The 264137-nt window shown below is 51.4% G+C and overlaps 4 protein-coding genes and 1 long non-coding RNA gene across 16 annotated transcripts; 3 read left to right on the forward strand and 2 right to left on the reverse strand.

The window, feature by feature from the left end:
* Positions 1-24380: 24380 nt before the first annotated feature.
* Positions 24381-34489, reverse strand: CRNKL1 (crooked neck pre-mRNA splicing factor 1). Its single transcript, XM_005525488.2, has 14 exons — positions 34352-34489; positions 33986-34138; positions 33344-33435; positions 33087-33245; positions 32568-32734; positions 31894-32072; positions 31113-31283; positions 30247-30438; positions 29477-29536; positions 28292-28372; positions 25905-26144; positions 25553-25654; positions 24831-25079; positions 24381-24639 (listed from the first exon to the last, which is right to left on the reverse strand). Exons 1-14 carry the CDS (start codon positions 34397-34399, stop codon positions 24469-24471), a joined length of 2064 nt encoding a protein of 687 aa, XP_005525545.1. The 5' UTR covers positions 34400-34489; the 3' UTR covers positions 24381-24468.
* On the forward strand, positions 34478-126974 carry CFAP61 (cilia and flagella associated protein 61). Of its 7 annotated transcripts, none has more exons than XM_088052518.1 (27): positions 34478-34625; positions 36503-36658; positions 37314-37464; positions 39553-39629; positions 40069-40136; positions 41160-41301; positions 45996-46128; positions 48083-48236; positions 51862-51953; positions 52251-52435; positions 55541-55580; positions 56723-56862; positions 59861-59987; positions 60318-60395; positions 61461-61667; positions 63490-63624; positions 76677-76804; positions 87589-87687; positions 91178-91346; positions 93171-93327; positions 99167-99468; positions 102572-102899; positions 103126-103217; positions 104813-105018; positions 116412-116502; positions 118914-119049; positions 126780-126974. In XM_088052518.1, exons 2-27 carry the CDS (start codon positions 36516-36518, stop codon positions 126884-126886), a joined length of 3687 nt encoding a protein of 1228 aa, XP_087908644.1. In that variant the 5' UTR covers positions 34478-34625; positions 36503-36515; the 3' UTR covers positions 126887-126974. The 7 variants fall into 7 exon arrangements, with proteins under 7 accessions (XP_087908644.1, XP_087908643.1, XP_087908642.1 ...); XM_088052517.1 differs by lacking the exon at positions 34478-34625 and adding an exon at positions 34944-35010; XM_088052516.1 differs by lacking the exon at positions 34478-34625 and adding an exon at positions 35071-35210.
* On the forward strand, positions 121076-122419 carry INSM1 (INSM transcriptional repressor 1). Its single transcript, XM_088053485.1, has one exon. The coding sequence runs from the start codon at positions 121076-121078 to the stop codon at positions 122417-122419; it is 1344 nt and encodes a 447-aa protein (XP_087909611.1).
* A 3782-nt stretch (positions 126975-130756) lies between the features above and the next one.
* Positions 130757-230230, reverse strand: RALGAPA2 (Ral GTPase activating protein catalytic subunit alpha 2). 5 transcript variants are annotated; one of them, XM_088052512.1, is made up of 41 exons: positions 230065-230230; positions 224171-224281; positions 223697-223746; positions 215859-215916; positions 214751-214794; positions 213129-213303; positions 211566-211681; positions 210309-210447; positions 209732-209931; positions 208304-208531; positions 207761-207934; positions 206807-206944; positions 206122-206270; positions 205842-205953; positions 205005-205242; positions 204342-204506; positions 203084-203224; positions 201663-201800; positions 201274-201356; positions 200210-200294; positions 199960-200127; positions 197987-198180; positions 197457-197555; positions 196608-196763; positions 187781-187909; positions 186089-186217; positions 185351-185409; positions 184946-185054; positions 184567-184677; positions 184164-184232; positions 183867-184004; positions 183223-183409; positions 181488-182577; positions 181149-181220; positions 180069-180192; positions 179099-179254; positions 172305-172463; positions 168226-168353; positions 143625-143746; positions 136630-136668; positions 130757-132437 (listed from the first exon to the last, which is right to left on the reverse strand). In XM_088052512.1, exons 1-40 carry the CDS (start codon positions 230168-230170, stop codon positions 136664-136666), a joined length of 6054 nt encoding a protein of 2017 aa, XP_087908638.1. In that variant the 5' UTR covers positions 230171-230230; the 3' UTR covers positions 130757-132437; positions 136630-136663. The 5 variants fall into 5 exon arrangements, with proteins under 5 accessions (XP_087908638.1, XP_087908641.1, XP_087908637.1 ...); XM_088052515.1 differs by lacking the exon at positions 203084-203224; XM_088052511.1 differs by lacking the exons at positions 130757-132437; positions 136630-136668; positions 143625-143746 and adding an exon at positions 143765-143874 and having other exon boundaries at positions 168170-168353.
* LOC148184542 (uncharacterized) lies at positions 131861-135211 on the forward strand. Of its 2 annotated transcripts, XR_015772126.1 has the most exons (5): positions 131861-131980; positions 132544-132698; positions 132907-133019; positions 133353-133563; positions 133677-135211. It is a non-coding gene; the product is annotated as an uncharacterized LOC148184542 (long non-coding RNA). The 2 variants fall into 2 exon arrangements; XR_015772125.1 differs by having other exon boundaries at positions 133353-135211.
* Positions 230231-264137: the final 33907 nt, after the last annotated feature.

Genomic DNA, 264137 nt, shown 5'->3' on the forward strand with positions numbered 1-264137 from the left:
TTCTTCTACACCTACAGGAACTCGCTGTCTTGGGAACGGAGACTGGGACTATCTGGGACGCCTATGAAACTCAGGAGCCAATTTCCCACTTGGAATCACAAGGTAAGTTAGCGAATGCCTTACTAGCATAGTGAGTACTAGCTCCTGAAACATCTCAGTTTCTGGGGAGCGTAAGACAGAATTGCCTCTCCTCTCCCACCGATAAACTGCTGTGTGGGTGGAACAGGCTTTGAGCATCTCCGTCTGCCAGAGGAAACAGAAGGAAAGGAATCACGGTGGATGTTACTCTTCTGAAAGAAACACTCTATATTTATCTTCTACAGGAGTCTTCTGCACCAAAAAAAACCTGCTAAAGACCAGACGTGACTAACATGCTGCTGAGCATTATGGAGTTTGCTTTGTGGCACCTCTGCCACTGTGTGCCACACTTGCTGCCGTGTAGAGCGATCTCCACGGAGGGCCACGGAGGCTCTGGAGGAGGTCTCCTTGCTCTGTGAGGACCCTCGGAAGGTTCCCACAGAGCTGGCTCTCCGAGGGGCAGGAAGATGTGCTTTTGTTCTTTCCACGGCGCAAAACCACATAAAGCACTGGGAGCAAACTGTAAATCGCAGGATACAGATGTGCAGAGATGACAGCCAGATGTGCCTTAGCGGAGCTGAGGAGCAGTCGTGACTGTTGCAAGGAGAGCAAACAACCCTTGCGTACTTGGCGTTTCTCACTGCAAGCCACGCCAAGTTCTGCACATCAGACCAAACAGAGATTTTTCTTCTGTTTGGACTTGCAGATTATGCTCACAAAGACCTTTCAACTCTGGAGAAAAATATTTGGGATTCACTCAGAGCACAATCGATGCACATTGGCCAGGCAGAATCCAGTTGCCAGGGAGGGTGATCCCAGCCAGCAGGCAGCACCCCAGGCCTGTTTGAAGGGCTGAAGGGAGCTGCACTTGAGAGTGGCCCTGGAGCCTTGGCCAAACATGGACAGGGGCACCACGAGGCTGGGGCTGGGCAGTGCTGCCCAGCAGAGAGCACCTGCGCGGCAGAATCAGCGCGTCTCGCTGCTGCTGCATCCCACACACACAGAGCTGCTGCGGAGATCCACCTGCGGCACTCCAGCTGGGTCTCAGAGGGCAGCGGGAGGGTTCCCTGCCTTGGCTTCCAGTCCAGGGCCCTAGCCTTGCAGCACAGCTCCTGTGTCCTCCCTGCCAGTGGCTGCCCGCACAGAAAGCTGCCCCCTCACCCCAGGCGTGTGCTGCTGGATGCGGTAGCTGCCTGCTCCTCCTCTCTGAGCTGCTCGGTGCCGGGCTGTGGCCGAGCACAGCTCCAGTTCCAGGCTAAAAGCAGCAGAGAGGCAGGCTCAGCATGGTTGCCTCTCCTGTCAGGTAAGAGGGGCTGGCTTAAACCAGCTGTTTACCCCACAAACCTTAGACACACACACACACACACACACACACACACACACACACACACATATCCTCTGCAAGCCGCAGAGAGGATGCAATTAAACACGCTGCTGATTGCCACTGCTCTCTCCTTCCTGCCTGCTCAGCGGGCAGAAAGCCTGCCCTGCTCCCAGGTAGAGTTACCCATCTGAATGAGCTGGCTTCAGCAAATCCAGCCAGCCGTGCCCTGAGGGAGGCCAGGGAGCGTGTGTACACCGGGGTGTCATCGCTGGCTGGTGGCTGGCAGCTGAAGGAGCGATGCTTTTGGTCAGCTCCCGGCAGTGCCTCATGCAGTGATGACAAACCTCCTCCACCTTTCAGTCATCCACCCGTACTCCGGGTTCAGGGTGGTTCAAAAGGCTGCCCAGCTGATGTGATTTTCATGTAAAAACACTTTAAAGGAGTTTAGGCTACGCCTGTTCCCATTTTATTTAAGAGCATTTAAATAAGTTTGCATCTGCTTAGATAAAACAGCTTAAGGTCAGAGCCTTGGATAAAGCTGGGTGTCCTCCTCCTGAAGGCTGGCAGCTCTCTCCTTTCTCTGAAAAGGTTGAGCAAAACTGTTTGCACTGATGGGCTTGTAGTGAGCTCAGAGTTTTGGGGAGGCCTTTTGTATGGGAGGGAGCAGAGGGGACACACTGTGTTTCAGCTCTCTGGGAAAAAAACCTGGGCTGTGACAGAGCTAGTTGCTGGCTCACCTTCTGCCAGAGTGTTTTGGGGTCTTTGGTGGTTAAAGGAAGGCAGCAGCATCCGGCTTCCTCACTCCTTTTCTGGTCTGTACCCTTTCCTAGACAGATTTTTCTGGAGCTTTCCACGTCCTACCTCCTTGCTTCACAGCTAAACGCACAGTTGAGCAAACAGACTAAAGAAACAGTATACACTGTATTTGTATGTGTATTCGTCCCTCTTTGAGGCTTGGAGGTATTTTCTCCTTCAGGCCTCTTTTTGGGCGCTGTTTTCTCTTACCAAGGCCAGAGAGGCGGGATGGAGCAGGACAGCCCTTCCCCGCTGGAGCTGCTTGTCCCGGCAGTTAACCCTCTGCTACTGCAGAGTCTTTGGGAATATCCTGTGTTTCAGTGGCGAGGAGAAGCAATTACCAAATTGAGTGTGCAGTGCATAAAAGCCAACTAGGGTTCTTTCTGGATGAAAGAGGCAATAAAAACGCTGGTATTTATAGAAAAATATTTATTACTTCATGGGATATCAGGGCTTCCTGTGGTTTGAGGCTGTGCCTTGCATAGCTCATTGCTGAATGCCTCGGGATGACTCTTTCCTTTTTTTCTTTCAGCAGCAGCTTGTTTGCTCTCAAATCAATGATCATATTTACAGAGTGATTCTGTGTCCCCTTATGGGCCATCCTCTGGTGCTGCCCTCCCCTTCTGCAGGCACAGGGTGGGTTCGGTGGTGGGTGTGTGCGTGTGCGTGCATCCCGCCTTGGGGATAGTCTGGGGAATAACAACGGCTCCAAAGGAAAGAGCAGCTCTTCTACCTGCCTGATGGCACTGGAAAACAGCAGCATCTAATAAAATTAAAGGGCAGGCAATTCAAAACAAATGCAAATGAAACCCTATTACATGCAGTGAAGTTGCCCTGGAGGACCCTTTGCCAAGGGAAAATGTTTCTGAGGCCTGAAAAAAGTTCAGAAATGCAGAAAAAGGATGGGTAACCGTGTAAATATTGAAAATAACAGTGTCAGAATGAATCCTAACATTGGTATATCCAGAGTTCACAGTTTACAGCTCATAAAAGTCTGAGAAAACAAAAAAGGAGCGAGAAATCTAATATAAATCTCGGATCATCACCAATGCTTCTGCCCTCCTTTACTGCTGGACCCCTCCCCAGCAGCCTGCCTTCGAGGGATGCTGTCCTCCAAAAAGCACTGTCACACTGGGCTGCTCTGGAGGATGGCAAGCACGTGGGAGAGGCTGTGCCCGCCCCAAAAGGGACACATCCAGCACATCAGCACTTTGCTCCTGCCAGCCTGCTTGCTGCTCCTCCTCGTGCCCTGGATGGCAGCCCTGCCTCCTTCCTGCACTCTGGTCTGTTCCCCAGCTTGGGAATGTCCTTGGGCATGCTCTGACCATTCCCGGGTCTCTCAGAAGGACTGAGCAGCACCAGCCTGTGAGCAGTGCTTCCCTCCGGGGTCTCCATCGCCTCAGCTCTGCAGAGGTGGCTGCCCTGGGGTGATTCCAGTGGCCTCTCCCAGGCCACTCTGGGTGACTTCCCTTCAGCCAGCAGATAAATCTTCCTCTCCTCCTTCCCCTCCACCCTCTCGGCAGTGTGCCTGGGTGCCAGCAGGAGAGAAGCACCCGGTCTGCAAGAGAGGTGCAAGAGCCTGCAGTGCCGGGGGCTGTTTGTTCCCTTGGCTCTGGAAGGACCTGTACGCAGCAGAGATCCCTGGGACTGTCTCTGAGCTCCTATCTGAAACCAGCTCATCAGCACTTCACACACCAGCTGATGCAATCCGAGTGCAGGGCTGCAGCTCCGTGAGATAATTCACAATTACGAGGAGGAGGAGAAATGCTGCTGCTTGGCTGAGTGAGCTGAACTTACTGGCCCAGCCACAGTAGCTTAATTAAAGCCACTGGAAGGAAGCTGTGATCATCCTTCCTGTGAGCAGAGATATGGTTTATTGCTTGCCATTTTTCCACCATTTCCATATATAGGAGAAGATGGAGGAGTAGTTCATGTAGGAAGCTTCGCTGGCATCCTAAACTGTGAGTGAAACCTCCCTGGGTTGACAGAAGACCAAGAGAGCTCACTGGGATGTTTCCCCCTGTCCAGCCCTCACTTCTCTGCCTATAAATGTGCTATGTGACAGAATTTGTCACCAGTTCTCAGCGACAAGGCGTGCTGCAGAGGTTGGCTCTCATTTCCAGAAGAGACAGTGACAGCAGGCAAACAGGCCAGCTCCTGCTTGGACTCAGTTCCAGCCCCATTCCAGTCCCGGATTTATCAGGCAATGAATCTCAGAGCGCTCAGGTTGCTCCTGGAGACATCTAGTGAGGCATCAGCGAAATGCAAACCAAACCAGCACAGCCTCCCAAAAACATCCCCGTGAGGAGAGAGCTGCTGTGGGAGAGCTCTTGCACACTGCTGGTGCAGCAGCTCCATCGCTTCTGGTCACCGAGTCCTTCTGTGCTCCAGACACAGCAAATAGCAGGGGTCACTGCCATGGCTTGGGCATGTCATGGAGGAAAGGAAAGGAAAAGAAAGAAGGAAGGAAAGAAAGAGGGAGAAGGAAAGAAAGGAAAGAAAGGAAAGAAAGGAAAGAAAGAAAGAAAGAAAGAAAGAAAGAAAGAAAGAAAGAAAGAAAGAAAGAAAGAAAGAAAGAAAGAAAGATCCTTGCTGTCTCCTCAATAATACCTAATTTAGCCAAAATATTTGCCCAGCACACACAGTGTGCTTCAGATGTCAGCAGGTGACAGTTTGAAGCAACATTTTGTCACTTTCCAAAATGGTGTGGGCTGACCTACATAAAACAACTACAGTAACCCCATACTCTGACATACATTACTGTTTTGTTTAACTAGATTGGCACCGATTTTCATTCATAAATGTATCTGTAATTTAGCCAGATTTATTTAAAATCTTTATTGTAAAATTAAGTTATATTTCCAAAGTATCTCAGAAACTAGTATCCAAGTGCGAAAGTTCCGCTCTGTTTTCAATGGTGCCTGTTACTGGCACGTTTTCAGCCCGCAGTGCAAGCCCCTGGCGTTTTTAGCCACAGGGACGAGGGCAGCAGCCCTGCAGGAGCTGATAACCCCGGGCTGGCTCCGGCCAACGCCGCCGTTCCCAATTCCCTGCGCGTTCTCTCGGCCAGCGGGAAACAGCCAGCACGTGCAGGCCAAACAGCGAGGTCCTGCCAGGCAGGGAAGTGCAGGGCTCATTCCTCAAATCCCATTCCGTGTAACACCTCTGACAAGCTCCTCCGTCCGAGGAGCTGTGGCACCAAACTGCCCGGGGCTGGCACTTGCCAGGAAAACCCTGACGAGAGGACATGGCCTCAAGTCCTGCCAGGGGCGGTTTAGGGTGGGTATTAGGAAAAACATCTTCATGAAAAGGGCTGTCCAGCCCTGGCACAGGCTGCTCGGGCAGTGTCGGAGTCCCCATCCCTGAAGGAGTTTAAAGGCCATGAGGCACCTGGGGACGTGGATCCGTGGTGGCCTGGGCAGTGGCTCGGGGAGCGAGCGAGGGCCTTGATGGTCTTAGGGGGCTCTTCCTGCCTCTGTGATTCCACGTAAGGAAGCTGTTCTGGAAAAGAAGCACAGTCAATCCCTACTTCAAAGAGGGAGAAATGGGTTAATTTGAGGTGAACTGAACGCCTGATTAAACATCCAGGATCCCACTTGCTTGCACTACCAAACAAAACTTCTGCTTACCTGAAGCACAACACTTTCACCATCTCCTGTGTGAGCAGCCCCACCAAGGAGAAAGGCAGCCACATCACTCACCTGTGCTCTCATTTGTTCAGTGACAAATTAGCCCCAGTTCTCCCGGGTGACCTGGAACAGCCTGCCATGTAAGCACCACGTACAAGAAGCTGACACTGCATCAAGACACTGTATTTTGTAAAAAAACAGATAAAGAAGTCTTTTTAAGGTGAGTGGGACCATGAGATCACCTGAGACCCCTACCCATCTGCTGCACTGGGTACTGCCTCAGGGACAGCAAAGACACTCTCTGGACTTGCTTCAAATTCTTGTCCTTTATACTGTATTTTTCCCCAAATAGACATGTGCTGTATTTCTAATGGCTGTTTAGAGAGGAGAGAAACAAAACCTCATCCAGGCCACGACTTCATGTTCCCAAATACATATTTTGTGTTTAATTTCACACTTTGGAACCCAGAAATGTGATTTGTGTATGTGGATTTAATTCTGCTGCTGGCTGGCACACCGTTCCATCCGAGTGAAGCAGGGTGGGTTGGAAAGCAGTGTAAGGTCTTTCCTAGACAGACTTGCTCAGGAAAAATAATCTAAATTAAGTCACTGCTTGACTTTAAGTGGATTAGTTAAAATGCATTCCATCCCTCAATGCAAGTTCTTGTTCAGAAGCAAAATGACCTAAATTTGATTTACCTGCAGTCATTTCCAAACTTAAATAATATTAACGCAGCTTTCAATCAGGGGGGACTGACCCCGTGTATGTTAAATTCAGCTTAAGCAATCCACTTACATAGACAAGAAAAACAAAACCAAACCAAAACCAAACCAAAACAAGTGAATATCCCCAAGCTCCAGGCATTAAACTGCTAATTGCTGGGCCTGCTTCTCCATGAATTCAGTAGCTAATGGTGGCTGCTGAACAGCCTTGCTGGATGCCTGGCTGGTGTCAGGTGTGGGTCAGGGTGGGAGGAAGGCGTTGGAACCCGGATCATCCCTTCGTCTGGGACGGAGATGATGGAGCAGTTACCGTATTTGGGTCTGCCTACACGCTTGCGGCTGCATTTTCTCAAATAAATGATGAATGCTGCAGAAATCTAAACATGACTTTTTATAGTCACTCCTCCAGGCACACAGCTATGAAATGCTGAGCTGCCAGCCCCAGCTATGCAGAAATTATGACTCAAGCCCCCCAAATCCTGGGGCTGCCCAGAGGGCTGCAAGATTCAAAAAGCAGGGCCCATTCCTCATGGTACACCAGCTTTAGAGGGGGGGGAAGGGGTAGGAGTAAGCACTCAAAAGCAATAGAATGGATCCAGAAAAGGTGCACCTGATCCCTGCTCACTCACAGGCTGGCCCCAGGAATAATGCTGATAAAATTTCCTAAGTTTCTCTTTTCCTGTTAATCTTCTCTGCTCAAGCGAAACAGCCCTGAGAAAGGGCAGAGTCATCACACACCTTTGGGTTTGTTTTCCTCGTGGCAAAACCTGTTTGGCACCGAAGAAGAAACATCAGATCTTTCTAAGAAGCAAAAGTAGCGTGACCCAAAATCCCTGCTGGCTGCAATAGCCAACACACCTGAAGCCTTGCCAGGGATGCGCTGGTTTGCCCTGCAGCTCCGTGATCCCCCTTCCCTGTCCCACTTCCCAAGACTGAGTGCACTTGTTTGTGAAGGAAGCACAGATCAGCTCAGTGTGTTTTTCCGTGGCCAGTAGGCACGGCTGGAAAAGCGCACGGATCAAAGCAGTGGGGTCAGGCAGGAGAGGATGAACGTTTGTGCCCTGCCACAAGGAACAAACCACATTCCCGCTGCTGGGAGCACGGGGAGCAGCCCGAATAAGTGAAGGGATCCGTGTGCTAGCTCTGCCGCAGGCCAGCCAGCCACACATGTGGACTTGTGCACAGTTGCCGTATTTGTGTGTGCTGGCCCCTCATTTTACCCCTCGTGATCTCTCCAGGCAGCGTCCGAGGGCTCAACACAACGTGAGGGAATTCTCTCTTTTCCTACCACTTGTACCCAGGAGAAGAGGCTGAGCCCCCACCTGGGCTCACAGCCTCTTTTCAAGTAGCTGTAGAGATGGAGAAGGTCTCCTAATGTTTGGAAAAAACGACGGAATTTGCTCTTAAATCTGCCCCAAGCCTTATTCCAGCCCCTCACTGTCCTTTTGTTTATAAGCCTTCTCCTTGTGCTTAACAAACTGCCTCAGGCGAGATCCCAACCCATCCCATTCTTTTCCTACCCACAATAAAAACTCATAGAAAACAGCAGTGTTTCATTTTGGAGCTATTTTGAAAAGGAATGTAATCTCCAAGGAACAGAGTAATGTCAGAAAGTGACCAAGCAACACGATAAATGGCGCTGGGAGCTCCAAAACTGTCCAGGCTGAGCACTGGGTTCAAACAAGTCCCTGTGAGCAGTGACACAGGAAAACTGCCCTTTCCACAGCTCTGCCTAACGCTCCAAGAGCAGGTTTTAACACTCCAAGATCAGATTTGAGCACTCCCAGTGCAGGTTTCAACAGTCCAAGTGTGGATTTTCAGGTGGTGGGCTCCTGGGCAGGAGGGGCAGTGCAACAGGAGGAAATGGGGGGATTCAGCAGGCATTTCCCTGCCTGCCTCCAAAGCTGCTCCTCACAGTCTGTGGGAGAGCTTCAGGAAATTGAGCAACTTACCCACAGCCTCTCTGGCACTGGGAAGGAGTCTCCCTTGGGATCACTGGACACTCTGGGTTTTTATCAGTACTAACAGGGTTTAAACCTCCACTTTAAACCCCTCTTTGGCCCTGGAGGTGGCCACACAGCTGGGCAGCACTGCGAGCTCCTAGAGCTCAAAATCCAGGACTGTCTGTCCCAGGGGCTTCCCTGCTTGGAGAGCGGCAGGATCCCCAAGCTGCCCACACTGACAGGCATCAGCTGTGCTGGAACCCCCTCGGGAAAAAGCCCGTGGGGAGGCTGGGACTGCAAGAACATCCCCTCTGCTGGTCCAGGCTTGTGCGTGCCTCTGCTCCAAGGATGTCAACGTAACTGCAGCAGAAACAGAAACTCTCCAACAACACTTTTGAGAATTAGAGAATCAAGGCATTACTTTACTCTGTCCAGGATGTTCTTCTGGCCAGGGTGTGCAGCAGGAATAATTTCCTCTGCACATTGCCCGGCTTGTTCAGAGAATATCATTCCTTCACACGTGGTTTGTACCAGATCTTTCCCATACCTACACAGTCAAAACCCAGAGAAATTAATTGTTTCAATGTGCACTGGTCCCAAGTTACACAGTTCTTCGTATTTGATTTCCGACTGGTTATTGATCCCTTCACGTTCAATGTTAATTAGGTTCTCGTTCTTCAAGGACAGAGGCCCTGGGGTAGCAGCCAGCCTGGAGCGGCTGGGATGGATGTAGAGGGATGACCAAGGCCTGTGTGCTCCCTGAAAACCTCTGCCCTGGACATGAGACTCATTTCCATCAGCACACAAACTTTTCCTTCGGCCCTTTTCCTGGGAAGAGTGACTCACTTGCAATAATCGTCTGAAACGACGTTCTCCTGAGGTATTTTTAGACAGCGGTGGTGGTGGTCCAGCGAGTCACGGCTGCAGCTCTGGTGCTGCCCATTAATGCAGAAATCCCTGGGATCCAGGATAATGGATTGCTTTCCAGGGCTGCTTCCATGGCGCTCTGCTTCGCCAGCACACCAGCCCTCACTCCCACCACCGCGTTTGAACCGTGGTGTTTGCTCCCTCCTCAAAAACAAAACAACTGGAGCAGGCATCCAAAAGCCCTTCAGCTCCAAATCACTGTAATCCAACTTGATTTCACTGCATGCACCAGTCATTGTTCCCAGTGCAGGAAAATACAAGATAGGAGTGATGGGGAGGAAGAGAGGGAGGGAAAGGAGGCAGCCTGGAACTTGGCAAGGGAAGGAGCTGGGTGGCTCTGGAGCCTGGCAAGGGGAATAACTGAGGCAGCAGGAGGAGCGCCTGCTCCTTGTGCTAACAAGGGAACAAGGCACAGAACACTTTAAAGGGCTTCTGCGGTTTACCTACAGTAAATCTCACCCTTCAGAGGGCTGCAGAAGCTTGTGGGGAGGGCAGAGCGAGAGGAGAGGCTGCCCTGCTGCCTCCTGGCACAGGGTGAATGCAGCAGAGCGTTCTGTTTGCTCACCTCAGGAGTGCCCACTGGGAGTTCTGTCAGAGCTCAGCCTCAGTGACTGCCTCTGTGACGTGGACCTGGGCAGAAAGGATCCCACGGTTCTGTGACAAGGGCCCGGGCAGAGACAGCCCTGCTCAAACCAGGAATGTCAGCAAAGCTGCTTTCAACTGCTCCGTCTCTGCATTTTGACACCAAGAAGCCGAGGCATGAGGGGTCAGGATGGACACAAGGCCTGTACAGGCAGAGAGAGCCTGAATCAGATCCAGCCTGACAGCAAACTGCCTCCAGGGAAAAACCAGAGGCGACGCCCTGGGTCTTCCCTGACACCAGCAAAAGGCAGAGAAATGAAGGAAAATCTTCCCTGGTAGCTATTCCCTGGTAAATGCCCAGCCAGAATTCCTTGCTGGGGTACAGAGGGCATTTCTCCCACTATCAGAGTGGAGCCAGAGCTATGCCAGGCTGCTTAGAGAGATGTTGTAGCCCAAAGCTGCTTTTACAGCTGGCCTGACCAACCAAAAAGGTTCCACCGACAGCCCTGATTTCAGACAGCTGTTTGATAAAAGAGCAAAGCAGGAGGGGAAAGAAGAAAACCGAAACACCAACCAGAACCAAAAAAAAAAAAAAAAAAAAAAAAAGCCCTGAGAGCAGCATCTGGAGATTTAAACCTCGTCACAGCATCTTCAAACCATTTTAATTGTTAGTTTTAGTGAAAGAACACTTGAGAGAGGTGTTCTCGTTTCATCCATTTTCAAGCAGAGAGGCTGAGGCTGCCCTGCTCTGTGGCAAATGGCACTTCTCATGTGGTGAGACAGAAATGAGTTCTGTGTGCGTGCGTGTGCAGTGTTTATTCCCTGCAGCCCAGGCTGCACTGGTTTGGGGCATTTCTGTGCTCCTGGCTGGACAGCCCCTGTCCCCAGAGTGCCCCCCAGGGATGGCAGACCCCAGTCCCACCAGAGCATCCCACAGCACCAGTGCAGGGGGGTGCTCAGTCACCCACCTGCCAACCTGAACGCTCCAGGGTTCTGAAAGCAGAGGCCAGAAGCACAGAGGGCTGGGCTGGCAGCATCTGGGGCTGAGCTAACATCAACACTTCGGAGAGTTCTGCTCATCCACGCTGCCTTCCCGGCTTCTCTTTATGGCTATTTCAGGGAACAAAGACCAAACACTCACACCTAAAGACCCAACTCCATCCTCCCCCCAAAATTCACCCCAGTTTGGTGCAGCTGGGGGACGGTTGTCCTGACAGGGTTTTGGAGCCAGCAGTTGCCACAGAATGTGTGCATTTGACGTTCTTTCCTCACCGCCACGCAGCGGGCTGGAAGCAGAAAATCATCTGTCGTCAGGACGGGAAGAGGTTCTGCAAGTGCAGAGAAGCACTTTTGTGTGACTTCAGCTGAGACAAGATTCCTGACAGCCAAATGTTCCCTAGTAACAGCTCCCAGCAGCTGAGCCATTGTCAGGGGAAGGAGCTTTGACAGTAATCACAGAATCCCAAACTGGTTTTGTTTGAAAGAGAACTCAAAGTTCCACCCCTTCCACTATCCCAGGTTTCTCCGAGCCCCGTCCAGCCTGGCCTTGGACACTTTGAAGGATCCAGGGGCAGCCATATCCCCTCTGGGAAGCTGTGCCACGGCCTCAGCACTCTCATGGGGAAGAATTTCTCCCCAGTATCCCATCTAACCCTGTCCTCTGGCAGTGGGGAGCCATTCCCCCTTGTCCTGGCACTCTGGCCTCTTGACCAAAGCCCCTCTCCGGCTCCCTCACAGCCCCTTTGGCTACCGCTGCCACCAGACCTACATTCCCAGCAGGGAAGATGTGGAAAAGCCCCAGCCTCTCTGGATAAGCAGGAGAGCAGGAGGAAGGAGTGGAAGAAAGGAGCTCATGGAGACCTGAGGGGAGGTGGTGGTGCCGACCCTGCCCTGGGGCACCTCTTTGCTATTCCCGTTCCAGCTGCGTGCCCTAAAGCAGCCAGAGTTCTCTCTGCACTGCTGCCCACCCTGGGAACGTTTCATTTCAGCAGGGAATTACAGCACACTTTCAGACTATATCAGCTGCCCTGGTTTATGGGAAAACCCCTGGAAAGAGATTTTTAGGGCAGTGCCACAGATGAAGGGGAGGCCGAAACCTGTTTGTCATGCAGCCGCTGATGTGGGATGGAGAGGGGCAGCTGATGCTCCCAGCAAGGATCCAGCATGAACCGCCACACCCTCTGTAGATCAGAACATTTTTAAACTCCTCACTCACACTGCCTTCAGGAGTAGAACCTGCAAACTCATCCATTCTGCCTTAATTGTGGCAGAGATTTGTTTTTTTTTGACTGAGAGCCAGAAGTTATTTCCCTTTTAATCCATCGGTGTTTACACATCAAATTAAACCCCTCCAATCCTTTTTACCTTTGGCTTGTCAGAGCAGCATTGTTTCTTCGTGCTGTTCCACCCTTACAATCCTGCTTTCTGGAGCGAATTTCAGCACCTGCACCGAAACATTTGTGAGATACCGACTGATCGGGATTTTTTACTGGTAAGATTATTTTCCCTTCCAAGAGTCCATGAAAACCAGCAGCATATTTTCATAGGACCCCCAACATAATCTCTGGTTACCAGGGAGACTTCCTCGGGGAATTTTCTATTGAGAAAGCAAAAACAGTTTTTAAAGAAAACTACAGTAAATTGCTCCAGCACAAATGGGAATGTGAATTTCAATAGCAGTAATTGGCAGCCAGTCTGTTGTTTTCCAGCACTTAACAGAAGGCCTAGAAGAGGTTTGTATTCAGATTGGCATTGTGTTGGTGACTGCTGGGCATTTCCAGCAGGAAAACTGCGGGGCTGGCACACTGGGACTCACAGACAGCCCTGCCAGAGGCCCTGGCTGCAGTTTTGGGAAGGTTCTCTGGGAGCACACAGCCTCTCTGGAGAGCCCAGCTACACGGGAGGTGTGAGGGGCAGCCAAAAACGGGGAGCTGGAAACAGCCGAAGGCAGGAGCAAGCCCACAGACTAACGGGGTTGCTGTGCTGGAGGGTGAAATGCCTTTCCCCACTTGGCACATTTATTATTTGCATTGAGCTCTGAATCCTCTTGGGCGACTGGCACAGGGTGCCCACAGCAGCTGTGGCTGCCCCTGGGTCCCTGCAAGTGTCCAGGGCCAGGCTGGATGGGGCTTGGTCTACTGAAAAGTGTCCTGTGCCAGTGGCAGGGGGTGAATCTGCTGGAGAGGGGCTGAGGGAGCAGCAACTGACCCATCACCTGTGAATTTCCTCCCCAAAAGTTTATAAATGCAGGAGCGAACCCGCACTGGTGCTTGTTCTCTAAATAATAACACTGGCAGCAGTAGGAGAGGCTAAGGAAGCTGTGGAACAGACAATGTTCCAAACGAGCTGGGGCACTGGGAGCAGGTCATGGAAGGAGACGAGCCCAGGACTCAGCTCCCCAGCACCAGTCCAGTCCCCAGAGGTGTTCCCAGGCAGGGATGCTCCTACGGGGAGCAGGCTCCAGAGCAGGGATATTCCCTGCTCCTGTCTTTCCCTGTGCCTGCCGGTGAAAAACCGCGGGCTGCAGCTGGGCTGTGACTTCACACAAGCTGAGCTGCAGGCACTGGGCAGATTTTAAATGGTGTCAAGAAAAGCAAGATGAAATAAACCCTTCACAACTCACCATAGGCTCCCAAAGCTTTACCTGCATTTCAGTGAATTAAAAAGCTGAGTCAGTGCGGTTGTGAACTCTCCTGCCCCCTATGAATGACCTTCTACGAGGGAATTTACAAGCAAAAAGCTTCAAGGGGGAAGCCAGCCCCTGGTCCCTAGTTATCCCCAAATCTGCAGCCACATGAATGCAATGAGCAGGTGGATTTAGGACAGCAAACCCTGAGGAGTTCAACTCGTTCCAAGGTGTGACAGCTGTGCCTCGGCTTCTTCCCCAAGGGAGCGAGGTGTGGACTCAGCCTGGCCCACCTCAGCCTTGCCCAGCCACAGCACCTGGGGATTTCCTGAGCTGCAAGCTGTCTCTCAACCCACTGCAGAGGAGCCACTAATCATTTTACTACACTAATTTGTTTAATCATTTTTAAAAACATTTTTGTTTCTGGCTTTCCTATGTTGCCAGACCAACTACCTGTGTTCTCCTGGGGCTCCTCTGCTCCAGGACCCCAGGAGCCTGCACTGCCCAGACTGCCCAGCAGCCCCACCCTGGCCCCTGGTGCAGGGATACCCAGGAATCCTGCAGTGGATGCCCAGGAATCCTGCAGTGGATACCCAGGAATCCTGCAGTGGATACCCAGGAATCCTGCAGTGGATACCCAGGAATCCTGCAGTGGATACCCAGGAATCCTGCAGTGGATACCCAGGAATCCTGCAGTGGATACCCAGGAATCCTGCAGTGGATACCCAGGAATCCTGCAGTGGATACCCAGGAATCCTGCAGTGGATACCCAGGAATCCTGCAGTGGATACCCAGGAATCCTGCAGTGGATGCCCAGGAATCCTGCAGTGGATACCCAGGAATCCTGCAGTGGATACCCAGGAATCCTGCAGTGGATGCAGAGGAATCCTGCAGTGGATGCAGAGGAATCCTGCAGTGGATGCCCAGGAATCCTGCAGTGGATGCAGAGGAATCCTGCAGCAGTTCTGTGCCTGCAGGAGGCACCACGGCCAGGAGAGAGCCACCCACCACATCTGAGAAAGGCAAAGACCCAACTCCCTCCTGCAATCCGTCTTTCCAGCCCATCCCAGTGGCTTCCCAGGATTTCCTGGATCCCTGATCAGGGCCCTGGTGCTCCTCGCTGGCCACACTGTCACCTGCCAAGGATGAGTTAGCGATGCACAGCAGCCCTCGCGGGCACCCACTGTTGAACAAACTCTGCCCTGGCCCTTAAAAACCTTCACAAAATGAGGGTTTTTTTTCGCATGACAGATGACTGACAGCTGACCTTTTCCATCAACAGCTTGATTCCCGTGGAAGGAGCAGAGTGCCCGCCAGGTGTGAGGGTGATAACCCTGCACATGCACAGAGGGCCAGGGGCAGGACTGACCCTGCAGAGGGGGCTCTGCAGGGAGCCTTGGCAGCGCTCGGAATGGAGTTTAAGGAAAAACTGGGATTTATGTCTGAGGCAGAGCACGTGCAGCAGGAGCCCTTCTCCCAGCAGCAGCTGCCTGCAGACATCTTCCTGCTGCTCTGAGCCACCAGCCCAGCCTGGCTTGGGACATTCCTGCACCCTGGGAAAGCGTGGCCTTCTCAGTCCTGCTGCTCCTTCCTCATTCTCCATCCTCTTCCGAAGTGCCTGGGCAATGGCCCTGAGGGGAGGGGTGTCCAGGCCTCCTGTCAGCCTTTCAGGGGTCCTTTGGAGATTTTGCATGACAAAGAACTGCAGAGAAACCAACAGCAAAGGGGGGGAAATGGGATTCTTTCAGCTGAAAAAAAAGTATATTATTGTCATGGCATGAAAATTAGTGCAGAACTGTTACTTCACAGTCCTAAAGCATCCAGCGTCCTGTTTTCAAACGCAGCTGAGAAGAAGAGATTGATGGCAGCGCTCTTTTCCCAGCAGACATCGAGGAGCAGCAGGGAAGCCAGGGAAGCTGGGCAGCAGTGCCTTTTCCCTGTGTTTTCCGAGGTTCCTTCTCCTTCCCAGCACAGCCCTGGCCCGGAGAGGGGCTCGGAGGAGCCGACACAGCTGCGGGGTCACTGCCACTGCAGGGAATGAACAGCCCTCCCCGTGCGGCCAGGGCTGCTCCCTGAGCCCAGGGAAAACGGGAGCAGAGGCTTGGAAGTTGTCCTGGTTCCTTCTGAAGCTCCATCTGAACAAGTTCTCACCTGCCCAGAAGTCTGCTCAAGACCTTGTGCAAATTCATTCAAATTAATGCCACATAGAGGAGAGGACCCTGTGTAAAAACAGGAACCCCCCCCCTCCCCTCCATCTCTGACCACCAGGGAGGATTTAAAAAGGAGTAAAGAATAAAACTCCCAGCAGCTTTGCGAGCGGTGTCTGATGTTGGGATGCGTAAATCACAGCCCAGATTGAGCTGCACGTGTGGGAACACGAAGGAAGGGTTTGATGAGCAGCTCAGTGCAGCTCAGGTCCAGCTGAGAGGTGGATGACGCAGAGGAGAGAAACTCTGAGCCCTCGGTACCCAGCACCATTTCCATTGGTGTTTGGCAGCCCGAAGTCAGGGCTGGAGGGGCTGGAAGGCTCCAGGGAGCAGCCGGAGGCATCGGGAGAGGCGCGGGAAGCGGTGCCTCTGCAGCCTGCCAGGGCTTTCCAGTGTGGTTCCTCAGAAGGACAAACAACTGGACGAGTTACCTGCCCAGACACAGGGGCTGAAAGCACAGGGGGTTGGAACTGGGTGGGCTTCGGGGTCCCTTTGAGCCCAAACCATGCCACGATTCCATGGGCACCTCCATTAGTGAGAAACAGCTCGAGTCCGAAGGACGCCAGACTCAGGGGGCAGGAATTGCTTTTGAAAGGAAAGGGGTGTAGTTATTAATTTCCAAACATCACACTCAGACACCTGAGGAACAAAAGTATAGGGCACGCAAGGGTTTCCAATGATTTTGAAAGCAGCAGTACAGGAACACCCCCGGGGCTGGAACAGGAACATTCCCAGGAGGAGCTCCCCAATGGCTCTGATGAGCAGCAGGCTGTTTACTGCAGGCTTTGTGAGCTTTTGACATGAGTCATCGGGCAGAACTGACGCCAAAGGAGGGAACCAATGAGGGGAAATACACGGGCATCGTTAGCAAAAAGCAGGGGAAAAGGAAGATCTCCTTCCACCCGCTTCGGGGAGCTGAGAGGCTTTTAAAAGTGGCTGAAATACACAGCTCTCCTTTACTGCCCGAGGTCACGGCACCCGCTTCCAGCCCACCCCGAGGCTTGCTCTGGAGTCAGCAGAGGAGAGGCCCACTCAGGCATCTCCACTGGTTTGAAAGAGCAGGTGGGAACAAGTTTAACATCTAAAATTAGATGGGAGCATGAATGCTCTTCAAATTTGAAGTTTAAATTACATTTTGAGTGCCCAGGTTTAGATGTTCTGATTCAAGAGAAAGCCTCAAATCCACACAGTTCGCTATTTATGAGCCTGAGAAAATAGCCTGACACATGCTGAATGTACAGGGGCTTTTCAGCTCACTTCCCAGGGCATGGAGTCCCGAGCTCCTCTCTGCCCAGACCCCTGGAAGCAAAGTTTTGAGTCAGGAGGAGAAGGGGGGAAACTCCCAAACCCCACTAAGCCCATGTGGTGCCTGGGTGTCCAAAGTCAGGAGCTGTCAGAGGGAGATGTCAGAGCGAGGGCACCTGCCCCAGCCCTGCTGCCAGCCCAGAATCAGCAGCACTGTCATCATTCACCCTCTGGCACATCCCAGGGAGTTCTCTGCAGGCTCCAGGTGCCGCTTCAGTGCAGAGAGGGGGAGACACATTCCCGGGGCTCTGTCCAAGTGTCCTGGCCGAGTGACACCTGCTCCTGCTGGGCTGAGGTCAGCCTTGCCAGGGATGTGTCTCGCTCCCTTCGTTCCGCTCTTCTCTCTCCTCTGCTGCAGCTTCTGAGGTCCATCGGGTATGCACCAGGAAAAGAGAAGGAGAAAATGTCGAAGATAATAAAAACATCTTGGCAGGAGATTTAAGAAATGATAAATTTTAGCATTTGTATAAAAATGGCAGCTCAGGCTCCCAGTGCATGCAGCAATGAAACAGACGAAATGCTCCGTGAGACGCTTGCTGTGATTGTCCCGGGTTTGGCTGGGGCAGTTTTCCTCTCATGAGCTGGTACAGGGCTGTGCTTTGGATGTAGGGTGGGGGTAATGCTGGGGGGCCACGCAGCTGCAGCTGTGCCCCCTTTCTCAGAGCCCCAGTGGGGCGCAGCGGGCTCAGGGACACCGAGGATCAGCAGCTCCTCAAGCGACCGGGGATGCTTTGCTGGGACACCCCACCAGCCTGGCCGGTCTCTGTGATCTGCTGCATCCCTCCCACTCCCACCAGAGCCACCCCAAATCCAGCGCAGCTGTAACTCGCTGTGGGGCCAGCAGACATCTGCAGGGAGAGGTCCCCACCGATCAAACTGGCTTCTGCAGGGCTAATGAAGGTTGTGGATTTTAGAGTTTAAGAGCTACAGAAGGGACCTGCAAGTGGGCAAGACCTTCAATACAGAGCCCTAATTCTGCCTCAGCTCAGCCAACCCGAGGGTCTCTGCATTTGCTTCTCATTTTAACAAACGCCGCTGGTGTGGGTGCGGACGGGGTGGGCGGCACAGAGCAGAGCTGTGTCTGCACAGGACCTTAAATCAGAACGGCAGCGTGGTTAGGGTGGGAAGGGACCCCCAGCTCACAGCATTCTGCCCCCTGCCATGGGCAGGGACACCAAGCTCCCTGTTTGTGCCGCAGGAGCAGAAATCGCAGGAGAGCACAAGGTGCTGCCAGGTCACACGTGTCAGACCCTGCGCCCCCCAGACCGTCCCAGCTGGAGCAGGGGGCTCACCGGGAAGGTACCTTCAGACAGACATGAAGCAGCAAACGCTGGTCCTTGTCCCCTGGAGCCAGGCTGGCGTGGAGGAGCAGCTGGTCCCGAGCCGAAGGCGCCGATGTGTCGGCTGTGCAGCCGCTCACTGCCCGGCCATGGCCAGACCGCCAGGGTCAGAGCGACACGGGAGAGCCCCTGGGCTCCTCCAGCAGCGGAAAGCTGCTCTCATCGCAAGGACAGGCCGGTCTCAGTGCCTGGAAGGCCTTTCCCCTTCTCCCACAGCAGTTCCACCCGGCTCTGAGGTCTCTGCCGAGCAGAGCCGCCGGCAGCAGCGGAGCCGCTCCATCGGGGCATCCCTGGCGGATCGGCAGCCAGGGAACAGCAGCGCCTCGGGAAGGGTCGGGGATGGCCCCGGGCTCCCAGCTCCTCGGGAAGGGTCGGGGATGGCCCCGGGCTCCCAGCTCCTCGGGAAGGGTCGGGGATGGCCCCGGGCTCCCAGCTCCTCGGGAAGGGTCGGGGATGGCCCCGGGCTCCCAGCTCCTCGGCACAGCTCCAGCCTGGCAGAGTTCAGCAGCACACAGCACGCACAGAGCCCCGGGAGCCGGACGCTGCCGGTGGGAAGCCTGGCAGCGCTCGGAGCGGGTCTTTGCAGAGACAACGATGTCACATCCTGACACCTCCACCATCCCTTTGTCTTTTTGCAAAACCACGCGGAACTTTAAAAAAGCAAACAAACCCAACCCAACAAGAATTCTCTGGGAAGTGGGTGCAGTTTTTTTTCCCCAGTCTGAAACTCACACGTGCCAGCCCCTTGGCAGGAGCTTGGTTACCCCAACACAAAAATTGCGCAGACAGAAAGCACCAGCACCCGGATGTGTATCGGCAACACATTAACAACTTAAACTGGAGTAAATGTGGAAAGGTGATACCTGGCCTCGTCTGCACAGAAACACTCTCCTTTCACCCTTAAAAAAAGTCAAAAGCACATTAGAGAGGAACAAGAGAGGGGATTAAGTGTTCTCCTGTAATGCTCCTATACTGTGTTTGCTTAAATTGCTGGATTAACAAGGGAACCGGATTTCATTACGTGCATGAGAAAATTAATACGAAATTAAATTGATGCCATTATCTGTATTACTGAAACAGAGCAAAATGCAGAAGGAGCAGCATTTTTAGGTGGTAAAAGGGCAATGTATTCCTTTTTCAAATACAGAAAATTATAGAGTCGGGGAACCGTTTAAATTGGAAAAGAATGTAAGACCATAGAGTCCAACTGTTAACTGAGCGATGAAGTTAAAAAGGAATAATTTTAGTTCTCTGAACGAAATTCACATCAGCTTCGAGAAGGAGCAAGAAGATTTATTTCCTGCCCACAGCCTGTAGCAACTTAGACATCTGAGTTTGCAGAGACTGTCCCGGGACTCCGAAACGTTACGTAAACCAGGAGATAAACTGGCTGGGCTCTGCACGGCCATAAACTAACCCCAGGAGCACCCCCCAGCTTTACACAACAGCATTTGGATGAGGCACATCCCTAATGAAAAGAGGGAACAAGTCTAATTGGGTGACGTGGCATTGCAGCATCATTCCCAGCGGGGATGCGGAGCCGCGCTCAGACGGAGCAGCTGTCAGATCATCTCTGTGATTAATGCCCAGGAGCCCTTGCGTTCGGCTCTGCTGCTTTTACAAGGCCCAAAAGCCACAAACCAAAATGGCAGGACCCCTCAGGGCACGAGAGATGCAGCTCTGTCCTCCTCCCACCCCTTCCAGGGGTGAAAGACACACAGGTTTCGCTGCATGGTTACTTTGAAAAGAGAAACGTGTAAAACTATGGACATTTATTTCCAAAATCCACTCAGTGTAATTAATATTTGCTTTTTCTGCCGAAGGACGTGTTGGACTTGGGGCTCCCGGAGCTGTGCAAATCCACCCGAGGATGCTAAACCAAATCAGCCGGTGGCCAAAGCTCATCTTCTGGTGGAAGCGTCTCCTCGTCATCCCCCGGAGCCCCAGGAGGAGCCCGAAGCTCAGGGGGAGCCCCAGAGGCAGCGGCAGGAGCAGCCCAGCACGGAGGGAGCTGGCTGCAGGAGTCAGAGGAGCCTGCTGGCAGTCTCCAGTGCCTCTGTGGGGACGGGCTGGAGGACGGGCAGAAAAGTCCTCTGGGGCTCCGGGAGCTCTGCTGCTGCAGCCTCGGCGCCCGGTTGCCTCAGCCCTCGTTTTGCCCTCAGTGTTCTCTTTTCAGCACCAGCCCATTAATTCATGGCAAAATTAAATGGGTCTCAGCTACAAAACGATTTTTATGGGAAGGAGTTCTCTGGTTTCCAAGGGGATTTTGGGAGAGCAGTGGCCAGCAGTGGCCAGCAGTGGCCAGCCCAACAACATCTGCTCTAAATAAGACGTTTCATCGATAGCACACAGACGGGGCTGAAACACAGACGGATGGATTGAACCGTTCGATAATTCCCATAAAGAACAAATGCAGCCAACTCACACTGGAGCAATAATCAGGCATTCAGTGAAATCCCCCCCCTAAATAATTCTGTCACTCAGGAACATTTTAATTTTTTCCCTCTTTTTAATTTTTGTAGTTGCCCTCGTTTTCTCCATTTATTATTGGTTTTCACTTTATGATTCCCTGAGCCTTCCACAGAAAGAATGCTTGATCACTTCTTCTAAAAACCACCGATAAGAAAATTAAATCCCTTAGGCATCACTGCCCAGGGTAGTTGCATAACAAACTGAGTATATATAGAAATTGCTTTCCAAGTGTTTACATAAGAGCTTGGAATAACACAGACGTAAAAAAAAAATCCAACTCAATTTACAAACCAGCCCTCTGCAGTGCTTCTGTGTCTGATAACGTGGAGCGAGCGAATCAGCTTACCAGTGGTACACAGGGAATATTAGTCTGGTGCTATTTACATAACTGGGAAAGAAAGATTAAAATGGGGCAGACAAGTGTGCATAAAAGGGCGATTTGCTTATCTTGGAGAAGATCCTCTGTCTGGCCAGAGAAACTGGCACAGAAGTTCATGCTTTAAAATACTCCAAGCTGTCCAAAACCTCCTCCGGTCTCTTCGTGCGGGCTGATGCCTGTTCTGAGACCAGAACTCCACAGACAAACTCTTCTCGAGAGTCTCAGTCGCAGCACCCAACAAGAAAACCCAGGTTTGTTCTACCGACCTCTTTCGAGACTGAGCAGCCCAATCATTTATCTCCAAAACGTTCCCATCATTCCAGTTCTGGGGCTTGGACATTGCTGGGCACCAAGCATGTCAGTCCAACCAGACGTAAAATCCTCTCATGAATGAAATGGCTCCTCTCGAGAACCCTTAGGCTTTGAGCCCAGCCTGAGGGCCCTGTGCACACTCCCAAAGGAGAGCAGCACTCACCGGTGTTGGTTTTAACTAAGCTGCACCCTGGGCACATTGTGTTGATGTCACCCAAACCTCAACCCTCTAAAGCCCAGCTTTCCTTCTGCTGATCTCCCCCTCTGCAGCATCTGGATCCAAATAGAATAGAATAGAATTTAGAATTTAATAGAATTGAATTTATTTCCTTCTGGACAGTAATGGAACAGACGGGCCTGTGGAGATCAGTTCAGCCTTCTAATTACTGTGCATGCGTTAAACATTAGAACTGCCATACTCCTCCTGGTAGGGACACGAAAAATGCACAGAACATTCCCAGTTTGAATTTCATAATTGTCCATCATGCTCTCAAAGGTTTCTGCTCTTTTCAGATGTCACCCTGTCGCTTTCCTGAGAAGCCTCATAAACCTCTCCCTCTCCCCTTTCTTACTGGCTGCTTCTCGGTGGGTACAAGTTGTTCACAAACCAGACAGGTTCCACCACTCCCAAAAGGGAAGAATGAACATTCACCCTGGGCAGAGCTGACCTTAGCTGAGCACCACGTGGCCATTCAGGGACAGAGCAGAGACATTTGCTGCAGCCTCTGGCTCCGTCCAGCTCCCATCCCACAGCTGCTGCCTCTCTCCATGACAATCAGTATTTTCCAATGGATACACCTGACTCCCAAAAGGCATTCTCTGGACCCACTTCACAGAGCAATGCTGGGAACTGCAAAGCTGCTGCAGACCATTAACACAGATGTTACATTTTCTGTGACATCTTTTTTTTTTTTTTTTGCCAGGAGCAAAAAGAAATCTCTGATTGACCCCTGGCTGGTGGATGACTTCTTGGGAATTCTCCCCCCAGCCACGACAAGGGCACTACTCCAACCCATGCTATCCTGAATTCTGCCTCTTCCAGTGTTACACGTTCAACCAATTTACTCACATTCCCATGAAACAGCTCAGAGTTTTCCCCATTCCGGCTCAAGGGAAGATTTCAGCTGGGGTGCCTCCTGCAGCCTCACTGCTGAGCCCCTCCTCTTGCCCTGGACATGAGGAGTCCTTGCGTCCACCAGGGATTTCTCCACCCCGTGCCTGTGGCACAGGTAGGAGGAAACAGCTCAAGTTGCTCTCTGGCCACCAAGAAGGGCTCCAGAGCGACAGAAACCCTCAGCCCCAACCCGCACTGGGCTCAGCTCCCACTGGGGAAGGACATTTTCCGTATGTGGTCCTCGGATTCATCTCACTTCTGAGCTCTTGTAGCAGCAGATGAACCATCCACTAATAGAACACAACTTCCAGGCACAGAAAGCATTTATCTTCTTTCAAGTGCAGCATTTTATTGACTGATGGTATCTACGGAAGGGGAACGAACACAAACACTTTAAATCCTGCACGAAGAAGGATGTTTTTTTGCAAAAACAGGTGAAAAGGCAGCTTCACAAAATATACTGTGCAGAACAGAGTCAAGAAATAAAAAATAAGCTCCCTAAAGCCCAAGGGAGTTTGCAGCCTGTGAACTCACTAGTTTCCAGACCCCAATACAGCAGCAGCAGCTGTTGCTCACTTGGTGGGAGACAGGGACAGTTTCAGCTGTGCCACACGAGCTCCAGAGCGTAAAACCTGTTTACTCCATACTTAATGATGGAGTCAGCCCTCTCTTAAACAAGCAGTTCCATGAACAAATGTGGTTTGAAACAGCTGTCCCAGAATAAAGGCATCCTAAGTCCCAACATCTTTTCCATTGCCCACCCGTGGACCCTCCTCTGCCAGGCAGGAGTCGACTGATCACCTTTCCACTGCACAATTCCACGTTCCCTGTTCCCTCTTCCACGTGAAAACCCGATTTCTGCAAGATCTAAAAGCATGCCATGCTCCCAAAGCCCCTGACGTATCAGTCTGCCCCGGGGCTAAACCTTGGGGTGCTGTTTCTCCGGTGGGGCGTCCCCCTTCTCCTCTCTGCTTCCAGCAGGAGTGTTTCTCTTCCACCTGGGCTGGTGATAAATCCAGGCAGGCCAGGCACGAGCCAGGAGGGCACTGGGGCTCCATAACCTAAACCTGAGAGCCCGCAGCTCTGCTGGAGTGAGGTGTGGACATAAATCCACCGGGCAGGAACATCTCAGCTCCTGCTCCAGAGCACGAGCTCAGAGAGGACAGAGGCTGCTGGGGGTCAGGGCACAAAGCACTGACAGAACCCCAGAATGGTTTGGGTGGGAAGGGGCCTCAAAGCCCATCCAATGCCACCCCCAGCCACGGGCAGGGACACCTCCCACTGTCCCAGGCTGCTCCAAGCCCCAGTGTCCAGCCTGGCCTTGGGCACTGCCAGGGATCCAGGGGCAGCCCCAGCTGCTCTGGGCACCCTGTGCCAGGGCCTGGCCCTGGCACACGAATGCCCTTGAGCAGTGCTGGGATAGGCTGGGGGAGCCTTGGACGGGGCCTGTGGTAAAAGCGAACTCAGCAGCCAGTTCTCCCAGTTTTCCTGTCCCTGGTGACAGCTGCAGACCCCTGCACTGCTCCCAGGACCTCTCCTTTAGGTGATGGACACCCACAGGACTGTTAAAGGGAATCGACCCCGAGGCGGAGCTTGTCTTCCACACCAAATCCATCTCACATCAGTAATACCAAAACTCTCCAAACACATTTATTTATCACCAATGAAAATACTGTACAATGGCCCAGGAAAGGGATGGGAAAAGGCAAGGCATTAGGTCTGGCTTTCATCAATGTCCTTGTCAGGATCCACGGCTGCAGCTTCGCTCTCCTGCTGCTGCTGCTTCTTCCAGAGCTTCGCCATAGCCAGGAGTTTGAGGTTGGGCTGATTGGCAGTGTCCTCTGGGAAAATATAATCGTAGTACTCCTCCCATCCAGCATCAGACTAGAGAGAGAAACACCACAAAGCCAGTTTAATTTGCATGTCAGCTATTAGGAGGTGCTTCTAATAACAAATCAGAGAAAGAACAGAAAATTAAAGCCCGTGTTTGCCATCCCCTGCCCAGAGCTGACTCCCTCCATAAAGCACAAAGGCGCTGAGGGCTCACAGCCACCACTGCCAGCGCTTTTCCTTACCCCATCTTCGGCCTGCAGCTTTCTCCTCTTCTTTATTTTCTCAGGCATCAGTTTATCTATCCTCTCCTTAGTGGCATCGGTGCCGAACTCGTCCTCGAAGCTCCTCCAGGACTCGAGCAGCATGACCCTCTCCTCCTTCTCCTCGCAGCTGCGCATGGCCTTGTTGGCCTCCTCGTAGACCTGGCGGCAGCGCGGCAGCCGCTCCTCGCGCCCCGCCGACAGCTCGAACTGCGCCAGGCTGATCCACACCTGCGGGCACAGCGCAGCTCCAGCCTCTGCTCCGCGCCACCACCGCCAGGGCAGAGGCTGCAAACGACACGGCAGCAGAAGAAGGGCAAACGCCAACGCCAGCAGGCGCCCAGAAAATCCGCTTGTTCCTCGGGAGTGAGATCTCCCCGCTTCAGCGGGACGCGACATCCACGTGAGGCACGTGGATCGAGCCATGAGAAATCTGTGAGTTTACTTTAGCTAGAAAATCACAGTTTTCCTTGCAATGTTTCAGCAACCAAGATCCCAAAGCTGCTCAGCAAGGAGAGCTGCTCGGAACAGCCTCTCTCACCCGAGACAGGCCTGTTGTTGTCCAGAACTCAGGAACTTCCCTCCCCTCTTCAGAGCACAGGCACAGGCCTGACCCTGAGCTGGGCTGGGCCAAGGCAGCCCAGGCTTCCCCTGCCCCGGGCCAGGCTCAGGCCCAGCTCTGTGTCCTGGGTGCCCACACACACCTTGACGTGCTGTGTGCGCTGCAGCAACCGCCGGTAAAGGTTCCTGGTCTTCTCGTACTCCTCTTGCTCAATCTCAAAGTCAATGTAGGATTTCCAAAGCACCTGCAACAGAGAAGCCCCTCACCATGTTCATTCTGAGCACGCTGGGAGGGGAAGAGAACGGATAAAGGTGGAATTTCCCTGAGAAAAGGTTCAGGGATCAGGGTGCTCACTGGTGGCACAGGCACTAGGGCTGAGCGGCACCAAACGTGGTGCCCATCAAGCATTCGGCTTCCACCTCCCGTTTCATCTGGTGGATTATTCCCTGTTCAGCAGGCACACACATCCCTCAAGGCAGTCCCCTCCCGCTCACCTCCGGCATGTCCAGCCGGGGCTGGCCGATAGCCAGCTCGTAGATGGCCCGGGCGCGGTCGATGTCCCCGAGGATGGTCTCCAGCTCAGCAAACTTGATCCAGGACGTGCAGTTTTCCGGTGCAAACTCCAGGAATTTCTCATACAGCTTCCGGCAACGGTCAAACTCACGCAGCTGTAACTCCAGCTCAATGTAACCTTTAAACAGTTTGTTTTTTGGACATTTACCTATGGACGTCCCCTGTTACGCAAAAAACAAACAAACAAACAAACCCTTAACGATCTTGCAGTAAAAATAAAACCCCCACTCGATTTTCTAAGTGTTTGAACTACAACTCATTGTTTTGCACTGTTGATTCAGCTTGTTCAGGGCCAGTAGCAAATTCAACCCGTGTTTGCAGAACAAATGTGCATCTGTAAACACCGAGAGCCCGGGAAGCAGAAACATCTGTCACTTGTCATTGTTTTACAGGACGTGGGCTCCCCACGGAGTGGGAATGGAACCCACCCTGGTTCATCAGCTGAGCACCTGAAGGAAGCACAGTGCTACTCTGTACCAGCCTGCCAGGTAAGCAGCTCCCAAGCATCCCATAAAACAAATGATAACAGACAAACAAACAAACAAACAAACAAACAAACTGTGGCCCCACACTGCTCCTCCTGGCACAGAGAACGGCTGCCCACCCCGGCCTGTTGGCTGCCAGCAATGGACAGGTGGAGAATAATGTCTTTACAAAGAATTTTCTTTCTGATGTACCTCAGTCTCTGAAGAAAACTGTCTGTCCTGAGCCAAGCTGTGAGAGGCAAATGAGAGAATCTGGATTCTCAATTTGGGAATCTCTTACAGCAAGAGTTCAGAATGGGCATACCTGAGACAGGCTGTAGTGAACTTGGCCTTGGAGTCACTTCTAGAGACAAGTATTGTTTATTAAGCAATGTGGTTTTTGCTCCCTCAAGACAGTGTGAGGTAATTTGTGATGGAATTCCCTTACCACAGTTCTCCTGCACATTGTTCCTACGTGTTTAACACCTTGGAATTTATTAAAAATGCAGGAAACCACTACTTGGGACTATCAGTTTGGTCACTGTTATGGCCCTCCAGCTCTACAGATGCCACTGGTATTTCAGAATATGCTCAGTTCTTCTCCATGTGCCCTCCATCACTGTTTGAGTGGAAACCCCATCAGCTTGCTCTTCGAAGTCAAATCACCTCAACTGCTACCGACATTGGCTTTCTCTCAAAATGCCTGATGCTATCCTTAGCTTACTAAGAATACAAGACAGGAAAGGAAAAGGAAAAGGGAAAAAGGAAAAGGGAAAAAGGAAAAGGGAAAAAGGAAAAGGGAAAAAGGAAGAGGGGAAAAAGGAAGAGGGGAAAAAGGAAGAGGGAAAAAGGAAGAGGGAAAAAGGAAGAGGGAAAAAGGAAGAGGGAAAAAGGAAGAGGGAAAAAGGAAGAGGGAAAAAGGAAGAGGGAAAAAGGAAGAGGGAAAAAGGAAGAGGGAAAAAGGAAGAGGGAAAAAGGAAGAGGGAAAAAGGAAAAGGGAAAAAGGAAGAGGGGAAAAAGGAAGAGGGAAAAAGGAAGAGGGAAAAAGGAAGAGGGAAAAAGGAAGAGGGAAAAAGGAAGAGGGAAAAAGGAAGAGGGAAAAAGGAAGAGGGAAAAAGGAAGAGGGAAAAAGGAAGAGGGAAAAAGGAAGAGGGAAAAAGGAAGAGGGAAAAAGGAAGAGGGAAAAAGGAAGAGGGAAAAAGGAAGAGGGAAAAAGGAAGAGGGAAAAAGGAAGAGGGAAAAAGGAAGAGGGAAAAAGGAAAAAGGAAAAAGGGAAAAAGGGAAAGGGAAAAGGGCAAAAGGAAAAGGAGTTTTCAATTTCAACAGATACCATTTCTTGCTGCCCCATCACACCCTGCTGTCCTTGATGTGCTGACATTCACAGAGTGAACCTGCCAGCTCCTGAGCGTGCCTGAAGTCCCTGTGATTGCTTCTGTCAGCAGCTGGGACTGGCACACAGTTTGGAAGGTCCTAACTTCCTCGACTCAGACCTCCCATTCATCTACAATGCTTTTTAAAACGCTATTGCTAGAACAAGTATCAGTGGAAGCCAGCAGCAGCAGCAGCAGCAGCAGCAGAGAACTTGTACAGCACTGAGCTGATGTGGGTGCTCCGCATTCACAGGAGTGCTTTGTCATTTCTGCCTGGGGCTAATTCATCAGAACAAGCTACATCTCCTTTTAAATCATACATGACTGTAAATGCTAGCCCCTGCAGACTTCTCAGATGCTTTATTTTAACTGGATTAAACCACCAATTCAAAAAGGACAATTTAAGATCTCCTAATGCCATTCCTGTGTTACTGTTTGCCAGTGAAGTCAATTATGGCTCTGACAAAAGCTTACCAAAGCCCTTCTGGCAAGGGGGAGGTTTTTCTGGCGAATTTCAAACTGTGCATACAGCAGCCACATTTTGGCAAATGTAAACTGGAAGAAAAAGAAGAAAGTGCTATTTAGGTTGGAAAGTCAGTAGATGATACTATATACATTGATTAAAAAAGATAAGCATTCTGTCTATACAAGATGTGACTACTACTGCAGGTGATCTCATTTGATCTCAGCGTTTTCCTACTGAAAGGTTTAGAATTCAACCTAAAACAACCTCTATGACGAGACAATATATTGGGGTGAAAAGAAAAATGGCCAGGACAGAAGTCCTCTAAACTGGAGGAAACAATTTTTATCCAATCATCAACTGGCAAAACATCAGCTATTTGTGAATAAATGAGTATCTAATTAGCTCTTAATAATGAGACGTTAATCTGACACTCAGATGACACAATAAATGACAAACTAGGAAAAGAACGCGAACAAGGATTTTGACACTCCAAGGCAATGCAGTTGTAAGGGTTTGGCCACACAGATATTTTAGTCAAAGATCGCAAGCCAAAAATAAACCCACAAAATCCCAATCAATCAGCCTTGAAGACCGACTGCAACGGGGAAGACAGACCTGAAAGCTGTTTTGTCAAACGCAGCTGCCTCAGGGGTGACCATGGAGGCCCCACTGGATGCTATAAAAGGTGTTAACCCAGTCAAGCAGAGCCTCAGGTGCCCTAGAGAGACTGCAAGAGACTGGGCTGTGAGCAGCTGCTCAGCATCCTGCCTGAGGAGGAATGCATGCAAGCAAGCAAAAGCTAAGTGGTCTTCCCTATTTTCTGACTACATGTAACTTCATCTTCTTACAGTCTACTTAGCAACTACTTTGTAATTTGAAAATACTGGAAAAACTCTTGTGTCTCCTGTGTACGAGGAAATCCTGACACCAGTGCTTGCCCTGCGGTTTCCCTCTGTGATACAAATGACAGACATCCTGCACTCCAGCTTGAAAACTTCCCCATCCATTTTGGAAGGTGGATGTTTCGAGAAACTGGAAGGGATGGTTGAAGTTTTAAGCAAAGCCTTCATGAACCTGCTAGCAGCTGTCTGGAGCTGCTGACACCCCTGAATGTTGGGGGAAAAGAGAACTAAAGGATCCTATCTAAGGCATTTAAACCCAAAACTCAAGCCAAACTGCTGAAGGAGCCATACCTTCTTGTGGGGCAGGAGCTCAAGGCATGCCTGGTACACCTGTCTGGTTCGCTCTGCATCCTGTAAGGACAGGCAGCGTTAAACACTTTGTTTACCGCTGAGATTCTGCTGAATTTGAACCCTGAAATGACTGCAAAACAGTATCTAAGTCAAGCTGGTTACAATCAGGAATGCTTATCTACTTCGTGTGCACAATTCATAGGTGATGGGTTCTGAATCAGCAAGACTCACCTTTTCAAAGCAAGGTTTAGTGCTAGGAAGCCGACAACAGAACAAGGAGTGTCCCGGGCGTGGGAGGAAAAACCTCTCTTTTCCTTTAACAGACACCAAACAGGTGCTCTGTGCTCAGAGCAGCTCTGGTGTTCCACGACTGGAAACAGAATAAATACTTGCACAGCCTCAAAGGCCACTACAGCAACAAGGTGGCTGCTTCACCAACAGTTTCTGGTAGATATAAAACTATTTCACAAGTTCAGGTAACAGTCTGCCACGGGCAGTTCAGCCGGGGCCACCAGAAATACCCACTCCTGCTTCTGCTATCAGTGCGTTTCTGAATGAATTGGGGTAAAATCAGTTTGGCTTTTTCCCTCCCTTACGCAGAGGAGGGAAAACCCAGAAGAATAAAAATTCTCTACATTTAAATAGCAAATCCTGCAGCACGTTACACAAAACTAGCAACACCACGAATACTCAGTTCTCGCTTTTCCTACTGAAATATCAGCAGCTATTTCCTATCCGGAAAGGGAAACGCCCAAATTGTCACCACTTGCCTTTGCCTCCAGCTCCTCATAGAGTGCATAGTTAATCCAGAGGTAGATGTACCTCTTCCAGTGGCGCTTCTCCTGGATGGGGGGCACGTTGGCGATGGCTCTCTCGTACACCTCCCGCACGGTCTCGGCGTCAGTGTCGCTCTCCACCAGCCGCAGATAGTCGAACCACGCGTCGTAGTTGTGGGGGTTTGCCTTCCAGAGACAGGGGAGTGGGGCAACAGCAAACAAACTGCAGTCACTAAAACCAACACAGCCTCATCCTTTACCTGGTCAGAATATTTCCCCTTTCAAATAGATCACTGGAACATTAACAGAAACTGTCAGTCTTGGGGACGCTTCAGGCAGAGCTTTCGGGTTATAAGTGACTTTGCTCTAAATTTTATTGTTTTTATTTTGCCCTCAGCATTGTCTCAATGAAGGCAATCCAAGTAAAGTGTGAGAAGGGACGAGGAACGGTGAAATGTGCAGTGTGGCACAACAGCAGACAGGTGTGGCACAGCTGTTTTCTCACAAAAAGGTATTTATGCACAGGTGAGGTACCCTGCAACAGCTATTCCCTAACTACAGTAGTAACTACAAGCTAAACTGCATTACCCCTAAGGGTACCAAGCTTTGTGTTCAATCCAAAACCCTCGCCTGCACAATCTAATTAGAAAGCAGAAACAACAAAAGTGGTGAATGCGGGTATCGTTCTCTCCCCCAGGGATGGAACTCTGGCTCTAAAATGAACATTGCCTTGGGTGTGTTTTTGGACTGACTCAAGGGTAATGTGAAACTCACCAGCCCTGACTGTCACAAAAATACTCGTGTCCCTTACGCACCAGCTGGCTGTACAAGGGAGCCTGGAGGGTCCCTGTCCCACGTACCTTCACCTCCTCCTCGTACTGGAATCTCCTCTTGCTGACAATGATGTCCTCGATTCCTCTCCTGTCTCCAAACTTCTTCTCAAAGATGGTGTAATTCTTGAAGAGATTCTGGGCATCCTGCTTTGGAATTCTGTCCAAGGCGTATTTGTAGATAACCCTCACTCTTTCAAACTGAAAACATTAAATATAATTTGACAAATATTTACAAAGCAGTTTCTGTCCTCCCCCATAGTTTTTCAATGAGCTTTTGGCAATATTTAATAGAATACAGAACTGTGGAGCATCCCAATGTAAGTGATTGTTTTAGAACAGGACTAACGCAGATCTCCCTGAAGAGTAAACTTCTCAGGGGGGGAAAAATAAACCCGAAAACGTCAGTCCCCATCATCTCTTATTCATTTACAGGTTTAGAATATTTAAACCAATTTAAGAGGTCTTCAATTTCCTAACAGCCTGGGAACCTCAGAGAGCGTGAAAAACATCTGGACCCATCCAGTTTTCTATCATGCAGGCCTAAAACCTCTCAGAATCTCTCCAGTCTGAGGATACAGGTTTGAGCCAATGCTGCTGGTCTTGGGCTGGGCAGATCTCCCTTAGAGCAGGTTTTGTTGATGTCACCAAAAGACAACTAGAGGCGAGCAAAAAACCGTCTCTCTAACTCAGACTACAATCACAAGGCACTGGGAAGAAGGAGTGCTGCAGCAAATGTTAAATGCCTTAAGTTTTGATATTGAAGGAGGAACACTGGCATGACTCAGACGTGTTATCAAGAAGACCTTACCTCTTTCTGGTTCTCCTCAAACTTGGCGAAAGCCACGTACAAGTGCTCATCCATGTGCTCCTCCCCGAAGAACTCCACCGCCCGCTCGTACACCTTCCTGGCGTGGGCAAAGTAGCTGTGCTTCTCCTCGAAGCGAGCGTACTTGATCCAGTTCTTCACCTCGGGGTGAACGAGCACGAGTACAGCTCTTGTTAAAGAAACAGCCCTGGCTGAGTGGCACATCCCCGGCTCTGCTCCTCCCAGGGGCTACCGGCTCAAGCACTGCACCACACAGCTCCCAGGATGGCACACAATAAATGCAGCTGGGAAGAAGACGCCCACAGGTCCAAGCATGCAAAGGCTCTGTGCCCTACTGAGAACTTAAAAAGGGGTAAGGGGCAGGGAAAATCTGAGGAGAAACCTGAAATAAACGATGGCTACAAAAGAGCTGGGTGCATGAGTGGTGCAGGTAAACACATGCTGTTGTGGCAGGACCTACAGCCACTGCACTCAGTCTGGAGGCTTTCTCTAAACATGCTTTTAACACCTCCTGCTGGCTCCCAGAGTGGTGGCTCATTCCCAGCACACCGCAGTGAAAAGGCAGAGGGACGCTGCTGGACACCGAATACTTGGGAAGGAAATAAAGAACGGAGACCTTAACCCAGGCAGGAATCACGAGGCTCTGAAAAGGATATATCTCTCGTAAATGCTTCGTGCTCTGTCCACCTCCTTGTATCTCAGCTCAAAGTTAATGTAGGAATGCCAGGCTTGCTCCTCTGGCTGCCACTCCATCCACCGCTCAAACACCTGGCGTGACCCAGCAACGTTCCCCAGCATCTCCTCCATGTACGTGTACTTGTACCTGGGGAAAGGACACGGAGCTTCTGCAGTCACGTGTGAGCACGTCCCCTCAGGGATGCCTGGAGTGCCTCCTAAGAGCAGCCCTGAGCTTCCCCCACCTATTTCCTCCCACCCCAGAAATGCAATGTAGGCACAGCAGTGGCTGGTGGCATCCAGGCACACAAACATCCTTCTCCCCCAAGGCTCTTGCCACTTAAAATTTCAAAACCTTTCCAAAACTTCAGCCTTCCTCCTTTTTTTTCAGACTAGCCCGGAGACTTGGAGAAACAGGACAATCTGCATAACCCCAGGACAGCCAAATGCTGTGGGGTTTTTTTGGGGCTAAAGGGGATCTCGCTGCTCTGCCACCGCACCAGAACTGGTTCACCCTGGGCAGGGTGGTGATGGCCCGGTCCCAGATGTTCCGGGCGTGGTTGACCTGGCGGTTCTTCATCTCCATCTCGGCATATTTCAGCCAGAGGGTGACGTTCCTGTAGTCCACGTCCAGGGCACGCTCGTAAATGGAACGGGCTCTGGAAAACACAAGTACAGGGCAGGTAAAATGTGCCTCCCAGACTTTGGTGTGTCTAAAAAGGCTCGTAAGGGATGCCTGCAGCAGCATCATCGTTACCTCTGGATTTCCTTCAAGCTTTCCTCCCATTGTGCGTACTTTATCCAGTTACTGATAACAGTCCTGTTCTTTCTTATGTTATCTTCAAAAGTCTGAGGAGAAAATGACATCTGTAAGTCAGAAATCCTTCTGCAGACCATTCACATCAAAAATGGCTTATGGGGTATTATTATAACCATTAGCAATATGCTTGCTTTCCTTAGGCATTTTCAAAGCAAAAAGTCAAGCAAAACCATGGGTAAAACCTGTACAAGCAAAGCAGTTAATTTAAAAGAAGATTTATAACTCAGCATTACTGTAAAGTTTTTGGGTTTTTTTCTGTTATGTGTTCTTTTATAGTGGCTGGCTAGATACTGGTGGTAATGAAGAAAATACCTATTAATTGTGTAAATAATTACCCTTTCAGTGTTCTGAACATGGGCACAGGGGAGATGTTGCTTGCTACCAGATTTTGTCAAGCAATAAATCTGTAAATTACAGCTTCTGCAAAAGGATAGCATAAAAAAGGAGTTTTAAAGAATTGGTGTCCACCTGGGAAATCCACGAGGAATACGGACTACATCTTTAGTTTAGTTAAAACCACTGCAATTTTAATGCTTTTTTGCGAGCGTCGAGATTAAACCTGGCTTCTTTTCACCGTACCTTCCTCTTCCGGAGCTTATAGTCGTTTAGCTCTTCCACATCTGTGATCTTCTGCTGCGGAGGCGGTGGGAGAAGCTCGAGCTCCCTCTCCTTTGCCTCTCGCAGAAGCTGCTCCGCTGTGATTTGAACTTCGGCGGGTGCTTTGTTTTTCACCTGCAAGGCAAACGCAAGGCGGGCTCGGCTCGCGTTTCCCACCGCAGCACCGCCACGGCCACGCTCCTCCGGCGCCCCGCTACGCGCGGAGCCCGCCGGGACCCGCCGGCCCGGGCCGAGTGGGGACCGAGGGGTCCCGGAGGGGTCCCGGGGGGGTTCCGGGGGATTCCCGAGGGGGTCCCGGGGGTCCCCGCCGCCCTCCGCGCCACCCACCTTCGCCACTTTGGGGATGCGCTGCTTCCCGGCCGCCGTAGACGCCATCTTGCCGCCGCTGTGTGCGCGGGCCCCGCCCCGGCACCCCTGACCTCACGCAGCCCCGCCCCAGCGCCGTTGCCGCGGTAACGGCGACGCGTCCCCGGCGGGCGGCGGGACAGTCCGTTCCGTTCGTGGCACCCTCTGATCGGTCTGTCTCGTCCGCGGGCTCATCTGTCCCGTCCGTCCCGCCCTTGGGACGCTCCGTGGCCGCTCCGCGCCGGGAACAGGGCAGGTGAGAGCGCGGCGCTGTGCCGCGGGGCGCCCCCTGGCGGCTCGGCGGAGTGGCTCTGTCCGCGTGCGTGGGCGTGGCCCGCGGGCCTGAGGGGGTCGCTCGCCCCCCGGGTCCGTGAGGCCGCTGCGGATGTGCCCATGGACAGCGCGGGTGTCCAGCCCCGGTGTCCACGCCCGGTGTCCAGCCCCGGTGTCCACCCCCGGTGCCCAGCCCCGGGTTCAGCTCCCGTGTCCAGCCCCGCCCCACCCCGCGGCCCCGCCCACCCTTGGCCCCGCCCTAGGCCCCGCCCTCCCGAGCCCCCGGGGGTGCCCGTCCGTCGCCGCCCTCAGCCGCCTCCTGCCGCTCCCCTCAGCCGCCTCCTGCCGCTCCCCGCAGCTTTCCCGAGGTATGTTCGCGTCTGGTTTCTTTTGGGCCACAAGCACCAAAAAGCCCCGCGTGGAAGCTCGCTTGTGCTCCAGGAGTGTTTGTGTGAGGAGGCGGGAGGGAACGCCTCTCTCCGCTTCTTCTGCGGGCGTCTCTGGGATGCTGCTCCGTGGGATGAATGCAAGAGTTGCTGCACGAGCAGCGAGTTTCCTTACGAAAATTGTACGTTTTTACTGTGTAAATGCTTTTTTAGCTCCCTGCGAGAGCGTTTAAGGGAGCTGGTGGAGATGGATGTGTATGCTTTTACCTTTGAGTTAAAACAAATGACTGTGAAAATGTTACAAATGGTTTTCCTCAGCTGAAGTCATCGTAGTGCCAAGCCTCAGCTGATGCATGGCCCTTTAAAGTTCGCGTTAGTTTTCCTTTTTGAAGCTGACGCGTGTTTGCAGAGGATGTGTTGCTTTTGGTTAATTTCGGGCCCCGCGCTGGAGCTGCAGTGTCTGGTTTGTCTGTGAAGGATGTAAGAGTGCGTGCGGCTTTATCTGTATTTAAAAGGTGCGAAAAGTTGCGTTTCTTTTGGTTTTTAATTTGAATTGGGAAATGCGGTGCCTGACACTGAGCGTCGCATTTGGGTTTGCAGTCACTTAGAAGTGGCTGTTGTGTTTGGCAGAGTGGTGAAATTGCTCTGCTGGTCTAGGTTTGTTGGTTTAGACTATTTTTTTTTTTTTAGTTAGTACTGCTGTATTTTGTACTTCTATTGCGGGAAGCCGTTGTTGGGTCGCTTTATTTCACAGGCCTGGCTGTTGGCTGGGTCGCAGCAGTGTGCAGGACTGAGCAGGCAGCCGGCTGAAAGGTGTTGGAGCCGAGGGCATGCACAGGTGGTCCGAGTATCGGCTGCCCGAGTGTTCTGGGCAAATCAACAAGTCAGTTGTGCCTGGCACATTCTGTCAATGCGGAACCACAAAAAAAACACTTTTTTTTTTTTTTTTTTCTTCTACCTAGGAAAGCAGTAGAACTTTGAATAGCCACAGAACTTTGAATTCCTTCTGAAGTTTAAGCCCTGCTGTTGACCTCAAAAGAAATTCGAGGAGCAGTTTTGTACAAAAGACAGTTAACACACCTGAAGCTGCTGTTTAATCGGGACGTTGTTGCCCTGATTGTTTGCAGCTGAGCCTCCTGACTGCTTCCCCTGACTGCCCGCAGCTGAGCCTCCCACTGAAAGCCTTGCAGTTTGAATTTCTTGGTGACGAGCTGGTTAGCGTGCAAATGAATAAATAGGAAAGCAGCTGTAGCCTGTTAAAACTATTGATTTCCTCTGTTTCCAGACAATAGGAGTGATTGCCTGCTGCGTTTCAGGTGGGCACTGTATAGGCAGTGTGTTGTCTGGGTGTACGCAGGAATCAGGCACCAAAATCCATAGGAGCTACCCCAATTTAGAGCAGTTGTGAGAACCCCCTGATGTGAGCGTGTTGGGCAGGGGATGGCTGGAGCAGAAGTGTTTTCCTTGGTTCCAGTGCAGCCTGTGGGATGGCCACAGTAACCTCCTGGAGGGGAAATACGGAGGTGGTCACTGCTAGAAGGACTGAGTCACGCGATGTCCCAGACATTGTCACCCTCTTCAGCCCTGTCACAGAAGACCTCTTCGGAAGAATTGATGTCACTTACCTTTTGTAAGTAACGGTGTTTTAGGTTATCACCTTTCAGGCCGTCACACTTAAAATGGCAGAAAACATTCTGAGCTTTGACATGGTGTGACATAATGACTTTTTGTGCCCTTTCTAAAAAAGGAAAGAAAATTCACTTTCATGTCTGTCACGTGCACGACTGTGCAAACCTTGGTCCCCGTCATGGTGGGCAAGGTTTAATTCTATACTAGCTTCCTTTTGCTAAAGCTCAGAAGAAATGCTGTTGAATAGCACCTGATGAAACTATCAGCAGACAGGCTGTGTCACAGACAGATACTGGTGGGTCACTTAGGTTTTTTTTTCCCCCTTCATAGCAAAGATCTCAGATAACAGCTGTTTTGGGGAAAAAAAAGAGATGTGTTGAGAAACATATAGACAGAAGGGAGTGTCTTGCATCTCAAGTTTGCTAATATGGTTGAATATTTGAAAATCCACCTGAATTTTTATAGTGTTAGAACACGAATATTGTAGAAGCAACAATACCAAGTTAGCATGTGGATGATGAAGTTTTATTAAGGCCTGATCCTGGGAACTCTCTTGAATGTGACTAATTTTGCTGTTCCAGCAGGCTGAATTCACAGTCAGTCACTTTTCTGTGTGGAGTTTCTTTAACTTGTGCAAAATTAAATTGTTTTCGTAGAGGAGTATCAAATCTTGCTTTGACACTCTGCAATGAGAAGAACGAGGTTCTAGCCCATGCTGCCTTTCTGGACTATCCGAATTGGAATATCACTGATCAGGCTGAATGGGAACCATTCCTGCATGAAAACTACACTAACAATAAGTGCACTGTAAGTAAATGGTGTGATTTTAGTTGAGTTTTCATTTAAGGCTCAGGTATGGAAAATACACATGGGCATCTACAGTCTATTTCTGGTAGATTTGAGGCATTCGGGATGCAGGAGGTGTTGGATTCCTTGTGAAACCCTTGTGCTGACACGGGCATCTTATTTTGGCAGTGAGCTTGTTTGGTGCAGGTGGGGAGACTGTTGTTCTCTGCTTTGTGTGCTGGTGACTTTCACACAGGCTCCTTGGGTGAGCTTGTGAATTTCTGGTAGGATCTACGGACTTGAAACAGGCCCTTACAAGTTTAGCACTCAAATGCTCCCCCATCACCGAGCCCGCCTGGGAACTGTGTGATTGTTGAGAACATACAGAAAATGTTAAACTCCAGGCTGTCATATAGCAGCACGTGCTATAATATAAATTATATAATATAATGTTTATATAATATAAACAGTGCTGCAGTTACCTCTGGGCATTGTGTTCATCAGTGCTTCAGGGTCTTCTGTGATGTTAAGCAATGGCTTGGAGCTAAACTGACCAAAACAGCATCTGAAAATGTGTGCTCTTGGAGGAAACAGCCAAAGGGAGTGTGCAAAAAGGACCTGTGATTTCCTTGTAATGGACTTTGTTTGTCCCTTGAGTGGCACTTTGTGGGCAGGCACAGCCACTTCATTCAGGGTGCAGCTGCTCTGGGGGTTCTGCTGTGCCCTGACCTCCTTTGGGCTGTCTGGTGGCTCCGTAGGATCTGCTGCAGGGGCCTACAGAGAAAAGACAAGAAAAATAAATTACTGCTCAGAACCAGTAGTGAAAAATACCTTGAAACAGACAGGCAGCAGAGCTCTTATTTTTCTAGAATATAGTTTATTTGCTAAAGTAGGTGTAGAAGATTGAGTGTTTTGTGCTTCTGTATTGGGCAGAAGGCCTGAACGTTTTCTGGTGTATAACTTTGAGATGTCATTGGTAAACTCCAGGTTAAATCCATGCAGGTGTGCTTTCCAAAACTGAGTTCATCTGAACGTAGGATTTCTGTGAAGTCTAGTTGACCTCTCTTTTCCCTAGAGCACAGAAATAATTTCAGGGTCTGAAGTGGGAGGTGACTTGTGCAGAAAGGAATAAGTGAGGATGCTTTACTGGATTGTCTGGTTACCAGTACTATTCAGAAAGAGTTACAGTCCAAGTCTGGTTTACTTGGTGTCCTCTTGGACCTGAACCAGTAATATTTCTTTTGTTTTGTTTCTTCCTTTTGCTTCTAAAAAACAAACAGCCTGATTTTTAGGCATGTCTTTAGGTGCTTGCTACAGTAGCTTGTTGTCCTGATGCTGGTCCATGTACTGCAGCCTCTGTTGAAATTGTTCTTGCTCTTGAATTGCTGAAGTTTATTGGTGCCTCTAGCTATGGCATTTTAATTGAATAGAAACAATATATAAACAATAAATACTATTCAGAAGATCTCAGGTTTTCCATTTAAAGTATTTTTATCTACCACCAGACCTTCAGTGACCCGGCACTTCTAATAAATATGCCAGAGAATAACTGATTTAATGGCCCTTACCATTCCAGCACAGGGCTTTTCCATGTACACTGCAGATGCATAAGATAAAGCTGTCTGCTAGTCTGCCCTGTTTCTCTGTCTGGTATTTGTGTGTCTAATGATGTCATCTTAAAATTTGTAATTTTTCGTACTATCTTTAAAGAAAAACCACTTTAGGATTATGAGAAGCATGTGAGCTTTTGGTTTGAGGCTTTTTTTAAACCTAAAAAGAATGTCTTTGTCAGACACATGTTGAGTGTTTAATGTGGTTGAATGTTGTCAGTTGAGAATTAATGCTGTTCAATATGAAATGTATAGTGTATATTGCAGGCAAACAATAGTAAACTGAGTAGAAAGAAAAAACACTTCAGAAGTACAAAATGATATAAAGCACTTTAGTCACTTAACTTTACCCACACGTGCTTTGAGGTCACTTATGTATATTTTGTTGTTCCTTGAGTGCAGATCATGTATGTTGGAAATGCATATGCGTACTAATACTTAGGCTGATGGAATAAACATGAGCTGCATGGTGTATAGACTTTCACTGCTTGTTTTGTAGCCTTTGAACACTCTCTTTGTGCATCTCTTTGTGGCAAAGGAAGAATATGCAGCTGGATGTTCCCAAGAAATTGTTAGGTGAGTTCCTCTGCAGCCTTGGCTAGTGAAGCGTGTGCCCTCTCCTGCTGTCAAGTCACGTTTGTCAAGGCATCTCATCCAGATGCCGTGTCAGAGATCTGCCAGCAGAGGCCTGCTATCTTAAATATCTCACCACTGGGAAACTGCTATAAACAAGAGGGTGTTTGAAATGTAAACATTGGGAAATATGAAATAAACGAGGTAGGAAAAAACAGTCAAAGCAACAAAAAAATTTACCCAGATGAATTTCACATGATACTGTTTATCACAGATGTTTTAATTGTTGAGCCATTTGGAATACCAAAGGAGGTTAAAGACACTGGAGAAAAAAAAAGGTATATATTAAAAAAACTAGCTTCTGTCTGTCATTGATGGGTCAATGTTTGTTATAATGTGTGATATTATATATACATATGTAGTATGTTTGTTATTTGTCCAGGAGAGCTTTCATCTTACTACCAGAACTGCAGTTTATACTTCTCTTTATACCATCTGAGGAGAGGTTAGGTAAGAGTTTAATACTGTTTTATTCTTGAAGTGAGAGCAATTGCAAACCTAATAAATAAGCGCTATGAGATTGTTGTGGTGTTCTTTTTTAAATACTGAGAACAGTTATCCGTTTGTAGACATGTGGAAAACGATCTAAAAGTATCTTCTTTCGAAGATCCCATGTGCAAGAGGTACCTGTGGTTCCATGCTCACTCCAGCAGCCATTCAGCAGTCTGTCCATTCCCTGCAATCTTTAAATTTGCCAGAAACAGGACATCAAAAAAACCAGTAAAGATCTCAAAAATCAATCCCTACAAGTTTGTGAAGATTTCTGGTTGAATAGAGCCAAGATATTTGAAATTTAGCACTTTATCTTACATAGTCAAGCCAGTACAGATTGGAAGAGGACTCCTTGGTGAGACTCAAAGGGGCTGCTGGAGAGATGGAAGGAAACTCGGATTATTTCTTTTAGAACAGAGGTACAAAGGTAGAGAATATACATATTAATCAGAGAACAGCACCAGACTTGGAATTTTGGTCCTGAATTCAGACTAATAAACCAAGCATGCGCTTAACTGAGCTGAGAAAGGAGCTGGAACTCTTTTGATAAGCCAGCTTCTAGACACGTTGGTTCCAAGTCACACTGAAAGACTATAGTGATGTGTCAACTACAGAAAACAGGGCTTGAATGAAGGGTTTTGTCAAATACATCCTGGCAACCAACATCAGCTTTCCTTGAACATTGTGAGCGCTGACAGAGGTTCTTCAGAGTCATAGAGAATTGTCTGTGTTATTTTTATAGGGATTGGATTCTACCGATTTCTGATTGCTTTGAGGCTTATTCAGATTTGGAATGCCAGATTAATTAGATTACTTTGGTGAGGATTCTCACGTGTTTATACTGCTGTCATTTCAGCCTCATTGCCTAACTTAAAAGATTTGGAGCGTTTTGTGGTTTAAGTGTGAAACTCCATTTTCCTCAGACAGTTTTGCTGCTAATTTAAAGCTTGCATAATGAAGATTCTCTGTTTCCCCTGACAGGTTTTAGTCATTCAGAGCTGGCCATGGGGAACGTATTTGAAAGGATGATGCCTGCTCCCAGCTCACGCATGGAGAGAGGTTTCACCTTGCTGGCGTGCCCCAGGCATCGGTGTCACCCCCAGCTGTATGTGCGCCAAGCAAGGTAATGCAGCTCCTCGCTTCTGCTAATAGCACATCTGCCTGGGGGAAACTGCAGCATTTCCCTTCTTTGGTTTGCAGCATCAGGAGCTTAGCTTGACCGCTCTGACTTTCTGTGCTAACCAAACTAGGTAGTTCTGGGATTGTGCTGATTTTGTTCTATTTCATCACTAGATGAAATATTTTTTTGAACGCTATTTAGCTTATGCAGGAAGACTGTTTTCTGTCAGTGATGTTTATTCTGTGGTCTGCTGGCTGAATTAGACCACTGCATATTTTAGGGAGTGCATGTGATTTCCAGGTTTCTTGTAGCCTCTTCCAACATGTTTTTAGTTTTCTCAGTTTCTCATGCTGAGCAGTCAAGCAAAGCTTGAATAGGAAGGCCTGATACCTAAAGGAAGTAAATAAGACCAGAGAATCCCTACTTCCAGTAATCTTTCAGACATGAAAAGTAATTGTGTTCTGCGCAGTTTTTCCTGTGGAAGTTCTCTATGGATGCTAAAGGCAAGCAGGGAGCACAGTGTCTGTGGAATAGCAGGCTGCATAACTTTCTCAGACTCGCCTGGGAAAGTGGCCTGGGAAATCATAAGGAGGAATTAAAACAGTCCTCAGAGATAGAAAACAGCCTTGCAGGTGCTGATTGTCAGTTTCTTGTTTTCTTGCAAGAGAAGGTCGAGGGTGGTGTGTTAGTTCACTGACCAGAAGGGTTTTACCTTTCCAGACCTTTGCATATCGGTCTATAAAAGATGATCTGGGGTAATAAACCTCGCTCTCTCCTGTTCAACTCGCAAGAGAGTCTGTGTCGTGCTTCTCGCTGTTCCCAATAGAGTGAGACAGTGCTGCTTGCCTAAGCTTTGACTGTGTTTTGGGGCAGCGGCCTCCTTGGCCTCGCTGAAGGAGCTGAAGAAAATCGTGGGGTAACACAATTCTCTTTCCATTGTGTTACCCTTTTTTGGCCCCAGTTTGGAGCAAAGATTTGATATCCCCACGCAGTGTGTCTTCAGCAGAGCTTTGGTCTTGCTGTGGGATCCTAGTCATAAATGTCATTATAAATGTGAAGCTGAATTATTTTTCTTCTTTCCCCTCAGCACAGCTGCCTGCAGTGTGGGAGGCAGACACGTGCATTTCCCTGCAGCTTCTGTCTACCTGTGCAGTGACTGTTGCCACTCTTGGTTTTTCCTGCCGCATGTGTTCTGTGCCAGCGTTGTGGCCAGGACATGAGAAATGCCGAGTTTCTGACCCAGGGCCCTGGAGATTTTCCTGTTGGTGTGTTGCTGTGGAGATGCTGTAGTGTGGTTGAAACAGAACATGTATCCATCAAATTTTGGGTTTATTGTCCTCTTCACAAGAGAAGACTGCTGGTAGGGTAATGTTTTATGATGAAGTAGTTTGATTTACCTCTGATTTATTCTGGAGGTGTTTTTGCATGCAGTAAGTGTTGCTCTGTGGCTAGGTATCAGAGTGGTGATTAAATTAGCATTTCTGATGCCTGCAGTGGTGGCTGGAGTTTAGGGAGAAGCATTTTCCTTGGACACTGTCACATGCTGTGGGTGTGGTGTGAGTGGTCTGTACTGACCAGTGCTCAGGGATGATGATGCCACCTTGAGTGTGTCTGCTGGGTAAAGCCACGCCGTTTGTTTATGGGCTGATTGACGCTGCCAGCTTGGGCTGCATTCGGACAGAAGCCTGTCTCTGAGAGCTGTTTTATTGCCTGTATTGAATTTTACTACATGGGCCTGAAGCAAACCTGCAGCTCGTGTTCCTCCTGTTGCTTGACTTCTGAGCGTTTTAAGAAAGAGGCCTGACCTTTGCCGCTTCACATCTTCCTGCTGTAGCTCTGGCTATTTCAATGTGTTAAAAAACTCTTTTGTACTCACTTGTACAGTTGTTAGGTTTTTGAGTGTTTATTTTGGGTTGTCTACCACCTATCACTAAGTGAATGGACTTTTATACAGAGAAGGTATCAGTAGGTGAGTTAATGCCTGAAGATTTAAGGTGTTTCAATATACCTTGGTTCAGGCTATCATATTTGTCCTGTTTTAAAGTTTAAACTAATTTTTTTTTTTTTTTTTATGGCCATTGGATATTGTCAATAGAAATGTTCTTTTGCATGACTGGAAATGTCACTTAGGCCATAGCAGTATTCCTGGTGGGAGCCACCATTTTGTCTGGGATTTTGGTACTTTGTTATAAAAAGTAAAAATTTCTTTAGCTGTGTTATTACTAGAAAATTAACTGGGAAACTGATTTTCCTCTGAAATGACACACTGGTGATATAAAATTCATGCTTCAGTGTTGTCTATCAGTAGATAACGGGTAAGGCTAATTTCTGTTTGCAGAAGGAGCTCTGCCTTTCCCTTCCCTCTGCATTCACCTCTGTGCTTCAGTGGCATCCATAGTAACAGTGAGTGGAGCCCTTGGAGACTCCTCTGTGGATGCTGAGCACAGCCACCTGCCTAGCAACATGTTCTGGGGCAGTGAGAGGCGATTACCCTAATCTCTGTCCCCTCTTCCCTGCTTACAGAGGGGAAAAGCAGCTGTAAACCGATAGTTTGTTTAACCATCCCGAAGCCTGGGCTGTCAGCAGCGTGCCAAAATGCAGCCCCCACTAAGCTTTGGTGTTTAAGGTTCTTGCTGGTGTCTTGTTTAGATCCTGCCATTCTTAGGTTTGTACCCTGTAGGCAAAAGTCAAATTTGCAGCTCTGTGCTTGTGCTCACAGTAGAGGAATTTTGTGGTGTTTTTATGATGGGAAGCTTACTGGGGTTTGGAGGGTTTCTTTACTTTTTAAAATACCGTGGTACTGGTGGAAGGTAGTAAAGCAAAATAAAAAAGTTGAAATGGTTGTGTTGCTGCAGTGAATGGGCGTGTGCAGAGTCCCACTGACTGTCACAGGGTCAGTCTCCAGGAATTGCCATCTGCACCTTTGTGTGTGGCCTTGTCCCGTGTCCCACAGAGCGGAATGCTGCAGGGCACTCAAAGCACTTGGCACGACGTGTTTGGAGGAGGTGTGTGTCTGCTACAGACCCCACAAAATAACGGGGTTCAGTTAGGATACAGTCATATTCTGGTACCCCTCTTCATTTGGTTTGTTTGAGGTTTGATAGCTTATTAACAGATCTGCTGTACTGATTAGTTGTGCTTAAGTGGTGATGTTCTGATAATAGAAAACCTCACCGCAAATTTTCCCTTCCTGTGAAGGAAATGAAGGTAACCATTTTGGTTTGAGGGATAAAGAATGAGTTACTGTAAGTTTTTATGGAGTTTTTATTGTTGCTGGAGCCTCATTTTAATTGAGGGAGGTAAAAAAAAAAAACAGAAACAGGGTCAGAATCCAAGAGGTCCCTGGCCTTGCTTACGAAGGTGGTCACATCCATTCTGGTGTGCAGGAGAAGCACCCAGAGACCCCCTGGCCACCTCTCCTGTGCTTGGGAACTCAGACAGTGTTTGATACAATGAGGAACAACCTCTTTTGCCCAACTACATTTTCTTTAAGGCTCCTGCCAAATCCAGAAACACGTAAAGAGCGGCACTGAGAATCTATTTATTGTCTCGGGCCGGTGCCGGTGCCCGAGCAGGAGGATTATCCATGCCGGGAGATGCCGAAGGAGCCGCGGGCCGGTGCCGGTGCCCGAGCAGGAGGATTATCCATGCCGGGAGATGCCGAAGGAGCCGCGGGCCGGTGCCGGTGCCCGAGCAGGAGGATTAGCCATGCCGGGAGATGCCGAAGGAGCCGCGGGCCGGTGCCGGTGCCCGAGCAGGAGGATTATCCATGCCGGGAGATGCCGAAGGAGCGCGGCCGTGCCTGGCGGGGCCGCGGGGTGGCGGCAGAGACCGCGGCAGGCTCCGGCAGCTCCGGCGGCTCCGGCAGGCTCCGGCAGGCTCCGGCAGCTCCGGCAGCTCCGGCAGCTCCGGCAGCTCCGGCAGCTCCGGTGCCGCCGGGACGGACTGGTCGGGACGGCCCAGCACGAGCGTTTGGTCGTGCTCGGTGTTGGTGTGATAGCCGGGACAGCCGCCTGCTCCCTGCCCCGAGCGGGGAGGGTTTCCCTGCAGTTTGTTGTAGTTGTTCCTTCTGGCGGCCCGACACAGCCCCAGTTTCCTCTATGCTGCTCCTGGTTGCACCACACAATTCCGGCGTTTTTCCTAGAGATAAACACAAGTGGCTTCGTGCTGTTGATAGCAGTTGAGCGTTAGAGCTGGTTTGCCATCCACCTTTGTGCCATAGTCTCAGCATGGGTGACTGAATTCTATCACTGTTCTGGTAAAAGTGCTGGATTTTCTTATTCAGAGTTCCATTGATCCTGGCTATAAATATCAGTCTAGTGGGAAAGCGTCTCTGTTGCCTGTTTAAATAAAAATCCATGTAGGTTGGGACCTGTCTGAGTGCTCCACCGCAGTCATAAGAGAGTGAGGCAGGAGAAATTTTGTACTGGGATTCCCATATATTTTCTTAGGGAAAGAAGCATCTTCACTGCTCAGTGCAGATTTTGGTGGGTTCTGCTGCCTTTTGGGTGTGGTTGTCTCTCTGGTGCTGAGATTTCAGTGTGCACTGGGGATGTGTCGTAGGTGAAGTGATTTGTGGGTGCAGGCTTTGGAACAAGTATTTGTAATATTTTTCCATATGTTAACAGAGTAGAACAGAAGTATCTGGGCCTATTAATGGCAGAGCTTTAGGACGTTACCTGATCTTGTTTTTGTAGGATGGAAGATTATGATGATCTCATGCTAATCTGGACGCCTCAAAGTGAGACTCTGAAGGAAACCTATGGTGAATATCTCCTTGTTGATCTCATAGAACGTGAAGGTGAAGAAAATCAGGCAGCTGTTTGTGAGGTCAGTCTTCCATGAGCTCTGGTTTTGTCTGATTGTAGCCTTAGAGATGTCCTGTGTGACAGCTCACTTCAGCTGAGGGAATAAAATCAGCAGCCCTCCTGTGGAAGGTAGAATTCTTCCTCTATACCCACACAGTGCCCCTGTCAATGTAGTTTGTGTCTGTTCCCAGGAGTGATGTTTCCAGTTCAGAAATGAAGCAGCAATTCCCACTTCTTGTGCAGACTATTTTCAAGTAATTTGGACAGACCATCTTGATGAAGCCATGTTGTCATTTTAGACATTTGCGTTACAGGTGACCTCTTTTCATTCCCAGTGGAAGGTAATACTGCATATGAGAAGGCAGTAATCCTTTCACAGTTTTAAAGTCCTGTAGATAATTTTTCTTTCTCTTGGTTCCAACAGTTTTTTGCTGAAATGAAGACAAAGCCAGGAATTAATTTAAATAAGAAAGGAGTGGTAGTAGTTAGCCTGCTGAAAATTCCTGTTAAGATTTTCATGTGTTTGTAATTGTGCATGGCAGTGCAAGCTGATGGGCGATATAACCCCCTTAATTCCTGAAGTCTGCTTTTTTGTGGCAAATCATTTTGTAAGATTGCAACATGTTATCACTGCCATTGGGAGCCAAATGGGAAACGGTGCACCATTAGTGTAATGGCACATTGCAGAGGGCCATTGCTATAAATAATACATTGCAGTGGCACGTTCAGAGCTGGATGTGAGACCAGCAAAAGGTGTTCCAGGCCCTCAGTTTATCCGAGCCGCCACGGCGGGTTGGGAAGGCACCTCCATGCAAACCGTGATGGATGCCAACTTTCCCTGTGGAGAAGGAAGCTGGCAGCCTCTTTTTGCACATATGGTAGATGGATTGGTTAATCAGCCTCTGCTGAGCCTTGGGCCTGAAATTACACAGCAGCCAGGCAACCGCGGCGCCCCGGCTTTGTTGGTTACGCAGACAAGGCAAACAAACAATCACTTGTTGTTTGAGGGCAGAAAAATTAAACGTCACACTTCTTAAAGTCTTTATTGAAGTGCTGATGGCCTGATACAACAGCTGTACAAATCCAGCCTTTGAGTTTTCATTAGGTTTATAAAGGCTTTCATTATGTGTATCGAGGAGGAAAGATAATGTGTTTCACCAGAAAGTTGCATACACTACTAAAAATTTAAGAGCTTCCTTCTTCTGGACTTGTCTCAGGTTAAAGGCAGAAGCTCTCCAGCATGCCAGTTCTCCCTGGTTCCAGTGTGTGTGTCCTGCTGAGGGCTGCAGCTTGCTGAGAACTCCAGCAGCAATCAGGCATCCAGTCTGCCATTGGTGCCAGCATTGGTGCCTGGCATCACTTTCATGTTTGCCAGGGCTTTTGGGTTTTAACACTAGCTCATGGACTTTTTCTGAGCACAGAATTATTTGGAGCTTGAAAGTGCTGCAAATAATACATATTGCATTAGGTACTCCCTATATTATACATAATTAATTTCTTGAATTGTTAATTACTTAGGAGAATAAAATACACTCTTCAGTTTGAGCCCAATTTGGGTCCAAATCAGTGTCCAGTAATGAGTCAACTATTACAGCTAACTGGATGCAGGTTCTACTTCAGCTGCACTGTAACTTTAAACACAATGATCTGTTTTTGGAAGTATGTTGTGTATATGCCATAACAAATTTTTTACTGAAACTCTAGGTTTTTAGATATTTGCCCCAAATATCTAAATTTAATACTCTTGCAAGTCATAGCTAAAAAAAATAATTAGAACATCTATTGTAGGGGTCCTAATACATATGTTAAAAAGAAAAAATAAAAGAGGATCTTTGACTTCTGCTGAAATAGTTCCTTTATAGTTTTCCATTATGCACAGATGGAACATAAAAGTTGATATTTCAGAAATTTTTTGTTTCCTTTTTTTGTCCTGATGTAGAATGACAGGTTTGTCTGACATGGCTTTTATCTTCCAGGTTGATGGCACTGCTGTAGGATTCATGAGCTTATGTTCTCACGTGAATATTTCCTTGTTTCAAGAGTGTTTTGACTTAGGGCCTTTCCATGGACTCTGTAAACCACATCCAGAGGATATTCTCAAAGTGCCACGGAAGCCAAGCATTCAAGGAGGTATCTCTATTCTAAAGTGCTAAATAAATTCAGGGTGTGTTTGTGTCTAGCTTCTGAGTGGGTTCTGCAGGGGGTTGGAAGAGGATATGTAGGTTTACTAGCAAGAAAACACAAATTAACATACCTGTTTTTGAAGTAGGATGCCTGGTGTTTTTTAATTGAGGAGGGGAATTTTGATAGCCCTGGTCTCTGACTCAGAAGCAATTGTTGTTTGTGGGGAGCTGGCCTGTACCAGCTGTGGGATGAATGTGGTTCAGGTTTCAGAAAGCTGTGGCGTGAGGTACACTGTCTATCAGATACAGTTGTGCTGTTAAAGGAAGATGTGATTGTGGAATCTAGCGGTGAGGTGAGGTCTGTCAGTAGCTGAGCAGCTGGCTAACTGTGCCTGTTATGTTGTCCTGTTGACTCATGTCATCTTTTTTCCTTGTGGTTCAGCTTCTGTTCTTTGCTTATTGTTTGCAGTCTCCTGGGTTACAAGATTTTGGGAGATCAGGGACCGTCTCTTTATTCTGCTTTTATATTGAGCATGATACAGCAACACATGTGCAAGCCGCCTTCCTGCGAGTGATAAAAACCAGTAGCACAGATATGTCACCTGTTTGTAGAGCACAAGTGTCATGTGAATGATTTATGGTTGTTGTCTTTAGTTTTCAGTGTCAAAGGGCTTTCTTTTTGTGCAGAAGGGCAACAATTTGCTATCTAGTAATTATCAGTAGTGGAAAAAAACCCCTCCACCATTAGGTTGTTACATATCTGCTTTTCTGAACACAAAGCAGCAGACAAAAAAGGCAACCGGGGAGCTGCAGGGCTGTCACCAGCTGGTACCTCGAAGCTGTCAGTCACAGAGCAGAAAAGGGAGAGAAACAGGTCTCGTAGCTGCTCCCGTGGACTTCCCCTCCCCTGCAAGGAAGCATCTTGCACATAGGAGATGGAGGAAGCTGCCTGTCTCCTGTTAGATCCTGGGCTCCTGCAGCTCCAGGAGTATTTGTGCAGAAGAGGTGACAGACGTGGGCAGGAGGAGGAATGAGACTGAAGAGGGAGAGAGATGGCTCTGGCCCGAGCCCAGTCCTGGGCTGTCTGCTCTGGGTCACCCTCCTCGAGCAGGGGATGGGCAGGGTGACTGACCACCAGGGCTCTCTGCCAGCCTTACCCATCCCAGGGCTGTTCCTGCTTCTGGTGTCCTCTCTCCTTCTGCAGAGACTGCAAGCTGTAGGTCTGTTTTGTGGCAAAGTCTGTGCTGCTGAGCTTTTCAGTGAGTATGTGGTTCCAGGGTTTGAGAATACAGATGTTACGTGTTTTTTATCGTTTGGGAGATCTACAGGACTTGTTTTAAGTGTTAAAATTTAGCATGAGCAGCTGTTCTGTTCAGTTTCTTGAGAATCTGGCATCTGGGCGCTTTTTATAAATGTTTTAATCAGCATGGTTAGCAGTCCTGTGAATCTGTCTCCCTTCTTTTCTCTCTTCATTTAAAAACTTACTAGTTTTGGTGGTAGTTGCAGTCCTGTGGGTTGCCTTCAGTAAGACTTTTTAAAGTAGTAGTATCTCTTTATTTGGAATGACAAGGGCAGCTCTGGGGAAAAATAAGTATTTGTAGACTTTTAGGTAGCTTGAGTGCAAATCATTAATGATCTTGGACACATGAGGAGAAACTTGAGTATCATAAGATGAGAGCCTGACTCTGGTGCCATTCCTAGAGAGAGTGACTAGAAACCTAATATCAAAGTTGTCTGTTTGCTGCTCAGGCACATTAGTTCTGTTATCACTGAATAGTAGTTAAAAATTTCGTTGTAGCTTTGCACATTTTGGAATAGAAGAGTTGCATCCCAGTAGTCCAGTGTTAAGCCTTTCCAACATAAGGGCCAGCCCACGTCCTTGAAATCTGTTGTGGTGTTAGTCCCATTTAGTTTGTGTTTGTGGTTATTGCAAAGCCATGCCTGTTCATGAAGGCTGCTTTAGGGACTGCATTGAAAACTTGCTGCTGGACTGTGCCCTGCTGGGAGGGCAGAGCAGGTTCAGTGACCTGACATCAACAGAAGATCTGGACTGGCTTTATGGAATCTGAAGGCTGGAAATTTTAAAATGCAAGCTGCATTTCTTTGTAATTTTATGTTCCTACATATAAAAAGGTTATTTTTTCAAGCTCTTTAGCTTTTAAGTAGAGACCACAGGTTGATATTTTTTTCCTTTCAAAATGTAATGCTGAATAATAATGAAAGAGTGTACAACAGTCTGTACTGATATGCCACTTAGGTTTCAGGGTAATTACAGTAATTTGGTTGTTACTCTATATGGTGTCATGAATTAGTTGCTAGAAAACATGATGCAGTGGGAATGATTCAAGGGCTTTTCATCAGGCCTCATGGTGAACTGGCTTCTTGATCCTGCTGACTGTACCTCAGCTAACAACCCAGCAATCACAGAATTATTTTAATTTTCTTTGTTTGCGGTCTTTACGTGATTTAGTGACAATATTGCAGTTCTTCATATCACTCGTGTCTGTAAACAGCAATGCAGCCATGTCTGACAGGAGTGGATGGTGGAGGATTTGCATTTTACTATAAAGTCAGAAACAACATATCAATATTTACATGACAACAAGAGACTTGTATTAATTAACTTCTGACACCTGCAAGGCTGTTGGTAATGAGAAATGGAGCTGGTTAATCAAGATGACATTTGATCATTTCTGTGAAGGCTCACATCTGTGACACCCCCAGAGAACCCGTGATTCCTACCCCCCGCATTTCTTCTTGCCCTGCACATTGCATCTGCACTCTTTTATTGGCAGAGAAACAAATTTTGACGTAAGTTTTTTTTTTTCTAAATACTTCTGGCTAAATTATTTTAAACTTTGGAGGTATTTTTTTTTTTTAAAATGCCCATTACTGTGTGAGGAAATGCTTCTGTATGTGAATGTAGCTTACATGGGTGTCCCAAGGCAAAGTTCTGAGGGAAAAGGGATGAATTCTGTTGTTTGCTGAAGCTTATTTTGTATTTTTCTTGAAACTCAGAAACCTTGACTTCCTTAATGTTACTGGATCTTCCAAATGCAAGGATGTCCTTGCTTGGTGTGTTTTCTTCAGCAGCAACACCTATACCTCAAGAGTTCAATGTGTAAAATTTATAAAGGAATTATAACCCTTATTTCTTGTCTCTTACTGCACAGTAAGAGCTCTGGCTTGACTGGGATTTAACCTGGATTTCAGTTCTTTTAGGAGAACTAATCTGAGAATGAAGAGCCCTTGCTTGTCCTTGTAATCACCAGAAAGCAAATTAGCAGCACACGGGGTTTAAGACACCAGTCAATACACTGACTCCTGTTTCTCAGTTCAGACAGGGTAAAGATTTGGCATAGGGATACACACAAGTTAGGAATGGCTTCCAAACTGTCTTGTTCAGGTCTTATTTTAGAACCAATTCCCTGGATTTTTTTTTTTACTTTGAAATCAATTAGTCTAATGAAGCTCCAGTCAAGTAACCCAAGGAGGAGGGTCTGTTTTAACTGTGGTTGTTAAAATGAAACCTTTTGGCAGGGGTAGCCTGGCCCACTCCAGCTGTTGCTGTGGTTCTGGGGGTAAAACTAATGTTATAAAACCTTATGCACTTTCTCTTTTACTGTACTCAGATAAAGATGAAAGCAACCAAACAAGTCCAAAGGCAGAGCCTGTTTCTTCTCAGGACTTGGAACACGTTCCTGGTGCAGATGCAGCTGTGCAGGTACCGCTGCTGCCCCCAGCAGTGCCGGTGGCTCTCAGAGCTGATGTGGAGCAAGGCTGGCAGGGATGAGGACGAGCAAGCACCGCTGAGATCCCCTCCTGTGGGACGTGGGCTGGAAGCTGCTCTGCCTGGGGTCTGCAGGGAGGGGGTCAGAGTGAATGGTCAGGGTGAGTTTGCCCATCCAGTTCCCCACGAGCAGCCAGCAGGGTGGGAAGAAAAGGAGAGAAAGGATAGGGCTTAACTAATGAAAACACTTTGTCAAGTGCTGTAAGTGAACCCTCCCTGTCATTGTTGCAGGAGGACGGAGCAGTGGCCGTTTCCCAGACTGAAGTGCCTGTGGGTGATACCAGCAACACAGGCTCTAAGGGCTCAGCAGCACCTCTCCTGGAGACTGAGGAGGGGGATTTACACCCCGTGTACAGAGGAGACCCAAATGTCTTCTGTATCCGGCTGTTCTTTATCAATGAGAAGTATGAAACTAGGCAAGTATAGAGGAAGAGTCACTGCTTTGCCATTAATAACCATTTTCAAGGTTATGTTTTTTAGGACAAATCAGAAAGTGACAGCACCTGCAATGGTTAGGTGGGATTTTTTGCTGGCCTCTTTTTTCTCTCCTTCTTTGACTTTCGGTAATATTGTTTCAACCTCCTCTTGCAGCTTCCTGGCTCGGACAGATCTATGGGGGAAAAATGTCAAGAATTAATTTTTGTTGGAAAAAATGTGGGAAAAGGCTGCTTCTTCCTTCTATGGAGGTACTTATTCTGAATCTGGCTAGCTGCAAGAGGACCTACATGTTACAGTAGTTCTCATTTCACTGCGTGGGGCAATAAAGCTGTTCCTAGCTCTGCAGCTGAATGTTCCCATTCTAAACACTGTCTCCAGCCACTGAAATTATTTTATTTTCTAGAATCGTCTACAGTTGGAGGAGACAAAGGGATTTTCTCTTAACACAATTGCTGCTACTGACCTTGCACTCTTAGATCCTGGTGGATTAGAATAGGGCTATAAATGGGGTTTAGACTTTTCTTTTTTTTGCAAAATTTCTCTCCATGCTTGAAGAGCAAACTTGTATTCGACCACATCATCAGAAACTTCTCCAGGAACTTTTTTTTCCTTTTCAATCTGCCTTTTGTTAGAAAGGAAGATGCAGAATAGATGAAGCAGCTGAACATACCCAGGATCTTCCATGCTTTCAAACCCATGTCATGTCTGCAGACATCAGGCATCAGGAGTAAGGGTTTGATAGATAAGTTGAACATGTGTAGTACAGTTTGAAAAAACATTTGTCTACTTGTAGTAGTAGTCATTGGTGAGTAGCCACTTCTGAACTCACTGGCTTAAAGGATGTGTAAGAGTAAACTTCACTGAGAAGAAAAATGAGAATTCCTTGAAAACTGGTTCTATTTATTGAGCTGTTTCTTGATTAAGGAGGGCACTTACCCAAGGGGATTGAACACTGAATCTGCTGCAAATGCAAATATCCAAAGCTACCAAAACAAAGCAAAGACATGGCCTTTTGTGTACATGCTTCCCAAGTGATATACCCAGTAACATAGCTGAAGTTTATTAAGAACTAGTTTAATTAATGAAATGCAGGAAGTCAACCCAGAAGATCTGTGGTGCACTTAGAAACATTGACCAACTAATGTCTGATAACAATTGCACTGCAGAGAGGCTCTTCTGGAACAGTTAATTGAGGGACAATCTAGTGTAAAAATTCAAGCAAGATAATTATTGCAGAATAAGAAAGCTTTATTTTAAAATATCAGAGAAGTGAGGGGCTTGCTCTGGAGTGACTCCATTATACTGAAACAGCAGTTCAGAGCTGTAATAGACATTTATGTCAGGAAATAATCTGACTGTAGACTTCTTGAGTTCTCTGCTCATAGTTTCCTGCTTAGGATAAGGATCTGTCCCTTTTTTGCCCCCTTCTGAGCTCTGTGCTTTATTTGTTGTTTCTGTTCAAGACATTTCTCACTGCATTTATCATTCAATGTTGTGCTCCCAGTCTTTTTTACCTGGAGATATCTGCAGAGCAGTATGGATTCCAAGATGGGTATCTGGAGGAGATAGCATTCCTGTCTGAAGGCTTTTCCTAAGGTTACCTCATGCAGAGCTGAGCAATCTGTAGATCTTGGTGTTTTCGAACATTTTGCTTGTATGCTTGTCTGGCTTGCCTTTGCTTGATTCACCTGCCTGTAGAAGAAGTATTAGCAAAGCAAATATCTGTAGAGGAGGGCATGAGGTGATAGTGGCTGCAGCCTGGAGTCTTGTCCTGAGGGAGCTCCTGCTGGCCTTGCACAGCACAGACCCAGAAATAGCAGCTGGCCTGAAGCTGTAGGTGTGATTGCATCTCAGCCCTGAGGGAAGTTTGCTCCTTGGGACTTGTTACCCCCTAAAGCTGCTAAATGTTTCCATCTCCTAAAACCCAGACCTGAGACGTGGCTTGTTAGTGCACTGAGAGTGAAATGTGAAGGAACTGAACTGCTGGCTTATCTGTTGATATCTGATACTTTTCTAAGCCCCCTGAAAAATCTCCCACCTCAATTCTTGTGGTCCTTGCTGCCAACAAGGTCCTGGATACCAGAGAGAAAATTAAAACACAATATAGTTGCAATGGCATTTTCCTTTCCCCTGCTTAGCTGTTCTGTTGACTAGTCTTAGTTATGTATTATATAGGTGAATATATTATACCCCAATCCTGATCTGTACTTGCAGCTTTAAGTTTACATTCAAGCACAGGTATTGCAATTAGAAATTATTTCTCTTTTAAGTAATATTATTAAAGAGGCAATTAAAGGGAGCTTAATTACAGTTCTAAAATGAGGAGAGGATTTATCAGTATTTATAGGTAACATATATCTGTATGAATTTCTTCGAAAGATACATCTTGTGTGGTGGAAAAGTGTTTTATGAAACTTCAGCTTGACTGGGTTTTGAGCTCTTTGATATCCTTACACGTGGGAGAAACAGCAGGGCTTTGGTGAGATTTCTTAGGTCTTTTTAAACTGAGATGTCACAATTTGCTGTCACCATGGAAAAGAGACTGGGATAGCTCTAAGTCAGTGGGTGAGAAGTGGAAAGAAGTGTTCAAAACCAGTTCCAAGTATTGATGTTCCTGTTAGTCTGTCAGAGCACATTGGGCAGGTTTTCCTGAGTGCACAGTCACAGAGCCCTTGGTGCTGGCTGAAAATACTGTGGAACATAGCAACAACTGTTTGTAACCTGAAGTAATATTTGCTGTATACTAATGCTGCTGTGATAGGCCAGGAATGGCTTCTGAAGAGGCTGGAGTCAACAACATGAGATCCAGTGTTTTGTTTGTTCCTTCCCCCTGCCCTTTTAGTGAGGAGCTTATGTATTATGTCAAACATCCTGGTTATTCTTGTTAATAATGATGCTTTCAGCACTAGAAGTCAGAAATTGCTGTGCAGCATGCATCATCAGCAGTTGATTGTTGGTGATCTATTGGGATATTCTGATCTGCTCTGAATAAATGTTCCTGCACTTGTAGGGATGTCAATATGACAGTGTATCAGATCATTCTGGTATGTGCTTTATTTGCCAATATTTGCTCTTGGTTGCAGGTCACTGGATTTTTTGCAGTATGCTTTCAACGTTTTCCCAGTGAGTATAACGAAAGCTGGAATTGTTTTGTGTGGTGGGACAGCAGTGCAGCTGGCAGCCAGGGGATGTGGGTCTGCTGCTCCAGTGAGTCTGTCCCAGGTGTGCTGGGCCTGGTTACCCTGGGCTGAGCTGCTCCCCTCCTTGGCTGCTTCTGGGCTGCGTGGAATGCGTACCTAAGTCCTCTGTTTGTCCTAGAATCCTGGAAAGGTTTGGGCTGGAAGGGAACTTCAAGATCATCTCGTTCTACCCCTGCCATAGGCAGGACACCTTCCACTAGACCAGGTTCCTCTGAGCCTTGTCCAACCTGGCCTTGGATACTTCCAGTGATGGCTCAGCCACAGCTGCTCTGGGCAACCTGTGCCAGAGCCTTCCCACCCTCACAGGGAAGGATTTTTTCATACCATGTAATCTAAACCTACTCTCTGTCAGTGTGAAGGCATTTCCCTGGCACTACATGCTCTTGTAGTCTCCCTAGTTGATAAAATGCTTCAAATTTCTTTAAAACCATGGACAGATCCAGACTGTACCTAAATTAAAACCATAATCAGCAAAATTTATTAAAGGAGATGGAGTTAACGCCTACAAAACAGTGGTATTAAGGAGATTCATAGTATTTGCCTACAGACCGAACAGCGGCACTGTGGATTCAGAGTGCAGTAGCTATTTCTCACTCGTGCCCTGTGTGATCACTCTGTCTGAGGTAACAAAGTCCCCTTTCTGAGACCTTGTTAATGCACACCGGAGTGTTGTAAAGTTATGTTACAAATAACTGCATGACAGTGTGCCTTAGAGATAGGCCCTGGGTATCAGAGACACTGATTTGGCCCTAAGAAGCAGCACACTCAAAAACTGCTTACCGCCAAAGCAATTTCCTAGAGAGAGCAGACTCAGAAAGCAGTTCAAATTGACATAGTTTATCCATCCAGCAATGTCAGTCTTTGAAATGAAGCGTCGTGATGGAATCACCAGACATGGTAAGGAAGGTTCATCCCATAGTTTGCTTAAAATGAAGCCATTTCAGAGCTGTCAGTTCCTTGGTGGTGCCCAGGCAGAGCAGTGCTTGGAGGCGTGCAGTGTAAGCCCGTGTTCTGGCCTTGGGTAAAGCTTAGAGAATGCTTTTACTGTCTGCCAATGTCTTTCAGGACAGAGACCTGTGTGTCATCCTGGTGCCACATCACGTCCCAGAGTTCCCTCTGCTCCAGAGCTTTGTTCGGGCTGTCCCTTCCTGCACTTCCAGGCTGGGTCGGGAGCTGTACGTGTTCCACCGGGCGGGATTGCTCACGTGAGTCATGCTTTGGGACAGCCCTCTGTGGGACACACCTGCCAGCCCCTGTAGGGCATGTCCTCTCAGGGACACCCAGGCACAGTGGGAGGATCCATTTGGGATTTGTGGGTACAGCTAGGGGAGAGAAGATGGACATCGGCACGGACTGGCAGCTCCAGGTTCCCTGGTTGTAGGCCAAGGCCAACAGAGAAATGTGGTGCTGTGTTTGGCCTTGGGGAGGCAGGTCAGGCTGTGTGACACTGGCACCTGATAGCCTGGTGTCGGCTTAATTCTTGGAAATATGCTATAGCTTTCTGAAGAGAACTGTAGTCATGTGTTTCTGGGGCATACAGATCACAGCAGGAACGTCATTGAGTATCTGTTCTATAAATTTCTATTTTACTTTTGGTGTTGAATAATTTATTTTAGGCCTTCAGTTTCTGCAGTGCTCTGGACACTTCTGTAGGCTGAGATATCAATGAACTGGAACACCAAACCTTTCTTGCTGTGACTTCTGTTAGGTGGAATGAGTGCTTTATCAAGCCTATTCTGGCCCAAACACCAAGCTTAAATTGTGGCATAGTTAGAGATTTTCCTTTTTTTGGTTTTGGTCCTAATGTACCTAAATACAGTGTGGTTTTAGCAAAATATTTCTAGGTTTAATTGTGTACCTGATCACCTTTGGTGGTACACAAGTACTTCATGCAGGAACTGGCCAGCCGCTCTTGGACCTAGGCAGAAGCTTTTTGCCCTGGGGTAAAGCTGCTGCTTCTGGGTCCTGAGTAGAAATCCAGCTGGCTGGAGAGAGAGCTGCTGGAGTAGTTCCTGGTAATCTCAGGTCCAGCTGCTCAGTAATCCTCCAGCAGGGGTGGGAGTCATACGTCCTCTTGCAATTTTGGGCAAAATTCAAGTTGTTATCAAGGCTCTTTAAAAAAAAGTTACCATTCTGATTACATTGTGCATGTTCCAAATGACACCAGTCCTCTCATAAAAACAAAATAGGATCGTCAGTAGCATTTTCCTAATCCACCTGCAGCTTTGCAGGAAAGTATGGCAAAATAGCTGCTCGCTGAGGTTCAGGGTCAGAAAAGCTTTGGGAGAAACCAGAGTAAGCTTTTGGAAAGTTTCTGCAGAACAAAACCCACAGTGTGCAACAGCAGATACTCTCTTGGAAATAACCAAAATCGGTGAAAGTGAAAGATCAACACATTGTACTTGCACCTACGGCTTTCAAAAGCATGGAAGTGAAAAGGAAGTCACAGAAAATGGACTAAAAGAAAAACAGGGTAAGAAGAGGGGAAGACATGAAAGGGCAAAGTCAGAAGAGGCACAGGCACAAAATGAGCTCCTGATTAGTACAGGTAGTAAAAGGAATAAGAAAAAGTGTTAAGTACACAAAAAGCAAGAGTGCAGCAAATGGAACTGTGAGTCTGCTACTTAACAGTGCAGGAGAAAAAAATAACAGATGACAAGGCATAGGCTGAGGTTCTTAATGGGTACTTTGCCTCAATTTTCACTAAAAAGCATAATAATAATAGTGCCCTTGTCTCTGAGCAGTCAAAGGACTTGAGCATCTAGAATGAGTTAATTCATTGCTGGGAGAGAAACGAGTACAGACCTTGGATATCTTTCCTTCTCCTCCATACTCCCAGTGGAGCAGGTGGATCTGCTTATTTAAAAACAATGGCAGTTTCACCTTTTCACATGTTCTGTTTTAGTCACGTTTGAGATGCAGGTCCCTGCAGGCACAGCTGCCTTCTGGGCATGGGGGGGCTGAGGAGGGCACGCTCCCACCGTGGCAGGGTGAGCCGCAGTCCTCAGCACTGCTGGCTCTTGCGATTGGCAGGGGAAACATGCCAGCATTAGTTTGTAATTCAGTAATCAAATGTGTGCTTTTCAGCACTCAGAAATGGTCAGTGAATTCAGCTGTGAAATTTCTCATACCGGAATCTCGGTAAATTTGTGTTTTTTGAGGTACAGTGCTATTCATTAAACCCATATTCCACAAGATATTCCACAAGATGCCTCTCAGTGTGACTGAGGCTGAAGAATAGCACATCCACTTTTAAATTGAAAGCAAGAAGAACGGGAATAAAGAAATTATACTAAGTGAATCACAACTTTTTATCTGTGGGTGGAGGAACTGATTTCTTGGAACTGAAGCTGTGGTTCAGCTTCTCAAACAGCACTCCACAAGTGTTGGTTGCATGAGCTGTGTGTAACCAGGAAAGGGTTGCTGCCTTTGAAAAGACACTGGGAGAGCTCCTCAGCTCTGTAGACAGTCGGTGTGAAGTGAATTTTCTTCCTAGCCAGTAGGTAGGATGTTTGCTGACAGTCTGTAAATGAGCCAAGTGCCAGGTCACTGCTGTCTGTGGGTAAGGTGTTCCATGTGTGGCACTGGCATTCTGGTGCCACGTCACTGCTGTGTCAGTACTGACAGGCACTCCACGCTTAGCACAGGCACTGCAGTCATGCAAGTTTATCCTCATGTGTTACTGCTTGAGGCACCAATGCTTAAAGCAAAAAATTAGTACTTTGTTCTCAAAGAAATTGATGTTCCTGCTTTACTTGGTACCATGACTGCTGGCTCCTTTTTATTTTTCTCTGTCCTTTTCTCATTTTTTTCTTGCCTTTCCCTTTTTTTAATCTTTTTTCCTCATGTGCCACAGTGTTCAGCTACAGATTCCACGTTCATTTTGTGGTTCTTAGCCTCCCTTTATTGCTGACTTTTACTCATTTGAAGACAGCCGATACCTGGGCGCATAGGTTGGGCTGGGTGTTTAATAGCAGATAAAGCAGGATTCTGGAGTTGTCTCCAGTAGATGCTCTGATTTTTGCTATTACCGTGCAATAAGTTCATATCTGCCTTTGGAACAAGTGTCATTTAGCAATCAGTTACAATTTCTGAACAGCGTGGTTGGTACTTGTGAAGGGCGTGTTGTCTTGAGTTTGACAATTGTCCTTATTTTGTCAAAGAGTCAACTTTAATATTTATTTTTTTTTTGTCCTTTTTTAGGTCATTTAATGTAAGAAAAGCAGCAACCAGTGACTTACAGGGTGTCAAAAAGCTCGTTGAAACTCTTAGCTTGAATGAAAAGATATGGAGCGACTCAAAGATATTCACTGAGGCTCGCAGGGATCCAGTGAGTATTTGTTGCGAGCATGTGTTCAGTTCTGTCCTAAGATCAGGACTTAAGCCAGTGCTGAAGCAGTGGCTGAGCTTGTAGCACTCCTGCAGCAGCTGTAGCCAAGCTGAAGTGTCAGTGAGGAAAGGTCTGTGTGGTCCAGAATCCAGCCACAACCTGGCTCAAACAGCGCCCTGCAGGGGAGGGGGCTGCTTAAACTGGGATGGTGTCTGGGAGCTGCACTGGGAGGAGAGTGTTTTAACTGGGACTCTGTGGTGGAATGCTGTTACCATTAGAAAGAGATTCTGCTGGAACAGGAAATGTGCATCTGTTGCCTTTACCTTGCAGGATGGGATGCCAGTACAGGCTTTTGTAGCAGAAGTTTTGGATCAAATCGTTGGTGTTTCTGTCACTAGGGATGAAATGGTAAATTCACTTTGTGTTCCGTGAGCTCTGTGGTGCTTGGTCCTCACGCTAAGGCTGAGTTTTGTGCTTGGCACTGTATGTGTGCCTAACAAAGTGTCTAGTTTATGCCCACTGGATTATTTCTCTGCTCATAGATAATGATTGACACACAGATTAAAAAAAAATGATCCTGTTACTTTCAAGGAGCTGCTGCTATGTCCTGGAAGTTTTCCTCCTGCACTTTTTTGTGCTTTAGCACAAAGACATTCTGCCTCTAAATAAGTGTTTAATCACCTCTTTGCCTTCTACTTTCCAAGTCAATAAGCAGCTTTGTCACAAATCCTGCAAAGAGCAGTAATTCTTCTAGATTTGCTTTCATAACTTTTTTCCAACAGTAGAGTCTAAGTGATTGTGAATCATGCACTTGAAAACAAAAGCCTATTCCTTGCTGGAGTAAAAAAAGTAAACATTCTCCAAGTCTTACTTTTGTGGCATTCTTCTAGGACTGAAAAGGTGGATTTTAGGTTGTTCAGAGTTCTAATGCTGAGTTTTGACAATAGAACAGTCACTCCTGAGAGTAATTCTCTTGATTATATTAAGAGTTAAGAGGATAGATTGAGTGAATAAATGTACAAAAATATCAGCTTATCACTTCAGCAGGGAAGACTTGTTGGAGGGCATTTCTGACACAGCTCTGCTCTGTGGAATTCCTTTTTTCAGCTGGAGTTTGGTGAGAGGGACAGCCTGGGCTTCTGTGCCTTGAACACAGAAAAACAGGTGGGAGGTTTTTTCTTCCCCTTGAATGTCTGTTAACCTTTATCAGGCATTGTGGGGAAAGGGTCGGGTGTGCATTCTGTGTAAATAAGGGCAAGCTGTGAGGAGAGGTTTTGATACAATGAATGGATTTTTGAGAAAAATCTGTTCAGTCAATGCCCTTCAGTTGAGGACAGCTCTCAAAGACACTTGATTTCAGTGTTCAGGTGTTGTTCCCTGACGGATGGAAAGTGACTCATTGGTTGGTATTTGCTAAAATCCTGTCAAGGTAGCTGCTGATCACTGCTGACTCACAAATTCCTAATTTTCCAGGATATTGAGTATATTAGATCACATTACAACATTGAGGAATTCATTCATTTTAATCACCACCAGCAAGAGGAACATGGACATCTTTGCCACTTTGTCTTGAATCCTGTATTTCATCACTACACAAAATACTTCCTAAAGGAGATTCTTCGCTTGGGTCACAAATCTTCTCTTTACTACCCTATTTATCCAGAATACGTGGAGGCCCAGGTAAGGAGAAAGTAATTCGTATTTCTTGTATCAAATGTTGCCACATTTTCTTGCTTTATTTTTTCTTTGCTTCCATCAATGACTGCATACAGGGATTTTCTTGTCAGTCTGCAGCAAACTGTACTTTTCTTCCTTCCTGACATATTCTGGACCCATGGACACGGCTCTTGCAAAGCAGGGCCAGTCTGTGGTGTCCACCAGTGTCTCCAGGAAGTGTGGTGGGGAGCAGAGAGTGGAAGTGGCCTTGGTCTTAGCTCCTTTCCCAGCACAAGGGTCATGTAGCCTGAGTAAATGCAAGGGGATCATCCTAAACACCTCCAGATGTGGCTTACAGAAACTCTTCCAGAGGGATTCAGGTGCTCTAGACCGTGCTTCACCGAAAGTCAGTGGGACCTGGGCACCTCATTGGCTTTTGGAGGGGAGCTTGTGTTCCTGCAAGTGTCACGGCAGAACCGTAAGAACTGAACTTCCAATGCAGAAAATCCATTTCTGAGAAGAATGTAATTTAGAAACACTCACATATGTGTTTTGTCATCAGTCTCATGTCAGAAAAGGGAACACAAGGTAGAGTTTCCAAGCCTGTGCAGCCATCTGAGGCTGCTGTCTGGCCCGGGCAATCACCTGGGCTGCTGGCACCACTGATGGAAACGCACGGTGCATGGCGAGGGCAGTTCATCTGTCGGTCGTACCTGCCTGTCTCGAGACAGATGGAATTGTTCCCTGGAGACTGATCTCCAGCTCTGGCTTCTGCCTGGCAGGCTGGACTTGGGCACCTGGTGTTTAGATGGTGACTGAGATGGGCTCTGTCCTTGGTGACCTGGGTGTTTTTGAAACCATCACTGGCTTTCACGTGTGAGCTCTTAACAGGTTAGACTTGGATGCATTTGCAGAAGGATGCGTTTTCTTGTGCACTTTTGTGGAGTTTTAAGTGTTCCTGTGAGGAACCAAGGCTCTCAGATTCTGAAGAGGAACTCACAAAAATGCAGTTCACTGGCACTGGATGGAAGAGAAGCTCAGTCTTACCAGTGGTTCCAGGTTTGACTGTTTCCAGGCTACCAGGCTAGAGTTTACTCTAAGTTACTGTAGCTTATCTAATATTACTGTCTAATAAGTGGTAAGTATGATATTTTACAAAGTTCTCAACATAGTAATTCCAAGTTTTTAATATTTGTGGATGGAATGGTACTTGAGTGTAATTTAGTTTGCATTAATGTTCATTCTGTATTTCCTCTAATCCTCTTCTTCCTCTTTCATGTTGTAAGTTGTGCCAGAGCCAGTCATGCTGTAATAGACAGATACAGCTATTTCTAATGATCCAGGCTGCTCAGATGAGCATTAGGGTTTTGTTCGTTTCAAATTTCTGCCAGTTTATTAACATTTATCACTCGGATGAACCAGACATTTCAGTTGGTATAGAATTTCTATATAAATTCATCTCTGTTGCTTGCCAGGCGAGCAAAGGTTAGCAGTGAGCAGATAACACAGCTTAATGAGGTCAAATCAAGCTGATTCATGATCACTATGGAGAAAAATATCCTCCTGGGGAAAATACTTGTGCTGAAAAATCCCATAAACCAAACCACTTGTTTATCTGTCATTCCCACAGAGATAGTAATGTAATTACTCTCATAATTATCTTCATTAGTGTCAGGAATTATCTGCAATTCATTCCTCTGCTCTGAGTATGTTTGTTTATTTGCTGATTTTTGTCTCAGATTTAGCCAACAGAGCTAAGAATTGTGTGTTTGCGAAGCCGTGCAGCAGACATCTGTGATGCACCGCTGACATTCTCTCTGCTGAAATATGGATTGCTGTCTTTCAGTTCCAGCGTCCCCGTGCCCATTCCCTGACATCTGCCCTTCATTACATGGCTCCCGTGCGGCCGAGACGACAGATTGTCTATCCTCTGCGAGAGCTTGGCGCGAGCGCTCCGTCGGAGCAGGTCTCCAAGGATCAGGTGGGTGACAGCGGCGGCAGCAGGCGGGAGGCACGCTGCCAGCTTCACGGGGCCTGGCAGATGGGCTGGCATTGCCCTCCCAGGGCTGCTCCTTAATTACAGCGGCCGCAGCCCGGCGCGCGCGGCGCCCACCGGAGCAGAGCCCTACCCGCTCCGTCACGGCCTCCGGCGCCTGGTCCGTGCTCTGCCTGATGCTGAGCCCTTGCTCCTGCTGCCTTTGTTTAGGTGGCGAAGCTCCACGAGTGGAAAAAAAACGGTGTCGTGCTGCTGACTCTTTCTGTCGAGATTGCTTAAGTGCATTTTATTTTTCAGTCCCAAAGTCAGGTTTCTTCCATGCACGAGGTACCCTTAAAACACCAAGTGACTTAGCAGCAAAGGAAAAGATTGTTTTCACTAGCAGACGGTTTTACTCGCAAAGAACCGGTGTGGCCTGGAGGTTCTAAATGAAAAGTGTCTTAAAATTTCATTTTTAAAATAACTTGCACTCGATTTTCTTCCATTTTTTAAAGTAACTAAAATTTGATGTGAAGGTGATTCCTCAAAAGAGTAACTAGTGAAGCTGAAATATTAGGAAAAACACTATTAGTGATGGGTTCTCTCAGTAGGTAGTTGTGATTTCATGGAGAAACATAATTAGGGAGCTTTATGTCTGTCTACTAACTTCCAGTTGGCTGAGATGGGCTTCCATATAATACTTTTAGTGCTGTCCTTTTCTCAGTTAGTCAGTAGGTTTTGGCAACTAAAACTCTTAATTAGGCAGCAGCTGGCAAAGCAAAGTCCAGAACATGTCTGAGGCTGTTGGTCTGGCTTTGGCTTTGCTCAACAACAGCCTTCCCTGCACATGCACATCCCTTGCCTTTCTTTTCTCTGCAGAATGAACTCTGATGCTTTTCTTTAAACTGCTTCTTCATCTTTGAAGTGATTGCGCTCTTCCTGAAAGAGCTCATCTTGGCAGTTTTGTTGAAGCTGGAAAATCACAGACTTCCTGTGTTTGAAAGATTTGCAAGTCTTTTGTCTGCTTATGTTCTTGCTGAGGTTCTCTGAGCTTCTCTGTAGGTACTGGCATAATGGTTTGAAATCTCAGATTCAAATTTCTACTTAACAGAATGGGTGAAATTTTTGCTGAGAAGTTTTACTGGAAAAACCCCAACTCAAGGCCAGCCGCTGTGTAAGTATCCATGCATCTGCCTCTGCATGAATTATAGATTTTTGACAGACTGTGCTCTATCAGAATGGACATCTGGCACTAAGTGCTGCGTGGTAACTTGAGGATAAAGCTAGTCTGCTGCTGCTGGCTTCTCTGAAATACCAAGAACTTGAAACCACGTAAAGCTAAATTGACTCTCGTGTTGCGTGAAAGAAGCGACCTTTGGCCACCATACGTTGGGAAGCTGTGTAACACAAGGAGCAGCCTGCCACGGGGAGCTGAGTGTACTCCTGAGTAAAGAGGTGCTGCTGCTTTTAGACCTTGGGCTGCAGCCAGGCACAAGGCACTTGCCCTCACTCTGCTCAGATGCCTTGAAAAGGAAGATTGATCCTCATCAGTAATCTGGTACTACCCTGCCAAATCTTGTCGTGACGTTACAAATAAACTCGGGTGTATGTTATAAATTAATATGACCAAGTTTCAGTATTATCTATTATCTTTCTGCCTTTTTGTAGTGATTAAAAGGCTTCTCAGACCTACTGTAAACAGTAAGGTGCAATCTGTGAGGCTGAGAACAACCTGTCCCACCAAGGAGACAAATGTTCTAGCTCTGCAGAATGGAAAGGCTGAGAGCTGTCACCTTATGAAATACAGTGACTCAAAGTGAAACACATTTTGGTTGTAGAAGATGCTAAAGGGCTGGGAAGTGAAAGAAAAAGGACATGGGAGAACAATGTTGTGAGGAAAGTGTGGAGAAGAGAAGGGAGAAAGGTGAAAGGCAGCAAAGAGTCTGGAGTAGGAATTAGTGGGAAGATGTCTGAGGCCAGCACCTGTAGAGGAGTAAGGAGAAAATGTCTCCTATCATCTTTGTTTTGGTGGTTTTAAACAAGATCAGGGCAGGGTCTTGTAAGATGTTTAGAATGGGGCAAGCAGGGATTCCAAGCATTTGAGACCATTCTTCATTTCTTTATCCCGTGTCTCTGTCCCCGCTCACCAAGCTGGTTTCAACCGAGGAGGCTTTGCCCTCTCCTATTTGGAAGCAGCTCCTCCAGAGGTGAATCCGTGCCCGCTTTGTTCCCGTGAGCTGGAGGGCACCTTATCACTGTGATTGCTGCTTTAGAGTGCTCTGCAGTGGTGGCAGGATTTGTCACATGAACTATCAGATGAGGACTGTAAATGCAAGTTGATTTCAGAAATGTAGAATTTTCGCTGATTGCCTGCTCTAATTGCTTGCTTGAGTATCTGTTGCTTGTAATTGAGATAATTGTGGTGGTCTTCTTGCTTTGATACCCACAAGATGCCCCTTGATATCTAGTAATCAACAAATCAACATCTGCCTCTCATCTATTGCTTTTTCAGCTGCTTTCCTCTTATTCCAGCCCTTCTGGAGCTCTTGCTCCCCTTTTCTAGCTGCGGAGTGTCTTTTTTCCAAGGAAGAGCTTGGGGCTGAGCAGCTCAGCCGCTCTGTGTGGGCACAGCTCCTGGTTTGTGTGTGGATGTCTGTGGGCCGTCAGCGTCTCCGTATCTCAGCGAGTGCGGGTGGGAGCCCTGGGGCTCCTTCAGTCTGTGTCTCCCCAGTACATTCCAGCCTGCTTTGGGTGAATTCCCTTCATGCTCTCAGATACAGACCCAGGGCACGCAAGGAGGCTTTCCTGCTTTCTTCTTCCAAAGGCAGAAGAGAAAGCGGCAATCTAAGCCGCAGAAGCTTTGCTCTCAGCTGATTCCTGAGCACTGTTGGTCCAGATGGATCTCATCTGTGCTGGAGAGGTGCTTTTCCTGCAGGTCTGCATCAGCTGTTACAGACAGATGAGCACAATGTGTGGTAACCTGTTGTTGTTGTCCCTCTGTCAACTCTCTCTGTTTTTTCTGTGGTGTCAGGAAAAAGCACCAAGGGGGAAGTGCCCTGTGATGCCCTCGCATGGATTCCTGGCCTGCTCCCTCCTGTCTCGTGCAGGGAGCATGAGCTGTGTCTCGTGGTTTAAAGGGAGCACAGAGCCTTCCTCCTGTGGGCTCTCTGGCAGCTGGAGAAAGGTACTCTTAAACTCCAGGAACTCACCCTATGACCCCACAGCCAACTGTTACCTGTGTGGCCCTTTACCTGCAGTTCTCCACTCGCCCTGTTCTCTCCAGACCCTTGTGGCATTTCCCCTGGTTCAGTCTTGTTTCTGGTTTGAGACAGGCTTTTGGTGTGTGTCGTGGCTTATTGCTAGAATGACTGTGACTCCAGAGAGTTACAGAGCTTACGAGTTCTCCCTGCTCCTCCCCTATTTGCCATCCTTTTCATGAATGCTTTCCCATAGGTTTTAAGGCCATCACATGTTTTCTCACTTGTTCTCTTAAATCACAGCTCTGTGCTGCTTCATCTTTGCCTCAGAAACCCTGTAGCTCCACTTCCCAAAGGGCTGTAAATTCTTCCTTGCTTTTTCTTCTGCTTTGAGATTGGAAATACATTTTGCTTCTGATTTTGTGTGTCCGTTCCTACCAAAGTCTCTGCTGAAGAGATTTGGATAAATTGGGTAAGACTGGACCGAGAAGGCACAAGGCAGGAGATGTTAAGCTTGCCACCCATTAAGTCTCCCGCTGCAGCCCTCTGGAATGGCGCAGTTGTTGATTTGCGTCTGGTCCCGAGGTGTCCAGACTTTGGGATGCCTGTTGAGCAGCAGCTGTGGCAGAGGTGCCGTGTCTTGGCTCAGAACTGCACTGGCCACACGTCTGCCACCCTGGGCTTCAGGGCACAGACCTGATCAAACACTACAGCTGTGCCAAAGCAAAAGGAAATCTCTCATTTTTGTATTCTGGATCGGCAACCGGTGCTGAAGCGCCAACTGGCAGGAGATTCAAAGATCCAAACTCTTAATTCCCTCAGCGTTAGAACAGATTAGATTATTATTCCGGTTTGCACATCTGTCAGTCATTGCAGTCACGTTACACGAAAAGCAGTCGGTCACAACAGAATCCTGAATATCTTATCAAGTGCTGCTGGCCTTCACGGTGCATGTCATTATTGGTGGAGTAGAAAACTGCAGATAATGAAATAATTTTTAATTATTTCTTCATAAATAAACAATTTATAAACTTGTTTGCTTTCTCACCATCTGGGAGCATTCTGTTCTCCATCTGCTTCGTGTAATTATCAATGGTAAGGGAAGAATAGGTGATATAATTAACAAGAATAACTGATCCACGATGAAGAACAAAAATGTCACACATCTGTTGAATTATTTCCTTGTTTTTGCCCTTTTATTATTATTCATGCTATTGGTTTTATTATATTTTTATTTCATGGCTGCGTTCAAGCTGTCAGGCTTTATTGCACGGTTTAGAATTGTTTTTTCTGCTCCAGCTCATAAAGAGACAGAGCAGTTGCAGAAGCCCACGAAGTGTTACATAAATTTAGTTAGTCCAGTGTGAGGTTGAAATAGAAAATGGAGGCCAAGGCACTGCAAACTCAACAGTTTCCAGTGCAGTGTGGAGGTATTTTTGTGTGTTTGTCTGACTCCATGATGATGCTAATGGTAAAGGCTGTGAATAAATGGCCAGAGAGCAGTTCAAAATCGTAATTAAAATAAGAACATGAGAAGAAAACACATCCTTGCTTTTTGATTCAACTTAGAACTTGTTCCGTTGCAGTGTATATTCACAACTACATACTCAAATAACTCGCGAATGTAGGAGCCATCCTGGATGGTTCTCTATTCTGTGAGCTCTTTATGTCCACTATAAAACTGCAGTACTTTAAAGGAGTATATGCTTGCCATGTTTTGTAAAAAGTAAAGGAGGAATTAGCTATCAAGTAAAACAAAAAAAAAATCTAAAACATTTTTGAACTTGACAGAGTTTCTCATGTGGGGAAGATTGTTTAAAAAATGGATCTATATGAGGGTTTGTATGGAAAGCTCATCCCTAGATGCTGATGTCCTCTCCAACAAACCCCTGGGGCTCTGCTTCTTCACTCGCTGTCTGTGGCCTCTAACTTCTGGTGTTCAGGCCAGTTCATTACCAGCAGTCTGAACTTTTCACTAGTGCCCAGGCTGAGCACAGGGCTTTACCTTGACCTGTGCAGGCAGAGGAGCAGAAAGCTCTCAGAGCTGATGGACTGACTGTTAACAGCACCTCACTGTCCAGACCCAGCCGCTCCACAGGGTACAGCCTGGAAATTTTAGCTCAGTTGTAATTCAACAAGGACTCAGTTGTAATAAAAACAAGGACTTAAATTTTCAAACGTGGGCGAGAGGGCTGGTCACAGGGGCTGCCTCAGAGCAGTCTTTGCTTCTGACTGCAGCAGAGAGTGCAAACTGCATGGTTTGTCACCTTGTCTGCAGAGGGATGTCAGGAGTGTGGAGAGGGAGAGGTTGGAGCGCTGTGGAGCAGCAGAGCCTCTGCTTTGGAGCGTGTGCCCATCCTGGGCAGTGACTGTTCCCCTCCTGGTGTGCAGGAATGCCCCCAGGAACAGCCAGCTCTGCTCCTGGAGCTGCTTCTGGAACAGCAGTGCTCGAGTAACTCGGGGGAAGGGGTCGCTGATGTTTCACCCTCTCACTGTCTGCCTTGCAGCCAGGTGTGTGCCGGCTCCGTAAATACCTGTAGCAATTCAAGGTTTATTCTGTCAGTTTCAGTTCTATTTATGTTCGGTTGAAGGTACTGAATATGGCTAAAATACGGGAGGTTTTTTAGGCTTTGGGGTTTATTTTCATCATTAGGCCTCTACTAAGAGAGAGCAATTACATCAGAGAGCCAAGGGAGGATGGGCAAGAGAACTCCCCACATTTTAAAAATATCAAGCCTCATGTATCAAAGTTAAAAGGGCGGAGTTCCTTCGTGTTACAACTTGTGTGTGGAATTACAAACAAAGGCTTGGTGTGGATAGTTTTCACTTAACCAGGGGAGTAGTATTAATTTTTAAAGCAGTAACTGTTGCTTAAGATGCTCATGTGCTCGAGTAATGAATTTTTAACGCTTTTGTAGTATGTGCATGGATGAAAATCCATTATTTATTGTTCTTGCCCTTGGCTGGTGAAGGTGATGGTTTTATGGCACCAGTAGACACACAAACAGGCGTTGTGAAGTGAGGCTGATAACAAATTTCCTCACTGTAAATGTCAGTGGGGTTTGTGCAATGCTGCCATTACATTTTGTTTGGAAGGCTGAGTGTCACACCGTTGTGGGAGGCACCAGATGGCATCATTAACAGAAATGTTTACCACTTACGTGCATGTGTGAAATTAAAAGTAAGATGACCTATCTTTGTTTTGAAAGCGTGGTGTCAGTGCTGTACAGGTGTTAATGATATTTGCAGTAAACTGAAATAGGCACTTCTGCTTACAAACGGGTCAGACTTGGCTCAAAGCTTTTCCAAAGCCATTTGGTAGATTGGCAACTCCAGCTTGTAAGGAGTGAACAGATATTTTTGCTACAGAAAAGTAATATTTGCTGTTATAAAATGGAGAATGATGTCTGCTTTCACTAAAACACGATTCTTTGACCCTCCAAATCAATTTCCCCTTGAATCCTGGATTATTATTTGTTATCTCACGTTCATTATTTTCAGTATAAAATGTAGTGATTATTATTTTATTTTTTCAAGCTTTTAACTTTATACCTGTGTGATGTTTTTCAGTGTGTTGGCTGTGTTTGGGTGGCTGTCTCTGTCACTTTATACCTGTGTGACATTTTTCAGTGTGTTGGGTGTGTTTGGATGGCTGTCTCTGTCACTTTATATACACCTGTGTGATGTTTTTCAGTGTGTTGGGTGTGTTTGGGTGGCTGTCTCTGTCACTTTATATACACCTGTGTGATGTTTTTCAGTGTGTTGGGTGTGTTTGGGTGGCTGTCTCTGTCACTTTATATACACCTGTGTGATGTTTTTCAGTGTGTTGGGTGTGTTTGGGTGGCTGTCTCTGTCACTTTATATACACCTGTGTGATGTTTTTCAGTGTGTTGGGTGTGTTTGGGTGGCTGTCTCTGTCACTTTATATACACCTGTGTGATGTTTTTCAGTGTGTTGGGTGTGTTTGGGTGGCTGTCTCTGTCACTTTATATACACCTGTGTGATGTTTTTCAGTGTGTTGGGTGTGTTTGGGTGGCTGTCTCTGTCACTTTATATACACCTGTGTGATGTTTTTCAGTGTGTTGGGTGTGTTTGGATGGCTGTCTCTGTCACTTTGTACCTGTGTGATGTTTTTCAGTGTGTTGGGTGTGTTTGGATGGCTGTCTCTGTCACTTTGTACCTGTGTGACATTTTTCAGTGTGTTGGGTGTGTTTGGGTGGCTGTCTCTGTCACTTTATATACACCTGTGTGATGTTTTTCAGTGTGTTGGCTGTGTTTGGATGGCTGTCTCTGTCACTTTGTACCTGTGTGATGTTTTTCAGTGTGTTGGCTGTGTTTGGGTGGCTGTCTCTGTCACTTTGTACCTGTGTGATGTTTTTCAGTGTGTTGGCTGTGTTTGGATGGCTGTCTCTGTCACTTTGTACCTGTGTGATGTTTTTCAGTGTGTTGGCTGTGTTTGGATGGCTGTCTCTGTCACTTTATACCTGTGTGATGTTTTTCAGTGTGTTGGCTGTGTTTGGGTGGCTGTCTCTGTCACTTTGTACCTGTGTGATGTTTTTCAGTGTGTTGGGTGTGTTTGGGTGGCTGTCTCTGTCACTTTGTACCTGTGTGATGTTTTTCAGTGTGTTGGCTGTGTTTGGATGGCTGTCTCTGTCACCCTGTGCCTGCTGCTGGTGAATGTCCAGAGAGCCGTGCCTGCTCTCCTGTGCTCGGGCCAGGGGCTCCTTTCCCCGTGCTCCTCTCTCACAGGGATGTGGAGCTTATGGGCTCAGTCCCTGGCCAAAGCCCAGTTTGTATTTGCTGCTCTCTCCTCCTGCCCAGAAGAAGAAGCCATGGCCAGATGACCTGGGCAGCAGTGACTGCTGTCAGAGGACTAGAGCCAGCCATGTGCCTTACCCCCTTGCCAGCTTGAATGCTTTGATAGAGTTCCTGTGCCTTCCTGTGCTTCCTTTTCTCCCCAGAAAAACGGGGGAGAGCTGAGCTCTCTGCAAGTGGCACCATTCCGAGTTCATTTCTCCGGCCTTTGAAACAGAGCAGCCAGCAATTGTCAGCTCCTTACATGAGTGTGAACTGCTCGGCCCTCTCTGGGCTGGGGATCCAAATGTCAGTGCTCAAAGGGAAAAAGAGCAGATTTTTACCATGGTAACAGAGGAAATTAAATAGATGTGTCCGTGCTCTGCTCTCTTCTGCTGCTGGCTGGAGTTAAACAAGAAATGCCTGGTTTCGTACGGAGCCATAGGGACTGGCATACAATTGGTTATGAATATAGAGGTGACTTTTTCTAGCAGCTGCAGATCAGCATTTACCCATGTAGGCATAATAATGGTGTAATGATACTGACTTCATTCATAAAGGCCGTGGGGAGCTGTGGATGAAAATATTCGGAAAAGGTGAGGTATTATCTGTCCGAGCCACAGTTCCCAAAGAAGGGTTCTTTGACAAAGACAGAACAATTAAGGCTGCACTCTTCATCACTGTTTCTTTTTCTGTTTTCTTTTCCTTCTGTTTCTGGTGTTTGTATCAATCTGTGAATGCTTGGAAACAGCTTTTGAAAACATGTTTGCAGAGATTTCTAATGAGGCTTTTTGGAATGCAGCTAGTATTTAGAAAACAATTCCTAATGCAGGCTGAAAAAGCATGCATTTTCCAATCAGTTTTGTTCATATCACCTTGGTAAACATTGATGTTTCTTTTTTTAACTTGTGGTTCAAATGGAGCTTGAAATTAAAATAGCTCTGTTTGCTCACCTCCCTGTTTGCCTGCCACTGTCGCTGAGCTCAGCACCACTCTCCGAACAGGTTTGTTAATTGCTGTCACTGCTTCTGATGGTTTTTGCAGTAACAGTTCAGATGGTGTAACTATCTGCTGGGGTTTCTCACTAACGAACGCTGAAGTGAAACAAAAGCATTGCAGGCAGATGTAGAATCCCACAAGCCGGGGCTGGCAGGGCCCCTCCGAGTAGGTGGTGAGGGATCAGTGAAGATGCCAAGAACATAAAGGGGGCTGCCCTGCGTTTGCCATGCAGTGCCCCAGCAGCCCTTCTCAACGTGGGCCACTGCAAGCTGCCTGAACTGCAGCCAGCACTTCCCTGAGCTGTCCCGAGCAGTGCTCAGGGTCTGATAAAGTCTAAGTTCAGTGGTAGACTTGGTGGCCTTAGAAGTCTTTTCCAAACGAGAGGGTGCTGTGATGCTGCAAATTCTGCAGCGTTAGGGAGCCTTTGCACGAGGAGTCCCAGAGAAGCCTGCAGCAGCTCTGACGCACCAGCGAGTGTTACTGGGATAGACTTTGCAGTGCTCAGCTCGGAACACAGTGCTGTTTTCTTCCTGTCAGTGCTGAAATACACAGTCCATTTGTTCTTTACATTTTTGGGTGCTCAATTTCCTTGGTTTTGTTTGTTAGAATGAAGCTAATGTTTACTATAAACCCTGACCTATTGTAGAACAGTTATTATAAACATACGTAGAAAACCTACAGCTAGCCCAGGGTCCAATGTTTAAAAACAGAACTAAAAGGGGCCTTAAAATATTCTGGATGCGAGTTTGTACTGTCAACATATAATGTAAAGTTGTGGGTAAATGTACCATGAATCCATTCCCAAGGCATGTGCAGAGCAAACAGGAAAGCTGGGCACGAAGCTGTACGTGGTTGGAAAGTGCAAAGGAAATACTGTGTTTGCTGAAACCTGATCGATATTTCACGACTCTTTTTCCATTGGTTGCTTGGGGCAGAAGGATGTGTGAGTTCTGGATGCCACAGATGAATCTTTCTGTGGCCATGTCGTGCTGAGATGGTGAGTGAGAGCCGTGGTTCTGCGCAGGGTGTGTGCTGTCAGTGTTTTAATGAGCTCTGCTCCAAAGGCTCCGAGTGATGCCGCTGGCTGTCCCCTGTGGGCTGGTGCCAAAGGGCCACCCCTGCCAGCTCTGCTGTCCCTCTGCCCCCAGATGGGCACAGCATGGAGGGCAAGGGGTGCCAGTACCCCAAATAACCATTTGATAACCAAAGAAAATTCTCCTTCCTGGGCTACATATGCCTTTTCTACCAATGGCAATTAGTGCTTTTTGCCTTGTGTTAGTTAATGATTGCTGGTTTATTTAATAGATTGGATACAAAATAAACAACGTTAGTTTGCTATTGACCTATCAATTATGATGTCTGATTACTCCTCTGGGGAGCACAGGTAGTCATTTGTCCTGACATTTTGTTAAAATACGTGGTATTATGGGACCAATCCCCTTAATTCCTCACTCCCCGGGGCCGTTTAGTGTACTTAGCTGTAGAAAGGTGATTTCTGGAGCATGACAGCTGTTGGTGCTGGGGCCATTGTGTGGGGAACAAAACGGGTTATGTTCTGCTCTTAGGCTGCTTTTGTGTCACTGATACAGAGGCCATTTCATAAATTAGACACAACTCTTCCCAGGGAAATTGTATTCCCGCTTTCTTTGCTGCAGTGCATTAAAATAAACCACCAGCACGGCAGTGCAAGGAGATGTTTGAGCTTGACATTGCCTTAAGGCCTGTTGGGTTTATGCTGATGGCATTCCTACCTATTTTCATTGATTAGGTACATTACCAGTAGTTTCTTTTCATGGTTTTTACCATTTTATTAATTTAATAACAGCTGCATTTCAGCACAAACATCACTGAATCATTTTTCCTCCAGAAGTCATTGCTTTTCTAGAAAGTTGCAAGTCTGTATGTGCAGCAAGACCCAGCCTGTTGGAATTGCTGTCTGCCAGTCCCAGGAATGTGAACACCAAGGTGAGGGCACAGAGTATTCCACACCTGACTGTGGGACTGGGAGAGCTCCACACGTGCCAGCATTGGCAGAGCAGCAGCTCCTGTAGCTGGGGCACAACCATTTAGTGTGTCAGAGTTTGATTTGAGGTAGTGGGGGATGTCTGTAATACTTGGTAGTGGTTCTTCTCATTTCCTAAAATCTCCTCAAAAGATGTACGCTTCCAGGGAAATACCAGGGCCTTTTTCAGTTTCTGAAACGTGCAAGTGTTATAGACAGAGTCTGTATGATTTAATTTATGATTAAAACTCTTTTTGCTGGCAGATCCTTGTGCCAAGGGGTGTTGAGACGTTTCCAGAGCACTGGCTTTGAATGGGATTCTGGAGGTTCTGTGTAGAGACTTGGCTATGTCCTGTGTAACCCTGGTTTGGAGCAGCAGGGTGGTTCTGTCCCTCACCCAGGCATCCTTCCCTGTGGGCCTGTGCTGGCTGCCACCCAGCTGACCTCTGTCAAGCACCCACTCTGGGCTGGCAGACTTTTTGAGATATCTTCTGGAATTTTCCCAGGGCAGTCCAGCCCCTGAGATGAATGTGGCTCACCACTGGATGTCATTGTTGCACTGTGGTGAACTGCAGCTCAAAGAACATTTATCTGGCAGTAAAAAATAATGTTGCCTGGCCAAAGGTGAGATTGAATTTTTCCTCTTTCTGAATGACTTGCTGTGCAGTTGCACCATTGGGCAGGGAATTGATCTATAATGCCTCCTTAAGGGACAGGACAGCACTCTAGTACTGGAGTTGCACAGTGTGGTGGGGCTGTGCTGAAGCCTCAGCTGTGGAGCTCCACCACTGCAAAGACACGGCATAAAAGATCTCTTGGGATCTCAATGTGCCACGTACTTATTGAGAAAGCCCATGTAATTACCCACAGCTTTCAAAGTAAGTACTTACTCTTCATCTATTGAGTTACTCTATCAGCTGATACATAGAGAATATATTTCTACTGTACTTCCATAGAAGGAGTTTAGAGGACTTTAATTTTATTAGTGCTGTCTCCTATTTGTAGTGGAGGAAAACCTGTTAGAAACCTTAGATTGCTTCCTTCCAAAGTGCCACAGCAGGAATTTATACAAGTGTCTGACAAATAACAGAAGCAGCTCCATTTTGTATTGGTCTTCCCAGTGCATTTATGAACCTTCAGTTACCCATTCTGTGAAATGGGAACGTAGGCAACCCTGAGCAGTAGGAAAAATGCAAAGAGATGGAAAGTATTTCCTTGTCTTTCCTCAGAAATTTGAAAGCTAAATATAGTTAAGGTGAAAAAAAACCCTGTCAAGTGCAGTAATATGTCTTGTCTCTTAGCTGCTTATTTGTTTTGAGAATCTCTGTTAGGTAGTGAGACCTAGAGACACATTGAAAAAAAACAAATGGAGTTTGGGGGAAAAAAAAAAAAAAAAAAAGGGAAGAAAAAACATGGAGTTTATTCCCCGAGTTGGAATGTGCATGAAGTGGTGTGGAAGCTGAAATTAGTAATTACCAATGTGGCAGTAAGATTTGTGACTGGACTGCTGGTCCCAGTGGCATTGAGGTACTCCTTTACTCATGTGGCAGCCTGGCTTTCCAGGTGCCTGCTCTGTATTTAAGAAAAGAGAAGGATAACTTTTGGAAAGGGAGTTTTCAATTAAACACACAAAACCACTTGAAATAGAGGTTCCTAATTAATTTACAAGTAAAACCATTTCCATAGATAAACCAGCAAGAGTAAAGATTGCTGTAGGAGGTATAAAAATGGCCTTAGCAGTATGTAAATACAAGTTCTTGAGGTGTTTGATAAATGGCAGTGAGTGATAGCAGAGGCAGTGTTTGGTCTTCTCCTGCAAGGATTCTAGAGCATCTTGCTCTGGAGAAGCCAGACCATTCATCTCTCGTCATTTTCTGTGACCTGTTAAATGTGCACGTATTCCACATGTTTTAGTACAACTTACCTGGTGCCGTGCACAGAAAAATGGTATTAGTCGTGTCAGTGACCATAAGAAGTTTTGTGTGAATGCAAGGTAATGCATCACTGAGATTTTGATTCCTAGCAGGCTTTGACTATTGTTTTTAATGTATTTCTGTGCCTTACAGCTGAAATATTCTTTGAACCACACAAATCGAAAACTGGTGCTGGAATCAAAAGTGTGTATCAACAGTAGAATCGTGGTGGTTGGTGCATCCGATGTTGGAATCTCTTTTCTGGAAACGCTGGTTTTTTGGTAAGTTTTTAATTTTATTTCCTTTGCTGAAAAGAGCGTGTTCCCCCTTGTATGAAGGGGGCTGTTTCTTGCATTTAAAGCATTCCTTGGGTCTGTCTCAATGTGTTAAATATCTGAGTACCCGCAGATGCAGGGATGGGAGCTGGCATCCTGGGTGCATCCTGGGACTCACAGGATTCCCAGCAACTCCCAGTTGCACGTGGATCCTTAAGGGCGAAGGCACGCTGGAAGTGAGAATTGAAAACACCTAAAGACGCTTTGGCCATGGTTCTTCAACCGCAATCGTGTGGGGAGAGCTGGAGTCAGTGGCCCTTGGTGTGTGTTCCCCAGCAGTGTTCACCTCTAAATCCAGTCGTCCCTGGTGGGTTCCCAAACCTCTCTGAATCCCCCCTTCCCTGAGGCTAGGGCAGGGAAAGCTGTGGATGAGCTCTGCTGTGGAACAGCCTTCCCAGCACGAGGACAAGGTGCTCTCCCTGATGTCTCACTCTTGTACTCCCCAGGGGCTTACTGGGGAGTCAGACTGTCAGAGTGCAGTTCCCTTGATGCGGAGTTTTATCACACTTACTTACACAAGAAATGTCATGAAAGACTTGCAGAAATGAATATAAAATTCAAAATCTGAACATGATTCTTACAAGGTGCAACAAGAACTGAGAGAGTCTGGTGCTTTTATGGGGGGTGGAGAATGGAAAATTCCACCTTTTTTTCTTTTCTCAGTTAAGCCAGGAGTTTGTATTTCTACATCAACCATTGATAACATCACAAATGATATTTTCAATACATCAGGAGAGGAATAAGTTGAAGTGCATTATAGATGTTATATTGCTGGAGCAGTGCAGAAGAAAATTTCTGCTTCTTGCCCCTCTCTTAGTTCTTGACTTCCCGTAAAGCATCCCAGAGTAAATATCAGAGTAAATAGTTTCCTCTCATCTTCCTGTTCTCAGCACCCTTCAGGCTTTCAGTTCCACCCCAAATTCAGTCAAACCTGTCCTTTAGAGCTCCTAGCCCATTTCTTGCTGCTCAGCCTGTGCTGTTGGTTGCTGCCATTTCGTTGCAAAGCCCTGTGGGGAAGCAGAAGCGTGTTTGTGCTCCGGGTGTGCCAGCTGAGTCTGTCTGTAGCGAGCTGCCCTCGGAGCTCCCTCGGCCGAGCCTTTGCAGGGCTTGAGCTTGGTTCAAACTCTGGCAGAGCTGCTGTAGGAAATGTCCTCCTCGAGCCCGTCTTGGCACCAGCCTCAGACATGGGGTGCTGCTCAGAGAACCACCAAGCCAGCAGGCGCCACTTAGTGCAGTGTCACAGAATTTATATTAATAGAGGTATAAATTTGGGAAAGATTAGTTTTTAATTTTCACATCAGCAGCAAATAGCCTTCTGATCAATGTGAAGGCCTTTTAAAACAATTTAGTTTAATTTACTCATAATTTTCTAATATTCCCTGTAAAGGTTACATGCACTAAAAATAGCTGGATTGAATCAATTTGTGAGCCCTAATCCTTAAAAAGAGGAAGTAATTTTCTCATCGTTGTTCTTCATACTTAATTATTTTACATTACCAGTCACCATGGAAACACACAAATGTAATTCACTTACCGATGTGGCAATTATTTGAACTGGATCTTGCAAGTGTTTTCAGCTTCTTTGGGACCGAAGAGACACGTGTTTCCTTAGGCAGAGAAGTGACCTGGCAGTGCTGTGGGTGGGCAGCGCATCCCGGGGCGCGGCGCTCCCGGAGCTGCCGTGGCACCGCTGCTCACCCACCGAACCCCAAAGGAGCTCTAGCCTTCCCCGTGCTGCTCGGGCAGCGTGTGCAGGTACACGTCTTCGGCTGCACAGCTGCTTTTCCCGAGGATGCACAGGGGTTTTTTGGTTTCTTTAGCGGAGGGCCGGGTGGCTGCTGCAGGGGCAGAGCCTGCTGCCAGGCCGGCTGGGACTGTGACAGTGGCTCTGGGGGCGCAGGGGTGACAGTGGCTGGGTTCTTATTTGGTTGGTTGGTTTGGGTTTTTTTTTTTTTTTCTTCGTTCCTTTGTTAGTTTCAAAGGGATGGGCAGGGCAGCAGGGTTCGACCAGAAGGACACGGGATTACAAACCCCAGTGTTTCCACTTAATCCCAGGGGCTGGTTCCTGGAGCAGAATGCAAACCCAGGCAGCAGGGATGGAAGTTGGGTTTAAGGATCTTGGATCTTGCTCCCAGCGGTGTCTTGCCACTGGTTCCAGCGCAAGGAGCCCATTGGCTTTTATTTGCTTCTTTGCATATAGCTGTGGAAATCACTATTGTCTTCGATTATAGGGAAAACCGTTTTTAATCCGTGGTTTTGAAAACCTCCTTAATCCAAGCCCTGATGTAAACAATGACTTATTCTCTGAGGATGTTGGAGTAGACATAACATGCTACACGAGATAGCCATAAATGAATGGTGCCTAAAATCACAATATTGCACATGAAATTGTTATGGAATCTATTTCCTTCTCCCTGTGGGCGCATTAAAATAATGATTGCACTTAAGAACCAGATGGATTAAAGCACATTTTTGTCAGAGCCGTGATTTTTTTTTCTCAAAGTAGGATTGGAATCCAGCACAGTAAGCCTGCATTGTTGGCTGCAGGACGGTGTCTCCCAGGGGGACCTAGCCAGGATCAGCTCGGAGGTGCAGGGTTTGAGCAGGGTTCCTGTCGAGCCCTTTATCTGGCAGCACCGGGGCACACAATATCCTGCACATCTGGCCTGTTTGGCTCTAGTTAGTATAATGCTTGCTGCTTAATTAGGCTTTTTATCTTTGCATTTGTCTGGGAACATCTGAAGCCTTCCACGTTGCCTGTCACTAATTAGTTGACTAATTAAATAGTTAGTGCTTACTTGCTGATCACAGAGCTAACGTGCAGTGAATGGGTTAGAGATGGCCATTGTTGTGTGCTATCTGTCTCTGCCACACGGGCTGACACACGTGTGCTTCCCTGTGCCTTCCCTGCAGAGCCAGGCGAGCCCGGGCCGTGTGCTCGGTGTCACCATCCCTCGGTCACTGCTGCCTTCCCTCGCCTCTGCTGAGCGCAGCTCGAGCTGTGACAGAGATAAATCAGACGGGTCAGAGCTGGCCTTGTCGCGCAGTCGGCATCGCAATGAGCGCTGGCAGTGACTGATACCAGATGTAAACAGGGGAGAGGGTGTGGGTCAGGATCAGCCTTCCAACAGCCTCTGCCAGAAAATGAGACTCAATTAGCATCAATATGGGCTTATTTCATAGTTACAGTCTTGCTTTTGAGACTCTCTGCGGTTCAAAATAAGATTATTTCAACTTGAAATACTTTCCCTTTGAACATATGCAAACACTTCTCCGAGCCCAAACTGCTCTTTCACCCTTGAAATTTGTAGGTATTTGTAGATTTTCTCTTGTTACTATTTATGCTTGAATACTCCTAACTTCTTGGTGAGTGTTAAAGCTGATCTTGGAAATAGTTGTTTTCTCATAGAAAGCCTGCTCAAAAGCAGAATGAGTCACGAGGGTTTTTATAGAATGCTGGGCTGCATCCGTCATCCCCTCCTGGTGACTCAGCAGGACGTCCACAGCTCTGAGCCTGTAACCTGGTACCCCTGGTGGGTGCAGTTCAGAGCAGACACAGCAGCGTTCCAAGGCTCCAGCTCTCTGCTAAAGCCATGGAGGAGATGTCACCCCTTCCTCTTGTGTTCATACGTAGCGTGGTTTGAAGTTTGTTCCCAGAGCTGTGGAGGGGGTGCAGTGCTGAGCCCTCCAGAGCAGTCTCCAGGCTGCCTGAGGGTCGGCTTGGAAGCACAGCAGACTGAGCAGGCTGCTGCAGTGGAGAAAAAATGACTTGTCTGGCTAAGCTGTGATCCTCCCCACTAGTGATTAGCGTGGATTTGATTCCTGTCTGTGTGTGTGTGTGTGTGTGTGTGTGTGTGCATGCTGAGGGCCAGAGTCAGGGTGCTGATATGTGGAGGTCGCTAATTGAAGGATGGATGTTTGGCATCAGTACTTTTGGCCCAGCTGACTCCTCTGCCAGCTGTGTCCCTGTTCTTCCTGGGCTGCCAGGACTTACATTGTGAGGACCTGGCACTGGGGGATGCCTCAGAACTTGTAACTTTGGTGAGTTTTGTGTTCTCCTGCTGGTAGGACGAGCACATGTGGTTAAACCTCAAACCTGCCTGGTTTAAGGGCGGTCTGCCTGGTGGCAGATCTGGGAACATTTCGAGGGTACCCACTCTGAAGGCAGCATTGCCAGATTTGCACCAGGCTACATCATGGAGGCAGAATACTTTTCTCCTCTGTAATAGTTTGGGAAATTGAAGTCTAGTATACAGCCATAAACCCCCACCACCTTAGCTTTAAACATGGATAATTGGCCAATAATATTGAAAATGTCCTATTAGCAAGCTGGTGTCTGCACTGTGTGTTACTCACTGAGGCACTCACACAGCAGTGGGCAAAGCAGCGAAGTTTCTGCCACACTTTAGTTTTACTGTCCAATTTATAGTACCTTTATTTGTGGAAAATGCTGTTGATGTCTCTCAACTGCGATTTGGAATTTGCAAGGTCATTAAACAGCAAGAGACTGTAAAGTACCAAGGCCATCATCAGATATCCCTCATTTTCTGTCTAGAAAAATAATTGCCATTTTTGAAGAAAACTAAATGCTGGAGCACTTGTGGAATGGAAATTGGAATTTTAGGAAGGAAGTGCTCTCACTGAAGCAGTGGTTGGATGGTGCTTTGATTAGACTCCAAGCTAACTTAGATTTGGGATGGCAGGAGTGCCCTTGTGAGCGCTGTAGCTGTGGAAGGATATGGATTTAGCTCTGTGAGTGGGCAAGGAAAAGAGCTCTTTAGATTTCCTTGCCCAGTCACAGAACAATTCATACTGTAGGAACCTTGCTATGTTGGTTTTAGTAACCTAGATTGTGAGAATGCCACAGATCTTGAGTGGATGCACTATTTTTTGTAAGCAAAATCAGTTGCTGGGAAGTGAGAGGTGACTGGAAGGGACAAAAGCGGTGGCAGCCATAGGAGGGGGCTGAGGTGTTTCAGAGCAGTGAGTTATAAGGTGGATGGGAGTTCAAAAGAAGAAACTGGAGCAAGACATGTTTGGTAATGTTCAGTGAGAAATCAAGATTGTAGACTGATGTAAAGCCACCCAAAAAAACTAGGCATTAGTAAAGGAATTGGAAAGCAACAGAGTCAGAGTTGCTGGTGTGTTTAGCTATATTTCTAGGAAAAGGATCAGCACAGAGGATGAGAGACAAGCAATATAAGCACAGTAAAATAACCACAGAGAAGGAAATCACTTGAAGGGGGAAGAGTGAGAAGAGTAGTTCGTATAACCTGGAAGGACAATCCAAATTTAACTGGAGAGGAACAGCTTCTGAGCAGGATTGCCCTGGGTTTGGCTGGGATAGAGTTCATTTTCTTTCTAGCAGCTGTGTTTGGACTGAGAATGAGAATAATGTTGAAAACTCACTGATGTAATTGTTACTAAACAGTGAACCATCGAGTTCAAAGTTCGGTGAGAGACCCAGCTACCAGTGGAGGAGAGAGAAGCACTCCCAGCATCCTTCAAGGGTGTTAGCCAAAGGGTGAAGGAAATGTTCTTTAGCTCCTTAATGGATTCTTGCTAAGATGTTAAAAATGGTGACAGTGGCCTGGTCTTAGAGGTTGCTCTTCTTAGGATGACAGCATCTGATAAAATTACCAATCAGCCTGCCAGGAAGTTTCTGAAAACAAAAAAAACAACCCAAAACAAGACAAAAAATCAAAACCAAAACAAACCAATAAAAAAACCCCACTAAGCACTATTTTATCAAAATAGAAGTTTTAAAAGAGACCTTGTTATTTTAATACCAGAAGGAAGCAACTGGAGAATGATGAAATATTTTGCTGAGAGAGGAAGAGTTGTCATGGAGCAGGTTGTGTGGAAAGCCCCTCCTTGACCCCTGCATTGACAAGTGTCCCAGTAAACACTGTGCTGTTATCCCTTCCTTTGTTGAGCAAATTCATTCACAATCTTAACACTTTTTCCTGAGGTTGATCCAAGGGAGAAGTGGCTAATCTTTGTTTACTGGTAATTGGAGAGGGATAACTTGGAGGTGTCACATCTGTTGGTGTCAGCAGTGGATCTGGCATCCTGCTCTGGGGGCTGTAATTGATGCCCTCGGTGAAGGTTCTGGAGAAGAGGTGCTTCTGGTAGGTGTTGATATGAACAGCAAACCCTGCTGCTGCTGCTGCTGCTGCTGCTGCTGCTGCAGCCAAGGACGGCTGTCTGGGGAGGCACAGGCAGCAAAGGGAAAGGAAAGCACTGGGGCTGGTGAAGGAATTGGGTGGAGGGACAGCATGGGAGTGACATTGCTTGGAAAGGAGATCCAAGCCCAGCTGTGGTGCTGAGCAGCACATTTATCCTGGAGGGACAACTTGGGTGAGCATGGTTTCTTTCTAGTTACTGGAATGGGCAACCTTTGTGAAGCTGGGCATTTCTCGCTGGAGCTTGGTGTGGAGCTGGGAAATCTCTTAGAACACCTTTTCCTTTTGGAGAAGTCTCTTCTGCAAGTTGTGTCCTGACTGCTGTTTTCTTGAAATGATTCCTTAAAATGGATAAATTGTTACATTTGCAGCGAAAGGAGAACTTGTCTCCATCTGCCTTGTACAAGAGTGACACCTGGACCCGCTGAGTTCCTGTGCCTTGAACACAGGTTATAGCCTGTTGGGACTCTTGTATCATCAGCTCTGCTTCTGGGCTCCTTCCTCCCCACAAAAATCTTGGTGTTCCTCTTTTGCTTCAGGACAGAGATTTTTCTGATTTAAAAGTTGTGTTAATGCAAGGCTATCACATCCTACTTTTCAGCATTTAGGGCTGAAATCAGATTTCTTTTTTTTTTTTTTACCATTTTCAGAATGATCTTAAGCAGCCATTTTTATAAGGGCTTTGCTGCAGTGAAGCTGAGGATCCAGTGTCACTAAGACTTTACTTTTGGATAGGTTACAATTTCAGATATTGTTGTTTAAAGATTGTGTACACAGGAGAACAGTTCATATAGTTAGCAATTTTAGGAGGCAGATAAAGCATCATCTTCTGTCACTCCTTTATTATAGTTTTTATTGATGACTGGGAAAATAATCTTAAATGTAAGATTTGCAAACAAAAAATGAAAATGCAAAGAAATGCAAATAAATTGAAATAAATTGAAATGCTCAGGTTCATGGAGACTACTTCACTGCACTTTTTTTTGTATCAAAAGTGATTTGACTTGTGATAATGAGTAGTTTAATGAAAGCAATTAATTAAATTATTTGTTCAGGCAATTTTCCACCATCCCTAAGCCTCCATCATTATGCCGCACACAGAGGGAAAGGAAAAAAAAAAGGTAGCAAGACATCAGGCAAAAAAATCCAGCAAAATGAGCAAGGAATACTTTAACAGATTCACAACCACCAGGATGTATGTGAAAACTGGACTAAAACTTTTCTGTGGCCTTTTGATTATGCTCAGTAAATTGGTAACCCTGCTTTATTTTGAGGACAAGGGTGTTCAGACTCTTTTTGTAGCCATCCTCTAGAGCTGTGCACTGAAACCCAACACCTTTTACTTATTTCCCTAGATACTCTAATCCCTCCCTGCTTTACCAGTATCTTTGAGCTGTTCTTCCCTCTGTATCCACAGCAACGTCAATCCCTGCTGGAATTATTTGCTTCTAAAATGCAGGTGCACTTGTTTAGCGTTGCACTGCTTCAGGCTCGTAACTTGAGGACTTTTTTCACCGCACGGGAACCTCCCGTTTGCCAAACTCCACTTTGCCCTGTTTTGTGTCGGGCATTGTTGTATTTATCAGCAGCATCTGAGTCACAGCCCCTGTCCTGACAGCACTGCCCGCGTCCAGGACCTTGGCTGTTCTTCACTTAAGAGCTTTTCGGCACCAGTAAGGAGTCAAAAGCTGTAGTAAATGAGCCATCCTTTAGTTAACCTAGAAATAATAAAGCTCAGAATCCCCCGCCTGTCCCCCCGTGGTGGCTGTGCCGGTGCCGGCAGGAGCCGCAGCTCCCCTCTGGAGCTCGGGCTTGTCTTTGAGCGGCCGTGTGCGTGGAAATGCATTTTAAATCCCGGGGTTCCACGTGCCAGCCACGCTTCTGGAGCCAGGCCTTTGCGACACAGCACACGGCATTTGTTACTTGGGTAAAGATTGTGGTGATTTGCACAAATGCCGGCAGCGGCAGCAGCAGGGCTCTGCCCGCGCGTGTGGTGCTGTGCTGTGCCGGGAGCTGTGCCTGGGCACCAGCCCTGCCCCGGGATGCCAGCCACCCTGCCCCGGGATCCCAGCCACCCTGCCCCGGGATCCCAGCCACCCTGCCCCGGGATCCCAGCCACCCTGCCCCGGGGAACCCAGCCACCCTGCCACGGGATCCCAGCCACCCTGCCCGGGGATCCCAGCCACCCTGCCCGGGGATCCCAGCCACCCTGCCCCGGGATGCCAGCCACCCTGCCCCGGGATGCCAGCCACCCTGCCCCGGGGATCCCAGCCACCCTGCCCCGGGATCCCAGCCACCCTGCCCCGGGATGCCAGCCACCCTGCCCCGGGATGCCAGCCACCCTGCCCCGGGATCCCAGCCACCCTGCCCCGGGGATCCCAGCCACCCTGCCCCGGGATGCCAGCCACCCTGCCCCGGGATGCCAGCCACCCTGCCCCGGGGATCCCAGCCACCCTGCCCCGGGATGCCAGCCACCCTGCCCCGGGGATCCCAGCCCCCCTGCCCGGGGGGATGCCAGCCACCCTGCCCGGGGATGCCAGCCACCCTGCCCCGGGATGCAGCCACCCTGCCCCGGGATCCCAGCCACCCTGCCCCGGGATCCCAGCCACCCTGCCCCGGGGATGCCAGCCACCCTGCCCCGGGGATCCCAGCCACCCTGCCCCGGGATGCCAGCCACCCTGCCCCGGGATGCCAGCCACCCTGCCCCGGGGATCCCAGCCACCCTGCCCCGGGATGCCAGCCACCCTGCCCCGGGATGCCAGCCACCCTGCCCCGGGGATGCCAGCCACCCTGCCCCGGGATGCCAGCCACCCTGCCCCGGGATGCCAGCCACCCTGCCCCGGGGGATCCCAGCCACCCTGCCCCGGGGGATCCCAGCCACCCTGCCCCGGGATCCCAGCCACCCTGCCCTGGGATCCCAGCCACCCTGTCCCGGGGGATGCCAGCCACCCTGCCCCGGGATGCCAGTCACCCTGCCCGGGGATGCCAGCCACCCTGCCCCGGGGGATGCCAGCCACCCTGCCCCGGGATGCAGCCACCCTGCCCCGGGATGCCAGCCACCCTGCCCCGGGATCCCAGCCACCCTGCCCCAGGCCTGGCTGCTCCTCCGTCTGAAGGGCAAAGCAAAGGTACCACTCGTTTCGTCTCCCTGCAGCCAAGGAGATGCTAATCAACATTTTGATGTGAGATGAATGAGTGGGAAACATGAGTTAATGTCTGGGGCATATGGGGATGCCATGGGAGCGCTGAGGTAGAAGTAAGTCAGTAGTAAGTAAATCGTACTGACTGAAAGGTCTGATTGAAGCCTCCCGCTCAGTGGGGAAGAAGGGAACAAATACCATATGACTGGGGAAATCCTGGATGCCTGCATGTGGACTCAGTAGAGGTAGAGCATCTGCAGAGGAAAATGGCATGTGACCAGATCAATAAAGTGCATCATCCTGCAGTCATGCAAAAGAGGCACATTAATGGTGCCTAGAACTTGGATTCTGCCATGTTGCTGATGCTGGCTCACAAGGTTTCCATCCTAAACAGTAATATTTAAACATGATGTTACTGTAGCCCCTGGATTCCAGCACCTGTTGGCAAGAGGCCATGCAGTGTGTGCAGATGACTTCAGCTCCACCCTGCAAGGCAGTCTCCTTGCTCTGATGGGAGGACGTGTAGGATGTTTATGTTATTTATCCCGGGTAAATGAGTGCCAGGGAGCAGTGCTCTGTCGGTGTGTGAAGTTCCCGTAGTTGTTGTTCACACCCCATGCGTGGCGCTCCCGGTGTGCAGATGGCATCACTCGTACACTCTGCTTTCAGCTTTGTGGATCAGGCTCACTCTCATTTACATTAAAGACCATTTTGTATCGCTCAGGCAGCATAAGGTGGCCATAAATGAAAAGCAAATTCTATTTACATCCACCTCTGCAGAGTGACCTTAATTTAAATGAGAATCAGGCCCATAATCTGTATAAATATATGCACTCTGTTACATTAAGGTTATTTATTACTTTGTGCTTGGCTTGAGTATGCATGGAGATTTACCACAGATAATCCATAATCCAGAATTAAACTATTAATATGCATTTTGAGAGGGGCAGCCGTAACCTTGAAATTCCTTGGTTTAAGTATGACCTTTAACTTTGTTTGAATATATTTTTTAAATGTATGAATAACAAATTAACATCGGTTGATAAAAAACATTCTGATTCCTTTGTACCATTTGCATCAGTCCATCCTTAACTTAGAGAAAGCCTTGAAGATTAGAAGGCTTAATCACTCATAATATTTATTTGTTTTCAAATGTCAGATCGCATTTAGTTCAGCATACTGTCAGTCTTGTCCCCCTCCTCGCCCCGGCATCACTGAAACTGTGGTGGAAATTGTTCTCTTTGTATCCAGAGACACCTGCACCTGAGCAGAGTGAAACACTCTGTCCCTGTGTAAAGGAATTGCTTTCTGTATCCTTCTGAACATGGAATTCTGAGCTATGCCGTTCCATTGACGTGCCCTCCAAATTTTTTCCAACTGGGGCTGTTTGTTTTTCTTCCCACAGGCCACGTCTGAAGTTCAACAACCTGACCTTGATTTCCATCCATGGCCTTCCAGGAAAAGACCCACAGAGCTCCAAGTATAGAAGATTTTTAATTAACAGGTTTGACTTCACATCTAAACACTTCCTTAGCTCCTGCAGAAAACATAACACTTTGTAATTCTTGTGAACTCGTCCCAAATTTTAGATCCATCCGTAGAGAGCCCCAGAATACTGCAGTCTGTCTATCCAGCATGCACTCACCTACAAGAGGAGACAGATAGAATTCTGAGTAGGGAAACAGCGCCAAAGCAGTAACTTCAGGACAGCAATCCACTGTGTAACGCCTGGACAGTACCTGGGCTCTGTTTTCCGAGGCTTTTGAGATTGTTTAAATCTCCAGGTTGATGACAAATGACACAAGATGTCTGCTTGCTTTTTAAATCTTGTTTGGCTTTTAGCTTCCATGAGTTTTGTTCTAAATAGTGCTGAACCAAAGAACATACAAGAGTTAATGTTGGTAACGTGGCAGGGACTGACTTAGAGCAGCATGTGGTGGGATGCAGAGCCCAGCAGTGGTGGTGGGGATTTTGCTGTTGCTGTTGATGAGTTTGGCAGAGCTGTTGTGCATCAGTTCTGCTGCTCATGGTCTGCTCGTGCCAGTCTGCCCTCAGTCCCAGGCACAGCGCTGGGTACAGCTGAAGGGAAATGGTGGAAGAGCCTTGTCTAGGGACTGTCAAACACTTTAAGGGCTTCCTTGTTTGCCAATAAATATAATAGCTTCCATTTAGTCAGAGAAAATCTTCTCTCTTTAAAATTCACAGTACGTAATTCTCGTTTAAGTACAATATTTGTGGGTTTTATTTTGGAATAAATCATCACCGTGGACTTGATCATGGTTGTTTTGAACATTGAGAAGCATAGAATTAAAATGGATCAGTTATTCTGATTAGTTGGGGAATGAACTTAGTATAAGTTATTTAGATTTGGCATGTGACTCTTTGGAGCCTTCACATTGTATTTTACCAAAACTTTTCCTCAGTGAGCTGCAGCGCACTAAAGGGCTGGCTCTTTAAATGACAAAACAGCTCCACGTCTGCTTGCTGAACCTTACAAATGAAATCTCTACTAAGATGTGAAAATAGTGTAGTGGGAACCTGTTAAAAACTATCTGATCTCATTTGGAATTTTGCCCTGACAAGGGATTTTGTGTAAGTAGTTACCTGTATTACTTTTTGTGCTGTAGAAAGGGTGTGTTCAAGTGCAAATCTGGCAAATGAAAGAATTACATTCTCACACAGATGCACAAAGTCTTTTTCCCAAGTTCACTGTAGGAAAGAGTTGTACTAACAAAGCATCCTCCCTGACAGAAAGTTGCAGTTCAGAGCCGCCTCACCAGATTTAGCTGTTAAAATCTGAAAGCAGATTAAGAGTGAAAATTGAACTCTGCAGGGTATGATTTCTGAAAGCATCCCTGTGATTTTGAGTGTCAGTCTCCTGGGAGCTGTGCACCTCAATTATAGAGGTGCTTTTGAAAACCTTCCTCTGTCCTTAATGTCCATTTTATTTATAGATCTCTGCATTATTACAGCTCAGAATTGTCAGTGGTTTTCTTGCCTTATTTATTTTCCTCTGGTATCTGTGAGTACAGAGAATGCAGGGTATCACAGAAAGCCTGGAAATTCAATCCTAAAATTCCCCTGGCTTGTGAAATCAACCTGTATTTGTTCCTGTGGCATCCTGATTGTCGGTTTTGGGAGTTTGGTAGCAAGGATTAACGTGGAACCAGGAGCACGTTGTGGGGATGTGTGGCTTGGCATTAATGGCAAAGCAGCAGCTGTCAGTGCTGGTCTCTGCCTGCACTCTGCTGCAGCCACAGAAATGCATCAAATGCTTGAGAATGTCTTCTGTTTAATCACTTGGAGGCCTGTGGGAGAAAGTGGAACAGTTTTCATTGCTAAGTGTACCTAGAAAGTCAAGTTTTTGGGTCTCCAAAAGGCCATGAGCTTAGTTTGGCAGGTGGAATGTATTTTCTGTGGTGACTTGAGCTGACAGCCTGGGTGGAGCCCAGGGTCTCTCTGTACTGTCCATTCCCCTCCTGAGATCCTGGCAGGGGTGAGACTCTGCTTCTTTCAGTAGTTTGTTCAGTGTTTCTTCTTGCTGTGGTCTCACAAACCAGACACCTGTGTGAAGGGCTGGTGAGCCCTTCTTTTTTTGCTTGTTTTAAATCTGTTGCATTCTTTTTCACTGGACCCTGTGGGTTTATTGCTCTGCAATGTGTTTGTCCAGTTCTATGGAAAGAAGCTGAGTGATCAGGCTTTGGCTGGTGCAGGTCCTCAGTGTTGGGGAGGGATGGAGTTGAGCCCAGCTGGATCTGCACAGTGGCCAGTGACCTCTTGTGCATTTCCTGGTGGGTCACAGCTGGGCTCAGTGGTGTTCAGGGGCCACCATGGACCTAGCTGGGGATGTTCTCTCTCTGGTTCTCCTCACGTTTTGTAGCGATGTCTTGTTGCACATCTGTATGGAAGTATTTTGTCTCCAGGAGTCTTTGTCTTTGCAGAGGCTCTTATTAAGCAGAGAGGGTGGTACAAATGCAGTAATAAGTATGTGTCCTAGTATTTACCTGGTTGGACATACTTGGTGGGGGCACACTCCAAGCCTGAAAAGACCTTTGGAAATAATTGTAATTTTCATTACTGAGGCAATAAAAGAGGTTTTGTTCCATTTGGATTTTGCTTTAAAATTGGCTTTTTAAAATAGCAGCTTCCAGATCTTTGATACTTCTCTCACGCATAGGGGTGTGCTTTTTACTTGGAACAGGCTGTAACACCCCTAAAACACGAGAAAAGCAAACCTTGTCCGAGACTGTCAAAGCCAATGCATGATTTTAGGGTACTGACATGGAATTCACACTGTCAGAGCACGTGGCTTGTGATGGATGTGTGCTCCGTGCACACCCCAAACATCCCGGAGCGCTCCGCTCGGGACAAGTTTAGTGTGCAGTATTTGTCAGTCTTGCATTGTGGAAAAGTTCTTTCAGAAGAGGGTCACCAACAGGAGACTTAAGATCTCTGCCTTTTACTTCTAGCTCTGACAACCGTTTTCCTAGCTTTCTATTTATTTTTACACTTTCTGGACTAATACTTTGGAATACGGATGCTAAAATGGTAGAGTGCATTCCCTGTGTTTATGTCTCACCTTAGCTGTGACTGGTGAAGCTGGATAGCAAAGGAAGGAAAGTTGGGGAAAAGCTGAATAAGGAAGTCTTGGAGAAAGAATTGGACTATTGAATTATTTTCTTTGCAGGTTCAAAAGCTTCTACCTCGTATGAGCCTGCAAAGGAAAAGCAGAGTAAAGCATAGATTTCTGACTCTGTTCTTAAATTACGTGATTGTAAGGCCCAGTGCCGGAAGGGCTTGTTTGGTTTCAGCAGAAAGTTGTCAATTTGTAACTGAGTATCTCCTAATGCCTAATCTTTTACCGCAGGCTGCCGTAAACTCCCAGCAAGGGAGCAGGGGGAACCACTGGGGGCCCGAGCCCAGCTCACCAGATGTCTAATTAATGCCTGCTGTCAGCTGCCGAAATGTCACTTACTGATACTCTTCTTTCGCAGCCACTGTTTTAATGATGACGATTATGCACAGATGTCACTTTGTTCCTGGGTCAGTGTTGTGGTTGGTAAAATGACGAGCATAAACCGCAGTGCCAAATACGTTGTTGTTTCCAAGGAGAAGAAAGTGCCTTACGACTACCTGGTTCTGTGCACGGGACAGAGCTACCAGGTGAGCTGTGTGCAGTGAAGCAGCACAGGATTCCCAGGTTTTCCACAGGGAGTGGTGTTCCTGAGGTTAGGCAAAGCAGCCTTAGCAGGGGCGGCAGCAGCAGTTTGCAGCCCTGTAGTGCAGCCGGTTGGGCTGTGCTGGTTCTGCTGCTGGAGCTGGAGGAGAGGAAAGGAGGGTCAGGCAGAGTTTCCCACCAGCAGTTACTGCTCAGGGTTGGCCAGGAGGAAAAGCTGCCGGTGTTTTTGCCACCATAACCATTAAACCTGCTAAGGAGCAGGCTCAGCTGACATGTGGTCCCAGCCACAGGAGACTTAACTCCAGCTGGTCCATCACCATTTGACCTAGTTTTGGAAATGGAGAGAATTCCTTATCAAATTAATTACTCATCTCACGTGATGGCCATGCCTAGGCACATCCACGGTGCTGCTTGGTATTGTAGCACACAGCTGAGTTCCTGGTGAGACTGAAGCAGACCCTTAGCTGCATGTAAGATGTTGGAGTCAGCTTCCACTCAGACTCCCTGGGCAGGGCGGCTTCTGGCTCCTGTATCCGCATGAGGCCATCAGGGGATACAACCAAACAGGCAGCTTGGCACAGCCCCCTTGTTGCAGGGGCTTTGTCTTACCTAGGTGGTTTGGGGTAGGAGTTGGGAGCAAGGCATTTTGCCTTTAAAATCAGGAGATGGGTGTGAGCAGTGTCTGCAGCTTTGCAGGGCTGTAGCACATCCCACAGCGGTGTCTGGCTGCCTGTGTGCAGCAGGCTCTGGGGTCTGGGAGCCTTCTCAGGGCACAGCCATGCTTAAACAGCAGCCCATGGGCACTGCTCAGCAGGGGTGAAGCAAAAGCCAAAGTGTGGGCTGGAAAAGTGCTCCTAGGAAAAGGTGTTTGGAGGTAGCTCTGACTTGCAGAATAATTTATGTCAAGTAACTGCACTGGGGGAGAAAGATAAAGATGGCAAGGGAAAAGGCAGGTTTTATTTGCCTTTGAGAAGAAATCTCATCATCATCTGTTCTCACTTTCAAGCTATACAAAAGGATAAGAAATAAGTGGCTTCTGTTTTATTACACAGAGCTCTAGTCCATCCTTTTTTATAAGCTGTTCCTTACTTGGTAAGCAGTCAGATTAATGCTTAGTAAAACATTATGTGTTATGATTTAGAGATTTACTTGTTGAGTAAGATCTTTTGGTGTCACGCCCGGTTTTATACGACCCAGCAGTATTTCAGTTGATCTGGCTGGCAGTGAGAACAGGGTTCAGGATGTGGCTCAGTGGTGCTGAGGAAGTCAGAGACAAGATTCCCTTTTTGCTTTGTACAGCTCAGACCGAGTTTGTTTTTGTAAAGCAGCATTACACAGTGGTCGTGTTACTGAATCTTCACGTTTGAACCATCAAGCAGGTTTTGAGCCCTTTCTCTGGGACAAAATCAGTCGTTTCAGAAGGCTGATTTTTGCTGACAAAAGGTGGAGGCAGTGTGCTTCACAAAGACTTTCCAAGGGCCATTTTAAGTGATCTGTTATTCAGAGAGCTGCTGAGATCCCCGGCTGAGTGTTGGGACGTTTGTGCTGTTTGCCGTGTGCCTCCGCTTGCGCTGGCAGCGCTGTTTGGAGTGGTCAGCCACATCCCGCAGGAAATAGGGAGCACATGCTCTGAGTGTACACTCAGACCAGTGGGATCAGTGTTCCCTGTGCCCCTGGGTGTGTGTGCTGCTGCTGAGTGTGACATTGGGATGTGCCAGAACGGCAGCCCTGGGGTAGCCAAAGTGAGAGGGTGTTTTACCATCTCCGAGGTCCGTGCCTTATACCCACTCACCGCCTCATTCCCGCAGGCCTTGGCCCCCACAGGAGCACATAGCACTGAAGTCACGAGTCAGTGGCCGCAGAGATACACGGAGAAAGTCCCTTCCAACCACTTCACTCTCAACAACGCCCAGGACTGCTCGGAGGCAGCACGCTGGCTGCAGGAAAACCTCGTCAGCTCCAGAGGTAAGGGGCTCCCTTAGTACCTGCACTTACAGCAATGCTTCTTAGGCTTATTAGTTCCTCTCTTCCCTGGTATAATTGGTGCCTGATGAATTCTAACAAAGCCTTTCATCTGCTGTGCTTTGTTTTCCAGATTAATTTACAATTTTTTGTTATTTTTGATACCCAGCATACTTAGCTGGGAAAGAAAGGTTTGAGATAGATTAATTATCTGCAGTTATTATATAAAACTGAATGAGTCCCAAATGCAAATCTGTCCAGAATCATTAATTAGCCAATGAAATAATAATTTAATTAGTGGATGTGGTTTTCTGCTGTATAGAAAGATATCTAGATTTGTGGCATAACAGAAAGTAAATAAGTCTAAATTAGGAAGTGTCTGTCAGCATTGTATTCAGTTGCATCAGATTTTCACATAGGACTGCAAGTTCCTGGTACTTTTTAACCCTTAAAATCAGACGTTTATGCCGATGTGCACCATCCCTGTATTTCCTCAGCCTTGTTGTGTGTGCTCTGTTCGTTTGTTCTCTGGTTCATCCACTGTGTGTGCGCTGTGGAGAGCACTCGGCACCATCCAGCTTTCTGAGTCAACTTTGAGCTAGAGAAACAGAGACCAGAGTCAGTGAGTTCGTCAGGTGTCAGTTCCTGCTGTGTCTGAGTCAGGACAGTTCAGAGCAGGAAAGCTGTCTTTGTGGGGAATTCCTGCTGGCAGAGTGCAAGAGCAGGACTCTCCTGAAGATGTGTTTGTGGAGTGCCATGGCAATTGGCAGTGATTCGGTGTGGTGCAAGGTTCACATCTGCTTGGCAGTCCTTGAGGGAAGTTCTAAAAACGCTGGAAATTCCTTTATCATCCCCCAGGTCTTGCTGTGATCAGCAAGGGGGTCCATAAAGGTGTCAGTGTTTCTCAGCCAGCTCCCTGGCCTCTGGAGCAGTCTGGCTCTGCCTGTCCTCCCTGGTGCCAGCCCTGCCTGTCCTCCCTGGTGCCAGCCCTGCCTGTCCTCCCTGGTGCCAGCCCTGCCTGTCCTCCCTGGTGCCAGCCCTGCCCGTACCTGGTGTGTGGCTGCTGCAGCAGCTGACTTTGCACAGACACAAGGGTGTTAGCTTTCCCTTTTGCTGCTGCTGGTCCTTCCTGCAGTGCCCTGTGTGCCCATCCTGGCAGGTGCTCCCTGCACAGGGACGTGCCAGGGATCGGTCACCCCGCAGCGCACGGCACAGCCGCCGTGTCCCGCCTGCCTTGGCACGGGGGCTGAACTCAGGGGATGGTCATCCTCACTTGTCACTGCTGCTGGCCTTGGCTCCAGGGTGCAGCTGCAGCTCTCAACGAGGCCCTGGCCTGGCTTCATGCCTAGAGAAGGTGAATTCACACCACCAGTGAGGCTGGTCTGGGGGAACTTTTGGAGATGTGGTCTAGGAGAGATGTGACACCATCCCCTTTCCCCCCTGCTCTGGCTTCAGCTCCCTCTCCTTGCTCTTCATTAAGTTCTCTGCTGCTGTGCAGAGTGCCTAGCTGGAGAGGTCTTCCTCCACTGATCTCACTTTCTCTTATTCCTCACTCTGCTTCTTTCTCTAGCTGTGTTTCTTACAAACGTCATTCCTTCACTCTTGACAGTTGTGCCAGGGCTCTGGGAGGGCTTTCTGCTGCTTCTGGGAGCAGGGCGAGCACTGGCCCCGTGGCTGCCTCTGTGGCTGCACTGATGAAACCCAGCCACCTAATGCATGGAACCTATTACAGCTGTAATTGGGACTAATTGAAACTCATCTCCTATTAGCTCTGCACTTTCCATGAAAATAAAAGTAGGATGGAAGTAAAGTAAGGAACAAAAATGCTTTAATGGCCCAAAATGGAGCAATTATTTTTTTTCTCTTCACCTAAGCATAGTTTACTGCCTTATTAAAAGTGTGTTTGTAGGAATACTCTTGCATTAAAATTCCAATGCATGAATCACCGACTGGAGCCACCAATGCTTTAGCTCATACTGGGTTTCTCCTTTAGCTTTTGCAAACTGCAAAGATTCAGGTCACTTTAGGGTCACCGAGATCTTGTGCTTCTACTTGTGGAAAATTAATGAGTCTGCTCTGCAGCAGGACGCTGACATTCAGGTAATAAACGATAAAACTACTGTAATGATCTTTATTGATGGCTGTTTTTTTCTGTAGAACGTTATTATATTTACTCACAGATACATACATTTTCATGTAGTTAAATAATAAAAGCATCCTGAGGAACTGCTCTCTGTTCAGTAGGCATAATTTCAGTCCATAATGAATATCTGCAGTTCCTAGACTACTAGCACTGTCATCTAAAAAGCCACTAATATTGTAATAAGCAGAAGCAGTAAATTGTTGATTTACAAGGGGTCAATAAAGGAGCATTGCTTTCCCTGATCTAATGCACTTGTATTTAATATTACCATATAAAACAGAATTTTAATTTTCCTTGAGAAATGTAGGGCTCTCATCTGATCTTATCCATCTCTAAATGCCAGTGTCTAATGCAGGAACTGAGCTTCTCTCTGAGGGGGCTGTGCTGCCCAAGGGTGAAGGGTCTCAGCCCAGCCTTGCCCTGCAGTCAGAACGGAGCTTTGCCTCAGGGAAGCCTCCTCATCCTCCTTTTCCAGCCACAGCCACGGCATCCTCTTCCATCCTCATACATTTCACTCCCTGCAAATTGAAAATGTGTAAATGTAGCATGAGGTGTCGGCGCCTGCACACCACATCCTGGCCTGCACTGTCAGCACCTGGCTTTAATAAAAATGAGTATAGCAAAGCTGGCCTTTACCTACCCACGGGTTCTGCTGGGCTGCTTCTTGCATTACACCCTGCTGCAGTGGGGAAAAAACAATCAGGTGTACATCTGTCTTCTCCTCTGGCACTCTCCTGAGGCCAGTGCACCTGCAGATGGGTGTCCTGGCAGGCACAAGCTGTGGGATAGGTTCTTCTGGCTTAGGAAGTCTGCTCAGCGATGGACACACTGCAGCACTCCTGGATGCTGTTTGATATTTATGGAAGTAGGAAGATCTCTTTCTTCTTTTGTGTTCAAGTTGATACATTTGCAGGTAAAATGGTTCTGTCCCTCGGGTCATTGCTGTGAACAGCAAAAACATGTATTCTGTCACTGACATGCAGTGTACTCATGGGGCAAATCTTTTCTCTGGCAGCTATGAAGAGAGATGTTTCTTTGGCAGCTACAAGTAGCCAAACTGATGGGGACGAATAAAATAACCTTGTAGTCAAAGGGGAATAGTAGAACATCTGTTAACGTTTTTATCATTAATATTCTTGGGATCTGGGGCTGTGTTCATGCTCAGTTTGGTATTGCCGTGCATCTCATGCAGCAAAACACGGTCCAGTGAGATTAGTTTAGCCCATGAAATAATACAGTTCAGGGCATAGGGGATGCTGTCACTTGTGGCGAGGCAGAAATGCCACTGCTGGGATAAACGTGTGAGTTGTTTGCAGCACTGCCCAGGTGAGGAATGTGAAAACACTGGGAAGGTGCTTTTGAGGCATCCTCGTGCTGACAGGTCAGATCTGAAACACAGGAGCTGATGTGGACACGGGGCTGGGGCAGTGTGGCACGGCTGTGGGGGGTGTGTGGTGTGCAGAGAGCCTGCAGGGCTGGGCTGTGCCCTGGGGTGAGAGTCCTTAGCCCCAGAGAGGAGCTCCCTATGCCAGCTGCACCTGGGCTACTCAAAGCCTTAGTGGATCACAGAGCAGACAAATGCTTGCTGTTCCAAAAGGGGGCAGAGGGAATGGGGAGGAGAAGGAGCAAGTCTCAGTGCTGCTCAGAGGAATGTTGATGTGTTTTGTATGAAACCATCCTGAGATAAAACACAGAGCTGCACTCCTGCCTCCCAGCTCTGCCTCTCTTATTGCCAGGAGGACTTTAGCCCTTAGGCCGGAGAGTCCTGTTGTGCTCACACAGAACAGACCCCGTCCCCTCCTCGTGTTCCTGCTTAGCTCTGACTGTGCCATTTGAAGTGGCACCAGCTCAGGAAGAGAATGAGCAGGGCCCTGCCCTGCAGCTCTGCAGTGCCAGGCAGGAGGGGTGGGTCAGGTCTGAGCTCCCTTTGCCCAGGGTACGAGGCTGGAGCTGGATTCAGGAGTGGTTTCTGTGCTGGTGCTGATGCTCTGCAGAAGGAGCAGCAGTTCCTACATGCTGCTGTCACGGCAGCTGCTTGGATGGATGGATGATGGATGGATGGATGATGGATGGATGGATGGATGGATGGATGATGGATGGATGGATGATGGATGGATGATGGATGATGGATGGATGATGGATGGATGGATGGATGATGGATGATGGATGGATGGATGATGGATGGATGATGGATGGATGATGGATGGATGGATGGATGGATGATGGATGGATGGATGATGGATGATGGATGGATGGATGGATGGATGATGGATGGATGATGGATGGATGATGGATGGATGGATGGATGATGGATGGATGGATGATGGATGGATGATGGATGGATGGATGGATGATGGATGGATGGTGGATGATGGATGGATGATGGATGGATGATGGATGAGGGAGGGATGATGGATGAATGATGGATGGATGATGGATGATGATGGATGGATGGATGGATGGATGGATGGATGGATGGATGGATGATGGATGATGGATGGATGATGGATGTGGATGGATGGATGGATGGATGGATGATGATGGATGATGGATGGATGGATGGATGATGGATGATGGATGATGATGATGATGGATGGATGATGGATGATGATGATGGATGGATGATGGATGATGATGGATGATGGATGGATGGATGGATGGATGGATGGATGATGGATGGATGATGGATGGATGGATGGATGGATGGATGGATGGATGATGGATGATGGATGGATGATGGATGGATGGATGGATGGTGGGTGGATGATGGATGGATGATGGATGGATGGATGATGGATGGATGGATTGATGGATGGATGGATGGATGGATGGATGGATGGATGGATGGATGATGGATGGATGGATGATGGATGGATGATGGATGGATGGATGGATGATGGATGGATGATGGATGGATGATGGATGGATGGATGGATGGATGATGGATGGATGGATGATGGATGGATGGATGATGGATGATGGATGGATGGATGGATGGATGATGGATGGATGGATGGATGGATGGATGGATGGATGGATGGATGGATGGATGGCTAGCTGCAGCTCGCTGAGCTCCCAGCAGTGGGCAGGGATGGAACTGGCTCTGGGCTGGGCATTGTGCCATGTGCAGCTCCCTTCAGAGTGGTACCGAGCTCTCCCCACCACCAGGGACAGGTGCCTCTGCAGGGCCATCCCCGTTCTCTGGAGATCAGGCTCTGGCAGAAGGGAGCGGTGGCACTGGTGACCTCCATGTGGCACAAGGGCTTGTTTTCTATAACTTGGCCTTTCTGTGGTCTGTGGGGGTTTTCTGCATGATGTATTGAATTTGATTCTGTTCGCTCCCCACTCCATCCATCCTTTGAATGAGCAAAATTAGGGAGAGAGGGGAGAACAAAATAAAAATGTTGATTTCTTTATTTATTTCCCCTAGAGGCTTTTCAATCAAAATAATTTCAGATTATGGGGTCGGGATGAATATCATACTTCTGTGTTAAGTACTTGCCTACTTTGTGGGATGTTTTGTACAGATTCTTCACTAAATTATCTTAGCTGCTGTTGCTAGGTAACATTGTTTGCTTCATAGCATCAGAGAAATTAGAGGGTCAAAGAGAGCAATTCCATGTTATTATCATCTGAGTTATACTAATAAGGTTTTCATTGTGTGTCTCAGAAATCTTTCCCCCTTTTTTTTCCTCTTAGGGAACGTCATTGTCTATGGGAATACAATTGACATTTACACCACGGTAGAAGCCCTCTTATCCCTTGGGATTGATGGCTCCTGCATCCATCTCGTGCGGGCTCCGCTCAGCTCTGCCGGTCCGTGCCTCGGGGACGCCGCCCTGGAGCGTGTGGTGGGGGATGCCCTGGCACAGGCAGGGGTGGCTGTGTACCCTGACAGCGTCCTGGCAGAGTGGGGCCAGGATGAGCACGGCCACATCGCCTGGGCTGCCTTCAAACCGCTCGAGAGCGCTGCCACAGAGCCGCTCCGCCTGCCCTGCTCAGTGAGTGCCCCTTCCTGCGCCTCGCCTTCCGCTGGCCTTCAGCACAAAACATCAATTTACCTGCTCCCTCACACACTCATCTGCTTCCTCACGGCCTCTCTGAGATTGAACATCCCTTAGTCTCAACAACTGGTTTTTAAAAAATCCCAATAAACCTATTGCTAATGCCCTGACTGATTTGGATTAAAATGTATTTAAGTCACCTGACACACAAGTAATTGTTCACTGCCGAGTGACAAATACTCTTAATTCATTTCTGAAGTAATTCCAGAAATACTTTTCTTATTTAAATGTGCAGTTACTTCTGTCTATAGTTAGGTGCATTTGATTGTCATAGTAGAAGCCAAAACCACTGGGATAACATGTAACTTTATGAAAATATATTTTAAGCAGGTTCCTTTCCCTCTACATCAATGATTGCAGTTTTTTTCACTTCCAGTACCAATATCTCATGGAAGCCGTCATGTCAGAGGTGTGGCTCTGCTCTGAGACTGGGGGCAGGTTCTAGCCTTCCCGAAGGGTCGGCATAGTTGTGTTTCCCTTTACTGGGCTAATCCATAGGAGTGAGTCACTTCCAGACCTGCATCCCTAGGGAGCCACCAAGCCCCTCTGTACTCCCCACTGTGCTGCCCTGCTCTGCACAGCTGCTGGGGTTAACTGTGGAGAGGGTGAGCCCTGTGCTGCTCCCAGAGAGCTCCCCAGGTGTGGGGCTCCCTGCTGGCCCCCCTGCTCTGCAGCCCTGTCCTTTTTCACACAGGGATGGTTAAACCCTTCATCATGGGGGTGAAGACCTCACACAGCACTTTTACCTGTAGCAGTCTCCTGACTCCATATCAATAGTGATGTTCGTCCCACTCTCCCCTTGTATGCAGCTTTATAAGTTCTCTCCTTTTCCTTGCAATCACTCTATTTTTATCCTTCCAAAAAGATCTCAATATGATTCTTGTTTTTGCAACTTGGTATCCACTGACCAGCTCCCCTTCAGCCCCCTGTCTTTTCCCCACCACCTTGTCTGCGAGGCCTGCACTGTTCCTTCAGATGCCCCTTGCCTTGGGGTTTCTTTCTCCTGCTCATTCGTGCCCCATGCTCGTCCTTCCTCCATCCACGCTCCTTCCCTGCGGAGGTCTCTCTTTCACAGCCTCCAAGATGAAAGACTGCAATTACTTGTGATGTCAAGGGCTTTGTGTTCTCCAAACCCAGTTCAGCTGCCGTGCAAGGCTCCTGTATCTGCCTCCAGAATCAGACTCAGAGGAGGAGAGGGCTCTGGAGAGCAGCTCCACCAGGAAGGCAGCTGCGCTCACGAGAGACCAGGCTCTGCAGGAATCGTCTCTGCAGCAGCTCTGGGCCTTGGGGGATTGCAGCCAGTATCAACTGTTGATTGGCAGTTCTTGGGGACTTAATTTGTTGAGTCCTGCAGGATAAAAACAACAGGAGAAAATCTCTTCTCTCCCTAAAGCAGCAGCAGCCTCCCTCCTCCCTCCCTCCTGCCTGGGCTGACAGATGGCTCCCGCCTGGAGGTTGCAGCCCTCCCCTCCCCTCCGGTGACACTGTCCTGCCTGTCAGCCGGCAGGATGTGGGGCTGTGTGGTCCTCTTGCCCTCATGGCCAGAGCTTCCTGGATGTTTGGATCTCTGAGATGATCAAAATTCCCTTAGCTGTGCATAGCTCATCACTTAGTTTATCTATGAACAAGCCCAGGAGCTCTGGCTCCTCCACTGCCGCATCTCTGCTTGTGCCAGCGTTGCTAAAACGTCCAGCTCCCTGTGCCTTTCCTTTCAGCTAGTGGAGTATCTGACACCTGCCCTTGGTCCCCAAGAAAGCTCTCAACTGGGTAAGGCCTTTACCCCCGTCCCAGGTTTGTCCTGAGCTGGTGCTAAGGGAAGGACAGATCACAGATGCTGCTTTGGCCTGGCAATTTAGTTTTGGGCTGTTCAGGATGAAGGCAGCAAGGGAAAATGTGCTCCTCTGAGACCCTTTCCACCCTCTCCCCTGCCCGTAAAGGAATATTTCTTGCTGAAGGGGCAGCAACATATTGTCTGATGGTTTTAAAAACTGAGGACACTGATGGTGGGGAAAGCTGTGTGAGGGCTCTGGGGCTCCACAAACCCTTGGAGCAATGAGAGTCAGTCTTCATCTGGGCCCTTTGCCGACTGTGGTCTTGTTCAAAACATCTCTCGGCCTTGTCATTGTTATTCCTTCCACCCTTCCGTGTCCAGTGGGCACTCTTGTCTTACCCTCCTTTGGGGACCGTGTTCTGCCAGCTCTTGCTTTATCCTTGGCCAGAGAAAGCTTTGAGGACACTGCTCATGGTTGTTGCTTCCCCCACGTCTGCTGTCTGCCCCAGCTTCTGCAGGGGGAGAGGAGCTCTGCTTCCTTGTGCCTCAGGAGAGGGACTGTGCCCGTGCCATGAAAGGACAAAAGAAGAGAATTATTGCTTGATTTTCTCTTTGGGACTTAAAACAGGGATTTATGGATTTAGGGTCCTTGGCCTTTGCAGCTTCCACTGACTGAAATTCCATTGCTATAGCTGGAATGAGGATGACATTCCATCATTAAACAAATTTAATTTCTGATCTTTCCATTTCATTGACTGTCCCTGTGCCAGTTAGCCAAAGTAACTCATTTTGTGAGTAAACAGGCTCAACAGCTGGGAAAACACTTGTAATGCACAATTATCTTGCTAAATTCCAAATACATTGTGCTTTTCTCTTCCTTGGAGTTTCATGTTGGCTTGAACATTTGAAGGAAAACAAACTTTGCAAGAGGTTCAGGTCTATGTTCCATGCTTGGACTAACACAGAAAATATGCACAGACACTCAGGCTGTTTGATGTGGCAAATGTTGGAGTTTTTAAACTATCTAATAACCAGGACCAGCTGAGTCTAGTTTAGTAATTCTCCTTTCTGCTGTCTTAGTGTTAACTTTGGTAGCTGTAAATGCTGGATCAGAAGGATCTCTCTGCTGTGACAGTGTTGCTAAAATCACACTGTGTTTCACATTCTTGTTTTTTAAAATAGCATTCAGAATAAAGTCTGGGGTTTGATATATGAAATCAGCCAGTAATTAATATACAGTTACCTTCTCTTATTTACATCTCTTTTTAGGCATTTTTTAGCTTTGCCTACAGGACACTGGATTATGAAACCTTTAAGGCCATCAGTGATGCTTGCCTTGTTTTTGATGGAAGACTTGTGATTGATGCCAAATTCCACACCAATGATGCCAGCATCAGGGCAGCAGGTCCCCTGACAAAGTTCTCCAGGAGATACTTCAGGGATGATGTGACACACAGCAACTTCAACTCCAAGGAGATTGGCTTTGAGCTTGCTGCTTCCATGCTGAGTCTCTTTGATCCAAGCCCTCAGCCCAGTTCTGAGCCACCAGAAGGCTCAGACAGACTCCTCCCTGTATACAGAAGGTGTAAAGTTCAAGGTATGTCCAGCTGGATTTCTGTCACACTTCCATCCCCTCTCAGGTACAGGTTGCTCTGCTGTAGTACAGGCAGGTCCCTCTCGCCTCAGGTGCCATCTCATGGTGGTGCAGCATTCAAAACTCCTTATGTACTGGAAAAAGACGATGACAGAAGGAGGACAAATAAATAACATTGTTTTCTTCATTGTTAATGACTTCGTAAATCTCATATTTTCATTGATGGCAGGTGGTGTTCTTCCTGGAGGTTATAACTACTTGCACATTTCCAAGCCTGGAATCCCTGTGCCCTTGGATGTAGAACATGACCCGTGTGATCACGTAAGTTAAATAATGGAACTTTTCTTGTTTTATCCCCCCTGTTTGTTTGAAAAGATGTTCCTGTTTAAGACAGCTGGGCCTGGAGGGACCATGCACACCAGGAACAGCTGGAGAGAGCACCAGGAGCAGTCACAGAGCACCTCTTGGCTGTTCCTTTCCACACTCCTGGTATTTGGCTTTCTCCAAAGACGCCTGGTTTCCATGCAGAGGACACAGGACAGTATTAGCAGGATTTCAGCTTTCAGTCTTTGTGATGAGCTGCCCCAGCTATGGTGCTGCAGGGGCATACAGACGAGGGCAGTCTGGCAGGGAAATTCAGCTGATTTCTACAGGAGCAGGAAGTACTGTGGAAGAGATGCTCTGTGCTGCTAGAAAACAGCAAGTGTGAGAGGTGTCCTGGAACAGGGCATGGGGAAGCAGTCCCCATGCTGGGCTACGTGGGAGATTGTCCCAGGATACAAACGTGGAGGTGTTTCTCTTACTGGAGAACCTGACTCGAGACAAGAAAAGGACTAGATTAATGTCTTTTAAAGCCAGAGAGGACTTTCCACCTAGGCCAGATCCTCTTTCACACAGATTGTACCTTTTTTCCTTGGGAATTTCCGCATCAAGCCCACTTTTGCAGTTGATTTAAAGAGCAGCTTTTAAAACGCCACTTCAGTGTTGATTTTAAAACCTGAACAGCAATGAAACAAATGGGTTTTTACAAAAGAAAAGGGTTTAGGGAGAAGAATCAAGGCATGGCTCACCTTGCTTTTCAGATCCAGGATGAGCCATCTAAAGCAGCGTGTAGTGGAGAGCAGAAGGGACTATCAGAGAGAGGAATTGGTTTTGTTACTCCAAATTGCTAGAATAGGATTAGAATCCTTTTGCTGCCACTCTGATTACCTGCTGATTACCTGAAAAGGGACCATATTTTTAAAGCCACTCCAGAAACTTCATATAAATCCTAAAAGAATTTTCTAAGGAAGAAGAGAAGCTAGTGAAAGGCACTGGCTTAGATGTGGAAATACTAAAGGTTCCTGTAGCTTAGCAACAGGTTGTAGAAATGTATAAAACTGTGACAGGAATACAGCTAGAAAAAATAGCTTCAAGCTATCTGATCATCTCACAGTAATGTGAGGTTTGAAGCAAATCTTTACATTTTTGTCTAAGTGATTGATTTAAGTATCTGAAGCTAAATGCTGCAGTTTGAGCGTGAACAACCAATCTCGGTGCTCTTTTATTGACATTGAACGTGATACGCCGTGTGTGTGCTCCGTGTCATAAAGGAGGCTGAACAGAGTTCAATTGAGTTCCCCAACAGAGCTGTCCAGTGTTGTTTGGGATGCCCCAGGGCCTCCCTCCTGACTCCAGCTGCTCTCCCGGAGGTCACAGGTCCCCGTGGATCCGGTGTCACGCTCCCGCAGGTGTCTGCAGCGGCTGGTGCTGCCCCTGGGGTGGGCAGGAGCCACAGTCTGTGTCCCAGGCTCAGTGACGTGCCCCCTGGGCCTCGGCTCTAACAGAGGGGCTCTGGGTGTCGAGCAGCGAGAGCTCCGGCCGTGTGCCAGGTCAGCACTTCCATCCCCCGGCTCGGCTGCTGTGCTCTGTTCCAGGGCATGGAGATCGTGACCGGGGACGCTGCTGCCGGGAATTACTTCAGGATGCGCTTGAGCAGATACAGGATGGTGGACAGCATCACCTGCTTTGCCAAGGAACCCTTCCCTGTCCCCAACTACATCTGCTTGTACGGCCAGCACGAGCGCCTGCTCAATGACCTGTGCTACCGCTGGAGGGCCGGGCAGCTCTCAGACCTCTACAGGTGACAGGAGCTCGTCCTTGTGCACAAAGTCTACCTTCGGGCACAATTTAAAGTTTGCCTTGTTACGCTTTGTCTTTTGGCTGTTTTCCCGTGGAACAAAGAGGTAGAAAAACAGAATTGAAAATATTTTCCGTTATTTAGCAAAATTTTTGGTAAAAATGCAAGTCCTGGAGACCTTGCTGGAAAGAGCTGTGTGTTTGAGATGTACTCGGAGGAGGAGCAGTGTTTTATTTGACTATCTTTTATCTGAATGAGCATTTCAGTGTCTTTATCACTTTTGTTTAGAATATTCAGTAGGTTAATCATTAAGCTGAACAATCCTTTATTTCTGAAGACTCGTGTTCAAAAGTTGCTTTTAAAAGTATTTTTGTTGCTTTGAATCAAATTTTTAAGCCAGAGGTTTGTAGGGAGATTTTAAATAACTCATGGTGATAGTCATGCTCAACAACTTGCCTCCTTTGATCTGATGAGAGAGACTGAAGGGGGGGCTTGGTTAGTTCTAGTCATGTGCCATCTCCTCTGAGAGAATGCTTCATTGCTTTTGATTTTCATTTAAAGAAATCTCACACGAATGGTGTGTTGGAACATAAACTGTCACAGATGGAGTAGTGAAGTGCTGCTTTACATCAGCTGGGTAGAGACAGAAAGCCAGGCTCAGGAACAAATGATCAGTTTTTATTGTGATACAAAGCTGACAGTGGTGTCTGAAAGATTTCCAGGTTTGATTTTGTTCTATTTACAAGCGATTAGAAGAAAGGCACAAATGGTAGCCAAATTTTCAGATTAAACATTATTTAGGTAACAGTTTGTAAAAGTTTGTTGTGAAGGGTGTGCTGTGGTCCAGAAGATGCTTGTGAATTATTGCTGCCAAAGGGCTTGATTACCATTTCTAGCAAATGTTGGGGCTGTTTTGCAAGAGAGGAACGGGGCACAGCAGAAGTGAAGTTCACCTGAACAGCCCTCTGCCAGTGGGTGTTCCAGAGGGTGACACAAGTGCAGGAGAGATGGGCTGAGACAGAAGGTGATTCCATCTCCTTGTCACAGCTCAGGGTGATCAGACATCTGGAGCTCTGGAAGAACTCCCTAGTCAGGCTGTGGCCAGGTGCCATCAGTCCTTTCCTGGGGCATTACAGGATGTGAGCTCACCTTTTCTGTGAACCACACTGAGGTTTGGTCGGGGCACCTTGCTAAATGCACCAGCAAGTTTCACACCAGTAGCAGCATCTGGAGGAATAAATCATCCTGCTTTGGGATTTCAGCCTGCAGCACAGATAGCAGTATTTTCCTGACCTTGACCAAAGGATCACTGGTGCTGCACAGAGGGACGCCACGTATCAGGGCCTCATCACATCCCTTCAGCTCTCCTTAATTAGGGATGATGAACCAATTTTGGACTTGTCTTTTACAGCCTTTAGACGGTGATGTTGTTTGGGACCTTTTGCCTCATTATTTTATCTTACCTCTCATTAGCCTGTGGCAGAATTCCTGAATTACAGTTGCCAGGTTTTTCTTATCTGGTTGTTTTATTGCCTCCAGTCATTTTCAGTCTTCTTTCTACCTTATCTTTAGATAGGTTTGTTCCTTCTCTCCTTGCTCTTTGGTCATATGAATGAAATCCCATATGTTGCTCTGCAGCAGTGAACATATGCTGCTCTTTAATCCACTTTCACACACACACAGAGAGCTTGGTATTCCTGTTACACATGTCCATCCTGTGAGGAGGGAGCACTCTCCAGCAGGTGTAACAGGTAAACTGCCTGGCATCCCCATGGAGCAGTCCTGGAACACAGCAAGCTGGCACAGGAACCTGCTGCTTTCAGGAGGACGTGGAGCAGCAGAGGAAGGCTGGCAGTGTAAGGTATTCTCATAATGTATCACATCTACATCCCCACAGTGCAGTGTCACATAAAATGCACATACATGTGTGTGCAGGGTGCAATAGACACTGCTAAAAGCAAGCCATGAGAAGACTGTTAGAAATCCATTACACTGAAAAGTGGTTCAGCATCTCTTGTGAGTTGTCCCGAGACTTCCATGTAGAGAAAAAGTGGTTGGCTTTTGGTGCAGAATAGGAAAATGCATTCACTGATTTCTGTGTGTGTGATAAAAGAACAACTGTTTTGGGCCTTGTTCATGTGGTCTGTAAGGATCCCACGTGAGTTACAAACCTGATGTTAGGACTGAGTTCCTCTCTTTGACTTTCAAAACCTTCTTTTTAAACTAGTATGTAACGCTTGCATCCACGTCTACTGGTAAGATGTGAAGTGCCCTTAGTGAAAAGAAAATACAGACTGTGAAAATGTGGTGTGCTCTAGTTAAGCTTGTAAACTTGATAGTTCGAAACATCTGTTCCCCTCCTCTCTTCTTTATGCCTCTCTTTTGGGAAGAGCCTTCCTACGAGGAAAGAAAGTGCAGTGTTTTAATCTTTTGGTCTGCATTTAGATCTCCCAGCGTGGCATCTCGTTCCAGGAATGGACACAGTGGAACAGCTGTCACCTGGGAGCTAATTTATTTCTGTGTAGCATGCAAATTATCTTTTAAATAATTAGAGACTTCACCTAGCAGTGAATTTCCTCACTGATTTGTGTTCAGTGTAAGAGCTGAAAGTTAACCCCATGCTACCGGATTTCCTGGCCAGAATGTGCCAGAGCCATTCTAAATTAGCTTTAACAACAGGCCCCCGAGATCCAGCAGACTTGACAAAGTCACCCCTTCCTGTCGTGTGCCCGGAGCCACAGCTAACGGGAATAACGAGAGAAACATTTCCTTTTGTCTGGAGAAAAGTTCCATTGATTTGGGTACGAGTTCAGTGGGGCTAAGAGCTGCAGGACTTGACCCACAACCGAAGGAAGCATTGCTGCTCTGCCCCAGTAGCTGGCTCTCGGAGGAGGTGGAGCAGGCACACATTGCCCTCCCTCCCTGTTGCCTCGTGCCATGCAGTGGGTGCTCTCCCTGCACCTGGGCCTGCAGCCAGTGTATTGCTGAGCAGAGGGGCCTGACACTGCAGTTCTTCTGTGCCAGGCCAGGAAAAAACGGAGGAGCCAAAGACTCGTCACCCCTGTGAGCTGAAGGGCATTACTCACTAGATTTGGAATCCACTTAAGGAAGGAGTTTCTGCAATTTTTATCCATTTCCCATCAGGCTGCATCTCAAAAAGTCAGCTAGAATTTGAGTCCCCAAGAGCAAGGCTCTTTCTTGTGGAGAGTCTTCTCCTGAAGGAAAAAGGAAGCAAATTCCAGTGGTGTGCCCTGAAGGGCTGTACAGCCCATGCTGTACACCATGCTCCTACCCCCCTCGCTTGCTGAAAGGCCTTCAGATTATTTCCATTATTATTGCCCTAGCAGCAGATAAAAGAGAGGGGTGGGGAGAAAGGTCTGAAGGTTTTTTTCTTTCCTTTTTAAGTTTATAGATTTACTGGTCATGAGTCCTCCACACTGCTTCACAGAGGAGGAATGCAACCAGCCAGTGACCCCCTTTTGTGTCCTCTTGCGCTGATGGCAGCTGCAAGGCAGTTGCCAAGTTATGGAACATCTCCTCTGAGCGGTGGAATCTCCCTCTGCTGCAGCTTAAGTACAAACCAGATAATTAGAGGGGTCTCCTGATACTTGGCAACCAAACGAATGCTCACTGGCATCATGCCTTTAATATGAGGTAGAAGTGCTTCATGTAAGCTTCATTTGGCATTAATGAAAATCAAATCTAACATAAATGCATAAAAATCTGACCCACTAGTTTCTAAAATACTTAAGGAGCCCGTCTTGCAAATGAGGTGTGAGAGGCTTTTACTTGGGCTTTTGTAATTGTGTATTAATGAGCTCATTGTGAGCCAGGAGCTGCAGAAGTCGCTGGTTGTGTCTCAGTCGTGGGGCAGTGGCAGTGGCAGCACGGGCAGGGGCGCGGGGTCAGGCCTGGGGAGCAGTGCACAAAGGCAGGGCACGTTTTAATGAGGGAGCAGCACACAAACCCCACAGGCACTGGCATCCAGGCAGTGTTATTTGTCATTTTTTTGTTTCAATAGCTTTGTTTCCAGCATTTTAAGGACTTGTCAAACTGGACAATTTGCTTGCTCTGCAAGGGGTCTTGGGCACCGTCAGTGGGGAGAAGCCCCCAGAAGACGTGACCGGAGCTTTTTGGCGAGGAGTTGGGAGAGTGGGTTTTATGGCAGCGCTTGTGCGTGGGACAAAGAGCACGGGGGGTTTAGGTGAATTGCAGTCACAAAGGAATGTTTTTCCCAGTGCCAGAATGCAGGTAGGATTCAGTGTTCACTGAGGAAGGGAATAGGCAGTCCAGGCATGGATCTGTGGAGGTCCACGCCAGGTGGCCCTCGGCACACGTGCCTGTGTGCTGCTGTCCAGGAGCTGGGCACCCTGAAGAAAATCACACCAAGTGGCACCAGGTACTGACAGCCCATAGAGCACGAGGCTGCCAAACATGCAGCAGGAATATGTGAAAGGAGTCAGGCTCCCTTTCCTGACAGGCTTTGGAAATTCCGCCCAGACACTGTAAACGTGGATAACAGCACCGGATGTTTCCTTGGCTGCTCTCTTCAAACCCTTTTATTTTCACATTGGATTTTCATGTTGGCTGTACGAGCTAAATGCTCGAAAGCACTTTGAGCTGCATGAACAGCATTCGCTTATTTTGAAGCAACCATTTAGGTTTTTCCACTGAAGTTCAATTCCCACATCCTGGTGCTGTTAACATTAGGCTGAAGGTGATCTGTTAAGCAGTGTCGTTCAGTGAGACTGTTAAGCAGAAGCACCACACTGGACTGTTTATTGACTCAACGCTAATAAAGCTCACAATGTAACAGATGCATTAAGGAAAAGAAGAACATTTTGTGTTTTCAGCATTACTGTTAAGAGGTAGAGAGAACTTCATTGCTTACAGGCTGGATAATCAGTAATTATTTAAACATGAAATGTATGCTACATAGAAAAGCTGGTTTTAACCCAGGCCTTGTGAAATGAGGAGTGGTTGTTTGTTAAGAGGAGCACTAGAACGCCCCGCTGCTGGCTGGAATCTGCTGGATCCCACACCATTAGCACACTGGGATTACATTTGAGGGATTCCACCTTAGGCTTTTTTTCATCAGGCAGACGGTCAGACGTTTTTTTCTGCGGAGTTAAAAAAGACCAGAAAGGAACTGCAGCAGGTAGTGAGCATGACTGAGAGGGACTAGTGCTGCTCTGTACATTCTGCAGCCTCATTAGTGGGAAATGTGTGCTTTTCCTGAAGAGAGAGACGGGGTGAGGGAAGAGGAAGATGTTGAAGGGGTATCAGAGCACTAACGGCTTTCTCGCTCCCGGAATTAGCTGTGTGCCGCTAACCCCGCGCTGCGCTGGTACAGCTGCACTTCCAGAGCAAATCGATACAAATGGCTGCAGATTTCCAGATATTAATGTAGGTTTAAAGGAGCAGCTAACTCACCAATGAAGAGACATGTTACTAAGAAACCCCACGTTCAAATTAGTAAGTTAAAGCTTGTCGGCTGAGCACTGCCACATTAATTTGCAGCTGAACCTCGCTGATTCATATTAGTACTTATGCAAACCATTATGAATGATTGAACTCTGAATCCATAAACAATTGCAGAAAAGCAATCATACCCCTGCACACAACCTGTTTGATGATTTTGTGCCTCGGGTTTAATTTCCTTTAAATTGTTTTCCATAATACATTATGTGTGAAATGGTACTATGTGAAAAAAATGCAGGAAGCCTGATTTCAGGGTCAGCCACAAAGTGCTCATGGAGAGAGCACCGACAGCAGTGCTTCTGTGCCAGCTTTAAAGAGAACAGAGGTTAGAAAGTTCAGAGAGCAGTTCAGTGAGAGTCAGTAGAACACGACTGCTGTGATCTACTGAGGTGTCTAAACCTCACCAAATGCCAGTGCTGAAATCACAGAGTCTCTCCTGAGGACACTTAGGAGAACAGGAAAGGGCTGCATTATCTCAAAACCAGCATCTGCTTTCTGAAGGTGCCTCTGGGTACAGTGCTGTAACATTTCCAGGATATTAAAACCGCAGCAAACAGAGCTGATTTATCAGTCGTGATGGATCACTGGTGTATTGGAAGGGAGGATGCTGGTGAGTGCTGCAGTGTCACCCCCTGACATCGGCAGGTCCCTGCAGCACCACCCTCAAGGAGGCCTGGAGTCTAGTGGCCATTTTTACAGAACAAGAATTGTAAGAGCAGTTGGCCTTTGCTCTGGTTTGCCATTGCAGCTGTGTTCAAAAGGGGATCGTAAACCACGAGGTTTAAACCAGTCATCTTCCAAAGACAAGACATTGCAGGTTCTGTGAGAAGAGGTAAAAGAGCACAGCCTTCCTGTCCAGGGTTTGCTTCTCAAAAGGGACAAAAGAAATGTCAGCTTGTGAATCTGTGAGCACTGTTGTGACTTTGTAAACTGTTTAGTGGGTTCACTCAGAGATTTGTTGTCTATAAGGCTGTTTTATTTCGCTTCACTAATTACCAGGTCAGAGCAGTATCAGAGTCCTGGATCACTGAATTTAACAGAAGATATTCAGACACCTGGACAAGCAAGTGTTCAGGGAGCAGAACTGCAGAGCAAGGACATAAAGACCCTTCTTGCTACAAACAGGCTGTTGGTTCACGTTTGCTGTTCAGCAGTTGTAGGTGAATGTTAAGAAATTGCAGGTCAGGGGATGTGTTATGTCCTTTGTGCAGAAGAACAGTGCTGTCAGGTGGTGCTCTAGGGGATTTTACACAAACTGGTCTTGCTTTTTACCTATGTAAACAAGCTCTCTTTCGAAATTATTGGTCAGATGGATGCAGGAAATGCTCAGTGGAACATTTATTTATATTGTCTTTAAATTAACACACTATTATTCCTCGTCCAGCTCTCCAAGGTATATCAGGAAATATTTTGTATCTTTTGCTGGTATTACCATATCTTCATAATTAAGAGTCTTAAAGACATGCATTTATTGTTCTCAAAACAACAGATTTTGAATTTTCCTGGCAAGATGGGATGTTCCATCTTGTGTGCTTGTGTCAGAGGAAAGACTTTTGCTCATCTGCAAGCTGTGGTTGGGAAGTATTATCAGGATGGCCTGAAAATTAAAATTGCATTGCATCTTATCCCTCCACGATACTTTACTCTTCCCACTCTTGAGAAGTGGAAGTCCCTGTGTAGGCACTCCTGGCATAATTGCGTTCCACTCGAGCCCATGTCAGCTGAACGGCTTCCATCTCCTCTGTGCCTGTTGTGCTGGGGTGATTCCCATCCTGGGATGTGTGAGCAGCAGCCTTTCTCTGCCTGGCTGGGCTCTCAGCACTGGAGGGTTTGGCCATCATGTGCCAAAGGCACCGCTGAGACTCGGCTTCCACAGTCCACCAGAGCCATCCACACGTGCTGGAGAATGACTTTGTGTGTCTTGAGGTCTGAGGATTTGAGAAGGGACAGAGTGTCTTCCAGGTGTAGCTAGTACATCCCGGAGAATTTTGCATTTCAAGCATTACATTTCTTCTTAGAAAAGAAATTTCAACCTAGGAAAGTGAACATCTCTCTTAAAAATTCCCCACATTGTACAAAGCTCAGGAGGCTACAGAGAGGGAAGGAGATTCTCCACTCCTCACAGATTACCAGGAGCTTAGGTTGATCAGTGACTCTGCCTGTATTATGTACTAAAAGCCATGGTGTTCGTACTAAAAGCTGCTCTGTGTGTGCTCACAGTGCTGGTGCTGAGGACACAGCCAGCACCAGAGGGCCTCCGGGCTTAGTGGCACCGAGGGCACGGCACTGGTGACTCGTGCATGGCTTTGGGAAGAAACAAAGGGGATTTCAGGAGATCTGTATTCAGGATTGCTTAGAGACGTCTACTGAGAGCTGCAGACTCGTCCCACATCATAAGCTGAGTTTCTGAGCTTCCCCTGAGCACGTGTGTGTCGGTGGAAGAGCAGGGGTAGGAGGGATGTGAGGAGTCCAATTTGGGTTTGTCGTTTCCGTGCAAGTTCTGAGCAGCGTAAGAACAGCCGCAGCCACATCATCCTCCCAGCCTGTGCTCACTGCCAGTCTGCAGAGGGGTTTTTCAAAGGCACCATCACGGGGTGCCACCTGCCCTTTGAGCTGTGGAAAATCATCTCCTGATCCCAGCCTCCTTGCAGCGAGAAGGCACCAGAGCACCAGCACAGCTCAGGGATCAGAGTTGGTCCCTGGAACTGACCCTAGGCCAGAGGAGCACAGGGCATTTGGCACGGACAAGCTCCCCTGAAGGCAGGAGATGTACCACAGAGCTGAAATTACTCATCTCTTTTTTCGTCTTTATAACTTGCTTTTTGTTTTGTCCTTGTACAAAACAAGGGTGTTACTCTGAAGGTTTTTCATTCGGTTTTTAAGATTTTCTGGCTTCACACCTTGCTGCCAGTGCTATACCCCGTGCCACCAGACCTGACTCAGATGGCAGCTCAGTGTTGGGTCCTTGCTGCCAGGACATAGAACCATATTCCACAGGGACAGAAGCTTTTTATCCAGAGGTGGTGCAAAGGAAACGGAGGGTAACTCTAGGCAGCTCTCAGACGGACAGCCACGTGTGTGCTCCATTTTTGCTTGCTAGCAGTGCCCAGCTCTGTCCATTTTATTTTTATTTCTTGCAAAGGGAAGGATTCTGTGCCTTCTGTACAGGACACCACTAACTATTTGCTTCCTCCTTGCCTCTCATTCTAGTGTAGGCTACACCTCACAAGTGAGGCAGAACAGACTTGAAATCTTGTTTGTCAATGAAAGGTGAGAGCAGCTCCTTAGCAGTGTGAAGGATGTTGTTCATTGTCTTCTGCCCATTCCATCCCAGCCAGCCTTCCCACGGTGGCTGCCACTGCCATGAAGGCTGTTCCAGCAGGGATCCCCGCTAGGAAGTGACCAAGTTTGCACACCCCTTCTGCTGCTGGCAGACACTGTCATCTTGTACATATTGAGCCTGATCACTCTGGCAGGTTATGAAAGACTAAATGGTGCAAACACATGTGGCAGATGCCGTTCTCGTGATGGCAGAGGAGCGCTGAGCCCCTGTTGGGAGCGTGCCAGCTCCGTCTCGTACACTGAAGAGCTTTATACTTTGAAGCCTTCCACGGCTTGCCCTGAGGGACTGCCGCTGAAGTGGTAATAAAATTCAGAATGAGCCTCAGAAAGTCAACTTGTTGGTTTCAAATGGGGTTTTTCATTATTAAGCTTCCCTTTAGCAGCCATATGTAGAGCTGCTCTGTCAAAAATACCATGTTCCCCCGGAGAAAGGTGATTTGAACTGAAAAGATAAATGGAAGCACAGAGCCGGCAAAGAAAGTGAATTGCTTGTGTGAGCTGAATCTCCAAATGGCCCTCGGTGTTCTTCAGGTGAAGGGAAGTGAAGGAAGTCTGGGAGTAAATGTTGGTTACTAGGAGCTCCTTCTGGCAGTCTGTCTAGAAAATATGGGCAAGGCATTCTCTGCTCCCCAAACCAGGCATTTTATTGGCATTAAAGATTCCAAACTGGGTGGCACATTTCAGGTTTTGAGCTCCAAATCTGCGGATATTGACAGGAACAGTAAAGCTGTGGTTATAGATGGAGCTGGTGACAATAACAGGAATACGTAGTGCCCCTGAAACATTTATAAAGAGCATTAAGTGCAACACCTTGGTGAGGCAGGTGAGCCCCTTAACTGAGGTAAGGCAGTTGGGAAGGCTGCAGCTCAGTTGAGAGAGGAAATCATCTGCTCAGGGTTGTAGTCAAAATTAAGATGCCAGCTTGAAGACAAAACATTTGGCCGGTGGAACACAGCTTTTACCACAGCATATCAGGAAAGACAGAGTCCTTAATTACCTTAATGTATTCTTGTTTAACATCTCCCTTTCTCTCTCTTTGCTGTTTATTATCAACAGTGAGTTAAAGGTTTGTGTTGGGTGGGGTTTTTCTTCTGAAATTGAAGGGGTTTAAAATATTATGGGATACTGTGTTTTTCTCCAGCTCTCTGCACACCGTTGGGGTGTGCAGTTACTGAAACAAGGATCCTTAACGCTGAGCTCATCCTTTCTAACCAGCATATCTGAATGAGCAGGCAAGCGTCAGTCCCAGTAACTCCTGGGCTGGGCACTTGCTAAAGCAAGGATGTGGTGCTTGGAATGGTGTCCATAAATATTTATACTGTGAAAAGGTGTGTGGGAGAGAGAGCCCTGCTGTGCTGGAGACAGCCCCAGCCAGCCTGGCATGCAGAGGGGAATGGGGTGCCGAGGCAGAGAGGGGCCAAGCACGTGGACATCCAGCCGAGCTCTGCCGGGTGCGCAGAGCATTTCAGTGGGTGTGAACGGAGAACTGAGGTGTCTTTCAGAGCAGGAGGGGGAAATCCTGCCCTTGGACATGGAGGAAGTAGAATCTGCAGAGAGGAAACTGCACATTAGTTCTCTGTGGGCAGATATCTCAGGATGATGAAATCTGTGGAGCGTGTTTAAGTTGCCTTATGCAGGTGCTCACTTAAAGGCCCCACAGCTGAAGCAGGTGAGAAAGTTCCTGTGCTCCCGAGGGCAGTGCCAGCGTCCTGCTGCCGTTCCCAAGGCGTGAGTGTTGGTGGCAAGCACACAAATGCCCCCCTCTCCCAAGCTCCCGGGTGAGCCTGCTGACATCTGCTCGGTCATTACGAGGATGAGCGGGGGCACCTCCTGACCGCAGCGAGCATTAACAAGAATTACACTCCGAGCATCTCACCCGAGCTGGAAAAATTATCTTTCATTATAAAGAGAAGTAAATTACAGCTTTGTAATCTGGCTGCCCTCGGTTACATTTACAGCCAGGAGGTTCTACAGGGAGCAGTGCCCTCTGCATCTTTTTCTTCCTGTTTCATGGAAGAATGCTGCTGTGAATGCTGTCACTGAAAGAAAAAGTTACAAGAACCTCCTCCTCAAATCGGTTCTATTTAGCTTCGTCACACTAGTGCAAAGAACATATTGCAGCGCTGTGGTGGCCTGTTTTTCTGGCTTTTATTAATCCAGAAACCTTAATGATGAACAACATTTGTGTCATTGTCTACACAAATTTAATTTGTTTATGCAGCAGTTCAGTTAATCCTGCAATCTGCTTTTCTCAAATGAGGACAGATAATGGAGACACCGTTCTTTACAGGTCTTCAGGCTTTTAAATTCTGATAAAATCAGGATTCTTCACTGGGTCTTGCCACAGCTCTGAATTAAGCCACTTTAAATGTAATTACTGAAGCTGGCTGTACATCAGGAACATCCATTAAAAGAATTGATTGACCATGCTGTTACAAGGAGGCATTTTATGAACAAACGATCACGATGGGTCCAGAACTGTAATTTATGAAGGCAAAAAAGCAGGTAAATACTTTATTAGTGGTTAATGAGAGGCTCACAAGATAACTAAATTTCTTCTTTTTTTTTCCCAGCTACTTCAGGGAACCTTGGTCCATGGCCATCTATCACGATCGGTTTATTGATCTGCAGAAGGAACTGCGCCAAACCCTGATGTCAGAACAGGTAAGAAGAACGACTGGCGAGTGCATTTTATTATTTAGGTAATTTGTTAGTGTTGTTCACTTTGGTTTCTTCTCCCATCTTTATCCTGAAGCTTTATGTTTCTGTTTACCTCTCTCTTCGGGGAAGCCTGAGCAGCACTGTGTACCTCACAGAGGGGGGGCCACCACGTACAGCACAGTGTTGAGTTTTCTTGTTTGGGCATATTCTCAAATCTGCCAGTAGAACTTGAACTCACTCCATTGTCCTTCACTGCATTTTTGCACTGTAGCTGCAATTTAGTACAAGTACCCAGTGGAATCTGGAGCCTGGCTTGTCCATGTATCCCCTTGGGTTCAGGAGTGTTCCCTAATAGGAGCACGCTATGGGCCATCCTACACCTGTCTCAGCTGAGCCTGTGGGTAGATTTTTCAACACCTACCCACAGGGCATGGCTTTTGTAATCCAAAGGGTGAAAGCAACTGGCTTTTTCAGTGATAAGTGGATTTCCTGAATAAGGGTGAAATTAAAACGTTTGCTAATGCTGTGTATAGCTTTGGCCCTAGCACCACAGACAGAGGCATAAAGGCTCAGCAGCCTGGAACTGCCTGCCCAAAATCCAAAGTCACTGTGCTCCATGGGGAGAACTAATAACAGCAGGTGTCCAGCAGCCCCCAAAGCTGCCTCCCTCACACCCTGAGCAACTTCTGGCTGATCCCAAACTGAGTTTGTGGTATGATCTCGGTTCCAATACCCACTACCTGGGATCAGTTAACCCTGCCCCTGCTCACACTGCTGCTGCCTTTGTTTAACCCCATGTGGTTCCAGATGGTGGCACTGGGTTTTAAACATGTGCTCATGGAGTTTTTGACTGCGTGGAAAACAAACAGAATTGCGTGTAGATGGAGGCAGGGTGGCAGGAGGAAGGGAGAGAGGTTACGGAGCCCGTGGGCCACCCATCTCCAGGGCCCTACGCTGCCACATCCTGGCTGCAGCCACGGGTGCTCAGCCCTACCTCCTCCCCGAAGGGCTCAGAACAATTTGCCTCCTGTTGTCCTGACTCAGAAAGGGCCTTGGTGCACTTTAATTTGGGGTCTCTTGGAAGACAAAGGAGCTTACAAAATTAAGTTCTGCGCAGAATGAGTAGCCTGATTTGAAGTGTTTTTCTTGCCATCATTCAAACATATTTCTCATGCTGTAAGTTGGAACAACCCGAGTGAGAGGGGAATTTGTGCCCTAAAAATGAAGGACTCACTTGCCTTACCCTGTCTTTGTGGCAGCAGTCCTGACTCAGACAGCCAGTCTCCCTGCACGGGCTGGGAGCAGCTCTGTGTGAGTCAGGATTGTTCCTATGGACACAGGTGATGGTATCTGCATTTGAATGAAAATTTGGCATTTTGGACTTTTATTTTTTTTTCACGGTGATTTTAACTATATTTACTAAAAATTATTTCAACTGTATTTGCAAAATGTCACCTTTTATGTTTTCATTGGGTGTTACTTCTGTGCACGTTGCCAGATCCAGAGTAGGTACCATGTGCTCATGCAGTGCCTCTTAAATGCCTCAGGACTGGCTGTATTTCTATTTGAATTAAGAGACCCTACTATCTTTGCCTCTTGTTGCTCATATTCTAGCTCATTTCAGCATGCAGAAAAATTACTAACGAAGTGTAAAAATGAAGGGAAGAGATGCTTAAGAGCTGTGGGTGTAAGTGCACAGAAGTCAGATATTTCCGGTTAGATTCCAGAGAAAGTGGGAATCGGTGTCCTGCAAACATGGGTAGTATTTACAGAAATGTTTGCTAATGGAAGCACTGACCGCATAGAGAAGCCGGTTATGTTCTGGGGCCGGGCCCCGCGCGTTTAGCCCGTGTTGGAATTGTCACCCGAGGCTGCCGTGGCTCCGGCAGGGCCGCTGGCGCGGGCCGTGTTTACCCCTCGGGGATCGCAGCCTTGTGTTTGCTCCGGCGGTGCAAACATGCAGATGGCAGGGCTGGGGCTGCACCTCCATCAGCTGCTGGATGCTGCCGCACGCCGGGGGCACACGAGCCGTGCCAGACCTTCCGGAACAGCGCTTGGCGTCCGGCAGGATAATGGATGGCCTGCTGCTCCGGCTGCAGCTGGGCCGCGCCGGGGCTCGCTGAAAAGCCACGGTAAATACAGGCCACGGAGCGGGGGAATTCCTCTGGCGAAACCCCTCTGGCAGGCCGTGTCGGGACAGCCGGGGGCTCCGCGCGGGCTCGTTCCACACAGCCCTCGCACCCGCGGCAGGTCGTGAGGGAGGGAGAGGCGAACAAGCAGTGGAGCGCCACCGGCCGCAGTGTGCCACCGGTGTGAGCCCTCTCCGTGCCCCGGTGCCCCCGTGTCCCGGCCCCGACGTGTTTCCAGAGCCCGCTGCCCCGCTCCGTGCCCTGTCTGACCGCTCTGTCCCGCAGGTGGCCGGCCAGAGCCCCGAGCACAAACCCGGCCCAAAGCCGGCATTCCGGGAGCCCGTCCTGCGCTACCTGCGCCAGCACCGCGCCCAGCTGCCCATGTACGCCCCGACCGACCTCTACAGACTGCCGGCTGCAGGTAAGAGACACGGCGGGGCAGCCTCGGGCCTCGGGCCGCAGCCGGGCCTGCGGGTCCCGGTGTGGAACCGTGCGGTGAGGAGGGGTCTCGGTGTGGAGCCCCGCGGTGAGGAGGGGTCTCGGTGTGGAACCGTGCAGTGAGGAGGGGTCTCGGTGTGGAACCCCGCAGTGAGGAGGGGTCTCGGTGTGGAGCCCCGCGGTGAGGAGGGGTCTCGGTGTGGAACCGTGCAGTGAGGAGGGGTCTCGGTGTGGAACTCTGGCGTAAGGAGGGGTCTCGGTGTGGAGCCCCGCGGTGAGGAGGGGTCTCGGTGTGGAACCCCGCAGTGAGGAGGGGTCTCGGTGTGGAACCGTGCAGTGAGGAGGGGTCTCGGTGTGGAACCGTGCGGTGAGGAGGGGTCTCGGTGTGGAACCGTGCAGTGAGGAGGGGTCTCGGTGTGGAACCGTGCAGTGAGGAGGGGTCTCGGTGTGGAGCCCCGCAGTGAGGAGGGGTCTCGGTGTGGAGCCCCGCGGTGAGGAGGGGTCTCGGTGTGGAACTCTGGCGTGAGGAGGGGTCTCGGTGTGGAACCCCGCAGTGAGGAGGGGTCTCGGTGTGGAGCCCCGCGGTGAGGAGGGGTCTCGGTGTGGAGCCCCGCAGTGCAGGGGGGTCTCGGTGTGGAGCCCCGCGGTGAGGAGGGGTCTCGGTGTGGAGCCGTGCAGTGAGGAGGGGTCTCGGTGTGGAGCCCCGCGGTGAGGAGGGGTCTCGGTGTGGAGCCCCGCGGTGAGGAGGGGTCTCGGTGTGGAGCCCCGCGGTGAGGAGGGGTCTCGGTGCACAGCCCCGGCGGGGGGGCGGCGGCGCGTGCCCGCGGGCCCGCAGCTGTATGCTAATGTCCCGCGGCCCCGCCCCGCCGCACGCCTGTCCCAGCGGGCGGGCGGGGCGGCCCCTCGACCCCCCTCCGCCGCTCGGCCCGGCCCGGCGGGGGGGTGTCCGGGGGAGCGGCGGCCCCCGGCGCCCCCCGCTCGCCGCCCTTTGTGCCGAGGGTCGCGCAGCTTTATGCTAATGGCGCGCACAAAGGCGCGCGCGGGGGGGCCCCGCTCGCTCGCGTGCCGCCCGCGTGCCCCGCGCCCCCCACAAAGGGCCCGGGGGGGCGGGAGGCGCTGCCCGCGCGCGCCCCGCTCCCGCCACCTGCGGGCGGCCCCGCGAGCCCCCGCGCGCCGCCGCGGACAAAGGGCTGCGGCCCGGGGCCGGCCCCGCCGCGGCTGCACCTGCCGCATCCTCGGGGCTTCGGCCGCGCTTGCCGAGACACCGACCGCGGCGTGCGGGAGCGCGGGGAGCGGGCACCCCCTCTGCCCGACGCGCAGCGTTTGGGGCTGAAACCGAGCGCCGCCGTCGCCGTCCCTCGCCTGTTCCGGGAACCGGGCCGGACCCGTTAGGGTCAGAGTTAAGAGTAACAAGTTCGGTTACCACCGGGCCGGGGCTGTCGCTCCGCCTGCTCCGACCCCGCAGTAGCGCGGAGCCGTTCCGTTCGCAGGGTTACCGGGCTCGGCCGGGCCCCGATGACCCGTTCGTTATTTCTCCCGCTCGGACAAAGCCGTCGCTGGCCACCTGCTGCCGCCGTCGGGCATCACCCCCGGCGGGCAGCACCGCTCCCCTCTGTGCCGCCGCCGTCACAAGCGCCACTTTCGCGTCCTCCTGCGCCGAGCTCCCCTCTCCCCGCACCCCGGTGCCGGCCGCCCCCGCAAGCAGTGCGCCCGCCGGGAGCGGACGGCGCTCCGTGCCGAGCCTGCCGGCCCCGCTGCCCGCCCCGCTGCCGGCGCGGGGGGCGGCACACAAAGGCCGCGCGTGCCGGGCGGGCGCGGGGGCGGGGCCGGGCGTGTGCCGGGCCGGGCTCAGGGGCGGCCGCGCCGCCGCCGCCGCCGCTGATTGGCCCGGCCCCCCGCCGCCGGCCCGAACAATGGCCCCGGCCCGCTTAAAGGCGGCGGCGCCCGCGCCGGGGGCAGAGGGGGGCGCCCCCCGTCGCGGCCGCCGCCGGCCCGGAGCCGGCGCGAAGATGCCCCGGGGCTTCCTGGTGAAGCGCAGCCGGCGGCCCACCCCCGTGTCCTACCGGGCGCGCTGCTGCCGCGAGGCCGCCGCCGGCCCGCCGCTCCCAGCCGGCGCCGCCCCGCCGCCCGCCTGCCCCGCCGCGCCGCCGCCCCCGCCGCGGGACTCGCCGCCGCCGGTGCCGTTCGGGACGCCCGATGCCGCCGTGCAGGCGCTGTACAGCCCCACGCGGCCCGTTAGCAGGGACAAGTACCTGGAGCGCGGCTTCAGCCTGGGCTCGCCCGTCTCGGCCGAGTCCTTCCCCGCGCCGGCCGTGCCCGGCACCATGGACCCGATCCTCTTCGCCCCGGCTGACCTCAAGCTCTGGGCCGCTGCTGGCCACGCCGAGCCGCCCGCCGCCCACCCCGGCCCCGGTGGAGCCCCCGCGCCGCCCGCCCCGGCCGCGCCGCCAGCCTCGGGCCGCCCGCTGCCCGCCAAGCGCCCGCCGGGCGCGTCCGAAGCCGGGCGGCAGAAGGCTCCGTCGAGCAAGAAGACGAAGGCGATCCGCAAGCTGACCTTCGAGGACGAAGTGACCACCTCTCCCGTGCTGGGGCTGCGCATCAAGGAGGGTCCGGTGGAGGCGCCGGCCAAGGCACGGGGCGGCTGCGCCCGTCCGCTGGGCGAGTTCATCTGCCAGCTCTGCAAGGAGGAGTACGGGGACCCCTTCGCGCTGGCGCAGCATCGCTGCTCCCGTATCGTCCGGGTGGAGTACCGCTGCCCCGAGTGCGACAAGGTCTTCTCCTGCCCCGCCAACCTCGCCTCCCACCGGCGCTGGCACAAACCGCGTCCACCCGCTACCAAGAGCGGCCCCGAGGCGGGCCGGGCACCGGCCGCGGGCCCGGGCTCGGCCCCGGCGGAGGAGACGCCGAAGGAGGCGAGCGGCGGCAGCGGCAGCGAGCGGGACACACCGAGCCCTGGCGGAGCCTCGGAGGCCGGCTCCGAGGAGGGGCTCTTCGAGTGTCCCCGCTGCGCCAAGCGGTTCCGCCGGCAAGCCTACCTGCGCAAGCACCTGCTGGGGCACGCCGCACCGGCACCCGCACCGGCCCCGGCACCCGCACCGGCCCCGGAACCCAGCGCCGAGGAGCTGCCTGCCTCCGAGTGCCGCCTCTGCCCCGTCTGTGGGGAGACCTTCCCCAGCAAGAGCAGCCAGGAGCGGCACCTGCGCCTCCTGCACGCCGCCCAGGTCTTCCCCTGCAAGTACTGCCCGGCCACCTTCTACAGCTCTCCCGGCCTCACCCGGCACATCAACAAGTGCCACCCCTCGGAGAACCGGCAGGTCATCCTGCTCCAGGTGCCGCTGCGCCCCGCCTGCTGAGCCGCCCGTGCCTTCCCCGCCGCCCCGCGCCGCTCCCCCGGGGCAGCCACACGATTAGCTTTAATACGGCTTGTGACCTGCTGGAATCTGGCTTTACACTTACCTTCCCGGGGTCTCTCTCTTCTTTTTCTTTTTTCTTTTTTTTATTTTGTTGTTTTGTTTTGTTTTGTTTTTTTTAAATTTTGTTTCTTCGCTCTGGTTTTTATCGATGTGAACAGATCAAACTGCTCGAGAGAAACGAGCGTTTCCTTTAGTGTAGCCACAAATGCCTTGACTCTGCTGTTGATGGTCTCCAGAAAATGCTGTAGAAACTGCCTTAACTGTGACATGCCAACTTTCTGTTCGTTTTGCCCTAAGGTAGCTCATGCGTTGTCTATCTGTATATGTTGGTTTGAGTAATTATGTTATTTATTCGTTATTTATTTATATTAATTATGAAGATTGATATTATTTGATTGCAGATATTCTAAAGTGCTTTTTTTGTCTCCCCACCTGCCATTTCACTGTGCGTTTTAGAAGATCTTTTTTTCTTAAGAGATCTGCTAAAAAGGTTTTAACTTTTATACCTAGAATAACACATGATCTTAACCATTTTATCCTGTGCAACCAACAGCTCTTACTTTTAGATGCAATCTCTTTTTCTACACACATTATTTTCTTAACTGTTAGCTATTTATAGAGTGCTTCGATAGAACTGTTTCAACTGTATAATTATTTACTATTCAAATAAAATATTTTCAAATTCAAACGTGCCCCCACCTCTTCTGCTTCTCCCTGCCGGGCTGGCCCTGGGGGCTCGGGGGGGGCTGGCACCCGGCTCCGCACTGCAGCTGGCAGGGTGCCTCCGTAGGCACCAGCCTGCTCTGCGCCGCTTGACAAGATTAATTAAAAAGGAATTAAAGGGAGGAGAAGAGCAGGGTGCGGCGTGGCTGCTCGGGGGGAAGGCTGCCCTCGGAGCAAAAAGGGGTCCCCTGGCCGTGGGCTGGAGCCCCAGCCCGGCACCGGGCGCAGCGAGAGCTGCCAGGGACCTTCCCTGGAAGGTGTTGCAGGGAAAGCTCGAGGAGAGGCAGCACCTGTAAGCAGAGAGCTGGTAGAAATCCTTGCCTAGGAGGGCTGTGCTGTTTGCTGGGTGGCTGCTGCGTGTGCTTGGCGCCGAGGTGTGGAGCTCAGCAGAGCAGCAGCATCCTGCTTTGGCTGTCGGCTGTGAGCCTGGTGCAAGGAAGGGCAGGCATTTCTCTGTTTCCTGGTAGGGCTGGAGCCAGCTCCTGCCTGGTCCTTGTGCCCTGCAGTGGGGTTTCTGCAGCATCCTTCAGTAACTGTATATAGATATGTATGTATCTGTGCAGATAGATCCATCTCCAGGGCTCGTGTTTATATGTGGGGATCTGATGGGTTTGGTCAGATTTGTAGTAAAATCTGTGTAAGTGGGGATGGTATGTGCTGGGTTTGTGAAACCCCTCTCACAGACAGGTCTTGTATGCACCTGTATAATCCTCCCCCTTTGCCAGCAGGAGCAGGTACGGAGCTAACTTCATGGCATGCAAATCTGCTTGGCAGTCCCAAGAGCAAATCCCTGCTCCCAAACTCTGGTGTATGATGGGCCAGGGGGCTCTGAGGGCTTGGTGTGAGCATAGAGGCTGCTCTGTCTTGGGGTAGCAATGCCTTTGAGGCTTTGGCTCCCTGGAAGAGGTTTCCAGCCTGTTTCTGCCATTTCCTCTCACCTAAAGGCTCCTAACCGTGATTCACTGTGGGAAGGGCAGGTGGTGGAGCTTCCTGGAGAAAAGTTTCCCAGGAACTGGCTGAGTATTCTATGATAAAGCAAAGGTTGTAGAGAGAGAACATCTTCCTAGAGAAAGCTTTGTTTTTTTTTCTTCTTCCATCAGGATGAACAGTACCAGTGTTTGGGTATGCTCCTGGTGTCTTGACTCTAAGAAACAAAACTGGTAGTGCCAGGGCTGACTTCAGGCATAGGCAGAGCTGTGGTTGTAGCTGTAAATCGATATACTGGAAAGGAGCACAGTCTGAGAGGCACAGGCAGCAAAGCCTGCCTGGCAAGAGGTTCAGTTTTGCCTTTCCTGGCTTCCCTGGCCTTGGAAAGCCCCAGATCCTGGGTTGTCACAGACGGTGTCGCAGCTGTCCTTGGAGCAGGCTTTCCACTCCCTGAGGGGACTTTGCCAGCTCATGTGGCCGTCCTCTGGGGCCACTGGACACCATTTCCAGAACTATGCCCGCCACATCCTCTGGAGAAGCCTAATGGCTCCATCCACTGTCACAGCAGTGTCCCTGCTGAAATCCGTGCTCAAAGCCTGTGGCGCCAACAGGACACAAAATAACAGCTTCATACCGCTGTCCATTTCCTAACAATCAAATAAATCCACGTCTGTCCTGCTAAGAACCAGCTGGAATTTGTGGGGGCCCGAATTCCCCAGGATTTTTGAACTGTCTTGGTAACCGGGCACCGACTATTGCATCTCCTGCTGAGCAGAAAGGGTGATCAGTGGAGACTCCTGTGTTGGGGAGGAGTAAGGGCGGCGTACACTGGAAATGGCTCTGTTCACAAACATCCTGTAAAAGGGGCGTAATTTGCTTTTGGCATCCCTGGGCTGCAGCAGCTTGGGCAGGGCTGCTGTGCCTTTGTGTCTGCAGCCTTTCTCCCTCGTCTGCACCGCAGGGTCCTTGTGAGGGGGAGCCCTGACTGCCCGAGGGGTTTCTGGAGAGGTTCCTTGTGAGGGTGAGACTGCCCGAGGGGTTCTGCAGGGAGCCATCAGCATCAGTGTTTTGCATCTCTTGCCACCTGGCAGTAAAGGGCATTGCAGATGCCGGGACAGATCACAAAGCCTCCCACTCACACCAGCATCCTTTGGACAGCATTTTCGGGGTGGATCTGTCCCTGCCGCTTACCGGTTCCTGCCTTGCACCATCCCACTCCCCGTGCCCCCTGCACCGGGCCTGTGCTGGGCTCTGTCTCCTGCTCTGTGTCGGTGAAGTCCCAAGCCCGGGTGTAGCTCGGTGGCTGTCCCGGGGGCCGAGCAGTCCGGCTGAAGCCGGGGTGCTCTCAGTAGCAGCCCCTGGGAATGCAGGTGTTGCCTGGTGGGTGCCAGGTCCTGGCAGCACGGCCGGCCAGCGCTGCGCAAACAAAGCCTCCTGCTGTCAGCCAACAAATCAATTGCTGATGGCTCTCGGTGCATCCAGCAGGAACAGGTTTGGGCACCACGGAAAACACTGATCCTGCCCCGAGCGTGATGCAGTGGAGGTAGCTGGCACAGAGGCTGCTCACGCTCTGTGCGTTCGGGCAGAGGGGTTTGCCCGCTGTGCCGGAGCCTTCCTCCTCTCTGAGCACACCGAGAGCCAAATGCGTGGTCTGGGACCGAGTGTTGTGAGCACAGGGAAAGGAACTGGGAGATGAGATAGAGGAACCTGCCGGCTCCTGAGAAATGCAGCACGGACACCATCCCTGCGCCAGAGCTCAGAGCTGCTGGGGAGCTGGGGCCAGCTGCTCCTGTCCACAGGGGAAGGCTGGCTGGAGGCTGCTTGTTCTCGGGGGAGGTTTTTACAAGTTCTGGTACCAACACCACGGTCCCTCGCAGCCATCAGTGCAGTAAGGCATTTGTCAGCTGCCTCGCTGGATGGGCTCACTGGGAAACACAGCTGCGCTCAGCTCAAGGTTTTGGGGGGCCCTGCCCAGCACCTCCCGTCTGTTTTTAGGGTGGGCAGCTGGGAGGTATCCATGGGATTGGGACAAGCCTGGAAACAGGACAAAGATGGGCTTTTGCCTTGGATTTCAGACTCTTCCTCACACAACACAAGCCTGTTTAAAAAGCGGCATTGCTGTTGATGAGCTGGGAAATGGCTCGTGGAGTCACAGATGTTTCTCTGGGGCGTGCAGTGCCTGCAGGGTGCCACAGGGCGCTGTGGTTTGCTGCTGCTAACACACCCCCATCGCTCCCGGGTCAGGAGTGCTGGGTTGCGGTGTGTTTTGGGCTGGGTTGCGGTGTGTTTTGGGCTGGGTGGGACAGCAGTTCCCTGAAGCACCCGGGCAGCTCCCCTCGGTGAAGGATCCAGGTGTGCAGGTACATCCTGCATGTGGCATTAAACACCTCAGATCCTTCCATGCAGGGAAGAAGCCTCATTAGGGCTATAAATGGTTTTAATAAAATGTCATTTACGGTCCACATAACAAAGGTCTGCCTCTGGCAACATTTGATGCATCGATCATTGAGATGGGACATGCCAAGCGTGGGCTGTCCTGTGGTACCGGCTCCACACCAGACCACCACCAGGCTCGGTTCTTAGCTGTGCCATTGGGTGCAGGTGCTGGGCTGCCCGCAGAGCTGCTCTGACCGTGCTGTTTTCTCCTCAGCAGGCAGCCAGGGACCGAAGCCGGGCAGAGCCGGGCACGGCGGCAGCAGCGGGAGCCCCGCAGCGGCACAGGGACCCTCCCAGGAGCGCATCCTCCCGACACGGTAATTGGGATTTGCCAGGCCTGCTTAAACCACCTGTTCCTCTCAGAAATAAACCGCTCTTCTAAAGGTCTAATAAAGTCCCCTGGCAGCTCTGGAGGCGAGGGCATGCAGAGCCCAGCTCCTGTGCTGTGCCGCTCTGCTGAGGCTTTTCAGCCTTCCTTGGGGAATAATGGGGAAGGGGAGTGATGGGGAGGATTTAACCAGAGCAGAGGCTCTGCTGCTGTGGGCACTGGGCTGGGGGAGAGAGGGAGCATGGCTCAGCTGCAGGTTAAAACAGTTCTGCTTTCTCAGGGTATGGGGCCGTGGTGTGTTTATTGGCTCATTTTACAGTGTTTTAGAGGGAAATTGCCTGTAGTGCAATACCAGTTCAATGACAAATGTGAGGAAAATGATGTACAGCTGGGGGCATCTGAGCTGGGAGGTTTTGGGTTAGTTACACACACAGAAGAAAATCAGAATTTATTACATACAATAAATTATATTTTGCATTTGCCCGTGGGTCCCTGGAAGTGTCCAAGGCCAGGTCGGATGGGGTTCAGAGCTTGGGATAGTGGAAGGTGCCCACAGCAAGGGGCTGCAATGAGATGAACTTTATTGCTCCCTTCTAACCCAAACTATTCTAGGATTCTGTGATAAAAGAAATGTTAAAAATATATTCCTTTTACAGCAGTATATTCTATATAGATGATCTACATAAGTAGAATTCAGAATATGTAGATCATGTATATTATGTGTATTATATCAAAGCATATTATATTATACAATAGATACTAATATATGTCTGTTAAGTATTGCCACTTAGACAATGCATATTAAATATATTATCTACAACACATAATATCATATATGCATTATACATAATTACTGATACATCACCAATGTTGATGTAATGAAACACTCTTGTCTGACAGGAGGTTTTGCCAGCTCTGCAGCCAGGATTTGTGTGCTGTGGAGGACAGTGTAGCTGCTCATATGTGTGCATATCCACTGTACATACATAGTCTGAAATACAGTTTTTGTATCCATATACTGCACTGAATATTTCATGATGCACATCATTAATGTGCCAAATATTGCGTGTTCATTATATCATGTTATACGGAATTCATACATCACTGATATGATTTATATACTTCTCTTATATACATTTTTAAATAAAAGTGTACTGCACATATATGCACACAGTATTACAGTTAGCAAAGTAATGTTATAGTTTATGTCATATGTACATATAGCTAGAACATATACCAAGGATATGTGCTTATATAGATATACCTGTATAATATAAAGGTTGTATTAACCTATAACCAATTTTTGAATAGAATTATTACCTTTATAGTCAGTATTTAATATTCAAAGCCAGGTATTAATAAGATAAAATATATAGTGCATATATTATATAATACATAGTAAAATATATAATGCATATCACATTATATACCTTGTATTATACCTAAATTACAGATCACAGATTGCATATATTTTCCTTAATGTAATAATATATACTCATTGTATCTGTATTTAATACCTATAACATATGCTGTAGCTAATAGAAACATACAGACAGGCATAACATCAAATATTAGATATGCAATTTGAAATACTGTAGCATGTAATATATAGAACATAAGATATAATATATTATATTATATATATAATATATATAATCTCTAATGTATTTTCTGTAGTTAAAGAGATCATATTAATAGGCATAGGAATAAGCTAATACCTATACAAACGTTTGTAAAAAATGTTAGGCAGCCTTTTAAAGCTGAATGAAGGTACAATTAGAGGTGATATTTGGAGGAAATTCTTGGCTGTGAGGGTGGCAAGGCACAGGTTTCCAGAGAAGCTGTGGCTGCCCCAGTCCTGGAAGTGTTCCAAGGCATGTTGGGCAGGGTTTGGAGCAACCTGGGATGGTGGAAGGTGTCCCTGCCCATGGCAAAGGTGGTGGGATGAGATGAGCTTTAGGTTCCTTTCCAACACAATCCATTCTGGCACTCCATGGTAAGTATAAACTAGTCTATATTTTATTTAATTTAGTAAATTATTTTTCATGCCATTTCCGTGCCTGCAGCCGCAGGTGCAGGGCTGGGGGTGCCTTGGGCTCACATTCCTGCCCCGTGCTGGGCTGGCTCTGCCAGTGCTGCTGCAGCCCCGTGGCTGGGGCCGTGTCCTGCCTGGTGGGGCCATGTGTCCCTGGCCCTGTGCTGTCCCTGGTCCCATGTGTCCCTGGTCCTGTGGGGTCCCTGGTCCCATGTGTCCCTGGTCCCATGTGTCCCTGGTCCTGTGGGTGCCCCTGGTCCCATGGTGTCCCTGGTCCCATGGTGTCCCTGGTCCTGTGGGTGTCCCTGGTCCTGTGGGTGTCCCTGGTCCCGTGGTGTCCCTGGTCCCATGGTGTCCCTGGTCCTGTGGGTGTCCCTGGTCCTGTGGGTGTCCCTGGTCCCGTGGTGTCCCTGGCCCCGTGCTGTCCCTGGTCCCGTGTGTCCCTGGTCCCGTGGTGTCCCTGGTCCCATGGTGTCCCTGGCCCCGTGCTGTCCCTGGTCCCATGGTGTCCCTGGTCCCATGGTGTCCCTGGTCCCGTGGTGTCCCTGGTCCCATGGTGTCCCTGGTCCCGTGCTGTCCCTGGTCCCATGGTGTCCCTGGTCCCATGTGTCCCTGGTCCTGTGGGTGAGTGAGTGCCCCCGGTCCCGTGGTGTCCCTGGTCCCTTGGTGTCCCTGGTCCCATGGTGTCCCTGGTCCCGTGGTGTCCCTGGTCCCGTGGGTGTCCCTGGTCCTGTGGGTGCCCCTGGTCCCGTGGTGCCCCTGGTCCCATGGTGTCCCTGGTCCTGTGGATGTCCCTGGTCCCATGGTGCCCCTGGTCCCATGGTGTCCCTGGTCCCATGGTGTCCCTGGTCCTATGGGTGCCCCCGGTCCCGTGGTGTCCCTGGTCCCGTGGGTGCCCCCGGTCCCGTGGTGCCGGTGCCAGGCCCTCAGCTGTGTGGGAGCTGCGTGCCCTCTGTCTGGAGCCTGCCCCACGCCCGCCTGCTGCTGCCAGGGCAGCGGGACAGCAGCTGTGCCAGCCCTGGTGCGGGCACCGCCGGCTCAGAGCGCTGCCAGCACGGCCCCTGAGCCGTGAGCCCAGCCTGCTCTCCACCCGCTCCAGGGTGCTGGGCCTGGGGCAGGGATCCTCCTGGGGAAAGGCAGGTGGAAACCAGGTTCCAAACAGCTCCTTAGTGTGTGCACATTCACTTCTGCAAGTAAGTATCTTATCTGGAGCTAGCTGGATAAACTCTCCATTTCTAGTTTAGAGCACCTGAAAGCAGTTTAGGAGAGGACTTTGCTGTGGCTCTTCAGCAAAGGAAGGGAGATTTCCTTTGTCTTTTCAGATGTCATTATGGCTGAGTGCAGCCCCTGCATTTGCTCTAGGAATGCTCCTCTGTAGAGGAGAAAATCACCATTACAAACCTCTTATTTTTAATACTGCTGCTTGGACCACGAGGCATTGCAGGGAATTGCCCAGTGGTTTCTGGGGGCCCCAAAGGTCTGTCACTGAGCTTGGTGCCATGGGCAGGGCCGGGCTGGCAGGAGGTGCCACCCTGCAGGGTGACAAAGGGCACTGCTGCCATGTGGGGCTGCAGTGTGTGACCAAAGGTGCCCCCGTGTCAGTCACGGCACGGTGTGGAGTCCTCGAGAGCTCTCCGGGCTGGGAACGCCGCTGCCTGCTCCGCAGCCGAGAGGGACTGAAGCCACATCCAGCAGGGACTGTCCCTGTCCCCTGGGAGCCAGCCCTGCACACCCACGGCACCCGCAGCAGCCGGGCCCAGCAGCACCAGCATCGGAGTTCCAGCCCCGGCACCTCCCTCCCACCGCCACACACCACACAGGTACCACCTTCTATTGCTCTGAGGAGAAACTTTATTGTGAGCAAAGATTTATTAATTTTGTGAGGGGTAACAGAGTGGCTTTGTCATCCAGGGTGCAAAACCACAGCGGAGTTTATACAAATTAATAGTTTTTTTGACATCAGGAAAACACGATTTTCATTGATGTCTTAATTCTTCCCTGAATTAGAGGTACATATTGCTCTAAGGAGAAAAGGCTCCTTACTCAGAAGGATGCCTTTGAAATTCTTTCAGACCAGCTATTGGATAACTAAGTGCCAGACACCCTTGCCTGTCCAGCCCTGAATGCAAAATAAATTAAAATACATGTTTTATTTTCCAGGTTCCTTCACTGACAGGAAAGCAATAGAAAGCAAAACACAACTGTGAAGCAGAAAATCAAACCGGTTTGCCCAAGCTCTCAGTGATAGAGGTTCCTTCCTGCAGCTGCACCAGGCGAGTTCCTGCCGGGCACCCAGGCTGAGCTGCTGCCCCTCAGGCACAGAGCGCAAGGCAGAGCCCAAGGGCCACCTCAGCATCACTGGCCACGGCTGGAATGTGCCCCACAGGCACTGGGTGGCCCCTGGCCAGGTGCTGGCACTCAGATGGACAGACAGCTGCAATACCAAGTGCAAGTGCAGAAACAGACACGGGGGCCCAACGGGGCATTTCCCAAAAAACGCAATCCCTTCGCTCAAAACAACTCCCATTCTGTTGGGAGGTGTGCGGATGTGTGCCCAGGAGCAACCAAGCAGCAGCAGGACAGGCTTCTGGGGCTGCTGATCTCAGATTTCTGTTGCTTTAAAATACCGGATACTTAACCCCATCAACCTATGACACCTGCAGACCAAAACACCTCAGCTACTGCCAACACGAGCTCTGCTCACTACAGCAGGTGCCAGGGGGACCCCAAGTCCTCAGAAACCTTTAGTTGTGTTGTCCTCTGGCTAGAGACAGGTCCCTGCTGGGACAAGGTGAGGGGGTTACTCAGTTCTTCACACTGTGCCGGGAAGGGGTCATGGCAGGAGTGTGGCATTTGCTCTTCTAAAAGTGATTTGCTTATCTTTGTTTCTCTAGGGAGCAGTTCTAGTGCGCAGCCATCACACACACCGCAGAAAAGCCACGGTATTCCCGCAGTGGGACATCCCTCATCCACCTGTGCTCCAGCAGGGAACGTTTGCTAGCGGGCTAGTCACGGGAAAACCTCTCTTTAGCAGAAATTCCCTAATGCACAGGTAAGTGCTGCCTGGAATGACTAAAGCAGTGCTCTAAGGGTACATTAAATAACTGGTCTCAGTGCTGGTTCGTGACCTCTGGCTGCGGCACCTGCGCCCAGGGGCTTGGCTCACGTAGTGCCAGTGCGGTGGTGACGGTGACACAGGTGACATCCAGTCCCCAGCTATGTCTGTCCAGACTGGAGAAAGGCCATTTCACAGAGCAAACTCCTCACCCAGGCTCTTCAAGACGTGTTCACCCAGACCTGCCTGTTCTGATCTGTGCTCAGGTGCCGTGGGCTGCCCCGGCCACAGCTCTGAGCTCCAGGGCCTCAGGTGGACGCCTTGCTGAGGGCGCTGGTGGAGCTTCCCAGAGACCCTGCTCCTGGAGGCACGCGGAGTGGGGGCAAGGGCGGCTCTGCCAGCTGGATTCCAGTGGTGTCAGTGAGGTCAGTGCTTGCACTTGTGGTGAGGCAGCCTGGAAGACAGAGTGGGCAGGGAAAACCCAAGTCAGCACAAAACAGCCTGTGTCCTCAGAATAACCACGTGGCACAGCGCAGCCCCTCCTCTTTGCCTCTTCCCAGCCTCTCCTGGGCATCACTCGGGTGAACTCGACCACCAGAGGAGGAGTTTGCTCCAGGCTGCTGAAGAACTGCCATACTGTGCTTCCCAGAGAAATCAGGGATTTCTCCTTAGCCAGCTCCCAGAAGTGAGGAGCAGCGAGGCTGTCAGTGTCCAGGTGAGCACTGACATCACCCCCTCTTGGTCTGCACAGCTCTTGCAGCTCCCAATGGCTCTCAGGGCCCCAACAGTCCCATGGGAGGGAGGCAGGAAGCTCCCATCGTGCTCACTTGAAGCTCCAACATAAAATAGTTCTGTGTGGGTGACACAAAACTGGTTTTTGCTGTGTGCCATTAAACTGCTCTTGCATATTTGGCCTGTTACAGAGAGCTGGAAATGAGCACCCCCAGTGTGAGGGCTGGCACAGAACTCTCCCTGGAAGGTGCCTTAACCTCTGGAAGAATCCTAAGGAATCATGATTTCTTACACTATATTACAGGTACCCTTGTTACTGTTGTCACCACTGGGGAAGGGTCTTGGGGGGCTGTGGGTAAGGGGGGTTACTCTTTGTTGTTGAGTGGAGTCACCTGTTGGTCATTCCCCAGAGGCCAGGTCTGCCCAGGCTGGCTGAGGGGGAACAGGTGAGCACATGGTCATTAAATGAGACACTAATGACCAAAACCAGGTGCAGCTGCTGTGAGGGACTCGCCCTCCCTGCTCCTCCCAAAGCATTTCCCAGGGGAACAGTGTTTCATCAGCTCCCACAGGAAACAGTATTTTTAAACTGTGTTGCAATTCTCTCCTCGAGTGTAAACACAAGTTTTTATTACAGGTGGGAGGGAGGAACAGCCTCACAGCCAGGCAGGGAGAGCAAGTTCTGAACCCTCTCAGAAGACTGGCACACCAGTGGCACCTGCTCTGAACCTCCTGAGGGATGGTTGTGTAGTAGGAAGACCTACTTCCAGTGCAACAACTGACTCCATTCCTAGCTGTGCCTGGCCAGGCCACAGCTCTTCAATCCTCCCTTCACCTTCCCAGCCCAGGTAAATCTCAAATGTGTGCACAATGCCCCAGTGGGCGGCCAGGGCCTTGGCTGAAGCTGCCCATGGCTGAGCTGTCCCTTGAGGCACAGGTGAGCAGGGGACTGTCCTTGCAGGCCGGGTGGAGACATGGCCTTGGGTCAGTGTGGCAGCAGGATGAGCCCTCAGCTGCTGTCTGAGGACAAAGACCCACCCTGGCTCTGGACTGCACTTCCAAGGTGAGGTGTAACCTGTGCTTCTGCTTGAGCAGCTCTGAGTGTCTGAGTGACTGAAAGCAGGAGCAGAACAGCAGCAGAGCAGCCCCGAGTGTGAACCCCCCCAGCCTGCTGCAGCCGTGCGTTTGCATCCCAGCCACAGCCCTGACCAGATTGGGCCTTTGAGAAAACTGATGAGGGGAAATTGCACATTTTGAAAAGGTGGAAAGTGTGACTTAGCCTGTAAAGGCATTTTCTGTGAAAAATGCAGAACTGTCAATTTTGGATTAAAACAAAACCTGTAGTGCTATTAACTGCGTTGAAAGGCACGGGGGAGGGAAGGGCTGTGAGGGAGGTGTTGTGCTTGGCACGCCTGCAGTGAGGCAGAATGGCAGATGGTAAAAATAATGCAGGTTTCTCCAAACGGACAAGCTGAGGCAACTTAGAGAGAGAGGGGAAAAAGAAAATAAAGAAATAAAATTTTTAAAAAAAAAAACAAAAAAAACCCCCAAAAAGGATGTGGATTGTGGGGATCGTTTACCACGCGCGGGTCGCGGGAATGGGTCACCGCGCGGGAATCGGTCACCGCGCGGGAATCGGTCACCGTGCCAGAATCGGTCACCGTGCCAGAATCGGTCACCGTGCCAGAATTGGTCACTGCGCAGGAATCGGTCACCGCGCGGGAATCGGTCACCGCGCGGGAATCCGTCACCGCGCGGGAATCGGTCACCGTGCGGGAATCGTGGGAAAACGTTACCGTGTGCGGGTCACGGGAAAACGTTACCGTGTGCGGGTCGCGGGAAAACGTTACCGTGTGCGGGTCACAGGAAAACGTTACCGTGTGCGGGTCACGGGAAAACGTTACCGCACACGGACCACAGGACTCTGTTACCGCGCGCGGATCGCGGGAATCGTTGCCAGGCACACGTGAGAGGCATTGTTTTATGTGGATCATGGAAACCATTGCCATGTCTGGGGTCATTAGTGTACACACATCACGGGACTCTGTGCCATGGCCACAGGGCATTAGCCCACGTGGCTCGCAGGAGACGTTACTGCACACAGGAGATGTTACTGCACACAGATGTTACTGCACACAGGAGGTGTTACTGCACACAGATGTTAGTGCACACAGGAGATGTTACTGCACACAGATGTTAGTGCACACAGGAGATGTTAGTGCACACAGGAGGTGTTACTGCACACAGATGTTAGTGCACACAGGAGGTGTTAGTGCACACAGGAGATGTTTTACTGCACACAGGAGGTGTTACTGCACACAGATGTTACTGCACACAGATGTTACTGCACACAGGAGATGTTTTACTGCACATAGGAGATGTTACTGCACACAGATGTTACTGCACACAGGAGATGTTACTGCACACAGGAGATGTTAGTGCACACAGGAGGTGTTACTGCACACAGATGTTAGTGCACACAGATGTTACTGCACACAGGAGATGTTAGTGCACACAGGAGGTGTTACTGCACACAGATGTTAGTGCACACAGATGTTACTGCACACAGGAGATGTTAGTGCACACAGGAGATGTTACTGCACACAGATGTTACTGCACACAGGAGATGTTAGTGCACACAGGAGGTGTTACTGCACACAGATGTTACTGCACACAGATGTTAGTGCACACAGATGTTACTGCACACAGGAGATGTTAGTGCACACAGGAGGTGTTACTGCACACAGATGTTACTGCACACAGGAGATGTTACTGCACACAGATGTTACTGCACACAGGAGATGTTACTGCACACAGATGTTACTGCACACAGGAGATGTTAGTGCACACAGGAGATGTTACTGCACACAGATGTTACTGCACACAGGAGATGTTAGTGCACACAGGAGATGTTACTGCACACAGATGTTACTGCACACAGGAGATGTTAGTGCACACAGGAGATGTTACTGCACACAGATGTTACTGCACACAGGAGATGTTAGTGCACACAGGAGGTGTTACTGCACACAGATGTTACTGCACACAGATGTTACTGCACACAGGAGGTGTTACTGCACACAGATGTTAGTGCACACAGATGTTACTGCACACAGGAGATGTTAGTGCACACAGGAGGTGTTACTGCACACAGATGTTACTGCACACAGGAGATGTTAGTGCACACAGGAGGTGTTACTGCACACAGATGTTACTGCACACAGGAGATGTTAGTGCACACAGGAGGTGTTACTGCACACAGATGTTACTGCACACAGGAGATGTTACTGCACACAGGAGATGTTACTGCACACAGATGTTAGTGCACACAGGAGATGTTAGTGCACACAGGAGATGTTACTGCACACAGGAGATGTTACTGCACACAGGAGATGTTAGTGCACACAGGAGATGTTACTGCACACAGATGTTACTGCACACAGGAGATGTTAGTGCACACAGGAGATGTTACTGCACACAGATGTTACTGCACACAGGAGATGTTAGTGCACACAGGAGATGTTACTGCACACAGATGTTACTGCACACAGGAGATGTTAGTGCACACAGGAGATGTTACTGCACACAGATGTTACTGCACACAGGAGGTGTTAGTGCACACAGGAGCCTTTAGTGCCGTGTTTGTGGGAGGCAGAACTGTGCCCTAGAGGCAGAAGCACATGTGCAGGAGCGCAGGAGTGTGAGGCAGAAGAGCGGAGGCAGAGCTGCACACCGAGTATGGGGGCCGCGAGGCACACGCGGAGCATGGGAGGCAGAGCAGGCGTGAGGCAAACATGGAGCACAGGAGGCAGAGCTGAAGATGGAGCAGAGGCAGCGAGGGAGGACGAGGGGAAGGAGAGCTGTTAGTGATGAAGCACAGCAGCAGAGCGGCCAGTGGGAAGCGTCACTCTTACCTGCGGCCGTTACTGTAGCGAGAGCATTAACACTCTAATCTACAGGGAGAGAACAAAACCATGTCAGTACAGGACCAAAGGAGGGGAACAAAACCGAGTCAGTCAGTGCAGGAGCTGTACCCTGTGACTGCTGCGCTTGCACCAGCCCCACACAGCACACCCTGCTAGAGGCGGGAGGGGAGCTTCCCTCAGGGACCTGCAGACACACGGACGGACCCATGCACTTCCTCCTGGGGTCTGAGGACTGAAACAAACAAGGGAGGGAAGGCTGGCAAAAGCTGGAATGATTATTCATGGCGCTTCATCTTCTGCCAAACCTGCTGCTGTGCAATGGTGGCATGCAGCTGCTCCACATCCAGCACTGTTGCCGGCCACACCATTTCAAACCAGCTAAAATTTGAGGCTTCAGGGAGACCTAAACCTCTGTGACACTATAGCCAGGTTAAAACTCCAGGAAGTGAGCAGCATAGTGATCCTGGTGCCACATAAATTTCCCAGAGGAGGAAGTCCTTGAGTGCATAAAACCTGTCCATGAGCAGACACACACCTGCACTCAGATGAGACACACACACACACCCTGGAGGGCCTCTCACAGGTGAGGCTGCTTAGAGAGCATTAAGCTTTTAAAACACATTTCTTGCAGGAGGGACTAAAAACAATCGAAATATAGATGAAAGCATTTTAAATGCAGGGTTACCTTGCAGGAAGCCAGAGAGAGATGGTGTATTGCATCTTAAATCCAGTCCACAGAACAAACCTGGTTTCTTCCCCAGGGCACGTGCTCTGGGAATGGCCTTTTAGCCACTGCTCGTGAAGCAGCTGAACACCCCTGACAGCAAGGGTGGGTAAGACCATGACCTGTGAGGATCCTGAAGACAGGTACTCGAGAAGAACCAGTAAGTTTTCCCATGGGCTGTGACCTATTCCAGCCCCCCCTTAACCTTTCATCCATGTCTGTGGAAATCTTTGTTTTCCTTCCTAGAAAATGCAGAGGTAATAAAATTCCAGATAGAATTGTTGTAGTAAATCTGCACAGCATTCTTGTTTCCAGCTCCCAAATACATACTCCAAATCCACCGTAAGCAGCATCCTGAGCCTGCGTGGAAGAACCCACAGATAACTGAAGCTGGGTTAATCACATCCTGCAGTGCCTGGAAAGCTGTGACACAGTAAAGAGACTCTGACAGTACCTGTTAACCAGGGCAGAACTGACCCTAGAACAGCACCCACAGCTCAGATGGGAGTGCCTGGCACCACTGAGGGCCTTCACAGTTTGAGGGCCTCAGAAATAAGCCTGAAATGTACACACTGAAGTTTAATTACTCACAAGTTGGAGCAGCTGCTGCTGAGTTCTGCCAGGCTCAGCCTCAGCCAGGGACCCCCCCACCAGGCGCTGGGGGTTATGTGGGTGTCACAGGTAGGGCAGCCCAAGCCCTCTGCACACAGCTGCAGGGCGGTTCTGGCCCGGTTCTGCTCTGCCTCTGCTCCGGCTCTCTGCTGGCACCTCAAGTGCAGAGGGAAAACGCAAAGGGGCCTCGGTGCCTGGAGCTTTCTCCGTCAGCTCGGGCAGCCGGAGCTGTCAGCCGGCAGAGGAGACAGCCCATCCAGCTCATATCTTCACCCATGCCAACACCGATTGCTGGGACTGCTCTCCCTCCCCACCTCCTCTCCTGGAGAGCGGAGCTGGGAGTGCCCTCTGAGCCAGCCAATTCCATGGGAAAGGCAGGGGGCCGGCCAGGCTGAGAGCCCTGATGTGGCTGCGGATCCCAAGGGGAACACCGGCCTTGAGGGGGAAGCAGTCCCAGCACCTGCCCAGCCTCAGAGGACAAGTTTGGACTGTCCACCCCCAGTGGTGGCCCAAGGGACAGCCCCAGCACCACATTGTGCAGGTGGCCACTTCCTCAGGGATCTGGACCCTCTGGAGCCAGGCCTGGGCTCCTGGGCAGACACCTTCATCAGCCTGTTCGGCCACAGAGCTGCTGCCCCCAACACCTCGGGGTACCTCTGACCCTGCCCTGCTAATGCCAGACCATTCCTGACCCTCACAGGGACACGTGGGCAGCAGCCCTGCCCAAAGGGCAGGAAAACTATGGGCAGAGCACCGAAAACCGAGAGCACACAGGCAAGGAGCAGCTCCCGCATCCACTGGTGCCACTGCAGGAACTCCCCGAGGGCAGCCCAGCTGCGGCAGGCTCCAGTCTGCCGAGGATGAGGAACAACCCGGGTTGGACAGGGGAAGCCAGACAGCTCCTTGTGCCTCATCCTGAATAGTCCTCACAGGGAAGGAGGGAGAAGAGAAAGCCCTTGAGTCCTGCCTCCTGTGGTGACTGTCCTGGTGCCTCTGCTCCACTTCCCACCGCTTTTCCTCTTTGTTCACTGCCTGGACAAGCTGCACCAAGGGCTGCACAGTGTCCACCTCACCTGCTGAGCACCGTGCCCAGCAGACAACAATTCCCTGTCCCACGAGTAACCAGGTCAGTCGGGAATTTCCTAGATCCCATATATTAGAAACAAATTGTTCGGTTTCAGGCGACACTGACACACCGATCAAACCCAACCCTTGGCACACACCGCATGTTGTGCTCCCAGACAGTGGCACGGTTACTCAGTTTCAGATGTGTATGTTTTCAATATTCCCAGGAAAACAGGCAAAAATAATACATATATTTATAGAGAACCCGGACACAGATCTGACAGAACAGCCTACAGGGCTTCAAGGAAAAAGGCAAAAGGACAAAACCCCCAAAGTAGTATAAAAACCCCAGAAAAATCAAACCAAAACAAAAGGTATCCTTGGCTCAATTACTGCTACAGAAAGCATCAGTCCTGTTTAAAACAAGAATTAGTCTGGGTTTGGTTTTGTTTCTGTCAAAAAGCATTTTAAATCTGCATGTCCAGTTCGAATAATCCTTTTGCTTTAAAGTGGAAAAGATAAAGCCCAGCACTGAACAAAAAGTGGTTTAAAATAAACCCTATCTTGCTCACTGTACATTCAAATATTTTCTACAAGAACTTTGGGCATGTAAAAGTCCAGACACAAAAGAAAAGCACGTGTCACCTTTGCAACAAAAAGGTTGCAAAATCTCGGTTTTATGTAAATCAGCAGGCACAGCTCCCGAGGCTTTAAAACCAGGGAATGCTGAAAACCTCAATAGTTCCTCCACTCAAGTGTTGCTCCTGGGCAATGCCATAATATTCATTAAAGAATCCATTTATCAACAGATACCACATGTCCAAGTTTTCCAGCAGTTTTTCTGATGCTCTACTGAAAAGGATGCTTTAAAAACGTCAAGCTGGAGCACAGGAACCCGAGATGCTTTCTCTGCCCACTCCACGCTATCCATTAGCAACTAAAAAAGCCAAGATTTACACTACATCTTCCCTGATAACGCTGAGCATTGTGCTTTATTTTCCAAGTCATTAGCATGCACAAGAATGACCTCATGGTGAACAGATGCACTTGGATATGGCAGTGATTAGATCAGTCCTCTCAGCAGTCAAGTGTGCCCGTTCCCATTAACCCCTGAGGCGCCGGCGGCAGTGCTGCACCAGGGGGTTCCCTGGAAAGCAGGAACCTGCCACGGCAAACACAAACCCCTCAGACAGAATCCTTGTGAAAGCTATGGCTGGAGACTTGTTCTGCAATATCCAGCAGCCCCTTCCACTTCCCTAGGTTAACACCGTGCTTCTGCTGCTGCTCTGCCACAGAAAGAGCCCAAAGCCCCAAGGAACCCTCATGAGCCGCAGAGGCGGTTGAAGCTGGGGCGCTGCTCTGCCCACTTCACCTTCACCAATTATTTTAAAGAACACACAAGTATTTCGTTGAGTAACTATTTCTGGTTTTGGCTGAAGGAGCAAGAACAGCAGCTTAAAGCCTATCCACTAAAAGGAGAAAAATCTGCAGAGGGAAAGAATGAGAATAATTCAATAGTGTTGGATTACGGAGGATTTCCTGGGCTGCCTCTCAAACCCTGCCTAATTAAAATACAGCATGTAATGCACCGGTTTAACAACAAAGGGCCGTATTCCCAGCTTTTGTTCCTAATCTGCACATCCCCTAAATGAGTTTGGGGATGGCCATTCTGCCTGTGAGGCTGCATTTTCAGTGCTGAAGGTATCGGGGCTATCTGTGATCCATACAGGGAGTTTAAGGCTCTGTTCCTCAAAACAGCAAAGGAGATCAGCTGGACAATTTTCCTCAAGAAAACGCAGCACCTGCAAGACTGGTGACAGGGAGACTAAGCCAGGGCAGGAAAACCACATCCCACGTGAGTCTGGGGATGCATCCCCGGGGGCAGCATCGGAAAACACAAAAACATCCAGTTCCAATAATTATCTCCTAGCCAGCGACACCCCAGTAAGGCGTCACACCGAGAGCTGCGTTTGATTTCTCCCCACGCTGTGGGAGACATCACCCCTGAGAACACGCTGCACTGTGATGAGCAGCACCCTTACCCCCTGACCCTCTCTGCTGCACACAGGCGTTCGCAGCACTGACAGGATCACACCTGAGGGGCATTATAACAACCAGATCAGATGAGAATTAATCTTACATTTACCTGAGCGCTTTATGCTCAGCAGAACCAGCTGGCTTGTACTGCCACCTGTGCCAGCTCCATACATCCCACAGAATCAAGGCTGGAAGAGATCAGCAAGTCCAATGGCCAATCCAGCACCAACCATCATCACCACAAGATCAGATCCTAAAGCATCCTGAACACTTCCAGATACGGGGAACCAGTGCCTCCCTGGGCAGCCTGTGCCGGTGCCCGACCACTCCTTCAGGGAGAAGTGCTTCTTTTTATTTACTGCTCCCTGACTCCTTTTTTCTGTTTCAGAAGAGAGAAATGCCCCCTGTATTGCTGAGTGGCAGACAGGTGACTCCTGCAGGTGCGGGTGGACAGGTGGATCCATGTCTGGAGCAGGCCTGGCTGGGGAACAGCGGAGCTGCCGGGGCTCCATGCAGCCTCCCTGCCCACTGCTGAGGGGCATCTGATGGAAAACACATCCCCATGGCCACAGCTGACACTGCCCCTGCTCGTCACTCACTAAATATGCAGGAGAATCAGCAGGTAACTAACGTGAAGAGACTCTCTGAAGCGGAGATTGTGACACCAGAAGTCATGGCCAGCCTCCAGTTCATGAGCGGGAAATTAATTCTTGAGGCTCAGAAGTCTGAAAATTGGGACCGGGCTGGGGGAGGCTTCGCACTTGCAAGCAATTAAAATAATGAAATCATACCCAGGTACTCCTGATTTAACAGTGTTTTGAAATCCTCAGCTGCTGGGAAACACTTAAAATGTGTTCGGCATACACAGCTTATCCTTCCGAAAGTGGGGCTGCCGGGGGCTCTGCCCTGTCAAACCACATCTGACACAACACCGCGTGCTAAGAACAAGCGAAGATGGAAAACAACTAGGCACAGAGCAAAGCGTTTAAAACAGATCTCTAGATCCACATTCCTACTTGCTGATATGTCGGCAGATAAACGATTCAAGTGCTAACAACCAGCCCTGGGCACGCGCCGCGCTGCTATTGAAATGGGCAATTTTTTTGTCTCAGACTTTTGGCAGAGTGTATAAAAGAATTTAATGCACAGCTGTTCTACTTTTTAATGTAGGAAACATTAATCAAAGCTTTAAGTTATAAGCTTTCCTAGCATTGTTTAGTATTCCAGTTCAGCAGAGATCAATAGATCCATCCCGTGTTCCCTGACGCCTCTCCAGGACGCAGAGGCGCGATTATGTAAATGCTCCCGGCTTCCTCCCCCCTCCTGCCAGCGCTTATCTCCAAAGCCTTCTGCCTGCTGCTCCTGGCCACCACTGCCCGGCCAGCACGGGCCTCTTATCTCCTCACAAAGCTCCGAGCACGCCAGGATCGGAGCCAGCAACGCCAGACAATGCTGCACGCCTGGTTTTATTCCTAAGTGATTTATGTGAGCAAATTTAATTTCTTCCTTCAGTGTTTCAGTTTAGATGGAAGATATCTGCTAACAAGTAGGGCTAAAGAGAAATAGAGCAGATGTCCCGCAACGTTTATACAGGTTGGAAATAATCTATTCAGCAATCCAAAAGAGAAGCAGGGAATCGTTAGAAAGTGCCAGTGTCACCCTAGGAGTGTCAACGATGGATTAAGGAATCTTTGTTACAGAGTCCAGCACACGGTGACCAGATACTTTCTGGATGCTGGAAAAAACCACATTTTGAGGGCACTAGAAATGTGCATGTCAGAGCCAAAGTTCCCTTTCAGGAGAGGTTCACTTAAACTCCACCAAAGCCGCCAGACAGCGATTGTGACTGCACGCTAAGCTAACCCTCCACAAGGCACACAGGGGATAAATTCCCAGAGTTGGGCACAGTGTCAGCTCTCGGCAGGCCGATGACTGATGAGCACCGACGTGTGCACACACACACACACACACACCCCCCACACACCCACCACAAGCCCCGCAGAGGCTGCGGGCCAGGTGCTGCAGGGCAGCCTGCCGCGCGCTCGCCCGCAGCGAAGGGACGCGCCGCATCCCGCGCGCCGCTGCGAGTCCCTGACAGCACCCCGTTCCTGCGGCTCTTGTGCATTAATCCCTGACCCTGGTAGCTCAGCAGCATAATCCCCATTTAGCATTAGCAGCAGCTTCCCCTGCGAGGAACTATTTCTGATAAGTGAGCCCCGATTCAGGCCTCGCTTTTGAACACAATATTCCCGGCTCAGCAAGAACCCAGAGTCCTGAATGAGCCCGAGCCCATCACTGCGAGAAAGTTCATTAACCTCGCCGGAGTTGGGGGTTAACAGGATAGCTGAAGAAAGGAGCAGTGTGAATAGCTCTGATGCAAAACAAATTAAAATGAATGTCATCATTCCTTTTGATATTCATTAGTTGATTCAGGGGAAGAATAGTCTTCTTAAATTTGCAAGCATTTATCTACAAAAAACAGGTGTACATCTGCTGCTCAAGTGCTTCTTGGAGCTACAGAGAAGAATAATGTGCAGAGACTCACCAGTTCCACCGAGGGAGTAGCTGGGAGAGGGAGAGAAGACCTGAGCGGCAAAATCCTCAAACGTCATCACTTCTTTGTGGTTCTGGATGATGGCTTCGAGGTACAGAGCTCTCTCCTCGTAGCTGTGAGGCCCCGTTAAGGAAAGGTGTGTGCAGAACTCAAGGCTGTCACGGCATCCCCGAGCAGCAGCCCCAGATCCACTGACCGGGCTGGAACGGGCAGGGAACCGGCCCAGAACTGCCCAAGGGCTCTGAATGGGGGCGACAAAGAGGGGATAGATAGATTCAGGGCTGGAAATTCAGGGTAACACCTTTTGAGCTTCCTGACTAAGCTGTGACCTGGGAGCTGCTGAGCACAGGAGCAGAAGCCCCAGATCAAAAGCCACCGTCACAGACAGGCTGCGGCACTATGGGAAGCTCCTGGCATGCAATATTCCTGTTCCAATGACCAGAAAAGTACCTAGATTGGAGGAAAAAACCTACAGGACAGAGGGATACACCCCCCCTCCCCCCCCATTCATTTGATCACTGGATTTCTTAGACAAAATTAAGCACAATAAACCAATTCCAAAAGCGTGATGGTTATGTTTAGGGCAGGTGCTAGAAGGTGCAACCTTATGTATCCCAAATAAACGATGCACAGTGGACGAACCCAGCCCACAACTTGCATGCATTATGGCCTGAATAATGCAGGCAACAAAGCGAGCTAACATCGAGACTATTGCCTTTTAATTAAAACTCGGCAACCTGGAACACACAGCATTCAAATGTGTAATCAAAAACCAGTCACCAATAAAACTTACAAGCGTAACAAGCTGAAGCAACTTTCCAGCTGTCTTAATAGGACCCCTGCTTGCGGCAGCCTTTCACAGCGGAGAAAGCAAATCTTCCCCTTTTGTGTGCAGCTTCTGTCTGCTCAGAAGGTGAATCATACACTTCCAATAACGGGATAACGCCTGGGACAAACCTACAATGGGCTGGAGAGCCTCACGTATGACTTTATGAATTAGGGCTCGCAGGAGCCAGGATGACATCTCATTCTCCGTTTCCTCAGCGAAAACAAAAGTTTTCAGCGCCTCATTGTGTTTCTGTTATGGGGAAATGCACTCGAGCTCTGCAAGGCTGTTCGGTGGGAGCAAAGGCCAAGCTGAATTTAGAAATTAGGAGCAGGAGAATAACACCAGTGACAACAGAATGCAGGTGAGGGTATTTAGAATTGAAAAGCATTACTAATTAATATTGAAGTGCCATTTGTGACTTGCAGTACATTAACAAAACCACTCTGAAACACTACTTTAAAAAAAAAAAAAAAAAAATCAGATAAAAGCGGTGCTTAAAGCCAGGAGACGATGGTCTGGTGTCGACCTCGAAGGGAATAAGCAAAGCACGTCTTCATTGCACGTGAGTTCCTGCGGGCACGGTGGCAACAAAGGGAAGAGAAAGAAAGGAAGAATTTTGCGTTTAACGCTCATAGAGAACGATTGATACATGATAAATCTTCTTATAAACTTCCCGTGGAAGCCTGAAGAAAGAAAATCAATAGGCAGCATTTCAGCGTTTGCACCTGCTGCCAGCGTTATTTGCTCGGTTCCCCTGCCCTGCCCGGGAGAACGCGCTCCTGCCAGCGCCAGCGTGCGGGGCTGCTCCCTCCACGGGCTGAACTCCCGGTGACTCTCGCTAATGAATAGGCTGCCAAACTTCCTCCGAGAGGAGGCACACGCCCGGGCCCGATTGTAAAGGGACTGACGGATGCCATTCAGCGCTCATTATGGAGATGGCGATTCCCGGGCGCTCGGCTGTTGCCAGGGCCGTGCGGGCCGGGGCTGCCGGGGCTGCCGGAGCTCCTGGGGCTCCCGGGGCTCCTGGGGCTGCCGGGGCTGCCGGAGCTCCTGGGGCTGCCGGAGCTCCTGGGGCTGCCGGAGCTCCTGGGGTTGCCGGGGCTCCTGGGGCTCCCGGGGGCTGCCGGGGCTCCTGGGGCTGCCGGGGCTCCTGGGGCTGCCGGAGCTCCTGGGGCTGCCGGGGCTCCCGGGGGCTGCCGGAGCTCCTGGGGCTGCCGGAGCTCCTGGGGCTCCTGGGGCTCCCGGGGCTCCTGGGGCTGCCGGGGCTCCCGGGGGCTGCCGGGGCTGGTCCCGTCTGGGGCCGGCCCGGGCTGCCGCAGCGGGGGCGGCCCCGGCCGTGACAAATCGCTCAAAGGGCTCGGTGACACCGGGGGCTGCCGAGCACCTGAGCCTGCGGGCCGGCCGGCAGCGCTCCATTCACCGCCCGGCCCCGGCCCCGCCTGCTCCTGGCCTTCCACCCAGGCCCGGGGGACGAGCAAAGGCTTTTCAGGCTTGCCCGATAATGCCCTGCTGGGTCCCGAGCGGCTCCGGACAGCTCACGGAAACGCTGCCCGGCTTTGCTCTGCCCCCGGTAAAACCCTGCTGACGAGCCGGAGGATGCCGCTCAGCACACAAAACACCGGGAAAACCCGCCCGGACAAGCAGCTGAGCAGCGACAGGACAGGCAGCCGAGGAAGAACAGTGCGAGGTCTGGAGAGCCCCGCAGATCGCGCAGGAAGAGCCCAGCCCAGCCAGGCCGGTGCTGCACACCCCGGCTCCCGTCAGCAGCCAGCTCGGCTCGGTGCTCCCCGAGCAGCGGGGACACACAGCAGCTCCTGCTCCTGCCATGGGGACAGCGAGCTCGTTTGTACGCACAGCTTAATCAAACCAGAACTGAGTGACTCCAGCAAAGTGAAATCAAACTCCCTGCTATCTCTGTCTCGGTACATATGCACATTTGGGAGAACAGTTGGGTTTCATTAAAAAAAGAAAAAGCCAAGTAAAATTTTGCCGGAGTCTAGGAATCTCAGTGTGGAGGCACGGTGAACGATCTGGAAAAGAACCCTGCAAAAAACACCTCCATCCTGTAAAAAAAGCATCACAAAGTTTTCTATTTATTGCCCTGTAGGAAGGCGGCTGTCCCGAAAATCCCTGGAGCAATACTTCTGTCAGAGCTGCCCCATGATGGAAAAATGTGCTGTGCCTTCAGCCTAAAGAGCCAACCGCGAAATGGCACACATCAGAACCTCACACCAAACCTCTTTAACCTGACCTTTGTGTCACGGCTCTCCTGTGAGCTTTGGGCAGAGCCCACCTGACACCAAGGTGCCCCCAACACCGAGCAGAATTTAGACGTGCCACATAAACTACTGGTTTAAAAATGCAAGCGTGGATCAGCAACGCCCCAGCTCTGAGCAGGGCTGGGAGGGAGCTCTGAGTGCCTGGCTGGCTTTCCTGGAGCAGCCTCAGGGCTGGAGCGCTGCAGGGAGCACACAAATGCACTGCTGCGGCAGGCCTGGCTGCAGAGGGCAGGCTGTGAGCTTGAACCCTACCCCGGCGGAAAGCTGGACAGCTGGCTGCCCTGATTAACCAAACCCCCGGTTATCTGGGGGCTTGGGGCATCCCCTGAGATCTGCAGATAAATGGAGTTACACCAGACCCTCCAAGGAGCTGATCAAAAGCTCCTCTTTTGATACGTACGGCAATTTGACCCACCCCTCCACGGCTGCATTATTTTACATTTTGCTTCTGCCAAGGCAGAACTCCAGAGCAAAATATTTCAGACAGACACAAACGGGTTTATTCTTTTTCATTCCATGTGAAATAATGACATGGAGGGCCATGAGTGTGAATTATAGATCGTGAACATATATAAAACTGTGGGAGAGCAGGAATTTAGGTCCTATTTGAATCCAACAAACAAATCTCAATATTTGAGTATTATGAGCTTCTAGTAGTGTTTTATCAGCATACTAATTACTTTAACATTTCAACCACACAATGAAGGCTGTTTGAAAAAAAAACCCCAATACATTAAAATGTGAACATCAGCTATTTGCAATAAACCACAGAAACCTATTGCAGCAGCAGGATGACCTGCAGAGTGAAACACACAGGACATCCTTCCAGATGGAGGATGCAAAAGACAAAAGGCAGAAGCTTTTGAAAATTCACCAGAGGTGGGTACCAGCCAGCACCTGGCTCTCACCCACCAGCATCACTTCTATGTTTAACCTCTACAACATGGAGCCGCTTTCAAAACATAAGGACCTTGAAAACCCTTCAAAGTCCTCATAACCTGGGTTCTGCAGGTGCCCTGAGCCCACTGATCCCAGGACCAGACCTGCCCACCGTTTCCCTCCCTGCACACACACACACACACACACACACAAGACTAAACCACATCAAGCTGCCCTGCTGAGAATCAAGGGAATATAGAAGGTGGTGACTCAGGCAGATCCTGAAAAATACAGAACTTGTGCTTATTCATCTTAACTCCATGCTAACCTCGATCTCAGGGCCCCACTCCTGCTGATGGCAATGGCCAGCCCCTCGTGCCCCAGGGTACCGTTTGAAAACAAAAACATTTATGCAGCATTTATTATACCGTCACCGCTACAGGGAAAGAACAATGCGCTCTGCTGACGCAGTTGGCAAATAAAAACAGGAGTGTCTGTGGGTTTGTGGCCAGGCTGGGGAGAAGTGCCTGGCCGCTCTCCAGGGGCCGTGCCAACACCGCAGGGCACCGGTGCCACCACTGGCACCCAGGACACCGCCAGGGCCCACGGAGAGCGCTCGCTGCAGCGCCTGTCCCTGCGGCTCCAAAGGGACCCTGACGCGTGGCATGGACCTGCTGCAGCTCCCATCTGCCACGTGCAGAGAAGGCTTCTGGGGCACTGGGCCAGTGGAAAAGCTCAAAGCACGGAGGGAGACAGTTCTTTCCAGCCCGTTGGACACTAAGGCTGGCTACGTGTCCACATACCAATTCTTTCTCTAGCCAATTAGGGACACCCGCAGAAAATCTTTGAATTTACTGTTCAGTGCAAGAAACATCTATTTCAGTTTCGTCCTGATTGTGTCACAGGGCCCAAAGATGGTTCACAAAAAAGGGTTTGCTCCTGACACTGCGACAGCAGCTCGGAAAGCAAACAAGAACATGAATGTTCGGGACTTACCAAAGCAGAATAAAGCCAGGACCGTGAAACCGAGGTTAGCAGAGATGTGTTGGCTGATGACCTTTCTGCACCTAATTGTCCTCCCCAGCTCTGAAGAGGATGGAGTTACCGTGCTCTTAAAATGTGGTGTTAGGCAGTTCTGGTGCGAAACTCAACCTGCTTGATTGGGCTCGCCATCGTTTACGGTCCAGTGACCGCCAACGCCGCACGAATTTCACCGAGAACTTTTGGGGGAATTTTGGTAACACGTATCCTTCGCTAAACAGGTGCAATTGAACTGTACTTGTCAGCCACCGCAGACTTACGTGCTTTTTGTAAACCAAAGCGCGCAGGATGGAAACTGCAGTGGCGCCTGCCCTGAATCGCTCCGTGTAACACCTGAGACGCGCGTGCGACCGCCGGGGGCTGTGGGCCCCTGTCCCCACGGCCGGCCCCCGTCACTGCCATCTGCCCACGCCGCAGCCAGGAGAGCCAGGGCTCCCTTGGCGGAGCAGGGCCAGCCTGTGCCAGGGCTGCTGTTCCTCCTCCTTATCCAAAACAGGCGCACCGTCCTCCGCTGCCAAAACCAAGAGCTCATCCTCCCCGCGGCACAATTTTCTGCTGCCGTGCCACCAATTGCACTGACAGGCAGCCCTCTGTGCCAGGGGGATGGCTGGAGCCCAGAACACCCTGGTGTGGAAGGGACACGGCTCTCCCTGAGACCGACAGGCGCCGGGAGGTCTGCAAAGGGATCCCTTCTGCGTAGAGCGTTTGTCCAGCGCCTCGGCACCGCGCCTGCAGCTCTGCCACCTCCCTCCCCGCAGCGGGGCCCGGGTCCCTCACGGGATCACAGAAGAACCTCGGTGCTGACTGATGGGGATGGGCCTCAGGTCCCCGAGAGCCTGGGAGCGCTCCGAGTCCCAGGGCACGCTGCCGCGGCGTTTCCCCGCGTGCACGGCGCGATACGGCGGCTCCGTGCAGACGGTCGGGTCGCCGGTAATTGCTTTAAAGGGGAAAGCGCGGCAAAACAACAACAGAAACACGTTTCACACCGTTGTTCGATCGAAAGCATCTCTGTGGACATCAAGCAGTGTAACAGCAAAGCCATTCTGAAGGTGCCCTGAGGCAAAGGCTGCGGTGGCTCCCGCTGCCGCTGCGCGCGGCCCAAGGTGTGCTGCGAGCACCCGTCTGGCAGAGGCACTCGCCTGCTGCTCTGGGATAGCAAGAATATGTGGCACATTAGTCATGCCAAGTGCTTCAGGGGAGAATCTTGCATTTATTATGAATAAGGCAGAAAACGAGCTTTCATCTTAATTTCTGAGTGCTCAGGCAGGCGGGAAGCCTCCGGGGGCAGACACACGTACCGTTACAGACCGAGCGCTCCGCAGCGCCAGCAAAGGGGCACAACCGCTGCTCCCGCAGCGCTCTGAACCCCGACAGCACTCCAGCTCATCCCCACGCAAAGCTCTGCAATGCTGCCACAGTCCCTGCAATGCTCTCCTCCCAACTAGGCCTTCTTTGCACACAGACCTGTTCTGTTGAAAAGAGAGGCAGGCCTCTGCCTCATCCCCTTTATTGACTTTTTTCCCATTCAGCACGTTCCTCGTGCGCTACAGAGGTGACAAACCACACACAACCGTGCCTAAAACACGGCACTGTCTATTTCGCACGGTGCAACCAGCCCTCTGCCCATCCAAGATACAGCTGGCCTCTGCATCCCATGCTTACCACTGTACTAACACGGCTTGGATGAAAATATTTCAATTACAATGATGACACGATGGCCTGCTACCAGTTCAGAGCCGCAGGGCACACCGAGCTCTAAGCCCCGAGAGGCCGCTGTCAAAAGTTCTGTGTTGTGACACCTGGGCACAAGGTTTTTCACCAGCAAATCAGCGGGGTGTGATTCCCCCCAGATACACTTTCTCTGGAGGTGGCCATACAGTTTCCCTCCTCAGTCCTGAGAGATAAAGGGACAGGAGTTTCCCAGGTCTAATTGAAAGCCACCTTCCCAGTGCCCCAGAGCAGTGATGTTGAGCTCCTCTCTCCTGAGGCACCGGGGAGAGCAAGGGCCCGTGCTGGCAGCACAGACCGCTACCTCCCTCCACTGTGAAATTCCAGGTGGAGCTCCCAGGGACCCAGCCAAACTCCAGATCCCAAGGTGGTGCAGCCAGGAGAGCTGGGCACGGAGATTCTCCCACCGTAAATGCAGAGGAGCTGCTGGCAGGGGGATGCTGGGTACCAGCTGCGCCTTCCTGTCCTGTACCCAGGCGGGTAGGAAAGGTGCAGACCTCCCAGCAAGGTTTGCGAGTTTATTTTATGAATTATACCAGCTAATGACAAAATGCTGTTGGGTATTCCCTTATATCTTAAATTTTTAGAATTAAAAAGAAACCAAACCAAAGTGGGTTATAAAGGTTTCTGAACTGCTGCTGTTATGCTTTGGTCACTGCACATACACAAACACACCGACCTGCAGGGTGTCTCCAGTTTGACAGGCACGTGCATTTAACGTTCCTGCACTTGTTGCTCCTCCCCTGCCCAAACACAAGGATATTCTAAAGCCAGAAATGTCACCAAAAGAGTTCACATGCCACATGAGACCTGCTCCACAGTGCACCTGGAGACAAGGGACAGCTCAAGCTCCATCACAGCAGTACCCAGGTGAAGGTACATTTGGGAATCTCCTGGGATAATGCCATACTCCAAACCACTGAAAACCCAAAGGTGCCAGCCTCTGCAACGCCCAGCTTTGAACCTACGCTGCCAGAGACAGAGGAACTGGAGACAACGACAGACTTGTTTTTTAATGAGAACGTGTCACAAAATTGTTTACACACAGTCCAGAAAAACATTATTTGTGCTGCCATCCATGCGTGGGGTGTGATTCCCACCCCAAGGAACAGCTGCGCTGACACTGAGGTGGCTTTGTGTGCTCAGGGGACCTGAGCAGCACACAGAGGGATTCCTGGAACTGTATGGAATATAAATGCACGTGCCAAATGAATTTGTTCCTAAAAGAGCTCCATTCATTTAGTTCTAACTGAATCACAGCCAGTGGAGTGATATCCCAGAAAGGGGCACCTCTGTGCTTTGGATGCAAGCGATGGACTGTCAGACTCACTCATTAAGGAACAAAGTCTTTTCAATTTATAAATATAGTTTCTCACCTACTAAATGTTACCAAACCCTGTCAGTTTGATAACATCAGTATGATGATCTGGCAGCTACAAGCAGAACAAAATATAATTACACCAAGTAATTTTGCCCCTTCCAGTTTATTACAGATATTTTCATTTTTTCTGGGTCTAACACTAAATGGCTCCGTTTCAGGTCTATTATAGCTGGTAATTCACATTTATTACAATCGGGGACAGGTAACTGGGGCTTATTATCACATCCATTATGAGTGACACCATTTGCAAGATGCTTAACACCAAACAGACTTGTTGCTGCCGTGAGACAGGCTGGGAAACCGCCGGATGTTAGAGGGTGGGAAGGAAGAACAAATTAGAGAAAGCCCAGCAGGAAACCAGCGGGGATATCCCCGCTTTAAATTAAAACCACTCTAAGGAGGACGGAGGTTTAAAACGATCACCTGACAGCTCTGAGGATATTCCAAAGCAGGGACTGAGCGTGGGCTGCCCCAGGGCTGTGGGTGGCACCCAGGGACAAACAGCTCCCGGGTGTGAGGGAGCTCTGGAGGGGCCCCCATCCCTCGGTGTCCCTTTCCACGCTGTACCTGCGTCCCCGAGCGGGTCCCCCCCGGCCCCGCAGCACCTGGCGCTGCCCCCGGCCGGGCTGCGGCAGCTGAGCCCGGAGCTCCCTGCCAGGTGGCTGCACTTCAATGACACTGCCTGGCATTGTAGGGTTAACGAGGAGCACGGGGAAATCTTTTATTCATATAACACAGAATGCCTTTTGTGCATCTTAGAATAATGTTGCTTAAAATCCGTTAAATGAACGTAGCCTTTCGCCAGACAGCCCGCAACAGGTAGAGCGGCGCTCGCCGCCGGCCGCCTCGGCCAAACGGCAGCCCCAGCAGCAGATGATTAAGTCAGCATTTAAAATAACTTTTTTTTGGTTTTTTTTTTCCCCCTGAAAGTGACTTCCCACTAGGTGAACTGGATTCCACTTCCACAGCACAGCTCAGCCAGTGTGGATGCTGTGATGGCTCCCCATCTCCCCAGAGAAGTAGATTAAAATTCTGGTGCGTATTTATGAAATCTGCTTTTTTTAACTTATGAGGTGGGATGCGCGGGTGGAGAGCGAGCAGAACTGAAAACGTGACTCCTTCACAAAGGGGCAAGTCAACGCATTGGTTTCACTGCTGTTAACAACTTCTAAATGTTCTACTGCTTCTGAAAACGTTACCCCGTAAGTTTCAAGTAACTGAGGGTGGCCGGGAAGTCTTATCATTACAACTAATTACAGGACAAGTTCCTGAGTCAGTGGTACAATACACTATTAAACAACCACGTTCTAAACCCAGGCACAAGAGAAATGATGGTGGAAGTGGAGACAGAGCAGTGGGGAGGGCTGCTCGGCTGGCTGCACACCCGAGCTTGAGCACCAGGACTGGCCAGGTTGAAACCGGCCCTGAAAGGGAGTGAGAATGAGACCAGAAACCAGGCTAACGTGTACAGGCACATACTGTAAACAGATATATGTTTTACACAGGTATTAGTGCACGGGGATTGGGAACAGAACCCCGCCACAGCGCAAAAGGAAAAACCGCCTATAGGAACACACGTGACGGGAACAAGGAGTGACAAAACACGAGGTGGTCCCAAGGGACAGCTGAGGTGCTGCTGGAGCCCTTCCCAGCTGGGGGCACACAGGTACACCAGGGCAGAGCAGGGTGAGCAGCCGTGCTGTGCAGGCACGGCGGCCGTGCACTCCCCGAGGCGTCGGGGTTACGGAGCACCCACTTCCACCGCGATGAGATTACGGCCGGCTCGCCGAGCGGCAGCACTTTGTTAAGCGGACAATTAATCTGATTTGAGACGGCAAAGGAGCAAGCCAGTGCTGCTGCAGAGGCAGCTGTGGTGGGAGAGGGGGAGTCCGGCAGGAGAGTCGCCGGTGCCCGTGAGCCGGCGCAGGCAGGAGGGGTGGGAGGTAACTGGTGACGAGCGAGCTGCTCCGGCCGTTTCTCCAGGCTACCGAAAACCTGCCCCCCAAGGCCCCGGCGACAGCCCCACAGCCTCTGCCCCGCACAGCCCCTTCCATCTGCGTGCTGCCAGGCCCCTGCGACACGGCTCACGCTGCAGCCGGCGCAGGAGCTCCTCGGTGAGGTGACCACCGCTGGCCGCCCACCCCGCCCCGGCACGCGCCTAAAGCACGGAAAGGAGCCCAAGGGAGCCTGTGTGCCCAGCAGCTCCGTCCTGCTGCCCAGGACACACAGCCTGAGCACAACCCTCGGGAAGCTTCTTCACTTCCTCAGCGTTCTCACTGCCGCTTCCAGCCAGCGCCCTCGGAGCCGAACTGCTCGAGTCCTTTGACATCCTTAACTGCTGAGTCGCGTCGGGTACGAAAGGAGACCTCGAGCATCCCAAAGAGAAGGCACGGAGCAGGATGAATTTTTAATGAAGCATCACGGTTGGAGGAAAAGGAGAAGGGGGAATACGCAGGGACGGGGACCCGGGGAAGAAGCTACACAGCAGGGACACTGCGTGCTGCTGTCAGGTTCTCCTGTTATTCGAGTTTTATTCCAGGTTTTGTTTCATTTACTGTCACCCACTTTGAAAAGGAAGGCTTTTATCATTCAATTACCAACTAATCCCTCTTCTGCAGGACACAACCAGCGCTCCACTCACTCCTGCCCAGTTACACACCGTCTCTTCCCGTACTTCTGAGGAACTCAGGAAACCATCCTTTCCCAGTCAGTTACAAAAGGAGAACCGGTGTCTTTTGGCATAAGAAAGGCTGCTCATAGCTAGCTGCTCATTCCCCACACACTTTTGTCACTGTGACTGTCACCACCCACATCGGGCCCCTGCTACGTCAGCTCAAGCCAGTCCTGCGAGCAGCCTGCAAAATTTCATCCGTTAGCTGGAAAATGCCCACTGCAACCCAAGATGAGCCCATCCAAATCATTTCGCTTGCCAATTAACTTTGGAAATACACGACAGCCTTGTGTTTGGGTGCGATTTCAGAGCCTACAGCGAGCGCCTCTTGCACTGCCAAGCTTCCCGGTCCGGACCCGCAGCGCGTGACTCAGTGTAACTGCAGGAACACTGGCACACACACGTGGGACGCTGGATATTAAATATTTGGCTTTCCTGGCAGCATCTCTCCTGAGAGCCTGCCCTGGTGTTTATCTGTGCAGGCACACAGCTTATCTGATCCCCTGGCCAGTGCCAGCAGTGTCCCTGCACATGCTGCTACCTTGGGCCTGGATCTGCCTCTGAAGCAGACACTGCTCTGCAGCCCCAAACAATGCCCAGCACTTCGCCATGAAAGAGAGAAAGTGAACATTAGCACATCAAAGGCCCCTTTCTCAAAGAGGAAAAATTGCACGATGCACACTTTAATCTTTCTGACAATCTATGCACGGCCTGAGCTGAATTCTGTTTTTCACACAAATGGGAAGAGCACGTCTGTACCAACAGCAACAAGAACAGAGAAACACGAGCTAGCACAGACTTTGAACTTTTAAAATACGGATTAACACGCAATAATATTTAACAGCTGATAGAACAACATCCCTCTTATCTCTCTTAATAAACCCAAATAACATCAAACATTTTACAGGCAACCTACAGAAAGGCTGCTAAAAATATTTTAATCTGAAAATAAAAATAAGTTGGTATTAAACAAAGAAGCAAACACTGGGGACATCTCTGCACATGCAGAGAACCGCAGCACAGGCAACAGCACGATCCCGGCAGAGCCGGGCAAGAGGTCCCTCCTCTCATTCCTTCACCACAATGCCCTGTTTGCTCCTCAGGCCTCACCAAGAATGTCTGCACGTCTTTTAATCTGATAACAGGGTGGGTGCAAATACAGATGTGGAGAGCAGGAGAGGGACTGCCCAGGGAGAACATCCCAGGGTTCTTCCTGTAAACAGAACTGCACCCCCTAAATATCAGCTGTAATGGGGAGGCATGATTTACAAGCATGCCTTAGTAAATGCTGAATGGATTTGCTCCTAAGTCAATCTCAGCTGGTGGAACAACATCTTGGAAGAACATCAACAAGATCCCAGCCTTGGGCTTGCAGAACACATCAGCACCGGAGAAGAGGCAGCACCACGCTGAGCCCCACACACCTGACACTGCACACAAACCAGCACGCTTCCAGACAAAACAGCTGCACTTCCCAAAATGCTCGAGAAAAAAAATCCAGTTTTCTTGCAGATCTGCCAGTAACTTACAACGCTCCAGTCCCAAAAAGAAGCAGGGGAGCACACGTGGATTTGCCAAGTGGGCTGTTTGAAACGTGGGCTCAGGGGTGAGATGATGAACTGGCACACATAAATATTGGAAAAGGAATTAAAAGTAGCTCTTTTGGAAACCTCTCGGCAGAGAAGGCTGTCTGTGCCTTGGACACCCACAGTGCCACAGACCAGCACGCTGAAATACCACAGAACCAGGGGCTCTCTGCACTCGTTTCACAAAAACCATCTGCAATTTACAGGGTTTGCGTTGCTGAACATGGCCCCAGGCCCAAGACCTTTATTTCCCTTCATATTTTGCTTCTCCAGGATACAGCCTTGCTCAAAGCCCCGGCTAAAACACATAGTGGGGGAGGAAAGAATGGCTGGACCGGACAGATGGTCGGCCTTTGGATGCTGAAAGGGATTTTCAGGGAGTTGAGTAGTATGACTTAATTCTTGTCCTGAACATTGGAGGTAAACACAGATCAATCCAAACGAGGCAGAGCACAGCTACAGCCCCACACCACCACGCTGTGCGCAAAAACCAGCAGCAGATCACAAACGTAACAATGCAAAAATCCCCAACGTTTTCTTTAAACTCCTGCCACTGGAAACGCTGCCTCTCCCGTCTGCTCGGCAAACAGAAATCGAATGCATTTTTTAAAAATGCAGTGATTTATTGCCTGCACACACCACTGACTCAGCATGTTACTGCACAGTCAGAATGCACAAAGGTGAAGCAGAGAAAGTCTCAACACTCAAGGGCTTGGCTCCTGCTGATTTCTCCCAGTCCTGGACCACAACAATCTCCCTGACAACTCCAGCAGCAGTGGTGGAGTCTGCTCCATCCTAAACATCTCCTTGCAGTGAATGCCACATAAAACTAACAGAGCTGTCTCAGGCCTGACGCTCAAAATGTAACAAAAGGATGAAATATGAGGGCAGGAAAACGTGTGTCTGCAGGTATCGTGTTTCTAATCTTCTCCCCGTAAGTACCAGCATGAAAAGTGAAACATTTGGTTTACTGATCTCTGTGTGTTTTCTTTAGCAATACAAGGGAAGATCCAAAGCCGTTGGTTTGGGCAGTGAAGAACGCTGGAGGACCCTGTGAGGCGTTTGTTTGCAAACCCCAGTTTCACAGATACTGTAATTGATGCACAAAGTGGGAACAGAAAGTAAAATCTCTCCACTTTGCTTTCCGAGATCCCAGGACTTTGTGTGTTGACTTTTGGGATTCCAAACTGCACGTTGCTGTGGCATTTAAAACAAACGGAAATGCTGGCATGCAAATCCTATTCAGCAACTTGAGAATACCGAGGGCTTTTACAAGGCAAAGAACACGTTAAAAGTTCATTAATTAACCAGTGCTTGGGAACAGATGGAATGGCTATCTGGGCTCTAATTACTGTAAGTTGGGACAGAGGTTCACAGACCTTAATGAGGTTCAATAAAATGAATGATTACACATCAATCACAATTAGAGAAACCTGTAAGATGAGCTGAATTATCACGGCAACAAGTCATAAAACACGGGAGCACAAAACCCAACAGGTTCTGCAAAAGCCTAGAAAGGAAAGGTTTCTGAATTCAAACAGTTCTGCTGGAGCGGTGCCTCCCTCCTGCCAGGCTCAGGAGTTGATGGTGAGGGCTGTGCTGTCCCCCCTGGCAGCCCCGGGGCTGCTCCAGCCCTCCAAGGCTGCAGGGCAGGGCACTGCTCAGCCTGCCACGTGTGGCTGCAACTGCTATTCCTGCAATTCAAAACCTCCCCGTAACACAGACCGGTATTCAACAGTTAAGGACAGAAAAACCTTCCACTCTTACCACCGGAGCTGCCTTTTCAGAGCCTCACATTGCCCAGCTTTGAGGGAGGCTGGCAGTGGGGAGAGGACTGCAGTGGTGGGCTGGACACAGAAATTCAAAGTGCAGAGCCCCATTCACGTGTGAGCTGGGGAGTGTGTGAGCATCAGCTTCAGGGCTCGCTCTCCAAGGTGCTCTGTGACACACTGCCTGAAGGGTGCCAGGCTGGCAAGCACAGCCCTCACCAGCCCCCTTTCAACACCAAGAAGCCAATCAGGGTCACAGGGACAGCAGGAGTTCGGGAATGAGCCTGAGAAAGCCAGGAAAGCAAAGGGCCCGGGAGCTGGAGCTCTGTCCCTGGCTGCCACGGGTTCGCTGTCACGGCGCATCTTTGGTGTGGAGGCTTTGCAGAGATGCTGAGCTAACCCCAGGTTTGTTACACAGGTGACACCGAGATGTCAGTGAGATAACTGAGCAGCCCTTCAGTCCTGCCAGCTGCAAGGTGTGCAGGGGAAGGCCTGTTTTGCTTCAGGAAGCCACAAGGCCAGCAAGGTGTTAGATAATCCAGTGTCTCACGGGTGAAAATCAGCCAGGTGGATGACCCTAAGGACGTGCCACAAACCCAGCTGCTCGGCACAAGTTACAGTTCTCCACAAAAACTGGCCCAGGCCAGTTCAGGGAAGTATTAAAACTCAGAAAGTTACCCGAGACTTTGTCTAACAGGAAATACTGTACATGCACTAGATTGTTACTACACATTAGATTTAAGGAATCGTCAAAAGCCATCTGCTGCTGTTCATACAGCAGAACCCTGACAGTTAAAAGCACTGGGAAGAACACACAGAATTACGACGCTGAGGAAGAAAAACCCCACAAATTCAATATGCCAGCCAGAAAGCTGCTTTTTGTCGCAGGTTTTCTCCTATTCCTCTCACTTGATGTCACCATGTTCGTGTCCCCAGTAACAGGACGGCTTTCAAAGCTTTTCAAATGCAGGTAGAGGGGAAGCCATTCCTCTCTAAAGGACCATGTAAGACTATGGTGCTGCCCATCAAAGTATCTTTTATACAAGGGGCACAAAATTTTCTGTGCCTCCCTCCTTTTGGTGCCGGCTGCATGGAGCTGCTTAGAAACTTATTCCTTAACTTTTGATTAAGCAATTTCAGCATGTATGGCTCATGGAAACCACACACTGATGTAAGGATCTCTTCAAGAGAGAGAAAGAGGAGTTTGAAAAATGACCTAAGCCTGTACTGGCGACTGCATGTGTGCGTCGTGCCTGGAGCGCTGGGGAAGTACCTGTGGAAGTGCCCACACGTGGCTCTGCCCTCCTGCAGCTTTTGTGCCTTCCCACCCCGTTTCTGGGAGGAGGGAACAGCCCTGCCGGATGGAAAGTGCCCTTCCAGGGCTGGCAGCCGGGCCTTGGCGAGGACACGGGGCGTCCCACCAGATCCCCCGCAGGCCGCGGGGAGCCCCCAGGAGCCCTCGACCATCCCTGGGAAAGATTCTCCCGAAATCCCTGCTGGCAGGAGCCTTCAGCTGCTGCAGCGCTGCCCGGGCTCCCCATCACAAGTGGCTCCCGGGGAGCCCGAGCTGGGCCACCACGGAGCTGGCCACAGGTCCCTTTGTTCCTTTGTTGCGCGGAGGGAGCCGGAGCTTCCCGCTGCTGGCCCGCTCCTGCCTCCCACCCGCTTTTTGTCTCGGAGCCCCCGCTCCTCACTCCCTCCTAGCCAGCCTTTTCAGCACCTATAGAATTCCACAGAAAGCAACTGGGATCTGCTTCAGTTCCCCCCGAATTCTGCAGTTTAATTTGATGATTACGCTGCGAGAACTGAGACGCACCCTTTTAATCTAAATGACTCGGGGTAATTTAACTTGATTTTATTAAAACGTCGGAACGGCCGCACAAAGGAATTAGACTGGAAGGTTAAGAATCAGCGTCAGGGATACCAGCAGCTCCCTCTAGTTGGAAAGTGCATTATTATTGTCCCTGAAGAGCCAGTAAATAGCAAAGATCCCCAAATATTACAAGCTGCTTACACCAAGCGGCTTGGGAACTCGCGCCGGAATACATAATCCTCGTGGATCCACTGGCTACAACACTTGGATTTATTTCCTCTTAAATGAAAAGAACTCTTTTCTTTTCTACGGTGGCAACTTCCGATTATTTTTTTAATACGTTAACTACCGCAAAATTTTAAAATCCCAGCATCTGACAACGAATCCGCTTTGGAACACAAAAACCTGCCGCACGACGGAGCGGCGATTTGCAAACCGGCTTTCGCTGAAATTTAAAATAAGCGTGCATATGCTTTAAATAAATATAGGGTTTCAGATATTGATCCAGAACCCACCTCCTTACATTTCCACGGCTTTGAAACTAAAGAAGAGGCTTTTTAGCCTGAGGGGTTAAAAGTGTGGGTGTGGAAGCGTGCTTTTGTTGGAAAAATTAGCAATGCTATGAGTCATTGTGCATTAGCGGCAGAATAGTTTTGCATCTTGTATGAATCCAGACACCATATGCCATGCGGGGCCGGCCGGCGCTGCGGTGCCACGTGGGCATCCCCAGCGGAAAGGCTGGCGGAGCGCGGCCGGCCCGAACCGCCGGACATTGTCGGGAGCAGCAGGAACAGCTGGTGAGCCAGCAGAGCCCCGAGCCCGGACCGCATGCTAATGAACCCCGAGCCCGGCCGCACAAAGCCCCGAGCCCGGGGGAGCGACCCCGAGCCCGCGGCAGCCGGGCCAGCGCTCGGCCCGCACCGCCGCACCGGGGCGGAACGGGGATGGGAACGGGGATGGGAACGGGGATGGGAACGGGGATGGGAACGGGGATGGGAACGGGGATGGGAACGGGGATGGGAACGGGGATGGGAACGGGGATGGGAACGGGGATGGGAACGGGGATGGGAACGGGGATGGGAACGGGGATGGGAACGGGGATGGGAACGGGGATGGGAACGGGGATGGGAACGGGGATGGGAACGGGGATGGGAACGGGGATGGGAACGGGGGGGATGGGAACGGGGATGGGAACGGGGATGGGAACGGGGATGGGAACGGGGATGGGAACGGGGACGGGAACGGGGACGGGAACGGGGACGGGGACGGGAACGGGGACGGGAACGGGGACGGGAACGGGGACGGGGACGGGGACGGGAACGGGGACGGGAACGGGGACGGGAACGGGGATGGGAACGGGGATGGGGAATGAAACAGCCAGGGGAAGGGGAACGGGGAAGGGGAACGGGGAAGGGGAACGGGGAAGGGGTACGGGGAAGGGGAACGGGGAAGGGGAACGGGGAAGGGGAACGGGGAAGGGGAACGGGGAAGGGGAACGGGGAAGGGGAACGGGGAAGGGAAGGGAACGGGGAAGGGGAACGGGGAAGGGGAACGGGGAAGGGGAACGGGGAAGGGGAACGGGGAAGGGGAACGGGGAAGGGGAACGGGGAAGGGGAACGGGGAAGGGGAACGGGGAAGGGGAACGGGGAAGGGGAACGGGGAAGGGGAACGGGGAAGGGGAACGGGGAAGGGGAACGGGGAAGGGGAACGGGGAAGGGGAACGGGGAAGGGGAAACGGGGAAAGGGGAACGGGGAAGGGGAACGGGGAAGGGGAAACGGGGAAGGGGAACGGGGAAGGGGAACGGGGAAGGGGAACGGGGAAGGGGAACGGGGAAGGGGAACGGGGAAGGGGAACGGGGAAGGGGAACGGGGAAGGGGAACGGGGAAGGGGAAACAGGGAATGGCACTGCCAGTAGAACAGGGAATGGAACAGTGAGGGGAACAGGGAATGGCACCACCAGTGGCACAGTGAGTGGCACTGCCTTCCCCACCCTGCCAGCCTTACTCATGCACAGCCCAGCCACAGAAACCCAACTCCCTTTGCTGTTCACTGACCCGTCTGCAACAAAACCCGAACAAAAACAACCCTGCGGAAATTCCCAGCAAAGTTTCCGAAAGATGCAAGGGAGCTTTAGCTATGCACATCCCTTCAAAGTTAATGGGGGGAAACAGCAAAATCATCCAACATTACTTTGAAAAGCCATGGAACGTGAAGCCCTTGCAAACCTGCAAGAACCAGCACAAGATGGGATGAAGTACTCGTTAGTAACCCGAATATACCGATTTTGCTTCTGTCAAAGAATCAAAGAATGAGCGAGTGCCTCTCATGAAACACAAGTTGGGGGCCCTTTGTGTAATCCGGGAGAAAACATTAAGCACCACAGGACAGGTGTTTGCACCTCTGTGTACACCTTCCTTCCTAGGAAAGGGATGTTTACTGCTCATAAACAGAGCCCTGTACCGCACCGTGTGCCCCTGCCAGCGAGGCACCCCTCGTCCTGGGCAGTGCCTTGGCAGGGCACCATTACACCACACAAACCACACTATTTCCAGCAAGATCAGAACTTCCCCGTCTCTGGCAGAGCTTAAAGAGGTGTGGCTGGGTGTTTTAGGACCCTTGCTTGCAACCAGTACACACACACTAGTAGACATGTCATTTAGAAATCCAAGACTGAGGGGTTTTTTGGTTTTTTTTTTTCCCTGACACATATCACACAGTGAACTCACTTTTCACTTAAAAAACAAGTTATATTCTTGAGGTCACTCCAGGTTTGTTTTTGGAACTCTCCATTACATCAGGCAGCAGAGAAAGAGCCTCTACTACTGCTGGGATTAATTTAGTGCTACCGAAGAGCGCAGATGCAGCCCAGAGATCAGCAGTTTAAAACTGTGTGTCAGAATCAGCCTGGGACTCTCTCAACAGCCCTGCAGCCTCCCTGGCTGCTCCCAGCCACGGGGGAGGACGGTGGTGCCCGGTGTCACAGTGCCAAAATGCACTGCAGTGCTGCCCTGCAGCCTCCCTGGCTGCTCCCAGCCACGGGGGAGGACGGTGGTGCCCGGTGTCACAGTGCCAAAATGCACTGCAGTGCTGCCCTGCAGCCTCCCTGGCTGCTCCCAGCCACGGGGGAGGACGGTGGTGCCCGGTGTCACAGTGCCAAAATGCACTGCAGTGCTGCCCTGCAGCCTCCCTGGCTGCTCCCAGCCACCCAGCGACGCGGGCACAAGCTGTGTGTGTAACGAGGGCCTGCAGCAGGCTCGGGGACGGACACGAAACAGAGAACAGGGAAACTCGATCCCATTGTGCCCGCACAGCGCAGCAGCACGCGGAGCTGAGACCTGCAGAAGCATTTTATACTCTTTAGACACGCACCGGCGGGACGCAGTGGATTCTCCGCGAGTCCATGAAGAGCTCTATGAATGAGAGCTGAGGAGCCGCCTCCACAATCCCGTGTAATGCCACCTAAAAGCTTTGCCTCGCATGACTTATTACAGGCTGCAGCAGATTAGAGGCATCGATCGCTGCCTGGAGAAGGTTCTGGCTGTGAGCAGGGAAGGCACAGGAGACAGACGGCCCGGCCGTCGATCGGGGCAGCGCGGGACGAAGGGCAGAGCCGCGGCCCCCTCAGCTCTGGCCACCCCTGGCCGAGGGCGGCCAGCGGGACCTGCTGCTCCCCACGGCCGCTGGCCACGGACAGGAACTCGTGCCGGCCAGGGCCGGCGGGCGGAACGCCGTCGGGTGCCGTGTCACAGAAACTGTCACAGCTCACACGTGCTTTAGAATTTCACAGCCCTTTCTATCAGCACCGCTGCTGGGGATGAAATAAAGGGGACAAACTGTGAACCCTCTCTGAAAGGAGTAACAGGCTTTCCGTATCATTTTCCCGGCAGGATCAAACAGCGCCTCGTACCCAGAGCAGAGCTCCAAATGCCGGTGCCGCAAAACACACACTGAGAGGGACACAAAACACGTCCCACACCACATGAGCCTCCGGAACATCTGACAGCCGTTCACACAATTAAGTCCATCGTAGCAAATACCTTTCTTTCACAGATAAAGCAGGTAAGCAGATCAGGCACTCTCTATTAGGTTACTCAGAAATTGGCTTAAGCCAAGAAAGGGATTTAATTCAGAATTTGAAGCTGATGTTCTTTGCTTAATCTTCTTGGTTCCAGATATTAACACATCTAGGATATATTAGTGCGTCAATATCCGGATGAGGTGTAACGAATTAAAGTTATGGATGTCTTTTTTGTTATGTGTTTAGATGGAGTTTTGGCTTTACCCTGCCGAGCTGCTGGCTGGCACAGGTCAGCAGGCACAGCACTGCCAGTACAGCGGAGAAAAGAGTGAGAGAGTTACTCATGTATCAAATTACTTCTCCAGCGTAAGGGCTGCGTTTTCCTCAGTCCCACAAAAAGGAGTGCAAACTGTGAGCTGGGAAATGGTGACATCCAGTGCTCAGACATTACGTACGGAGTTCTCATCCCTGCCGTGCTCCTTTGTGCTTGTTCCGATGGACAGACACCCTCAGTGCTCGATGTCACAGCAAAGCAGGGCAGGCACAGCCAGATCAGACCCCTCCGCTGCCCGTAACAGCAAACCAACTCATCCCAAACGTGAGATCGTGCACAGAGATCGTTTTACAATCGGTGTGTTAATAAACCCCAGCAAGAGCCAGCTGCCCGCTTACTCATTCACAGGAAGCACACGTAGTAGCTTGAATTGCTAAGAACTTAATTTAAAGACTACCAGAAATCACTGAAAAACACAGGGAAGAAGTCCACTGGTGCTGGCACATGGGACAGGTTCCACCCTCTCCAAGGCAGATTACAAAGAGCTCCTCAAAGCTGAGGTAACGTTTCAGACACATTGGGATCTTTTGTACTTTTCTTTAAATTCAGCTAGCATCCCAGTCTGGAAGGACTGAGAGTACGAGAGTTATTTTCAATGGTGGAGGAAAAAAAACCCCAAAGTGGTAAAATACTAGAAATAACACTGAAACAAATTTCAAATTAAGCCAATTCAATCCAAGGAAAAAAGAAACAGCTCCATTTGGAAAGATGACCTGGGCAGTGAGAACTGCATTTCTCTAGGGAATCTAAGAGGAGCTTCTTGCTCAGACATCCCCAAATCCTCAAAAGTCTTTTTGGAGACCGGGATTGAATTACAAGCTAACTAAAGTGCCTGACACCTGCCAAACTAGCTACATTTTCATGTCTGAAGGTTGACTAGCACCTGAGCTTAGAAACCCGTCAGCTTAGAGAGCAGCTGCCAATCAATCAGACCTTTAATACTCCTATCCAAACCCTGGTTTCCCCCATCCTCGGACAAGAGCAGCTCCCAGAGAGGAGCTCTGCCGCAGTGGCGCTCCAGATCACACAAGTGTTCAGAAATCCTTCCCAGCACACAGCTTGTTGTGCACAAGCCAGAAGAGCGTGCAGAGATGCACTTTTACAGCCCCACTCCCAACAGTTTTTGTAAAAATCAGCATTGCTGGAACCAGAACAGACCCGTGCTTAGTTATGACATGTAATAAATAATTCATTTGCAAGAGAGGTTGTTCCTTCCTTTCCCCAGCACATGCAAAGGAGGCTCGGATGTGCTCAATACCTGCATAAATATATTCCTTTCAATACAACAACTGTAGGAGGCTTAAATATTATTTTATGTTCTTGTAAAATTTAGGTCACCTTTATTAGTTATGGTTTCTGTACGTCCCACTCACATTTAAAGTCAGATAGTGCCTGTACAAGCAGCCTGCTGGCTGCTGGAGCACACTGCCTCATGCTCAGCAGTTACTCAAGGATGGCAGGAGTCCCAGTTAGCAGGGCTGCAGCCGCTCAGCCTCAGTGCCCCGTGGCACCAAGGAGGAATAAAAGGGGAATTTGGAACAAGCTGATGCACAATCACCACCGCCCATGGAAGCACTGCGGCAGAGACAGCTGTGCTGCTCCAGAGACAGCTGTGCTGTGCTTGCACCACCCTGGGCTGGCTCCTGCAGACTGCCACCACGTGCCCTTCCACGGACACAAAGAACCTGGAGCCAGAACGGCTCTAAACTGAAGTTTAAAAATAGTTAATTGTTTTTTAATTAAAACTCTTGCCCTAGTGAATTCCTTAAGACCAAAAGTGTTGTGGAAACGTAAAAAAAAAAGAGATTAAAAAAGTCTGGTGTGGTGTGCCGCAGTTACCTTCTAGATTTTCGAGGAGGTTTCCACCAGAAAGCTGTATTTGGGCACGGCAGTGGAATGTGTGTCATCACGAGCAGGCGGCTGCGGGCAGCGCGATGCTCCCGCGGCTCTGCGCTCCCGGTCCCCATGGAAACCGGACTCGGATATTGTCCTCCGCTCGCTGGAGCACCAAGTCGGGAGCCTTTTGTGCCTGATGAGATTTCTTCCACAACCTTCCAGCAACAGACCCTACAGCTTCCTCCTGACTCTTTCCTAATTGAGATGCAAATTAATCTCTGTGGCTGATTACACTTCCCTTACAGCCCCTGACAAGTGCAGCTGTAGCCGGAGTTTACAGACTTTCCAACAAGTGACTTCAGCTGTCACTGCTGGCAGGACGCTGCCCGGCTCCCCAGCAGCACGCAGGGCTGAGTCCCTGCAGGTCCTTCACAGCCTGCCACTGCTCCAGCACTGCTCCCCACGGAACCGCTGGCACCAGAGGGAGTGTTTGATCCGAACCTCTTCAGCTACCGACCCCCTTAGGGATAAGTACCTTTAACGTGACCCATGTGTCAAAGAGAAGCTCTCATCCCAACCACAGTTAAGACTGGTGTGCACCAAACATCATCCCTCACTTTGCCAGGAACACTGCCTTCTATTTCTCCCTCCCACTGACATTTTTTGAGCTATTTCCACCTCTGGTCCGATCAAGGCACTTTCATTTACTTCACTTGCACTGCCTGGCTCCTGTCCTGCTCGCAGCAGCTGGCACAGCAAGCCCCGGACCCGAGGCACTCAGCCTGTGACAGGGTGAGTGTCACAGACCCTGGGATCCGCCCTGGACAGGCCCAAGCATCACCTTTACACATCCACACACTCTCACTGCAACCGCTGGCTTCGGCGTGTCACAGTCCGCATTGTCCACGAATGAATTACAGATCGCTTTCTGCCCCGCTCCAGCATCGCCCCGATGGGATCTGCCCACCCACCACATCCCCTTCATCCCACCTCAGGAGTTTCTCAGTCCACTTTCATTTATCAGACAGACAAGTGGCAGTGCATTCACTACGGACAGCACTGGTGCGACAGCAGACGCAGAAAAAGGCGGACGAGAATGCGGGGCCAGATGAGCTCTGAGCTGCACGGAGCAGAGCCCTGTGCTGCTGTGTCTGTGCAGCTCTGCACCCTGGGACCCTCAGGGACACCCCTGGGACACCCCTGGGACCCTCAGGGACACCCCTGGGACAGCAGGAGCACGGCCAGCTGGGGAGCACTGCTCACACACAGAATGCTCAAGGCCAAAACACGGGAGGAGTGAGGGGCCGTGACAGCTCCCTTCGTCCAGCTGCTGCTGCTCAGGCCATTTCACTGCACTGTTACTTCAGTATTCAACACTGAGAAACAGACCAAGCCGAATTCTGTTTCAGGAATTTGTTAGATTCCTCTCAAGAAACAGAAGAAAACATAACAAGCCTTGACTCACCTGTCAGGCATTACCACGGTTTGCACAACCACTGCCATTACAATGAGTAAACAATTAGTTATTAACACAAATCTATTTAACCTCAATACTAGTTTTAATTTCTGAGGACTTTTGCAAAGTACACTGGATAAAATTTAGCCTTTAAAGAACCCCTAACGAGTATTTCGAGGATATCCTGTTTTAAAAATGTGCATCTCAAACTAATTCCTCGGTGTTCTTTCAAAGATCGAAACATTTCACAGCCTCTTTCTCCAAGTCACACGATTAGACAAACACTGAAATCAAGCACTCCCCAGAACAAGCAAAGTGTGGTGAGTGTTTGTCCTGAGGCAGGTGATGAGGTTAGCAGCAGAAGCTATGGAATGCACCATGGCATTATGAGAAGACCCCAGCACGGCGTCACAACTCCTGTCCCAGAGAAGCACATCCTCCAGCCACCTTTCCAGACACTGCTGGAAAACAGCTTCTCAAAATGCCCAAACACAGGCGTGGCTGGAGCGAAACTGGAATTTGGGACCTGCAACATCTGTATCTGAGGACAAATCCCATCTGTCTTATTAATGCAATGAGTCCGAGTGAAGTTAATTGGATAGGATAAGAGCACGGCTGAGCTCTGGCTACCAGCCTGACAGGCACAGTCCACAGCTTCCAGCTTGCTTTCACACTGACAGGAGCTAGCACCTCTCACAGACCAAAGCAGCAGTGCTGAGCCCCAGCCCAGCAGCAGTGAGATGGAAGCTGCTGGAGGGAGACTCCTGGGACGTTTCCATTCCATTTGGAAAACACCGGACGGCGGCTGGGACCGTACCACACGGACCAACCCACCAAAAACACCGAGCTGGACGCGAAGAAAGCCCCGAGCTCTGCCAGTGCAATCGAACAGGAAGGGTTTCCATGGCAGCCTACCTCTCTGCAGGACGATGCTCCGAGTGAGGGCCCTACCAAGGGTGGAGAAAGGATACAAGCTCTGGTAGAGCGGGATGAGGGACTTGACGGCTCTGCTGGCGTTGATGCACGTGGCACAGACCAGGCTGGGCAGCAGCTTCGCGGTCACGATGGCGCCGTCGAAGAGGGGACCGAAAAACGGCACCTGGGCACCCCAAAACAGAAAAGCAGGCTTCAGAACCACGGCAGGAGACTGGTACAGCATTTTGCCACCAAAGAGCGTGACCACGTTGTTTCCCACACTGAGACATTCATCCCCCACGCTGGTGAGCGTTTAAAGCGCCCACGACTGCCCTCAGCACGCTACACGGACACACACGCGTCTCAGAACACTCTGCTGGCTAAGCACGAGCTTGGTACACGTAAAAACTGAGGCCATCTCCGAATCTGCAATCAATATGCCTTTGGCAGGGGATATTAAGAGCTGCTTCCCATCTGGGATCCCAACAGGAGACCCTGATTCACTGCCCGACTCCAACATTGGCAGGAGGTTTTGCAAAGACGTATTTACTTCAGATAATCCTCTATAAACTCCTTCCGTGGACTTCACAGGAGAGAAAAAAGCCTTGAGCTGGTCCAGGATAAGGAGGCAAAGGGGATGGCAGAGCAGGGCTGGGACAGGCACAAAGGGCCCAGCCCAGCAGGTCAAGGTGCCCAAATGCTGCTCCTTCAGGGCCACCTCCACAGGAAACCCCTGGGTGACGTCCTCTGGTGACCTAAGGCTCTGCAGACAAAGACTGCACTAGCTACAAGAGACACTTCCTAAAAGTAAGCCATGTCCAGAACTGCAGACCCAGAAAACGTTGGTGTTTAAATACATAACTTTCAGTAGTCACAACTACTCAAATTCATTTCCCTCTCACAGACTCAAAATGAAGAAACCAACCCCCCGGCTGAAGCCCTAGACAGAAGCCAGCAGCAATTATTAATATTTAAGCTATGGATTTTTTCCATCTGTACAGAGGCTTATCACATAAATAAATACCCTCTATTATTCTTCTCCAACTGCTTGTGGGTGACTGTGACAGTCATTCAATAAATGGACAAAGGGAATAATATAAATCCCCTGCATCTAGGGAATTCCTCTAATTAGAAGTGGCAATGAATTACAGAAGAAATTTGGGTTTAATGTAACATCTGCAAATGACAGCTGTCTCTGCACACACTTATTCTGTCATTCCTTTACTTAAAATAATTACCCACCCCCCAAAAAAAACCCCAGAAAAGTGTAATATGTTTCCATAGCAGTTTTGCCTTCTTTTCAGTTTGTTTATTTACTGCTGGCATTACTATCCAGGAAGGGAAGTTGGAAGGGAAGGGGACGGAGGAAAATCTATGCCACCAAAATGATAACGTTACGGAGCATCAAGTTTTTGCCTCTTTAGGCAGTTACGTTTTTAAGTGAAATTTTCATCCCATGCACTGTCTAGAAGCATTGATGGCAAGAGAAAAGGATGTAAAAGTACAGATGAGGAGGCTAAGTGTGTCCTAAAGTGAGAGCACCACACAAACACCAGGAATGTAAAGTCAGATCAGCAGATGCTGCCGGCCTTTTTGGACAAGTGGGTTTTGCTTACAGCACTTGCAGCCAGGGTTTCACAGCCGGCAGGAGCTGGGGAGCGGGGCAGGCTGTGTCACCAGAGGATTCCCAGATTTAACCCACGTGTGTCCCAGCCAGGGAGAGCAGCAGCAGCAGCGGGGGCTGCGGAGCCATCCGAGCACGGAGCTGGGAATGGCTCATTCCCCAGCACAGCCAGGGCCTGCCGAGGGTCACTGCACCCAGCCAGGGGAGCCCCATCCAGCCAGGGGAGCCCCATCCAGCCAGGGGAGCCCCATCCAGCCAGGGGAGCCCCATCCAGCCAGGGGAGCCCCATCCAGCCAGGGGAGCCCCATCCAGCCAGGGGAGCCCCATCCAGCCAGCTTCACTCATTCCCACGGGGGCTCTGCCCCAGCCAGGGCCGGGGGAGCCCCGCACCCATCACCCAGCCCGGGAGAACAGGGCTTCGGCAGCCACCACAAACAAACAGCCTGCTCTGACAGGAATCAATTAAAAAAAACACAGAGGGAAAGATCCCCTTCTGTGAGCACTCCAAACGTCACTGCAAGTTTATCTGTGAAGCAAAAATTAATATTCGGCCCACTGCAAACACCTGCTTGGTTCCAATTTCCGACAGCAAAATCATTATTTCTGTTGCTCGCGGTAAAAGTAGGCAAGGTTAAATAAACCTTGCGAGCACAAAGACTGCCCCTCTACAGCGAGCAGCACTAGTTAAAAGAGTGGGGAATGGGTAAATTATTGTACCAAATGGCTGAGAATTAATCTCCGATGACGAGCTGCAATCTAACGAGGCATCTGTGTCCCAGGGAAGCCGCAGCATGTCCCTGGCGGTATGTGCAGTGCGGAGCCTGCCTGGCATGCTTTGTCCCCTCTCGCAGGCAGCTTTTCCTCTCATTGTTCCCAATATCCTCGTGCATCTGTGACGCGTGGAATGCATTCACACTAACAGACTTACTATTGTCTTCCCTCCCAAGCTTTGTCGGGCAAAGACTGCAGCACGGTTCCCGATAATTATATTGCTTAATTAATCAAGACAAAAAAAATTTGCAAATCATTGCCCGGTTGCCAAGCAGGGAGATCAAAAATGAAAACAATACAAGCTGAAGCAACATAACAAAAGTAACAGCTATCTGATCAGAAATTCTTCTATAATGAAGCTATTAATGCTAAAGCGGTTAATGTTAACATTGCTCCAGGTGTCTCTACTTGGCTGCAAACAAAAAGGCTAACATTATGGATATAAAAGGCCAAATGTTGCCATGGATTCTGTAACCTGATAGAGAGGACAGCCTTTTCATTCGATTAGGGAATGCAATTTAAATGCCAGGGACTGAAGCCAAACAACAGACATTTCTCTCTGCAAGGCTCGTTCATTCACCCTGGGGTCAGTAGCTGGTGAACAAAAGGTCAGCCACACTTGCCCTGGAAATGTCTGGATTAATTTTATTACATTGTAATGGTTTGTACTTTAAATGTAGGGATAACACTAAATTTCCAGTTAGCTCTTATTCTGGCTGCCCGTTGGGGGGTTTTGACTAATATGTAAGATGACACAGCTTTTCTCCATCGCTCCAGAGAAGTCTCAAGCGTGCTCCTAGCGCTGAATTCTCATTTCCCTGATGGAACATTAAAAGCTAAAACGTGCGAACGCGAAACCGCACAGCTCAACACCGAGCCCAAGGAAAAAAAAAAAAAACCCCAGCAACCCACTATTAGAAAATTTTCAAGTTTGAAACGTCAACTGACAAAGCACTGGGTGCCAATATCCAACAGCTCCGTCATTCACAGCTCAAAAAGTGTCCACAGCTGGTCAATGCGGGATATGATGGAGGCATGTACCACAGCTGGCTACTCCCTCGGACAAACAGTGTCCCTCGTATAAGGCAAAAGGTATTTATCACACCGATTACTTTCACAAAGTATATTTTATGCATATTTTTGCATCCATAATGTACCAGACGAGCATTTACTGAAGCGGCTTTTTCGCACACAAGCACAGATGTACGTGCACGCACCTCTGACGTTTTGCAAAAAAAAAGTGTTTTTTTTCCAAAAAACGTCTCGAGTGTGAATCTCCCATGGTTTGTTTTGATGACGGGATGTGCAATGCCTGCATCATCCCGGCAGTCAGGTGATGGTGGCGGTCCCACGGACGCGTGGGGCTCTGCTGGGTGCCACGAGCACAGCAGCGACCCCACACCACCAGAGGAACTCAGATCGCGAGTGCTCTGCCTCGGCGGAAATTCACGAGGGTTCAAATGCTGCTCTTTGCCCCGCAACTTCTGCGGGCTGGGAGTTCTGAGGTGCTCCTCTCAGCGCCAAGGATGGCTGCAAAATGAACGAGCAGCCACTCTGATCACCGCCAGTAACTCCAGATTTAGAGTTAACTCACGGCTCAGCTCATTTTCCAGCCGAGACGGACAGACTGATTTCCATCTCCCTGGGGAAAAAACAGCCCCCAAACCGAACCACCGGGCCTCGCTTACAGCACCAGAGCCGCCGCTCCCCGCGCAGCACCAGAGAGCAGCCAGGACCCACCTCGGGCTTCTTCATGATCTCGATGAAGAACATGCGGTTCTTCATGGGGTAGATGACGATGAGCACGTCCCCAAAGTCGGTGGGGATGATGCCCCTGCGGTAGTTGCGGGTGTGCTCGGACCACACGATGTGAACCTCGTCATTTCCCAAGTGACGGAGCTGCAACGGCAAATTGGCTCTTTATTAATCCCAGCGATAACCGCGCCGCGCGAGGGGTCACGGCTCGCAAATTGAATTACAATGCTCGATAGCAGCAATATTTCATTACAGAAAAGTTAAAATATTGTTTTTCTCCAGTTGCTCATGAAAGCATCAGCTCAATAATTTGCTTCATTTAGAACTCATTGTTGTCTGATGGCTTAATTAAGTCATTATCAAACTAGCCATTAGCACGATATGTAAATGTACATTACCTACAGTGATTTAAGACGGAAAACTGAATTACTGGAACAAAGCATTAACCAACGGAGCATCGTATTCCAGCTAAAATAAGGCAGCTGTCACAGAAATATGAAATGCCTTGACTCGGAACGTCAAGAAAGTGCCTGTCGTGAGCCACTATAACTGAATTTATTATCCACAAACATCTCCTCTCTGCCTGTGTCTGGAGGGGGCTCCTGCCTGAAACGTCAGCAAAATATCTGGGCAGTGGGAAGTACATTAGAATGGGAGATACTGTGGCAGTTACACCTTTCCCTTTGGAGCAGAGCTGCATGAAATACAGATAAAATTTAAACATGAGCACACAGAAAGCATCCCAGAGCCTCTGTGTGTGTGTGTGTGTGTGTGTGTGTGTGTGTGTGTGTGTGTGTGTTTGCTCTGCTGCTGGAGGAGCTGGAGGTGATCTAACAGATGGCAAAAACTATTTGGCAATCACGTACAAGCCTCACACAATGGTTTCAACTGTAAGCTTTAAAGTTAAAATGTAATCCACACGCAGAATGCCAGCTCCGAGCATAAAGAGAATTTAAGTCCCACTTAAAGCTTAAAAGACACCCCCCACCCTCCAATTTGGTGCTACCCCTGGAACAATGTGCACAATAGACCGAACAAAGAAGCCAAAATGAAGCTCTGCTACTTCACTCTGTGTGGGGGGAGAGAAAAAAGGGAGAAGAAGGTGGTGATTTTCACTGGTAAATAACAACTAACCCCAACGCGCTTTGGATCAGCCCACACTGTGCTGATGAATCTTCCCTATTCAGAACCAGGAAAAACTTTCACTCCTACATACTGGTGCCAAACCGGACCCCTCAGTCACGAGAAATGTGGCGAAACCAACACCTTGTGAAAAATTAAAAAAAAGTTACAGCTGTGAACTTGGCTTACAGCTCACGTTCCAGCAGAGTGAAGTAAAGCTCAGATCTCAGAAGGACTGAGATTCTCAGTTTATTTTAAACAAAACAGAAGATAACAATTGTGATTTATTTACACCCATGAATAAAAGGTAATTTTAGCTCTGTTTGAAGGAAACATGAACCATTTTTGTCTTGGAAAAACACAGGAACACTAACAATACTATTAGCAGAGCTTCTTACATGTACGAAGCAAGTAGAAATTGCTGTTCTTGTGGCCACCTTAATATCTGTGCAGAAGCTCAGCAAAAACCAAGCAGCACAAAGGAAAACACTCACCTTGGGAATGCCATGAACTGACAGGCACCAAAGGCAGCAGAGATTTACACACAGGACAAAACCCTGACCTCGCTCTCCGTGACCAGGTGCAGCCAGGTCACCTCCAAAGCCATCAGAAGCGAGACGTCAAGTTTAGCCTTACACAGCCTGAAGCCCATCTGGTGAGGAGCAGCATTTGTGCCCAGCAGGTCCCGGATGCTGGGGGTGCCTGGCCAGGCTGTCCCACGGCAGCACCAGCCCAGCCCAGCTCCAGGAAGCCCCACCAGGCATTGGGAAGAGCCCACGAGTGCCAGCTCTGGTCCAGCACAGAGAGCCCAGGGTGGTGGCACCCGGCAGCCTCTGCTGCAGGAAGCCCAAGAAATCATCGTGGACACGGAATTCCACGAGGCAGAGGGCCATTCACAAACCCAGCCCAGCTCCTCAGGGAAAGGCTCTGTGCTGCCATGCCTCCTGTGGCTTCTGGGGTGAGAAACAGCACATGCTGCTACAGAAACACTCATCAAAATATGCCCAAATACTGCTCCAGGGACCCTTGTTAAAATCCCAAGGAACTGTTCTGATGATAATCGAACGTTCTGTATTGATCTTGCACCCTTCGGAACAAAATTCAGTGAAGAAGGGCACTCAGCTGAACCAACACTTGCTGTGCTCACGAGCCTGCCACAATCCCCAGCGTGTTCCAGACTTGATTCAGAGCTTGAGTTACTGCCCTTGTTTTGAAGCCACACATCCTTAAGCAGCACACTTACGAGGCATAACGTTACAAAGGAAAAATTGGCATTAATCAAAAATATTTGTTATTGAGAGATAACTCCATTGATAAGAAGCCGTTAGGATAATCTCATCAGTGACAATAAGCCAGCTGCTATTTCCCTGTGTTTTTTATTCAGAACAGCAGCTGTGGGGCAGACTCAGTGCCCCAAAGGACTGCAGCAAGTTGTGCTGAAATGTCCAAAGCCCCACGGACGAGGCGTACGGAGCCAGAGCTCCAGGCTGTGCTCTCCTCCCAGTTTAGGGGTGGGGGGAATAAAGAAAAAAGCTACGTTAAAAAATGCCACAGCAGCCAGGAAATCAGCTTGGTTTTGAGAGCAAGCCCCGACAGCGGTCTGGGGCGATGGCTGTGCACCCGCTGCGAGGGAAGGCAGCCGTGCACTGCAGCGTGTCCTCCCCGCCCCACAGGAGCTGGGGCTTGGCTAACGGGGCTGGGACACTGCCCCAGGCCTGAGCCAGCCCCACCGTGCTGCTCCAGAGCTCCAGCCCCAGAGCTCCAGCCTCATCCCCAGAGCTCCAGCCTCACATCCAGCCCCATCCCCAGAGCTCCATCCCCAGAGCTCCAGCCTCACATCCAGCCCCATCCCCAGAGCTCCAGCCCCAGAGCTCCAGCCTCACATCCAGCCCCATCCCCAGAGCTCCAGCCTCAAATCCAACCCCATCCCCAGAGCCCCATCCCCACATCCCCAGCCCCATCCCCGCATCCCCAGCCCCGCATCCCCACATCCCCACATCCCCAGCCCCACATCCCCACATCCCCAGGCCCACAACCCCAGCCCCACATCCCCACATCCCCAGCCCCACATCCCCAGCCCCACATCCCCAGCCCCACATCCCCACATCCCCAGCCCCACATCCCCACATCCCCAGCCCCACATCCCCAGCCCGGCAGGCAGCGCTGGTCACGGTGCACACCTCCGGCATGACCTCCTTTCCCTGCTAATTGCATTACACAGCCAGCTGGCTCCAGAGAGGAGTCGTCTGTTTGACTGAAGAATTCCTGCTTTTGGGGAGCCATGGCTGCTACTTTTGCTAAGTAACAGTGGGGCCTGACATCCCCATTGTCTGGCTGACTGTGCGCCCATCCTAAAATCTAAGTTTTATTTGTAAATTAACCGAGAAACTTCCTGCCAGAGCAGGGCTGCCTGGAGACTGATAATGTGTGCCTTTCATTCCCTTTCACTCTCACTGTATCACTGCCAATTTGTTTTTCTGCTGCTCGCCAGCCTGAGGCCATAAAAGCCTTGTAAGACATAAGTGCAATTATAGTCCTGGAGTCAAATGAATTGGACAAATCCAATAGCACAGCTCTGTCCCCACTCTGCAAACCCCTACAGCAGTCAGATTAGCTGCTAAAAATCTAATCTAGCCCCAGCTAACAAATTTCTGCAGCAAAGGAGCAAGAGTTCAGTATGGGGTTGCAACCAGATTTCTGAATTGAAAAAGTTCTGCTCTGACAATGGAGAGGATGGAATAAATCACTGAGAAATTCGACAGCACATCTTTAAACCGTTAAGCACAGTTTGAGCAGAACGAGACAGGGACGGTAGGATGCCTTTCCTGGGATTGATTTTCACTCTTGCCACAAGACAGGCAGATAAAGTTTGGAACCAGTGATGCTGAACCCTACAGCAGCAAAAGAGATCAGCTGAATTTTGTTTACTTCACTAGAAAAGATTTCTGTCAGGGCCAAGACTTATTTGGAGAGGGGTTTTTCTTTCTTTCTTTCTTTCTTTCTTTTCCCCTTTCTTCCCACCTGAATTAGCAACATAATGTCAGCATATACCTCAAATTAATAAATGCAGACTGCGAATGACAGCTGTACTGCACAAAGGGAACAAGTTCATCCCCAGTGGAAACACACTTATTCTGGGGAATTCATACCAGAACTTAATTTATCCTTGTGCTCAGTAAAAATAAAGAACCATAATAACACGTTGAAGTAAAATTACTGCATCTGCTGAATCCCCAGCCCCCAGAATTTATGGCCTTGCTCTGCCCCCCCAGGCCAGCAGGTGGTCAGTCCTGTTCAGCTGGGAGCGTGCTGACAGGGATGAAGCCTCTCTTGGTCAGAGGCAAAATAAGCAGAGAAAAAAACCCAGCAATCACAAAGATTTCAGAGATTAGTGGGACCTCAGACCCCAGAGGGAAGGGCAGGAAAAAAGGAGCTGTGGCCCCCATTGCATCCTGATGAAGTTTTCCCCTCCCAGCACCACACTCTCCTGTATCACCAGGTACGGTTCAGTTGCAGGAGCAGGAACAGAATGAATGCCAAGGGCTTCCATCTTTCTCTCCCACACCCCCATGAACAAAAGCATTGATGGCAAGAAGTAATAAATATCAAATAATCCTTCTAACCTGGACATTCTGCCCCAACAATGTGAGGCAAGGACCTAAGCCCAGAGAGTCGCCCACCTTCCAGAAAGCGCAGTGCTTCTGAAATGCACCTTTTCTGCACTCACAGCTGCAGTTCTGTAAAATCTGTCAACAATCCATGCTGATCTGCACAGAACCGCATGTTTGCTCACAGCAGAGCTGGGACAAACGGAACGGAACTGTTGTGTGTGGAACCATGGACGAGCACACACCGAAAAGCCCTCTGGAAGTCACCTGGAGCCACTGCTTGCAGCTCCTCGGGCCCACGAGCTTGCTCAGACCTTTGTCCTTCACCAGAATTCCCAGTCTGATCCCTGCAGGGTGCCATTCCTAGAGCAGATCTCAGGTTTTTTGAGAAGGTCCTAGAGCAATTCCTTTGCAGTTATTTTCTGTAGACAGCATATGCTGGAGCTGGCCCGGCTTCCTGGCACTACAAAACTTGGAGACTGACAGCTACTAAATGCTTTTGGTTTCTGTTTCTCACAGGGAATTCTCTTGGAGCAAACACAGGGAGGACAAACACAATGACTAGACCCTCAGGGTCTGTGATAACCCCTAACATAGATGAGAATTAGGAGAATAAGTGGACTGTTTGCAGCTAAACCCCGTTTTTCCCCTTCTGGTAGCTCTGCCACACCGTGCTCTCCTCCCGGGTGATGAATTACTCAACAGCCAGAGTTACCCCAGTGTCTTTGCCAGGCTCCCACAAAACCCAGGGCTTAAAAGGGAAGGTTACACTAAATAAATGGCCACACTTTGTGCAGGAAAAGGAAGTCTGGGAAAGATGTGGCAGCAGTTCTCAGACACGCAGAAGTGTGCTGCAAAATAACCTGCCCCTCGTATCCATGTGAAATATGAATCAATGGGCTTAAATTGAAGCCAAGTAGGCACTACCGGAGATTTTCTTCATGGTACAAGAAGTGGAGCATAGGAATGTGGAGTATGCTGCCTAGGGAAACTGTAAATCATTCATCACTGGAGTTTTGGTCTAGCAGCTGGACAAATACTGGTCAGGAAATGCAGAAATACACAGTCCTACCCTGGTATGGTCACAGAGACTCTACAGCCCTGTCCTACCCACCACTGTCCCCCTCTGAAGCACTCAGAGTACTTCTTTCCACAGCCTTGTGCCTATGAAGGTAGAGAGTTACACACAGGGAGAGAAACATGTCCTTTTGCTGACTTTTCTTTTTTTTTAAATGACAGATATCACAATAAAAAAAGACAAGATAAAAAAAGACTTCGGTGTGGAACACTGGGCAATTTTTCAGAACCAGTAATCAATCAGAGATTCCACCTTTATATTTGAAAGGAAAGCACACATCCCTCTGAAACACTGAGGGACAGAGGTCCAGCCAGCACTCAGCGCAGAGCAGAGCCCCTCGGCGCACTGCATGGCTGCTGCAGCATTACTGATGCATGCTAACAACCTCTGCAGGACAAGCTGCCAATCCCAATTGAAAAGGCAGAGATTTGGTATGCCCCAAAAAACCTTCTCTGAGCCTAAGCAGCAGCTGGCAAACGGCATCATCCGAAATAGCTCCTCGTTAGGAAAGGCGAACAATTAAGCAGCGGTACCGGCAGAACTCTGGGCTGGGCTCTGGCCGTCTGAGGCAGAGGCTGCTTGTCAGACTTGCGTGCCCAGCTGGCTACTGGCCTGAACTCAGAGCTGGCTGCTTGGGCTCCAGCCCCTTTCTCTCTGCTGCTCCGCACGGGACGAGCCCTACCCAAGGTTTTACCATGCTGCCTTTGGTTGCTTTGTTCCACCAACCTACAGCAGTTTTGGCAGGCGGACAACGTACAGATGAAATCGTTGCTAATATTATTACTCACGGTGGCATTTGAGGCTACCGTGGAAATGTTAATTGTGTTTCAGAACCCAGAATTTAGATGCCATTTAATTCAGCTAAGCCAGCTGCAGAGCACCACGTGGCACCGCAGGGACAGCCAGCAAAAGCCGCCTTCGCTTGGGACTTCCGCGGGAGCACTGCCTGAAAGAGCCTGCAGAGCCTTTACCTTTTTGGTCAGGGAGTCGTCCGAGTCGGAGGGCATCCTGGTGGACACGTGGAAGATGATCTCCACGGTGGAGGTGGCGAAGTAGGGCGCGGTCTGCCCCGTGCTGCCGTTGCGCTGCAGGCCGCCCATGAACCCGCAGTGCGTGGACAGGTCGACCTGAGGGAGCCAAAGGCACCGACAGCAGCCACCTGAAAACACTGATGTGCTGCCAGCACCTGCCTCTGTACCAGGATTAATGAAATCACCACCCGAGCTTTCCACAGCCATCCATCCCAGAGAAAAAGCAGCCTTCCCCTCCAGCTCTGCAATCCCTCTGTTAGATTTGTCTTTCCCGTACCTGTATCTGACATTCACTGCCAGTAAATCTCTCTGAACTCGGTCCCGAGTCGTTGTCTGCCCAGCTATTTTACCTTCCTCCCGCAAACAGCGGCAAGGAAACAACAGCACCTTGTGACTCAGGGCTCTGTGGGGCTCACAGCTCCCACTGCCAGGAGCATCACAACTGGCAGAGAGAAAGAGAACCAGAAAAACCGCACAAGAAACCAAAGATTCGGACAGAAAGAAAAACCTTAGAAGAACTTATTCCGGAAGCTTATTCTGAAGAAACACCTCTCTGAAGTCAAGGCTGAGTCCAAAGGCTCATTTGCATTCCCAACAGCACCAGTCTGAGGATGCTGCATCCCCCTGCAGCACTTGCACGCTTAAACAGGACATGAATTTACTCTGGATTTCCCAAACACCAAAGTGCTCGTGGCGTTTCGACTACGACACACCATTCTGACAAAGCAAATTAAACCCACACGCGTCATCAAGGGCGCCTGTGCTGAGCGAGCGTGTGCTCCCACTCGGGAGCTAAAAGCTACGGGCATCGGTGCGCAGCGGGGATTGTTCTGCGTGTGTGTGAATGAAAAACCGTGCAGTGCCAAGAGAACCGTGCAACAAGGGAAGTTATCTAAATTACGGCTGTTACCTCCCAGCCCAGCCCAGCCACAAAATCTTCGTAGGCCTGGCTTCCCCTGGCGTTGGCCAGGATGGAACACTTGTCCTCCTGTCCCTCGGCGATGTAGAACACAGCGATCTTGTGCGTCTCACGGCTGCCACGGCATGGAAAAGGAAACCCAGGTTAAACCAGCTCAGAATTATCTTCCAGGTCCCCCTGCGCTCCCAACCTACGGCCAGGTGCCACAGCCAGCCCCGTACGCCCATTTCCTGCACAAACACGTGGCTCGCTTTCAGACCTGCCCCCGCTGTTTTGCCACCAAAACCTCACTGCAGGGACGCCCCGGTTCCGAGAGCAGCGCCAAGCCCGCTCCTCCCGCGCGTCAGCCGCACAGCTGGTGGCCAAATTCCAATGACAGGGTTAATGACTCTGCTCTGGGCAGCACTGCACAGACAGCAAGGTGGCACAGGTGTTAATGGGAGCATAATTTGACCTACAGAATTTTAATTACAGGGTGATGATGGCATACAAGGCAGAAGAAACATCACTGACTTTGAGACCCTGGGCAGAGTTTTACAAGGCTGACAGGGACAGCTGGCTTCTCCGGAAACACACAAAGCGCACCGGATGTGGAAATTGTTGGGACAGAAGGAGCTCAGAACTCTGCAATGCTGGAGATGTTTTTCAAGCAGCTCCGTGTCAAGCAACGAGAAATAAAACGCAGCATTCAGAACTCCCTTCTGCCTCTTCCTGGCTGGGGAGCAGATCTGGGTAGGTGAGCCCTCCAAGTACTGCTCCTGACACAGGGATCACCCTGCAGGAAATCCTGTCAGCTGAACCCAGGTCACTAGCAATTTGATTTGCTCTCCTCTCAGCTAAAGCAAACTTGAGAAAAACGTGTTTTATTATTTGCCAGTGATTCGGAGCTCTCTGTACACAGAGAATGTGCCAGCACAGGCGGCTTCTCCATTCAGGCTACAGAACTCTGGAGAAACAACCAGTCCAACTGCCATACCAGTCCTTGGATTCAACAGGAACGAAGTTTTGGCTCTGGTGACTCCTTGGGACACACAAACCTTATCAATGCTGTGTTCAGTGCACATCACCTACCATTGCCGGGAATCCAGATTTTTCAGCTCTCGCAGTAACTTTGAATTTTTCTTCAGCAGATGAAAGCTTTTCCTGAAAATAAATAAAGAAGGGTTTGAAGGCAAATGCAACACGGCGCAGAGACGGTATTTCATCATCCAAATAGCTAAGAGAATTAACACAGTACGATTTCCCAGAGTTACTGCTCTACACGATCTATTGACGCCTCTTTCAAATAATCACCGAGGTTCAAAGCTCCGCTCTTACCCCAGCTACGCGATCCTCGCTTCCTTAAGTGCATTCGGGATTAAAACCCAAGACGAGCACGCTAAGCACGTTCTGGATGCTCTCTCTTCCTACCTTCTGTCCCAGGAGTTCATTCCCAAGTCGTCCAGCAGCAGCCGGCAGAAGTAGAAGGAGGCCTGCGGCTGCGCGGGGGGCGGTGGCCGCTGGCAGGCCAGGCTCAGGCGGCGCCGGGAGCCGCAGCTCAGCACGAAGTCCCTTTCGCGGGCGCTCTGCCGCAGCAGGGCCTCGCTGAGGGCGCGCTCCTGCTCGGCGCTGAGGGCGCGGGGCGGCGGCGCGGGCTCGTTCAGCCTGCGCTGCGGGTGCGGCAGGCACTCGGGGCTGCTGCTCCCGATGCGCTCCAGCAGCTGCTCCAGCGCGTCCTCGGCCTCCTCCTCGTCCTGGCACGGGCCGAGCTGCCGCGTGTCACCGTCCTGGCACGGGCCGAGCTGCTGCACCTCGCCGTCCTGGCACAGGCCGAGCTGCCGCACCTCACTGGTGAAGGTGTCTTGGGACAGGCCGAGCTGCCGTGCCTCGCTGTCCTGGCACGGGCCGAGCTGCCGCACCTCGCTGTCCTGGCACAGGCCGAGCTGCCGCGCCTCACCAGTGAAGGTGTCTTGGGACAGGCCGAGCTGCTGCGCCTCACTGGTAAAGGTGTCCTGGCACAGGCCGAGCTGCCGTGCCTCGCTGTCCTGGCACAGGCCGAGCTGCCGTGCCTCGCCGGTGAAGGTGTCCCCACACAGGCCGAGCTGCCGCGCCTCGCCGGCGAAGGTGGCGGTGGCGGTGGCACGCTGCGGCGGGCGGCCCTCCAGGGGCCCGTAGAGCACGCGGCCGTCCCACGAGTACTTCCCCGAGATGTCCCTGACGATCACCCGCACGTCCGAGGGCGCCGCGGCCGGCTCGGGGCCCGGCCTCTGCTCGGCGGGGATCTGGAGGCAGGAGATGAGAGTGCTGTCGTTGAAGACGAAGAGCTGCAGGTTGGGGCTGCGGAACACTTCCGAGCACAGCTCGGAGGACTCCACGTAGGAGTTGTCGTGGTTCTCGCTCAGGAGGCTGTGCAGGATGGCGGGGCCCCCGCTCAGCGGGTAGTGGCTCAGGTGATTCACCAGGTGAGTCATGACCATCCGCGCCGTGAGAGGGATCAGCTCCAAATTCCTCCTCCTCTTCTCTGGAACCACCAAGAAAAACACAGCGGATCAGCAGGGGCAGCAAGAGGCAACACGCAGAAGGAGCACGTGCGGATTTCTGCCGCGCCGCAGCAACTTGGCCCACGTGACCTGCTGACCCTTCCTGTTCACGGAAACATTTCCAACAGCTTTCCCAGAGATCCTACCTGCCCCACGGCTTTATTTGACTTCACCACATCCCCACAGCCATCGGCAGAAAAGCCAAGGCAGACCAGAGGTGTGACTGCAAATAAATGCTGCTCCGTCCCTGGCAGGTGGGAAGGTCTCAGGTGAGGCAGGGAGAGACTTCCCGGATGCCCAGATGGTCCCCTCAGCACAGGCACATCCACCAGCTATTTCATCAAGTGTCTGTGCTCCTGAGCTTCCGCTGTGCCTCCACTTCTCCCACGGGAACGTTACTCCTCTTACAGCCAGAAACCCCCTAACTTGTGGGTTTTTTCATATTCAGTGTAAAACTATTTCTCCTTGGTTTACAGTGTTTCCTTCCCTTTTACGCCTTCTAAAGGTACATTTGTTCTACGGAGCAGCGTTGGGAAGGAACTCGGGCATCCTGTCACAGAGATGGAGCCTGGGACAGCTCCCCAGCGCTGCACACACAGGCTGGCCCAGCCCTGGGCACACCTCACCTTCGGCCACGGTGAGCAGGTTCCCCAGGTCGGTGGAGGAGGGGCACTGGGCTGGCTCCGAGGAGCTCCTGACGTTCCCCAGGGGCAGGAAGGGGTCGTAGTCGGAGGAGGAGAGGTCGGCCAGGCTCAGCACGTAGTGGCTTTGCTGGGTGTAGGTGCTGGAGCCGTTGACGCAGCAGTGCAGGACCTGCGGGGACACGGAGCGGTGAGCAACCCCGGACAGATCCCGTAATCCCGACACACCCAGCCAGCAGGGCCCGGGGTTCTGACACACCACACAGCCCACCCGGGCCCAAATTCAGTGTTCCAGATTAACCATCTCCATCTGCACCCATTCTGTACCTCAACAGCTCGCTTCACGGCTTCTTCTGTATCTTAACAGCCCGCTGCAAATAATCCAAATATTCCTGCCAAGATTATTTCCCCAGCTCGTTGTTTTAAGCATTTTATCTTTGTCTTCACCATCCCCTGTCTGTCCTACATCTCTAATCTCACCTTCTTAAGGTTCTGCATTTGTAACTTCTCACCTGGATGAGATGATTTTTCCAGTGCTTGACAAAGCTGCTTCTGTGCCTTCAGGGTGTGTGAAAGGCATCTTTAAACAGCCAGGCAGAGTACACCACCTTCCTTCCCCCCCTACTCACTCTGTAAATATAATCCAGCAGAGGAGCTCTGGATGCGTGCTGATCCTCCACAGCACCTGCAGACACGGGCTCCAGCAGCATTTTCATGGGCAGTGCCATGCACCAGTCCAGCAGACAAAGCAGCAGAGAAACTATGAACTGAACGAGAACACGGCACTTAGGAACGCTCTGTTAAATTCACCCAGACTCTAGGGCATGAGCTGGAAAGCTTAGAATTCAGCTCTGGTTTGGAGCAAGCTGATTTAAATCCCCCTCAGACAGCAGGAGGAACGGAGAGGGCTCTTTTCAGCGACACACCTTCTTATCCGCTTCCAGGGAGGAGTGTTCGGCACCGGGCAGGAGAAACGCGATGGTGGCCACCAGGATCTGCAGCCAAACAAACCAAGAGTCAGAAAGGCACTCAGCCTCTTCCTCTGCAGAGACAGACCTTCACTGCACGGGCTGTGGAACAGCTCAGGTTCTCCCAGGAGCATCCAGCTGCCCGTGACAATCAACGTCCCAGCGAAAGACAACGTTTTCCTGGGCATTTCGCAAACAAGTCCCTACAAACGAGGGACCTACACTGCTCCAGGGAGTGCAGCAAGTACCCCCCTAACAATACAAAAAAGCAGGAGTTGGCAAAATCACAGCAGCCCAAGGAGGGGATTCAGACAACTTTGCACACGATTTCCATACAAACGCTTTAAGGAATCTGGCGTACTTCAGTAATTTTCCGGCACAGGGAGGATTCGTACTCCTGGAGCTTCTGCCAGTACGACACCAGCAGCTGAAGGACATCACAGGCGACATGAGCTACCAGCTTGTTGGGAAACTGGAAGAAAAAAGGTGATTAAGAGCCAAATAAACTGTCCTGATACGATACACTGCACTCAGCTTTTGCATCTTTGCAGACAACGAACAAGGTTAGCGCTGTGCAATCGCACTGTCAGCGTTAGGAACCGGCAGGTTGGACACGACCTATGTGATCTCTTGGGTGAGTTTGCTGGGGAAGGGGTCTGCAGGCACAGGGGCTGTTTCTGCAAAGCGAAAATGCCTTTTTCGCCCCGGAGCTGGTTGATCAGAGCCCGGCACAGCAATACCTTCAGTGTCACACCTATGACATTGATGGCTTTCTTCACGTGGGGGTGGCTGCTGCGCTGCGTCAGCTCCTCGCAGATCCACACGCCCAGGCCACAGATGGCTATGCATCTTTGGGCAGAGGAAAACAGAGAGGGTCAGGACATTCACAGGAATATTTAGGGGGGGAAAAAAAGGAAAAAAAATGCACAAAGATGAGATCTCTCTTTCCCCTCCAACACGACAGGCCAGCACCTTCACGGTGCAGAGTAAGGCTCAACTTCACAGGACCAAACCACAAGGCAGCAGCAGCAGATAAGCAGCAAGAAAGACTTTTCCAACCCGTAAATGGTTGGCCTTGATAACGTTAGAGGTCTTTTCCAACCTATTCTATGATATTTTCCCATTTCTTTTACTCAGTATTTTACCTTGCAGCTTCACTTGGCTCCTCTGTAGCATTCTTCAATAAAATATTTATGAGGCAATACTAAAATAACAAAATAAATTAGAATAAGAATCTTTCTCATACATCTACTTTAAAGTTGTTTCATTTTGACATAGTTACAGGTGAAGTCACTAATTCTCCATCTAGTTGCTAAAGCATCTTTTACGTCACGCCAGTTGCGTTTTGTCAAGGGAGAAACACCGATTACAGCTCAAATGTACAGGCCCTTGTGGAGAAATCAAATCAGCTTACAACTCACGTACAGGCAGCGAGAGGAAATCAATTCTTTTACAGTGGGCAGTTACAAACAACAAGTGCTGGTCACTCCACAACATACTCTATGTAGTGTTTAGGTTCTAACCAAAACACGTTAGGAAAAATTTAGTGCGTTGTTTAGTACAGAAACGACAGAACTGTCTTAGCTGTAGAAGGAAGACACCTCCAGTGACTGTCCAAGGCCTGATGAAGAAGCAAGAACAGGAGCCAAGCGTGCGAAAGGGATTTCTGCATCCTCTCTGGTCCTGCCTGCTCAGGCCACGTGAGGAGCTCAGAGATTCCTCCCCAGCCACCCTGAATTTTGAGCAGGGCATCACTGCAGTGCCTCAAGTTTATCAAAAGCAACAGAGGCTTGTGTCAGGGCAACCACTTGGGCAGGAATGAAGTCACTGCACAGTGAAACCAGGTTAGGTTACCTAAGGATTTACAATAAATGTGACTTTACCTTCATATCTGCACTCCCTGTGATGCTCTCACTGCCTTCTGAGACGGGTCCCACCCACGGGATTCCTTGGTAGGTGTTTGGAAAGCACACAAGAGCACCAAGGATGGTGTGAGCTTCACAGCGGGGAGCCTGGCCAAGGGCAAGCAGGCAGAAATAGTCACTAAAAAATTCACTGAAATAGTCACTGAAAACCCTTCACACTGGAGATGTCCCCAGCTCCAGAGAGCACTGCTGTACTCAGCCTGCTGGATTCACATCCCAGCACCCAGCTGCACCAGGAGCACATCCCAGCACCCCCAGGAGCACATCCCAGCACCCAGCTGTCCGAGGAACACATCCCAGCACCCAGCTGCACCAGGAGCACATCCCAGCACCCCCAGGAGCACATCCCAGCACCCAGCTGTCCGAGGAACACATCCCAGCACCCAGCTGTCCCAGGAACACATCCCAGCACCCCCAGGAGCACATCCCAGCACCCCCAGGAGCACATCCCAGCACCCAGCTGCACCAGGAGCACATCCCAGCACCCCCAGGAGCACATCCCAGCACCCCCAGGAGCACATCCCAGCACCCAGCTGTCCGAGGAACACATCCCAGCACCCCCAGGAACACATCCCAGCACCCCCAGGAACACATCCCAGCACCCAGCCGCGCCAGGGAACACATCCCAGCAGTTTTTCCTCTGCAGCTGCAGCACAAGCTGGGTGCCAGCAGTACCCAACACACACCTTCCTGCCCGTGCTTTCTCTGCTGTGCTGCTCTGCTCCCCTGGTGAGGCTGAGCTGCCCCTCCACTGGCACCTGGCCCCACTCCTGAGCTCATCTACATCTGTAATACTTCCCCTCATTACCCAAGCTGACGATCAGGCACTTGATGCCATCAGAAAGCACAGAACCCCCCGAAGAAGAGCTGAGTGAGGGGGTGAAGCAGCAAGCCAGCAGTGCTATGAGGTGGTCCTGTGGCACAGAACCCACTCATGCTGGCTGCACAGGTGACACCAATGTGCAGAGAGATCCTGCTCCAACAAAAGCACCAGGGCATGAGCTATAAACACTAACTGCTGTGCAATGGTGGTTCCATGCATGCAGGAGAAACGGAAGGGGGTGTTTTGGTTTGTTTTCTTTCCATGGAAAACCGAGCATCCATTTCTTATTAGCATTTAAGCCTTGGCTCAGCGGTGAGGCTGACCAAGCTCTTTGAGAGCTGAGGGAAGAGGCGTGGCTGGCTCACCATTCCAGCTCTGCTGAAACAGGAGAGGGCTGTGGCCCGGCACAGGGCCACCTGCTCAGCCGCACAAATGTCAAGAGCAGCAGCAGAAGCGCTGAGCCAGAACAGACAGAAAGGTCTCCCCTGAGCTGGTGTTTCACATGCAGCTGAGCTCCCCCATTTCTCCCAGGACTGCCAGACCTTTACCTTTATTTTGGCAACCCTTCACTGATTTGCTGTTTTACTCATCCTTCGATAACTCGATCGTTTGGAGTCACATTTCTGTTAGTGCTGACATTTAGCCGGGGACCCTGCGTCACCCAGAGGGTTCCCCGCTCTCGCCGTCGGCTGGCCGCAGCCTGGACACGCCTTCCTCTCGGATCAAACACCCCTGCAGCACCTGGTTCCCTCATCCCAGGGTTTCCCAGCCCCAGACACCCCCGGTGTCACCCCCGGGGCCCGGCCAGCGGGCTGTGCCGCGCTCACCTCCGGCGTGTCCGCGCTCAGCACGCGCGCCGCCGCGCCGAGGAAGTCCCCGATCAGCATCGTGAAGCCAGGCAGCCCCAGGAAGAAGAACCACGGTGGGCAGTGCTTTACGACAGTGTTCAGGATGTCCTGCAAGAGAAGGCATCTGTCAGCAAAGGCAGGAAGCCCAAAAGCAAAAGGGAGAGCTGGGGAAGATTTAACTCTGAGGTTCCCTAGTCCCACACCGATCGAGGTGCACACTCCCAGAGCTCTGTGTGCCAGCTGACCTCCACAAAATCACCGCCTCCCACTTCAGGGGTGTGGAGCAGCCAAAGTGCATTTGGTATTTTGGTAACATCTGTACCCCTAAATTCCTGTTCAAAGCCCACTCCACCATTCCTGTCCCTTCGTGCCTAAGCACAACCATTCTGTTAAACAAGACCTTGGACCCAACCATGCAAACACATAATGGATCTAAGATGAAGCAGTGCAGCAGTCCAGAGGAGCCAGTTCCTCCCATCTCTCAGAATTCCATGCCACAAGAACACGAGCTGCCCCCCAGGCCTGCTCCCTGAAGGAACAGACCAGCAGCCCCAGCTTGGCTTGCCATCACCCTGTGGTACAGAGCACATGGAGAATTCCATCTTTAATCCTTCCACATTTCAAGCCTTCACAGTCTCTCCAAACCATAGCAAAGTGCCTATATTTAAGATTTCTTCCCTGCAAGCTTTCAGCAGGTTTAAAATTAGGCACAAAATCTATATAATCCTCACCTGTGACGCTGTATTTGCTGAAGACTTACATCAAGCTATTTCTGTACTGAGTAGGTAATTATTTTCCATTCAGTAAAATTTTGAAAAGCTGCAAAGGAAAACCCTTTTCCATGTCCATCCTTACTGGTTTCATGATGTGTCAAAGACGGCCTGAACCAGAGACCCCCAGAATGTGTCCACGTGCTCAGTCTCTACAGCAGAAGCTAAAGCTGATGAATCCAATTTTCCCTCCACAAAGAGATGCTTTAACATCAGCACTATTTTCTCTTACTTAGTGTTGCACTGAGTGTCTGCCACACCAGCATCCTGTGCAATAACTGCTGCACATTCAAATCAACAGTATTCCTTTTTAACACAGTAGCAGAGAGCGCTTTCACTTTCCTGAATAAGCTAAAATGCCACTCAAGTTAATGTTTAAACTTGTTTTAATCACTTCCTTTCATACATGTTGAGTCAATATGGGTCAGTGCAAACACTGAGAAGCAGAGCAGATGGATGCAGCCGCTCATAAAGCGGGCGGTACGCTCCGGCTCGGCGCAGAACAAAGGAGCCACCTCGTTATAAGGAGGGGCTGATTAAGGCACAGCACACCTGTACACGGGGCCAGAGAGGGCTGGGCTGGCCCTGAGCAGGGCAGCAGATGGGAGCAGGCTGCTGCTGACACGTGCCACCGCCAAGGAGCCCGGGCTCACCTGGCCGGGGAGGCGGTGGCAGCGCAGGGAGCTGCTGCACCAAGCCAGGGCTCAGCCAGGGCTCCCACCTGTCACACAGCAGGGCCCCAGCCCCTCTCCTGTGCTCAGCACTCCCACAGCAGGGCAAGGAAGAGCCACACCACAGCTCCTGCCACACCAGAGCGCCGTGATGGCACTCACGGCCCCAAAGGCTGCAGGGACCCACGTGCCGGTTCTGAGATGCAGTGCTACTGAAAATAAACCATTTTCCATAGAGAGAAACCTGCCAGAAATTCCCTTTGGAAAGCTCTTGAAGCGGTCCTCGGCTTCCCTTTGAACTCCCAGCGTGGCCTGCTGGCTGCAGTGACACCCACCAGGAACCATCTCCTGACACAACCTGCTCTGCTGGGCTCACCCTGGGCACTGAGCAGTGAACATCTCACCTGGGCACTGAGCAGTGAACATCTCACCTGGGCACTGAGCAGTGAACATCTCACCTGGGCACTGAGCAGTGAACATCTCACCTGGGCACTGAGCAGTGAGCATCTCACCTGGGCACTGAGCATCTCACCTGGGCACTGAGCATCTCACCCTGGGCACTGAGCATCTCACCCTGGGCACTGAGCAGTGAACATCTCACCTGGGCACTGAGCATCTCACCCTGGGTACTGAACAGTGAACATCTCACCTGGGCACTGAGCATCTCACCCTGGGCACTGAGCAGTGAACATCTCACCTGGGCACTGAGCATCTCACCTGGGCACTGAGCAGTGAACATCTCACCTGGGCACTGAGCAGTGAACATCTCACCTGGGCACTGAGCATCTCACCCTGGGCACTGAGCAGTGAACATCTCACCTGGGCACTCAACATCTCACCCTGAGCACTGAGCAGTGAACATCTCGCCCTGGGCACTCAACATCTCGCCCTGGGCACTCAACATCTCGCCCTGGGCACTCAACATCTCGCCCTGGGCACTCAACATCTCGCCCTGGGCACTCAACATCTCGCCCTGGGCACTCAACATCTCGCCCTGGGCACTCAACATCTCGCCCTGGGCACTCAACATCTCGCCCTGGGCACTCAACATCTCGCCCTGGGCACTCAACATCTCGCCCTGGGCACTCAACATCTCGCCCTGGGCACTCAACATCTCGCCCTGGGCACTCAACATCTCGCCCTGGGCACTCAACATCTCGCCCTGGGCACTCAACATCTCGCCCTGGGCACTCAACATCTCGCCCTGGGCACTCAACATCTCGCCCTGGGCACTCAACATCTCGCCCTGGGCACTCAACATCTCGCCCTGGGCACTCAACATCTCGCCCTGGGCACTCAACATCTCGCCCTGGGCACTCAACATCTCGCCCTGGGCACTCAACATCTCGCCCTGGGCACTCAACATCTCGCCCTGGGCACTCAACATCTCGCCCTGGGCACCGAGCAGCTCGCCCTGGGCACCGAGCAGCTCGCCCTGGGCACCGAGCAGCTCGCCCCGGGCACCGAGCAGCTCGCCCCGGGCACCGAGCAGCTCGCCCCGGGCACCGAGCAGCTCGCCCCGGGCACCGAGCAGCTCGCCCCGGGCACCGAGCAGCTCGCCCCGGGCACTCTGGGTCCCAGCTGGGGCTGGCAGGCTGTCCCTGCCCCATGGCACCACTGCTGGGCTGGGCAGGGCCAGCAGCAGCCCAGGCCAGAGCTCACAGGTAGCCTGGCAGCCCCGTCCCTGTGCCACGAAGCGCTGGTGGCACCTGGGGCCCGGGGGCTGGCGGAGCCGATCGGCACGGACCGGCTCGTGGGAGCGCGGGGAGCCAGGACAGCTGTGCTATCAGCAACAGGGCAAAATCGGGTAACTCAAACACAGCCCCGCTTCCTGCCCTCCCTGCAAACAGGGAGCAAACTGGGCAGCAGCTCCCAGCCCGGCCAATGAATCACTTCAATTGAATGCTGTGTACACAGCAACTGGAAAACACAAGCCACAAGAAAAACATATGGCGATGGCCGCGGAAATTGGTTTACTCATCCCGCACGCTGTTGTTGCTTTACTTCTTTCATAATTGACCTTTAGAACGATAAATGTGTAAAATAATTTTGGTTTATTATGGCTCCAAACCTTTCAGCAATTACACAAAATGAAAATTTAAAAGGAAGTATTCATTCTGGAAGCATTTCCATTGTTTACATAATTGCACAGCTATAATTTAGCGCTCACGTTGTTAAAGAAAAGTGAAAACGGGGACCATTATGGACTATTTCAATTCAGAACGATGCTCTGTGGTGTCAAAGCTGGGGAAGAGGAGGGGGCACTCGCATGCATGTCCCTCTCAAATGCATTAACCCTATAAAGGGCATCGTATTTCAGCATAGCTTAATCCAGCCATTCAAATTATAAGGTCGTAAACATCCACTGAGTAAGCGAAATAAATTTATGCGAGTTCACTGAAAGGTCAATTGCAAAAATATTCTTCACCTAATTTTTGTTCAGGCTTTTGCAGATTACAGGTGTAACCAAATAGCCTGCCAGCTGCCTTCCTCACGTTTCCAACCGTCCCTCGACAGGAACAACACGGATTTTTCACTCAAAGTTCACTCTGTTCCTCACCGGCAGCTGAGATCTACGGCACGGGGAAGATCATTTATTTACAGGAGATTTAAGACTTGCCTTTTTCTACTTTAAAGGAACAAATGCTTCCAGTTACTTCTGCCAAGTTTTCCTGCCTACCGTGACGTTTCAGGCAAGAGTTAATTTGTCGAAAATAAAGCTCCAACACAAGTTTATGAAGTATTTTGGCAGCCCTGGGAGACTGAGGGTTAATTTATCCATTCCAAGGTGCCAGGTAAAAACCTAACCCCAAAACAGGTACGTTTTACAGCCCAAGTCCCTGGAGGCTGGAATACAACAGAGGGAGTTTTTTTTTAGATTTCTCCCATTTTGGAGCACGTCTGATACTTTCCCAAGTGGGGAGAGCGCTGGGATAAAGGACTGGGGTAAATATTTACTATTTAGGTTTGTGGCCGCACAGGGCACTCCCTGAGCAGGCAGTGGGCACAGGGCCAAGGCTGTGGGTGCACAGCCCTGCAGTCACTTCAGACAGAGCACTGACCACAGCCAGCACTGGGGAGCGAGGATGCAGCTCAGGAAGGGCAAACAAACAGAACAAAACCAGCAAAAGCACTGCTGAAGGCACAGCTCCTGCAGCTGCCAGGACCTGGCTCCCCCTCGCTGCCAGCCCATCTCCAGCTCTTTGCTCTTCCCACTCTGGGCCAGCACAGGGGGATGGCAGGGTTCCTGTGAGACCCTGGCATTTGGACTTTTGTTTGTCCCTACTGGAAACAAACTGTGCTGTCTGTTAACACTTCTTCACAGCACATAATGGGAGCGCACAGGCAAATTCTCTACAGAAAGTGAGATAAGGGGTGGATTAAGAGAGGGAGAAAAATCATGGCAGCCACTGGAAAGAAGTCTCGAGAAGCTAAAACAGGGGAATCCAAGCCTTAATAGACTACATTGAGGTTATTTCCTTTTAAATGGCAGCCTGGGAAAGAATCTAAACAGCAGGATGGTTCCTGTGCAGCCAAGGGCCCTCGAGTGCAACACCATCGGGCAGAAATCCAGGCAAGAAGCACCCGTTCCACGGGACAAAAGCAAAACTACTCACTTACTGTACCTTTGCACAGCTGCTGGGTGAGCACTGCACCCAAAGATCCACAGAGGCTGGGGGTTCTCTAATGTCAGAGCAGTGTTAACACAAACAGGGAATTAATGACCCCTCTGGCAGCAGCTCTGCTGAAAAATGCTTCCTCCTGCAAATCAGCCATTTCCCACTCACACAGAGAGCTCCAGGGGGTGTTTCTACAGAAGCTCAGAGCTGCTGCAGCCTCCCTGCCATCACCACCTACAGGGCCTTTGGAACAAATAAAGAGGTTTACGGACAATGGGCACCTCCACGGACAGAGCTGCTGATCCATCCCAGCACTGCTCCAAGGAACTGAGCTACAGCAAAGCTGCTGAGTGCCCTGGCTGCAGGCAGCCCGTGCCCCAGGGCAGGCCTGCTGCTTGTGCTGACATTTAATCACCCAGGACATCTGCCAGCTCAGCTGGACTGCCGGGACTTCCCTCTTATTCCACATTTAAAGTTTGTTCTGCTCTTCGTCTCACTGAACTGACAAAGGCACCAGCAGAGTCTCCTTCCCTGGCTGTCTGCTGTCCTTTCCACAGAGAACCTCTGGAGACTCCACCTTTCACTGTGTGCTCTAAAAACTCAAGTGTCCCGCTCCAGAGGTCCTCTGGCAAGTCTGTACGATCATACTTCAATTAAATCTGTTACAGTCACTCCGAAGTCAGGAATACAGGTGGCTCCCTTGCTCCCTTTGCAGGTAACCTGAGTGCCAGGTGACACCAGGCACAGCACCCGATGCTCACCTGGCGCCAGGGTGAGACTGGCTAAAAAACAACACCCAGCAGGGGAGAGATGAAACCCAAAAAAAGGATTAAAAACCTGCCTCTCTTTACAGTGTCCCACAAGGCGAGCACCTCACCTGCACTGCCTCCTCCCCTCAGACTACGAGCAGAAATTCAGACAGAAATAAGAAACGGTGACACAAAAGTCCACAGAATTAATTCTCGGGAGAAAACCAGCAAACTCAAAGGATCATTGAAGTGCCAGAATGACCCGAGCTAAAGAACCCCAGTTATGCCAACAGCTGGTTTTCTGAGAAGCATTTGTAGCTTTTTGGGATTGTGTTTTGGTACTTTTGTTATTCAGCAAAGAGGAGGAGGATGTGGAGCAAGGAGATGCTTATCGACTTTTTCAGGTGAATGAAGCAAGAAGCACTGTTACAGTAAGCAGCAATAATAACAATACATTTCTTTCCCTGCTTATTTGTAAAACCTGTGCGTTGCAGAGCGATTCTGGCTTGATTTAAGGAGCCGCATTTATCAGCCAGACCAAAAGACACGCCTGGCTGCAGCTGCTGGACACGAGTGTTCTGACCAGCAGCAGCCTCAGCTGGCAGCAGAAGGCAGCTGTGCCCAGCCAGAGTGCAGCAGGCTATCCCACAGCATCCCTACAAACCAGCCCAGGGACATTTCCTGATTTCCCAGCCCCTGAGCACAGGTGCAGCACCTGCCCTAAGCCCCAGCCCGGTAGGGAACGTCCCAGCTCCTTCCTTCTCGCTGGAGAACGGGGAGGGGAGGCTGGGAGCCCCAGGGAACACTGCTCAAAAAGGGCCAGGGAGAGAGGGCAGGGCAGCCCAGCAGCAGTGCAGGAGCAGTGCCAGGGCTGCAGCAGCAGTGCAGTGCCAGGGCTGCAGCAGCAGTGCAGTGCCAGGGCTGCAGCAGCAGTGCAGTGCCAGGGCTGCAGCAGCAGTGCAGTGCCAGGGCTGCAGCAGCAGTGCAGTGCCAGGGCTGCAGCAGTGCAGGAGGAAGGCTCCCACACACCTCCCTGGGCCCCTGACCCCTCCTGTGCTCCCTTCTCCCACCTGGAGAGGTGATGCAACCCTTGCAGAGAGTTGTTCACTTCTCCAGGGATGGCTGCTGTCAGACACTTCCACAAGGACAAATTAGCTGCAGCTCATTACCCCGCTGTCCCCTCTGCTGAGCTAATTGCTCCACCCCGGGCTCAGCCACGGGAGCCTCCCATAAAATCCAGCCTCACACTGCTCTTTTATGCACCCCGAGACCGGGCTGCAACGGGAATGACACTGCACTCTTGGATAGCACATTCAAAACCTGATTGTTTTGTTTTTCTAGCAGCCCTGAAAGCTACACAACACAGCAGCAACTTCCTATTCTCACATCCTTAAGCGAGCGAGGAGTGAAAAGAGAAATACAGTTAAAATAAAAACACCTGTCACGCAAACCAAAATACTGAAAACCATTCAGGTCAAAGAGCTTCCCCACTGTAATACTTTTACTAATTATGTAACCACCTAAAAAGCTCTTCTGAAGTAGCCAAGGTGATTTCCTGGAGCTGGGCTTTCCCTGGCTTTCCCACAGAAATGCTACAAGTTGCAACTAGTGATCCACACAGGAGGAAAATTCCCCCACGAGACAGCTCCTACCCTTCCTTCTGTGAACATTCCTTACAAGGGAGACGTTTATGCCCGTGCCTAGCAGACAAATTGTGCCAAAATTTGCCATTCTGTGCTGAAAAGGCCACCCCCAAGTTTATTTTATTTCTGAAATCCTAGAAAGCATGCTAGGATCCCAGTTCCAGTATCCTGTCACAAAAAGGCTGGCACTCTGAGCAGCCAGCGAGCAGCCTGGAGCCCATGGCCCTGGAAATCCAGGAGCAGGAATAAGGACCCTGCTTCCCATCAACAGCTGGCTCCAAGGCACCTCCAGTTAACACCTCTCCCTGTTCCACAGCTCAGGCAAGGACACACACACACAGCAGCCAACCTGCGGTCAAGTGTGCCACCAAGAGGCAAACACAGCCACCAGAGTGGAGAGCAGGAACAAAGAGCAGCAGCACAGTCTGCAAAACATCCAGGGAGACATGGAGGGATTGCAGTGTGGGGCTGAAAACATCCAGAGAGACAGAGGGATTGCAGTGTGGGGCTGAAAACATCCAGGGAGACAGAGGGATTGCAGTGTGGGGCTGAAAACATCCAGGGAGACACCAAGGGATTGCAGTGTGGGGCTGAAAACATCCAGGGAGACAGAGGGATTGCAGTGTGGGGCTGAAAACATCCAGGGAACCTTAGAGGGATTGCAGTGTGGGGCTGAAAACATCCAGGGAACCTTAGAGGGATTGCAGTGTGGGGCTGAAAACATCCAGGGAGACACAGAGGGATTGCAGTGTGGGGCTGAAAACATCCAGGGAGACACAGAGGGATTGCAGTGTGGGGCTGAAAACATCCAGGGAGACACAGAGGGATTGCAGTGTGGGGCTGAAAACATCCAGGGAACCTTAGAGGGATGTGCAGCTGCAGCAGGATTCCTGGGATCTCCCAGGAGAAAACCCCTGCCTCTATTCCTACCTGTTTAAAAGGAGTGTTTTCCAATGCTCTAAGTTTCCAGGAGGGAAACCGAGGGGCAGGAGCCTGGTAACAATTCCTTCTTTCCCTCTTCCATCTCAAACAATCCAACCTGGCTGATTTCCTAAGGGCACCATCAGTAACTCCCAGAATTTCCTTGCTGCCACCCCCAGCAGAGCTGCAGCCCTTGCTCTGGTTCCTACAGCTATAAAAACCTGGGAGTGCTCACAGATGAGTCCTGAATTTGTACAAAGATGATTTCTGCACGTTCCCACGAGCACCGGGCCGTTTCTGTGGGACAACCATCACCTCGGAGCCCGCTGAAGCCTTTCCCAGGCCAGGGGGGCGCGGGGCAGCCGCAGTGCCCGCAGCTGTGCTGGCTCCTGGCAGCAGCTGCAGCAGCTGCAGATGGAGCCCAGCCCGTACCTGGTCCTCGCTGGTCAGCCCCAGGCGCAGCACCAAGTAGAAATGCACCAGGAAGTCGGAGTTGGGCAGCAGGTCCTGGCGCCGGCTCATCATGGCACAGAGCAGCCTGAAGGCCTGCAGCTTCCCTTCCTTGTACTCGCTGGGCAGCGTGGCAGCCTGCAACGACAGCACCCCTGCAGCACCCCTGCAGCACCCCTGCCTCCCCAGCAGCACCCCTGCAGCACCCCTGCCTCCCCTGCAGCACCCCTGCCTCCCCCTGCAGCACCCCTGCAGCTTCCCCTCCTTGTACTCGCTGGGCAGCGTGGCAGCCTGCAACAACAACACCTCTGCAGCACCCCTGCAGCACCCCTGCCTCCCCTGCAGAACCCCTGCAGCACCCCTGCAGCACCCCTGCATCCCCTGCAGCTCCTGCCTCGCATCCCAGCCAGCGGGCACGGCTGCCGTGGCCAGCAGTGGCACAAACAGCGAGGCACACAGAGGCAGCTCCATGCACAGCCATGCAAGCTCCACACACAGCAGTGCAGCTCCACACACAGCAGTGCAGCTCCGTGCAGAGCCGTGCAGAGCCGTGCAGCTCCGTGCAGAGCCGTGCAGCTCCGTGCAGAGCCGTGCAGCTCCGTGCAGAGCCGTGCAGCCCCATGCAGAGCCGTGCAGCCCCATGCAGAGCCGTGCAGCTCCGTGCAGAGCCGTGCAGCTCCGTGCAGAGCCGTGCAGCTCCGTGCAGAGCCGTGCAGCTCCGTGCAGCGCCGTGCAGAGCCGTGCAGAGCCGTGCAGAGCCGTGCAGAGCCGTGCAGAGCCGTGCAGAGCCGTGCAGAGCCGTGCAGCTCCTGTGTGAGCCCCAGGACTGACCTTGAACAGCCAGGATGCAAATATCCTGAGGGGAGGGATGAGCACGGGAGGAGAGGGGGTTGACTGATTGTCCACGCTGATAGCGAGGTTGTCCCGGATCTGAGGGGTTAAAGAGGAGCGTTAATAAAACAGGATTTTTGTTTTATTTTTGGTTATGTTTTAGTTTTACTTCATTTGCATTCAGGCACTGCCCCCGGGGCTACACCGAGTCCACACTGCAGCCAAAGCCACCAGGAGAGCTCATTCTCTGCTGCTGCTCCCCATCCAGAGCAAACATTACCTGCTGGAGTCCCACTGCGGCCCTTACACAAACACCCATGTCTGCACTACCTCGTTCTTGCTCCCTCACAGGATTGTCTGTTGGAGCTAGCTGCTGGAAACCAACTAGACAAAGCTTCCTTTATGACACAGCCCTCCCACACCTTGCTTATGCTCCAGGTGCTAACACGGAACCCCATTTAATGATCACTTCCACAACCAAAGAAACGTCAATGACAACGTCGTCATCGTTAGCTGGAAGTACCACGTACCTTGGCAAGTTTATACCACAGCTCGTAAAGGTAGCCAAAAACTTTTGCGTGGATTTTGGGTGACTGTATGTTGTTCACATCTCCAAGAATTCCCAGGATCCTCCTCCAGAGCACGGCAGCAGAATCAGGATGCCAACCAACAAGGCTTCCACCAGCAATTATACTGCAGTCGTCAGCCAGGAACTCACTGCTGTCTGCAAATTGCAATTCAGGCCCATTTCCACAAGTTAGAAATGCAGCCTAAGCGTGAATTTGTTCAACAAAATCTGGCCATTACTCCTCCCAACCATCTTCCATCCCACAAGAACTCTCTCCCCCAAATCTCTTCCGTTGCTGGAGCTGCTTCTGAGTCAAAGAAAACCAGGGCAGCAAACACGGGCAAAGGTGACAGAGCCTCAGGGCACAGCACACCCAGGGCTTCTCAGCAGGGAGGAAAAATGCACCTAAAAGCGACCTTCAGGTGCCTGAGGGATCTATTCCACCAATAACTGGCTCTTACAGGTAACATCTCTATGTTTATCAAAGTCCTTTCTTTTCTTTTCTAAGATCACACAGTGTAGCGAGACCTGGCAATGCAAGCGGACAAAGGAATAAAAACCCAGAGCTGAAGAGCCTTGGGAAATGTGCTCAGGCATCAGCACTCAGCCAGAGCAGCCCCTGGGAGAGCAGAGAGCACAGAGAGCAGGGCTGGGGTTATGGAGTTCACATGAAGCAGTCCAAAGGCACTCTGGAGTGCAGATTCCAATGACAAGAGCTGGCAGCTGCTCTCCTGTCCCAGGCAGCAGCACAGCCTGGCCCCAGCCGTGCCTGCAGCAGCCCAGGAGTGCAGGGAGCCTGCAGGAAACCCTGCACAGGCAGAAGGCAACACTGTCCTCCTGTCCTCTCAGGACTCAAGGCAGGTCAGTGAAATAAAAGGCATTCCAGATGCTTTTATGCTTGAATGTATTTACAGAACAGCTTCGGGAGTCGTTTTCTCCCGTTTCACTGTCGTAGCATTACAAAGTCCCGAGGTGCTAAAGCAGATGTTATTCACTGAGCACGTTGGAATGACCTCCTACAGCCCTGTGCCCAGGGCAGTGGCAGCTCTGCAGCTCAGAGGTGCTGCCAGGGCTGTCCTGCCTCAGCCCACGACAGCACAGCGAGCTGTGACTGCCTGACAGGCTCTGCTGGGCCAGGACAGCCCTGCCAGCCCACCACGTGTGCCTTTCTCCTGCACCACAGCCACAAACACCCCATTTATCAAACCTGCCATCCTCACCACGGCCAGCAGCACCTTCTCCAAGCAGCACCCCCTGCTTGGGCTGGCTGTGCTGGTTCATTAAAGCAGACATTTCAAAGGAAAAGCTGACATGAGAAAGTACCCTCGGAATCGTGTAGCCATCAGGGAGGCAGCCTGTGAGGTATTCCTGCAGTACTGCCTTCAGTTCCTGACCCAATGTCTGCCTCACATCACCAGATGAAAGCTGCCCTTTACAGATGGCCAAGAATGAACCCCGTATTCCCCACCAGCCAAAAGCACAGTAAGGCATTTCCTCAGGCCATGGAACAGAACCTGGTCACTTCAGACATCAGCCAGTGTGCTGCACCTCAGCACGGGGGGCACTGGGAGGAGCCCCTCTGTTTCCAGCTGGCTCTCTGGACCATCATTTACCAGCAGATCACCTGATGGTCCAGGTCCCTTCTGGCCCAGGCCTGCAGAACCGTTTGGGGTGACACATTTGGGGTGTCCCACAAGCCAAGTGGGGAGCAGAGCTCCTCTCTGGGGCCGGGGGCCTGTGGTACCCGTGAGCTTGGAGGGTACCTGGTGGGTACCTGTGAGCTTGGAGGGTACCTGTGAGCTTGGAGGGTACCTGGTGGGTGCCTGTGAGGTTGGTTGGAGGGTACCTGTACCTGTGAGGTTGCAGGGTACCTGTGAGGTTGGTTGCAGGGTATCTGGTGGGTACCTGTGAGGTTGCAGGGTATCTGGTGGGTACCTGTGAGGTTGGCAGGCTCCTGTGAGGGGCTGAGCTGCAGCCAGCGTGGTGCTGCGGGATCCGTGCCCGTCCCGGCCTCGGGCTCGTCCTCGGCCGCCTGCCAGGCCACCAGAGCCGCGTCCACGTCGGTGGCACAGCCCAGGGACGTGTCACTGCTGAGGCTCTCACCTGCAAACGGCACAGCCCGCTCACAGCACGCCCCAGAGCGGCCCTGCAGCGCTGGGCTCCACGCAAACACAGCAGCACTCACTTTTCTCCCTGGCTCTGGAACAGCCCTGCGAGTCTGCCCTCGCATCACCCAGCTCGGCCGTGCTGCTGCTCCTCTGCATCAGAGCCTGCAGGGAAAAATTCACCTCTGCTCGTCCTGTTTTCAGCACCACAGCCCATCCCAGCACAGCCCAGCACATCCCAGCACAGCACATCCCATCCCAGCCCATCCCAGCCCAGCCCAGCACAGCCCAGCCCATCCCAGCACAGCCCAGCCCATCCCAGCACAGCCCAGCCCAGCCCACACCCTCATCAGAGACCGACCACAGCCCAGCCACGACATCCTCATCAATATTCACACTACCCAAGGGCTTGTCAGTGTCCCCAGGAACACATCAGGTGTCCCATTTCACCCTTTACCCTCCCCTTCCTCTGTTCTCACACCAACAACCTCTGCTTTTCACACCAACAACCTCTGCTTTTCACACCAACAACCAGGATTTTTTACCTCTGTTCAAACACACCTGAAATAATTTAAGGTATTTAAAAAAAAAAATAAAACAATCTTTCAGCCTTCATATTTCACAGAGATGAATCAGGCTGAGTCATTTATTGTCTCAACTCTTTGCTGAAAAGTTGCCATTAAAAATGCACGAAGTTTGCCTGTGCTAATGTCAACTCACACTAACATCTGCCACGCCCGGCTGCTGACAGGGACTGCGCTGAAGAGAAGCATTTTCATCAGTGCTTTAAACCATCAAACATTTATTCCAGTGTACTGCAGCTCTGGAATAGCCATGAATTATTCATCTTTTAAAAGTTACAAACTTCTTGTTGATGTTTAATATTTTAAGGAAGGACCAAAGCCTCGTGTAAGACCTCAACAGACACAGCTGCGGAAGCAGCTGATGGGATCAGGAGACACAGACCGATCACACCCAGCAGGACAATAACCTGCCACAGCTCACTTCCAGACTGCACACCAGAAATGGCATTAATCACTGCCCACACTTTCACCTCCTACAGCTCCTGAGTGCTGAAAGGCGTCTGATTAGAAAGAAAACACCGCTAGGATCCCATCAGAAATTACTTTTGGCTCTGCCTTACTTGCTCGGCTTCCCGCTCCTTTGCACATCCCCTGTTTTCCTGAAGTGATCTGGATTCTGAAGCCGAATTTCCAGCAGTTTTACCTGGAAGTTTCAGAAAGGAAACAAGAACTATAAACATCTGTGGGACCAAAGCACACAGCAAGCCTCACGTAAACTTCAGCGATGCTGACGCTATTTATATTTATAGCTCATATTTATATTCATATTTATAGTTAAGGGCCATACAACACTTCAGTGGGACACCAGAGGCTTTGGAAAGTCCTCTGGGAGCACAACATACAGGAGAGGAACTGAACTCCAGCAGCAGCTTCAACACACCCAATTCAAATGGAAGCCTCAACACTTTTCCTTGAAAAACACAGTATTGCTGTATTTTATTAAAATTACCTTGAAAAAAATCAGGTGGAATCTGATCTGCAATATCTGAAGTGCTGCTGCTCCGAGTTAGCTGCTGCTCTTGGTCTGCAGATGGGCCCGCAGCTTCTGCTCCTTCTGGATTTTCCAGCTGTTGAGATTCTTCAACTTCTGTCGATTTAATTACAACACAAAACATTTGCAGGAGCTCCTGTGTACCTCTGTGAACTCCTTGCCTAAGGAAGCTCTATGAAAAAGTGACCCTTGCAAGTATTTAAAATTCCCAGGGTAAAATTCACACGTTACAATTCGAATTCTATAAAATACCCTTGGAAAACCTGTAAAGTTCAGGGGGAAATGCATGAGCAGCGTAAAAGGTCTAAAAAGGAGAGAAGAGATTTTGGGAGGTAACAAAAAGGAGGTGCCAGGAACCAAGCTGGGCTTTCAGTGCTGGAGACCCCTGTTCATTCTGGAGACAGAAAGAGCAGGGGAAACAAAATTCCCCTGAATGCAGCGCGGGGAGAAGGCACCTCTGGAGAGAGGGGAAGGGAGGAGGAAGAAAGGCAAAAACTCAGAGGGGAAAAAACCTCTGAGCTGCTTGGGTTACAGCTGGGTGTAACCTGGGTTTGGCTTGTGAGGACAAACCCCAGCAGGCAGCTTTTGCTTTGGCTGTAGCTGCAAATGAGAAAGAACAGGAGGAGAGAGGGAGGCATGAAAATTCCCAAGGGGAAGTAAAGTGACAGGCTGGGGAAGGAGCAATGGGAACTCTTGAGATTGTGGGGCAGCACAGGGCTTTTAGAAATGCATTTCTCTTAGCATTTGGGGGGAAAAAAAAAAAAACCAAAAAGAAAACCAACCAAAAAAAGCTAGCAGCACTCCAGCATTTCCATCCAGCAGTGTGCAGGTTTTTCTACTGCTTTACTGCTTAATAAGCACTGTAGGTGTTTCAGGAAGTTATCTCGGGAGCATGTGCACAAAAACTAGCATTTCTGGTGTTCACTGACTTTCAATGTCTTAGAAAAGGCAATGAAATAGAACATTCAACGCGCTTCACTAACTGGAACAATTTCAGCTCTCCCCCCGAGATAAATAACTGGAGATGGAAACACTCCAAAGATGTTTCGGTGAGCAGGAATCCCCACAGGCCCAAACAGCACCACGTCCAGAACTCTCCTTTCTCCTGCTACTGCGGGGAATGTACTCTGGGCAGGACTCGGGGGCCACAGATCCCCTCCCAGGAAGTGAAAGGTGGGAATTTGCACTTTAGTTACAAGGCAGTGTAGATCTATAATTGCAGCTCCTGGCAATCTTTAATACCGAAGTGAATGAAAACTGTTTGCTCGCTGAGCTGCAAGCACCCTGAGGCAAACCCACCGGACAGGAAGGGACCAGACAGAGAGCAGTTTAAAAATACACGGGGCATTGATATCAAAGATGACTTTAAAGTACAGTACCTGACAGCCTGTGAGAGCAAGAAGTGTAAGAGATACCAGGGAAGAGAGAGCTCACAGTGTGAAGCAGAAGAGGCACACTTTTAGTGGTTGGCAAAGCCTCATAGAGATGGACACAGTTGCTGATAGACTGGCTTCGCTTAGCTTCCAGGAAAAAATAGAGCAATAATTACATCAGGAGCACAGTGAAACATTGCAGTTCCGAGTGTCACGACACAACAGAGCCCGGTGCTTTGGGACAAAGCTCTACAGCAGCAAGGCCAGGGGTTTAGCCCCCGAGATGTCAAGTTAATATTGTACAACACTCTCTCACACCGAAAGGGCAATAATCAGGGATTTCTGATCCACAGCAAGTGTGGAAGGGCCTTTAATCCGAACACACACAAACAAGAAAAGCCCTGGATCAACAACTCCAGGCTCTCCCTGCTGCTCTGGCAGGGTGTCAAAGGGGAAAACGCTGCAGCGGGAGAGAGAATCCTCCCCTGGAGCACAGACAGGGACTGCCTGAACTCAGAAGTAAAGCTCAGACTGAAGTGGCTCTGCTGCCAGAGCGCTCTGTGACCCAGGCTGGAGGCTGAGGCTCAGCCACAAGAGCCACAGAACACCCTGAGCATCCTCCCAGCCCTGGTGGCAGCCCAGCAGCTCCTGCCCCAAGCAGGGCATGGCCATGGGAGCCCGCCCCAGAAGGGGCACAGGGACACACGCTGACACGGAATAAAGGGCAGGCTGCTGAGATGCCCGCACTAACCAGCACCTGCTCCATGTCTGGGGGTCTGCCATTGCCCCAGCAGCCCTCACCCCGCTCACCCTCCTGCTTTCCTCTTTCCAGAAGAGGAGGAAAACCTCACCAAGGCCAAGAAACAGAGAGCACACAAAGCAGTAACATCGTTTACTGCACAGCTGGTTTACCCTGCACTCCCAGGGAACGGCTGTATCAGTATCTGTTATCTGCCTGACAGCAATAAATGCTTCCTTAGGAACCAATAAAGACAGCAATGTACCTCTCCAGAAAAACCCCTAACGTGCACAGCTTTAACTCACAATCATGTCCTGCAGCTAAAAGCCTTTATAGAGAATTTCCCCAAACACTCTGTGACTCACACTGGCCAGGACAGCCAGCCACGGCCATGCAAGCTCTCTGCTGGGGCAGTTCATTACTGAGCTGCTTTTTGGCAGCAGCCACCCTCAGAGGCAGACTGAAATCACTGAAATGGAGTGTCTGGGAGTGTCTGGCTACCAAAGCACCCAGCCGTGCTCTCACCCGTGGCTCTCTGACGGACAATGCTCCTCGCCTTCTCCACTCCCGGGGCCCCAGAGGTCGTGGCACTTCTGAACCTCATCGGCTCCACAACTTCGGGGTGGCTTTTCCAGCTTAATGAAAAAGATCTTCCCACCACAGCTGTCTTCTGAGGCTCCAAAGCACCACCTTAGGACAAAGGACGCAGAACGCTCTGGCACTGGGCGCTTTGGCATGCATTTTCACTGGAGCACGAGCGGACTCGCACGTGGCAAATATGAACCCTCCAAACAACACAAGTTAACTTCTGCCACTAATAAAAACCAGCTGGTACACCAAGCTATGTGCCTCGATTTCAGGGAGGCGTGGAGATGCAGCTGGAACAGCTCTCAATTAGAAACTTCACTAAAAACACACGGAAAGGCATTTTTACAGAGTTGCCAGTGCCAACAGCAGAGGAAAGCACATTTCATCTCTGCCACCCAAAACCCCTGGCTGCAGGTGCAGACCCCAGCCAGCTCTCCTCCCCGGTGAAGGATGACAACACACAAACCCCAAGCGCTTCCCATCTGGTTAAACAGGTTCTTACACCAGATTAAGTCGTGTTTAACATTAATTTAATTTTTAAGGTCAAGCTTCAATATTTAACCTGTTTGATACGGGGAGCACTGAAGCACAAAGACAAACCTTTGCCTCTCTGCTTTTTTTCCTTCTGCTCGCTGAGCTTGTCCAGGGGCAGGTTTGTCATCTCCACGCCGTACACGGTCCTGGCCAGCACGGCTGTCAGCGAGTCCATGATGCTGGCCCACTCGGTGACCAGCTCCTCCCAGTGGGTCAGCGAGGACAGCACGCCCAGCAGCTCGTCCCACAGCTCCCGGGAGATGAACACGCTCAGGTTGGCTCTGATCCAAGCCACCAGCAGGGTCTGGGGGAACAGGGGCGGCTCGGGCAGGGCTGAGGAGTTCAGTGCACCAAGCACAACCCACAGCTCCGACGGGACGGCAGCACGGCACCTGGTGAGGCACAGCTGATGCGCAGCGCTGCCTTCCCTCAAAAGCACCCCACTGATGAAGGGAATGCAGAGAAATCTCAGGCTGGGTGTTAAGGGGTGTCCCACACCCACAGAACTGCAGCAGCTGAGCTCTGGGGCAGCTCGACAACACCCAGCCACACCCTGCAGTGGAAGGAGAGTAGGAAGCAGAAATGCCTCTCTCACTCAGCCTGACTCGGTTTTCACTTCTCTGCCGGACTTTTCTTAGGAAAACAGTTACTTGAACTGTACACTTTAGAGACACACTCACTGAAAACATCCTGTCTGTGCCACCGGAGTTGGTAACAGAGCCCTGAAGGACAGGGCAAAGCCAGCTCTCCCTCTGCCAGCAACAGTTTACAAAACAACCGCTGGCAAAACAGGAGCAAACCCCTCCTGCACAGGAATGCAAGCAGCTTTCACAGGACTCAACCAAAGCTGTGGGCAGCTGTGCCAGAGCAAAGGCAAGCATCCCCACTCACTCGCTCACTCACTCGGAACAGCAGCCCTGCCATGCTCTGAGCAAACGTGTCCTTCGTCTGGCTCTCCCTCGGCTTCTGCATCACAGCTTCTGTTATTCTGAGGAGAACCTGCAGCATCTGCTCCCTGGTGCCAAAACAAGAGGTGCTGTGTTAGCTGTAGCTGCTCGCTAACGCTGCAGCACAGCCTCGTTTCCCGAGGATGCGCTCACACCTCGGACCATTTGTCAAACAGCCTGGCTGGCTGTGGGCTGCAGCAGCCTTCTCCTCTCCAGTGACGCCGTCTTTCCCTTACCACGTCCTTCTGTTCATGGACAGCTCCATTATCATGCGCCTGAAGATGCTGAGAACGGCTTTGCAAGCATCCACCTGCTCCTTCAGCAGCACAGGGACCTCGGAGCACGGCTCCAGCAGGAAAACGTTGGCTGAGTTGGTCAGGAACACCTGGCAGTGACAGGCCGTGTGCAAGGAATGAAATACAACGAAATACTCGTGCTGCTTCAGTTAAACCTTGCCCTTTTCCTTAGAGGGGGGTCTCATGTTTTCCCCATCACTTTATTTTCCTGTGTTACTCCAGCCACAGACCCGCCCAGGCTCAGTACAGGGTTTGTGGGCGTTTGTGGACGTTCCTCCAGCCACTCGTTTCCTGCCATCACATGCCTAAAGAGCCAGCAGCATTTTCAATAAGTGAGGTTCAGCAAAAGTAAATGCACGGTTCTGATCAATTCCTCGTACTCAGGGGAGGAAAGAACTTACCCTCGTGCGTTAGAACACAGACCCCTGGCTCTGAGACACCGTCACTTGGGTTAATAGATGTGCTTCAGAGTGACACACGGAGCCCAAACTGCGCCTTACAAAGCCAACCAAGCCCGGGTGGCCCTTCCCCTGCACCTCAGGGCTCGTGACAGACCGTGCAGCACAAGAAGTGACCCACCTGAGCAGGCAGGGCAGGCCCAGGTGTGCCCCTGCCAGCAGCTCACCTGCAGCATGGCCTGAGCGCCAGCCTTCACATCCCTGTCCTCATCCTCCAGCACACAGCCCCTGCTGACAGCGCTGCTGAACGAGTACGTCCTGCCCCAGCTGGAGGAGCGCTTGTGGCCGCAGGGCTCCGAGGAGAGCTGCCAAACACAGCCTGGTTAGCCACAGGGCACAGCTCCAGACCCACACCAGCCACCCCTGCCTCAGCAGCAGAAGCCAGGGAACTGGCGTGGCACACACTCCTTTCCACAGGCCATTCCTGACTATCCTTTCCTCATTTCCAAACTTGCAGGCCCGTGGAAGTTTTAGGAGGTATGTTACTTGAAATATTTTACACCGCTTTTCCTACTCACCGATTGTAGCAGAGCTTGAATTTAAGCCTGGCAAAACTACAAATTCTCTGCCAAACGAAGTAAGAACCTTGTAATTCTCGCTGTTTTACAAATCAAACCTCTCACTCAGTACTAGAAAACCCCCCTTGAAACAGTGTCAGCGCGTCACCAGTGCACTTTTACTGCTGGTTCAGAACAGGATAATAAAAGGGGATGCACAGGAACCCTATCTGCAGTTAAATCGTCTAGACTGAGGTGCCCAGTTACAGCACACACAGATTAATGCTTATTGTCAAATTTTTAAGCACCACCAAAAGGAAACAGAGCTCTCCATGCCCTAGGCCGGCAGACAGCCAATTTTAGCACTGCAGAACCCATCAGTGTTTCCTCCATGAAGTTCCTGCTGTCATATTTACACATGGGGAATCACCACAAATGATGTCTCTCAAACCAGCTGCAACCCTCCCCTGCACGCCAAGTACTACTCAGCAACTATTTCAACTGTGAGCCCTTGAATAAAAGCATTTTTTAATTCCCCACACACTTGAAATTGTTACTCCTCTACAGAGCGAGGTGAAAAGCCCCATAGGGCAGAGGACAAAGTAAGGAACAGAGATGCCATACATGTTTACCATCTGTTTGCACTGAGGAGTCTTCCAAGGGAGCAGCAGCATCCTGGCTGTCCTCCTTCTTGTCTGGCTCCTCCATGAACACGGGTTTCTCCTGCAGTATCCACTTGTGGTACACCTTCACCACCTTCCGTGTCGCCGATATATCAGAAGGCGGCAACAGGAAAGCCTGGAACGGGAAATTCACAGATTTCACTCCCCACAGCAGGCACAAGTGGTGCACACAAACACACACCTGCCACCCACACCACCACTGCAAGCAGCAAGATTCAGTTCCCACAACAGCTCCGTGATCTGATCCTTAAACCAGACCTAGGAAGGAGCCTGACCTCCAAGGCTGCTGCTGTGACCAGCCTTGAGCTGGCCCAGTGACCACCTGGGCACCCAGTGAGCAGCCCCCAGCTCACCCAGCTCCCAGCCCCAGCTCTCCCAGCCCCAGCTCTCCCAGCCCCAGCTCTCCCAGCCCCAGCTCTCCCAGCCCCGGGTGCCCCTGAGTCCTCTCCCCGCAGAAGCGGCGCAGGGCAGCCCAGGCAGTGACCTGGCGGAACACCTCGTTGACGAAGTTGACGTATCCGCGGGTGGAGAGGAGGATGCCCTGCACCATCTGGTAGACGCCGCGGTGCTGCTCCTCCACGCTGCACAGGCTGCAGCTGCTGAGCCTCCTGTCCCACAGGCTGCCGGGGTGCCCGTGCTCCTGCTCCTGCTCGCCCGCCGGCACCGCGCCGCTCTCCGGCTCCGCGCCCTCCTCCTGGCCCACGGCCACCGTCTGCGGGCACAGCACAGCCTGTCAGCCCCCCAAATCACACACCTCACCTCTGGGGTAACACTGACACCCAGGCAGGCACAGCACAGCCTGTCAGCCCCCCAAATCACACACCTCACCTCTGGGGTAACACTGACACCCAGGCAAGCACAGCACAGCCTGTCAGCCCCCCAAATCACACACCTCACCTCTGGGGTAACACTGGCACAAAGCAGGCACAGCACAGCCTGTCAGCCCCCCAAATCACACACCTCACCTCTGGGGTAACACTGGCACCCAGGCAGGCACAGCACACACACACACCACACTCTGGGATCCCCACAGAGAGCTCAGGATTTCGGGATTCCCTGTCTGGGGTAACACTGCCATCCAGGCGGGCAGGCACAGCAAATTTCAGTCTAGCACGCACCCAAGAAGGAATTTGGTCTGTACAAACTGGACACTTGTGCACAGCACACAACAACTGACAACTGTCCACTCCACATGATGAGAGCAAAGGAAGGCACAGCGTGCAGAGGAATCCCCAGGTCCCTCTGCCTTGGGGAGAAGATGGATGGCAGCACCACAGGTTATCATGCCCAACACCTTTTTGCCAATCTTTGCTCTGAAAAGCTCTCAAACCGTGTTGCTTCTCTGCAGAGCCCCCAGCTGACACCCATTTTTATTAATGGATATTAATAGTGGGGATGTTTGCGGTCCAAACACAAGCTGAGACCGATTCTAAATTCCTAACAGGAAGCCGGAGAGTCTCTCAAAAGCATGGATTTATGAAATTCACTGTGAGGCATCTCATGCTAGAGAAGTCTCGGCCACGAGTCTATAAATGAAATGTTTCTCTAATACCTTATTGTAAACAGCTGCTACAACTGAGAGGAAAACAAAGCAGCCTTTGATGTCGCTGGGAAGTGGTCCATGGAACCACCGAGTATGACAGTGTACAGAGTAAATTCCAAAAGCCTAAATAAAATACTGCTGAACTGCTAATGCAACAAGCTACGAGGGGGAAAAAAAAAAACAACCTTCTAGTGAATTACTGGAGGGTTTTGCTCAGAAACTCCCTCCTCCACGGAAGAAAAATCAGCCAACCAGCCACATCCTTTATTCACTACTGGGAGCATCTCTTTGTGCCTCAGCTGCCGGCGCAGCGCGATCACCCACCGGGCCAGCGCCTACGCAAGGAGAGAGGGAAACTTCAAAGCCCACCTGAATAATTTTAGGGAGCATTTCTCCTCCATTTTTTGTGCCCTGAACAGCAGCTAAATACTTCTTTTCCAGGAAGAAGGTAACGAGCCACTTGATGAACACCACGCGAGCTGCCATGTAGGGGATTTTAGTGCAGTAGACGCTCTCGTTGTTGCGCGTTGCAGCGACGTACACCGGCCTTGGCCTGACATCAGGGATGTCTGCAGGGACAGGAGGGAACAGAGACACGGAGTGGGATCTTCCTAACTGCCCCCCAGCGCTGGCTGAACACACTGAGCACCTCACCCAGGAAAAATAACAGATGCAAATGACTGCTTCCATTTTACTAACGCTTGAATTCTCCTCAGGAGAACGGGACAGCTCTTCCCTGAGGTTATCCCCTGCACCCCTCAAAGCAAAGCAAAGCACAAGAGAAGGGCTGCAAACAAGAAGGGCCAAAGCTGGAAGGAAGAGCCAGCCCTGCTGCAGCCTAAGTGAATTTTACAGGACATGCAGTGATAACACCAGCAGGTCACAGAGATGCTGCTGAGAGCCAGCTCTGGCTTTTTCTGCTTCAAAGGCAAAACCCACTACTCACCAAGCACAGGCTTGTAGAGGTTGGTCAGCTTTGTGAAAGATGGGAACAAGTGGGGAAGATAGTACTTTCTGAACAAAGCAAAGAGAAACTTAAATCCAGTGTCTTGGTTCTCCTTGTTCTTCCACTCCAAGCTGGCAGCCTTCGTCACGGAGTTAGAGAGGAACAGACAGAAAGCTTTAAGTTAACGTGGTGTGCTGACAATTCTAACACAAAAAACAGGCAACCACACTTGAGCAAGAGAGGAAGAAGTAGCACAGCCCCAAAACCAGCTTTACAAAGTGCAGTAAGAAGGGAAAGTAAGACCAGAGCAGCCCCCCAAAGACCAGCGTATTTGCGCTGCTCTCCCTGAATTTGCTTCTCACTTTTATCGGAAATACTTTCTTCAGCACAATGAACAAACAGCAGAACCTCTGTGCAACGGCACCTGCAGCCTAAGCAGCTTTGTTTGGATCCCACACAGGTAACGAGAGCACAGAGAGAAGAGGGACATTTTTTGGTTTTGACTGGAGTGGTGTGAGACTCTGATATGCAAAACAAAGGGTGCTGTGGAGGAAGCTGATAATTCCATACAGCCACTTTTTAAAATAAAGCATCTGTTCAAGATGACAAAACCCTTTCCAAACGTTATTTTGGTCTTGCCTTTTCATACTAGAAAGCGTATCTCGAAGTATTTAATTATAATTTATCTTTTTTTAATAACAAGGCTCTTTAATGTTCATTGTCTGCACAGCTTCCACTTTATTTCAAATGTTGCCTAATTCGTACTTTTAAAAATATACATTATCTTAATTTATTTCCTGTACAGATTCATCTGATCTACTTCTAATTAAATTTTATGTACTTGTTACTTGCATCCTTTTAAAAACATCACAGAAGCCATCTCTCTTTATCTCTTCCTCCAGTGGTCCTTTACGTCCCTTTTCATCTAGCTGTGTGTCCACAGAGAACAAACTCCATCTTTACCCCACATCAATTCTCCAAATGCAGCCACGAGCACATAAAACAGTCAGTCATTCCCCAAGCCCGGATAACGTTCATTAATTCTCATCACAAAAGTGCGACAAACTTCTTCTTTTCACCAAAACCGGCACGAGGAAACACCCTTGGGGCCATTTTCCATTTAGAAACCAGTAAGGAATAAAAAAGGGCTGGGGCAGGGTGAAAAGCCCAGCTGTGCACAGATGTGGCGTAGGGTTAATTTTCCACCACAAATGCCCCCTCCAAAGAGGAGCAGCCCCAAGCACACATCCTCCTCACCTGAGTGACCATGTATTTCAGCAGCAGCTGCAGGAAGTAGCAGGTCTGGTCCTCGGCAGCTTTCTCCCCCGAGACAGCCGGCAGCAGCGGCGTGATCTCCTCCGGGAAAACCTTGGCTGCAACCAAACGTGCCCAGCACAGGTGACAACAGAGAAATAAAAGAGAGAACGTCTGGAAAAGGCTGAGTGGCACAGAGCCCTCAGGGAGACACCAAACTGCCACAGCCCAGCAGCTGCTCGGCCCTCCCAGCTCCTCACACGCAGGGGAGGAGGAGGAAGGCTCAGGAGGAGGAGGAGGAAGGCTCACCCAGGAGGAGGAGGAGGAAGGCTCACCCAGGAGGAGGAGGAGGAAGGCTCACCCAGGAGGAGGAGGAGGAGGAAGGCTCACCCAGGAGGAGGAGGATGAGAAAGGCCCAGGGGGATGAAGGCTCACCCAGGAGGAGGAGGAAGGCTCACCCAGGAGGAGGACGAGGAGGAAGGCTCACCCAGGAGGAGGAGGAGGAAGGCTCACCCAGGAGGAGGAGGAGGAGGAAGGCTCACACAGGAGGAGGAGGATGAGGATGGCTCACAGGGGGATGAAGGCTCACACAGAGGGGAGGATGAGGATGGCTCAAAGGGAGATGAAGGCTCACACAGGACGAGGATGAGGATGAGGAAGGCTCACAGGGGGATGAAGGCTCAGGACGAGGAGGATGAGGAAGGCTCACAGGGGGATGAAGGCTCACACAGGACGAGGATGAGGACGGCTCACAGGGGGATGAAGGCTCACACAGAGGGGAGGATGAGGATGGCTCACAGGGGGATGAAGGCTCACACAGGACGAGGATGAGGATGAGGAAGGCCCAGGAGGATGCAGGCTCACACAGGACGAGGATGAGGATGAGGAAGGCCCAGGAGGATGAAGGCTCACACAGGACGAGGATGAGGATGAGGATGAGGAAGGCTCACAGGGGGATGAAGGCTGAGGATGAGGACGGCTCACAGGGGGATGAAGGCTCAGGACGAGGACGAGGATGAGGAAGGCTCACAGGGGGATGAAGGCTCAGGATGAGGATGAGGAAGGCTCACAGGGGGATGAAGGCTGAGGATGAGGAAGGCTCACAGGGGGATGAAGGCTCACACAGGACGAGGATGAGGATGAGGAAGGCTCACAGGGGGATGAAGGCTCACACAGGACGAGGATGAGGAAGGCTCACAGGGGGATGAAGGCTCAGGACGAGGATGAGGACGGCTCACAGGGGGATGAAGGCTCACACAGGACGAGGATGAGGAAGGCTCACAGGGGGATGAAGGCTCAGGACGAGGATGAGGAAGGCTCACAGGGGGATGAAGGCTCAGGATGAGGAAGGCTCACAGGGGGATGAAGGCTCACACAGGACGAGGATGAGGAAGGCTCACAGGGGGATGAAGGCTCAGGATGAGGACAGCTCACAGGGGGATGAAGGCTCAGGACGAGGATGAGGAAGGCTCACAGGGGGATGAAGGCTGAGGATGAGGATGGCTCACAGGGGGATGAAGGCTCAGGACGAGGATGAGGAAGGCTCACAGGGGGATGAAGGCTCACCGTCGGGCGGGGCCGGGGGGCTGAGCAGGCTGTCCAGCGTGCAGGGCCCGCGGGGGGACGGCAGCGGGGGGAAGCCGGGCACCAGGCAGGCGAACAGCAGCACCTGCTCCTCGCCACAGTTGGTCTGCAGGGCCTGCAGCCACAGCAGGAACAGGCGCATCCCCTCGCACCGCAGCTGCAGGGGGACACAGGGACACAGCTCTGCCAGGCTGCACCCCCAGAGCAGGGCACAGACACAGCTCTGCCAGGCTGCACCCCTAAAACCCTGCACAGACACAGCTCTGCCAGGCTGCACCCCTAAAACCCTGCACAGACACAGCTCTGCCAGGCTGCACCCCCAGAGCAGGGCACAGACACAGCTCTGCCAGGCTGCACCCCTAAAACCCTGCACAGACACAGCTCTGCCAGGCTGCACCCCTAAAACCCTGCACAGACACAGCTCTGCCAGGCTGCACCCCTAAAACCCTGCACAGACACAGCTCTGCCAGGCTGCACCCCCAGAGCAGGGCACAGACACAGCTCTGCCAGGCTGCACCCCTAAAACCCTGCACAGACACAGCTCTGCCAGGCTGCACCCCTAAAACCCTGCACAGACACAGCTCTGCCAGGCTGCACCCCTAAAACCCTGCACAGACACAGCTCTGCCAGGCTGCACCCCTAAAACCCTGCACAGACACAGCTCTGCCAGGCTGCACCCCTAAAACCCTGCACAGACACAGCTCTGCCAGGCTGCACCCCCAAAACCCTGCACAGACACAGCTCTGCCAGGCTGCACCCCTAAAACCCTGCACAGACACAGCTCTGCCAGGCTGCACCCCCAGAGCAGGGCACAGACACAGCTCTGCCAGGCTGCACCCCTAAAACCCTGCACAGACACAGCTCTGCCAGGCTGCACCCCTAAAACCCTGCACAGACACAGCTCTGCCAGGCTGCACCCCTAAAACCCTGCACAGACACAGCTCTGCCAGGCTGCACCCCCAAAACCCTGCACAGACACAGCTCTGCCAGGCTGCACCCCTAAAACCCTGCACAGACACAGCTCTGCCAGGCTGCACCCCCAGAGCAGGGCACAGACACAGCTCTGCCAGGCTGCACCCCCAAAACCCTGCCTGGGGACACAGGGGGTGCCCAAGGCTTGGATAATCCCAGCCCTGCCTCCCTACCCAGGAGATTCCCAAATTTGGATAATCCCAGCCCTGCCTCCCTACCCAGGAGATTCCCAAATTTGGATAATCCCAGCCCTGCCTCCCTACCCAGGAGATGCCCAGGGTTTGGATAATCCCAGTGCACCCCAGCTCACACAGGAGGAGTGTAAGGTCCTGCCTCCCTACCCAAGGGATTCCCAGGGTTTGGATAATCCCAATGCCAGAGAAAGCTCAGAAAATCAGGTATCTGGCAATTCTCCAGGAAGCTGCACAAAGGTCGTTAGAGCAGCAGGAAAAGGACCGAGAACACGCATGAAAGTAACCAAGGGTCACAATAATAAAACTTATTATTAAAAGGTGAGTAAGGAAAAACTCCAAAGCCCAGCAATCTGGGAAACACTGCTATTGGAAAGCTGAGGAGTAGCATACTTCACAGGAATTCAAGTGAAAAGGAATACAAAAACGTTGATGCAATACCTTGAGAGAATTTCCAGTGTGCAAAAGCTTCTTCAGAATCGACCCTGGATGAGGAAAATTAAGCAGACACTGTGAGACACTTCCCACCACGGTGTTCTCAGAAATGTCCCATGGAAGCCTGCTTTCATTTATCTGGGGCCCCTGTGGGGGGGAAAGCCCATCCGAGGCCAGCCACAGCCACCAGCTCCTTCCCTCGAGATCATTTCACAAGATGAAACAGAAATTAGATGAATAATAAAATTATTAGGAAATGCATATAAATGCACAGGAACGTTAAGCAGAAGGAAATCACACGGCAGAGGTGAAAATAAATGCTCTGCCAAATTTTGCACATCATTTTTTGGACACAGATGAAACATTACACCACTGTGACCACGCACTAGAAGCATTAATAATAATAATAATAATAATAATAATAATATCAGCTATGGAGCAACCGACTGGTACCAATTTGGTGTGGACTAGCTCAGCTGAACTGTTGTGAAGGGGCCAGGCAGATGTCTCCTCTTGTTTTTGTCAGTGCTGAGTGGAAATGTGACAACAGCCCTTCCCTTGACCTTTAACTTCCGCTCATTGTTCCTCTGCAGCAGCAATTCCTTGCTCAGATGACAGGAATGGCAGCTGGTGTCACACTGCTGCAGAACAGCCCCAACAAACAACTCCAGCTTGGGAGGAATGGAGTCCCCCGTAAAATTTCAACAAGCAGCATAAAAACCCTGGGGTGCCACACTGGTGGGACCTGGAAGCGGAATTTGAGCAGCAGTGACGGATCCAAGGCATTTGAGTCAGAGGAAATGATGGGGTTAAGTCATTTCACCATCCCAAGGTGTCCCTGGGCAGCCAAGGCTGCTCCTGCCAGCCTCCTGCTATTCCCTCCCTCCTTCCAGAAGCTGCAGTGCGCCAGGGGGGCGTTTGCCACGGTCATGTTCTAACAGGACACTGGGAAAATCCTCCTTTTCCTGAGAATCTGGGAAAGAGCTGGGGCCAAACTTGCACAAATACCATGTATCCACCACTCTACTCACATATCCCTCCATTAAACGGAACACTGATCTCAAAAAAGCCACTAAAAAGTTCTTTTTTTTTGTTTTAAACCGTCTGTTCTTACCTATACTGCGAAAATGCCATCGATAAAAAATCCTCTCGGGCAGCAGCTGCAGTATTTTCTGCAGGAAACAAAACCAGTCAGGTTTTCTGTAATGAAAGTGGCTCATCAGGGGATCCAGAGAGACAGACACACCACACACAAATGAGATGGGAAGGAATGTGCACAGTTTCCTTTTGAAGGACTGGCTGCAGGTGTGGCACAGGCTCCGGGCTGCGCAGGGCTCCACGCAGAAACACCCCCACCTTACAACACCCCAGCCATTGAAACAAGGAATTGGGGAGAGACATTTAACTGGGAAACCAGTTTTGAGCAGTTCAGTTTGGAAAGCAAACGGAACGGAACGATGCTGAGGGTGACGGGCGCTCAGAGCCCCTCGCGGTTACGGGAGGAAAGGAGCGGCAGGGACCCCAGCACAACAAACAGCTCCAGGCTCTCGGCAATGCCACGTGCAGGGTGCAAGGGGATGGCAGCTCACTTCTGCAACACCGGCCCGTTCGAGGGTGCTCTGCACACAACAGCTCACAAGAAAACCCGAAGCATGGCAGCCCAGAGAGCAGCTGGCACTGGGGGCCAGAGCCAGCCCCGCTGCCGGAGCGTGCGCTCCAGACCTGGGGCAGGACGGGCCTCTGGCTCGGGACACTAAAGGCCCTCAGAAACTCAACACTCAGAACAGCCTTTCTGGACATGGAACATTCCCTTCTCCACGGCAGAGGATGGAAGCGACGACAGTTGGTGGGCACAGGGAGCCGGACCTCGGCTCACAGACAGGCTGCTCCTCCTCCTCAGCTCCACCACGGCGTGTGCTCCCCACACTGCACTTAGCATTTCTGCAAGGTTAACCAGAAGGAAAGTGCAAACCAGGCACGGCCTTTCCGTGCTCCTCATGTTTTGTTCCAGTGTCACTCCCCCAGCTCCCTCCCCAGCACGTGGTGGCAGCAGGACCCCAGGAGCAGAGGGTCCAGAGGTCGAGCTCCCTGTCCGTGGGCAGCAGGAACGCTTGGATGAGGGACCTGACTGGCTAAAAACGAGGCCATGGCTCACACAGGGGCTTTACCTGTTAGTCGAGCACCAGGCTTCTGCCAAGCAGATTGCAGGACCCATGGACAAAGAGTTACTGTTATCCATCTAAACATTCAGACACTGGCAGCCCACCACTCCTCCAGAATACTTCTGCCATTAATCATTACTTAACTTGGCACGGGGCAGAAAGGAGTCCTAAACTAAGCCAGGAGCACCTTTAACCTCACCTAAACTAAGCCAGGAACACTTCTGACCTCACCTAAGCCAGGAGCACTTCTGACCTCACCTAAACTAAGCCAGGAGCACCTTTAACCTCACCTAAACTAAGCCAGGAGCACCTTTAACCTCACCTAAACTAAGCCAGGAGCACCTTTAACCTCACCTAAACTAAGCCAGGAGCACCTTTAACCTCACCTAAACTAAGCCAGGAGCACCTTTAACCTCACCTAAACTAAGCCAGGAACACTTCTGACCTCACCTAAGCCAGGAGCACTTCTGACCTCACCTAAACTAAGCCAGGAGCACCTTTAACCTCACCTAAACTAAGCCAGGAGCACCTTTGACCTCACCTAAGCCAGGAGCACCTTTAACCTCACCTAAACTAAGCCAGGAGCACTTTTAACCTCACCTAAGCCAGGAGCACTTCTGACCTCACCTAAACTAAGCCAGGAGCACCTTTAACCTCACCTCAACTAAGCCAGGAGCACCTTTAACCTCACCTAAACTAAGCCAGGAGCACCTTTAACCTCACCTAAGCCAGGAGCACTTTTAACCTCACCTATGCTGAGCCAGGAACACTTCTGACCTCACCTAAGCCAGGAGCACTTCCAGCCTCACCTAAGCCAAGGCAGGAGCTGTGTGTGGGAGCTGGGTCTGTGCCCAGGCTCACCACAAGCCATGTGTGTGGCCTGAGGAGTGTGAGGAACAGCTCCAGGAAACAAAACCCTACAGCAAAGCAGCAAGGGGAACTGGGCTGGACTCGGGTGTCACTGCAGGGAGGGAGCCTCACACATTGGCACATTTATCATGGAAAAGCAGACGGAACCACAGGTGATTTGTTAGCTCTGTTTTACTCTGTTACACAGCCTCACCTAAATTTAAAATTCCCTTCTGGAAAGTGAGGAGGCGTGAGGTAGCTGAGTGAGCTGGGAAGGTGCAAAGCTCCATGGTGAGGACCCATTTGAAAAAGAATTCAGTAACAATTTTCACATCCAAGTCTCAGCAAACTGCAGGCTGTATCCAGGAAAACAAACGCTCAGCTCAAGGAGAGGGGAAACCAAGCCTAAATTCTGAACGGCACGAAACACCAGCCTTCCTGCTCCCTTCACAAAACACAGACTCCAGCACGCTTGTCAGGTGAGTGAATCAAAACAATCCCAGGGTTTAAGCCATCAGTAAGAGGACAGAAGCTCCTATCTGAGAAAAGCTCCCACACCCCAAAATCTCCTCACACAGCAAAAACAGAGACACCTCAGTCACTTCCCCTTTCGGCACGTCCAGTCCAGGTTAAAACAGTGAGTAGATGCCCTGTGAGGAGAGGCAGGGGTGTGCCAGCCCGGGGGCTCTGCCGTCCCACAGCCAGTCACCAACCAGCTCCACCTGCTCCCTTCTCAGCTCCACATCCCCAGCGACACTCTGTACACCCTCCCCACCTCCCAGGTGTCCTGAGGAACGTGCACTGCTGCTGCTGCACCACCACCGAGAGCCTCTCCCCCCCAGCCCAGCCCAGCCCAGCCCAGCCCCACCGCTGTGAATCCCAGCTGGCTGCTGACATCTCGTTCCTAGTTTCACACTACACTAATAAGAAATATTTTAAGAAACCCCACAGTGCGAAATAATATTGCTTTTCCAGAAAACACATAGATCTATTTAATGCTCAGTGCTTTGCTGCATCTAGATGGTAATCCATTACAGCACACTTGAAATAGAAATTGGGCATTACTGCTGATCGACACATCGGGGTACCTGTCAGTTCTTTTAACCGATTATCCATAGTTCTTTTTCGTTTGGACTTCCTGCATGACTAGGAATAACGTTAAGTTTAAATCTCAGTTCACCCGGGACGCTGCGCCTCTCTCTCGCCGAAGCAAAACAAAAAGCACCGATCGAGGTTTGGATGTCGACAGGCTGACTCGACCCAAACTGCCATTCCTTCTGAAAAGCCCTTTGCTTTCCCCCCCCCAGGCGGCACGCTGCCGTGCCTGGCAGCTCTGTGCCCCGTGCCAGCTGCAGGACGCGTCCCAGGGGCGCTCCCCAGCCCCAGGGGGGACAGCAGCGCTGGGATGTGCCAGGCTGGGGTCGGACCAAGGACAGCCACCCCGAAGGGCTCAGCAAACCCCGCACCCGGCGTCCCCGGCAGGCAGGGCAGGGGGATCCACGTCGAGCCAGGCCAAGGAGGAAGAGCTCTCCCAGGCCTCTGGGCTCCGCTGGCTTCAGGCTGCTCCGCCACCAGAACCTGCAGCAATCCAGAAATTTCCCAGCTCCTGCTGACGGGGTCAGAGGAGCCGGGAGGCCAAAGGAGGCGGCGTGCCCACAGCAGCCCAGCCTCAACAGAGGGACGCTCCACTTACGGCACCCACCCATTATTTACAGCTGTGTGCTGAGGGAAAACGCCTGCCCAAAGCACGCAGGGCGCCCAGCGCTGCCCCGGGCACGCCAAGGAACAGGCAGGCCTCTGAAGGAGAAGATGTGAAACAAGTAGCTAGCATGTAGCCCAGAACGCTGTAGGAACAGCAGCATTGCTACCGGAATTACGGCAGAGCGACTGCAAAGGCGTCCAAAAGTCATTTTCTACGTGTAGAAAAGCAGAGCTGAAAGCACTCTTACTGCTACAAACAAAAAAGCCCCTTTGTTACTTTACTGAGCTGGAGCCCCAGCGTTCACATCCGCACCGGGCTCAGGAACCACAAACTCCACACCAAACACGGACTCGGGAAAGCTCTTCTACATCTGAAAAGTTCTGAGTGCAAAACATCTCAGCCAGTGAACTTGCTAGATCAGTGGAATGAAATTTTTGACACCATCAGCACGACAGGTGTAGTTGCTCTTAAATAACGAAGGAAAATCATAGAGAAAGGGAAGAAATCGATCTGTGGATCTCAAAAGCATCAGCCTGCTTTTACTTCATCAGAGACTAAAAACCACAGCGTCAGAGGAATCGCTTGCCTGGTGCTGCAAGAAAGAAAAAAATGCTTCCTTATTAAAAAACCCACCCCAAGCTCTCCCAAGCAGCTGATGGCACAGCGCTGTGAGCGGAGCAAACAAACAGCACAGCGCAGCCCTGGGAGCCGCGACACACAGCACTCAGAGCTGAGCTTTTGGGCTGCCCCTCGAAAGGCAGCAGGGACACAGGGAACAGCACTCCCCTGCTCTGCAAATAGAGAGAAAAAAAAACAAACCAGAAGCTTGGCAGAAAAAGAATTGTGTGCCACATAGACTGGGGCTTTCAGCTGCACCAGGGAAACGTGACAGCGCCGGTGCCACACCACTTCACACACACATCTGTCCACCTGGGGAAAGCCAAAGCGCCCCACAGAGCTACAGCCACGCATTTTGCAGCGTTAATTGCAACAGTTAACCCTTCACATTCCTCCCTGCCGGGTATCGCTTCCTCTCTGAGCAACAGGCTGCTTGCAGCCGCTGCCCTGCGGCCCAGCCGTGCAGCTGACGTGCAAAATGAGATTTTTCCTCCATCAATTGCCACCAAGCCCGGTCAGTTTGCAGAGGATTCGTGGGAAAAGCCTCTGTTGCCCAACACACACACTAGGTGTCACTCCACAACAGCAGCACAACCCCACCGAAGCGCCAGCAGAGGCAATTCCCTCATAAATATTTGTACTGATTTTTAGGCTGTTAACCCTCAGCACGGGGACTCAGGATTTGGTAATCCCGAGTAACTACCTAGTTAGCTAATTAGCAGAAAATGCAGCACCCCCCCGGCTCCTGCCGACATCACATTAAATATGGGAAGCTTAACAATCAATTAGTTGTGTTTCCCATGGAAAACAGCACGGATGTCTCATCCCCTGGCACTCCTGACTCCCTGGGCTGAGGCTCCCGGGCTGCTCCCAGCCAGGGTCAGCCACCCTCGGGCTGCACATCCCCAGCACCAAGGGAACCACCCCACCCAAACCCCAAAGGGATCCCCAGCACCAAGGGAACCACCCCACACAAACCCCAAAGGGATCCCCAGCACCAAGGGAATCACCCCAAACCCCAAAGGGATCCCCAGCACCAAGGGAACCACCCCACACAAACCCCAAAGGGATCCCCAGCACCAAGGGAATCACCCCAAACCCCAAAGGGATCCCCAGCACCAAGGGAATCACCCCAAACCCCAAAGGGATCCCCAGCACCAAGGGAATCACCCCAAACCCCAAAGGGATCCCCAGCACCAAGGGAATCACCCCACACAAACCCCAAAGGGATCCCCAGCACCAAGGGAATCACCCCAAACCCCACCCAAACCCCAAAGGGATCTCCAGCACCAAGGGAATCACCCCAAACCCCAAAGGGATCCCCAGCACCAAGGGAACCACCCCACACAAACCCCAAAGGGATCCCCAGCACCAAGGGAATCACCCCAAACCCCAAAGGGATCCCCAGCACCAAGGGAATCACCCCACACAAACCCCAAAGGGATCCCCAGCACCAAGGGAATCACCCCAAACCCCAAAGGGATCCCCAGCACCAAGGGAACCACCCCACACAAACCCCAAAGGGATCCCCAGCACCAAGGGAATCACCCCAAACCCCAAAGGGATCCCCAGCACCAAGGGAATCACCCCAAACCCCAAAGGGATCCCCAGCACCAAGGGAATCACCCCAAACCCCAAAGGGATCCCCAGCACCAAGGGAATCACCCCAAACCCCAAAGGGATCCCCAGCACCAAGGGAATCACCCCACACAAACCCCAAAGGGATCCCCAGCACCAAGGGAATCACCCCAAACCCCAAAGGGATCCCCAGCACCAAGGGAACCACCCCACACAAACCCCAAAGGGATCCCCAGCACCAAGGGAATCACCCCAAACCCCAAAGGGATCCCCAGCACCAAGGGAATCACCCCAAACCCCAAAGGGATCCCCAGCACCAAGGGAATCACCCCAAACCCCACCCAAACCCCAAAGGGATCCCCAGCACCAAGGGAATCACCCCAAACCCCAAAGGGATCCCCAGCACCAAGGGAATCACCCCAAACCCCACCCAAACCCCAAAGGGATCCCCAGCACCAAGGGAATCACCCCAAACCCCAAAGGGATCCCCAGCACCAAGGGAATCACCCCAAACCCCAAAGGGATCCCCAGCACCAAGGGAATCACCCCAAACCCCACCCAAACCCCAAAGGGATCCCCAGAGCAGAGCCCTGCTAATGTCACGAGGAGCAGGAACTCCGCTCGGGTTGCGGAGGGAAAACGCCGTCTCCTGGAGGGGGAACCAGCAAAGGGAGAACTGGAGATCACAAAAGCCCAGGGTCCCACGTCACCACTGTCATGGCCATTTTTCCCACTCCAGGCACACTGGGCTAAACAGCATCACTCTTCTTGTCACCATAAACACCACCCCAACCAGCAGCTCCTCATTAATGCACACCCACGAAGCCACACACTTCTCAGGGGCTGGGGGTCTTGCAGGGGAGTGAGGGGAGCTGACAACAATTAGTCTTTGTTTTAGCTTCAATTTCTAGAGTCCCACTGAAAGTTTAAGGGGTTTCTTCCTACCAAAAAACCCCAAAATATAAACAAAAATGAGATTTCTATGGTGCAACACTCAGGTAAAAAGTTAGTAGTGGGAGTAACAGAGGAAGAAATAAAGAGAAGTAAATCAGCAGAAGATGAGATGTGTGTTTAACCTTAAGAGAGAAATCTGGCCAATTATTTACCTAATCAACTGTCAAAATAATAACATTTAAAGGTGCCAGTGCTTTCTGACTAGAGACAGGCAGGGCTTAAGCCAAGAATTTTGGTGTGCGTCGGAAGAACATTGTTATGTGTCAGGTTTTCATCTGGCCCAGTGGTATTTTCTCACATCCAAACACATTTAGGTAATAACTCCAGTCCAAGGGGTACCTTGGAAAACGACCTGTCCCAGACCAGTCTCGTTTCAATTAAAGCAATCCTGATTTGGTTATGCAAAAGTTAACGAGGTAACATTTCCTCCCCAGCCACGGCCAGTGCTGGCAAGGAGGGAAGGATGCGCCTCTGGAAGTGAGAGATGTTCTACTGAACAAAAAAAACCCCAAAGAAATCAGCATTTCACACACTCAAACTGATGGGCAGCAGCTGCCAGCTCTGTCCTTTTGGAGATGGGAACGGGTGCTGCTGGTGTGAGGGGAGCAGAGCCCAGCTCCTGCTGTGAAATAAACACAGAGAGAGGGGGAACGGGCTGCTCTCCTCCACAAAACACAGGAGCAAACTCCTGTTCAATCAAAACACGAGAGAAACAACAGAAAGCAGACTTTGGGAAAGTCAAACAGACTCAAGGTTGCAGTAGAGCCCCCAGATCCCAGCGAAAGGCCCGGCTCCTTCCCAGAGCATCAGTGCCCAGCTCCTTCCCAGAGCATCAGTGCCCAGCTCCTTCCCAGAGCATCAGTGCCCAGCTCCTTCCCAGAGCATCAGTGCCCAGCTCCTTCCCAGAGCATCAGTGCCCAGCTCCCCAGGACAGAGGTGTTCCTGCTGCATTCCCAGGGCATTCTGGAAACATCTCTTGGCTCAGGGGGCTGACACCCGGCCTCACCCCTCACCACAAAGCTCTGAGCAAGCACGGAGTGACAGTGAGATTTAAAACACAAATTAGTTCTCATGGGATGGAAAACTTACTTCAAAGAGAAAGAGGATGGAGTCCAGCTCCTCCCTTTGTGATTTATTCCCTGCAAGACACAAAACAACATTGCTTGCCAGAAACAGGGGACAGGAGACAGCAGAGTGAGGCTGGTGCTGCTCAGCTGAAGCCAGGGGTGCTGCTCAGTTTATTTCTCAGCCCAGGTAAGGGTGCCAGGGGTGAGCTGTGCCCTGAGCCTGCCCTCGTGGAGCTGCAGGAGCCCTGGGCACGGCTGGGTAAGTCTGAAACAAACCCAGAAAAGTGCCAGCTGTGCTCTCAAGTCCAGGGAGGGACGTGCCACGCTCATCTCTCCTGCCAGCACCACGTGAAAGTGATGGATAGCGACACCGTACTGCAGGAAAATCCAGATAACTGAGGACCAGACAACCACTGGATGGGCTCTGATGGAATCCACAACTCTGCACGGTTATGGGACACTGGCCAACAGCTGCTGGAAAAACCCCAAAACTCACCTTTTTGCTTCAAGCTGTTTTCCAGTGTTACGAAGTTCTCATAGAATATAAAATAAATTTGAGAATAATTGTTGTCAAAAAACTGCTTCAGGTCACTTCCATCCACGATGTCTGAAAAGAGGAACAAACAGAACAATTACACAAGAGCAGAAAGACAAGAATTTCAGGCATTCTGCAAGTTTAGCAGTAGAGAATGAAATAAACGCAGTACAAAACTATTTCAACGGGTTCACTGAGTATTCTGTACTAAACTGTGGGTTCATCCTTGCAAGGATGAAATTTCACCAAATTTATCAGAGTCTGCAGCAGGGCTTTGGTTTGCTTGCTTTCCATTTTAAAAAAAAAAATTAAAAATGAAAAATAAAAAGAAATTTAAAAAATATAAAAAATGGGGAGAGTCTTGGCTGTGGAACCAAACGGCCTCTGCACCATCAAAACAAACAGGTACTGCTGCAGAAAAGCACCAGCAATGATTTTTGGATGCAAATTCAGCTCTTGTCTTCATCTGGCAAGCAGACCAAAAACCAGCATATTCCCATTTCACTTCTTAGAATAATGGCACCTAAGCGCTACCTTGGGTCCGAGATTTGAAATAAGTTTATTTTCTACAAAGAAAAAAGTCCGATGTTTTCCCAGCCTGACGCTGGGCAAACATTAAGAAAGGTTAATTCCCTCCCTTTGGTCCTCACTGACACCGATTTGGGGAAGGAAAGTTGGGTGATTTTGCTCAGAGGAGGGTGAAGGGCTGCAATCACCATCTCCTCATCGAAGCCTCACCTTGCAGGACAGCCATTCATTACCCAAAACAAAGCTGGTTCCAGCTAGGAGGCTCAATTATATCCCACGACTACTACAGAAGAAAGGATAACTTCAGCCCCGGACAACTTGATTTTTATTTCAATTAATACCTTTCCAGCAGCAAGGCTCTGCTTGGCTGCTTGTACTATGGAAACAATTAGAGCAGGGCAAGTCTTTAACGTGATATTTGTTTCCTGCAAACTACTGCTCCTGAATTTGCAAGCTAAGTGCAATTATTCCCCTCCATGAATGCGTCCTGTTAGACACAACTCCAGGGGAAAACAAGGCGTTCATTTACAGGGATTTCATACCAGGGAATGAGGTCATTAAAATCTAAACAAAAAGGAAACTTTCCCTCTTAAATTGCGAAGGGAGGAGAAAGGAACTGCCTCACCGAGAAAGCAAATTCTCCTTTTTGCTCGATGTGGCATCTCGGTGGTGCCTCAGGGCCGAGTGTGATGTGAGCTGCATCCCCACAGCCCTGTCCCACAGATGTTTCACTGGCAGCAGGGCACGGCTCCTTCCTGCTGCTTTCTCACCAGGACACTTCCCTGTGCCTCGGGAATATTTAAAATTTGGGGGAACACCGAGTAAGAGCCCGAGTCTGTTGCCAAACTCCCACTGCTCTTCCTCAGGCTAAAAAAAAACCCCGAGGGGACACTAAGCCCGTCCTTAGCACATGGACCCGCCTTCTGTTTCCCTGTTAATTGCCAAATTATCAGAGTCACCCGCAAGAAATCCCCCCTTCACTCCCTCAACTCCCAAAGTCACCTCATGCCATTTTCTCAAAGCTCCCTTAATCTTCAACTACTTGAAAAATTAAAGGAGCTGAAGACAATTTCGCAGCCACACCCTGGTTAATGATAAACTTTTACACCAGCCTTCACCCCAGAAATAAAACTTATCTTCACAAGAAGTATGTCAGCGAGAAAGAGCCCGTTACCGAAACAGCCCCAAAATAATGGTAGCATTATTTTGAAAATATAGGTTTGAAAGCCCGGCCGGGGAACCGCGGGGAGCGGCTCTGAACGCGGCAGGAGCCGGCACACATCCCCGGCTGAGCCCGCACACGTCCCCGGCTCTGAGCCCGCACACATCCCCGGCTGAGCCCGCACACGTCCCCGGCTCTGAGCCCGCACACGTCCCCGGCTCTGAGCCCGCACACATCCCCGGCTGAGCCCGCACACATCCCCGGCTCTGAGCCCGCACACATCCCCGGCTCTGAGCCCGCACACGTCCCCGGCTCTGAGCCCGCACACATCCCCGGCTGAGCCCGCACACATCCCCGGCTCTGAGCCCGCACACATCCCCGGCTGAGCCCGCACACATCCCCGGCTGAGCCCGCACACATCCCCGGCTCTGAGCCCGCACACATCCCCGGCTGAGCCCGCACACGTCCCCGGCTGAGCCCGCACACATCCCCGGCTGAGCCCGCACACGTCCCCGGCTCTGAGCCCGCACACGTCCCCGGCTCTGAGCCCGCACACGTCCCCGGCTCTGAGCCCGCACACATCCCCGGCTGAGCCCGCACACGTCCCCGGCTGAGCCCGCACACGTCCCCGGCTGAGCCCGCACACGTCCCCGGCTCTGAGCCCGCACACGTCCCCGGCTCTGAGCCCGCACACGTCCCCGGCTGAGCCCGCACACATCCCCGGCTCTGAGCCCGCACACATCCCCGGCTGAGCCCGCACACGTCCCCGGCTCTGAGCCCGCACACGTCCCCGGCTCTGAGCCCGCACACATCCCCGGCTGAGCCCGCACACATCCCCGGCTCTGAGCCCGCACACATCCCCGGCTGAGCCCGCACACATCCCCGGCTGAGCCCGCACACATCCCCGGCTCTGAGCCCGCACACATCCCCGGCTGAGCCCGCACACGTCCCCGGCTGAGCCCGCACACATCCCCGGCTGAGCCCGCACACGTCCCCGGCTCTGAGCCCGCACACGTCCCCGGCTCTGAGCCCGCACACGTCCCCGGCTCTGAACCCGCACACATCCCCGGCTCTGAACCCGCACACATCCCCGGCTCTGAGCCCGCACACATCCCCGGCTGAGCCCGCACACATCCCCGGCTCTGAGCCCGCACACATCCCCGGCTCTGAGCCCGCACACATCCCCGGCTCTGAGTGCGGCAGGACATCCCCTGCTGCCCGTGTGTCACCGGAGGCTCCTGCGGAGCTACGGGGAGCCAGAACCGAGCCCGGACCCCAGAACCGAGAAGAGCCCGGCAGCCAGAACCGAGCCCAGGCAGCCCAGAACCGAGCCCAGGGAGCCAGCAGTGCTCCTGGAACCCAGAACCGAGCCCCGGGCAGCCCAGAACCGAGCCCCGGGCAGCCCAGAACCGAGCCCCGGGCAGCCCAGAACCGAGCCCCGGGCAGCCCAGAACCGAGCCCCGGGCAGCCCAGAACCGAGCCCCGGGCAGCCCAGAACCGAGCCCCGGGCAGCCCAGAACCGAGCCCCGGGCAGCCCAGAACCGAGCCCCGGGCAGCCCAGAACCGAGCCCCGGGCAGCCCAGAACCGAGCCCCGGGCAGCCCAGAACCGAGCCCAGGGAGCCAGCAGTGCTCCTGGAACCCAGAACCGAGCCCAGGGAGCCAGCAGTGCTCCTGGAACCCAGAACCGAGCCCAGGGAGCCAGCAGTGCTCCTGGAACCCAGAACCGAGCCCAGGGAGCCAGCAGTGCTCCTGAAACCCAGAACCGAGCCCAGGGAGCCAGCAGTGCTCCTGGAACCCAGAACCGAGCCCCGGGCAGCCAGCAGTGCTCCTGGAACCCAGAACCGAGCCCAGCACCCTCCTCCATCAGCCCAGCCCCGAGCAAGGCGCTTCCCCCAAAAGCATGGGCTTTAAAGACCCCACTAGGTAACCTCACAAATGTCATATTTAGCCTTGACTTCACTCTGTGTGGCTCCCACTGCTCATCAGAGAAAAGGCTGAAAGCTCTGGACAAAGCAGCATCCCACATCTGTTCGCAGCAGCACGCCTGACTCCTGAGTACTTAAATTGTGCCCGAGGAGGAAACACTATTGAAAGAGATGTTTCAACATAAAAAGAATATTTTTACCCAAGAAGAGCCACAGAAAAGAAATCTTAAGGCACAGAGATCCGGTTTTGTGCTACTAAAGTCCCATAGAAAGTACTCTGGGAAAGAGCAGAGGCTTCATTTATGGCCAGGCAGAGGGGAAGAGCCACATCTGTACATCCCCCACCACTCAGGCTGTTACTTTTTAAGTCTATCTTAAAAACAAAACAGCAAAAAACCAACCAAAACCAAAACCACACGACTGGCACTTCCACAAAGTGTATTTAGAACTCTAAGTTAACAGAAGTTCTGGCCGTGAGTGCATCCCCATAGGAACAGAGAAATAAGGGAAGTGTCCTGCTGGTTTCTCAAAGGCACTGAACAGCCACTTCGAGCCCTGCTGCTGCTCTGGGTAGAGTTTGGTCCTGCCATGAGGACAGGAGGAACCCGGAGCCTAAAGGCCGCTGGAGCCTCGAGAGATGTCACAGCCAACACCAGCTTAAGAGGAATCTTTTCTTTCCCTCTGGACACTGGACAAACCTGCACAGGTGCCACCAAGGGACCTGAAGCAATCCAAAGCTCACAGGAGCCCTTATTTATGGAAACACACGTTCCTTTCACTCACCATCACCTTCCCTCTCTGATCAGTATCCTCCTGCACCGCTGGAGTAACTGAGGCTTTGTTTACAATTAAACTCCCAGAGTTAAACTAACAAAGGAAGAGGAGTTGGCATCTCCCGAGGAAACACGAGAGAGCGGGAGCAGCTATTTGGGGAACGTGTGGCACCGCGGCCCGAGGGAAGCAGGAGTAACACATTCCTGCCCAGGGCAAGGAGAGACGCGAGAAGGAAAAGCAAAAAGAAATCCAGCTACTTTTGAGCCTTTATACCAAAAGCTTTACCTGCTGGAAAGGCTCTTCCCACGTGCGGAGTCTTCGCCCGTGCCGAACAGGAGCACGGAAGACACCCTGGCAAGGGTATCTCGAGAGAGAGAGCATCTTCCAGAAGCCACCCTGGCACGCTTCCAGCGGTGCTGCCGAGAGCAGACAGGCCGGGAACACAGCAGGAACACAGCCGGGAACACAGCCAGAACAGCGCCCGCACCGACCTGCAGCCGGACACGGCACAGCCCCCGGGCCCCGAGCAGCGCTCACCTGGCACCAGCGCCACAAACACCCTGCATCAAAAACCACAACCGCACCACAGCCCTGCTCCGACCGCCAGCAGCCCCGGGCGGCTCCGCAAGAGCAGCAGCTAACGAGGAACAAGTGTGCAAATCAGCAGCTAACGAGGAACAAGTGTGCAAATCAGCAGCTAACGAGGAACAAGTGTGCAAATCAGCAGCTAACGAGGAACAAGTGTGCAAATCAGCAGCTAACGAGGAACAAGTGTGCAAATCAGCAGCTAACGAGGAACAAGTGTGGCCGATCAGCAGCTAACGAGGAACAAGTGTGGCCGATCAGCAGCTAACAAGGAACAGGTGAGCAGGCCGGCGATGAGCACCTGGAGCTGAGCAGCATCACCTGGCGATCAGCAGGGCACCGGGCGGGCACACAGCGAGCCCAGGCCAGCCGAGCCTCCGGAGCGCCGCTCGCAGCTGCCGCTTCCCACGGTGCCGGGCGCCCCGGGACGCCTGCAGCCCTGGCCCGGAGCCACCGACACCCCGGGACCGACACACACACACACAGAGACACACACAGAGACACACACAGACACACACACACACCCCAACACCCCCGCGCCGGGACTTCCGTCAGAGCCGCACACCCGACACACAGCCCGAGCTGATGCTGCTGGGCACAGCGGAGCTCCTGTGTTTGTTCCGCACGCTGCCCTCCGCGGGGAGCCCGGGACACGGCGCGGCTCCCGGCCCCGCACCGGGGCTGCCTCCCGGCGGAGAGCCCGGGGAGCCGCCCGGGACGGAGCCCGGGGAGGCTCTGTGCCTGCAGCACGGGCGGCTGCTCCCCCGGGCTCGCTGCCCCTGCCCGGGCAGCCGCCGCAGAGCCGGCCGGGGCCGTGCCCGGCCCCCCGCGGGGGCTCGGGGCCCCGGGGCCGGCTCCCCCCGCGCCCAGCCCCGCTCACCCAGCAGCGCACGGAGGTGCTTCAGGCGGGTCAGCACGTCCCGCTTGGGGTCCAGCGCCTTCTGCGTGGATTTCCTGACGTCGGCGTGGCTCTTCCTGGAGAACATGCCGGCGGGGCCGCGGGGATGGAGCCGCAGCCCCGGAGCGCTCGCTGCCCGCGCCGCCGCCGCCGCTCCCGCCCCCGCCCTGCGCGGGGAGCGCCGGGAGCGCCGCCCCCCGCCTGACGTCACCGCCGCTGCGTGACGTCACCGGGGCGGGAGCGCGGGACCCCCCGGAACCTCCCCCGGGACCCCCCGAACCCGCCGGGACCCCCCGAACCCGCCGGGACCCCCCGAACCCGCCGGGACCCCCGAACCCGCCGGGACCCCCCGAACCCGCCGGGAGCCCCGCGAGGCGCAGCGGAGAATCCCGGGAGAGCCGCGGGAATGGCCCGGGCAGGGCAGCTGGGACGGAGGCGCCGCAGGGAGCTGGCTCCTAGGCAGGCTCTGCACTTACGGTGGAATCGCTGAACCACAGGTTTGGGTGGCAAGGAGCTTAAAGCCCTTGCAGTGCCCCCCCTGCCGCGGCAGGGACACGTCCCGCTGTGCCGGGCTGCTCCAGCCCGGCCTTGGGCACTGCCAGGGATGTCGGTATCACAGTCGTGTTGGCTCTGCCAACCTGTGCCGGGGCCACCCCACCCTCCCAGGGAAAGAGTTCCCCCCGGTACTCGGTGCAGATCTCCTCCAGAAAACACTTGGGGTTTGTAAGTGTAGAAATACGTAAGTGTGCAGGCAATACGTGCTGTCTCTGTGCACGGGGAAGGTAAAAGAGCAGGCTCGTAGTTACACGGCAAAGGCACAATCCGTCCCAGAAGCAGAGCCAGCAGGGTTTCAGTTAAAGGCCATCAGATGCTCTCAGTAAAATTCCTGGGTGAAAAAGCAAACTGGAGGAAGTTTCAAAGCAGGCTGTGGTCCTAAACCAAAAACAAGTGGTTTCAGGGAAATGACTTGCATATACACGTCTTGGTTTTTAACAAAAGTACTTAAAAACCAGTTTACACATCACATAGAAATCATTTTCTCAGCCACGAATCAGCATAGAAAATCAAATGCCACAAGAATTATTGTTGCTAGAGGCAGAAAACACAGCACTGCCACATCTCACTTCCTCTGAGCCCTCTCAGGGATGGTTTGTGCTGCAGAGGCCTGAGGTCACTGGAGCAACAGGTCAACAAGGCTCAGCCACATCCATCCCACTGGGGACAGGGCAGTCCCAGCTCCTGCAGCCCCGGGATGGCCCCGAGCCCGCAGGAGCAGGAGGGGCTCTGGGGGGAAGGTGCAGTGGACAAACAAACACATAAATGAGGAAGCAGGCTGGAGGAGGGGGCTGTGCTCCCGCACACCCTGCTTGTGAGCGTGGCACAGCTGCCCCCTCTGAGGCACAGCTGGGGCAGAGCCAGGGCTGCCTGTGCCAGCAGAGCCCGTGCTGACAGGTGACAAGTCATTGCTGGAGTCAGGAGGATGGGGAGTGATGATGCACGGCACTGAAAATGAAAAATCTGATTAATCCCTTTTCTTACACAGAAAGGCTGAATGCTTGCAGTCAGCCACAGAAAATTGGCTGCTGTCACATCATCCTTTGCCTTGGAGACTGACTCAGGCTTACAGTAACTCCTGCTGCACACCTTTCCCATCCCAGGTAGTTCCTGCTGCACACCTTTCCCATCCCAGGTAGTTCCTGCTGCACACCTTTCCCATCCCAGGTAACTCCCTTAGCACACCTTTCCCATCCCAGGTAACTCCCTTAGCACACCTTTCCCATCCCAGGTAACTCCCTTAGCACACCTTTCCCATCCCAGGTAATTCCCTTAGCACACCTCTCCCATCCCAGGTAGTTCCTGCTGCACACCTTTCCCATCCCAGGTAATTCCCTTAGCACACCTCTCCCATCCCAGGTAACTCCCTTAGCACACCTTTCCCATCCCAGGTAACTCCCTTAGCACACCTTTCCCATCCCAGGTAGTTCCTGCTGCACACCTTTCCCATCCCAGGTAATTCCCTTAGCACACCTTTCCCATCCCAGGTAATTCCCTTAGCACACCTTTCCCATCCCAGGTAGTTCCCTTAGCACACCTTTCCCATCCCAGGTAGTTCCCTTAGCACACCTTTCCCATCCCAGGTAGTTCCCTTAGCACACCTTTCCCATCCCAGGTAGTTCCCTTAGCACACCTCTCCCATCCCAGGTAACTCCCTTAGCACACCTCTCCCATCCCAGGTAGTTCCTGCTGCACACCTTTCCCATCCCAGGTAGTTCCCTTAGCACACCTCTCCCATCCCAGGTAGTTCCTGCTGCACACCTTTCCCATCCCAGGTAACTCCCTTAGCACACCTTTCCCATCCCAGGTAATTCCCTTAGCACACCTCTCCCATCCCAGGTAGTTCCTGCTGCACACCTTTCCCATCACACCATGCCACACTGTGTCCTTCAGGAGCAGTCATTGTTCTGCAGCAGGTGTCTCACACTTTGGGCCCCACGGTGCCGTTTCAGCACCAGCAGCTTCCTGAGGAGATTGGACTGGGCTGTTCTGGCTCTCCCCTTGCCTTGCCACCAATGGATCTCAGCACTTGGCTGAGGGAGCGCGTGGCTAACGTCTTGGCTTGCTCTTGTTGGGGTTTTTCCTTCCCTTCCCTTTTATTTTAATTGTTTTACAAAGCTAACAGCCCCCAGTTTGTCTCTGCTGGCGGTTTCTGACCGTTCCAGGTCGTGCTCTGCTGTGTTAGGAAGGCGCTGCTGCAGATGCAGGAGTCGAGGAGACGCAGCTGCTCTGGTGTGTGGTAACTCGTGTGAGGAGCAGCTCAGTGGTGCTTGCACCCCACTGCAGAGCTGCAGGCCCTCGGTGGTGTGGGGTGTGCCAGGAGTTCTGCCTGTGGAGAGAGATGCCGTGCCTGGAATCCCAGTGCTCCGGGACAGTCCTTGCTCTCCCTGCCGGTTCAAACATCACCAAATGCAGTTTTTCAAAGGATTCACTGGGGAGCTGGCGCAGGACAGCACCAGGCAGGGAAGGGCAGTCAGCCTGGGGCGGTGACCTCAGCCTGGGCAGGAGAAGCACAGTCCTGCCACTCGTGTTTTCTGACAGCACGGCCCTTGCAATTTCCCAGAAAGTCAGATGATGCGTTTCCGAGAGCCGGCGCTTAAGGCGGGATAATTTCCTGAAAGATTTGTTCCTGCAGCTTCCAGGATCTGAGGTGCAATCTGAATAAAGCCGTGCCTTCAGGGGACAGCGCAGGGCCGGCCTGCGGCAGAACCGAACTGTTCAGGGCCCCGGCACCGTGTGGTGTCCCGAGGGACGGGCAGTGCCAGCAGGGCCACGGCAGAGCTGGCCGGGGGTTCGGCATTCCCGGGAAAATCCCTCCCTGGCATTCCTGGAAAATCCCTCCTGTGCCGGAGCCTGCCTGCCCGGCTGGGAGAGAGCAGCGTCCGTCAGTCTGGGGAGGGCTCAGAGCCCGGCCAAGGCTCGCTGGACACAGGGAAGGGCACACTGTGCCAAGGCTGTCCCTGCAGTGCCAGCCCTGCCAGGCCACTGGCACTGTCCTTGGGCGGCTGGCACTGTCCTTGGGGTGCTGGCACTGCCCTTGGGTGGCTGGCACTGTCCTTGGGCGGCTGGCACTGCCCCTGGGGTGCTGGCACTGTCCTTGGGGTGCTGGCACTGTCCCTGGGGTGCTGGCACTGCCCCTGGGGTGCTGGCACTGCCCTTGGGGTGCTGGCACTGCCCCTGGGGTGCTGGCACTGCAGCACTCCTCCTACAGGAGTTTCTGTTTTGGGCATTGCCTTCAGCAGTACAGGTGAGGGGCTGCGCGTTCCCAGCCCAAAACAGAATGGCCTGAATTATTAACGTGTGTTTGCAGCGCGGGCCAGCGTGCTCTCCCGGAATTCCTGCCCCCCGTGCCCCCGGTGCCGCGGCGTTTGTGGCGTCGGTGGAAAGGTGACACCGGCTGCCTCCTGAATTTCGCTGGACCTGATGAACAGGCAGGGCTGCTTCTCCTGCGGAGCCTGAAATTTTAATGGCACAGATTAAATTACGGAACTTCTCCAATTGCTTGTGTCAATATAACACTTTATCCTGAGCCCAGGGAAAAAGTAAACACGGGACACTCGCATCCTGAACGACCTACAGGTGGGGTCACGCTTTCCTGAGCGCAGAATGCCGCTGCTGGCTTTCTGTCCTTCCAACCAAAAGCTCCAGCCTGCGGCTGGCGAGTTGGGTTTGTGTCCTCCTGCAGAGCCTTGGTCCCACACGGCCGTGGAGGCACCCGAGCTGCTCATTCCTGCCTTGGAATGGGCTCCCTGGCTGCTCCCTGGCTCAGGGCAGGGCCCTGGCAGAGCCCTGTGCTGGCCCAGCCTGCTGCCTGGGGAGGTGAGGCTCTGCCCTCTCTGCCCTGCTGGGACTGAGCCCGTGGAAAGGATTTTTCCAGCGGGTTCCAGGGGTTATTTTTTATCCAGCGTTCCTGTAGGGCACGCGGGCGTGGAGCCCTGCTCCTGCCAAGCTCTGCTCCAGCTTCAAAGCACACAGTAAGTGCTGGGTCTCTGCTGAGTGCCTGATGTCCTCCAGGTCTGGATCCTGCCATCCGCTCTCCGGGGATCAGCAAAGGTTTGGAGTTTGGCTGAGTCGGTGGGAGCAAAGGCGCCTCATCCACGTAACCCTCGCTGAGGGTCTCTCCCAGCCCTCCCCACCTGGCACCCAAAGGAGTTCTCGCTGTGCCTTGGCCTGTGGAGTTTTACTGAGGAAAAACCCGGTGGAAAATTTCCACCCATTTCAGCATGTGAGGCGGTCAGACGTCATTCTTATAGTAAAAAATGATAGACAGGAGAAACCCACTGCCAAAAAACCCTCTCAGATTTCCTTCTGCCAGAATCTCCAACTGTGCAGAGGGGGAAAGGGAAGGATTTATGTCTACGGATGGAAAAAAAATCCAAAATAGAAAGAACAGCGATTGCATGTCCCCTGATAGCTTCCAAAAGGAAAGCGTGTGGAGGATGTGGAAATTTCATGGAGTAAAAATATCGGCCCTAAGGGGAGCTCGGAGCGCCTTTGCCAGAGGTTGAACTGCTCGAGGAGGTTTCTGGCACATTGTGCAAGCCCACAACCTTCTGCTCCGGCCACCATCTTTCCATGAGGAGATGTTTCAGCTCGAGACTGGCCTAAGAGGAGGCTTACACGGCAAAAGCAGGAGAATCATCCCTGTGCTCCCCTGCTCCTCGTGGCGCAGGACAGAGATAAAGCGCTGCCTGTCTCACCCGCACTAAATCCCAGATAAGCGTTGTTTACTTCACCCCTCTCCAAGAGGAAAGGTCGCTGTGATCTCGGAGGAGCTGCAGCAGCAATTTCCTCCTGGCTGTTCCCCTCTGGCCCTGGGAGGCAGAGCCCCCTTCCCCTGCTCTGGGGACGCTGTTAACCCTGCCCGCGCCGGCTCCGGGCGCACGGGCACGGTGTGAGGCTCTGGAACAGCGGAGGGACAGGCACACACGCTCTGCTCCCAGCCACTGGTGCTCAGAGGCTGAAAGAAGGGTCACTCGTTCTGCAAGTAACAGAGGAAGGGTCCTGCCACCTGCAGAAAGAGCCTTTGTTTTCCTCTTGTCCCCTCCTCGGCTCTCCTGGGTTTATATTGCCACGTATTTAACCTAAACTCCTTTTGTTTGGTTTGGTTTTGGTTTTGGCTGAGCATTATGTTAGTCCTTTCATTTTTCTCTCGTCTTGTGTTGGCTCTTTATCACTCCAAGGAAAAATAAATGAGGAAGGAAGCAGCTGACTGGGATGGCCCTAAAGCTGGGCTTCGTTAGCACCCAGAATGACCGCTCCGATCGTCTCAGCGCAGTTTATTCTGACAAACCAGCCTGTGTGGTGTCTTCCCTTCTCCTTCTGAAGAGAAGATCTCGAATGCTTTTTGTACATGAGCAGGAGAACAAAAAATCCTTCAGAACGAACCAGTAGCACACACAAAGCAACCACTGGCCGCTGATGTTCCACGTGCTCCTCTTTTTCTTCCTGTGCGAATGAAGGACTGCAGAAAGCAGGGCAGTAATTGCAGCCTGCAGGAACGCTTTGGGTTTTCCTCCATGGACGAGCATGACAATAAAATGATAAAAAATAGTTTTTTAACCAACACAGCTGGTGTTCAGATGAAATTATGTGGTTAGCTTTGAAACGGTATTAAAAGAGAAATTTTAATTAACCTGTACCACTGAGTCAGAAGATAACATCTGACGCATCTCACAGGCCTACAGACAAAATATGATAAAATAATTATTTGCAATTAGATATATGCATTACAGACAATGTTGTAATTAAAATGTACTTAATGTCACAGGAGGTCCCTTATTATCAAAATAATTTGTAGAAGGGCTGTGGAAACAATGTGGTGATTATCCATCCCTCTGGCAAAAAACAATCAGGATTTGCCAAGAGCCCGAAACGTCTCTGGGTTTGGAGCAGACGCCAGCAGGGTCCAAGAGCCCGACTCCTTTCCCCCGGTGCCGAGTTCTGCCTGTCCCCAGGGTGGGCACAGGGCACCCATTCCTTGCTGTGCCCGTGCTCCTCAGTGCCCTGCCAGGAGGAGATGTGCCTGTGCTGCTGCCCCACTCCAGCCAGGAATGCGTGCAGGGCAGGCTGGATGAGGGAGAGGTGCCACAGGTGCTGCACCGCTCCTCTGTGGGGAGAATTGGTGTCTTTGTTCCATCATTGGCTCCTTAGCTGCAGCAAAAGGAGCGATCGGATTTCCTGGGGCGGATTCTTTTCCTACTGTGGCCCTTCCAAAGCGCTTGAGCTACGGAAGGGCTCAAACCCGAGGGAGAATTAGATCTATAGTTGCTCGGTACTTGGGTTTTACACGTCTGGAGGAAGGAGGGTGAGGGCCTGGCAAGAGCAGTGCGGTAAATCCGGGGGGATTGCTCTAGAGCCCGTCGCCTTCGGGGCCAGCTTGGAGCCCGAGCCGCTGCTGGGAGCTGCCAGGACACGGTGCCAGTGCCAGCTGCCCGCTCCAGCCCTGACCTCATCCCTGCTGATGGAGGCTTTGGCAAAGCTGTGCCCTGGTTAACATTTCCCTGTCAGAGCTGCTGTCCGTGGCTGCTCGGCTCTCCCAGGCCCTTTCTCAGGGCCACGCTCTGCGTTCGTGTCCCTGCGCTCGGAAAACGCCCCTGGAGCTCGGCGCAGGCTTGGCCTGAGCACAGGAGCAAGAGCCAGCCTCATCACAGGGTCCTGGGGACACGTCCTGCTGGCAAGGGTGGGGGCAGCCCACACTGGCCTTGGTGGTTCTTTATGGAATAGGTATTTCCACGAATCATAAATAACAGGGAAAATTGCTGCGAAATGTATTAAAGTGGAGGAATGGCTCGAGGAGAAAGCACCCCCCCAGTATATCATCAGCTGTGTCTTTATCTCCCTTACGCTTCTCCACTTCCCCGTTTGCAGGAGAACAAAGAGAATGTGCCAAAGCTGCTCGGGGATTTCAATGAAAAATAATGAGGATCCATTGCTAATTAGGGCTCCAATTAAAAAAAAAACTGATCTTTGCAGGGACACTGTTAATGAACTTGTAAATTGAAGCTGCAGACTGGCATCCCTAGAAGCATTCCCTGGGTTGATTCCGTGGGCGTGTGCAGGAGTGCTGAGCGAAGGTGCCCGGGGCTGGCAGCGATGGCCTCGGTGCCCAGAACTGTCCACGGCACTCGGGAAGGGGCAAGTGGAAAGTGCCAGGTGCCAAGTGGCAAGTGCCAGGTGCCGAGTGGCAAGTGCCAGGTGCCGAGTGGCAAGTGGGGGAGTTGCTGAAGGCTGAGCCGAGGGCTCAGATGGCAATGGCATTCGTCTCACAAAGTGTTTGGCTTTGTAAAAAAGAAGCATGGTAATTCATGATGTATTTTTGATCAGCCTTCATCTGATCAGAAAGCTCTGGATTTCTTGATGCCGTGCACTGCTGGGAGTGGTGGGCAGGCACAGGTGCTCGGGGTGCCCGGGTGCCACAGCAAAGAGCCAGGGTTGAGATCCATCCCGGGGTGTTTTCTCCAGGACAGAAGGGCCCTCGCAGCGCCAGGGGATGCCCGAGGCTGGGCTGAGCGCTCCAGCTCCCGCTCGGGAAAGGAGGAGCTGCTGGCAATGAAATGAGAACGTGCTGGGGGAAAGCCCCCGTTCCTTTGGTCCAGCTGCTGCCCGGATAGAGGCGAGCAGAGCAGAGCCGGCCGTGCTGGAGAGCGGCAGCCGAGCCCCCTGCCCCGCTCCTGGCTGTGCAGGAGCCGCATCCCCGGGGCTCTGTGCCAGCCCTGTCTCCCCTCTCCCCGGGGCTCTGTGCCAGCCCTGTCTCCCCTCTCCCCGGGGCTCTGTGCCAGCCCTGTCTCCCCTCTCCCCGGGGCTCTCTGTGCCAGCCCTGTCTCCCCTCTCCCCGGCTCTCTGTGCCAGCCCTGTCTCCCCTCTCCCCGGGGCTCTCTGTGCCAGCCCTGTCTCCCCTCTCCCCGGGGCTCTCTGTGCCAGCCCTGTCTCCCCTCTCCCCGGGGCTCTGTGCCAGCCCTGTCTCCCCTCTCCCCGGAGAACAGCGTGGAGACATCGGAGGACAGTCAGCGGGAGGGTGTAAGACACTCCTGAAACCTGACGGGAGGCTGGAGATGGCAAGAACCAGATAAAACTCGTGCTGATTGTCCGCGTTTTCCGAGGAAGTCAGAGTGAAAGGTGGGTGGTGCCGGCAGGTGCCTCTGAGCATCGTCTCGGGCAGGGACAGCCAGAGCAGGGAGCTCAGGACCGTGCCCGGCTGCCTCTGGAATATGTCCAGGGCTGGAGCCTGCACAGCCCCTGCGGACAAACAGAAAGAGGGGGATTTGTGTGCTGGAATGGAATTTCCTGTACTGCGGGGTGGGTGTTTTCCTCTCAGAAGGAGGTTTGGAGAAAAGGAGCGGAGCCTTGGGGATGAAGTGCGACATGAATATCAGGGGCGCAGGAGGGAAGTGAAACCGTTCATCCTTGTGCTGGTATTAATTTTTCCTGTTTCATCCAAATGCATAGATTTTAGTTCAGAAAGCGTGTCACAGCTGATGAGATCCATAATGGAGCCATTCAGGGCCATCTCTGAACATGCTCTTTTCCCACATATAACAATGTACCTGAAATTTTGAAAGATGGAATACTCATTTGCCAATTTAAAAAGAAAATGGAGAGAACAAGAGAGAGGGGCTCGTGGAGTTCTGAGTCTTCAAGGGAAAGGGATGGAAAAACACATGTACATTTAGAACCACGTTGACATTTCTGAAATCAGAGATACGGTGTTTTATCGAAATTACACCAAAGCCCTCCAAGATAATGTGCTGTGTAATAGCTGCAGTTCTGGGCACTATTTCATTTTCAATTTTCTGTACAAAAAGCATGATTCTTATCCACAGTTGCAGTTCAGTGTTTGACAGATTATTCGCGTGCCCTGCCCAGCTGCAGCCCGGGTAGGGAAAGCTGTGTTGGAGGGGAAGAGGCTGCAGCTGCCCCTGCTCTGCCCCGGCTGTGCCAGCACCCCTCCTTACCCAGAGAGGAGGCTGAGGGGCACAACCCAGGGCTGGGGCTGGTGTGCTCTGAAGGGCCCCAAAGCACCAGGGAGCAGCAGAGAAGCCTGGGGTGCTGGGAGGAGGCGCTTTGGTGTAAAAAGCAGGTAAAAACACGGTAAAAGCGGGTCCTGCCACGTGCCCGTGCACCCCAGCGCCGCTGGCTGTGAGCTCTTGCATGTGGCACCTGCTGGGCTCGCCTTCCAGAGGTGTTTCCTTCTCCTTGGCAGCTGGAAAGGTGTAAATCCCTTTGGCACCTGCTTGGCATCAGCAGTGATGCCACTGGCACGGCCTGGGAGTGACCCAGCATGAGCTGTGGAGAGCAGGACACAGGTGAACCTCACGGGAGCCTGCAGGGTGTGGGAGCTCCCTGCATTCCTGCTCTGACTCGGGGTCCCCCCTGTGCTGGGATGTGAGAGGTGAAATACCCACCTTCAGGAGCTCCCTGCCCTGACTCGGGGTCCTGGGGGTGTGAGAGGTGAAATCCCACCTGCCTTCAGCAGCTCCCTGCCCTGACTCGGGGTCCTGGGGGTGTGAGAGGTGAAATCCCACCTGCCTTCAGGAGCTCCCTGCTCCTGTGGGTGCCCACAGGGACCAGCGTGGAGCAGGGCGCCCTGGGAGGGGCAGTGGGATGCTCTGGCCCCCTCCAAGTCCCTCGGCCCAAAGCTCTTGTTTCCAGCCTACTGCTACTACTACTTGGCCAATATTCTAGAAGAGTTTAGCGGTTGGGAAAGTTGTCTCCCCTCTGCAGGTGTGCCCCGTGCCAGTGGTGCTGAGGGAGGGAGCTGGAGCCCGAGTCAGGAGCTGTGTTTAGTGTGTTTAGTTCCCATGCAGAGGGCAGAGCACCCTGAGGAGCTGCAGGTAAGCTGGGTGAGGGATGCCGTGTGTTTATCTGCCAGGCAGATTTCCGCTCTCGTCCCGGCTGTGAGCGGCGTGGAGAGCCTGCTCCCTCTGCAGGGAGCTCCGGCTGCATGGGTTTGTCCCCGGTGGAGAGGCAGGAAAACTCCTGAGAAGTCTCCTTTGAGATGCCGATGGACGAAATCCGGAACGATGTTATTTTTGGCACACGTGCTGACACGCGAGTGACGCTCAGCAAGCCGTGGGTGCAGTGCCAGGGATGGAGGTGGAGGCTGGCATCTGCGGAGGGCGAGCAGGAGGCTGCAGCCCGCCTTGTCATTAGCGGGGGAAGGAGGGTTTTCGTGACGACCAGAAAGCACCAAAATATAAATTAAACTCTGCTAGGAAATGAAATTCAGGGGACAGAAATAGTTTCCTTGGCAGGCCAAGAATAATGCTGGCAGCGCTCGGAGCGGTTGCTAAGCGAGGGGGCAGAGCGAGGGAAGGGTAACAGTGGCTGTGGTTGTGGTGCTGCCTTCACAAATATATGCATTAAAGGTAATAAGAGCCTGCTTTTAAACCACGCAGGATTTCTGGGTTTGGAAACAGAATTAGGCAGCCAAGGGTCAGGAGAGCCCTGGTATGCCTCTCAAAGGTAATCTGCCTGTGGTCAAAACAAACATGTCCGTTTGGGCTGGCCACCGGGCACGAATATGTACGAGCATCTGAAACTGTGCTGGGGTTTCTGAACAAGGGTGCACACCCGTGCCCTGGTGGTGGCAGGAGGAGGGGAAACTGCTGTGAGGAACCCTGCAGGCTAGGGCAAGGGAAATGGCTTTCATTAGTTCCTGCCTTTGCACTGGGCCCTGATCCAGGCTCCCCTGGGACGGAGGCACAGCTTCCCCCGGACTGCAGCAGGTGTGGGATTGAGCCCTGCAAAGCCCTGCCGGAGGGGATGAAGGAGACGGAAACTGCAGTGGTTTGACCCTAGATGTAAACGGTTTGTGGCATTTATTTGTCTTTGTCAAACGTTAAGAGCCACGGCTGGGAAAGGGTGGCACGTGTGTCAAGGGGTCATGGAAAATGCAGTGGCCACGGCTCAGGCCAGCTTGGCCCAGGTCTGGTTCGGTGCATCCTGGGCTAGTGCAGGAGCCGCGGCCCTGTGCACAGCCAGGGCACAGCAGAGATGCCTCTGCAGTGGAAGCTGCTGACTGAATCAAGGGAGCTGCTGTTTTGGGGCAGATATTCCTTTCAGTGGGCACGAGAGGGCAGAGATCCCCGCGGCCCCTCGGGGCTGCAGTGCCTGCAGCAGCCACCCCAGGGAAGGAGGTTAAAGGTGCAGCTCCTGCTCAGCCTGCCTGGCTCACGGGCTTGGGCACAAACCTGGAGTGAAAACACAGCCGGGCTGCTGGGGGAACTTCCCTGTCCCAGCGTGTGTTGTGACCTCTCTCTCATACACACACCCCTGATCTGAGGGATAGGGGGTGCTCAGACATACACAAAGGTAAAAAAGGCAGGGGGAGAATCTCTGGGCAAAAATGAATCTGAGGTTTGAGTTTGTCAGGTCCTACCCTTACACACGGTCTGGGGTCTTGTTGCAGCTCCGTCCCGAGGGATGTTTTGGACATTTTGGCTTTCACTTGCAGCAAAGAACTTTGTGTTTAGGGCGGTGAGCTCACAGCTGGACGGGGGTATGTTCATATTCAGATTTGTCTCAAAGAAACCAGCCAGGGCGAAGCCAGGTTCGTGTGTCACGGTGCTCTGGAGAACTCTTCTCTGGAGGGTGTGTACCAGCCTCAGAATCAGCGATGGTTTTGTTCCCATCCTCAGGGAAAGGAGAGGCAAAATGGGATGGCAAAACGATTAACCCACGCAGAGAACTTGCAAAATTAGATCTCTCCCGGGTCATTAGGCCAGACACTTGTGCAGCCAGAAAAGCTACAAAAATGGCTTGCAGTGTAAAAGATGATACTCTTAACTACCTGCTATAGCTGGTACCCCTGTAGTACGCTATAATTTGATTTACTATTGATTTTCTGTCCTACGCTTGTTGGCAGCAACCATACAGACCCCTTGGTTTAATGCTTATTTGCATGTTTAATTACTCTATAATAGTGCAATAATTACCATGTAGCTACAGAGGAATTACATGCTTGTCTGTGCTCTGTAAACCAGTGTCAGCCTCCTCTGCAAACAAATAATTATGCAGCTAACAGACCTGTTTAACTTCCCCGGGAATTAGCAGGGGAACAGGAGAAGTGCGGAAGATGCGGTTGCTGGGGGTTTAAATTAATTATTTGTGATTTTTCTAGGTAAAATCCTTTAGCTGCCTGATTTTATCTCCTACCACAGTGTCAGACAATACAAACTGGGGCCAGGGAGAACATCGCTGGGGAATTAAAGCTGCCGAGGCTGAGCTCTAGAACCACAACTGGTGTGATTTCAGAGCCTGGTCATCCTGCAGCTTGTGATGGAGCAAATGCGAGTATTCCCAAACCACTTCCCACGTGCCCCGGCTGCAGCTCTGGCTCCGGCAGCCTCTGCTGGGAGCGGGGGAGAGCCACGAGGTGGCAATGTGCACCAGGAAATAAAGCTGCTGCTGCTGCTGCTGCTCAGGGCTCAGCATCTCAGCCCTGGGATGTGCCTGCGGGGACACCGGGCCTCCCGCAGGAGCTGCGCCAGCGCTTCCAGCACCTTTTCCATTTAAACAAGTTCAAAAAAATACCTTTGTTTTCCCAGGGCTGAAAAAAAGAAAAGCTGTAGGGGTGAACACCTCCTCCTCCTCCTCCGTTGTTTCGTGCCGGTGGATTTCCTCAGTAAGTTTGTGTGTTTGCTCTAGGCTCCCTGCGGGTTGTTTGGAAAACATCTTGCCTCACGTTTCCCCTTTCCTCCCCAGGGATCTGCGTTGGTTTCTGTGAATACAGCGTTGCTGCTGCTCAGGGCAGGAGCTCTCCAGCCTCTGACCCAGGCACCTCTGGCGTGTGGTGGGAAATGCCTGCAGAGCGAGGTGAGGGCAGGAGAGCGTTTCTGGGTGCAGCAGCACCTCTGGGTGTGCTGTCCGAGCAGCAGGGTGCTGCTGATGGCCACAGACTGGCTTTGCCCGCTGTAAATCAGGTGACAGGTCTGGATGATCCCCAGGGGTGCTGGGGAACCGTGTCCTGAAAGATGTTTCCTCCAAAAGGGTGCCGAGTATGTTTCCTGTTGTATTGCCCTGGAGGTGGCCAAAGGGGCTAAAGCCAAGGGAATCCTGGGCTCTCCCAGGACCAGCTTGTGGCCAGCTGTGCCTGCTGCAGCCCCCGGTACAGGGGAAGGACCCGGGAGGTGCTGGGGTCCTGGCAGGGTGATGGGGCCGGTCGGAGCAGCTCGCCTGCGGCCACTGTCCAAGCACAGGGTCTGCTGGCCAGCGGCCACCCCCTGGCCCAGCCACAGCCAGGGGAACAGCCCACACAAAGCTGCTGCTGCTGGCAGCTCCTCCGAAGCACACCTGCCCGTAACCAGCCCCGTTTCTCTGAGGGGAGGAGGATCCTTGGCCCCCTGCTTTTCTTTATGGAGTCAGCTCATTTATTTGTTCTTCAGAAAGGCTCTTTGCAGCCCCTTCAGGACCGCAGGCGTGTGGCTGCGGGATGGGAGGCCACTGCGGGGCTGTGTGCCATGCCAGGACAGCTCTCCGGCAGCGGGGATATCTGCAGTGCAGCGCTGCAAATCCCCATGCAGGGGTGGCAGCAACAAAACGGCGTGCGGCTGTCACCCGCGTTCAGCCCGGCCCGCTGTTCAGACACGGCGCTGCAGTCCTGGGGCACTGGCAGTCCTGCGGCAGGGAAATGCTGTCCCTCACTGCCCGGGAGCCCCGGAACCCCGGAACATCTCCCACAGCCTGCCCGGAGCAGCCCAGGCCGTGCTGCCCGCAGGCAGCAGATGGCATCGCGGAGGGGCGCGGGCCTGGCAGCCAGCAGCAGCAGGAAACTCGCCTTTCAGCATTTCTGGGCACGCTTCCAGGCAATAATATCTTTTCCTACCAGTTGTGAAGGATCTGAACTTTGCTTCACACCAGAAGCTTGAAAAAGCAGCTACTTAAAAACTTGAATCCCTTCGCCGGTTTGCGTGGTGCTTGAGGAGGCCGAGTGGTCATGGGCTGCCTGTGGGGACATGGGGTGTGAGGGGACACGGGGTGTGAGGGGACACTGGGTGTGAGGGGACACTGGGTGTGAGGGGACACGGGGTGTGTGAGGTCATGGGCTGCCTGTGGGGACACGGGGTGTGAGGGGACACGGGGTGTGAGGGGACACGGGGTGTGAGGGGACACGGGGTGTGAGGGGACACTGGGTGTGAGGGGACACGGGGTGTGAGGGGACACGAGGTGTGAGGGGACACGGGGTGTGAGGGGACATGGGGTGTGAGGGGACACGGGGTGTGAGAGGTCATGGGCTGCCTGTGGGGACACGGGGTGTGAGGGGACACGGTGTGTGAGGGGACACGGGGACTGTGAGGGGACACGGGGTGTGAGGGGACACAGGGTGTGAGGGGACACGGGGTGTGAGAGGTCATGGGCTGCCTGTGGGGACACGGGGTGTGAGGGGACACGGGGTGTGAGGGGACACGGGGTGTGTGAGGGGACACGGGGACTGTGAGGGGACACGGGGTGTGAGGGGACACGGGGTGTGAGGGGACACGGGGACTGTGAGGGGACACGGGGTGTGAGGGGACACGGGGTGTGAGGGGACACGGGGACTGTGAGGGGACACGGGGTGTGAGGGGACACGGGGTGTGAGGGGTGTGTGAGGGGACACGGGGTGTGTGAGGGGACACGGGGACTGTGAGGGGACACGGGGTGTGGGGGGTCATGGGCGGCCGGTGGGGACACGGGGTGTGAGGGGACACGGGGTGTGAGGGGACACGGGGTGTGAGGGGACACGGGGTGTGAGGGGTGTGTGAGGGGACACAGGGTGTGAGGGGACACAGGGTGTGAGGGGACACGGGGTGTGAGGGGACACGGGGTGTGAGGGGACACGGGGTGTGTGAGGGGACACGGGGTGTGAGGGGACACGGGGTGTGAGGGGACACGGGGTGTGAGGGGACACGGGGTGTGAGGGGTGTGTGAGGGGACACAGGGTGTGAGGGGACACAGGGTGTGAGGGGACACGGGGTGTGAGGGGACACGGGGTGTGAGGGGACACGGGGTGTGTGAGGGGACACGGGGTGTGAGGGGACACGGGGTGTGAGGGGACACGGGGACTGTGAGGGGACACGGGGTGTGTGAGGGGACACAGGGTGTGAGGGGACACAGGGTGTGAGGGGACACGGGGTGTGAGGGGACACGGGGTGTGAGGCACAGCTCCCACACCCAGCTCTGCCCACCTGCTGCAGGTGGTTCTGCCCCTCTGCCCACTCTGGTGTTTTGAACGCTTTTGTGTGTAGTCGTGAGGCTTTGAAACGCAAGTGCTGTGTCCCAAAACGCATTTAAGTGTGGGTTTTTCCCTGTGGAACAAGTCAGGCCTTTAATTTTGGCTCCCTGAGGAGTGCAGAGCCAGGGTTTTCCGTGTGGCCCCTCAGAAGGGCGAGCAGGAGCTGCACGCTGCCAGTGCATCCCCGAGCTTTCAGCCCCTCCGTTTGAAACAATTGCTTTTTCTGGGGCTGGGTAAGGGTTCCGTTCAGCACAGGACAAACAGCAGAGCCGATCTCTCTCGCACCAGTTGTGTCCCACGAGAGGAAAGCGAGCTCCACCAGCCCAGACGATCTCCAAAGGAATCGCAGGGCTGCACGGGGAAGTCAGAGGCGCTTTCCTGAATAGAGCCCACAGTGTCTGCACATCAACACTGCTGCCCTTCTGTCCGTCTGTCTGTAGCTCTTTGTTGTGTCAACATCTGGAGCTGTGAGTAAATAGCGGCAGGGCAGAACGCAGCTCGTGCAGCCGCAGCGCCGGCCGGGCGCGGGCCAGGGTCAGGGGTAGGGTTTGGGTTTGGGTTTGGGTTTGGGTTTGGGTTAGGGTTAGGGTTAGGGTTTGGGTTTGGGTTTGGGTTTGGGTTTGGGTTTGGGTTTGGGTTTGGGTTTGGGTTTGGGTTAGGGTTAGGGTTTGGGTTTGGGTTTGGGTTTGGGTTAGGGTTTGGGTTAGGGTTTAGGGTTTAAGGGTTAGGGTTAGGGTTTAAGGGTTAGGCTGTAGGGTTAGGGTTTAGGGTTTGGGTTTGGGTTTGGGTTAGGGTTTGGGTTTGGGTTTGGGTTTGGGTTAGGGTTAGGGTTAGGGTTAGGGTTAGGGTTAGGGTTAGGGTTAGGGTTTGGGTTTGGGTTTGGGTTAGGGTTAGGGTTAGGGTTTGGGTTTGGGTTTGGGTTTGGGTTTGGGTTTGGGTTTGGGTTAGGGTTAGGGTTAGGGTTAGGGTTAGGGTTTGGGTTTGGGTTTGGGTTTGGGTTAGGGTTAGGGTTAGGGTTTGGGTTTGGGCTTGGGTTTGGGTTTGGGTTAGGGTTAGGGCCAGTTTTTGGGTTAGGGTTAGGGTTAGGGTTAGGGTTAGGGTTAGGGTCAGGGTTTAGGGTTAGGGTATGGGTCAGATTTAGGGTTTAGGGTTAGGTTTAGGGTCAGGGTCAGGTTTAGGGTCGGGGTTAGGGTCAGGGTCAAGGTTTGGGTTAGGGACTAACCTAACCTGTCAGGCTGTGCCGCCTCTGGAGCAGGCCGTGCCGATGTCAGGGCTCCCAAACCCCTCGGGCAGGGTGGCTGGCCGTGCTCTGTGCTCCACTGTCTGGCTCCTCAGCCCGTGCACCCAGAACAGCCCTGGGGACACGCTGCTTGGCTGGGTTGAGCCCCTGAGCCTGCCAGCACAGCAGGACACAGGTACTCCTCTGGTTAGTCTGTGGGAAACATTCCTCTTTCCTCTTGTCAGCCACCACCAGGAATCTTTCAGGGTAACGCTGTTTTATGAAGTATTTATAGGTGTGTAAATGCTCAGAACTATTAGAACTCCTTTTATCCAGGGCAGCTTTGACTCCTGCTCGCAGGCAGCTGCCGGCAGGGTGGCTGCAGGGCTGCCATCGGAGCAGAGGGGCTCAGGGGCTTGTGTGGAACCAGGCGGGCAGAGGGGCAGGGCTGGGAGAGGCTGCTGCTCCCAGGGGCTCTCACAGCCCCCCGAGATGCAGAGGGGGAGATTGACAGCCAGGGGCTCTCACAGCCCCCCGAGATGCAGAGGGGGAGATTGACAGCCAGGGGCTCTCACAGCCCCCCGAGATGCAGAGGGGGAGATTGCCAGCCAGGGGCTCTCACAGCCCCCCGAGATGCAGAGGGGGAGATTGCCAGCCAGGGGCTCTCACAGCCCCCCGAGATGCAGAGGGGGAGATTGCCAGCCAGGGGCTCTCACAGCCCCCCGAGATGCAGAGGGGGAGATTGACAGCCAGGGGCTCTCTGGCTCAGGCGCTCGCAGGGAGCGCTGAACGTCCCCGGCGTTCGGGAGGGACACGGTCCGGGCAGCCGCCTTCCCGAGCCGTGTGCTGAGCACCGGGAGCAGCCGGACACTGCTGGAATCGCCCCGTGGCATTTCCCTGCTCAGGGACCTGCTAATGAGCGGCTGATGGTCTGTGGCAGTGAAACCTCAGCGCTGTTTCCAAAGGAAAAATAAGGTCACGGCTGCTTGCCAAGGAAGCGTTGTTGCGAGCTGTTGGTTAGGCTGCAAGAGTAAACTTCGGAAGTTGTGCTTCGTCTTTCTTCTCCATTGGCTGCTGTTGTGTCTGAAATCAAAATGATTTTCCCTGGAGCTGTGTCTGGCAGCCCTGGCCATGCAGCAGCAGGGAGTGCTTTCCCTGGCTCCTGCAGCGTCAGAGCTGTTTGTTTTTCCACGCTCAGCATCCCTCCTGCGGGAGTTCCCCGTCCAGGTGGGTTTGTGCCTTTGCAGCATCCCGAGGCTGTCGGACAGTCCTGGGTGAGGGGAGGGAGGCTGCTGGCCCCACACTGCTGGGGAACACCTTGGGAAAAGGGTCCCAGGCACCTGCCTGGGGCCAGGCAGCAGGGCTGGCCGTGGAGATGGAAGGCCCAGGCTGAGGGCTGGAGCTTGGCTGAAACATGCTCGGATCAAGTTTAGCCTGGAGCTGTGATCAGATGTGCCTGGGAGCTGCCTTTGAGCAGAGCCGCAGTGCCAGAGGCTGGGAGAGCAGCTTGTTCCACACAGCACGGGGCAGGTTTGCACCCCGGGGCTGTGCCAGCTGTGCCAGCTGTGCCAGCGGGGACCCTGGTGCCACCCGTCCTGCTCCAGGGTCCCTCCGTGCTGGCTGGTGCACAGCTGGAGGAGTGGGCTCGGGTGAATGTGCTCGTCTTGCACTGTTCACACGGCACTTGGAGATGTCTGATAGCTGATGAGGGTTTTCTCTGTTTTGCTGGTTCTGCATTGATCTGATACACGGTACAAAAGACTCTACACGTGGAACAGGCTGTCCTTCACTTTGCCGGGAGCCTTCACCTGTCTTTGTTCTGGTGCGTTCAGAAACGCTGCACCAGGCCCACCAGCCTGCTCTTGGTTGTGCCTGATTTCCTTCCTCCTTTGGAGGCTTGACAGTAGATTTTGCTTCCATCGAGCACAAGGGGAAGACTTAAAAGCACAGAGGACCGTAAGGAATCTCATTTCACTGGAAGGTTGGGTGCCTAATTGCCCTTTGTGCCATTAAAAGAAGTCTCCCCATATGCGTTTTGTTTTGTTTGTGGGCTTCTCCCTCCCCACGCAGGCGAAAATCGATTGATCAATGTTTGTTACAAAGTTATGAACAAACGTCTCCGGGCTCTTTGCCGCATTGATGTCGGCGCAGCGTGTTCTCCTCGCTAACAAAATGAGTTGCAAAGTCAGCAGGAGGTTGGGAGAACAGAGCGTGGGGTTTGTTTGCATAGCACACAGCCTGGCCGCTGCTTAAACAACAAACCCGGCCTCGCCGCGCACACATCCGACCAGGGGCTGCCTTTGCTTTTGTTTCAGGAATTGTTGTTTGAATAAAAGGTCATTTACTGCCTCACCGAGGGGAAAAACAACAGCGTAAATGTACAGTGGTGAGCTGTACACTGCGGGTTTTGAGTGGGGCCACAAAGGAGACGGTGTGAGGAGCTGTAAACAGCCCAGGACACACCAAGTGTGGGCAGGGGCTGGGGCTGGGGCTGGGGGGACACAGGGACACAGAGACGGGCTGAGCGATGGGCTGTCACCTCCAAAGAGTGACACAGAGACAGTCTGTGTGATGGGCTGTCACCTCCAAAGAGTGACACAGAGACAGTCTGTGTGATGGGCTGTCACCTCCAAAGAGTGACACAGTCTGTGTGATGGGCTGTCACCTTCACCCAGTGACACAGTCTGTGTGATGGACTGTCACCTCCAAACAGTGACACACACTGTGTGATGGGCTGTCACCTTCACCCAGTGATACAGAGACAGTCTGTGTGATGGGCTGTCACCTCCAAACAGTGACACAGAGACAGTCTGTGTGATGGGCTGTCACCTCCAAACAGTGACACAGAGACAGTCTGTGTGATGGGCTGTCACCTCCAAAGAGTGACACACACTGTGTGATGGGCTGTCACCTCCAAACAGTGACACAGTCTGTGTGATGGGCTGTCACCTCCAAACAGTGACACAGAGACAGTCTGTGTGATGGGCTGTCACCTCCAAACAGTGACACACACTGAGTGATGGGCTGTCACCTTCACCCAGTGACACACACAGGATGTGTGAGGGGTCACACACACACGGCACCCAGTGACACACACAGGTTGTATGTGGGCTCACACCTGCCCGTGTCCCTGGGCACTCTGTGATGTCACACAGGTGTCTGGCTGTGGCCAGCCTGGCCAGCAGGTCCCTTCACCTGCGGGTGGATCCACAGGTGGCCGTCCCCTGCCAGCCTCAGGCCACCAGGGCCCACGGCCTGAGCACGGGCACTGCCTCCTTGTGCCCCTGTCTTTGGAGAGGCAGGAAACCAAACAGGGTCAGGCACCTGTGGTCACCTGTGGTCACCTGTGGGGCACCTGTGGGTCACCTGTGGTCACCTGTGGTCACCTGTGGTCACCTGTGGGGCACCTGTGGTCACCCGTGGGGCACCTGTGGTCACCTGTGGTCACCTGTGGGGCACCTGTGGGGCACCTGTGGGGCACCTGTGGTCACCTGTGGTCACCTGTGGGGCACCTGTGGGGCACCTGTGGTCACCTGTGGGTCACCTGTGGGTCACCTGTGGGTCACCTGTGGGGCACCTGTGGTCACCTGTGGTCACCTGTGGGGCAGCTGTGCCCAGTGTGAGAGCAGAGTGGGTCCAGCGATGCCCAGGCTGCCCTGTGCCCGCTCTTTGCTCCCAGGTCAGTTTTGAGGAGCCTCTCATCTCCTGTACTCCTACAGCCTTCATCTTTCTCTTCTCCTGCTAAATTTCAGCCTTTCAGTCTCACAGCAGTATTGAGCTGTCTCTTGTTTTGCTTCATTTACTTTCAACGCTTACATGTTGCTTCTCATGTATGGTAACAAACATCTCTAGGCTTACATGTTATTTCTAATGTGTGTAAATAAACATTTCAGTGTTTATGTTCCAGTGTTTACGTGTTATTTCTAATGTGTGTAAATAAACATTTCAGTGTTTATGTTCCAGTGTTTACATGTTATTTCTAATGTGTGTAAATAAACATTTCAGTGTTTATGTTCCAGTGTTTACACGTTATTTCTAATGTGTGGAAACAAAGGTGTGTCACAAAATGCCATTATCGCTTCCTCCCACCTCCTTCTCCAGCGTTTCTCATGCTTCTGCCAGAACAGCAGGACCCCAAAATGTGCCAAACGAAGAGATATAATTTTAATTTATGGGAGTTCTTAAAAGGCTCCTTTAGGTTCAGATTAAACCCTACTGCAGGTTCAAGGGAAAATTTAAGAAAATCAATTTTCCCAGGCTAAAAAGAGCAAACCCACTGCAGTGTGTATAGTGCCCTTTGTTACTGGAATCAATAGCTCTGTTCCCAGGGCTGAATAATCACTTTTTTATATAATGTTAGTACACACACAGACTTATCTCCTCCAGACTTTGTTGTTGGACCGGCGGTAAAATATTTTCGACATTTAGCAGTTCCTTGCTCTTATCCTTGTTTCATTTTTGCCTCTATCTGAGCCTCGCTTTGAGCTTGAAAGGGGGCAATTATTATTCCCTGCTGTGGCACTGGCATGGAGCATAGAAATGTTGCAAATGAATGTTTTCCCAAGCAATGCTCAGGAGTGTCGGTGGTGTCCGAGTGCAGCGTGGCTCGGCTCTGGTTCTGGTTCCCAGGCCGCCCGTTCCCGAGGGATGGAGCAGAGCTATGGGGACAGCAGCTGTGCTCTGGGGGTGTGAGGAGGAGCTGGCTGCCCCTGCCCTGTGCCAGGGGTGCTCAGTGCACTGATTGTTCCGCTGAACGTGGGCTGCAGGTGCTGAGAGGAGCTCCGTGCCCCTTGTCCCCGGCAGGATTTTGCTCTCGGCCCCGGATGGGGACGGGAAGAGCTCACAGAGCAGAGGTTGTGGACCCATAGCAGGGCGTGGGGCGTGCAGGTTCCTGGCTGTAGGGGTGGCCCAGGAGGCTTTAACATCCTCCGCGTCAGCCAGGATATTGCAAATCGCCTTGCGAGGACACGATCCGTCGGCGGGCAGGCAGGGCCCGCCTCGGGAAGGCTGGCAGGAACAAAGGGTTCCCGTTTGCTGGTTTGCTGGTTTGTTTCAGTAATTCAGGCTGATTTCCGCTCTGCCTTGGAAGCATCACCTCTCCCGCTTACCTCCAGCAAGGCCATGATTAGGAGGGCGCTGTGCGCCGCTGGCTGGCGCCTTAATGCTTTGACATTTCGGATTGCCCACGGCTCATCAGCCGGACACGGCGGCACATCGCAGCTGCCCATTAGGGACCTGCGGCTGCCGGTCCCCTCGCTGCTGGGACACGGAGCAGGACAGCAGGGCTGTCACAGGGCTGGGGAGCGCCCAGCCGTGGGGCCTGAGCCCCGGGGTGCAGGATGGAGAGCACCCCGCTCCCCTGCCAGCCGGGGACTTGCTCCGTCTCCTGGAGGGCTGGAGACCTTCCACCCGAAATAATGTGAGCTTTCCACAGCTTTCTGGTGTTCAAAGGGGCGTTCAAAGAAGCCGCGTGCTGTTGGCGGTTTCTGGAATCCTCCAGCACCCAGGCCTGGGAGCCCAAAAAAACCAGTCTTGCTTCTCAGGCCTCTTGCCTGACACAGTTTCTTGGGATATTCCTTAAAGCACTTGAGCTGACTCACTGCTGAGGAAACAGGATTTCTGCTGAGGTGCTGGCCGGGCTGGGGATCCGCAGCTGAGTGGGGAAGAGCTGGGCACGCTCTGGGAGCCACCTGAGCAGTGGGACCTGGCACCCTCCAGGTGACTTTGTCCGGGGTGGGGGCTGTGCCAGAGACCCTGCTCTGCAGATTGCAGGGCTGCCTCGGGGCTTTGCCTTTCAGGAGCCTCACTGTTGCAAGAGCGTGCCCAAAAGATGCTGAACTGCCAGGGAGAGACGCACGTGAGGTCTCTGCTAATCTCCACTTAAACCTTCAAATGATTGAAGTATCCAGTGTTAGCAGTGGCATGAAGAAGTCAATGTTGAGTGTGGTTCCTCCAGTGCCCACTTAAAGATAATGTGTTTTCATGGACACAGTTCAGCATATAAAAGGCGAGTTCCTACCTGGTTACAGCACCTTGGAGTAAATGATGAGTGCTAGGACTCCTTTTTTGCTCTGTTTTTTTTTTTTTCCCCTTCAGAAAGAGTGAAATGGAAGTCGTTTACTGTGGCTGGTGCTCCTGCCAGGAGCCACTTGCTCAGTGCTGAGGTTTTGGAGAGAAGGTGCCAGGCGTTTGCAGAGCTGGCTGGGTGTCCAGGCAGGCTTTGTCCCCGAGGGGCAGCACTGCCTGCAGGTGACACTGGCACTGGGGGCCGGCTCACCCCAGGGCTTGCATCCCATAGCTCCATTTTCCTGCTCCACACGGGGAGGTGAAGCCCTGCTGCCTGGGCTGATGTCTTCCAGACACATCCAAACGCTCCAGAGGCCTTTGGAGCTTGGGCTGGGAGAAGGAAACGATGGGTGGGTGCTGAGGATACGAGGAATGAAGATCTCTGGTGTAGCAGGTGGGAAATCCCCTCCAGAGTGCCCTAAGGTGTCCTGTCCCGGTGCCAGAAGGATTCCTGGGTGCCTGGGCTGCTTTTGGCCGCACCTTGCTCCTCAGAGCACTTCTCCCTCGTGTGTGCCACGGGGAAATCGCTCGTCAGGGAGCTGGCTGGGATCCCAGCGTGAGCCGGGGGTTTGTGCTGCTCCTCCCATGCTCCTGCAGCCCCTCCAGCTCATGGAAACGCTTCTTCCCCTGCGCTGCCCTTCCGTAACTGCTCGGCTTCTGCGGAGAGAGCAAGGAGAAAGCAGCCAGCACACATCTTTGTTTTCTGCGCTTTCTCCTCATCGGCTTAATTGCAATAACATTTATATCACATAATGTAGTGCAGCAGGGTTGTAATTTTCCTATCATCCAAATTGCAGGCTGAAAATGCTGTTAGGAAAGGACTGTAGAGGCTGAATTGCTGCTTTCAAAATGACTCCTGTTAACTGACAATGTGACCGGCGAGTGGCTCCCCCACGGGAGCAGCCCTGGCGTGGCTGGGTGCTGCTCGGCATCCAGCAGATAAAACACCCAGGCCTGGGAGCCGCGCTCTCTGCCAACACTCCTGCTCCTGGCAGGGGCTCCCTGGGACCCGCCTCTGCCCCTTGCTGAAGGGAACGCGGTGAAACGGCACCCGTGGAGCTCAATTCGCGGAGTTCTTGGTGGATCCCTCTGCGTGAGCCCCATCAGCTCCCCCTGCTCCTGGGGCTGTGGTTTCAGTGGTGTGGGGTGCGAGGGGCTGCTCCCAGAGCTGCACAGCCAGCCGGATGAGTTAGGGACTCGTTTGTCTCATTTAGGCCCTCGGTGAAATGCCAGTGCTTCAGCTGTGCCCTTTGAAATCCCTTGGGAAGCACTGAGACGTGGGCTGCAAACTGCCGGGCCAGTCGGTGACATTTGCTTCTACCTATACCTCTGACTCCAAAAAGGCTTTGGAAGTCCAAATGCTAGCAGTGCAAAAAAGGGTTTCACCCAAATTAATCCTGTCTGGCACTGGGCTTTCAGAAAAGCTTGTGGAAAGGCAATTTTGTGGGTGTTGGGTCAATAGCTCCTGGCTGGGGTTGGGATGTTTTGGGGGATTTTTGACCTTTTGGCTGCCAATAGAGGGTTTTGTTTGATTTCCCAGTGAACAGTCCCCCCGTGTGTGCATTAGCTTGTGTTGTAACCTCCGTCTTGTTTCCAGGTTTAGTTTTAGCTGTAAGAAAAATAAAATCCGGTATTTGAGTCTCTTGTGAATTGTCGTATCCTGTTCCACGGCACCATCAGGGTTTCTTTTTCTCCTAAAGACCCCAAGCAGTGTTGGTGTAGCACAAAGCACACAGCGGCTCTTGTTCGTGCTCCACAAATTAGTTCTGTAAATGTCACTTACGGTGAGAATTAAGCTCCTTTGGCCAGACAAAGTAACTAAACGTGCTGGTAGTGAAGCCTTCTGCATGTATAATTCTGCCACCGAAATCCCACGGAGGCTTTTCATTATTTAAACCTCAGTATCTTTTTCCTTCCTTCCTTCCTTCCTTCCTTCCTTCCGTGACTTCTCCTCCCTGGAAGAACTTTTTTTTTATTATTTTTTTTTTTATTATTATTTTTTTTTCGCGTCACCAGAGCTGAGGCCTTAAAGTTTTGAAGCACCAGGTGAAGAAAGCAATTTCATGCTTGACGCCACCACTAATGTCCTGCTGTAATCTGCAGCCAGCAAGCCCCTTCCGCTGAAGTTGGGGGATAATGAAGGGTTTAACTTTGCGCTTCTGTCAAATTAGTTTGGGGGGAGACGGGAGGCCGCTTCCCTTTGGGGCTGCGGAGATTGTCTGCGCGGACAAATAAGTGAGCATTACAGGTGATTCCGAGGCAGAGAGCTCCCATTTATCGCCATCAAACGCATTAAGCTGCGAGTCAAAGCCCTCCGCTTTCTGCTCGCCGCGAGGCTGGACCAGAAGACAATCAAGCCATAAGGGTCATTTTCTGCATGAGCTAACCTTTTCCTCTCGTAGGGTTTGAAGCCTTTGTTGACAATGAGATGCTCAGTGGGAACATTAAATTAACACTTCATATTCGTGGCTGTAAATTTACTGGCAAGCTGAGGAAAAGTCAGGGAAAACAAACACTCCATCATTTCTGCTTCATTTAGCTGCTGAATGGGGACACTCTCACCTGCAGAGAAAAGAGGTCAGGGCAAACAGGGATAATTTTAATCTGACTCTCAGCCTAGTCTTTAGTGGCGGTGGATTGTGTTGCGTTCTGCGCTGAAAGTAAAGGTGAGAGCGAGGTGAGAGCAAGAAAATGGATAAGTACTATGTGAAATGCTTCGGGGACCTTGCCACGGGCAGGCAGGGAAGGATGGCGGGCCGGTTACTACGGAAACTAGCAGGCTAAATACTATTAATTTTGCAAACTACAGAACCAGTTTGCTCTCAGATAATGGCTGCACCGAGATTTCCTTGTGCCAGCCGGGAGATCACGCTGGATTCCGACGCCAAGGGCTTTAAAAACAAGCTGGTTTCCACTCGGATAAGGATGCTCGGTGTGGCTCCATCCGAGCCGTGTGTTCCGTGTCTCCGGTCTCTTCCCCGGCTCCTGGCGGTGGCTCCCAGGGCTGACGGGCAAATCCTGCCGGTGTGGCTAACGCGACAGCTCTGGATTGTCACCCGGCGCCCAGGGTGGGTGACATCGGTGCCCCGGCTCCCGGAACACCCGGGGGACTTTAAAAATGGCTGTTTGCGGGTTCTGCCTTATTCTGTCAGCGCAGATAAACTCTGTGGGAAGGGAAACTCGAGCTCCAGAGAGGTGTTCGGGGGCACAACACGTCTGACCCGCAGCGCTTGGACCTGCCGAGGCCGCGGGTGTCACAGAGCAGCGAGGAACAGGCTTTGGGTATCGGAATTGGTTTTGGTGGGAGTTCCTTCTCTGGCAGGAGGTGATGATCGTGTCAGGGAGCTGAAGGGGCCGTGGGCTGCCCAGCAGGGCTCGCCCAGAGCATCCCGCTGGCCTGGCCCAGCATCCCGGGGAGGCAGGGAGCAGAGGAGGGGTGGAGATTAAAGCGGGGACAGTGACAAGCCGATAATGAGGAGCCCTTACAACAGCTGTAATCCTTGGCGTGCAAGGACAAACAGCGCCGCTTTTGTTCCCAAACTCAGATCAGCTTTTGGTTCGGGGTAAAACTTGGAGAGAGTCGGTGTGGCCGCGCGTCCCAGGGGTGACTGTCGCCCATCTGTTCCCCTGGCTCGCCTTGGGGTAGCTTGTCCTCTGCTGCAGCGTGCCCAGCCTGGCTGTGCACCCCCGGCACAGCTGGAAGCATTGGTAACAAACCTGGTGTGGCACTTGGGAGAAAACAGCCTTCACCGGGAAGGTGACATTTGTGTGCACACACGGCCCTTCAGGGAGGGCTGTGAGAAGAGATTTCCACGCAGTGGGGCCACTTTTGTTGTTTTGAGATGTTATGGGCAGTGGTGGTAAAGGGGCAAACTGCACGAAAGAAAAATAGGATAAATTCAAATAGCACTTATTTTTTGGCCAGACTGCCTTCTGATCCAGTTGCAGAGGGTTGCAATAGCATCCAGCAGCACTGCAAACACTTTAATTAGCTTTCCTTGCCTGCTGACGGGCTGGAGTGAACGTCTGTTTACCTGTGCTCAGGAATTTGGAGGGTGGGCAAAGAGGGGAAAAGATGCTCCCCTGATGGTGAGAAGGGGAAGATTTTAAGATCCTGAAAGCAAATTAGGAGGACGAGGAGGGTCAATTAGCTAAAAAGCCTCTCTGAAGGACGCCAAGTGCATCTGGCAGTGCTGCCCACGGTGCCGTGCGAAGGGCGGCTGTTACAGCCCAAGAGCTGAGCTGGGCTGGGCAGACAGTGAATTCATGGATTGTCCACGCACCAGGGGTTCCTGACACCCTCACCGGGGAGGGCAGAGCCCCACAGCGTGTCCCCTGCCCGGGCATTCCTGCTGGTGGCCAGGGAGATGAGCCGAGGCGCCCGGCAGGCCAGTGCCAAGGGAGGGGAGGAGAACGGGGCAGGCGAGGTGGGCTGAGCGCGGCCGGGGCCGGGCCGTGCCCCAGGCTGGCACACAGGGAGCCTCCCCTTGGCAGGGCTCCGTGCTGGGGCCTCATCCAGGCGGGACAAGTGGCAGCCTTCCCCTGGCACCCCCCAGCCGCTGGGGACTGTCCCTGTGGCAGGAGAGAGGAGAGAGTTCCCCATGGAGCAGGGCGCTCCTTCCTCTCTGCCCTCCCGAGCAAAGGGGGCTCTTCGGGCCGTGGGCTGGGGGAGGAGGAGCGGTGGGGCTCTCTGGTCCCATGCCGGACATGGCTGGATGCTGGAGATGCCTGAGCCAGCCCTGGGTGCAGAGCAAGGGTTGCTTGGCCTCTGTGAAATATTTCCATTTATTTTTCTGGCCTCTTCACAGATAAGGCTGGAACGCACAGTCCTGCGCTCGGGAAGGGAGAATAAAGAGGGTCAGGCACAACGACCCCCACGCACACGTGATAATTTCTCGTCTCGTCTTATCTTGTAAGAATTATAAGATACTGAGTAGGAAATAAATCACAATGTCAGGACCAAATGCCATTTTCTTGCTTGGTGTGATTTGCAGCATGGCAGTCAAACCGATAGATCTCATTCCCTGGCGTAGGGTTCTCCCCTTTAATTGAATTATACCCCGGCAAGCAAATGGGATTCGTTCTCTGAGATACAAGGAAATTACCATTTGATGAAACAATGCTTTACTCCTCGCTCACCTGCACGAACATCCTTCAGGAAAACTATTATGCAGATATCCTTGATTACAGACCATTGTTGCTTTTGATCTCCATTCGATGTAGCGGCGCCCGGGGATTGCACCATGAGCGCAGCCAGCACCCGAACTGTCCTAGCAGGGTTTGCTGCCTGCTCCCCCAGAGCCTCAGAGGGCTCTTCTGGTTCCAGCCAGTTCGGATTCTCTCTGCTGCAGGCTGGCAGAGGACAGGCAGGTACCCCCAGTGCAGCACTGCGTGTGTCACAGCATCTTCGGTCTCTGCTCAGGGGCGGGGCATTGCAGAATAATTAATGCTAATGACCCCCGGGAACCCCATTTCCCACTGAGTTATTAACTTGGGTAATCAGAAGCGACAGAAAGGTTTCTGTGCTCCCATCTCTGTTGCTGCCACAGCCGAGGTGGTGAGGGCTGCAGTTCTAGATCTGGAGGATTGATTGCCTCCTGCCACTGCAGCCAGAGGCCCGTGAGGTGCATTCCTCGGATTTGGAGCGTTCAGTGATCTTTGGAATTTCAACTTGCTCTCGATTCCTGGTGCTCACAGCTGCGAGGGCACGGAGAGCCTCGAGCTCCAAACCCCATCAGGCGAGGGAGAGAAGCCAACCCAGGTAACCACGAGTTTCCAGCAGAAGGCGTGCTTTGGGAGGGGAGAGGCTGATCCCCAGGCTCGCGTTCCTGGGGCTCACCACACCGAGAGGCTCCTGCAGCATCCTCAGCTGCTTTGTGCAGGAAGTACAGAATGCTCTTGGAACGGCAGATTAATTACCTTGAACAAACTGGCCTTGACAAGCTCTGAAGGCTTTAAAGCCATTTGCTCTCAGTTCTGAGCATGTGCCCAGCACTGCAGGTCCCCCCTTCTGCATGGGCTTGCTCAAGTGGGCTTCTAGTGGCGTTTGAAACATGAGCTGGAGACGAAATTACAAGGTGGAAGGATGGCAGCTAATCAGAGCACAGCGATGCCGTTCCTAATTAATTTACCAGCAGCAGCCACTGATCTGTGCCATTATTAGCAAACTTATTAGTGCTGTTTGCAGGAGTTGCAGTAAACACACAGATCTTCCCTGGGAAAACCGTGTCACCGCCTCACCACCCTCACAGGGAGGAATCTCTTCCAAATACCGCAGCTTTTGAACCTGTAAGCTCCTTTCCGGAAGAAGATTTTGAATCCAAAGCGAAGCCCACCAACCTTCCAGCTGCAGGGAAGTTCAGGGAAGAGTGAAATACTCTTCCATTTGAGATGAGTGGAGGGCACTGCCGGCAGTGCTGCTCCAGCAGCTGTCCGGAGCTTTGCCATGCCTCCCCTCGGCTGCCGGCAGGTTCGGGGAGCCAAGGGGGCTGTGCTAGCCCTGGGATGCAGCAGGGACGAGTCCTGGGGCTTTGCTGTGGAGCTCACAGGGACAGCAGCCCCTTGGAGGCCTGGCGTTTTCCCGCTGTGCAGTGGGAAGCTTCTTTTCAAATTTGTGTCTGGGGGATGAAAAGAGAATAAATTTTGGCTGGATGCACGTGTCCTGCAATTCACGTTTCACGTTAATCTGAGATGAGCGAGAGCTCAGCTGAGGGTGGGATGGCTTTTAATCCCTGTCCATGTTCTGCCTGGCTCCGAGGCCTTGTGGTGTGCAGATCCCGGGTGTGGATGGGCAGAGGCTCCCGGAGCAGGCTCTGTTCAGTCTCCGGAGGAATGCAAACTGCTCCGCTGCCAGCGTTTTTCCTGACCAGACAGAAACTTTGTAATTAATGTGTTAGCTTGTTGCCAATTAACCAGCAAAACCATCTCGGCTGCCAAAGGCTTTTCCACTCCCAGTGTATTCCCTTTCCTCTCCTGCCTTTCATCTTTCATGCAGGGCGGGGGGGGTACCTCTGCTCCAGCCATCTGCCCCTGCTCTCCGGGAATCGTTCTTGTGGCTCCTGGCCTCCTCCCGCGTCACAGCCAGCCCTCTGCGGGCTCGCCATACTGCTCGGGGAGTTTTCTTCCTCCCCACATCTCTGATCCTGCTTTTCTTCCCTCTTGGCTGCTTGCCCGGCTCTTTGGGATCGTCTCCCTCTGTTTCAGACGCCCGAATCCCGCTGCCCCATCCCAGACTCCCCAGTGCAGCCCTGCTCTCCTGCTCTGTGGCAGCACCGCCAATGCTCAGCGCATCTCACCCAGTCCCCTCTTTATTCTCTCCCAGCGTGGGCTGGGTGTGTCTCTGGCAGGACGTTGATACAAATTCTCGCCCGCCGCCTCCATAAAATCCCCGTTCGGAGTGGGGCTGGGTGGGGTGACCCAGATGCACGAGAGGAAATGTTTCATATCTCGAGGAGCGCCGTCTGTGCCCCCCGGCAGCCCCTCCCGCCCGCCTATCACGTGTAGGGCTTAATGGGCTTAAGAATTAGAGCAGCTGCTTGCTGCAGAATTTATTGGCTGGCTGTGCATAACGAGGGGAATTAAAATCCTAATTGGCTGAGCTGCTCCCCGTCACTCGGAGAATTTTCACTTTTCTCTGGGCTCCTGGGCTCTTCCCTCCCTCCTGCCTTGCTCAGGTCGATAGCCTTGCCCAGGGAATCGCAGGATCCTTCAGGTTGGGAAGGGCCTCGAGGATCATCCAGCCCATGTCCCGGGGACGGTGCCACCCTGCTCCCCAGTGCTCTGTCCCCGGGAGGAGGCAGTGGTGGCAGCGGTGCCGGGTGCCCAGGCCCCGCTGGAGCTGTCAGCCTGAGGACAGTTTGCAGAGGATTTCTCGGAGTGCCCAGCACTGCGCCAGCGGGGCCCTGTGGCACAGGAAGGATGCTACATGTGCCTCGTGTAGCTGTGGCCACCGGGCCTTCCTGCTGCCTCTCGGGGAGCTGGGGACGGGAATCTCTGCTCTGGGCTCTGCTGCAGCTCCCAGAGACCAGGAGAGGCTTTTCCTCCCGCATCCCTTGCTCTCAGAGAGCCTGAATGGGCACGGAAATGGCCTCACTTAAGGCTATGTCTCATTACTACATTAAGTCAACAACCACTTGAGTATCCAAGGATTTTGATCAAAGCTAGATATTGAAAGGGGGACAAAGAGTGGCAAACTTATTTGACTTCCACTTATTTCCAGAGCCTGTCGAGCACTCGGCTGTACTCCTCACCGGCCTGAAGTGTGTTCCTGGGAGAGCAGCCGCCTGCTCTCTGCTCCTCGTGGTCAGGAGAGAGGCTCTGGGCTGAGGGGAGGGAGGGTGGCTGGCTCCCTGCCCGTGCCTCGCCTCTGGCACCCAGCGAAGGACAGGGGAGGTGGCCCCTGTCCTGTCCCCGGGGACACGGGACCCTGTGCTGTGGCTGTCCTGCAGGATCCCCCCAGGGATGGGCTGGTGGGACGGGCCCCTAAGAGCTGCTGGGAGCTCGGGGTAGTCCAGAAAAGGCAAATCCAGCTTCCCGCTCGCTGCTCGGGCTTCAGTCAGCTCTCTTCCCTTTTCTCAGAGCCAGGAGAGGCAGCAGCTGTCTGGCTCCTCCTGCCTACCTGCAGCATCCTCTGGGGATGTGCCGAGTGAGGAGGCGGGAGGAGCTCCCAGCGTGAGCCCCAAACTGGGCCCAGTGCAGCTCCCCGGGGACCTGCTGCAGGTGGGGTTTGTCACCAAAAGCGCCCTGAAATTCCGGGTGTCCGTCGCGCTGTGCCGGGCTCCCCGTCTCTACCAGGGAGCCTCCTGCCGAGGCCGGGCTCCTGCGAGGTGTGGGCACAGCTCCGAGCTGCCAGCCCACACAGAGCCTTTGGGGCTTTTACCTGGAAACGGATCAGGATTTGGGATGGTGCTGGAGGCAGGGCCGAGGGGTTTTACTGCAGAGCGTGCCGTGGTCAGCCCCGTCTCCCCGGTGCTCTGCACCTAACGACGCTGTAATAAAAATAAAAGTAATCTACAGTAAATGTATCCCGGCTCCTCAGTGCAGTGAAAATAAACTGTTAGTGAGTCTCAGTGGTGTCTACTAAGAGGGTTCTATCTCTCGCATTAATATGAAGCCCCCTCCAACGATTCTCGGCGTTATTTGCAGAGGGCTGGAAAACAGCAGGAGGAGCAGCAGATTTCATGTGGGGTGTTTTTTTGTCGTTTGTTTTCCTTGCAGGCACGTCTGGGCATCGTCACTCCGGGCTGAATCAGACCTGTCTGAGCATTCACCCTCCTGTCACAGAAGAAGCAAAGGATACAGCAAGGCTCAGAGGTACCCCTGCTTTCCATTAAACCCCACTTTTGTTACCATCCTGAAAACCCTTTGGAAACAGGGAAGCAGAAACCTGTTCTGGCTGTGGCTGAAAGGCCATTGAAAGGCGGAGAGCCCCCGAGTTTAACGGGGGAAGTCATGGTGAAGGCAGAGTGCAGCATGGGAATTTGCATTCAGGAGGGAGGAAAATGAGGGATTTGGGCAGAGAATAACTGATAGGTGCTGTGCATTCATTAAAAATGGGCTATAAAAGATACACTACAAGGTTCTGGTGACAGACCAACAAAGCTTTTTCTTCCCCTCCATTGTTTCTACTGTCACAGGATCCTCACAATAGCGGATAGTTTAGCCTTGTACTCCACGGTTCGTTATCTATTCTTCTATTTATTAATGCATTCTTGGGTCTTAGTGATGTGATAAACCATCCATGCTTTTCTTTTATGGTTTAATGGGATTCTTCTGGAACCCCCTCCATGTTTACATAACCTTGCAATCCGCAGTTATCTATCATTTATTTCCTACTTTGTGCGGCCTCGGTAAAGCCGCAGCAGCGAGGGGCGTGGGGCATCGCCCCTTTGGGCTCCCCGAACACAGCCTTCCCTAAAGAGCAGGCTCTTTCCCAGAGGGCCATCCCCCTGCAGGGGCAGGAGGGAATCTGGCTTTGGGACCCTCCATCCCTCTGTCACAAGGTGAGCAGGCTGGTGAGGGTCTCCTGGCAAAGGGGTCCCGTGAGCCCCAGTGCCAGCCCGGCGCCGTGGTGGGGCTGAGCTTGACTTCAGGGGGAAGTGAACAATCCAGTGCTTTCCCTGGGAAGCTCCAGAGCTGCTTTCGAGGAGTTTGGCTGCGGGGATGATTTGCTGCCCCATGGAGCTGGGGCAGAAACTTTCTCTTCGTCAGGCAGCCCTTGGAGCGTGCAGCGGCAGCGTCACTGCGGGGCCGCTCTCCGTCACAGGCAGGAAATCTAAATGTGCCATCTAAATATGGCACCAAACCTTTATTAAGCGTACCGGGAAAGGGATGCGAGACCTCATTTATGATTTCATTCATAATCCCTTCAAAATGAGTCGGTACCAGTATGTGATAAGTGGATTATGTGTTAGGCCCAAGTAAAGCCAGACACAATTAGTGCTTTAATAAACCGGTTGTATGCATTACTAACAACTCAGTCACAAGGGAATTGGTGTATTTACAAACCCTAATTAGTAGTTTGTTACTGTGATACCAAATTTAAACAAATCTGTAGCATCACTGACCATCTGGGTTAGAAATCTCTGTTTTGAATTTAATTAGGAAATAGTTGTGACAGAAAATTGGTCCTTATTAGTTAGCTAACGATCAGCATTGCCCTAATTGAAATGAAGAACTGGCTGGCGGGTTTGTGAGATGTTTAGATACAAGCAGAGACAATCAAAAAATATTCTCTCACTTAGGACTTTGTGAGCTGCGGTGATTGATTAAATAACATCCCCCTGATATTTTAGCAGCTAAAATGCAAATGACCCAGTGATGAGCGTGCATGACAAAAACCTGGCAATTAGAGCTGAGCATTTCTGGGTTTGTGTTTAGAAGTGCTGCTGTGGGAGCAGGCCTGGTGTGGATGCTCCGGGGGCTGTGCCTTCACCTTCACCTTCACCTTCACCTTCACCTTCACCTTCACCTTCACCTTCACCTTCACCTTCACCTTCACCTTCA

The sequence above is a fragment of the Pseudopodoces humilis genome, chromosome 3, assembly GCF_049639895.1.
Source record: "Pseudopodoces humilis isolate 2021_Gansu_Grassland_sample_001 chromosome 3, ASM4963989v1, whole genome shotgun sequence".
Classification (NCBI taxonomy): Eukaryota; Metazoa; Chordata; class Aves; order Passeriformes; family Paridae; genus Pseudopodoces; species Pseudopodoces humilis.

Coding starts and splice junctions, on each gene's coding strand:
- CRNKL1 (XM_005525488.2), bottom strand. CDS start 34,399: ATGGCGTCTACGGCGGCCGGGAAGCAGCGCATCCCCAAAGTGGCGAAG. Junction 32,735..33,086: donor CCCAGGGTGAACCAGTTCTG/GTGCGGTGGCAG, acceptor TCCTTTCCCCAG/GTACAAGTACACGTACATGG. Junction 25,080..25,552: donor AGCGCACACAGCACGTCAAG/GTGTGTGTGGGC, acceptor CTGTGCCCGCAG/GTGTGGATCAGCCTGGCGCA.
- RALGAPA2 (XM_088052511.1), bottom strand. CDS start 230,170: ATGTTCTCCAGGAAGAGCCACGCCGACGTCAGGAAATCCACGCAGAAG. Junction 215,917..223,696: donor CCATCCTCTTTCTCTTTGAA/GTAAGTTTTCCA, acceptor TGTTTCCTGCAG/AAAATACTGCAGCTGCTGCC. Junction 200,295..201,273: donor AGGAGCGGGAAGCCGAGCAA/GTAAGGCAGAGC, acceptor TTTTCCCTGCAG/GCTCTGATGCAGAGGAGCAG.
- CFAP61 (XM_088052516.1), top strand. CDS start 35,167: ATGCAAGAGTTGCTGCACGAGCAGCGAGTTTCCTTACGAAAATT. Junction 46,129..48,082: donor ATCAGGCAGCTGTTTGTGAG/GTCAGTCTTCCA, acceptor TTTATCTTCCAG/GTTGATGGCACTGCTGTAGG. Junction 116,503..118,913: donor AAACCCTGATGTCAGAACAG/GTAAGAAGAACG, acceptor TCTGTCCCGCAG/GTGGCCGGCCAGAGCCCCGA.
- INSM1 (XM_088053485.1), top strand. CDS start 121,076: ATGCCCCGGGGCTTCCTGGTGAAGCGCAGCCGGCGGCCCACCCCCGTG.